General features: G+C 42.6%; 6 protein-coding genes, 3 non-coding genes and 2 pseudogenes across 19 annotated transcripts; 5 read left to right on the forward strand and 6 right to left on the reverse strand.

Annotated features, from left to right (window-relative positions):
* Positions 1-10,829: 10,829 nt before the first annotated feature.
* On the reverse strand, positions 10,830-67,548 carry Ndc1 (NDC1 transmembrane nucleoporin). The gene is made up of 18 exons (XM_013146259.3): positions 67,271-67,548; positions 65,673-65,793; positions 63,015-63,116; positions 62,066-62,240; positions 60,273-60,411; positions 48,678-48,786; positions 46,558-46,609; positions 43,421-43,556; positions 42,424-42,516; positions 40,639-40,720; positions 36,522-36,677; positions 33,982-34,137; positions 33,770-33,888; positions 30,879-30,929; positions 28,560-28,623; positions 28,042-28,142; positions 14,547-14,707; positions 10,830-11,149 (listed from the first exon to the last, which is right to left on the reverse strand). Exons 1-18 carry the CDS (start codon positions 67,526-67,528, stop codon positions 11,086-11,088), a joined length of 2,139 nt encoding a protein of 712 aa, XP_013001713.2. The 5' UTR covers positions 67,529-67,548; the 3' UTR covers positions 10,830-11,085.
* LOC111755282 (U6 spliceosomal RNA) lies at positions 19,800-19,902 on the forward strand. Its single transcript, XR_002789852.1, has one exon. It is a non-coding gene; the product is annotated as a U6 spliceosomal RNA (small nuclear RNA).
* Positions 52,472-54,478, forward strand: LOC111755272 (general transcription factor IIE subunit 1-like; annotated as a pseudogene).
* Positions 67,549-87,229: 19,681 nt separating the features above from the next.
* Yipf1 (Yip1 domain family member 1) lies at positions 87,230-124,419 on the reverse strand. Of its 4 annotated transcripts, none has more exons than XM_063236532.1 (11): positions 124,259-124,419; positions 123,622-123,701; positions 120,090-120,253; positions 109,794-109,874; positions 109,464-109,551; positions 104,400-104,516; positions 102,932-103,009; positions 101,118-101,284; positions 100,569-100,751; positions 96,477-96,574; positions 87,230-87,483 (listed from the first exon to the last, which is right to left on the reverse strand). In XM_063236532.1, exons 2-10 carry the CDS (start codon positions 123,650-123,652, stop codon positions 96,485-96,487), a joined length of 999 nt encoding a protein of 332 aa, XP_063092602.1. In that variant the 5' UTR covers positions 123,653-123,701; positions 124,259-124,419; the 3' UTR covers positions 87,230-87,483; positions 96,477-96,484. The 4 variants fall into 4 exon arrangements, with proteins under 4 accessions (XP_063092602.1, XP_063092601.1, XP_063092603.1 ...); XM_063236531.1 differs by having other exon boundaries at positions 124,156-124,416; XM_063236533.1 differs by lacking the exon at positions 124,259-124,419 and adding an exon at positions 124,003-124,022.
* Positions 124,420-128,343: 3,924 nt separating this feature from the next.
* On the reverse strand, positions 128,344-206,659 carry Ift25 (intraflagellar transport 25). Of its 8 annotated transcripts, none has more exons than XM_063236534.1 (6): positions 206,544-206,659; positions 198,168-198,274; positions 196,601-196,669; positions 192,086-192,129; positions 135,160-135,223; positions 128,344-131,541 (listed from the first exon to the last, which is right to left on the reverse strand). In XM_063236534.1, exons 1-6 carry the CDS (start codon positions 206,639-206,641, stop codon positions 131,498-131,500), a joined length of 426 nt encoding a protein of 141 aa, XP_063092604.1. In that variant the 5' UTR covers positions 206,642-206,659; the 3' UTR covers positions 128,344-131,497. The 8 variants fall into 8 exon arrangements, 7 of the variants coding, with proteins under 7 accessions (XP_063092604.1, XP_063092607.1, XP_063092609.1 ...); XM_063236537.1 differs by having other exon boundaries at positions 128,344-131,544; XR_010043193.1 differs by lacking the exons at positions 128,344-131,541; positions 135,160-135,223 and adding exons at positions 190,002-190,218; positions 190,806-190,943.
* LOC111755280 (small nucleolar RNA SNORA2/SNORA34 family) lies at positions 134,210-134,346 on the forward strand. The gene has a single exon (XR_002789850.2). It is a non-coding gene; the product is annotated as a small nucleolar RNA SNORA2/SNORA34 family (small nucleolar RNA).
* On the forward strand, positions 156,471-171,317 carry Dio1 (iodothyronine deiodinase 1). The gene is made up of 4 exons (NM_001257974.1): positions 156,471-156,807; positions 164,094-164,237; positions 169,140-169,339; positions 171,249-171,317. The coding sequence occupies exons 1-4, from the start codon at positions 156,471-156,473 to the stop codon at positions 171,315-171,317; spliced, it is 750 nt and encodes a 249-aa protein (NP_001244903.1).
* On the reverse strand, positions 178,938-184,446 carry LOC100715663 (hyccin-like; annotated as a pseudogene).
* Positions 206,660-216,640: 9,981 nt separating the features above from the next.
* Positions 216,641-237,655, forward strand: Lrrc42 (leucine rich repeat containing 42). The gene is made up of 8 exons (XM_063236530.1): positions 216,641-216,860; positions 223,334-223,820; positions 228,791-228,922; positions 230,612-230,730; positions 231,893-231,981; positions 232,303-232,416; positions 235,740-235,812; positions 237,161-237,655. The coding sequence occupies exons 2-8, from the start codon at positions 223,348-223,350 to the stop codon at positions 237,430-237,432; spliced, it is 1,272 nt and encodes a 423-aa protein (XP_063092600.1). The 5' UTR covers positions 216,641-216,860; positions 223,334-223,347; the 3' UTR covers positions 237,433-237,655.
* LOC111755283 (U6 spliceosomal RNA) lies at positions 229,773-229,876 on the reverse strand. The gene has a single exon (XR_002789853.1). It is a non-coding gene; the product is annotated as a U6 spliceosomal RNA (small nuclear RNA).
* Positions 237,656-256,187: 18,532 nt separating the features above from the next.
* Ldlrad1 (low density lipoprotein receptor class A domain containing 1) lies at positions 256,188-273,869 on the reverse strand. The gene is made up of 7 exons (XM_063235140.1): positions 273,801-273,869; positions 271,611-271,727; positions 266,275-266,341; positions 263,663-263,788; positions 261,515-261,652; positions 260,771-260,899; positions 256,188-259,812 (listed from the first exon to the last, which is right to left on the reverse strand). Exons 1-7 carry the CDS (start codon positions 273,867-273,869, stop codon positions 259,664-259,666), a joined length of 795 nt encoding a protein of 264 aa, XP_063091210.1. The 3' UTR covers positions 256,188-259,663.
* Positions 273,870-276,046: the final 2,177 nt, after the last annotated feature.

Consider the following 276,046-nt stretch of genomic DNA (forward strand, 5'->3'; position numbering starts at 1 on the left):
TTTGCTAAATTAGGAAAATTCTCCTGGATTATTTCTGTGAATAGCCTTTGTAGTTCATTTATTTGTGTCCCTACTTCTTCTTTTACATTCTTAATTCTTGAGTTATAGATCCTCTTATCATCTTCTAGCCTTTGTATTATTGCTGTTTCCTTGTTATTTTTAAGAAGTTTTTCATTTCATGCTCCCAAATTACAAATCTGCCTTCCAATTCAGATAATCTATCCTTAGTTTCTTTCAAGCTGTTATGCCAGCTTTTGATAGAGTTTTTAGTTTCCTGGTAATCTCTTTGAACCTGCTTCACATATTCTATGTCTTCTCTATTTTCTCTCAAACAATTCTCCCCTTGTTTTCTGTTCTTCCATTCCACCATCTTTTTTTTTTCTTGGGCGGTGCTTAGCATTTCTCTAACTATTCTACTTATATCTTGCTTTATTTCATTAAACACTTCATTTTTAAACTCGTCTATAAGGCTCCAGGAATATTGTTTTATGTCTATTGGTGCCGTGTCCGATATTGCATGTTTTCTGTCTTCCTTTGCATTTCCCTTTCCTGGATCAGTGTTCTCAGGATTGGGGACTGAGGACCCTTCTTGTTGCTTCCTCTTCCCATACTTTTTGTTCCTTCCATACAAGCGAATGTAGGAGGCCCAATTTTTTTCTTTTTCAGCTACAGTTTGTTTGAATTGCACCAGTTAGGTGTTCCCACCCACTGCAGTGTACTAGGGAGACACAGACCTGGGCAGCCTTTGCTGGGTCCGCCCCTCCAGGTCAACCTACCGAAGGCTTCACCGCTAGGGTGCACCTCCAGGCGCTGGGACCTGGTTTGGGCTAGCCTACTGGGTCTTAGTCAGAGGCGTCACTCAGGCCAGGCACTCCCCACCAATCCCACTTGAGAGGGGAATATGCAACTAATGTCACTGCAGGGTCCTGTTCCGGCAAATCTGTCCAGTCCCAGTATGTCCTTTGCTGGTGCCTCCTACTCTATGAAAGGCTCCCCGTCTGCTCACTCACTGCAAGTCGATGTAGGGCTCCCTGCTAGTCCCGCTCTCAACTCCATTTGCAGATTCCCACTCTCAGAGCTTTTGCGCATCTCTCTCCCTGCCCAGCACATTTGGATGCAGCAGCAGCAGCAGGAAATTCAAATCGTGGCTTCCAATGGCGCAGGTTCTAGCTTCCATGCTGAGATTTTATCTTTTCCTGTTATAGCACCAGGATTGGATTTCCAGTTGGTTTCTCTTAGCTTAGTTCATTCCTGGGTTGGCAGGGTGTATCTCCCCTTGCTTAGGACTCCTCGTACTGCACCATTCCTGGATTTTAAGCGGGGTATCTCAGAAAGCCTCTGTAGCTGCTGCTATCTATCTGCCACGCTCTTCTGGAAGTCCTCTCCATTAATTTTCAGTTTTGCAGGATACATTAATCTGGGTTGGAAGTTGTTTACTTTCAGGACCTGAAATACTTCACTACAAGCTCTTCTTGACTTGAAGGTTTGTTTTGAGAAGTGTGTGATTCTGATAGGCTTTTCTTCATAGGTGATGTTTCTATCTCTGGCACTTTATTTAGTATTCTATTCTTGTGCTGAATTTCTGATATCCTAATTATTAATTTCTGGGTGATTTTAGTTATGGTTAATTTGGGCTCTGTATGCTTCACTTATCTGTATGTCAGATTCTCTCCACATGTTTGGAAAATTTTTCTATTATTTCTGTAAATGTCATTTGTGTTGAGCCTTGCTTTTTTCACTGACACCTATCAATCTTATATTGTTTATCTTTGCATCATCTTGCAGTTGTTGAATTGTTTCCTAGTTGTTATTTTTAAGAGTTCTTTCATGATTGTGGGCTCCCATCCTGTCTTTAAGCCTGAGAGTCTATCCTTAGTTTCATTCAAGCAGCTCTGCCAGCTTTCAGTGGAATTTTTAATTTACTGAATACTATCTTGAATGTTTCATGCATTCTAATTTCTTATATTGTTCATTCAAGATTTTCATCATTTCCTTACATTCTCCTATTTTATGTAAATCTTTAGATATACACATTTCTTTCATGGTTGTCATTTCGTTTTTTACCTGCAAGATTATTTCTGATCTGATTTCCTCTATAGCTTCATGGAGTTCTTTACTTAAGTTGGTATCATTTCAGAACGTTCAGTTGTGTGATTTCCAGTGTCTTCCATTTCAACATCCCTTGGGCTTGTTCATGGTGGGCTGGAGGACTGAGACTGCATCTTGCTCTTTCATTATGTTGTTTTGCTCTGGGACCCATGTGGCTGGCCATGTACCCTCCCGGTGGATTCCGCACTGGAATGCTACCATGGGCAGAGCTTCAATCCTGCAATATACCTATGACTAGCCAGGGCATACCCCCAAACTCTGGCACTGGTGACTTTCATTCTGTGGCCTGTGAGGCTGGCTGGATGTTTCCCTGATGTACTGCACTGGATTGTTCTGGGACGTTGAGGTGTGCAGAGCTCAGATCCTCCAAGCAGCTAGTGCAGACGCATCCCCGGAGTGTGGTGCCAGGGCCTTACACCTGGCTGGGAGTTCAGAACCTCTGGAATCCAGCTGGCTACCCTGAAGTGTGGTGACACGGGGGCCTTCCATCTGGCTGGGAGGAGTTTGGAACCTCCAGGATCCAGTGTGTGGCTAGCTGGCTGCACCCCTGAATTATGGAGCTGGAATCTTATACTGTGATGGATGGTGCTCAGATTCTCCAAGACCCGTCAGCTAGGCTGGTTGCTCTGATGGGCAGTTTTGGGGCTCTGGGCTGGGCTGGGCTCAGTATGTTTGTGGCCTGTGAGACTGGCTAGGGGATCCCCTCACTGATTACACTGGGACACTGGGCTGGGCAGAGCTCAGCCCCTCCTTTGAGAACCATATTTTGAATTATTTCAGTCCTTTAAAATTCATTGACTTGTTTTATAGACTGGGATATGAACAGATTCACAAACATTCAACATGAACTTGAAAAGAATGCTTTTCTTTTAGAGGGCAGGGGGTATGCACGATGTGCCCAGCAGATCAACTTTGCTGCTTATGTTATTCAAATATGCTGTCTCCACTGATTTTTGTGTATTTAGGGCAATGTACATAAAAGTACACCAATCTTACATACCTGGTTCAACAGTACATGAATGTGGGTCAATACACCCACATAATATAAATCGAGACATTTCCTCAGAAGCGTTTTCTCATGCGCTCCCAAAACATTCCACCGCCTTGCCCAGGACCACTGTTCTTCTATTAGTTCTCAAAGTGCATATAAATGCAATCACAGTATATACACACTCCTTCGGTTCTGGCTTCTTTGCTTAGTATCAGTGTCTTTCCTGTTACAACATTTAGCAATACTTCACTTTTGACTGCAATGTTAATGCTGCACTGTAAAAATACTCTGTTCACTGATACTTGATGTGTTTGTTTTAAAATGCTCTGTTATGTGCATTCTACTGGTTCCACCCATTTTATAGTTTTTCACTCCAGGTTTTGTTTTGGATTGTTTTTGGTTATTCCACTTCTTTCCCTGTCTTAGCTTAGAACTTTTACTATTGCTTGTGATTATACAATTTATATCTTAAGCCTATCATTGGCACTTTTACTTTCTCAACAATATAAAGACCACATCTTTTTTGTTTTTTTTTTTTGTCCTTTTCTTTTTTATCGGTACAGGGGATAGAACTCATGACCACACATTTGCAAGGCAGGCGCTTATGCCGCTGAGCTAAATCTCCAGCCCCCAAGACCACATCTTTTAACTCCTGGTTACTGACATACCTGTTGTTGTGATGTGCATTCTAGTTCTACTGAAGGCCCCATAATTCACTTTGCAAGTCAATACTCACATTTACCACTTTCTTATCCCAGTTTTTTCCTGCTTCTCTGACCATCCTTGTCTCTTCTCCCTAAAAAATCTGCCTTATAGTTTAAGTATATATTTTCTTAGTATTAACAAAATCATCAGCTTTTGTTGACCTGAAAGTCTTCAATTAACCCACTATTTTTGTGTGTGTGTGTGTGTCTTTTTCATTTTTATCGGTACCAGGGATCAAACTCACGACTGCCTGCTTGCAAGGCAGGCGCTTATGCCGCTGAGCTAAACCTCCAGCCCCTAACCCACTATTTTTGAAGATTAATGCTGGAAGTGGAATTCCAGGTTAACAGATTCATTTTAGGACATCTATTTTTCTGGTCTAGAAATTTTTGTGTTTTTTTTCTTCAAGTTTTATATACACTTTTAAAAATAACCCAATAGAGCTAGGCGTGGTAGCTCACATGTGTAATCCCAGCACTCAGGAGGTTGAGAGTTTAAGACAAGCCTGGGCTATAAAGTGAGCCCAAGGCTAGCCCAAACTGCATAGTAAGACCCTGTCTCAAAAAGACAAATAAAAACAAAAAACTTATAAACTGTACATGTAGTTTCTAATGAATTAAAGTCTCTTGTTGTAATCCTATTTAACACAGTATTTGAAATTACCTTACTGTTTGGTAATATTTGGCACCTCTACTATGGTCTATTGTTTGTTGCTTTCTTTGGTTCCCACTCAGGTTGTGTTTTCTAGTGTCTGGTTACTTTTAACTGTGTTCAGACAGTGTATTTGAGAACTGTTTGTAGATAGAAGCTGTTGTCTGGCCCCCAGAAGATTTTTGACAGCTTCTGCTAGGATCTGGAGCTCACTAATTTAGGATTCTAACTCAATTAGAATACATGCAATCTTTGTCCACCTCTCTTCTAGGGCTGTGGTGATGAACCTGCAGCACACTTGTTTTTAAGAGAAAAGATGTTAATGTGTAAATTGCTTTTTCTAAACTTAAAACCTCAGTATTCAGGTTTACTTGCATTGTTTGCACTTCATGATAAGTATGTGGATTCTAGGTTGCAGTTCAAATACTCATCTATAAAGGGTTCACCATTACTGTTCTAGGGTACAGCATTTTGGGATCCCATACCAGAGCAACCTTTACCAGTCCATATTCAGAGGCCCTGAACTCAAATTTTGTTCTCTATCTCAGGAGACTAAGGGTACTGCCCTCACTCTCCACATCATTTTTATTCACAAAAGTAGCTCTCAGAAGCCATGCTAGCACTGCATGACCTTGTGCTTCAAGCCCAGCTAAAGCTAGACCCTTAGATACTTGATCACTAGGGTTTCTTTCTTTCGTTTTCTTTTTTTGGTACTGAGGATCAAACTCATGACCTTGTGCTTGCCAAGCAGGCACTTAGGCCCCTGAGCTAAATCCCTGGCTCTGGGCTCATTTCTTTCAATCAAGAACCAGGTTGGCAATTAGAAACATGTTGTCAGTCACTATTACATGTGAATGCAGGAACTAGTGGTAGAAAGCCATTGACAAGAAGAGAGAATTAGCACTGCTAAAGAAAAGCTCAGAACCTTTTAAAGAACTTGGGAGCTTTCTAAATTCTTCATGGAGCTTAAAAGCCAATCTGGTGCACACCTGTAATCCCAGGACTCCGGAGACTGAGGTGAGAAGATCGAGGCTAGCCTGATCAACGTAAGTGAGTTCAAGGCTCAGCATGCACCACCTAGGGAGTCTGAGTCCAAAAAAAAAAGAGCCAATCTACCCTGGCTCACCAAGACTTTCCTGTGCCCTTAAGATAACTCTCCTTTGTATGTTTATGCTAATCTGAGGTACAGATTCTGTCCATGCAACTAAGAGTCTTCACATAGGAAGGGTTCTGTCTACTATTATTAATGGATTGAGATATTAAAAGATATTACTAAGAACTATTACTAATGGACTGAGCTAAAAGGATAAACCAATCAGGAGTCAGCACGGTTTCAAAGAGTATCAATATTAAGACCTGCAGTTTAGAAGTCATCTTTCATTGTTTCTCTACAGTGACAGTCCATTGGATTTCCGGGTTATCTGCAAGGCATGGTCAATAGTATCTGGAAAAATACACCTGTAGAGGGAGAAAATGAGCCCTTGGAGCAACAAGAAACCACACAGCACTGCAAAATAAGGCAAGGTGACAAAGTGGGCTAGCACCAGCACATCCCAAAGCACATACTATATTTAGTGACAAGGAGGGGTACACAAATGTGACCAACAACTATGAGAGCAGGCTAGGAGTGGAGTAGCTGCTTAGGCAACAATGCAGACAGCAATATAAAAAGACAGCAACTTTGTAAACAAGCACGGAAAGGGTTCTTTGCAAGGAAAAACTGCTTCCACTTACTTGTCTCACACAAGATGAACTCAGCACAAAGGCTGCAACTCTACCACACAGGGCCTGGTGTGCAGCCGGCTAAAAGTGAGTGTCAAATGAGTGAACGGAAAAGTTTTATAAAAACAATTCCTCCTCGTCAGCCAGGTGCATAGCACATCCCTGTAACTCCAGCACTCAGGAGGCTGAGGCAGGAGGAACACTGTGAGTTCAAGACCAGCCTGAGCTACAAAGTGAGCCTAAATTGCACAGTGAGACTTCATCTCAAAAAAGGAAGAAAAAAAATTCTTGTTTTAAAATTGTAAGTCAGGTGATTCAGATTTTAAAAAGGAAATACTCTTCTGTAACATCACACTATAGTCTGGAACAGCAACTTATAATCAAGATACTCTAAAATATAATCAGTCACATCAGTTTAGGTCAGGTTTTGCTGCAAATACATTTTCTCATCAGTCTTATCAATGAACAACTCTCTCAACTTCAGGATTACATATAAAGGTTTGCTAAAGATTACTACTGAAAGCCAGGCATGGTGGCGCACACCCTCTAATCTCCGCATTGGTGAAGCTGAGACAGGATTGCCACATGTATGAGGCCAGCCTGGACTACATAATGAATTCAAGGCCAGTCTGGTCCTAGAGAGTCTCAAAAACAAAGAAAAGAAAGATGTGACTCAAACCCTGGAGAGAATGACCACAATCTATAAGGGGAAGGAGGTATATAGTCAGTTTAACTCAATGTGATAAGAAACCACTGAAAAACCACATATTGAAATCTATCCAGGAACAGGGAAGAAGGTTAAGTTCATTCTAAAGAATGAAGTTCAGGGACTGGGGATTTAGCTCAGTGGCATAAGTGCCTGCCTTGCAAGTAGGCAGTCATGAATTCAATCCCTGGTACTGATAAAAAGGAAAAAGACGAAAAAAAAAAAAAGAATGAAGTTCACCAAAAAAAACCCTGGTAAAGGGAACATAATGGTACGAAAAAAGTAATGTATATCTTACTAACTGCTGGCATTCAAGGTATGTGAATATCTGCATGTTTGTCCACGTCCCCTCATTACCTTTAGTATATAGCTGTATTCAAGCTCAACAGATCAGATTGAGAAAACTCTATTTTATAGCACTTAATCTTCAGACACTCATGAGAGAATATCATGACAAAAAATGACAACTGGCTCTCAACGCAAAGCTGGCCCCACCCCACTTACTGATCAGTCACATGGACGTGAGCCAGCCATCTGTGTCTCACCAGGTGACTCTAATGTGTAGTAAAGACTGAGAACTTCTGCTCTAGGATAAATCCTTCCTGCCATGTGATTTTCAGACCACTTGCTCAGACTCTACCAAAAACTGTATCTCCTCAGAACCAGCTCACACCTAAAGCCCAGACTCTGCACACTGAAGAACTAATCCATGTGACCGTGCCACACAGAAACTGGCAGCACCACACTCCAAACGCCCCTAATGAGAGCAAGTGACTGTACTGCTTAGTGTTCTCCAATATATGCTGTAACAGACACTCGGTAAATGTTTTATTACCTAGCTCCACATCAACTTGTATATCATCGCTACAGCAACTGCCAAGGCTGCTTAGGAACATGAATGAATAGGGAGGTACGTGTCTATCCCCTTTCTGCCTGACACCGTAAACAGTTTGCTTCTTTGAAAATGGAGGTCAACTTGCTAAGAATAGTCAGACTGTTACCTAGTAAATGAAAGCCATCTGTGTTTTTAAATCATTCGGGTGTAAAAAAAAAAAAAAAAAAGATAACTATGGACTGGAGAGTAACGGAGGGAGCAGAAGGCCTTAGTACTTCTACTACCCAGAGGGAAAAGCTGACAGACATAACTAACTGTTAGTCTAGGAGAATATAATCTACTTTTTGGCAAGAAAAGAAACTTCTGTTAAAGGACAGCTTTCAGCACCCAGACCTTTTATTTTAGCTTTGGGAGAAAGACAGCCAAGACATAAGAATAACCAAAAACAAAGAATGAGCCAAAGAATAACCTTTGGGGTTACTACTAAATACAGATCACTCAGCGAATAGCCTGGCCAAGGGCAAAAGCTGACTACTCAAGAGTTAAACCTTTTTAGGTTTTATAAGCAACAACTCAAGACTAAATTCCAATGGTTTAAGGAAACACACATATACAAAATTAATAACTGTACTTGTAGACACACACATTTTAGTTCATTGTTTCATTTTTTTAAATTATCAATTTATTTTTTTTTAACCCAGCTCAGCATCAGTGACATACAAAAGGACATAAAGTGTCATAAATATTTATAGGAAGGCACAGAAAACAATTACCAAGAAAGAAATCCAACAAAGGAATAAACTGTAGTCCATCTATGCCCACTGCAATTTATGACTGCAAAACTGTGCAAGGTTTGTTCCAGGGCAATTTTGCAGTTCTTTGGGAAAGAAGTTCTGAAACTTTATGCCTTCAATGAAGGTCAAGCAGACATTACAAGAGCTGATACCACCATGTTTTGTATTATTCTCAGGTTGGTGTCACAGCATCAGAACTCACAGGCAGAGTGTGACTTCATCATGAAACATGTCTCTCCTCGTCTCCCTTAGGTCCTCCATGTACACAGGTGGTGTTCCTTTTAATAACATCCTGACACAATAGTGGCACCTTCACAGCCGGGAAAGAAACACCCTCCTTGCTTGCTATGCACAATACTGATTTGTGAGGAGTTTCCAAGTATTCAACAGGCAGGTATCATGTGGCCTGTATTTTGCACACAGCACAAGAGAAAACATCAATAAATATCTCAGAAATTTGCACATACTCATTGAATATACTACTGTTCAAAGTATATAGGAAACTGAAAGAACCTAAATCTAACCAGACATTTCATACAAACAGGTCAAAATTTACAGGAATCATTCTATCTTCAGTCTCAGGGACCCAATGGCTGAACAGCACAATTCTTTTTTAATGAAAAACCTTGTCTTCCAAAATGCTTCAGCTAGAGAATATAAAAAGCTTATGGCTTTAATATATGGAATACAGACTTCTAAGTTAACCTAAACACAATTTTCTGGTCATCTGTAAGAAAATATGTTTGAAATTCAATTTCACACACCTGTCATCCCTGCTACTCGGGAGGCTGAGGAAGATTACAAGTTTGAGGTTAGCCTGAACAACTTAATGATATCCTATCTCAAAAAATAAAAAATAAAAAAGAGGTGGGAGGCTGGGGATTTTGCTCAGCAGTATAAGTGCCTGCCTGGCAAGTACGAGGTCGAGTTTGATTCCCAGTACAAGAAAAAACAAAACAAACAAACAAACAAACAAAAAACTGGTCAATAAAAAAAGAGCTGTAGCTCAGTGACAGAGTACTTGCATATGAGAGAGACAGAGAAAGAAGGAGAGAGAGAATGTGTAAGCACTAGAGAGAGCAGTTGTTCAGACACAAAGGAATGAGGGGGAGGCAAGTAGCAACAGCTTAAATACCAAAACACTTGACAACTGGGAAACTGTCTCATGAAGACACTGTCTCAAGAAGGCCAGCGGGATTCGTTTATAATTTGGCATGTGCTGGTTGAAGGGGCAATAAGCCCTGGGGCTAAAATATAATAGTCTATTGTAAATAAATAATACATCAATTGAGCAGACAAATGGTAGACACATACACCACATTAAAGCTCTATATACAATACTGTGCTCATGTCAAAGGAAAAATTGGGGGACACTGAAGGGAAAAGACACTAGGAAAAGAATTATGAAGGACCATTTTAGTCCAAAGCTATTCCAATGAATACTGACCACCAGGACCTGAAGAAGTCTTATCTACCAAGTTAACAAATGACCTTACCTGCTCACATTTGGGATACACACACACACACACACTCCCCAGGACAGTAAACCACGTTTCAGTTCCACTTGGTATTTGATGACTAAATTATTTCTGGCTTTAAAGATTTTCCTATTATATTTTAATTAGCTGGTTAACACGGCAGAAGCTGCTCTCTTTGTGAGGCCTGACAAACTGCACAAAATGATGTAATCTAATGAAGATAAACAGTGGAGAAAGAAGGAAACACTTCCCAGTTTTTCTTGCAAAACCTCTTCTCTCACTCAGAAAAACTCTACAATCCCTTAATGTTTTGTTCCAGAAAAAGAAAGCAAAACTAGTTGAGAAAATACCCATATACTTACTGTTTACTAGCATGATAGAAAATAAATCCATACATGTTGGTTAATTGTGTCTCAAAACCCAAATGTGAATGTTTAATCTTTTAACTTAAAAAAATGAATTTTTCTGCATTCCTTTATATAGAGTTAACATCTGTAAATTGAGACTTTTTTGGGACAATCATGCAAATTTAATTTATCCCCGAAAACAAAAACACAACCTACCAGATTAACAAAACATGTCCTTCAGACAGTATTTTTTCTGTGAATTTTTTCCCATTATTACCATTTTTATCTTTCAATAAATCAACTGTGTTTTAAAAATTTATGTATTTCAAGTTTCCAGAGCGCTGGTCTCAGAATGATTAGAAAGTCCAGATTAAGTCAATCTATTTTAATTTCTGAAGTGGCTCCCCTCTTTTTAAAAGTAAATTCTACAAAATTTTGTGTTATTATTATTAAGCTATATGAGCTAGAGACATTTCTACTGCCATCAATGCTCTTGTAAAATGAATAAAGATTTTATTATACCACACACACAAAAAAAGTGATCGGTACAGAAAAGGCAGTTTTTGGTTATTCTGTTGAGAATTTCTTTCCATGATTTCTCCCATTAAAGTATAGTTTTCAAAGCAACCACCACGACAAAGGAAGCATCTAATTAGTCCATTTTCTTCTGATCCAAGAATGCTGAACATTTACTGTACCGTCTGTAGTTATATCAGCAGTGTAATGAACACAGTTTATATTACTGAACTATTCTTTGAACTCCAAGAACTGTTGAAGTCTTTTCTGATGTTCTGCAGATGCTTGCACAGCACTAAATGAAACATAAATTCAAAGCATAAGCTTTATTTTACATTAAGCATATTAAGTGAACCACAGAGCACAGAGTCAATATTTTTCAAAACAATTAAAAATGAATAGAAATCTTCATCTATTTAGTACTTTTGAAAGAGCTGGATGAAAACCTTTTTAATCTAATGAAGAGGAGGCTTGCACTGGGTAGCAGCATGCTTCTACCTTCTAAAACCAAAGCAAATTGAGACTGACAAGGGAAGGCATCGATTTTAACCTGCTCTGCTGTGGAACCTGCTGTGCAGAGTTCCAGGCCTTGCAGTAGATTTTCTGGATTTTATTATTTTATTCAAAACAGATTTCAACATTATCTTTGAGTTGTGGAGTATTTGAATTGTCTTTAATATAAAATCCTTTAAACTAAAATGTTTGGTTAAAACACAATAGACTTCATTAATTGCTTTCAAAGGTAACAGCTTGGTGGTTTAGATTTACTTTTCCCTTTGAACATAAGTTATGTTTTAGATGGAGAGAGAATTTCCTCTCCACTCTCATCATTACAAAAACACTACACCTTGACAAAATTAGGGCACTGAAAGTGGTGTAAAACTTTTCTCTTAAACCTTTGGATAAAAAGTGACTACATCAAAGATTCTGGTTCTCTAGTTCTTGAGTAACATCACTACCATTATACTATTAATCATTTGGCTACATATCACTGAAAATGCCTTCATACGTAATGACTTTCTTGACTCACATGCTAAACACTGCTCTCTAGGAAGTGCTACTGAAGCTGCTGTCTCTAATTCAAGCTCTAAACCCCAACACCACTTTGTGGCTGCCCACGAGTCTCCCTGCAAAGCAGGCAGTGAGCCACCCTTACCCACATCAATCTCTGTTCTTACCATATACTTTGACTGTCATAGGCTAGATGTAAATAAAATTTACTTAGAGAGTATAATGGGTGATGTGGGAAGATATAGGTCAAAAGATACAAAACAGCAAATAGGTAAGATGATCTAAGGTACAACATAAAGACCGTAATAAGATTATAAGACTTTTTGTTAATTAAATAGTTTAGCTATTCTTGTCAAACAGAAAACAATGTGAGATGATAGAATGTTACTCTGGTTCATTATAGTAACTAATTTATTATCTATCTGTATACTATGACATGTTATACACCTCAAATATACCCAATAAAATTTATTACTTAAAAGAAAAAAACCAAACATGGAGGCACATGCGTGTAATTACAGTTATTTGAGAGGCTGAGGTAGGAGGAATGCAAGTTTTAGGGCAGCCTAGATAACTTAGTACCTTGGATAAGATTTTGTCAAAATAAAGTTTAAAAAGGGCCAGGAGGCCAGGGAGGGTGATGTACCTCTTATAATCTCAGCACTTGGGTGGCCAAGGCCAGAGGATCACCAGTATATAGCCAATCTGGACTACATAGCAAGATCCTGTCTAAAACAAAAAAAAAAAAAAAAAAACAAAACAAAGCAAAATGGGTTGGAAATACAGAGCTCAGTGGTAGAATGCTTACTCGGTATGTTTAATTCCCATGGGAAAGAAAAAAAAAACAAGCAAGTGTAAATTAATGTCTCTAAGGAGTAAGTGGTCTTGGATAATTTTTAGGGCTCAAGAATTTACTTCACGAGTCAGCACTAAGGACGCCGGGGTAGGAGGATTACAGCAAGTTTCAGGCCAGCCTGGGCTACGTAGTGAGTTCAAGGCCAGCCTTAACTGCACAGCAAGCCCCTAGGGAGATAACACAGTGTAACAGTTAAGAGGACAGACGCTGCAGCCAGACATGGTGGTGCACACCTATAACCTCAGTGCTCATAAGGCTGAGGTATGAGAACTGCTGCAAGTTCGAGGCCACCGGCCTCTGCTACACAGTGAGTTCACGGCCGGTCTGAACTGCACAGTGAGACCCTGTGTCTCCAAAAAACAAAAACAAAGAAAGAGTATAGACACTATAAATGAGACCACCAGGTTAAAAAAATTTGGGGGTGAATTCTGGTTCTACAATTTATTACCTGCATAATCTTAGCTTGAGTTACTTAAACTCACTTAGTAACTCACCCACATCACAGATAGTCAGTGACGTAACCAGACAAATCCAGAATGTTCTAACTCCACTTCTAATAGTCTATCATCCACTGCATGCCACAGAATGTACAAAACAGACTACTCATCAGTTTGAATACATATATAAAAATGGCTCTTCTTGGCCAGGGATTTAGCTCAGTGGTATAAGTGCCTGCCTGGCAAGTGCAAAGTCATGAGTTCAATCCCTGGTTTAAAAAAAAAAAAAAAAAAATCCTGAATGCTATAAATGCCTCTTCTTGAAGAACAGAAACCAAGCAATAATTTCATTCTCATAATTATAATCAGTCATCTATATCCTAATAAATCCTTATTTCCCCTTTTTCTTCCTGGTTTGCTGTGTCATCAATATGAAACATGTGTATTTCATTGTCTAAATTCATTAATGACTATATTCTGAATGTCTTAATGGCAGAGGATTATCTAGTCTTCTATATATTCCCATACAAAACCAAAGTGCCCAATAAGTACTTGCTACTGCTACTGCTAGGTAGTAGGAAAGTAAACAGAAATATACTTCCAAAAGCAGGTGATATGAAGACGTTCTAAACTACTTACTGATTGCAAACAAAGAAAGCAGAGCACTCTCTCCGCCTTCCATAGCTCACTTACAGCTCTGATGAACATGGTGTAGTAATAAATTGCCATCCCTCATCCTGTTCATTTCTAGCCAGTTCATTTCATGAAAGCAAAGCGGTGAACATCAGTTTGCTTTTTTCTCTGGCCACTTCTGAGGGTGTTGTGATCTTCCCTGTTTTTCCAGCAGAATTCACAGAACACCCTGAACACTGTGCTCACTCTAGTCTCAGCTTCCTGACTGAAATTTAATAGCATGAGTATTTTTAATACACTTCTCTAGATAAATATTTGGTCTTTTTTACCTTCTTTGTCTCTTATGGATCTTTTGATAATTTAATAAAAATATATACGTAATTATATTTGCTGTTTTTGTAACTTTTTATCTTTAAAAAAAGGAAAAGAGCAAAAAACAAAAAGTTTATCTTCTTTTGTCTATTTGAAAGAACGCTTCAGGCCAGGAATTTAGCTCAGCAGTGTAAGCGCCTATCTGGCAGGCACAAGGTCATGAATTTTATCCCTGGTCAAAAAAAAGAAGAGAAAAAAACGCTCCAAAGATTACAACATTTTAAACTACAAATATTAAATCTAAATCCAAGCTGTTAACTCACAGTGGGATCATCAAGGTGATAGAATACTTTCAACATTTGGGTATTAAATAGTTCTATTTCTCAGAGGAATTTCTTAAACATGGATTATCTATTATTATAGATCAAAACACTTAAACTTACTTCAGGTGTTTGCCAAATGTAGTAGTTATTCGATAGATGGCAGTTTTCAGTGATGCTCTGAATGCAAACCTTAATGTCTTATAAGAAGTGTCCACAAGGCTTCCTGATATTCGAGGTGGTTTGCTGGAAGCATGAGGAAGCTTGAAGAACTTGTCAACTGCCTAGACCAGGACAAAAGGAAAATACATTAATTCAAATTATCAAGAAAGCCAACTTGGCCCAACAACTAATATTTTATTTGAAATAAACACAGACAGATATACACATATACATACACATGCTCTCCCTGTGTATCAGACTCAACAGTTTAAAAACCAAACATCAGAGCGGCTCAGCTATTTATCAGTTACCAGGACCAAGCACAAGTGCAGACCTGGGCCTTAAACAGCAGCTGCAATCCAACAGCCTGAAAATGCAAAGTTGGGAAGTAAACACTGGAACCCTCCTCTTCTTATGTGAGTAACAGAGAACAAGGTCTTTATTATGGGCCTCAGCAAAAAAAGTATAAACTTTACATGAAGTTATTTAGTAAACTAGGTTATGTTTCTTTCCAATTCTACGTAATTAGGCATCTGTGAGCAAGAGTAAACAAGGCAGAGTGAAAATTCACAAGTGAAATTGATTCTATTTATAATTGGTATTGCAGAAATAAACAAAAATACCTTTTAAAGGCCAAAGGCAAGGTTAATCTTTAAATGAAATAGCTACACTAAGAGAAGGGAGAAGTAGAGGTAAAGTATGTATAGGTGTTAGTCTACTTTGGCAAGATAATGTCTAAAGTGACAAGAAAAAAAAACGTACAAACATATTGTTTATGCTTAAGGATATAAGCACCACAGAACTGAAAATAAAAAATTAAAAATTATTTCTGCCATGATGTTTATAATTTCTAGAGCTCTTTTGTGTCATCTGAGTGTTTTTATTTTAGCATCTGCATTTTGATAGCCTTTTCTGTTTTCTGCAGTTTCTTTCAAGCTGTTTGTTTCCCCTTTGCTTCCTCTGGTCTCTACCTTCTGTGTTAAAGCTTTTCCTCAGAAATTTGCAATCCTGTTCCTGACTGTGAGAAGGATCTTGACAGCTCTGAGCGCCTGGCTGGGGATCACTAACTACAGCTTCACTACAGGTAAACTGCATGGCCTGTCCAGGGCGAACTCACTCACTTGGTCACTTGAGGTCTTTCCTTGACTGGTCAGAGTTCCCAGTCCTCCTAGAATCCTGCTGGAGGGGTGAACCCATCCTTCTGGTGTGGAACAGCTCCCACAACCCAGTCCGCAGGAAGATAAAGCCAGGATGGAGAAGGAGCAATGAGCAGCAGAGGATCTAGGGACCTGCTTTCAAACCTCACACCCAAATGTTATTTTAGTCCCTGACCCTTCACCCTGAGTTCCAGAGGCACCCAGTGCTTTTCCACTGCCAACTTGGGATTTGCCTCTGGGATCTGTTAAATGAGTCATCTCAACCATCTGCTCTCCAGCTTCGAAAATGCGGTTCCTCTCCTATTTATGGATTTATGTATTTTAATAGATTTTTTATTGTAGTTTAGTAGAGTTTTGGGGAAGAAAACAAAATTTGATGCATGTGTTCATTATGCCATGTTAACTTCAAGTCTAACCATTTGTTCTTTCATAACAATTACTTGTAAGAGAGTTTCCCAAGTATGAGGACATACTTGAGAGAATTTTAGGCCATATGGGAGCTGGTATACAATAAAATACTTAAGCAATATTAAATAACTGTGAATCATAACAGAAAAGTTATTTTCTTATATGCTTTCTGGTTAACTCTCAGCATGTCAGGAAAAAGTCATCATTTGTAACCTAAACTTAATATACCTTTTTTTCCCCTTTTGGTAGTGAGGATTGAACCTAGTCTTCATCTGCACTAAGCCACATCACTAGCCTTTTTTATTTTTTTGAGACAGGGTCGTGCTGAGTTGCTAAGCTGCTCATGTAGGGCTTGAATTTGCAATCCTCCTTCCTCAGCCTCCAAAAGTGCTGAGGTTACAGGAATGTTCCACCATGCTTGGCTCCAATATACCTTCTTAAATGTTTATAGACTAAAATTATTTTAGCTGAGTTTGATCCTTTGTATAACACACATGTACGTTATTTACAAAGCATTTACAGAAGAACAACAAGATAATGTAAAGTAAGCTTATAGAAATTTAATTAAATGAGAATATAAACATAGCAAACTCAAATTTCTATTCTGTATTGTCCAGGTTTTGAAGACATACACATTTGATACAGGTAATGCTCTCTGAACACAACTTCCGGTAGCTGCCCATCCATTTTATCAATACTGATTTCAAACTAAAGAAATATCTTTAATAGCTTCTAGCTCAGTACTTGAAGTTATTTGCAATTATACTTCAAAATGCAGTATTTTTTAAAACTTTGGATACCCCCAAATTTTGTTAAGGAGAGAACAGCCATTTTTTTGTATGCTAATTTCAAAATATTTGCATCCTTAGGTTTAAAATTACAAGTTCAAACCCAGGAATGGTGCACACCTATAATCGTAGCACTTGGGAGACTAAAGCAGGAGGATCACAAGTTCAAGAGTAGTCTGAGCTACACAGTAAGTTCAAAATTAGGCTGGGCTACATAGTGACACTGTTTCTCAAAAAAAAAAAATTAGGGGCTGAAGATTTAGCTCAGCTGCATAAGCGCCTGCCTTGCAAGCACAGTCGTGAGTTCGAACCCCAGTACAAAAAAAAATTTAATTAATCGAATGATCAACCCAGTGACTTTTTCATTTCAATACTGTTTCCTACCTCCATCACTTACCCCTTTACAAAATTCTGGTGCACAAATATAATAAATAAGAAATTCTGTCATGTGTACTCTCAGCAAAAACAGATACTGGATTCATTCTGAAAATCTAAGGTGATCAATTTTACCATCATCATTAAAGTCTAGAGCAACAGTGGCAAATCTATGGCATGTTTTCTTTTTCTTTTAAGACAAAAAGATATCGAGTTGCTTTTTCTAGACTAGAACCTCATGCCTGATGAGCTTGAGGCCCTGAGTTCAATTCCCTATATCAAAAAATAAACGAACGAACTAAATAGTATTCAAGGTCACGTACAGTGTTGGCACTATGTGATAAGTGGTCCTGGGTTGCACTTTGGGCACTCAGCCTGTAAAAGGCTCGTCATCACTGGTGTACCATGCTGTCCAATTCAGTAACTACTAGCCACACATAATGACTGAGCACTGGAAATGTGGCAGGTCTGAATCCAGATATGCTGTAATGTAAAAAATACACACCAGATTTCCAAGCCATGTGGGGAAAAATAATATAAAATAATCTCATTATATTTATGTGTTAACATTTTAGATATCCTGGGTTAAATTAATAATATTAATTTTACATATATATTATTAATATAACCACCAGATAATGCAAATCTATTCAGATGGACTGTATTATACTTCTATAAAGTCTGTGTAGAGTATGTTATCTGTACTTATCTAACTTGTCTAAATAACTGTCCTGGCTATTTTCTTTGCCATTTGTGGACAGAACATTTTTTAAAAACTGAATTATTAACTATATTCAGTTAAGGGCTGGGGATTTAGCTCAGCGGCATAAACGCCTGCCTTGCAAGCAGGGAGTCGTGAGTTCGATCCCTGGTACCAATAAAAAGGAGAAAGACAAAACAAAACAAAACAAAACAAAAAAAACCTATATTCAGTTAAGGCTAAAAACCAAGCAGAAACAATAAAATAAACCCCAAAGATGAGTGCCTAGACTTTTTCTTGACAATTCATGCAGTATTACGCTTTTATTGTTTATTTATGTGTTATTTTGTGGTGCTAGGGATTGACCCCAGGGCCTTAGGCATGCTGGGCAAGTGCCTCAGTTCTTCTAACATTTCTCTTCTTTTGAGACAGGGTCACACTATGTTGTGTAGGCTGGCCTTGAACTGGTGATCCTCACACTTCAGCCTCCCAAGTAGCTGGGAATATAGGTATGCATGATCCTACCTGGCTTTACTTTTACTTTGATTTTTTACTTTTGTACTAGGAACTAACCTCAAGGCCTTTACACTGAGTTACATTCCCAGCCCTATTACTCTTCTGAGACAGGGTCTTGCTAAATTTCTGAATTGCCCAGACTAGGCTTGAACTTGAGATTTTCGTGCCCCATCTCCCTACAGTGCTGGGATTACAGTTATATACCATTACGTCAGGCTCTACAGCACATAGCTAGAATTTAAAATTATTCATGTTTCTACTTTAACTGTTTCATCGTCAATTGTGAAATCCAAAAATTTATGAAATCAAATAAACTTCTGTAATTTCTTAGGTAACAAAAAGTTACGTAGGCTGAAATCATCTGGCAGTCAAACCTAACCTGCCCAGCCATGTTCTATTTAGTTTTATCCACTTAATGTGCATAGCTGCTCAGTGGGGAAAAATCATCCATGTATCTGACCAGAGGATTGTACCCCAGCTATTAGGAGGAATGTGATATACAATGTATCTTACACACACACACACAATTTTTTTAATTCAAAAGAGCTGAATTCTGAAATGACAGGGTTCGAAATAAGAGACTACAAATTGTATTCAATTTACATCAAGTCAAGCCAGTTTTCCTTTTACAATGGCAACAGAATATTTTTCAAACCAATTTGTGTTTAAAATGACTTACTGAACAGGGTTTAGAGGCACATGCCTATAATACCAGCCCTCGGGAGGCTGAGACAGCAGGATTCCTGTGCGTTCGAGTCTAGCCTAGGCTACACAGTAAGTTCAAGACCAGCTTGAACTACATAGCAAGATCCTGTCTCAAAAAGATTTGTCTACTTTGAAGAAAACAAGAGACATTCTGGTAGCCACTGTTGATTTCCTATTGTCTTGTTTTGAAGTCCTTTGTTGCTTGCATTGTTCTGTTCTGAATTGCTTGGTTCTGTTTTGTTTTAGTCTCTTTAAAATAAATCACAAAAAAGAAAAAAAAACTTTTAAAAAATTATAAAACTTAAAATTTTTGTATTAAAATACTAAAATATTTGTATTAAAAGAAATAAAATAATAAATTATTAAAAGCCCATAAAAAGAAAAGCAAAATGATTTCTAGCTGGGTATGTGGCACTTGCCTGTGATCTCAGCACTCAGGAGGCTGAGACAGAACAACTGCCACGAGGCCAGCCTGGGTTACATAGTGAGTTCAAGGACAGCCTGAATTACAACACTGCAAGACCTTGTCTCAGGAAAAAAAAACCCTAAAAACAAAAACAAGGGCTTGCTTCAGCAGCACACATACTAAAATTGGAGTGATGCAGAGAAAATTAGCATGGCCCTTGTGCAAGGATGACACACAAATTCATAAAGTATGGCAAATTTTCCAAAAAACAAAAAGGGCTTAAATACTGAGTAAAATGAAACTTCTGAGAAATAAAACATAACATGTCAAAAGTATGTAAAAAACAGCTATCATCAAATCTATGAAAGTAGTACATGAATAAATTAGGAACAATGGTTTATAACATTTAATAATATACCCTAAGGTTAGGAGAACTGAAATACATAATCAGCGTGAGATAACTACAAAATACTACAGGGTTGAAGATCCCTTATTCAACAAATAACTAGAAATCCACAACACTCTGAAATCCAGAACTTACACTCAAAGTTTTGGATTTCGGAGCCATCTTGGACTAGAAATCTTCAAAGTCACTGCACATACTCCTAAATCCAAAAAATCCCCAAATTGCAAACACTTTTAGTCTCAAATACTTCAGATAAAGGATACTCAGTTTGTATTTCCACTGTACAGATGAAGACAATGATTTCAGAAAGTAAACAAATCACTCTGCTCAGTCACTCAGGGGTGTAGAGCTGTATCTCCTACACTGCTTGCCTACTGGGTGGACTTCAAGATATATATATGTATGTATTCTTTTTTAAATTCATTGTTTTAAGATTAAAATAATGCTCCTTTTTCCTGTATAAGAATTCTATATACAGGGGCTGGGGATGTAGCTCAGCGGCATAAGCGCCTGCCTTGCAAGCAGGCAGTCGTGAGTTCGATCCCTGGTACCGATAAAAAGACAAAAAAAAAAAAAGAATTCTATATACAACACAGTAATAATGAAAACAAAATAATAAGAGCTAACATTTGCTGAACACTTAATATGGACCAGGCATCCTCAGTGCTTTAGGAATGATCTCATTCCTTCTTCACACCCCCATTACGTAGGACCTATTATCACCAGTCCCATTCTTCAGATACAGAAACTATCTTTTTTTTTTTTTGGTACCAGGGATTGAACTCATGATCATGTACTTTGCAAAGCAGGCACTTATGCCACTGAGCTAAAGCCCTGACTTATAGAAACTATCTTTAGAGATAACTGTATTTACTGTCTTATAATGCACATGTCTGCATTTTCTAGTTTTTGAAATAAAGATACATACATCTTCTAATTAATGGTGACTTAGATCCAAAGAAATACAGTATATGTCTTTTCTAAGACTGAACAATTAGTAGGAATTGGAATTCACACAAGTCATTCCTGACTCCAGGTCTCACCTGTTGGCATTTCTGCCACAAATTCATTCCATCTTAAGACAGGAAGTGAAGAGACCTAGCCAGCAGCCCCAGAGATCTGGCCACGGCCATGCTGGAACCCAGGCGGCTGCGCAAAAAAGCAATTTACCTGTCCTCTTGGTGGGCGCCTCTCTCAGGCGCAAGCCAGGAGGAGCCCAGTCTGTGTTCCCTGTGAGCCTGTACCTGTGCATGAGCTGGGAATCAAACATCCCAACCCCGCCTCCTGTAAGCAAGTGGGGACAGAGGTCTGAGCATCTCTTGGGAGGATAACTGTATGCAATATAGCAAATATGGGGGATCTTCTTCTATCTTCTGTCTGAAAACAAATGTTGTTTTCACTGTTTTGTTTCACTATGATTAACTGTTTTACTCTATTCAATATTCTCTTTCGATTGGTTTTATATGTTCTATCTTTGGTTTGATTTCACTATACCTAATTAGCTAGACAACTATGGTGAAGATAATGAGAGTAAGAGATATCATATATATATATATAATACCTATTACTGTCATCCCGGTAACCTGCTATGAAGTTCTGTACCAATTTTACCACATTGTCTCACCTGGCTCTGTTCTGTCTTGTTCTGTTGTGTTTCTACTACCTTCAAAATAAAAATAAACTAAAATAAAATAAAGAAAGAAAGGAAGTGAAGGGCTAGGGATTTAGCTCAGCTGCGTAAGTGCCTGCCTGGCAGGCACCAGGTTGTAAGTTCGATTCCCAGTACCAAAAACAAAAAAAGGAAGTGAAAAAGTACATTCCCCTGCCTCAAAAGGTAGTCTAATACAGTGGACTGCTAAGGGCCTGAGGCCCAAAAGCTTCATTCCCCATTCTGACTCAGTCATTTACGGGATATGAATATACCATAGGCCCAGTCTTTCTGAGACTCGATTGTGCACAATAAGCCTTGGTACAAACTCACAGGGCTGTCACAAGAATTTTATAAAGCACTTCTTTTGGAACACTACACAAATGTTGGGGCAAACAGTAAAAAAATTCTAAACCGGGTGTGGTAGCACATGCTTGTATCAATCTCTGCACTTGGGTGGCTGAGGCAAGAGGACTGTTGAGAGTTCAAGACCTGCCTGGGCTACAAAGTGAACTCAGGGGCCAGCCTGAACTGCGTAGCAAGACTCAGTCTCAAAAAAAAATTCTTGACAAAGAAGAGATGCTACTTCAAACCCAAAGTTCTGGCCCTCAAAAATATTCCTTTCCACCCCCCTTTCTTCCTTCTAACCCCATATCCTCAAGGAAATCATTAATGACTTTATACCTCTCTTTCTATGCCCTGCTACCTAGACCACCTTAGGGAAGCCAACTAGCCATTCTTTCTGGTAAGCCGCACAAGCTGCATGGGTTCCAGGAAGAGAAAAGTCAGAATAGTGCCTCCAGTGAGCAAAGTGGTGCCTGAGCCGAGAATCAACACCACCACCACCACCACCACCCCCACCCCATAAGGAGCTGGTGGGTTCAGAGTTGATAGGTACATAAAGCAACTAAATGCTTGTATTGTCTAGTTGATTATGCAGGCCTGGGGTCAGCAGTCTGAGCATCTCTTGGAAGGATGACAGTATGCAATATGGCAAATAAGGGTGATTTCCTTGTATGTTGTCTTTGAAATCCAGTATTGTTCTCACTGTTTTACTCTGTTCTGATTGTTTTGCTATATTCAATATTCTGTTTTGATGGGCTTTATTCTGTTTTGTTTTTGGTTTGATTTTGCTATACCTCATGGAATGGTCTACTATTGTGAAGATAAGACACTATTGCTGTTTTCCTAGTATCTTGCTTTGAAGTTCTGTGCCAATTTTGCTTTGTTTTGACTGACTTTGTTTTGTTTTGTTGGATTTTACTATCTTTAAAATAAATTTTAAGGGGCTGGGGATTTAGCTCAGCGGCATAAGCGCCTGCCTTGCAAGCAGGCAGTCATGAGTTCGATCCCTAGTACCGATAAAAACGAAAAAGACAAAAAACAAAAAATTTTTTTTAAAAGAGTACCTTAGATTCACCTGTTGTGTATTCTGCTGCATTTCTATACCTTGTGGCCTTAGAACAATTTAGTTTTCAGTATGAGTCTGTGAGCAATGTCTTTTTCCATTTTGTATCTTATCCCATACTAACTGCTTGATAATACTTAATGCATGAACAAATCTCTAAATGCCACAAACATAAACTTTGATACTCCAAGTAGATAAAATCTGACCTTAGATGAAAAGGGCAAGAATATGACAGAGCTGCTCTGCTACAAGGTGATAACAACAGGGTGATACTGCCTTCTCAAAAACCAGGCTGGGCACAGTAGCGCACACTTGCAATTCCAGCACCCTGGGAGCCTGAAGCAGGAGCATCACAAATTTGAGAGCGGCCCAGGGAACTTAGCAAGACCCTGTCTTAAAAAATAAAAAAAAGAGTTGGGGATATAGTTCAGTACTTTCAGAGCTGAATCCCCAATAATGACAGAAAAAAAAAAAAAACCCTACATGAATAAACCAGTATATTTTCTGTTACATATATTTCACCACAATATTTTTAAATAAAAAAGTATTCTTGTCACTTTGGTTCCCGAACTGTTACTTGTAAAGGACAACATAAAAAATGTTGAGTTTCCACAGCATAGTATTTGCTCTTCATCCACTGATATGAAAATAACTACTATCAAGTCAGTCCCATGAATTTGTATTTTAATTAACCCAGACACAGCAGGTAAAATCTGAGAAACTGCTGCAAATCTATCCAAGATACATGTTTATAACATAATGATGATAATATGTGAGCTGTGATCTCTGGCAGGAAGGAACCGCTGCTCTAGATACCCGTCCCTCCCCGCTCTGCATGGTCTGCAGAGTGAAAGGCTCCCCGTCCCTTTCACATTTTGCCTTTAATGATTCACAGGGAAATGGCCAATGTTACTGATACTGAGAAGTAAAACAAAAGAAGAGAATGCTTCCATATAACTGTTCCTTAGTAACAACCAAAGGCTGGTATTGTACAGCTGGCCTTAAATTACAGAGACACTTAGAATTTATTCTCTTTGCTAAACATAAGTATCTCCTTTAGACCAAAGAACTTAAACCCAGAACATATAACAGGACTCATAAAAATAACACCGCAACCACAATCCTGCCTCTGAATAAAAGAGCAGTTTGGGATCATTATAATCAAACCACTGCATCAGAACTGCCACTCAATTCTGGTCTCAGAACATAAGTGTTTGCTCATTCAACCAGCAGTGAAGCCATCTAACAAGCATTTGATAACTACCTGTCACTTGCTAGGTACTCTATCAGATGCTGGGGATACAGAAATGTGCTCTGACTTAAGACAGTGACAGTCAGTTAAGACAATATAGTGTCCAGAAGGGAACTACAGCACACTACCATGTAAGAGACCAAAGCATGTTCTAGAATGGAGACCAGGAACAGGCATCATGCAGAGTCAGAGTTACACTTAAGAAAATAAGGTCCACTGGGGAGTGGTGGGAGGTGGTGCAAGGCGGGGTTGGAGCTGAGGGCTCATAGGAAGGGCAGCAGAGTGGCTGCAGTCGGAGCTTGAAGGGTCATTAGTTCAGTGAGGCAAAGGTCACAATAATAACTCAGGACAGGAATGCCAACAGCCTAAAAATAAAGCTAGGGTAGGAGGATGGACAAAGAGTGGCCTGGGTAGGGTGGATCCTGGGGGAGTCTTGCCATATGAGTACAGCTGTACTCCACTGTGACAGGGCATTAACAGAATTAGCAAAGCTATTGAAATGACAGATTAGAAGGTCTACTCTGCAAGGGAAAGACATATTAGCCAAGGAGTTGAAAGACAAAGAAACAGGATACAGAACAGTAAAAATTACACTGGTGGTTTAGCTCAGCAGCACAAGTGCCTGCCTGGCAAGCACAAGGTTGTGAGTTTGATCCCTGGTACCAAAACAAACAAACAAACAAAAAACCTTACATGTTTATTTTTATTAAGCTCTAAATTAAAATTCAGCATGTTGTATTCATGAATGTAAGCAATAATCATAACAGGAAGCATTAGCAGTTTCATTTGCCATCATGACCAAGAGAGATCACCAATATTCTTGTATCACTTTATTGTTGTACTTACCTTGAATTACCATTCATCTTTTCACTATTCAAAATGATGAGTTAGTAGACTGACAGATCTTGCTATTTAATGCAATACTTTAAAAACACACAAATTGGTTGACTGATTGAGGTACTGGGGACTGAACTCAGGGCCTTTGCAATAAACTGTATCTCCAGCCCTTTGAAAATTTTTTACTTTGAGACAGAGTCTCACTAAGTCACTAAACTGTTAAGGATGAGCTGGGCTGAGCTTGAGCTTGCAATTTTGTAGTTCTAACCTCCTGGAGTGCTGGAATTATAGATGTGTACCACCACACCCAAATAAAAATTTAACATCTTAATAACTATAATTCAGTATGATTGATTTTCTTTCTAATCCTATGTACTTCTGTCATTTAAGAATATTATTCTGAGAAAGAGTTCACAGGCTTCACCATACTATCAGATCTTTACTAGAAGACCATTTAAGGACTCTGGTTTATAGAGGGTAGAATCCTGGGATTGCAAGGTTCAGAGACACTGTTCCGCAGATAAAGAGGTGATAGTTGTAGGTAAAGGGTATACAAATACACAGTGACAAGAAGTCAAAGAAATGTACAGTGAAGGTATGAGATACATTGTTCAAGTGGATCCTGAACTGCTCATTACAATCAACCTCAGGATGTGGGGATGGAAGAAAGACCTGGAGGCAGTCAGTATATGACTGTGAAGCATGAAAAAGGGGGAACTATGATGCAGGACAGGAAAAACAGACACCACAAGTCGTATGCAAGGAGGGACTTTAACACTCAGAAGCTAAATTCTAGCTTCTTTGTTCCTGTGACCCCTTCAAGCCCCCCAAAATGGCCTCTTTGCCACTTGCTACTCTGCTCTTCAAAAGTATTCTCTATCGTAACTGCCGTTTCAATATAAGTAAGGCCTGAACTTTAAAATGGTATTGGGGATTAAACCTAGAGCCTTTACATTGAGCTACACATCCAGTCTTTTTTATTTTGAGACAGATCGTATTAAATTGCCAAATTGCTCAGGATTACAACCTGTAATTCTTCTACCTCAGCCTCCCTGAGTACCAGAATTACAGGCATGCATCATCATGTAACTTAAAGTCAAGGGAGGCCTGACTTTTTGACAAATACGTAATTCTTGCAGTCTTACCCAAAGGTATGAATGAAAACAGTCAAGTAAATAGATTGCTTTTCTTCTGGTCAGCTAGAAGAACTAGGAATTTTGACAGGAGGGTAAAAACAGTGATTTTGGTGAAGAATGCCTCTAAGGCAGTTTGATCTTTGTGAAATCAATTCAGTAAGTTTCAACAAAACTGCCCCCACCCCGTACTGGGAATATTCTCTCTCCCTCCCTCTCTCCTTTCTTTTTCCTCCCTCCATCCTATGCCTTCCACCCCTTTTTCTGAGTTCATCTTAATTGTACTGCAGTTCATGGTCCAAAAAGTTCCAAGGTAAAATAGTTCTTTCTCAAGAAAGAATCCTATGCATGTATGTCACAGAGTGGCGATGGGTAAGGGACAACTCAAGATAAGATAGAAGACAAGCTGAAGGAACTTGGATGTGCAGCTTCTCCAAAGGTCTATTACACTATCAATGCCTCGCAATTAGACCAGGTGCATTCTGTCTACTACCTATGAGACACACATCAGTCTCTGAGCTATACACTCTCCACCAGTAAAGCAATGCCAAAATACCTCCACAAGACTGTAATGAGGATCACATTATAAAGACCCAGGTCGTGCCCACGTTATGGCTGCCCTGCCAAACATCAAGAGAAATACTCGACATTGTTTCTTTGGAGAAACATAGCTGGGAAAGAGTACAAATAAAACTACTCTTGTGGACATGTGTCTCAAGTAACATATATGACGTGAAATTGAGCAAAAATAATACTGGAAAACAGAAAAAAAAAAAATCACTGGTTTCAATAAGATTTTCTAGAGGTAAAAGGAACTCTGTTTTGAAGAAAAGAAGTACAGTGTGTGTTTTTCTTCATATCTTTAATAGCTTCCCAAGACCCAAACACACTCTCATTGTTACTCTTCAGGTCAATTCAACACCATCTCCTACAGAAAGCAAACCACACTCCTCAACCTTTATGTCTAAATGCTTCAAGTGTAAGTGTTCACACCTCTCACATGATACAACTAATATTCTAAAGTGGAGTAAATTATATTGCCCAGTAAGAAGTTAGGAAAGGACGCCTACTAGAAAGCAGGAAGCACGCGTTTTTATTTTTTTGCCTTTTTGAGAGTCCAGGATTAAAGACCTGTAATTAGAACTAAGATTCAGCCAGAGAAAGAGCACCTACAGACCTCAACTCTTTAGCTCTGGCTGAGACAGATTATCTCACTGGAAGATTTAACTACAGACTATTTTCAGTCGCTACAAATTGTGTAAGGATCGAGACAAATGTCACTGAACAAATTTCCAATATCCTAATTTATCTGTTTAATACCAGGGTTTAAAATACTTTCTTTTTCTATACTTTTTCTAAACAAATTAAAACTTTTCTCGATTTTCTAACGATTTCTTGAGGTCAAAATAGTATGGATATCTTAACTTAAAACATGTTTAGCTAATCAATAAACAGAATATATAAGAAATAAACAGGACTGGGTATGGTGATACATGCATGTAATTATAGCACTTGGGAGGTTGAGGCAGATGGATGACCATAAATTTGAGGTCAGTGTGGTCTACATAGTGAATTCAAGGCAAGCCTGAATTACATCATGAGATCCTATCTCAATCAATCAATCAAAATAAAAAAATAAAATAAGGAAAAAAGAAATAAACACAAAACCTGGGGATTAGGGGATAATCACACCCACGTTCAACACAGAATTACATACTTCTTGCAGTGTCAACAAAGTGTTAAGGATAGCTGGTAATGTAGTCTGGACAACACCAAAATTATCTTCTGTAAATGATGCTGCTACTAAATGAGAGAGACCTAAGGGAAAAAAAGAAGAAAGTTAAAAGTGAAAAACAGGCAAATCTATCTGCAATTCATCTATCCAAGAACAATTTTCTAAACATGAAAAGAACTCTTAAGAGGGGAGATTACAATATAAAACAGGTGGAAGATGACAAAACTTAATTCTAATAAGGAAAAAACTTTAATGCTGAGTTTACAATGGATTCTAGAAAGAAAAAGAATAGAGGGACAGCTCTTAGGAGGACACATCATAGGATGGCAGAAAACTCTCTCCCAGTGGTACTTAAGCATTGAGAAGTAGTATCGAAATGGTAAAAAGAAACAGCTCTTTAACAACTAAGTTTTCATATACAATGCATATTTTGAAGTACAGAAACAAAAGGATAAAATTTAACTTATTGAAGTCATAGTTACTATTCAGAGATTACTCACCTTCTAATGCCCAAATATGCATTTGGGCATCTGAAAAAACTGCCTGAATGGAGGTTTCTGGGTGCTACAAACAAAAACACTAAGTTAGCTCCTCTGTGCAAAAACAAACACTGCATCAACTGTATAGACTATAACAACAAAAATCACAGCTGCCTCTTCAGAATTTAGATCTAAAATATAATCTTGCACAATATGACTAAACCACAGTAAGGCATCCTGTGATTAACTTACTGTGACCCCTGCCCAAGTCTCTAAATCTGTACATGCTTTAGTTTCTCATTTAGAGTAAAATTAGATGTGCTCAATCCCACTCAGAAAAACTGTAACACAATGGCTAAAAAGTTCACTTTACAATGAGGGGACAACGTAAATAAAAATTAGCTCTCTTTCTCTCTTTTTCTTGGTGCCGGGGATTGAATTTATGACCTTGCACTTGCCAGGCAGGTGCTTATGCTGCTGAACTAAATCCCCAGCTCTTTCTTTTCTTTCTTTCTTTTTTTTTTTTTTTAAGATAGGGTCTCACTATGTAGCTTGCCTTCAAGCTTGCCTTGAACTATGTAGCCCTGACTGTCCTTGAATTGTAGTGATCACATTGCCTCAGCTTCTTGAGTGCTGGAACTATAGGCATGCACTACAATACCTGGCAATATTATTTATCTTAAATTTTCTATTCTCAACGCCACTCCAAAAAAAAAAAAAAAAAAACCCTACCCAACCTTCTTTAATATACCACTGCTCAGGGCCAGGGTGATAGCCTGGAAAGCGTGAGGCCCTGAGTTTGATGTGTGGTAAAAAAAAAACAAAACAAAAAAAAAAAACAAACCAAAAACATTGCTCAGGTAGGATAGAGTATCAACTGACCTATTTAGTAAATACTGGCTGATAAAAAATATTTTTCAACATCATATTACAATGTCTACAACTCTTCATCATACCACAGATCAACACACAAAATTAAAATCAAAAGCAGTCATTCATTTCCAAAGGAAAACAAGATTTTGGTCAACATGTACTCTATATAATTTAACTGACTATATGTTTTAGGCTACTTGATCGACTCTGAGCCTCAGGTTTCTTTATCTGTACAATGGGAACCAAAAAGTACATCTCACAAGAATGTTATTAGAATTAAATAAAGAAACTAAGTGAAACATCATGGTTCACATGCTAAGTGAAGTTTTCTTCTCCTCTTTCTGAAGCCGAGCACTGAAGTGAAACTTCAGATACCCTCATGCTCTTGGTGAAGGACAAGATACCTTCCCATAATAGACAGCCCAAGCCAGATTACTTTTTGGTAAAGGTAACTAGTTGGGTAGAGCTCCACTTCAATTGTAAAGAACATGAAATAACACGTGTATCTATATTGTATCAGGGACACACACATCTCTTTTTTCTTTAACACATATTCAGGATCACTCTGAATAATAAAAATGAATATCAATGTAAACTTTCATGTGAATGGATTAATCAAATATGTACAATATTAGCCCATCTGCTAATACTACAACATCTACAGAAAGAGTGAAATTAGATTTAAAAGACTAAAAGTAGGGGCTGGGGATTTAGCTCAGCAGTATAAGCACCTGCCTTGCAAGCAGCCAGTCGTGAGTTCGATCCCCGGAACCGATAAAAAGTTAAAAAAAAAAAATAAAAGACTAAAAGTAAGCTGGGGGTTTAGTGGCATAAGCACCTCCGTGGCAAGCACAAGGAGTTTGATCCCTGGTACCAAAAAAAAAAAAAAAAAACTATGAATAAAAATTCTTTCCCATACACATGGGCAAAGATTTTTTCATCAAAGAATTAACACACAATAGATATGGCCAAGTAAAACAGAAAAAAACATTTTTTAGCTTCCACAGTTAAAATTCTCTCCTCTGGCAGCTGGAAGTGCTGCTAGACAAGACAGAAAGTCCTTTTGTTTGTGATCTGAAATACAACTTTCTATCCATCACATATCTAATGTGTCATCTAACTCAGTCATCTTCTTTTTGAACAGCAATTAGTCACAAAAACATTAGGAAAATGAGCCAGGCAGCATCAGAAAGAGACTGGTCACACACCAGAAGGAACTGATGCAAATCAACACAAAGTTGCCAGCAGACAAGTCTCAGGAGGCCAACTTCAGAGTCAAGCTGAAGCAGCTGCTATGGGGAGATGGGAGGCAAGGGCTGCCCACAGAGGGTTAGTGACCTGCTATGCAAAGATCCAGGGTTTGCTGGGATTAACATCTAAAACATTCACAAATCAGATCCTCTCTACTACTTCACCTCTATTTCACTTTCCCTCTTAATTCTCAAGGCTCTAACTTCATATTCTTACCTTACTGAAAAAATACATTATCAGCACCCGTTTTGACAAGAAATTCTTAATCTGAGTTAAAAAACAAACAAAAAATTAACATGTTTACATTGTTAATTCTATTCAAGCATTATTACACACCTCCAGGTTCCTTCTCTTAAATGTGAAAATATGGAAGCAACTCACATCTTACAGAGAAAGAATAATATTTACAATAACTTATATAAGTAAATTCATTTGTACTGTAAGATGAGTCATCGAACCTACACTGTACTCTGTTCCTGAATACAAATACAGATTTACCACTCAATTAGATCTCTACTATAATCGAAGGATTCTGAAATGTCCTTAAGAACACTAGGTAAGACCATATTCTTTCTCAATTTTCTATAATAGTCTTGCTCTCTAAATTTTTCCCCTGCAGTACTAGGAATTAAATCCAGGGCCTCATACATGCTAGGCAGGTGCTCTACCACTGAGTTATATCCTTAACTCTTTTAAAAAAAAAAACAAACTATCACTTAGTTTGAGACAGATCTATACTAACATACCCAGACTGGCTCCAAACTTGCAGTCCTATTTCAGCCTCTTGAGTAGCTAGAATTACAGGCTTTATGGTGCCCGGCTCCCTTTAACCTCTTACTATCAAAAACTTACTCTATGTTTCCCCTATAGGAAAGAAAAAAAAAATCTGGACAGATGAAGTATTTTTCTATTAGTTGATATTTCCAGGAAACAGGAAACCCAAATGACTTGAGAGTGAATCCAGTTCTATTTACACTTTCTCCTAAAGGCCACATGACTGCTTTAGAGGGATGCAGTAGACAACTGTGTCTAGTTGAGAGAAAAACTGATGTGGCAGAACTTATGACATACAGCATCACATGGGTTCTGAAGTCTAAAAAAATGCCTCTGGTTATTGTCTGGATACTAACTAGTAAACATGTTATAATTTCTCCCATCTTAAAAAACACAACTAACCATTCACATCTTTCTTAACCCTTCAAATCCCTCAGTCCCATTACTGTTAGCAGCAAAACTCCTTGAAAAATCTGGCTTTTCTGGCAGTATCCAATCATTGAGTCCATGTCCAACAACCTTGCATCGGCCTCACCACACCCAACGGCTCACTCAAGGACTCAATGACCTGCACACTTCAGCATCACGCTTCCTGAGGCTGCACCTGATATACTCTCCTTCTAGACATGTTCTTTTCTCAGTGCTTGGCCATCTGAAGGGCCACTCCTCAGTGTCCTCTACTATTCTTTCTCTTCTTCCACAACTTTAGTCACTGCAGAGCTCAGTTCCAGGACCTCTTTTCTTCTACATCTACACTCAAAAGAGTTTGTATTGAGTTTCATGGCTTTAAAAGCTGCCAACTGTTCTCTAATGACTTCCAAATGTACATTTTTATAGCCCAGCACTTTCCCTAACCATATCTCTTCTATCTTGTCAGTGTTTTCATTTAGTTGTCTAACAAGACTCTCAAAGCTGTCATGTTCAAAATCAAACTCTTGATTTCCCCTTCCTCACTTCACCTGTATCAAAAATCTCCTCCTCTAGAATCATCAGTTAAGTTGCCTCAGTCAATTACAACCAAATTACTGCTGCTCCTAAGCCCAAAAGCCTTAGAGTCAACACTGACTCTCTCACATACCAAGCAAATTATGAGGAAACCCTGTTACATTACCTGAAAATGTACATCCAGATCTCAACGACCTCCCCGCCCGCTCTGGTCAAGGATATCACCACCCACCACTCTTCCTCACTAGGTCAGTCTCTGCTTCCATTCTCGCCCAGGACTGAGAGCCCACACTTATTCTTGTGTGGAAAACTATATAGTGGTTTTCCATGGCAAAGAAAAGGCCAGTCCTGACAACTTTCAATGGCCCAGTGAGCTCTGAGTGTCTGCTACCTCTCTGATCTCATCACTGACCTACAGCCCTCCCCCTCTCATTCCTCTGCAGTCGCACTGGTCCCTTAAATACGCACATTCCCATGTCAGGATCTTTGCAACAGGCTTCCCCTTACTCTCTCTTCAGAAATCTGATCAAGCATCACCTTTGCAATGAGACCTCCCTGATCAGTCCATATAAATGCTACTCTTTCCCCTGGGTACTGTTTCCTTTCCTTTCCTTTACCTGTCTATCCTTTTTCTATTCACCCTAAAAGACATCAAATTTCTTCCCTTTTAAGTGTATTTTTCCTATCTATACATGACCCTATCAGGATACATCTTATAATTAATAGTATGTCATAGTGTAAGGCAACATTTTTTCTTAATATAGGGTGGAGATGTAGCTAAGCAGCAGAGAGCACCTGCCTAGCATACATGAGGCCCTGGGTTTAATTCCCAGTGCTGAAGGGAAAAAAGTACCTGAAATATTTCTTATATTAATCCAACTAATGGTATTCTGTACTTCAAAGAAATGTAGTACAATATAATACATTTACTTACTCATCTCCAATAGGATATAAATACACAAGCAAAGGTTTTGTCTTACTGCCACTGCTGTTCCCCGCCCCACCCCACCTAAAATAGAGCCCTGTACATGTAAAGAAATTTTTATTTTTTTGGAAACAGATCTCACTATGTAACAGATCTCCAACTGGTAATCATCTTACTTCAGCCTCTCAAGTGATAAAATTATGGATGTGTGCCACCATATCTAGCTCAAATATTTCTTAAATGAAAGACTGCAGAGAGAAAAGATACCCTATTAGGTGAAACCACATAAAACTCCAAACCAGTCAATCTCAAAATCCAAACTGGCAATCTCACATGGGCCAGCTGGATATACAAAGCATCAATAAGAAGACTTCTGATGACTGACTCATGTGAGACCTTTAATGCTCTCGATGTCACATGTAAATATAATGTAAATACAAATCCCATAAATATATCATCCTACCTGTTCACGTTTATTTTGAATCCATGAATAAATCACACTGGGCTGCCTCACTGTCTTACCCTCAGCATTATTAAAAGAGATGTATGGAGAAGAATTAGAAAATTCTGACATTTGCTGACCTATTAAATAGACAACAGAGAAATGAGGTAAGACTAGGTTGTCTGATCCTCTGCAACATAAGATTTCAATTTTAGAAATTAAACAGTCCTCACCAGAAACAGAAGTCCACAGTCTTGGCCCTCTTCTCATCAGCTGAGGACTCTGTGGCAATCCATAGCAGGTGTTTCCATCAAAAATCCCAGTCACTCGCTTCACCACACTGGAGCCAAAAGGGGTTCCAAAAGGACTGGCAGCATCGGGCGTTTTTGCTGTTACAGAACAGAGCCAGCACTGAAGAAGCAACTTGACCCAAGCAGGCTGCTATGAAAGAAAGCTCTACCTCACTTTTGTATTTAACTCATTTACTCAGCGCTCAGTTGATTATTTCCATTTAGATTTGTGTTTCCAAGGTCCACATTTTACTTTTCCAATTCAGTGATCACTTAAGGAGCTTTACCTGTGTCTTCTGTCCGATTGGTGTAGCTTCATTGGTTTGTCTTGCCCTCTACGAATCTGTTTATCTTAAAGTCAATTTCTCTAAGTTACTCATCAATTCACAATTTATTTTTAAATGACAACTTTAATTATCGCATTAGAATTGCTCCAGTTTTACTGCATGTTCCTACAACTATCACTTGGCCAAACACAGCATACTATATACTGTGAAGATCAACAGGGAAAAGGCGCTATCATTTTCCCCAAGTTCTTTTAATCTGCCCAGGACATCCATAATTCTGACCTGTGAAAGCTTCTTTAAAAAGCATCTTAGAACATCAATTAGTCTGTTGTACAAAAACAAAGGAACTTTCCTGATGCTTCACACAAAACACAACAAACTGTCTCAGTTTCCATCTTCTTAGTTAAAACTGCTATGAAACATTAAACCCTCAAAGTACTAAATTTTTATCACCTGACTTTGGAAGGCTCAGCACAAATTAGAAATCTTTGAAAAATCACTTTTTTTTTGAACTGAGAATCAAACTCGGGACCTCACGTTTGCCAGGCAGGCGCCATGCCAATGTGCTATATCCCTCGCCTTGAAAAATTCCTTTAAAAAGTAAGATTGGAGCTTTTCAATTATCTCTCAAAATTACAGGCAAATCTTGGCTGAATGACAGAAAGTAATAATTTAAATAATAGATATCCCATATTTAGCCAGAGCCATGACCTACCAAGCCCAGGATTAGGATAATTTTTCTAATGCACTCACTTGCTCCAACTTTATTATTCACAGTTCTCCAATGGCTCCATGTACCCTCTGAAGATTTTTTTGTTTTGTTTTGTTTTGTTTTTACGGTAGCATACAAGGCCTTCATTTGTTATCAAACATCTTGCCAATTTAGACTCCTGGACAGAGTCATTATGTCTTCTCATTATTTATGTGCCTTCTCCTAAAAGGTCAGTTCCAAGAGTAATTTTTCATCTGTGATCCTTTGGCTTCTCTATACTACTGCATGGTATATAGAATCCACAATGTTTGTCAAAGAAATGAGATCAGTAATTATTTGGTGCATATCTGAAAGATAGTAGAGTGTTTCAGATACTACCATCTTTTAAAATTTGACATTTATGAGCTAATGCTTTTCTCTGTAATCTGTTTGGAGGCCATGATCTGTCTAAAGAAGTAACTTCAAAAACACAGATGGGTTTGTTGGTCCATACAGTGATTTGTGAACATCAAAAGTAATTACCACACAGCACCTGCTTGGCAGGCATGAGGTTTTAAGTTTGATTCCCAATAGCAAAAAAATACAGCAATTCTCAACATTTAAAAAGACCAAAATTTTTTAGATTTCAAGGATTTTTTTGGGGGGGGGGATAAAAAAGCTCAGATATGGGGTGCATATCTCTCCCAGAGAGCAAAGGAGTGCAAAGACCCAGTTTTCCTCAGATGAGGCGTGTGGTCCAACGCTCCCTCCCTCCATCTTCACCCTGAATCTTGCCTGCTCTCATTCAGTGCCTGCTTTGCAGTGGAGCGTTCCGGCCAGTCTCACATCCACGGGCATTCTGTACTCACAGGATGTGATGAAACAGCCCAGGCTCCTCCCCTCTGACCTCCTCACAAACAGGAGTGCTGTTTTGAAATGAGCATGATATAAATTCCTCAAATCATTTTAGCTGCTCTTCTCTGGACCAGCAACCCTGTTTCTGGAATACTGTAACCAGAACAGCATCCAGTATTTTCTATAAAGATTCATGTGACTTTGCACTGATACCTTTTATTTGATGACTGTCATTTTAGCTTTAAAAACTAGTGCCACACTGGACTTTACTTTTAAAAGTTTAATTTGTAAATAAAAACTTGTATCTATTTTTGATATATACTGACTTGATATTTTAGACTTATTTTTTTCAATCTACATTGACACCCAGGTCTTCTTGGTTCAATAAAATATCCCGCATTTGAGCAACTTTCCCTAAAAATACACACTTCACATTCATTTAAGGTTGAATTAACTAATGTCATCTTTCTTAGGAAACAAACACAAATGCTTCCCCTCCTGCCCACCCTGTTTGAGGCAAAGTCTTACTTATATAGTCCACGCTGGCCTTGACCTCATGGTGATCCCCCTGCCACAACCTCCCACTTGCTGAGATTACAGGTGTTTGTCATCATACTTGGTATAGTTTTCTTCATAGCATGAGGCGTTACCTGGAGAATCCAATTTCTTAGGTTCCATGGAGTATGAGGAAGACATTCTCCCATTCGCAGCAGCAGTTTCTTGGTACAGAACTAGTCTCTGAGTCATATCATTTAAAAGACTCAAACACTCCCTTGAAATAGCTGTCCAATTGTGAGGGTGACCACCTATAAGAGCCAATCAACAGTGTTTAAAATGTAAATAATCTTCTTTTTTTTTTTGTCTTTTTCCTTTTTATCGGTGACAGGGATCCAACTCACGACTGCCTGCTTGCAAGGCAGGCGCTTATGCCGCTGAGCTAAATCCCCAGCCCCTAAAATGTAAATAATCTTAAATTTATCTCTCAAAGTGGGAGAGGGAATCAATAAAAAATGCTACATTGAAGGGAGGAGGGGTTGAAGAGGGTAGGTGAATGGGGAAAAAATGAAGTTATATATAGGTAGAAATTCTCTATTATGAATGTGATCATTATGTACAGTTAAAATATACCAATAAAATCAGATGTAAAAACAAAAACAAAAAAAGAAATGCCACTTACACCTTTCATTAGGCCCACTTTTCTTTTTTTCTTTTGGTACCAGGAATCAAACTGATGACCTCAAGCTTGCCAGGGAAGTGCTGTCCCATTGAGCTATATCCCCAGCCCGCAGGTCCACTTTTCTTAAACTTCCTTGTATACTTATGCCCTAATCCCCAGTAGTTGAATAAATTTTTGATGCATCAGTTTTCCCAAAAGCCTATAAGCAAAAGCTTACTATTTGACCATTAAGAATTTCTCTACTCAGTTGCTAAAATAAAGCCAAACACCAGGTCATGGGGTGAGAAGCACCATGGCTACTTCACCAGCAGTACTGAAAAGACTGCTAAGACTGTGAACAATGAAGTAAGACAATGAAATCTAGGATGTCCAAGAGACACACTTCATGGTTCCTGGAGACCTCTACTATATCCGATTCTCCCTGCTTCTTTCTACCTTCATTTATAGTAGTCCCTCATCCAGTTTTGTTCTCCACAGTTTCAGTTACCTGAGCTCAACCATGGTCGAAAACTACGAACGGAACATTTCAGAAATAAACAATTTGCAAGCTTTTAATTTTTAAAATTTTTTTGGCCTTTTTGAGACAGAATTTCACCATGCAATTTAGGCTGGTTTTGAACTTGATTTATAGCCCAGGCTGACCTCGAACACATAGTGATCCTCCTGCCTGAATACTGGGATTAAAGGTATGTAACAGCACGCCCAGCTTCAACTCCTAACTTTTAAACTGCAGGTCATTCTGTGGAGCATGTTGAAGTCTAGCGCCACCTCATGCCAGCTGACCACTGGAACAGGAATCATATCTTCCTCCACTGAATTCTCACTATACACGCTACCTACCTGCCAATTACTTAGCAGCCCTCTCTGTTATAAACCAACTGTCATGGTGTCCCTGTGCTTGTGTTACTTTACTTAGTAATAGGCCTGGCACAAGAGTAGCAATAGCAGCAACTGTAAGTCAGCATATTCTTATAATTGTTCTATTTTCTTATTGTTAATTTTTTACTATGACTAAACTTTATAAACTTTGTCTTAGGTATGTGTGTACTGGGAAAAATAAAGTACACTGAAAGCTTCGAACTACCCAGTTTCAGACATCCACTGGAAGTCTTACAATATAACTCAAATATAACTGGGGGTTATGATTGTGTCTCCTAGTCAATATTTGCTACTACATCTCTCAGACAGACTCACTGTTTGATAATGATTATGCTTTACACTTGGGAGACTTTACATGTCTGCTCACATATCTTATTATTTAACTAAGCTAATCATTGCCCCCATACACACTTCTTAAAAATTCTCTTATTGTCTTTAAAATCTTTTTTTTGGGCCGGGGATTTTGCTCAGCAGCATAAGCACATTGCCTTGCAAGCACACAGTCGTGAGTTTGATCCCCAATACCAAAAACAAAACCAAAAAAAACCCAAATAAAATCTTTTTTTCTACCAGTACTGGAGATTGAACCCAGAGCCTCACACATGATAGGCAAGTATTCTACCACTGAGATACATCTCTAGCCCTTTTTACATTTTGAGACAGAGTCTTACTCTGTTGCCCACGCTGGCCTCAAATTTATGATCTTCTTGCCTCAGCCTCCTGAGTAAATGGGATCATAAACATGTCCCAGCATGCTGAGCTACTGTTTGATTTTCCAAGACTCTGGCTCTATAAGTAATCATGAAAAGTCAGGCATGCTTCACTATGTACTGAAAGTAACAGAAAGCTACTGAAACTGGTTTCCCCTTGTATGCCAACCACTCCCTCTTCATTTGGAATTTTCCTTAAACATCTCCTCCTTCTACGAATCAGGAAAAATAGCCCTTAACCTACATACACACACATATCTGACTATGCTTTATGACACTGTGTACTGCTCACAACCTCTAGGAACTGTGTATCATTCTCATTAAATTTATAATGTGCCAGGTGTGACAGCACATGGCTACAAACCCAGCACCAGAGGCTGAACCAAAAGGATTACCATGATGTCAGCCTGGGCTACACAGTGAGTCCAAGGACAGCCTACAGTACACAGCAAGACCTTGTCTTCAAAAAATTTGTTTTAAAAAAATAATGTGCCAGGGGCTGGGGATTTAGCTCAGCGGCATAAGCACCTTACTTGCAAGTGTGTGGTCATGAGTTCGATCCCTGGTACAGATAAAAAGAAAAAGACCAAAAAAAAATAATAAAAATAATAATAATAATGTGCCTTACCGGCTGGGGATTTAGCTCAGTGGCATAAGCACCTGCCTGGCAATTGCAAGGTCATGAGTTCGATCCCCAGTACCAATAAAATAAAATAAAATAATGTGCCTTAAAATGTTAGTTCACAAGCACAGTATAAACCACAAGTTAGTTACCTAAATCAGTAGAAAATTACTATAGATAGATAACCTACATAACCCAAGTGTGATAGAAAAGTATTGTTACAGTTGATTTCTCATATAAGATTGGAGAGTGATATCAATAATATCAATGATATTTTACACAACTGGTTTTCATTTCCATGCTATACTTAATAGTATCAGGGTTTTAAAAAAAAAAATAGTATCAGGGTTTTTGATTTGTTCTAACGATCTAGGCATTGGCAACTTTGGCAGAACAATGAGGAGTTAATTAGGAAGAAGATGAAAAGCTACCCAGATTCTCTGTTCTCCACTGGTAGCCTGAACTGGTCTGCTTCCTCTATAGGGATGAGACAGAGCTCTGGCAATGTCACAGTCTCTTACAGCTTGGCAAGTAGCAGTGGAGGACTGTGGCAGAGGTGCCAAGAATATCCTTGAGTCACTACCGAATGCAGCTCCTTCCTATTTATCTTCTAAAGCATGACAGAATTCACATCTGGTGGTGCCTGCTTCTAATCTCAGAATTTGGGAGGCTGAGGAAGGAGAATTATGAAATTAAAACCAACCTGGGCTACACAGTGAGACTTTGTCTCTAAAATAAAAATAAAAATAAAATGAAAGGGAAGCAGAAAGCTCTGTACTTGGGAGTCAAAAAACAAAATTCTTAGTCTCACTCTGACATTAACTTTATTTAAGTCTCTTACTTTCTGTAAGACTTACGTTTTCCATCTAGGGATTAGACTTCCTTTTTTGGTTTGTGTGTTTTTATTTTTTTGGCACAGGGTCTTGCTTGTGTAGTTCAGACTGGCTTTGAACTCATTATGCAGCCCAGGATGGCCTTCAAACTCTTGGCAATCCTCCTGCCTCAGTCTCATGAGTGCTGGGATTATAGGTATGCATCACTCGCCCCGACAGACTATCTTATTTTTAAAACTCAGTACAGCATTAAAACTTTTTACGATTCTTAAACTGTACTGCTGTGCTCTAAAACTGTTAACCTGCTACATAATTTCTTCAAGTCAAGGTACTGAGGAAGCTAAAGGAAATAAAAATTTAAAATTAAGTACTTTGACTAGTAACATAAATTCTACCCACAGCAAGGCAAACACTTAAGATGTATATGATTTTAGTCAATAACTCATTTAAGGAACTCTCTGATGTGTGTTATGTTATTAACTACCCCTCTGACCAAGGCACTTTAGCACACACATGCCTAAGCAAGTCTATTAGTTTCAGCAATACCTGGTTGGCTAAGGCTAAAAACTTCTTGTCTTCGAGAAGAGGAATACTGAGAAAGCAACATCAGGTCTTGCAAGGCTAAATACTAAAAGGGAAAAAAAAAAATATACACATTATTTAAATTTTTAAATCTCTAAATAAAATTTTAATTTATGAATTGGACTCATCATTACATAATCAAAGGAAAATCAGATGGGCTTTTTCATGAAAGATGTATTTCAAAACCATAAGCTAAAAAACAAACAAACAAACAAACAAAAAAACCATAAGCTTTCTTCCTAGACTTCTAGAACTTTCCTATCTCCTGCCCACCCCAACCCACAGCAGGCAGCTACACACAGGGAACTACAGAACTCTGTGTTCTTTCTTACCTTTGAGGTGGGAAACCTGAACATCACTTCTTCCTAGAACTTTGCCTGGCCTCCCTCATGCAAACACAGACTCACACAGCTCCCAACAGTGGCTCTTAACATAATGTATTGCAAAGCCTGTTTTCTCGTTTTGATCTGGTTCTACCCACCAAACTGTGAGACCCAGAAGAAAAGAGACAATATCCAAATGCAGTGTTTAACACTCAGGAGACACATACCTATTCCCGTTTCACTGAAAAACCTCGCCTTTTCACTCTAGTAACCTCTTTACTCATCCATCAAAATACCATCCTTCTGTGAAGCTTTCTTATATTTGTCCTATTTACTGCAGTAAGTTTGCACCTTTCTTCTTCTTTTTTTAATCTTTTTATCGGTACCAGGGATCGAACTCACGACCTCCTGCTTGCAAGGCAAGTGCTTATGCTGCTGAGCTAAATCCCCAGCCCCAACTGCAGTAAGTTTTAATTATGCGTGTGCCTGTCTTTCCAATAGGCTGTGCCATGTCTTACTGATCATTCCACCCCACACAATTAGCAGTGACAGAAACCTGCCCATTGAATAAAGATTTGATAGTAATCAAATGAGTAAACTAGTATTTCTAAGTTTATCTAACAAATCAGTCACAACTGACATTTACAAGAATTAGAGCCTCAGTAATTCACTTGCTCATTTGTTTATAACTTCTTTAGAATATAACCAAAATTTTGGGTTCTAACCATGTTCTTTTCATTTTTTTTTAAAGTACTATGATCTTTTAACAGGATGACATACAATAGCTCTCCTTTAAAATTTCAAGTTAAATTCAAATCAAAACAATACATTCTTAGACTGATTTGTAAACTTACTGCAACTTATTTAAACTCTTGATTATGATTTGTTTTAGGATCATTATCAGTAATTCATAGAGTTCACTATATATCTACATACTTCCAGGTAGTACTTTTGATCATAAAGCCAAAACATAACATGAATAGACATATGCCTTGATCCAGTGATTAAAAAATCAACTATTTTTGCTTTGGTACCCTGAATGGTATACTTATAGTTAGACAGCACTGTATTTTATGGTTGGAAGTATTTTTGTAACTTTTCTGAACACAGAATTAGCTTGCTTAGCTGGGCATGGTGTTGCATACCTACAGTCCCAACTACTTAGGAGATTAGGAGTTCAACAGCAGTCCAGGCAATACAGTGAGACCCTATTTCAAATAAAACAAAACAAAACAAAAAAAACTACACACACAGAGCACATCTTGTACTTGCATACTTGGAAAGAAAATCACAGGGTGATTTTTATAATACCAATACAGAATATTGTAGGTCCTCAAAAAATGTACATGAATTCCTAAATATGAAGTCGATTCTGTAAGGTAAGCTGAGGTGTTTATGTAAAGTATAACATGCACAGCTCTGGTACCTTTATGATGAGGGGAGGATTACTGTTTAAAACTTTCGGGAGGCATTCATCTGACTCTTCTGCAAATGGTGGCTGAACTGGAAACACATGTGCCTATCATGTACAATCAAACATAAAGAATATTAAAATAATTATTTTCAAGACTGTTATATTCATTAAGTAACTAATAACTGAAGTTATAAAAGCAATACAAACAAATTAGTACCTTCAGTATCCCTTGCAAAAACAGATTAAAGTTATATAAACTCAAACATGCTGTCTTAACAAGGTTACTGTCCTAATTTTATTCCAATAAACCAAATACTTTCTGAAGCCACTGAAGAATACAAACATACTGGGCTGGGGATTTAGCTCAGCAGCACAAGCGTCTGCCTGTGCAGTTGTGAGTTCAATCCCTGGTACCAATTAAAAAAAAAAAAAAAAAAAGGATACAAACATACTGAGATGGTAACAGGAAAGAGAAATATTTCTAAGGAAAATAATTAGATGATTAAAAACAACACAATTCCCAACTTAAGATTGTGTGGGAATTATCCAAAAGATCATTTCAATTTCCAAATTCATTTCTTCAGGAAAATTTTAAAACTTTTCTTCAAGAAACAAATATTGTATTGCCATATACTTGAATATCTTAATAGAATCTATGTCAACTGCATATAAAATTAATTTAAAATTCAAGCCCATTTACAATGTACTTAAGAAATAGAAAACTCCAGAAGAGAACTAGTTGGTTAGAAAAAAAAGCATAGTTAATTTAATAACCATTCAGTTTAATATTCAAAAATTAAGTGAATACTAACACTATTGTATTCCTTGGAAAAAAATACAAAATAAAGGATGCAGACAGATGACACACCCTTAACAAAGTCTCAGAAAAAAGACTGAAACCCAACTCACTGAAATGGCTTTGGAAATAGCATGCTGATCAGTGCTCTATTAAAACTAAATATGTGTACTCCAAAACACAGAAGTATTAACAAAAACAGTCAATGCTCACCTCTGTGGAATAGATTTTGAAGAGTATCCATGAGATGTACCAAGTCATCAGGAGGAAGACACCACAGAGCCACACATGGTAGAGTAATGAAAGATTCAAGAGGCCACTTATTGTGTCTAGGGGTCTATGAAACTGCCTGTGAAAATAGAAAACACTGTTTAATCTCATGGAGAAAATGCAATCTAAGCATTTAATAATCTTGGGACTCCACGTGGAAAAATCCTATTTCTAAATGATTATGTTAGATTCTTCTCCTCTTGTGCCATTATGAAGATCTTTCTCTAACACTTTCCTAGGTACACAAGAAAGATCAAGAGGAAATGTAGGCTTACCCAGGCTTTACAGTTTCTTCTGTTCCAAATCTCTGTCATTTACTGAGGAGAAAGAATAAGCCTAGCCTGAAAGGCTAACTACTTAGGCTGGGTGAAAGCTTATTATTGTTGCTTTGTAGTTTAATACTTAAAAACTATGAAACATGCCAGGCATGGTGGCACATGCCTATCATTTCAGCACCTGGGAAGCTGAAGCAAGATGACTGCCCTGAGACTGAGGCCAGCCTGGGCTACATAGTAAGTTCGAGGCCAATCTGAACAACATAGCAAGATTCTGGCTCAAAAAAGCTAAAAAGGCCTAGCGTGGAGATACATGCCGGTAATCCCAGCACTTGGGATGCTGAGGCAGGAGAACTGCTGTGAGTTCAAGGCCAGCCTGTGCTACAAAAGGAGTTCAAGGCCAGGCTGAACTGCATAGTGAAATCCTGTCTCAAAAAGACAAAAACATACAGATACAAACAAACAAAAAACCATTCAACATGACCAGGACATGTCCTACCAGATTTCAGCTTTATCTATATACTACCTGATAAACAGTTCAATAGTGGTTAAAAACAAATGCTATTAATATAATGGCCTTAATTTTAAACAATTTAAGAAATTGTCAAAAAAGAAAAAAAAAGAAATTGTCAGATGCTAAATGAAACTAGAAGTTGTGACATCTTACCAAAACCTTGACTAGATCAATTAGCCTAGTCAAGTTCTACAATCATACATCCAGCAATTGTGAAAGCCAGGCTATGAATCTGATTAATAGTTGTTATTATTAGGTAAATAACCCCACTGATTCTATCTTCATTTTCCTCATTCATATAATCATAGTATAAACCCCTACTGTATAAAGTGAGCTCAAAGTCAGCCCAAATTACAGAGCTAGACAGTCTCTAAAACAAAACCAAAAGGCATGGGAACTGAAATTCACAAGCTACACAGTAAATATTTAAATTTTTAAAAATTACTGTAAAAAACACATTGGCGCTAATTGCCTCACTTCAAACACATTCATCCCATCATTCTTGTCACTTTCTGAAGCAGTTCTGGAAGTCCTCTTTCATGGATGCCTTCAGTTCCACTGTGAGGGCTGCTTCAAAGTCTTGAATCAATTCAAAATGTTGACCTTTCACAGTTATTTTGATTTTGGGGAAACGTCAGAGCCAGAGGCCCCATGAGACCAGATCCAGAGAGGAAGTGAATGAGGACACGGCCTGTCTTTTCCCTGGGATGAATCCGCAGCAGCATTCATTGTATGCTCCACCACAGCTTGTAGAGATACTCAACCAAAGACTTCCAAAAGTGCTTCAGAAAGTGACAAGAATGATGAGACAGGACCTGGGGTTTAGCTCAGCAGTTATAAGCACCTGTTTGGCAAGTGTGAGGTCGTGAGTTCAATCCCCAGTACCCAAAAAAAAAAAAAAAAAGAAAAAGAAGCATCATGTGGTACAATAAAGATTATATTTGGAGCTAGTGATTTAGCTCAGCAGCACAGCACCTGCCTGGCAAATGCAAGGTCTTGAGTTCAGTCCTTGACACCAAAAAAAAAAAAAAAAAAAAAAAAAAGAATGATGAGATAAGCATGTTCAAAGCAAGGGGGCACATTAGGAGAGGGGTTGGTAGCAATGTGCCCCTTAGTATAACACATAATTTAAACATTCACCATATTTTTTTATTTATCTCATATAGTAAATTGCCCTAATACCTCTTAAATATATTCATACATGCCAGAATTCCACTCCCTAAAACTGGTATGAGTGAATTTCATATGTGACACAAAGTCTCATGGTAGAAAAACCAATCATTAAAAGAACACTGCAAGAAACTGGCATTTATCAGGTAAATACAGATCAAACCTTTACTACGTGCAAAACATGTTGGGTAACAACACTGGTAATCCTAGTATTGCCGGAGAGCAATGGGGTACAAGCTTGCCACCTGGCTCAATTTGGTTATCTCATAGGCAAAATCAGAATACTATCACGGACACTGATATCACATAATGAGCCAGGAATGGTGGCACATGCCTATAATCCCAACGTTTTGGGAAATGGAGGCAGAAGAAATGCAAACCTGAGCCCAGCGTGGGAAACTGAGCCAGGCCCTGTTTCCAAAAGGGGGCTGGAGTTATCGCTCAGAGTCAAGGCTGTGCATTCAAGCCCTAGTACTACAAAAACAAAACAGCACCACACAGACTAAAGGGTTACTGAAGAGAAAAATGAAAGATACACAATTCATGCATTTTGAAAAGCCCACTTGTATCTACTACAGAACTGACAGATCATCATTGCACAGTCCTGGAGAGAATCACTGCATGACTGAAGACAGGGACAAAAGGAGTTTTTATACAATCTTTAGGATTTTATACTATCGAAACTGAATATTCAAAATAAATCTAACATTTTTTTCTCTCAGAAAAACTTAAATAGTTAAATTTTCAAGTAAGTACTAAAATGATCACCTTCAAGTATTGTTAGGGAAACATAGTTAAAGCAAATGAAGCAATTGATTATAGCTTTCACCTTCAGGAGCTACATAGGACATGTGAAGAAATATATTTCAGGAAGGGCTGGATGAAGAAGTCGAAGCAGACCTATTCCCAGGACACCTCACGGCAGAAGTCACAGAGCTCTTCTAGGCTACAGACAACAGGGGAGAGGCAGGCACCCTCTCCTCACACTGACTACCCCCTCTCTAGCTTTCTTATTTCAATTTTTAAAAACAGATTTAAAGGTTAAACAAAACATCTAAAAATAGCAAATATTTAATAGGACAGTAACACAGTTAAAATTGAATTTTTTAACTATCACTTACTCATCTGTGTGAAGGTCCATAGCAGTGCTAATCCAAGCTTTGGGAATATAACCTAAAGAGAAAGATTTTCAAATCATGAGCATGAAAAGCTAATAAAACATATTTTGGGGCTGGGGATTTAGCTCAGTGGCATAAGCGCCTGCCTTGCAAGCAGGTAGTCGTGAATTCGATCCCCAGTACCAATAAAAATGAAAAAGACAAAAAACAAAACAAAAACAAAAACATATTTTAATCATGCTTTAGACTGAGGTCAAAGTAGACACCAAGACTTCAGTTAAAATACTACACTGTTGATTAGAAAGAGTAGGAAAACAATAATTCCTGCATAGACAGCCTTTGCTTTGTTCAACTGCAACTAATATGATTTAGTTAAAAAAAAAAAAATCAGTATCCAACAACTGAAATTTCAGTTATCAGGGTGACTGACCACTTAAGAGTGCCTCTACATTTCTGGCACATAAGTCAGTGTGCAGATACAAATATGTTCCAGAATCTGCCACCAGTCCATCAGCTGATCAGGCTCAGCAGTACAGACCCAGACAAGCGTGTCAGTCTGCTGCCTCCAGTCTCCCATGATAAATACATGACATACCATAAAATGAACAGAGAAAAGGAAATTGTCCTCCAAAGATCAACCCACAGTAAAGCAAAGCAACAATGCTAAGAACTATATCTAAAAAGAGTTACAGAAGAGTGATCTGGCTATAGGAATGCTGACATTACATCAGCCCAAACATACCGCTCTTGGGCAAGAGCCAGGCCAGCTGTTCTGACACACATTTCAGTAATGCATTACTATCAAAATGACATTAAGAGCTATGCAGAAAAATGGACTCCATAACTGCAAGTACAAAAATCAACAAGTGGATGAGTAATACATAGTGGGAATTATTTATAATACCTATGGAAAAAGTAGGATCAGAAAAAGTTCTAGTCTGAAAACAGCAGTTTTAAATGTTGGATTATTTGTTTTATGTATTAATGATATTAATGTTTTCAACTTGTACTATTCATGCTGCTGAACAGGAGGTTGAGCTTTTTGTGCCTAAAATTCATGTTAATACTACAAAGTTCCTTTATGAATAGGATATTTCTACTATATTAGTATCAAATTATACATTTATAAATGGCCAAACAGCACACAGTATTTTTTTTAAAGAATAATTTTTTATTGTTTTGGTTTTTGTCATTTATTTTTTATTTATGGTGCCAGGGATCGAACTCACAATCGCACTTACGCTGCTAAGCTAAACCCTTGGCCCTGTTTTTTGTCTTTTTGAGACAGAGTTTCATTATGCAGTTCAGGAGGGCTTTGAACTTACTTTGTACCTTAGGCAGGCCTCAAACTTGCAGTTGATTCTCCTGCCTCAGCCTCCCAAGTGCTAGGATTACAGGTGTGAGCAACCACACCTGGTTTGTTCACCAGTTTTAAGTGTGCAGTAATGTTAACCAGCTTCACACTGTTGTGCAACAGATTTCCAGATTTTCCATTTTGCATGACTGAACAATTCCTCTCCTTCCACATGTTCTCAGCCCCAGTAACCACCACTCTATCTGGAATGTGACCACTTTAGATACCACACGTAAGTGGACTCATGCAGTATTTTTACTTTTGTGATTGGGTTATTTCAGTTAGCACAATGCCCTCAAGACTTGCCCACTTACAGCACGAGACAAAATTTCCTTTCTTTAAAAGGTTTCACAATATATAATTATGTATACTAGGAGTTCCTCCTTCACCCCAGCGCCTCACACATGCCAAGCAGCAAGTGACTCCTGACCTCCATCCCGGCCCCTCATTACATGTATCATCACATTTCTTTAACAGTGCTTCCATTAACTAAATGAGTACTCTTTGACAACTTAAATAATATATCAACTGGTCTAATCACATAGCTATGACAAACACAATCACAAATGACTGTACCTGAAATTTCTGATTTCTGGGCTGATAATATAATACACTAAAAGGCAGCAAAATGTTTAAATTTTCATTAGTTCATGTGTGCAACACATAATGACTACATTCATCCTGGGGATTTGGCACATGTGCATTATATATCTCAGACCTTTCTACATCCCCTTCCCCTCCTCTCCCTCCCAAAAGTGGAAATTCTTACCAAGAAAATAATACACGATGCAGAAATTTCTAACCAGGAACAGTGATTCCATGCAACTATGTTTAACTATTAAGAGCAAAGATCTCCTAAAGCGCAAAAACTTGTATTGCTGTAGAAAAAAAAAGTACACAATCAAATAACACATTTAAATCAACAGACACATTCCACATCATACTAAAAGCACTTAACTACAGAAGTCAAGATATGAAACATAACCACTGTACAAAGAGGCAGATTATGCCAGAGGCAAAAAACTAGCTTTCGGGGCCAGGATTTAGCTCAGTGGAATAGTGCCTGTCTGACAAGTGTAAGATCCTGGGTTCAATTCCTGGTACCCCTCAAAAGAAAAAAAAAAAAAAACAAAGAAAAATCCCAACTATTTCTGATGTTTAAATGTTTAATATTTTACACATTTAACCACTTCACTGACAGATCAAAAATAAGAATTTTGGGGACTGGGGATTTAGCTCAGCAGCATAAGCATCTGCCTTGCAAGCAGGCAGTCATGAGTTCGATATAAAGGAAAAAGACAAAAAAAAAAAAAAAGAATTTTTAAAAAAGATTTTAAAAAAACAGCTGAACATGGTACCATATACTTGTAATCCCTGCACTCAGGAGGCCAAGGGCAAGATTACAGCAAGTTTAAAAAGTTCAAGGTCAGCCTGGACTACATAATAAATAGCAAGATACTGTCTCAAAAAAGCAAAAAACAAAAAGCCAGGAGCAGTGGCACATGCCTATAATACCAGGACTCAGGAGGTTGAAACAGGAGGATCATTGTGAGTTTGAGGCCAGTCTGGCTACAAAGTGAGTTCGAGGCAGCCCAAACCATATAGTGAAACCCAGCCTCACAAAGGACCAAAAAGAAAAAAAAAAGAAGTAATGATGTCTATCTATACTCGATACAAAGGCCTACAGAGAAAGATAATGACAAAGAAGTCCCCCTTCATCCACAAAGGGCTACTCTTCCAATATCCCCAGTGAGGGCCTGAAACTACCGAATGTAATGAACCTTATGTATATTGGTTATTAATATATAATAGTATTATATATAACATATATATACATATGATAAATAGTATAATAAATTAGGCACAGTAACAAGTTAACAAGTTATACAATTATTATATTTTAACAAAAATTATTTAAAAGTTATGACTTATTTCTGGAATTTTCTGTTTAATATTGTCAGATTGTGGCTGATCACAATACAAATGTGAAAAGCAAAACCCTGGGTAACAGGAAACTACCATAGCAACAACAGTGGCTAACACTCTTCAAGTGCTTACCACATACCCAGTACTGCTCTAACCACATTTGATGCATTAAGGGCCTAAGGGAGAAATGGCATAAAGGAAGGGCCTGTCCTTGAAGAAAGCTGTTTATACCATGGCAACCAGGAAGCAGAGAAAGGAGCTGGGGAAGGAGAGATGCCCTTGAAGGTCACACTCCCAGTGAGCCACCTCCTTCAACCAAGCCCCACCTGTAACATCATATTTAGCTAGCAACTCATCAGTTGACTAATCCATCAGTGAGCATAGCAATTTCATTATCTAACCACCCTTTAAAAGCCCTCTCTCTGCCAGGTGTAGGTATGCAGATCTACAATCCTAGCACTCCAAAAGGCTGAGGCAGAAGGATCACTGTGAGTTCAAGGTTAGCCTACACTACATAGTGAGTTCACGGCCACCGTGAATTACAGTGAAACCCTGTCTCTAAAAACTAAATAAATAAATAAATAAATGTCCTGTCCCTAAGCACCTGAAACTTTGGTGGGGAGGGGAATTTTTCACATAAATCACAACATTTTGTCCCTAGCCCCTCAAATACTCATGTGTGTTTTTATTTAGTCTCTTTAAGAGTTATCAAAGGCCTAACAGTTTTTAGCATTGTTAAAAAGTCTAGGTCTAAAGTTTTGCCTGAGACTTAACACAAGCTTTAAGCTTGTAAACTCCTATAAAAAGTGAAGATTCAAGGACAGTATGAAATACACAGTGAAATACTGTATCAAAAAAAAAAAAAAAAAGGAAAGAAAAATGAAAAGGGTTGGTAGGGGAATGGGGGAAAAAAACTGAAAAGAAAGTTAAATATTACCAGGCTGGGGATATAGCTCAGGGGCATAAGCGCCTACCTAGCACACCCAGTACCAAAAAAAATTAAAATTAAAAAAAGGAGGTTAAATACCATTGACATACATTGGGACACAATAAACTAAAAGGGAGGCACAGAGAAGACACAGGATCAGATCACAGCAAGACTGCAACCCCACACAGCAACACTACATCTTGCAGCTCTGCGTTCAGCCGCAGGCCAAGGTCTGGCCACTAGGGGCTCCACAGGTCTGCGCAGTCCTGCCTGAGGCCTGCAGTCACAGCCTCACTGCCTCTGTCTTGAGCTGGCTTTTCTCAGACGGTAAGATGGCTTTTCCACCTTTCTGGCTTTTCCATGTTTTGGAGGTCTCTACTGTACTTCTGACTTTACAATCACAAGTTTATGTGCTGCCCTCTCAGCAGCATTATCACCAGTTCTTCATGATCTTTATTTTTTTAAAAAATCTGGGTGGATGCCTCATCAAACCCACAAATTTTGGATGTCTATAAAACCAACACCCATGCGACTAACCCAAGGTGCCATCTGCTCAAGCAAGCAGTGGCTAGCTGCGCTTAAATCATAGCTACAGAAGCTTTCAAGGACCTGGATGGTTGAACACTAAGAAATGGATTTCAGGAGATCAATTTTTTAGGCAGCCCTTTTTGAGAAGGGTGCCCTAAGAGCTCTCTTTTTAAAGCAAAAGCAAATCTTTTACTTTTATATCTTTGAGCCATGGAGGGTAAGGTCTTACCAATTTCTGAGAGATCCATAAGCCATCTTTTTATTGTACTGACACACTTTTTTTTTTTTTTTTTTAAATCTTTTTAACTCAATCAAGCTCTCCTCAGTCAAGTTTACAGGTTCTCACTGTTTGGCCACCAGAAAAGTGTTTTAAAATATTTAGCTCTGCTTTTTGGTCCTGTTCTCATGGTAGATGTGGCCAAGTTACCAACAGAACCTACATCACAGCCTCATCACCTTAAAATTTTCTCTGCCACATTAGTGTGTCACCCTTATCTCAGTCTCCTGCAAAGTCTCAACACATGAGCAAAATGTGGACATATTTTCTGCTACAGTGTAATACACATAGATCTTACCCCACTGTCAACGGAATTCTTATTTTTAACTGAAACCTCCTAAGAGGACTGGGGATATAATTCAGCAGGACAGAGCCTACCTAGCAAGTGCAAGCTCCTGAGTTCGATTCCCAGTACCAATACAAAAAAAAAAAATTCTTGAATCTGTACACTCCCGAGTTTGCCCTTAACTATGTGCATTTTACCAGCACTCTGGTCTTTTGAACTCCAACAATTGTCTCCCATCAAGGTCAACTTATAACACTATACGGCTTTTCTAGTCAGCAGCTCCAAACCTTTCCAACTCCAAGAACAGAGGTTCAAAGACTTCTAAACTACAATCAAGTACTGTCACAGAAATGTCTTAAGTCACTTTCTCATCAATGAGAGACAGTTACCTGACATCCATATGCAAGCAAGGTGGAACAAGTCCGTAATCCCAGCATTCAGGAGGCTGAGTCTGGAGGATTGCCACTATTTCCATGCCAGCCTGAGCTACATAGTGAGTTCAAGGCCAACCTACACAACAACAAAGGCCCTGTCTTAAAAAACTAAAACAACAAAAACATCTGACACCCACAACTTTCAAGGAAAGGTTTGTTTTGGTTGTTAGAATGGTTTCAGTCCATGGTCAGCAAGCTCCAAGAAAAAAAGGATATGATAGAAGGGCATGGCAGGAAAGACCCTGCTCATTTCATAGTAGCTAGGAAGCAGACAGAAGGAGGGAGCCAGGCAGCGAGACCACCTTTCAGGTAAGATGCTCAGTGAACCACCTCTTCCTGTCAGGCCCCATCCCCTGATAACACATCCTGCACAAACTCATTCGTAGATTAATCTGAAAGAATAATGCCCCCACAATCCAATTACCTTCTAAAAGCTCCACCTCTGAGCTCATGAGGTTTGGAAGGACATTCTCTATATAAACCAGAACGGATTACCATAACAACAGCACATAGCATTCTTAGGATGCTTACCATGTACCAGGTACTACTCAAAGTGTACTAGACTCATTAACATATTCATGACAGAATCACAATTCCTGTCTTGCTACTGGGTGGCTCTGATTTAAATACCATCATCGGGTATTAGTTAACTACAGGTGGTTCAAGCCATCCAGTGGCGCAGTGATGCATGTACCACAAGTGGTTCAAACCAGCAAGAACGTGTTCATCCATTTAAAACTCGCACAACCTATGAGGTTCTAGTACTGTCCCCATTTCACAGGTAAGGGAATCAAGGCACAATAGGTTAAATAATGTGACTAACTAGTGAAAGGAAAATAAGTGATATGAATCCTGTTAGGCTAGTTTTAAAGCCTATAATCTTAAAAATGTACAGTGTCTTTACACCAGGTTGCCTGCAGAAAAATGGGAGGTAGTGAAGATACTAACTAGACCTGGAATCGGATCCAAGTCCTGCTGTTCCCTTGTCATATTTTTCTAATTATCGACTGAACCAGCTAAATATAAATACTTCCTCAGCGGGTACCTACAAACTCTAACAATCTAAAAGAATCAAACTAAGATAAAAATAACAAATTTTTTTCTTAAAGGAACTACAATTACGGGCATAGGTTGTAGCGTGGGCTCCTGTAAGTCAATAGTTGAGGTGCTGAGGGAAGCTGCAGAGGGGAAGTGTTCCTAGATTCACTTCAATAAACACATACAAGTTGAAATTTGCTGCTACAGATGGCATACCCAGACATCCTCACCAAGGCTCTGGCAGCACTGAAGAGAAACTTTCCACTGTACATTTTGCAACATAGAAGTAGGAAGAGGATGAATTACTAATGCATAAAAACGATGTACACACACTTTTGGCAAGGGTTAAGGAACAAAGCCCATTTATGCATTGCTTCAGGAGACAGGATGTGAACTTGGCCTATGAAACACTGGAGCTAGAATCCAGAGATGTCAGCCCTGAAACAGCAAGGACTGAGCAGCCACTACTGCTGGAGCTGCTGGCCAAGAAAGAGGTCACCACCAGGAAGCATGGGCCACCAGAGGGCACTCCTATGAGGACTCATACACACAGAATGTTATCATTAACATGAATGACCAAGATGTTCACCTTGGCTCTCTAGAGAGAAATCTGGCAAAGAGAGACCTATTTGGCCGAGACATGATCCATGGGGCATATGTGGTTCTGAAGAGATGAAAGAAGGTGGCAGATATGGATGCATTTCAGGAGCACGACAAAGGCCGCACAGAGCCTGATGATGTCATGAGAGCTCTCTTCATGAGAAGACTCCCTCACCATAACTGGCTCTGAACAGCTGCTGCTATGACTACTACCAATCCCAGTGACTCAGAAAGTGAGACCAGTGAGTCAGATCCACTCTCCACCCCGGCCAGCAGCTGCTGGGGCTACGCATCACTGGGGAAAAGATGAGGAAAAGGATGAGGAGTGTGAGGAGGTAGCAATGACTCCACTGTCATGGTGGTCATCCATCTGTTCTACAGTGAAGGGAGCCAGCGGTCAGAGTCGGTGGCCTAGTTGACACCAGAAGAAAACATACACAGCAATAGAACACATGTTGGAAGACCTCTAGTCCTTTCTATCACGCTCATTTCAACGAGAAATTCTATCTTTGAAGACAAGTATTTAAATGGCCTTCTTGCTTTCTTGATATAAAGCACCGGTTAATCTTTTACAAAGAATAGGGGGAGAAAGCTTGATTTTAATGCCAAAACTTCCCAGAAAGGTAGGTTGGCTATACCATTTCCCTTCTCTGCTATTACTACAATAATAATGTCACTATATTTTTCTTCTTTCCTTTTTAAGAGCCTTTTCTCCCTTCTGAAACGAGGGAAGTAAATTCTTTTTGCCTACCTATAGAAACCTACTACAATTAGTAATTCAGACAACATTCTTTTTATTTATTCTTACTAAAGATTTAAACAGTTCCTTATACCATCCCCAAGTTGCTGACAGGCAAATCACTGATTAAGAGAAAACATTCTGAAATTCCATATTTCCCCCAATTAATATTGAGGTCAATGTGGAAGAGAAAGTGAGAATGTGTGCAGAAGCATGAGAATGCCTGAACCTTGTGATTACTGGGTAAACCAGAATTTGTATCTTCAGAACTGTTCTGCTTAATGCTTTTTGGGTTTGGGTTTTGGATGATACAAAATAAATCAAGCTTGGTACACCTTTTTTTTTTTTGTCTTTTTCATTTTTATCGGTACCAGGGATTAAATTCACGACCGCACACTTGCAAGGCAGGTGCTTATGTCACTGAGCTAAATTCCCAGCCCCAAGCTTGGTACACCTTATGAAGAAATTAAAGAAAACATGGACAAAGGACAAGGAGTCCACATAAAGGGCTGAGGAGTGAAGAGCACTACAAGAGTGCCTTAGAACCGCCTGTGTCTATTGGGATTCAGAAGTCTGTTCATTGCTGGGTATTTAGCTCCAGGGCATAAGTACCCGTCCATCAAATGTGAGGTCATAAATTCAATCCCCAATACTAAAAAAAAAAAAAAAAACCTGTGTTACAGAAGTCTGTTTATATAAACCTGAGACTATCCCACCCTCACTACAGACTTCTTGTCAGGGTTATAAATTAAGGCCATTCTTGCAGAAATCAGCACACAGACTATCTTCCTCTTTCTCAACTCTTTTGAAAGCCTGTTTTTAGGATTCTCTTTTAGTCCTTGTCAGATGTTATTTTACAGTGCACCCTGTATATTGCTGAGAACTGCAACCACAAGAAACACGGTTTGTTTGGCTTCGGATGTATAACGTTACATTCCCGAATGCACAATTTTAAAAATAAAGGACAGGGCCAGGGATATAGCTCAGTGGCACAGCACCTACCTGGCAAGTCCAAGGTCCTGAGTTCAATTCCCAGTACCATAAAGGTTGTCTGCTTCCTCTCTTCTGCATTCCTCACCCCCAAATTACCAATGGAGAACACGTAATTATTCAAAAAAACCTTCAAAATCTAATAATAAAAATTGAACTTCCTTAAATCCTGGCTTTTTTACGTCATATTAGGATTGATCTCTAAGTAATTTTACTAAAAAAAAAAAAACAAAAAAAAAAAACTACACTTATAAAGGTTGTCTGCTTCCTCTCTCCTGCATTCCTCACCCCCAAGATACCAATGGAAAACATAATTATTCAAAAGAACTTTTAGAAATCTAATAAAAAATTGAACTTCCTTAAATTCTGGCTTTTTATGTCATGTTAGGATGGATCTCTAAGTAATTTTATTTTACTTTTACTTTTTTTTGAGACAGGATCTCCCTGTGTAGTTCAGGGTGGCCTTGAACTCACTATATAGCTTAGGCTGGTCTCAAAATCAGTCTCTTTTTTTTTTCCAAATCCATTTTATTCAAGGATAAAAAGAAACAAAAAAAACGGAGGAAAAAATAAATAAGGGTAGGCAATGGTGTCATTACAAAAAAAGAGAGAACACTGGGAAACAAAGTAAAGGCTGGCCAAACAGCGACAGTGACTGCACTGCAAGCAAAGAATACCAAGGCTTGCTGGGAAGAGACAACGGAGGATTTGGGGTGGGGGATTTAGCTCAGCGGCATAAGTGCCTGCCTTGCAATGAGTTCGACCCCTGGTACCGATAAAAAGGAAAAAGACAAAAAAAAGAAAAGAAACTGAAAAGGGAGGATTTGGCCCTGCTAACTGCTTGATTTCCTCCAAAACTGTGAGGGAGAAAATAAATTTCTATTGTTTTAAAGCATGTGGCAGGTGGGGGGGGGCATCAGTCTCCTGAGTACTGAGATTACAGTCATGCACCCCCACAACCAGCCCTTAAGGAATTTTAGAAACTAAATAGCAAAGAATCACAGTATTAGGCAGAAATTACATCTTTATTCCTTATCTGCAGATGCTTGCAGCATGCAGCATCTTACAAATAGCCCATATAAATATTTGGTTACAAACTCTACATCCGCATATTGGTTATTCAACTATTTTCAAAACACAAGAAGCAGAACTGTATTGTTGCATGCAGCTACTGGGCGCTACAATTCCATCCCAGTATAAAGGGCATCGGTCCCATACTGCAGTTCACACTTTGACTATCAGTGGAAAGTATGGAAGGAGGGTCTGGGAAGCAGGTAGGTAGTTCAGTAGACATGCAGAGAATACTTTCTCTTAATCCCAAGCTGAAGAGTATTTTAATTTCTTGTAGGATTCCTGTGATTTAGCTATAAGCTATGCTTTACTATTTGTTTTGCAGCAGGCAGTAGGCTAACATCTCTCATTTAATATTTTCAACAGTCATTGGCCTAGAATTCTGATTTGCCAAGTTCTGTCTTATTTTTGTCATTTTACTCCATACAAACATTGTTTCCCTATCAGTCAATCATTAAGAATTTGGGAAGGGCAATGGAACTGATTTTAACAGTATAAACAATTTTAAAGCAAAACACCTAATAGGCTTAAAGGCAAATTGGTTAAAATCAGAAATTTTTAAAAGATCTAATTTTTTACAGGTTACATAAAAAGGTAATTACTACATAATACATGTAATAAAAAGCTATTTATGTAATTTGAATACTTCATAATGTTATCACTATATTCTTGAGATGAAGATTGACAGCACCAAAAACAATGACAGTGATGTTTGTTACTGTTTAAAACACACACACACACACACACACACACACACACACACACACATTTTTTAGAACCTTACATTTTCTTAGTAAGCTTGGTTGTTAAAAAAAGTAAATAGGGGCTGGAGATCTAGCTCAGTGGCATAAGCATTCCCCTGGCAAACACAAAGTCAAGTTCAATCTTTGGTACCAAGGAAAAAAAAAAAAGTGAATGGGCAGGGCATGTAACTGTAATCCCAGCACTCAGGAGGCAAGAATCTGTCTCAAAAAGAAAAAACAATTCTTGGGAGGCTGAGGCAGGAAAATCACCACAAGGTCAAGACCAGCCTGGACTACATGATGATCCTGTCTCAAAAATCAAAAACAAAAAAGAAAAAAGTAAACAGCCACAGCCATCACATCTCTCTACAGAGGCTCATCAGGGAGACCTGACCTCTCATATCCAACCTGTACTTTTTTTTTTTTTAATCTTTTTACCAGTACCGGGGATCGAACTCACGATGGCCTGCTTGCAAGGCAGGTGCTTATGCCACTGAGCTAAATCCCCAGCCCCCAGCCTGTACTTTCTTAATAATTCATCCAGTTGCTTAGCAACTTCAACAGCACCCCCATGGCTATGTAGCTATAGTGCCCTCCATATCCCCACCCATCTGCTGGAGAGGTAAACCTAGTCTCCTAGGCAAGTAAAGATACAAGCCTGGGTCCCAAAATAATCATTTTAACAAGTACTGCTGGCTGGTCCGAGTGCAGTGGTGTTTACAACTAATTGATCACAACCAGTTACAGATTTCTTTGTTCCTTCTCCACTCCCACTGCTTCACTTGACTAGCCTTAAAAAAAAAAAAAAAAAAAAAAAAAAAAAAAAACAAGTACTGCTAAATGCTCACCAGCCCTACTCTACCATCCTTTACTACACTGTTAACAAAACCTCTGCTCCAAACATCTTCAGGCAGGAGAACACCACCAATCAACTGAGCAGAAAAATGCCATTATGTACTCATAGTGCAAGAGACGCCCCAATTATATATCATGGCCAAATGTTAAAAATCAGTGTTCTGCCAAAATCAAACCTGAAGCCAAAGCTTAACATTACCATCATAAAATAGAAACTTAGAATACAATAAAAACTTCAGCATTGCTGGCTGTGGTAGTACATACTTGCAATCCCACCACTCAGAAGGCTGAGGCAGGAGGGTCAATGCAAACGCAAGGCTAGTGCAGGCTACAAAGTAAGTTCAAGTAAAACCCTGTCTCAAAAAGACAAAAAAGAAAGAAAGAAAGAAAGAAAGAAAGAAAGAAAGAAAGAAAGAAAGAAAGAAAAAATTCAGTAGAGTGTGGTGATACATGCCCGTAATCCCAGCCCTCAGAAGGATGAGGCAGGAAGATCAGTGCCAGTGCAAGGTCTGCCTGGGCTACACAGCCTGAACTGCACAGCAAGACCCTGTCACCTCAGCTCTCATGAAAAGCAATCCAGAATTCTATCAAGAATAATCACAAAACAAATTCTGGTACTAAACTTTACAAATTTTGGCACTGTGGTAGAGACAATAATTTATGTGCATTGTCAACTACCACATTATTCCTTACACTAGATTAGTCCTACACTGCGCATCTGTAACGTTAAACAGCTGGTCACTTCCAGCCGCGGCCCAGAATCTGAGGCATCTTATTTTTCTCTTTCCCTCACTGCCTATATTCTTTATTATGCTAGGCACTAAGTTTATTACCATGGTTTTTCTCCCTGTGAAACTCTGAGATGGCAAAATTAACATCTCACTTTTTAATTTATCTTTGCAAGCGATGAAGGGCTTCACAGCTTGTAAGAAAGCTATGAAACTTAGATGAGTCCTTTTTTCATGCATCCACAGACTGTAGAAAGGTAAAAACCAGATTTTTCTCAGTAAGCACTATTTCTGCAGAATGAGTATTTTTTTTTCCTGGTACTGGGAATTGAACTCATGACCTCGCTTGCCAGGCAGGCGCTTATGCCACTGAGCTAAATCCCTGGCCCCAGAATGAGTATTTTTATCAGACTGTTCTCAAGGATGCCAAGGGAATGTGACAATTTTAGTTAAACCAGAACCCAAACACACCTTTCTCACAGGTTACGTTTTCATTGTAAGATTATTATTTTCACACATCCCTTGTTCCCAGCAGGGTGGGTTCTCCCAGAAAGGGGCTGGTTCCATCATTTTTAATCCACTGACAGTCCTCAGTCTGCGACAGCAAGAATGAAGTGGATTACAAATGGTATCATTAGAAACAAGCTGGGAGGATCCCGCATGTGATACTAAGATATCTCAACCAACTGTCCTTTCTCCTGTCAGAGTAGGTGAGTTCCAAGTTCCAGGGACAACTCCTACCAGATTAGTTGTTTAAAACCAACTGAAAGATAGTTTATCCTACACCACTGAAACCAGGTGAAACTGTTTTACTTATTTCTATATTTTGTCTTGTTCTGAAAAGGATGTGACAGTACCTGACATATTCTAAAACTACTGACAGGCTCAAGCTCATGAGATTCTCATGTTCAAAGGAAGCGGCAAGCGCACAAAGGCACTCTGCATGAATGTCATTCTCCTCCTTCTCCTCCTCAGCCTTGCTAGGTCACAGCAGGTGCCACCACCGAGCAGGGAGGTGGAACAAAGCAGTGCTAAGAGTGGCAAAAAGAGAGGTAGTTAGCTCTCAAAAATATGCTAAAGTTTATGAATTTTGAGGATTTCTGTGTTAGGTCTTGTTGCTTAAATCTTGAAATAACCATGTGAGGACTGCTACGTACATAAACACCAAAGAAATTTTAATGCTGTCAAATTCTGGTATCAGTAATGCTTGAATGATCTTACCTGTATGATGGGAAACTGCAGGTAGTTCATGTTGTTAACAAAATACAGAAGACTATAGCTATAGCCCACGAACGCTCCAGCCAGTAGGAAAAAAAGATGATATTCGTTTAAGCAGGTCTGTGCAGCAGGCCTATCTAAGCTGAACAAGAAAAGTTATTAATTCAACTGTCAGGGACACAGATCATTATTTTAGGCTATTTACTGCAGACCAAAAGTAAAATAAAATAAAAATTTACTGAAAGCAAAGTTCTCAGTTTATCACTAATGCCCAAATTCTAACAAAATAGTTCATTTTTGCTAAGCGTGAGCAAAAGATGTAACAAGTCTCTTTTTCCTAAACCATGATAATCTGACTAACTCTATTGCCCTGGAAACCTGACATGTGTAAGAATGTCTACAATGCAATTAGATAAAGTCACTTCTAATTTGGTAAACCACATCTGGTATGAGAGGAGCTATAAACAAAATATATATACCAAAGATATGCCATGGCTTCTCTCCATGATGTCTCTTAGAACCTGACATTGCACTCAGGGCCTCAGGATGCTGAGCCTACAAAGCTGCTACAAGATGCCATACTCAGGGCTAGGGATTTAGCTCAGCGGCATAAGCACCTGCCTTGCAAGCAGGTGGTCGTGAGTTCGATCCCTGGTACCGATAAAAAAAAAAAAAAAAGTATTAGATACCAAACTCTTCAGGGCACAAAGCCTCAGGCAGGAAGCCCCACACTTGTGTGATGTAGAAGCCCCACATTTGTACCTGAACTGTCTCACAGTCAAGGAAAGGGCTTCCAAATGGTGTGGGGTCTGCTGGGACTGAATCCAGCACTCCTGCTGAAGAGGAAGTCCTATTGTTTCCCAGCTGACAATCTAGAGTCATTAAGTTCTGAATATTTAGTTAAATCCGTGGGATTTCCTGGTGGGCTAGCCCACTACCCTTTCACCACCTTCTTATATCCTTCCATTTTTGAGTGTCGTCAAGTTCTTACACTCCTAGGAATCTCTACCTCCAGCAAACCTTTGAGGGTGTAGAGAAGTAACTCATGATTCAGCAGGAACCAACTTTTCATGAAAAAGTAGAGTAGAGGCCCTGACATCTATCTCCGCAAGATGACTGTTTTTGGACCCTGAGGTACAGGATGATGAAAGAGATTAGTCTCACTAAGGACGCTGACACTGCAATCAGCGGTAAATTATTTATAACAAGCATTACTCTTCTCAACAACTTGTAGCTTATTGCTGCCTTCTGCTTGCTGGAATTTCACTGTCATTTCTGCCGGAGAGACCTGCAAAAAGAACTAAAGACTCATCCGGGCTGCAATTGGGATTCCCTTATTCACAAGGGTCCTGTATTCTCAGATGTCCTTCACCATTTCATGTTTATCAACAGGATACTTTGCACTAAAGAAACTTATCCTGTAAGGGAGGAAAACAACTGTGCCTCTTAAAATAGCTGAGGATGAAAAAGAAATCAAGTATTCAGAAGAGCTGGGTGTGATGGCACACGCTTGTAATCTCAGCACTGGGCAGGCTGAGGCAGGAGGATTACCACAAGTTTGGGGTCAGGATGAGCTATGAAGTAAGTTTAAGGCCAGCCTGATATTCACAGTGAGATCCTGTTTCCAAAAAAGAAAAAAACCACTAACAACCACAAAAACAAATTTGATGTATACAAATAAGCACCTTTGATAGAAGTCTGGAAAGCAAAGAATGTCCACGAAGTTTTAACTTCTTTAGCTAACCTTTTGCTCAGTAACTGAACCAGTCTAGTTAGAAAAAGCACATTTATGTTACCTGTCTGAATTTGTGCAAGGCACCACCAGGAAACTGTATTGGCCCTTGGTCATCACCGCTGCACACCAGGCCATCATCATCCCCATGGCAGCATGAATGAACGAGTGCAGGAGCTGCTGCGGGTGCAAGATCTTCCCTATCAGCGCCAGCCTGGAGCAGGGGATGGAGGGCACCACTGCAAAGAAAACGCGTTACTGTGCTTGCAGCATATGAAGTCAGAGGATCTCAATTATTCCCTCTCATCCCTCCACAAACACTGCAGGGACAGAAAGAAATCCACAATCAACACAAAACACACTACAGAACAACTAAACTAAACAAACCCTGACACTGGGTGTGGTGGTACATGTCTGTGTCTCCAGCACTCAGGAGACTGAAGCACGAGGAGTATATTGAGTTTGAGGCCAGCCTAGGCTACACAGTGAGACCTCATCTCAAAAAGATGAAAAAAAAAAAGAGAGAGAGAAAGAATGAAAAGATGCACACATTAAATAAGTTAAGTGCTTGCCTGGCAAGAGCAAGGTCATGAGTTCAATCTGTGGTAGCAAAAAAAGGTCAATACAGAGAAGAAAGCTGGAGAAGAGATGTTAATATATTTTTTAAAAACCTAATAGCTGAAATAATGCCAACCCTGGCACTCTCCTAAGCATCATAATAGAGTAAATCATTTAAAAAGGTAAGTTCTTGAGCTGTGCTTAGTGGTGCACACCTGTAACCCCAGCACTCAGGAGGCTGAGGCAGGACAGCCCTGTGAGTTCACATAAGCAAGTTCAAGGCCAGCCTGCACTACCTAGTGAGATCCTGCTTCAGAAAAATAAACAAACAAACAAACAAACAAAATCCTAACACAGAGCTCAGCCTATTACACAGATCCATATGTGAAATGCTCCGAGTCTACCCTTAGTAAAATAAATTAAGGATTTTAAAAAGGCTCACATTTGAAACTCACCTGCATAAAACTCGACATTGAAAACACTTATTATTATTATTACCACTGACAGCATCAGAAGGTAAATGATTACATAGGAACTGTATAGGTCATTGAAAGAATCTAAAATACAAAAAGGTGAAGTAAGGTTTACTCAGGTTTGTGATCATGTTTAGGACACTGCAACATAGAAACACTGAATCACAACTATGATTTTAACTTTGAAACTTACCTTTCTCTTAAGAATTTAATTATACAATGCTTACAGATCCAAATGGACATCTCACCAGTGTGAATTATTTGGATTTGGCTAGGGACACTTTAAAATTATACTAGAATTTATTTTAAATGAACCAAATGTTAACATCAGACCCTATATGAACCCTATATGAACCCTTCATTACCCTATATGAAAATTTCATTATGTGACACAGAAATATACCGACAAAGTTTTCTTTTAAAATGTGAACAGTATAGCCAGATGTGGTGGCACATACCTCTAACCCCAGCAACCAGATTGAGGTAGGACTGCTGGGGGTTTAAGGCCAATCTGAGCTACATAATGAACCCAAGGCCAGCCAAACTGCATAGCAAAACCCTATCTCAAAACGATGCCCCTCCCCCAAAGAAAAGTGAACAGTGTTTTTCAGATGTCTTCTTTAAAATATACTTTCTCGGGGCCGGGGATTTAGCTCAGTGGCATAAGCGCCTGCCTTGCAAGCAGGCAGTCATGAGTTCGATCCCCGGTACCGATAAAAAAGAAAAAGACAAAAAAAAAAAAAAAATATATATATATATATATATATATATATACATACATACATACATACTTTCTCTGGCCAGGGATTTAGCTCAGCAGCATCAGTGCCTACCTGGCAAGTGTGAGGTCGTAATGTGGATCCCTGGTACTTGCTCCTACTGCTGAAGTCAAACTATTATCTTTGTAAACCACTTAATTCATCAACCTAAACAGCTTAATTCATCAACCATCTATATGAGCCAAACTACAAAACAAAAAATTGTGATGTCTCTGTGAAATTTTAGTATGTTTACATTTCAGAGTAGTGCAACAAGATTAAAATATTAATATATTATGCCTGAGCTACGAGTAAGAAAAAATACATGTTCGCTGAACAGACTAAGACTTAACAAAACTTTTTTTTTTTTTTTTTTTTTGAGACAGGGTCTCACTTGGTGGTACAGGATGGTCTTGAACTCAATGTGTAGCCCAGGCTGTCTTCCAACTCACAGTGATCTTCCTGAATCAAGATTATAAGCATTAGCTAACCTCACCTGGTTTCAACCAATTATCTTTAAAAGCATAGTTCAATGACTGAAAGTTAATAAAAATGACTTTCTGGCCCCCACAATTAAATATTTATTATCTCTACACAAACTTGTGGCTGAATTTTATCTGACCTGTATGACTTAGCCAAAACCTGACTCATATATAAATAAAAAACTTACTATGACTTTAATACCTTATCAGCAAACCCTTTGCTACTCCAGCTCCTTGAAAATTGGTATTTCTTATGAAAAATGAAATTAAACACACAAAAACGAAAGAGAAATTTATTGTCATTGTTGGGGTAAGGGAAGATTTCAAAAGCATTTATGTTTTTTAGCCCTAGTCAAGACTTGAGCCAGGTACAGAGGCACATGCTTGTAATTCCAGCACTCAGAAGTTTGAAGTAGGAGGATCACTGTGAGTTTGAGGCCAGCCTGGACTACATAGTGAGACTCTGTCTCAAACCATGCCCCCCCAAAAAAAGACTTGAAATGATTTCAAAACCTCTTTTTGCAACATTTATCTCAAAAAGATTCTCCTGCCTCAGCCTCCCCAGTACTGGGATTACAGGCATGAGCCACTGCCCAGCTTAGTAATTATTATTAACAGACATGAATAGCTATATTCTAACAAACTTAGTAATATTAGCTTCAAAGATAAACATTTTAGCTTGCTTCAGTTAATTCATCAAGTTTTGCACTATCACTTTATCTTCTCTAACCACTTTCCTCCCTTACCTTTTTTTATTAGCTATAATGTAGAAATGAAATATTCTTAGACATATTTTTAAAGACAAGACACAATTTTATTTGTATTTATTTATTTTGCAGTGCTATGGATCAAATCCAAGGCCTTGTACATACTAGGCAAATGTTCTTCTTTTAAGTTATACCCTAGCCCTCTATCTGCTCTTTTAAATAGATGACATGGACAATTCTTTTTTAAAGAGAAACAACATCAATAAAACTATCAAAAGAGGCTGGGCATGGTGGCTCATGCCTGTAATCCCAGCACCCAGGAGGCTGAGGCAGGAGGATCCTTGTAAGTTCAAGACCAGTCTAGGCTACAAAGTGAGCTCAAGGCCAGCCTAAACTGCATAGCGAGACCGTGTCTCAAAAAGACAAAAACAAAAAACTATCAAAAGAAACAAAAATTAAGCTTTCCTTTATGTGGTCATCTAATGATCTCTTATCTCTGATAGTCTCTGATAGACTTAATAATCTATTTCACAATAAAATGGTAGTTTGTGTTAGGCAGTGCCTTAAACTTATTTCAAGTGAATATTTTTCTATATCAGTATCAGTTTAAAAATAAATCATTTGAAACATAATACAATTAGGTTGAGAAGTAGGTCTTATAAATTTGCTTTCCCCAAACTGAGTATCACTTACCGGACAGCCACTGTACAGGATGAAATAAATCAATGCTGCTGAAGACTATAAATACTGTTGTACATATAGGTAGAAGCACCACAGACCAAACAATACTTGCAACTATCCTCCAACCCAAAACCTAAAATGAAACAAACAAAACCCCTCAAGCATGAAGTCAGTTAAATTTCATCATTTGTTCATGTAAATCCTCTCTTCGCACAGGCTGTTAATGTTAATCATAATACTTATATCATGACTACTATTTTTTTTTTTAACTTTTTATCGGTACCAGGGATCGAACTCACTACTGCCTGCTTGCAAGGCAGGTGCTTATGCCGCTGAGCTAAATCCCCAGCCCCTATCATGACTACTATTAATAACATTATAAACCACTATAGTACTTTGTCGCCTATTCGTGAACCACAGCTTGCATTATGTCCAGAGCCAGGTACAATATCAAGTATCAACTCTGCACTGGGAGGGATTGAGATAATCTTAGGTTTACTTATTTTTTGCGGTACTGAGGACTGTACCCAGGACCTTGAGCATGTCAGACAAGTATTCTACAACTGCAGCCCTCTTTTGTAGTGTTGTAACCACATTTTATCACAAGTAATACTAGTCTTTCTAGGTTTGATAGCTGTATGAATACCTAAAGTCTACATGCACTCTAAGATTACCAGGATAAGTGCGTTCTTAATGGGCAACTACCATACTGCAGTACTCCTGTCTAAATCACCAGTACCTACAAGAGGTCTAAGATGTACTGTTGACTACATAAATACAAGAGGCAATGAGGGACTTAAAACATGAAAATCACAACTGGATGTACATTCTACAAGGTGAACTATGCTTGTTTACTGTAAAGTGGCTCAAAAAAAAAAAAAAAAAAAAACAAAAAAAAAACAAAAAACAGATCAGAGGTCGCCAGATCTAGACAAGAGACGCAGAGGTTAAGGAGTCAGAGGCCCGTAACAGCCCAGGCCAGAGATTACAGTTAACGTCGAAACAAAGACAGCAACATTGGGAAAGGAAAAAACCCAAAATGCAGTTTCATTTCTGAGGTAGAATCTACGGGAGTTTGTGATTGACGACTGAGCATTAAAGCGTAGATAAGACCCTAAAGATTTTTCGTTTAGGATAGGAATGTCAGTACACTTGCGTAGAAGCACTATCTGTTCTAAAAAGATTCTTTCTCCTATTTCTTTCTGCCCACTCCTGAACTTGGCAATAATATCCGCGTGGACTACCTGGTCTTTACCCCAGCCTCTGCTAAGTTCTGGATATTCCTTCCAACTGCCTAACTCAGGGAATCAACTATTCACTCTTGCACCTACTGGATAGATCATCCTTGCTTGATCCCATCCCCAGCCTCTGCCCTAGTTTCCACTCAGGTCATACCCTCCACGCGGGCCAGTTTACACTTTGGACTCCCCTCCCATCTCCCACCCAGCACCTACTGAGGACCCCGCCACAGGCTCCAAATGAGTGCTCTGCGGGCCCTTCCACACGCTATTCTCAGCCAAGTCCACGTTCCCGCTCAGCGCGGACGCGCACGTAGAGCCCATCCGCCCTACCCGAGCCTAGGAGCGAGAGCCACCAAGCGCTTCACTCACGTGCCACAGGATGTCCCGCGACCCGCCGGCTCCGGGGCCACTTGTAGTGGGGGCCATGGGAATGGCGGGGCCTGGTCCCAGGCGTGCCGAAGGCAGTGTGCCCGCCCGCCACCGTGGTTCAAAGGCAGAAAGGCCCCAGGAGGACCCCTTTGGGGCTGCCTGAAACGCTGCCTGAGCACAGCGCGCGGCAGGCCACAAACTGTCCCTTCTGGGTTTTATCTGGACAGGCTCGGCCAGCCGGAATTGCCGCATATTCATGCCCCACAAATCGGGCTGAGACTCCAGAAACCGTCCTCTCGTATCTAAAAGTTCCCTCCGAAACAGGGTCCAGCGGGGCGCCAGCGACAAGGGGCGAGGGCGCTGCATGCTGGGAACTGTAGTCTCGACAGAACTCTGGGCCCAAGGAAAAGCGTTGAGCAGGGCATGCTGGGAATCGAAGTCGTCCCAGGAATGCCTCAAGGCATGCTGGGAATCGTAGTCTTTCATAAAGCCGTTAAAGGCAAAGAATTGATTGGTTGGAAATCTGAAATTTAGGGGGGGAAAAAATCAACCCGGCTTGGTGGCAAACCCCTGTAATCCCAGCATCTAGGAGGCTGAGACAGGAGGATTGCAGCGAGTTTGAGGCCGGCCTGTGCTACATAATGAGCTCTTGTCTCAAAAAAAAAAAAAAAAAAAAAAAAATTGCTCTTGTTTCTCCCAATAACTTTATCAAACACCTAAACTGATGTCAAAAGATATTGTGGTTCTCTCCACAAATACTTTGTAATTTTGCTGAAATCTTAAAAAGCACTAGGCGCTCTATTAAGCAGGACGCATTTGGTTTCATAAAATCTGATTTTTAGTACCAGTTCAGCCACTTCCTAAGTGAAGTATTTTTACCTCTCTCTGTGCCTCATTTCTTTGTCTGTAAAATGAGGATAAAATTTTAAAATGCACAGTGGCACTTGCCTGTTTTCCCAGTACTCAGGTGGCTGAGGCAGGAAAACTACAAATTCCATGCCAGATTGGACAATTTAGTCAGACCCTCTCTGAAAATAAAAATGTACAGAAAGGGAGGTGGTAGAGTAGGATTTGATCCCCACTAGGGATAGGAGGAGAGAGGATAAAAGAGAATACCTGTATATGTTATGAGGTTGTAGCCAGGTATAGTGGCGCACTCCTGTAATCCCATTACTCAGGAGACTGAGGCAGGAAGATTACTGCAAGTTCGAGACCAGACTGGGCTACAAAGTGAGCCCAAGGCCAGCCTGAATTACATAGAGAGACTCTGCCTTAAAAAACGTTTAAAGAATATAGATAGATAGATAGATAGATAGATAGATAGATAATAGATAGATAGATAGATAGATAGATAGATAGATAGAGATTGTCATTGACTCCTGGCCAAAAAGAGCAAACTTTTCCTGAATGAAATCTTCTCTTATCATTTTCAGTCTCAGTGAGATCCCAGGAAGAGTCCTACCACCACCTTTGTACTCCTAATTACACATCATAGTCAACATTCAATACTGCAGGTTGTGAAAACCCTGAGTGGCTGCTGTAGAAAGACTCATAGTGTTCCTACGAGTTTGACAGAAGGGCCAGGAAATGGGCTAAAACTCAGAAACCTCAAGAGAAAATAAATACTAGCACAGGGTGTGTCATACATCCACAACTGTCAGTTGCATGTTTCCCTATAAACTGTGATCATTTTTTGAAGACTATTTTAATTTGGACAGATTAATTATACTTCGGTAAATTGGTGGCAACATATATCTCTAAAAAAATCAACACTGCAAAAGCAAAGGGATACACTCTGTGATTGATGACTATGAAGAAACGCAAAAGCTAGGAGAGAATGTGAGATCCCATATACAGCTCTGTAATGTTTCATAAAGTGACTTCTTCAGTTGCTTTAAAATATATTTAAAAAACAAAAACAGGGGCTGGGGGTTTAGCTCAGCGGCATAAGTCCCTGCCTTGCAAGTGTGCAGTCGTGCGTTCGATCCCTGGTACCGATAAAAAGGAAAAAGACAACAAACAAATAAACAAACAAAAAAGATACCATATTTACTTCCATTGCAGGACAAACTAGGACTAGGTCAAGTCTTCACCATGAAAAATTCTATCTGGTTATGCAGAAAAAATGACATAATGAGCCAATCCATGTGAGAATCCACAGGTATACCTCAGATTACTTGAAATCCCACGCATTTACTGGGTTCCTAGAATAGAGTACCAGTTGTCAATCTTGCTACCTGTTCTCCCCTCTGATAGGATTATTTCCAAAATATGAAAAATATTTCCAAAAGATGAGAAGTATAAAACAAAAAGAGGCCTTTATTCTGAGAACATGAAGAGAGATGACTGGCACCCCCCACCGCTGGAGTCCGTCAATCTCTCTGGTGGACACGTGGGGTGGGGGGTATGTAAGTAGCCTTGGTTTGGGGTGGAATCTAAGGGGGCATCAGGGATGCACCGGTAGCCCATTGGTCCTAGGTTTGGCGCCATAGGTAAATTTCCATGGGCGGGAAGATGGCATCACAGATAAGTTCCTAGGGGCAGGGGAGATAGGGGCTTCCTGCTGCTGGTTGAGGCTACAGTGTCCTGTCTGGGCCAAAACCCTTTCATATCTCGTCGTATGATTATTATTATGAAAAGGGGCAAAGATTTCTCTCTTTAACTATTTCCTGCTGGCAGAGGGTGCTGTACTGGAGCCTAGGGGAGTCGACGGGATGACGGTTGATGTCTAGGTAGAAGCTGGTGTCAGATGTTTTAGCCAGGACAACTTCACTGGTGAATGCACATATGTTAGACTGGAAAAACAAAGAGACAAGATGTTATGAGGAGACATGGCACTGTCATATTTAAGGACCCAGGTGAGGTAGAGGGAAAGGTGCCTTTAGTTTAGACATGTCATTCTATCAGGACGACGTTGAGGTAGGAACATTGTCACAGTGAGGTAGAATTCTGAAAATTAACTGTGAGGTTAGAAGGAGTGAAGTTATGAGAGGTGACTACTCCCCCATCTGAAAGTATAAAAGTTAAGAGGGTGGGTGTGTAAAACTTGTCTCTGGTCCAGGAGTTGAACTGGAAAAAATAGGGGGAGCAGGGAAGGCGGTGGCTGTACCAGTATAGGGAAGGTCAGGGCTTAGGCTTTCAGGGATGTCACCGTTAACCAGACAGCAGAGGGTAGAAAGAACTGCAACTGTTATCATATAAAACATCATGAAGATTATCTTACGCATGATGTGGGAGTCTTTGGGAAAGACTGTCAAGAGTCCCGCTGTAAAAATGATCATTAATAGAACATAAGAAATTAGGAACCAAAGTGGATAACAAAACATGACTTAGCCTGTTAACTGTGGCTGCGAGGCCTTCATGAAGTGGAGATGGGTGAGCAACAGAAGATGAGATGACCACTCAGAATGATCAGATTTAGGGCTGGAAGGGCACCTCTTAGCCTGAGGGATGTGAAACCAGGATAAGAGTCTAGCAACTTTGATTTAGGCATGAGTCACTGCAACCTGGTTGTATCAGCAGTTTACCTGGTTGTGAGAAAGGCTTTTATGTATCCTGAAAAAGTATAAACAAAGTGAGAAGACAAAATGTATCTGTCAGTCTTGACCAGGGTTGTCTGGCAAATTGGTGAATAAGAAAGGAAGGGGGTGGTCTTATATCACTGAGGAGAGGTCCACCAGCGACAACAGGTGGAAGCTGCCGAGGCCTCAGTGTGTCTAAGTGAGCCTGCATATTTAGGACTGGGATCTGTATGAAATAGGCCCTGTTTGTAAATGGCATAGGTTGACCATCAATACCCCATCATAGAGATTGAGGACTTAATATAGCAGCCTGAAAACTCAGGAAGAACTCTGTATATATGGCCTCTGTGTCCACAAATATAGAAAATTGTCTTACCTGAGACTTCAGTGCGACTTGGACTCTGAGATGGACACTTTAAAGGGGGCTGTTTTTTTTTTTCAGCAATGAATCTGGCAGTGTCAACATTTCCTGTCAGGGCTAGAAGTTAGGATGGCTTACCCACTCTCTGGTGGCTAGGACAGTCCAGTAGTCCTGGAGTAAGGTCTCAAAGAACGCCAGGATGGGGCACTCTCTTGCCCAGTGTCTTCTGCTGCATTTGAGTGTGGTCCATGGGGGGGGGGGAGCAGGCAGCTCCACTTTGTGTAGGTTTACCTGCCTCAGAACTCCAAGTGTCAAAAGTGTTAAAATATGAAAAATCATATTAAGATCTCTCTAAGGTTTGAAGGTCAAGTTTTGCCTTTTGTTTGCGATTTGGACTACAGTAGAATTAAGTAACTATGTAGGAGTTTAATATTGGCATTTGAGATCAGAGAGTAGGCTTTATCTGGATGGCATATTGCTTTTTTATGGGGTGACACATGGGATTAACAAAAAAAAAGGCTTTAGTCTGCCCAAAAAGGCTTCAGTCTGCCCTCTCTCTTTTGGAGTATAATCTCATTTTAATGGAAACATTTAGCAGTAAAGTTTACCAATCTTATGAATAAATCTATGAAAACATCTAATACTGTCAAATTTTGAACACATTTACTTTTTTTAAACCTGGTATTTGCAGTAGTATGAACCAAGACAAATAAAATTTTAACAAAACCATTGTCTTGGAACAGAGTTAGTGGTTTCCAGCAAAAAGGAATTTATAACCTTAGTTGTTAAACAGGAGATTGGTGAAGGCTTTGGTTGATAAACAAAGCTGGTAAAATTATCAGGTGGCCAATAACCTTGATTAAATGGTTTGAGAATTGTAATAAAAAAAATAGCATCTTTTGAGCAGAGCCGAATTGTAAAAAAAAGCATGTCTGGGCAGAGCCACTGAGCTGCTATTTCACGGTGCACCAGCAAAGCATGCCCAGGGTGGGGGTGGGGCGAGCGTCGGGACGTAGTGCACAGGGGCGGGCTGGGACTGTCCCTGGAAACGTGTAAGGCAGCGGCGACGATGATGCATGGGGGAGGGAAGGGCTGGGAGGGGCATGGGGGAAGGGCTGGGAGGCGGCCCCACGCAGCGCGTGAAGCTGGAACTGCTCACGGGGTGTGAGGATTAGAAAGCTGATTTAGGAACACAGCTGGGTTTTTATTAGCCTCCTGGACCTGTTTTAAAAGTTTGTTATAGTTAGTATGCTTGTTCTGCTCTGGCACAGCTTTAGGCTCAGGGTCATTATCAGCGGTGTTTACCTTATGTCTGTGATCAGCTTCTTTTTGAGCTGCTTGCCACAGCTAATTTCGCTCTTGTGAGCTGAGAATGGTATTTAGAATCACATAAACATCCTTAAAATGTAAATCATAACAATTAGTAATAAATTCAAATTGCCTGATATAATTCTGTGGGTCAACAGAGAAGCTACCTAATTTATGGGCAATCTGGGATAGATCAAAAAAGGAAAAAGGCACATGTATATTAATAAGTCCCTCGGGGCCAGCTTGCTCCTGAAGTGGTAGCAGAGCCTGAGGAGATTCCGGAGCAGAGGGCCATTGGGCAGCCATCCGTCCGGTAGACATGTGTGAGCAATCATCTGTAGAGTGGCTACAGAGCTGCTGCCAGTCACCCTGGGAAACACAGGCAGATGGCGTCTCACTGTGTGCCTTGCAGGGAGAGGACTGCTGTCAGCAACACAATGAAGCATCATGTGCACTGCAACAGGGCGGCTATTGCAGTTCACAAGAGAAGCCACAAGGCGGTGCCCATTGACCGTGACTTCCGTCCCAAGATGGCGGCGCCCTGTCACGTGGCAGAGGGTTGCAACGTGGTGACCATTCCCCGTGCAAGCTGGAACAGTCACGTGGCTTGCCAGAAGGACATAGCGACTGAAACCTAGTATGGTGGGCAGGTGGTGAGAATGCTGTAGGGGATAGAGAATTCTCAGGAGAACAAGAAATCAGACTTTGAGGAAACGCTAACAGAGTGATTAGAGTTGCTGGGAGAGTTATGGGTCCCAGAAGGCGGAGAGAGAGACAATCGCACAGCAGGAGGTAACTGCGATGCATTGGGACCAGGACTGCTGAGAGAATCAGGCATAGGGGGAGGGGAGAGCGGTCCGGTGGGAGGTAACGGCAGGGAACGAGTTTGGGGGTAGGCAGGCAGTGGCCGGGAAAAGACTGGGGGAACATCATCAAGCAAATCCTGAGGGCAAGACGGAAAAGATTGCGGTGCGGTAGAGTTAGCTAAAAGTATCTCAGCAGGAGCACAAGACTTAATGAGAGACGGGCGTGTTCTCAGAATAAGAAAGGCCTGAATATAAGGGAGTTCTAATAACTTGTTGCTGGCCTGACAAATCATACAAGTTTCTGAGAATGCAGGGGTCAAATGTTCCTTCCTTGGGCCAACGCTTGCCGATATGCGGGTAGGTTGGCCAGACCTCCTGGCAGTAAAAAGTTAATTGTTTAGTTTTTATGATACTTTTAATTTTTAAAGTATGTAAATTGGAAATTAGGCATTGTAAAGGCATCTTTGGGGAGTTAGAAAATACGTTTCCCATGACTGATTCAGGCAAGAAATAAGCCATGGTCCAGAACAAGCTGTCACTCGTTTGTGGCACCACATGGCGGCTAAGGTTCCAAAAACTCATATATTCCAGTTGTCACTGAGAGATTTACGAGTGGAGCCCACATGGGGTCAGTAACAGTTTTGCCCATGAAAGTGTGAGGGTCTTTCAGTGTGGGCAGTCCAAAAATCTCTGCTTTGGGTTATCCGAACCCAAAGAACGTGAGAGATTTTAGAAGGTGGACACAGGTTTGCCCAGAAAGAACCCTGCCCTGGGCTGTCCTAAGAACATGAAAATGCCACAGACCCACGCAAACAGGGGGAACAGTCGACTGGGGCTGCCCAGTGCCAAGAGTTCCCCGGAGAGTGCTCACCTGAAATCAATCTGGCTGATGGTGAGTGCAGGCAGCTGGCGACAAGGACGTCTCGGGAGAGGAAAAAGCACAGAATTAATCCAGGATGTTATCCGGTTTGTGAATCGGCTGGAGGACTCAATGGGGTGTGTCCCAGGAGTCAATAGCCTGCCGATCGAGTCACGGAACCAAATGATAGGATTATTTTCAAAAGATGAAAAATATTTCCAAAAGATGAGAAGTATAAAACAAAAAGAGGCCTTTATTCTGAGAACACGGAGAGAGATAACCGGCACCCCCCACCGCTGGAGTCCGGCGATCTCTCTGTGGAACACGTGGAGTGAGGCACATAAGTAGCCTCGGTTTGGGGTGGAACCTAAGGGGAGCACTAGGGATGCACAGGTAGCCCATTGGTCCTCGGTTTGGCGCCACAGGTAAATTTCCAGGGGTGGGAAGATGGCATCACAGGTAAATTCCTAGGGGCAGGGGAGATAAGGGCTTCCTGCTTCTGGTTGAGGCTTTTCTGATACAGTGTCCTGTCTGGACCAAAACCCTTTCACTAACCATTGTTACTCTCCTACAATCTTGTTTTGAAACTTTGTACCATTATTTTCATTGTTTCTTTCCTTTAAAATTAAAAAAAAGAAACCTAAGAAATGAAAAATATTAGAAAAGTTATTGAGCATCAAGCTGCCTGTTTGCCAGGCATGGTGGTGCACTCCTTTCATGGTGTAATCTCAGCACTCAGGAGGCTGAGGCAGAGGGATGGCTGTTAAGTTTGAGTCCAGCCTGGGCTACAAAGTGAGCTCAAGGCCAGCCTGAACTGCATAGTGAGAGCCTGTCTCAAAAAGACAAAAAAAAAAAGCTGCTTGTCTGACAGAAGAAACAAATTTTTACCTACAGGCGAGCAAAGGGCAGGCATACTGTTTGCCCACGGCAGAGGGCATCAGGTTATGGCAGCAGGAGACAGCAAAAGCAACAAGATAGTATGAGACAAGCTTCTTTCTGTCCCTTATATTGTACCCAGTCTACTGGGATTAGGGCAGCAATCACCCACCCTCAATCTCAGCATTACACTATGAATTGACACACACCCTAAAATTGGCCACTTAGCAAAAAACTCTAGACACAAACCACAGTACAGGCAGATGGGGACACTGCCTCTTTTTCTTCAGATGTCCCTTTGTCTCAATTTCTCAAGGAATACTGAAATAAGCACATATGCATTTTACAAAAATAAGGATTCTGTTTTTAAAAAAACCCAACTTTATTAGACTAAAATTTGCATATCACAAAAATTATAAACTTAAAATATCAGCTTCAATAGATTATAGCATATGGATAGAGTCATACAAGTATAATAACCGCAATCAAACTTAGGGCATTTTTGTTATCCCAAATTACAACACTACCTACTAGCTATCGAGAATTTCCTTATTTTTTTTTTAATTCACCTTCCTCTTAGTCAATAAGATTAGCACTCAGGTTCAGGGATGGATCTTTTCTTACTCCCTTTATGATGTTAAACATGCCCATTCTACTACTGCCTCCATGATGTTCCAGGAGAAGCACCCTACGCCTCCCCTACAGTGGCTAGTAAAATGCTAGCTAGCCGGAGATCTGGGGCCTTTTGTCCTAAAGAGCAACAAGTGGTCCCAGATCCTTGCTATGCACCCTTCTACTTTGTCTCTGACTCTTTTTTCCTTTCCCACCATGCGCAGACTGGAGATTGGAACCCACTCCAATAACTGGCACTGCGGGATGGTTACTAACACACATGGCAAGACATTACGGCTGCGGGCAACACGTTAAGATAAAGTGGTGGCGCTCCTGACTAAAACACAAACCAAGAAAAAACCATTTACAAGCCAGAGTAACTGGAAATCAGGCTAATTTAGCAAAATGCACAACAGGTCCACAGAGAATAAGGGCATACCTGCAGAGTGAATGGAAATGGATGGAAAGAAAACCAAAGGCCTGTACTCCATTCTCTAATCCCTGCGGCTGGGCCAGGAAGTTCCTCTCTGGTGCCTTGAGAAAAGGCCCCCAGTTCTGTCTTGGGGGAAAGAGTGAAGGAAACAAGGAGAAAGGAAACCTCACAGCATTTTAGAGAGAAGCAAAAAGTGTACCCACATGGGCCTTACCTTGGTCTCCTGTACCTAAGCCTTTACTCTCCTAGCTGGCTTGCTAGAATGCTCCCCCGACCCCTTTCTCAGCTGGCCATGCCAAGATGTTATCTTCTGGCTGACTCACCAAAACGTTACCAGGTAATCCTTTAGAACTGGCTTGCCAGGGGCTGGGGATTTAGCTCAGTGGCATAAGCGCTTGCCTTGCCTTGCAAGCCTGTGGTCATGAGTTCAGTTCCCGGTACCGACTGAAAAAAAAAAAAGTAAAAAAAAAAAAAGAAATGGCTTGGCAATTTTAATTTCAGGTATTTCAGGTCCTTCTTGCTTCAAATAAAGAACTGGGTGAAACAACACAAAAATGGTGCCAAGTTTATTTGAAATGTGAGAGGTGACCCCCAGGAAGATGGCAGAGTGAACAGCAGAGAAACAGCCTCTCTGAGATTTGGTATCCAGGAACTGTAATACAGTACCACGAGGAAAAGAAAGGAAGAGGTAGTGGGACCCTGGGAGCCAGAAAGGGTATGAAGCAAGAATTGAAGCCCATGGGGAGAGCAAAGAGAGAGACTTCAGCAAAGGAGGAGGTGGCAGGTGGTGCTTCTCCCTGAGCCTGGCTTCACTGTGTGAGATGGGCAGATCAAACCTGCAGACACACAGCCACTACCGGCACCCAGAGCTTCCATGGAAAGATGCACCAGTGGAACGGAGCATAGATACAGTTGACTGCAGCGCCTGCTGAGTTATTTAGGCTCAGATGTTCCCCAGGAGCGGACAGTTGGCCAGGAGCCATCTTGGAGAGGGGACAAGTAAGCTCGGAACTCAGAGCAACTGTTGGGTCCACTTAGCAGCTCCCAATGTTGGGGTAAAGGACCCAAGTTAAAGTTGTCAGGGAGTTGAGTCTGAGCTGGCAGGAGCCACGTTCAAGCTGCAGGGTCACACAGACTGCTGCAGGCCGCATGGGTCTGGTTCCAGCGTCTCAATCAGAAACCAGCCTGAACTTCAGTGGAACTAAAGGTGCAGGCTCACTGGGACTGTCCAGTACTCCACTGTAAAGACGCGCTGGCTGGCTGGGATAAATCAGCATGAATCTGGACTCTGTCCGCCCACATTGTCTACCAGTGATAGCAGAGACACATCCTGAAGTGGATAGTTTTTTCTTTTTATATTTTCTTGTGGTTGTTTGTGTTTGTTTTTATATGAGTGTGAATATCATTTCTAGTTTTTTGTTGTGGTGGTGGTTGTTCTGTTCTGTTCTCTTCTCTTCTTGTTTTTATTTCTTCTTTCTCTTTCCCTCCTGTCTTCTTCACCAGGTTCCCTGTTTCTATACTCTTTCTTTGTCCTCTAACTTTGTATCTAATCTCTTCCTCTTTTTCTATTTCTCTGTTTTTTCCCCCAACCCCTTTTAAATTTTCTCCCCTGAATGTAAAATTGGTATATTGAACACTTATTTACTGCATACAATTTTCTGGTGTGTTTTAGACTTCGTTCTATAACCACAAATCTAGTTCATACATTTAAAGGTAGCAAATTAATGGTGACTTCAGTTGAATATTTTCTAGGCTGTGTTTGATGCTATTGTTATTGCTGGTAGTGCCACCTTCGCCAAAATGACACAATGGTCCTGACCAGCCGTACTTTGCAGTATACCAAGACTGAGACTGCCTGAGGGTCTTAGAAAATACTGTGAGCTAGTGCCAAAGAACCTGGGGTTGGGCCAAGTAGGCAGCAACTTGTTATCCCCAATAAAGTGAAGAGGAGGACCTTGCAACAGACTCAAAGCTCAAAAACCAGCTACACTGGGAAGACACCTCTGTGAAGCTGTCATTTTCTAAGGGTTCTAAATACTAGCAATAGAGCTACTCACTATAGGCTCGGCAATTTATGAGCATCAACTAAAAAAAAGAAAAAATGAGAAGACATTTAAGATGCAACCTCAGATTTCCAGCTAACCAAAGGCAAACCAAGGTGGAACAACCCAAAAGCTTCTCACCTGGACTCTCTGTAGTGGTAACAGTAAAATTAACAAGGCAAATGAGTGAGCCTTTACAAAAAAATCTGAAATAATCTCTCAGATAACTACAGAGATGATGAGTATAATCAAGGACATGCTTAGTGAATCTAGTACAGTTACAGATAAAAAATACAAGAGCTTAGGAAAGTAATGGAAACCAGGAATACCCAACATAGGAAAGAAAATTAACAATGAAAGATTACAACTGAACCAAACTTTTGAACAAATGGACTTAGTAGATGTCTACAGAGTGTTCCACCCCACATCAAAATACACATTCTTCTCAGCAACACATGGAATGCTCTCCTAAATAGACCATGTACTGGCTCTTAGAACATGCTAAAGTAAATGCAAAGGATCTGAAATCATCCCGTGCATACTCTCAGACCGCAGTGTAATGAAATTAGAGACCAGTGGCAAAAGAAACCACAAGAACTTCATAAACAACTGAAATTCAATAATGCCCTCCAAACAACCAATGGGTCACAGATGAAACTGAAGAAATTAAACTGTTTATTTTTTAAATTTTATTTTAAAGGGAATAAAGCAAAACAATCAAGAGCAAAACAAAACAATAATATTGGATTTCAAAAACAAGACAGTAGGCAATCCCTTGGAGTTACCGTATTACATATTGTTATCCTCTAAATAGATGTTCAACCTACTGGCTTTAGGTCTGCAAAGTCAATCAAACAACACAAGCATTAAATTGTTTCTTTCCTTCAGTTGTCACTAGCTCAGCCTGTGTTCCTCCGAATCAGCCTGTTGCTTACCAAGTGTGAGCGGTAGCCCTTCTCGGTTTGTATGCTGGCTGGTGCGCTGGAGAGCACGGTGTAGCTTCTTGGTTCTCTCTTGGCTGATGCGACTCTTAAACAATTTCTACAATTAAACAATAATGCTAATACAATATACCAGAACTGATGGGACACAATGAAACGGTCTTATGAGAGAAATTTATAGTGATTAATTTGCATATCAGGTTTAAAAGAGTGAGGTCAAATAAACAATGTTGACCCTCTAGAACCTTCTAGCTTCTAGAAAAAGAAGAGCAAGTCAAACCCAAAGGTCATACGAGGGAGAAATTGTAAAGATCAGAGTAGAAATTAATGCAATGGAGACCAAGAAAACAATACAAAGAATCAATGAATTGAAGAGTTGGTTCTTCAAAAGGTTAAATAAAATTGACAAATCCTTAGCCAACCTTATCAAAACAAGGAAATTTAAAAAGATTCAAATCCACGCAATGGGTGATGAAATCACAACTGCTCTTTCTTAAATCTTGTTCCTCCTATTTCTGCCTCCCAGAACGCTGGGATTCCAAGCGCCAGCATGCTTGAGTTTGTTCACTACTTCTATTTTTCTTCTTCTTCTCTTCCTTCCTCTCTCCCTCATCTTCCTTCTTTCTTTCCTATTTCCTGATATCTGCCTTCCCACCAGTATGGAAGCTCTGCAAGGACATAAATATTGTCTATTTCATTTTTTCAAAAGTGCTACAGTAGGCCAGGCAGGACGGTGCACTCCCATCATTTGGGAAGCTGAGGCAGGAGGATCTCTGTAAGTTCAAGGCCAGCCTGGGCTGCATAAGTAAGTTCAAAGTCAGCCTACACCGCATGTGAGACCCTGTTTAAAACAAACAAACAAACAAACAAAAAATGCTGAAGTGAAAAAAAAATGCTAAAATGTTGCAGTTGAATGGGCCAATAATTGACCACATTCTTGTGTACCACAAGGAAAGAACTGCCAAGTGGACACATAGTAATAAGTAGCTACATTTATTGCAGATCTTGCGAAGTTATGCTCAGGGCCAGTCCATACCAATAAAGGGAAAATACAGACCAAGGGAGGTGCTGGGCAACAGAAAAGCAACAAGAAAAAAAGAGGTTGACAACTCAAGCTTTCCAAATTTAAAGACAGACTCCTCTGCTCTGGGTGCCTCCTACTGCAGCTCTCAAGGCCCCAGGTTGACCTTAAGCCTGCAGCATCATTATTTTCTACCTCTCTCAGGACAACCCAAGCAAGAATAATCCTAGATGCCGTTTTGGGTTAAATGGAAGTAAAGGAGGGACTCATTCAGCTCCTTTGTTTCTAACTGTACTAAAAGTGCCTATTGTGGGGCTGGGGATTTAGCTCAGCGGCATAAGCGCCTGCCTTGCAAGCAGGCAGTCGTGAGTTCGATCCCCGGCACTGATAAAAAGGAAAAAGACAAAAAAAAAAAAGTGCCTATCGTATGAGTAACTAGTCCTTGGATGTTTATTTAATGGACAAAATAACAAGTGAATGGAAGAAATTAATGGTATCAGATAATGTCTATGCCTGGTCACAACTTTTAATATCTATATCAAAGAAAGACTTAGTACAGAGAATTGTCACAAAAATGTTGCAAAGTCTGCAAGCACAGAAGGGAAAAATAACAAGTTTGTAGTACCAGACAGGAGAAAGGAGTTACTGGTCAAACATTGGGAAGCTTCTTTTTCCTCTGTAGAAGGGCTGTGGGAACACAGTCCACGGTGAACCAGGTGGCCTCCACGGTGAACCAGGTGGCCCCCATTTCTGTTGGAGCCACACCACTGTGGCTGAGCACCAGCAGAGGAGCTAGTACCCCACAGCTGCTGGAAAGACCACGGTGCCTGTGAAGATCTGCAGGTGCTCTCTGAGCCTTAGTCTCCTCGTCAATGATAAAACATCCTGAAAGATGCTCTATTAAATGAGATTTTGCATGTATACAGGTTTTTCCACTCAGATCAACAAGGGTACAAGTAAGTTTTGTGCCACTTTGTAGCTAGAAGGTCTCAGGAAAGTTACTTTAGCTTTGCAAGCATATGTAAAAGAAAGACTGAGCATGGCACACAGGTCAGTGGTAAAGCACTCACCTAGCATGTATAAGGCTCTGGGCTCAGTCCTCGGCAATAAGAAAAGAAAAAAATTTAAAAATATCTCTACGGGCAAGCAGCATTTTGCAAAACATGCACTGAATGGACAGAACAATAACCTAACCCTTCAAACTGGAATAAAATAAAATGATACAAGATATGAAAGAACAATACCAATCAACATTAGGAAAAGTCAGAAATTACATGATAGAACTCAGGAAAGAGATCAAAATAAAAATCACGTAAACAGAAGTTGAACCAGAAGAAACTCAAGAGCTGAGAAACATAAGACAGTAGTGTCAAAATGAAGGGAAATCCTTAAGTAAAAAGCAATAAAGAAACAAGATTTTTCAAAAAGTGACAAACAGAAGATAAGCAAAGAAAATCTAATCTATGCACAATCTGGACCCTCATCTTAAACCACTTCTCTCTTGGCCATGCAGGGAGGTGAAAATTACTTTTGTGTTCTCAAATTCCCTGATATTTTTAAATGAGCCATCATGTTCCCGAAGCGTTCATTTCAAATCCTTCACTTGCTGAATAGTCTTTGATATTTTATAGCCTGAAAAATAGAAGGAATGATGGTTGCAAACGCTTCCTTTTTTCCCATCTGCTTAGTTTCAAATTCACTCCTCCCAAGACAGAAAGCTGGTAACTCTTAATACAATGTGATTAGCCATTTGTGAGGCAAAAGAAGAGACATTTATTTTGAAAGACAGCTCCTTGGACGTTCAGTGTCTCTTGTGCAACAGTATTTGATGAAGCAAGCAAGAAAATAAACCCAAAACACATGGAGATGTTTTCCTGCGGGCTTGGGGAACACACGTCCCAGGGCAAATCTGGGCCCTTTCTAAAACCCAGGCTCCGGGCCTTAGGAAGACACGGAAAGGCTCACAGATGATAGGAAATCTCCTCTTGCTAAGGCCACATCTTTGGAACCCGGGTGCCCTCCTTGTCAGCTGCTGGGGAGTTTGCCATCCGCTTCATGGCCTCAGACTTCAGAGAAAGACTAATGGAAATGAGGAGACCAGCGTGTGATGGTGATTCTGCAGTTTCTCCCCTGTGCATCACAGCCGAGGTAGTTTACAAAGGCAGATGGAGCCTTCTGCCTATGACGCAAGAAGAAAATGAAATCTGATGGGGAATGTGAGGTTCTGAGGGGGGTTTCATCTCTGAGTATGTGTGGAAGAGGCGGCCAAATCATCGGCTGTCACGTGACTGCTTCAGTGGCCATGACGCCACAGGGAAAGGCTGGGGGGCCAGACAGACAGAGTGATACCCTGGCTCCTTGCTTGAGAGCATGGTAGCCTGAGACAGTAATGCGGTCATCTGGTGCTTGGGTTTGTAAAATGGAGGATGCTGGTGTGTACTTATTTCTTCTACCTGTCCAAACTGAGCCCCATTACCTACCTTTCAAATAATGAGGAGGTCCATGACTCCACCTACCTGAAGATGACATTAAAAGTCCATGAAATACTGTTTTATGCATCAATTCATTCACTCACCTGGCCAGCAGGTCCAACTGGGAATGTGGGCCAGGCCGTGGACATCACGGGTGCGCAGACCCACTGCTGGCCCTCCCCAGGGGGGTACGAGGCCCCATCTTTAGCCACTCACTCTCCTCACCCACACGTCCAGCCGCCAGCTGCAGACCTGATCACAGATTACATGCTGTTCTTGGAAAATGGATGAATGCAGGACACACAGGCTGGAGAAACCCATGCTGATTGTCTTATACATGCCTTGACCTTCTGTCCATTGTTTCTGCCCTTACATGTCTGCATGAGTTGATTCTCTATCTTCAAATTCCACGTCTTCCTTGAAGCTTTTCCTGCTGCAGCCTTCCTTCTAAAAGTCCTATCAGGTACACTCACTGGGTGTATCCTGCCACTGGCAGCATGGCAGAGAAAGAACAAACCAGAGCCAGTCTTGGGGTCAAGTCCTAGCTTTGCATCCCACCCCACCTCCAGCCCCGCGGAGAAGAGCCTCTGCTGTGGCTGAATATATACCCCGCGGTGGACACTGGGAATTATATCATATACCTCTGTTTTATGTTTCACTCACAGCAGTTCTCCCGTCTCAGCCTCTTGAGTGTTGAGACTACAGGTATGTACCCCGAAGCCTGGCAAGCCCCAAGTTTATTTTCTGTTAAAAGCCAAGTGTGGAGGAACACACCTGTAATCCCAGCACTCAGGAGCCTGGGGCAGGAGGATCACTGCAAGTTTGAGACCAGCCTGGGCTACACAGTGAGCTCAAGGTCAGCCTGAACTGCATAGCAAAAACACACACACACAAAAAAAAAACTGCTTTCCCAGGGGCTGGGGATTTAGCTCAGCGGCATAAGCGCCTGCCTTGCAAGCAGACAGTCGTGAGTTCAATCCCCGGTACTGATAAAAAGGAAAAAGACAAAAAAAAAATTGCTTTCCCCATTCTCCTACTTTCTTTTGGTTATGCTGTATATTTAAAGGATGCATAAGAACATAAACTATATTCTGTCCATTACAACCACCATTTGCTCTTCGCTCCACAAGTAAGCACATGTAAAGTGCTTGCCACCCGTTACAGCAATGTCCTGCTGGTCACTCTGAAGCCTGTGCCCTGGGAATCATCTCAGAAAGAGAACATGGGAATATTCCCTGCAATCTTCTGTGTTGAGAATATGTGTGGCCTCTACACTGGGAAGTCACTTTGGCTGTCAGATATGTTACTGTAGTCTTGCAACATAAAGGGCTTTTGTCAAAAAAGCTGGGACAATCTGGTTTTCTTTTCCTTTTAAGTGAATTTGTCTTTTAACTTGGATGCCTCACGTTTTTTCTTCTTCTTTCAAATCCACACACTTTACTAAAATATATCTCAGAACTGATCTTCCCTTTGATCTCGCCAGGTATGGGATGTGGCCTCTCCATATGAAGTCTTGAATCTCTTTTCAGGATAATTTTAGAAATAGTATTTTTTGTATTTATTCTCTTTCATTATTCCCTCTCCTCCTTTGGAGACACCTTTAAATCTTCCTCACTTGCCTTCTGCATTTGTCACTTCTTTTCACTTTTTGTTGCATGCTTAGATTTGTCATTATTATCCCGGGATATAAGTGATGTCATTCTTTTCTTTTCTTTTCTTTTTCTTTCTTTCTTTTTTTTGGCACCAGGGATTGAACTCACCATCTCACTTGTACCGCGGAGCTGACTCTGCAGCCCCCCCGTCCCCTTCTTATTCCCTGTTATCACTTGTACATCTTCACTGACATCCCTTCTAGTTGTCCTCATTTGTAAAATGAGCTTCTCTTTTCATTCCTGAGACCTAATTTCTGCATTGTGATTTTGAACAGTGTTTTCCTTCCATAACTTGGAAGTTTCTTTAAATATATAGTATAACTAAAAGAAACACTTTCTAGTTTTTTTAGCTCCCTGAGAAGCCACACCAGGTTAGAGCTCTTACCTGATTTTGTGAGTGTGCCCATCTAGAGACTTCTGACACCATCACTCATTTTTCTTTTCTTTTCTTTTTTGGTACCGGGGATCAAACTCATGACCACGCACTTGTAAGGCAGGTGCTTATGCCACTGAGCTAAATCCTTGGCCCCATCACTCATTTTCATAAAAACTTCACCATGAAATTGGGCCGGAATCCTCTCTGTTGCTCTTTCACACGAAATTATTTTCCTACACCTTTAGGATAAAGAGAAGAGTCAGGGCAGCTTTTCTAATTTCAGACTCTACAGCTTTCTCACCTGACTGAGAAGTGCTCGGAACTATGCTTCAGACTTTTCATAGCTTTGTCCCCCCTGCCCACTCTCTTCTCGGCTCCTTGTTTTCTGGCCTACCCCATTTGTACTCTGCTCCTGGTAGCGTCTCCTATGAGGTCAGGGGAAGCAGCTTTGGCTGTTCTGGAGTCCATGAGACCTGGGCTGCTCCCACTCCACGGAGCTGACCCGGAGCCGTCACAGTCGTGGGCTACAAATTCACATACAAGCCAACTTCTGCAGCTACCTCCTTAGGGTCTGCTGTGCTCTCCAGACAGCGCCTGTTGGCTACGATGCGGTTGTTTGCATATTCCCTGTTGCTCCCTTCTGCTTCTTTCCCCAAAATGCTGACACCATGCAAGTCAGCACTGCCAAACGCTTCCTCCGTTTGGATTCTGGGTCTCTGGAGATGGCCCATGACCAAGTTTTGCTGTAGGTGTTATCCATTGCTATCTGGTTACTCTGTCTTCATGAGAGAGTCAAGGAGTTACAGAAACCATGCTCACATCATCGCTTTCTTTGCTAAATTAATTCCTCTTTATACTATGGCAACTAATGAAATCAAACACAACAGGCAAGCCACCATCAACTTTCCCAAAGTATGAACTTGCTGATATAGTAATCTAAAAGCCTTTCCCTTTGCCTTCCCGACTAACAGTATTATGGTTCACTCAGGTAGCAGCGTGCCCTGCTGACTGTTCCTTGCTTCCCTTGCAGCCAAGGGTAACTGTATGACTGACACACTGCTCTCCAGTCAGATCTAAGCAGAAGATACTGGGTAGGCCTTTGGAGGAAGCCCATTGAAAGGCAGGCTAGCCCACTGGCTTGGCTCTTTTGCCCTTTGCTTTCTTGCTGCCTGTCAAGAGCTGAGCTGAGGGGCTGGGGATTTAGCTCAGTGGCATAAGCACCTGCCTTGCAAGCAGGCGGTCGTGAGTTCGATCCCGGGTACCGATACAATAAAAAAATAAAATTAAAAAAAAAAAAAAAGAGCTGAGCTGAACTGGAAGTTACCAACTGTTAAGAGCAGTTAAGACAAGTGAAAATGAACCCATCAGTCAGGTTTTTAATCAGGTGCCAGCTCCCTTAATGTCCCACTCTGCCCCATGCACCAATGTCAGGCAAGGGTTAAGTAGGTCAGTGGAGACAGAAGTTATCTTACCACAAAGGGATCCCTAATTAACAGGCTTCTGCTAGCTTAAAATCCCAGGACTACTCAGAGACAGGGAAGGGCTAAGAGTGAAAAAGTCCTGAATACTGAATGGAGAAGTATTTTTCGTCCCTCCTATTCCCCAAGAATTTGGTTTCTGCAGACCCAAAGGCCACGGCTAGGAAAGAAGTGTCCTGCACTAGAAATGCAGAGAAGCATGAGAGCACGGTGGCCAGAAGGCTGGGCACAGCAGGAACCCCACTCCCCGTAGAGGCACAGCAATCTGGCTTTGCACATAGTATGAAGCAGGGGCCTGTATGGCAGAGCCACTTTTGAGGCTGTTTTGGGTTTTGGGCCTGGAGCCATGCTCTGCACTACCTGTGCTTGAGGCCAACTAAGCAGAAAAGACTGAAATCACTGGACACCTGATGGCACCATGCAGCAGCCACATGAGACTCATTCCATCTCTGAACCTCTGTTGATGTGCACGCAAGGAAACTTGTTGGGGAAGCCATTGCTGGCCACTGGTGTCTCCATTTAACACTATTGAGACGAGAAGTCCTGCAACCGTATTCTTTACTGATGTTCCACACTCACAGGACATTTGCGTGCCCATCTACTCCTTATATCTTGACAGCAAGTAATTATACCAGACTCGTAGAAGCCTGCAGCATGGTAAGGATAAAACCTCAAGGGAAAATTTCAGATGAGCCATAAAACTGCAGGTGCAAACACTGTGTGTTATGTATTTCTTTTGCTTTTGTTTTTTTGAGACAGGGTCTCACTATGTGGTCGACTGGCCTTGAACTTACTACGTAGCCCAGGCTGGCCTTGGATCTGCAGCGATCCCCGTCTTAAGCTTCTCGAGTGCCAGGATGACCACTACGCACAGACGATGAGTTATCATTTTGCAGCCAATAGGTTCAGTTGCCCCAAATCAGATTATCAAAAATGAATTTTCAAATTACCAATTAATCCCAACCAAAGATTCCACTGTGTGGCTACCTTAGGAGGGAAGCAGCAGCAGTGAGGAGGGTCTGAGCATCCTTCAGAGGAGGGCCCCAGCACTCCAGGTGCTGGAAGCGGCCCTGACAAATAGCCCGTCCCCTACCTAGAGGCACTGGGAGGGAACGTGCACAGACTCACTCCCCGGCATTTCACTTCCAGGCAGCGCAGTCAGTGGCAACCCACGGGTGTAAAAGAACAGACAGACAGACACGTGTGCTGAACAACATTTAATGTTTGATTTGCTGTGGTTTTGTGCTGCTGGAGATCAAAACCAGGGCCTCCCTCATGCTAGGGAGACGCACTACATTGAGCCACTTCCTAGCCCAGCATTTTGTCCTGTTTATTAAATAGGTGATGAGCTTCGGCACAGAGCCGTTGTCCACTTCCTGCCTGCTTTGGCCACTCTGCTTTCCTGCAGCAGATCCAGGTCCAGAAGAACCACGCTCCCCAATACATGAAAAGAGAACTGAAAAACAAAAAGTGACTTTTAAGACAAGGCTTCTCCCTTACAGAAGAAAGCTACATTGTAGAAAAGGGTATTTAACGTTTAAAGTTAAACCACTGGCTGGGGATTTAACTCAGCAGCATAAGCATCTGCCTTGCAAGTATGTCGCCATGAGTTTGATCCCTGGTACCTAAATAAATAAACAAAGTTAAACCACTAACTCCCTAAACCTTGAGCCTTGGGGCTGGGGATTTAGCTCAGTGGTGTAAGCGCCTGCCTTGCAAGCAGGCAGTTGTGAGTTAGATCCCCAGTACTGATAAAAAGAAAAATGACAAAAAAAAAAAAAAAAATCCAAAACCTTGAGCCTTGAGCCCTGATTTCTGCGCTCAAAGTGAAAATCAATGTTGCAGGAGAGCTGACTTTTTAAAATGGTTCTATTTCCTTGGAAATCCAGGGATCTTATCCAACCCAGATCCGCATGCTCACCTTCACCCACCATGTCCCTGTTCTGCATCAGGCACTAGAGCAGGAACAATAAAGCAGACACAGAGGAACTTAAAAAGATCTGGAACTGAAAATCTGTGTGTAGTGGCTGAAACACAAGGACATGAAGCAGGACACACAGGGCAGGGTTAGCTCACTGCAACCCAGGTAGTTTGGACTTTCTTCTTTGGACAATGGGATGCAAAAAAATGACCCCCAAAAAACAAAAGTTGTTTCATGTATACACACACACACATATATATATGTATGTGGCAACCCACGGGTGTAAAAGAACAGACAGACAGAAATGTGTGCTGAACAACATTTAATGTTTGATTTGCTGTGGTTTTGTGGTGCTGAGATCAAATCCAGGGCCTCACTCATGCTAGGGAGACACACTACCACTGAGCCACTTCCTAGCCCTACATATACACATATATGTATATACATGTGTGTACACACACACACACACACACACACACACACATTTTTTGGCAATTCCAAAACGGAAACCAGAGCCTTCACACTGAGCTATGTCCCAGCCCTTTTCTCTTTTTATTTTCCGGAGGGGTCTGCTAAGCTGCGCAGCTTGGGCGTGAGCTTGCTATCCTCCTGCCGCAGGTTCCCTCAGTGCTGGGATTACAGATATGCATTATGCATCACCATGTTCCAAGTAAGGAAGTGAGCACGCCTGTAATCCCAGCACTTGGGGGGCTGAGGAAGGAAGATGTTTGAGGTCATCGTGGGCTGTGTAATGAGTTCAAGGTGGGCCTGGGCTACACAACAAGATCCTGTCTGAAAACAACTCCCTCCACCCTGAAAAAAGTAGGGAAATGATTCAGTCAAAAGCAAGATCCAGTACATTTTCAAAAGACTCCTGTGGCTGGAAACAGTGAATACTCAAAGAAGGAAAAGGAAAGAGTGGTTGAATCCTGAGTGCCCAGTATGATAAAGATTGCACAGGTTTGAGGAATACTCCAGAGGTAGCAGAGGAAACTCTTGCTGTCTAAGAAGATCTGGAACATGGGAAGGAAAAACCTACACTGATGTCTGTGTGTCTAGCTTGGGTGATGGTAGATTTCATAATGAATCCAAGTATTTGTTGAAGACTCATGCACTCGGTACTGTCCCTATGCTCGGCACCATGATGACCAAGTCAGACTCTGACCCAGCCCTGAAGAAACTTACAGGGAATTCAGCAAGGTAAACACACATACAAAGCATTGTTTAAGTATAATCATTACTGTGACAATGGAAAGGTGAGGTCAAAGCAGCCCGCCAGGGAGCGCTGAGGACTTCATTTTCAGATTGTTAGTCCATCTTTCTACTTGTCTGCTTCAAATTAACGTCAAGATTGCAGAAAGCTTTGAAGATAGAAAATTCCCTTTTCTTGCTGTCAGCTTTCAATGGGTGGCCTACAGGGAAGAGACCAGGAATTCCTAGCTCTTAAGCCACAGGATAGAAAGAAGATGACACCTTCCTTTGTAGCAGGATGGCCCTAATGTCACCAACAGCCAGCACTTCCTTCCCTCTCAGTCTAAGACCCGAGCCAGGGCCCCCACTGGCTGCTCATCTTGGGTGCCGCAGCCATGGTACAGTCATTCTCTGCCCTCTCCCTGGTTCCAGCCCCACACGTAGGCCTGGCCTATGTTGCCACTGCCTGGCCTGAAGTGTTCCAGTAAGTTCCTGTAGCCTGACGCTCCATGTAGAAGGCCTTCTAGCCCTGTGTGCACGAAATATACAATGGGGCCAGCTGTGGCGGTGCACAGCCATCATCCCAGCCCCTGGGAGGCTGAAACAGTAGGACTGCCACAGTTCAAGGCCAGCCTAGACCACACAGTGATGTCAAGGCCAGCCTGAGCTATACAGTGAGAAGCTATCTCAAAACCCCCAGAATTAGCAAAATAAAATATAATGACAAAACGAAATGAAATCAAATTGGGATGTCGAATCTGGGAATATGAGGCTAGTAGTGGTCAGCACCAGGTACCCGGCCCAGCATAGACCCTCAATCAATGGCACCTACCAAGTAGGTAAAGTTCTGAGCGCCACATGACATGCACAGCAGCTATTGTTTATTTAAAATCGTGTTTTCTCTGAGTGTCTGCTGGGTGCTGGCGCTGTACTAGTAAGTAAAGCTCTGCCTTGAGGAAGGTGCAGTCTAAGAAGTCCAGTAAATAAGTAAATCACCGTGAACAAAGAGCTGCAGAACGGCAGAGAGAAGAAAGGAAGTAGTATTATCTCAAGAAGAAAAACTTCACCAAGAAAAGGGTATCCAAGTGGGTCAAACAGCTGTAATAGATAAATGCCAGAAACAGCTCAAATGCCTATCAAGTGATGAATGGATAACGAAGACATGGTTTTTTACTACAATGGAATAATACTCTGCCATAAAGAAGAAAAAATTGAGACATTTCTAGCTAAATTAACACACCTTGAGACCATATTCTTAAGTAAAATAAATCAGCACAGATATGTAAATACTGCATTGTTTCTCTGGTGTGGTAAACTGAAAATATAAATAAAGGACTAAAATGTATAATAGATACTGTGAAATACAAAGAAAATGTTTAAATGGAAAGAGGAACTGGGGGGAGGGAGGAAAAGGAAGGAAAGGAAAAGGAAAAAAAAGGAGGAAAAAATAGAAATAAAACTTGTAAATGAGGAGAAAAAGGGTTGAAGGGAGGGTTGGAGAATGGGAAAAAAAGAATCAAGATGTATGATGTACAAATTCCCTATGATGAATGTGATTATTATGGATAACTAACATGTACCAATAAACTTAATTTTTAAAAAGTGGGCCCAGAAGACTCACTAAGAAATTGTTGCCAAGTGCGATGGCACACACCCATAGTGCCAGTATTTGGGAGGCTGAAGCAGGAGAGTCACTGTGAGTTTGAGGCCAACTGGGCTACACAGTGAGTTCAAAAGCAGTCCGAACTACATAGTGAGACCTTGTTTCAAAAAAAAAAAAAATCCAAGTAGAGAAGGAAAGGAAGGACATTGCAGAATGTAAAGAATAATACGGTTTTCAAATGTGTCCAGTAATTGGTGGCAGTATTTATGCTGTCATTATGAGACTGTGTGTATATGGCACATAAAGCAAGTAAGCACTTATCAGACGGGCATCACTAAACACGAGACCCTGGTAAGGTACAACACAGAGGCAGATATAAGATAGAACCATTCAGTAAAGCCCCCGTGACCCTAAACAGGAACTGGAAGCATCAGTGTGAGCGACAAACTATCTTCTTTCAAAAGCAAATGAACACACTTCCTGCCTCTGAACACCGGACATGCCTGCAAACAGCACCCAGGCTACCGCCGCGGGTGTGGCTGGCATCTTACACTGCGCCCTTGGCACACCTCTTCCCACCAACAGGAACCAGAACTCCTCAGGGAAACGGTTTGGTCTACAGCAGGACACGTTCAAAATAAGGCTGGGACGGCGTGGCAGCAAGACTCAGGAGCCAGCCCACGAGTGGTGCCAGAGACAGAACCACTGAGACATGAGCCGTGGGGACACCTGCCACAGGCTGCAGCTGCTGGCAATGGAGAAGAGCTGGGCGAGCAGCTGCTGGTCTGGAGGGAGGTAAGTAAAGAGGAGCCATTTCTTCTCTTTCTCATAAACTAACAAACACATGAAGTATTTTTACTAGATAAGTTAATAAAGACAAAATTGAAATATCACCCTTCTAAAAGCCCTAACGGGTTAATACATTTAGGCATTGCTTGCTACTGGCCACTGATATCAAAGAGAGATAATGACACATACAGGTAAGGAGTTTGGGAATGAAAAATCTAACAACCCACCAAAAACAAACAGAAGCTGGGCATGTAGCTCAGCAGCACACCACCCACCTGGCAAGTGTGAGGTCCTGAGTTCAATTCTCAGTACCCACTCCCCCAAAAAAGAAATCTGATCAACCCTCTAGATCCAACCACTAAGTCAGAGACCAGGGAACATGTCAGATGACTCACGCAGACACAATCAGCAAAATCCATACACTGAGAAACTAAGACAAATGATTCCTCAACCAACAAGGGAAAAGACAGTCGATGTAGAAATCTATAAAGACATAAACATTTACAACAAGTGGACCTTTTTGGATCTGAATCAAACAAGCAGGGAGAGTCATATTTGCAAAATATTCTGAAATCCAAACACTGCAATATATTTTCAATTATAGAGTCATTTTTAGATTTGGTTATGGTACTGTAATTGTGTTTTAAGAACACCTTTTACAGATACAGAATTTAAACATGGATGGGTGAAATAACTGAATCTTAGATTTACTTCAAAACAATATTGGAGGAAAGAGGTTGGGGATTTAGCTGTGTGGCATAGCACCTGCCCGGCAAGAATGAGATCCCGAGTCCAATTCCTGGTACCCAAAAAACAAAAGGCAACAAAACAAGAAAACAACATGGAGGAAAAAGGTGAGGAGCAGATGAGTGGACAGGTAAGCCAAAGCTGACCAAGCTGCTGACGCTGATAGTAAAAGTTTATTTACCTTCCATTAAGTTAAAGAAGAATAAAGTTATTGCATTGACCTATTTGCTGTCTTAGGTTCCCTCAGTCTATAAGAAAAGGAGTAACAAAGAAAACTGAGAAGGAAACAGGGCAGGGGCAGCAAACGCATCTCTGGGAAGGGACACATCAGCGCTGGTACGACGGCCTGCGGTTTGGATGCTGTGCTAGTGGAGATTACAGCACTGAGTCAAAGCCGATTTCAGAATTAAAGAACTGATGTGTATAAACCCTGCAAAGTGGCTTATAAAATGAGCACTCTCAACATGAGCGAGTAAATGATAATTGCATGCAGAGCCAGTGCATCAAATCAGGAGGGTTTTAATTACAAAGGACTCTCTAGAAGCCCTTTGTTCATTTATTATTAAAGCCCTTATCACACTGAGGTACAATTATCTGCTGGCGCCTGGTCACCGCCCACGGGAAGGCAGCCAGCTCTGGGCGTGGCCCTTCACAGGTTCCATCCCTCCAGCTGAAGCTGAGCTCCCCAGATCCACCTTCCAGGCTGTAGCAGGGTCCTGGCTCACAGAAGAAATGGCAGTGCCCTCAGATAACAGTGAGTAAGGAAAGGACAGAAGCCAGACATTCTTTATCCCATGTCAGTGACTTACGTGACAGGAGCTTCTCTACTTACAGTAATGTCCATTGGGATTCTGAGGCTCCAGGGAGAGAAGGGGTTAATGCTCTCCCCGAACCCATTCCAGGTTAAGGCTACAGGTTACACAGGGAAGGTTACCATGGAAACTAGAAGCCATTCCTTTTCGGTGAGAGCTGGAGTCCAGAGATTACAGTAGAAGGCATAGCCAGCTCATAAACGGGCAGCAAGCAGGGCCCATACAATCCCTCTTCTTGGCAAAATGATGAATACTTTTTGCTGGGAGGCTACAAAGGTGCTGTCCATCACCACCTCATTTGGAGACCTGACACCAGAAGGAGGTGCTGACACCTAAGTTTATAGATCTGAGCAAAGCCCAGAGTAGAAGCTTGAGACTGAAGCACCCCACGGGCCCAAGGGCCAAAATCTCCTAGGACACAGTTGAGTCCCATAGGTTACAGCGCCTTTGGTTCTTGGCCTACAGCATTTACAAGGAGAGGTGAGGATCCAACTGCAATCCTGCTTCACAGGAGGTGAAAAGAGCCACTCCCCAGATTGACATCAGCTCTCTTGGGCCAAAAGAGTGGTCCAGGAAACTGGGCTTTTGTGCCTGTCTCTGTCCCTCTCCAGTTGGTTTCAGAATTTCTTGTTCTTGAGATGCGAACACACATGGTGTCACCATGTCACCTTGATTGGCCTGTAACTTTCCCTCCCCCAAAGCCATAGGAAGCCACTCAACCTTCAGGACCCAGTTCAAACAAGCATCTCCACCCTTGCCCCTGGAAGCCACCTGAGCCACATGGTGCTCAGCTGACAACACACCTAAGACATTTTTCACACCACACTGTATCACATAACCTGTTAGGCTACTCACCTCATCATGAGGTCAAGACTGAACCTGATTTTAGAGGCCAGAGCACCATCAATAAAGGTGTGAATGGAAGAGTAAAGGGTGGCCCTGAGCCCAGCAAGCCAGGTACCTTTGGGAAAGCCACAGCCTGACCTGTGGCTTCATCTTCTAAGGGTTCATTCATCCTCCTACTATGAATGGCACTGGGCCCAGCACTGCAAAAACCAAGTCAAGTAAGACGCTGTCCCCTCCTCATGGCCTTCAGTCCTAAGAAGGGGACCACCATGGCCTAGGGCCTTCACTGTAAGGATCACTGGGTTCAGCTACGGAACGAGCTGAACAAGGGTGTAGACAATTAACCGTGATTCATGGAACTACCGATTGCTCATCCTACGGCAAGAAGCGCCAACACCAACCTGCTGAGGCAGCGGGAGGAGCTATTAGAACTTCTACTTATAATTCATCCCACGAGTGGAATGAAGCCTTAATAACCACCAAGCGGACTGATGACAGTATATGCTGATACTTGAAATATACACACATTACACCAGTTTGTGCTTGTGGAAAGCATTTGAAAATGGCCTCAACAACCCTGGTCTCCTACCAACTCCGAGGGCCTTGACTAAGAAAAGGGGAAGAAGGGAGAACATGGTAGTGCTCCAAAGGCCTGCGGTAGTGTACCGAGTTCCCTGCTCAGTCCGCCCTCCGGGAAGAAGGCCCTGCCAACAGACCCGCTAAGGCAGCTCTGACCAGTGGCATGTTGTCAGTCATTGGACTGTGCAACCTGAATTCTTCAATGAAGAGAGAAAATGCCCATTTGTTTTTCAAAAAGGAAATAAAGGGTCATAATCAGTGGGAACCACCATTCCTATACACATTCTTGGTCTACCAACAATGGGACAGAGATCTTTTTTCTTTTTAGAGGGGGCGTTCAGACAAAGTGTCACTGTGTGGTCCAAGGTGGCCCTGAACTAATGAGCCTCCTGTCTCAATCTCCTGAGTTCTGGGATTAAAAGTGTTATGAGCAACTGTGTGCCATAAGCTTCTATAAACAGGTCTCTAATCTTTGCTATTGGGGGGAATGGTGGGGACTGAACCCAGGGTCTTCATACTGAACTACATCCCCAGCTTTTTAAATTTCCTTTTAAAACAGAGTCTCGCTCTAAGTTGCCAAGTTATCCAAGCTGGGCTCAAATTTGTGATCCTCTTGTCTTAGCCTCTCAAGTAGCTGGCATTATAGGCAGGTAGCTGATTTTGTAATACAGGTTGTGTTATCCTTTTTTTTTTCTTTTTCTAGTACTCGGAATCAAACTCACAACCTCATGCTTGCCAGGCAGGCGCTGTGCCACTGACCTACATTTCTGGCCCTGTGTTATCCTTATTTTATAATTAGCTAAGGCTCAAAGACAGTAAGCCCCTTGGCCAAGGCACACTGCTAGTACATGGCAGAAGTAAGATTTAACTGTGATTCTACTCGACAATAAAGCCCTCAACTTTTGTGTACGGTTCACTCCTCTAAGAGACAGCAGCTTAAGCAGAAAGAACAGCTGATGATGACAAAGCACAGGAAAAGTCCTCGGCCTACAGTGAGATCATGCAGAGAGGGGAGCTTTATTCATTCTTCCCACAAATGTTTGAGCTTCCACAACACCAGGCTATGGGATGGGCAATGAAGCTACTCTCATGGAGCTGAGTCTCACGGGGAGACTCACTAGCACACAAAAGACCAACAGATTACTAAATGACTAAACAAATTAGCAGGTTGGCAGACAGACACATAGAAAATGACTGATATATGTGTAATACAAAGTATAATAGGTTCACAAGGTACAAGATGAGTGTTGGAAGGGCAGAAACATCTCAGAAAACTGGAACTGCAACCATCTAGCATGATCAATTCCAAAAAGGAGGATGTAGCTTGCCTACCGAGTGCTTGCCTAGCACGCGTGAAGCCTTGGGCTAAATTCCCAGCACCCATCCACAAAAAAGTTCAGCATGGCTGCAGCCTGGGTTAACTAAGAATGTAGAACAGCAAGGCAAAGAGCAAACCGTGAGGCTGAATATTTCCCCTGTCTCTCTTTCACCCCCTTAACTAGCCATTGAGAGTGGAAGCACCTCAGAGGCCCTGGGATGAATGAAACGAGGCATGACAGTTTAGAAGGTTTATTGAACCCCAAGAGTAATTTAAGAGGGGTCAACTCCGGGTCTGAGCCAGAGGGAGACACGAGAAGAACCACTAGGACTGTTATGAAACCAGTACGTGTCATGCTGCTAGAAAGGCTATCTGCAGCACTGGAAGTGGGACAGCAGGACAAGGGCAGGGACTTTTCTTACAACAGAACTGAAAAACTCATGTTCCCCAACCTGGGAGCCAATATTATATGATTGTAAACCTGAAGCTTTCAACCACAAAGACACATATAGAGACATGTACACACTCACACCCACGTGAAATGCAGGCAAAGCGTTCAGACCTCTCTGTTCTTGATGCTAACAGTAACTGCTACACCTGCTTATTTTGTACTGTAGCACACAGGATGCAAATATCATCTTACCTTTCTCCTTAGCTGAACTTGGCTGCTCCAACCGTTTGGTTAGAAGTAGCTGTAGATGTCAGGAGATGGTCCATCTCTGGGGCATCAAAAAAGTAGGCCTGCAGGAAAAGGGGCAGAGGGAGTCACAAACAAGGGTCCAGGGAAGCGATCCCTAAGCTCCACGCTAACAGCCCTGGGTTCCTGCGGCCCCTATGCTTTCTTTCCCAGATCTGCCATCACACTGAGGTGTGACTATCTCTCTGTTTCACTTGTGTGTGCATACTTTTAATGTTTTTAAGCAGTGATAAAGTTTATTTGAAAAATTAAAAGTGGAAAGCAAGATAGAAACTGGCTCTGCAGAGTAAACTTGAGCCAAGTAAAAGAGGAAAAAGCAAGAAAATGAACCCCCCAGAGAAGAAAGCAAGGTAGGCTAGCATGAGGAAATCCACAGCAGCGAGGGCGAAAGGTGTACGTGCACCCTTTGAGATTCAGCCTCCGTTTATTGGATACTTCTATGTTACATGACTTAAGAACGCCATGAGGTCATTACAATTATCCTTATGTGACAGGTAAAGAAACAAACGATGAGGCCAGGATTCAAGGCTAGGTCCAGCCTTACTCTAAAATGCGGTGTTACAGTCTCTCTTCGGGCAGAGACAGTCTCTCCAGCCCCTCTGCGCCACTAGCAACCTGCACAAAGCCTGGCACACTATGTAAACCGTCAGCACTCAATAGCGCAAACTACAGGCAGATTGTTGCTGAAGTAGTCACTGGCTCTGTACAAAGAAAGTGCTAGGTAAGCTTCCTTTCCTAATTTTTTTGCTTGGAAATGAAAGGTTTGATAAGTGCTTCTAGTCACCATTTCCAATTAAAATGTCAAAAATCAGAAGATGGTAGAGGAGGGAAGACTTTAAGGAGGAGCTCTATGAATCCAAACAATAGCCCAGGAAACCTCACTACCTTGAACTCCGGCTGTTCAAAGGGAAAGTAAATCTACCTCCATGGCAAAGCTGCCAACTGCTCAACCCCGCGGCAGCAGTGCATTAGGATGAAGTTAACAAGCCACCAAAACATCCACTTTCATCAACTCTGTAGTCTAACCGCCAGAAGGGGGCACCAACGTGACACGCTGGAGCCCGCCTGCTCTATCTCCTGTCTCAGTTCTACATTCTTTTCAAAAAGTTCCCCACTTTTGTCTTTTCTGGCTGCCTCTACTTCATCCCTCCCCACAGCAATTCTACTCCGTTTAAAAGATTTCCTCTCCAGAGCCTCTTCCTGCAGCCGTTTTCTGGGGTAGGGAAAGAAAAGTTCTAAATTTAAGAGGGAGCAGTCGCCACACGGCCCATTCTAGTCCTCCTAGGACCCTGCAGGAGCTCATAGGAAGAGGAACTCTCTTCCTGCTCCTGGTGAGGAACACTGGTGAGATGGAATGAGCCAGCATCCCAGGTTCTGTGGCCACTAACTCACACAGTGACCAAGGACAGATATCTCTGCCTCAAGAGCCCCAGCTTTATCTGTAAAACTCTAAGACTGAAAACAATGATCTTCAAGGGCCGTCTCTTTTTTTCTTGTCTTCCTTTTCTTTTTTAAGCACTAGGTATTGAACCTAGGGTCTTCTCATTGAACTACATTCCAGCCCTCTTCTATTTTTTATTCAAGATAGGGTCTACCCAGTTGGCTAGGCTGAGCTCCAATATGGTGATCCTCCTATCTGTCTGAGTGCTGGGACTACAGGTGTGACCACCACATATGGCTTTATCTCCAGTTTAAAGATGAGAAAGCTAAGATTTTCTCAAGGTTACACAACCATGACTGGTCTCCATGGTTGAGACTTGGCAGCAGGTCATTATCTGGCCCATGAGACCTCAGAGGAGATCTCAGACTCTCTAGGAGTACAGAGAGGGAGGGCACAGATCCTCTGGTGTCAGCAGGCCCCCTCCAAGCCCACAAGGACACATGCCCCAGATGCAGCCTCTGCCATGACTGCCAGGTGTGTTCCCTCGGCAGCTGGGGGACTGTTTACAAGTGCGCTCACAGGGCCTCAGCAGGTGTGGGACTGTCACATGCTTCACTGTGCTGAGGCAAAACACCATCCTGTGCTCCCCAGGGGACAGGGAGACAGCCTGGCTATCTAGTTTAGCCGGGGCCCCTCAGCTCAGATGACTACCCTGCCAATTCCTTTCTTGGTCCTTGCAATAGTAGTAACATCTTCCATTTGGGTCATTTGCCATATTTTCATGTTGCAAATACCATTCAATGCTTCCAGTAGCAAAGATGCTACCATGGCGTGCACAATCAGCTCTTTTTGTAGTGAGGCGAGAGTCCAAGATGAGAACTGACCAAAGCAGGAGTGGTGGGATGGGGACTGGCACCAAGTCTCCTCACTTCTGGGCCAGCTCTCCTCCAGACAGAAAGGAGGAGGCGGTGTGGAGGACAGAGCCCTGGACAGTCTTACGTGGGCACCAAGGAGCACTGTGTGACAGACTGACCCCAGCGGCTTCTGATGCCAGGCTCTTCTGCTAACATCTTCCAACCTGAAAAACCCTTCACGGTGTATGAAGGGTTTCCACAGCCATCTCACTGTATGTCACAAAAGGCCATGAAGATGTGCAAGTCTGACTGACCAGGAAAGCAAGGCCTGAGAGTTAAACTGCCCGCATTCATAATGCCATGGGCCTCCTCACCCAAGGCTCTTTTTATTCTATAATTGTGTCCTCTTCTACAACATTCTTGAACATCAAGATAGGCAGGAAAATACGGGCTTCAGGGCCATTTACCTCAGAAGGGAGCCAGAGTGACAGAAGGGAAAAACACTGCCACGGGTACCATGTGAGATGAGTCCTTTAAGGAAATGATTATCTTTTTAGTCCTCAAAGAGCTGAAAAAGATGCTGTTTTTTCCTCCTGCTTCTTCCTCTCATCAGCCTCCCAGTCAGGCATACAAGAGCAAAAATACAGAAGATGAGAGGATGTCAGTGACAGCAGCTCAGAAAAGGTGCTGTCCTTCAAAAGACAGAATGGCCCCCCGGGCCATGTAGAATTTTAAGGGGTTAGCCATAGCACCGTAGGGTCAAAGAAAAGGGACATCATTTATAGGACAACTTCTATGTTAAATATTCTTTTTGATTGTTTGTTTGAGGCAAAGTCTTGTTATAAAGTTCAAGCTTTGAACTAATGACTCTGACCTCACTATGTATCCCAGGCTGGCCTTGGCCTCATGGCATTCCTCCTGCTTCAGCCTCCCAAGCGCTGGGATTACAAGTATGCACCACCACACCCAGCTTGTTAAGTGTTTTCTGTGTATCACTTTGTTTGATCCTCAGAACAGCCTATGGCAAGAAATACAGCCATGATAACAGAGAAAAAAATGAGCTCAGAATTACAGAGCCACAGCTGCTCTCACACAGCCAGTATACAACTCAGCTGGCCTTCTACCTGGGCCTGCCTGATGCAAAACCACAGGCCCCTCCTAAAAGGTACCTAGAAACAGGGACCCCAAACCTGCTCTAAACAGGCTGCCCACCTAAGAGTCAACTCCATTTTCCTGTTCTTGGCTTCATTCTTGGGTTTTCTACCTATGAAACTTTAAATTCAAAATCTTTTTAGTTATGACAGAAGCCAACAAAGTATCCAAAGGCAGTGTTCCTCCAAAACCATACCCTAAACCATACAGAGGCACATGTCCACACATACTTCCTCTAAGCAGACACTAACCCTTAAAGCCAGAAGCTAAACCAGGTTCTCATGATTTTTACATCCTCTAGGATGCTGTAAAATAATGTCTCTTTCACAGAGCCGGTTCATTTTGTTTTGCGAGTGTGAGATGCTGGAGATGGAACCTAGGTCCTTGTGCCTGCGAGGTAAGCTTCTACCACACAGCTGCACCGCAGGCCTTCCCTAAATTTTATTTTGAGACAGAGACAGAGTCTTACAATTGCCTAGACTGGCCTCGAACTTTCAATCTTCCTGCCTCAACCTCCTGAGTTCTGGGATTACAAGTATGTACCACCCCGTCATGGAGTCAATATTAAAGAAAACATTGTGCCTAACATCTTGACATCTTTTAGAATCTGTATATAACACATGCCAAAAGAATTCAGAAATGAGACCATACCAAGCAGCCCACAGAAAGCAGCATGTGAAGCATCACAATTGTCACGATCGTGGCCATTGAAACGCGCCGGTTATCCTCACGAACAGCTGGCCAGAACGTCATTGCCAAGACAGATCCTGAGATGCCCAGGGCAATCAGGACTAGGATCCAACGAACTGCTTTCTGGGGGATAATCCACAGAATCTGAAAGAAGAGAAAAGAAGGGTGGAGGAAGAATTGTGGGAGGATTTCAGAGAAGTATGTGTTCACTGTAAACATACACATTTATAAATCCCTGCATCGATCAGTAGTTTGGTCCCAACATACATCTGGTTTCCAGGGCAAGCTGGAGGGAGAAAACCCTCCAGCAGGTAGACTGAGGCAGATGCTTCCAGGGTTGCAAGCCAAGCAGGTATGTGGCCCCCATAGCCCCATTTACTTTACATTCAAAAGGGACTGTCGATAGCACATGAGTGTTTGGTTGGACACAACACCTGGCCAAATTCTTGGCTGCACTTTCCCTCGTGACAAGAATGTCATTCAGAGTTTGCTCAGTGATGTGGTACTTACTGCTGTGGGGATATAAATGAAGAGCGAATAGCCATAGACGCACACAATCTCCAGAAAGGAATAGGAAACGATGTTCATAACCTTGCTGTTTCTCCACATGAGGAAACCCCAGAGAGCAAGAGGAACCAGCCAGGCATAGGCATAGATGACTGTGGCTGCTATGGACACTGTGGATGACAGGACACAGTTTGCATCCCCACCATGATGACTTTTGAAAACATACTGGCCACATTTCCTAATATTTACAGCAGTGGACTGTGGGATCGTGTTTTACTGGTCTGCATTTCCCAGTATCTCATACCCACTGGGTGCCTTACAAATGTCTGCTGAACTAATGGATCTTTGGTACTGGCCTTTGTTGTAATGACCAGAACTCTTCTATGTGTCTTTTAAAATTCATTTAACAACTAACAACCAGTATTATTCAGCAACTTAATTATGCAAGTGAAATACTTCAGAGGGTCACATAGCTAGTGTTTAGAGATGCTGAACATTTCAATCAAATAAAAGCCAACTATCCCCTTGGAAGAACATATCCTCTTCCCTAGCAAAACAAGAGCTGACACTGACTTCTTTAGCAAATTTATTTAAAATGCCCTGGATACAGATTAACTTGCTCTGCACGCTATTTAGGTCTTTCTGTCTCTGAAATACAGCATCCTAGCTCACTGATGAATTGCTTGCACTATTCTCCAGTTTCACTGTCTTCTTACATGAGAAACTGCCTCGGTGGTGGAGTGCTAGGCAGGGGGCCCTGGGAACACGGTGCTGAGTATATCACCCTTCTTCCCTTCTCATGGCAGCATGCCTGCCAGGACTTTCTCCCCTCCTTGTTAAAGCATGGCTAAGCCATGGCACCATTCCTTCCTACATAGAAACCAGCAGGCATTTCATTTAACACAGCCTGATGAGAATAAAGCCTCCACCCCACATACACAATTACATCAGACTCTGGTTAAGATGTAATTGTCCAAAACATCTGAAGCTCCTACAGTGGATTTTTCATACTGGAACCCTCATGAAGCCAGGTGGAATTTTGCTGACATTATGCCTCTTGGATAACCAAAGAAGATGAATGGGGGCTGGGGATTTAGCTCAGTGGCATAAGCCTTGCAAGCAGGCAGTCGTGAGTTCGATCCCCGGTACCGATAAAAAGACAAAAAAAAAAAAAAAAAGATGAATGAAAGTCTACTCTAGCTATAGGTATCACTTACTGATTACAACTGGGCATCAGGCATTACACTCGGAGTTCTACTGACAGGCAAGAATGTGTGATAGTCAAGCCAGAGTCTATATGTAGATGGCATGGGTTCTAATCCTAGGCAAACTAGCTTTTCAGGTTGTAAGTTACTTAACCTTCCTGCCTTAGTTTCCCTATGTGCACACTGGAAACAAAATCACCTTTAGAATTATTAAGAGAATTTTATATTATTCTAATATATTTATATATATATAACTAGTTATATATATATATATAACTAATATATTTTAATATAATAAACTAATATATATTATTTCATATAATCTATATTGTTGTTTTGGAGAAGCAATGGGATCAGAGAAGGTAATTTGATCAAGGTCACACAATTAACAAGGTGGTGTAAACTGGATTTAAGTCTACATGTGACTCATATTCTTTATATAAAATGGGCCAATGCTTGATAGATGTGGCTGTGACTATCTTACTGGTACGTATATCATGTCAGTTTCTGCTACAGATAAAGATACTCCTATGTTACCAGGTGCACAGGAAGTGTGGGTCACTCTTCTGCACGATACACATGTACAAACCTCTGACGCAGAAGGTAACTTACAGGTATGGTGGTGCACGCCTGTAACTGATGCAGGAGGCTGAGGCAGGAGGATCGCTCTCAGTCCAAAGTCAGCCTGGGCTACAAAGTGAGTTCAATGTCAGCCTGAACTATATGGCAACACCTTGTCCCAAAGAAAAAGTTAGTATGTACTACCTACAGCAATATTGATTCACCTATCTTGCTTTACTTAAGGACTGAGCTACTTGATTGGGTTAAATTCAAGCCAAAGACATTTGATAAAGAGAGCTGGAACTAAATCTGGGTCTGACTCCATGATGGGTAAGGAAAGAAATGGAAAATCAGTATGGAAGGCAGAGGAGAAGAGAAGAAAGGATAATACATGGATACTGTCTTATATACATACACATAAATACATCTCTACACACCTGTGAACACACACACACACACACACATATATATATATGCACACACATGTATGCACACATATATCAGAGGGAGCAATTGCTAGTGTTCACTGAATTCAGGTTGTACAAGCCACTATTCTAATACATGCATCAAATCTTTCTTCTCACAACAGCCCTAAAATGTAAGAATTATCATTTCCTCTTCACCAATGAATCTGAGGCAGGAGCGAGGAAATAACTTGCTCCAAGAGGTCAAGCTGGTGAGTGACAGAGCTGCAAGCTGCAGCCCACGCTCTGGAACTGGAGCTGCTCCTTCCCAGGCCACCGACGTTCTCTGGATGAGGGCAGCCAGGGAAGGGGCTGGGGCGTGCGAAGGTGCCACAAGTCAATCTGCTAGGAAGCCAGACTTCCTCACTTTGTAGTGGCTGCCACCTGCAAACCCCCAGGAGCTGTTCTGCACTTTTCACTGCCTAATACTGACACAAGAAAGGAAGTTAAACAAGAATGTGATTTACAAGCCTCTCACCGGGTCCCGATCATTTCTGCTTTCTCCCTTCCCGGCTTCTTGCAGGCTTCTCCTTAACAAAGCTGCTAACAGGAGAGACCCTGGCCTGCCATCAGAAGCCCACGTCCCACGTTGCTCTTCTTCATCATGGTCACAGTCTGTCTCAGTTATCTGAGCCATCCCAAGCAGAGTAACAAGGGCCCCACTGTCCCAGGGCTGGGACATCAGAACAATGCTACAAGGCGAACCTTCCCATACTGCTTTCAGTTACTTTGTACTTTTTAACAGAATAAATTCTAAATGCTACTCAATCTTGTCTGGATCTTTATACCTTTCCTCAGAATTATGTGAATTTATAATACCATGAAGACACTCATGCCTCTAAATCCATATATTTAAAATGCTAAGTTTTATGTTATAGACATTTTACTACAGTAGGGAAAAAAATATTAGTGGTAACTCAGCCAGGAGGAATGTTTGAACCTTAAAACAGAGAAGGCAGGGCCATAGCCCCGAGACATGGGTCCCACGGCCTGGGAGAAAGGGGCCCATGGTTAGGGACTGACAGCATTCTAAATGAGCTGCACCATTCACCAACCTTTGCGGAATTCGGGCACATAATGGTACGTCTTCTCTCCCAGATGGATTAAGAAGTTGGAAAGATTCCCGCTAATTGCTATGGCAAAGACCAACGTGGCACATATCCAAAAGGGCCCTGCAAAAGCAACCAGAAAATTCAGACACAGGAAAATGAAGCAACAGTCTTTAAACTCTTACAGAATAGTTTATCTTCCTCTCCCCATTCATGTAAGTGAGGGAAACTGAATTTTGGATGTGTTCAATACTTATTTAATAGGGGATTTTCTTTTTTAAAAAGTCAAAACACAGGGAGCTGGGGATTTAGCTCAGCTGTGTAAGTGCCTGCCTGCCAAGTGCAAGGTTGTGAGTTTGATTCCCAGCCCCCCTCCCCCAAAAAAAGTTAAAACACAATTCAACAATTAGTTACCTTAAATATGAGACGGATTAGAATCTAAAGGCCAAACTACCTCCCAAAACTAGGTGAATAAAGATGTCAATTTGTGTATAGTTTCTTTTATTGGAAGAACATCAAAAATTCATGGACATTTGGTTTAAATCCTCATCAGGATGTAAGAAGCAACGATTACTTCCCTTAGCTAAGTGTCAAAGGTTAGTGGTAGAGAACAGGAAGTTGAGTCATACAGGTCCTTCTGCAGCACCAATGAGGAGCGAGGCAAGTGCAACCCTGCAGGTGGGAACGAATCTAACCCATCACACGGCCACGCTTGTGTCTAGCGAACAGTTTCAGGCTTTTGATCTTCTTTTTAACAAAAAGGTAATACATATACATAGTTCAATGTTCAAAAGGCAGAAAAGGGAATTCAGATAAAAGTTAAGACTCCCTCCCTGCCAGCAGTGCCCTAGCTCTCCATCTGGTCTCTCTGGAGCTTACCACTGCAACCAGTTTCTAGCAAATTCTGCCACAAGTAATCTACATATAGAAGCACGTACATGTGTGTGTGTGCATTTGCTTGTTTTTATTTTTGTGTTTTACAACTGGGGATTGAACCCAGGGATTTTACACTGAGCTATACCTCCAGCCCTACCGAGTGCTTTGACTAACTGACTGACTGACTGGCCAGGGATAGGGAAGGGGTGGGCCAGGACATCTGAGCAAGGTATACCCTTGCTCATTCACTTAATTAATTAGGGGAATAAACCCAAGACCTTCACTCTAAGCTTACATCTTCAGCCCATTTTTAATTTTCGAGATAGGGTCCCACTAAGCCACCAAGTTGCCCAGGCTAGGCTCAATCTTAGAATCTTCCTGCCTCAGCCTCTTAGAGTACTGAAGTTACAGGCAAGCACCACTATGCCAGGCTATGTGTTTGTTTTATACAGATGATGATATACATGTGTGTTTGGCTGGGCAGCTTTCTGTATCTTAATATAGCTTACATTTTACCACAGTTATTTTAAAAAAATCAGCCTATCCTCTAAAAGGTTATAAAATGTTCCACTGAGCGGCTAAATGTTCCATGACTTGCGAACCCCACCGTCAAAGGCACTGCCCTTGTCTCTCCCCACCTAGGAAAAGTACAGCACAAAACAGGGTCTCTGTAGTGCAGGCTGACCTTAAACTCACCAGCCTAGACTGGCCTCAAACTCAAGGCAATCTTCCTGCCTCAGCTTCCACAGTGCTGCTTTTTAAAGACATGTACCACCACATCTGGCTAACAAATATAATTTTTTTGTGTGTGTGTTTTTGAGGCAGGGTCTCACTATGATAGTTCAGGTACTTTGTAGCCCAGGCTGATCTCAAACTCGCAACAATCCTTCTGTCTCAGCCTTCTGTTTTGAATTCAGAACTTTTAATAGATATTATGAATTTCATTTTTGAATTTCACTAATATGCTGCAACACCCTTTGGGATAATTTCAGGCACCTTCACGGATGATAAAATGAAGAATTATCTGGGGGAGAGGACTAGCAAAAACAGATGAACACTTTTCAAAGCCAACTTCTGGCTCTGCAGGAGGCATCAACAGGATGCTCCAGAGTTCCAGACACCAGCTTTCCACAGATGCCTGCACCAAGGCTACAAGCTGCCTGTAATAGTCTGGGCTCAAGCACACTGTATCATTCTGACTGCCTACCACATAAAAGACAAAAAGCAGAACAAACTAGGGATAGCAGCAAATGCCTATAATCACAGCTACTCAGGAGACTGAGGCAGGAGAATCACAAGCTTGAGGGTTGTAGTCTAAGAGCCACTAAGCACCATCGAAGCCCTGGCTAGGTGCTGGTGAGATGGTGATGTGGAACAGAGGTACAGTCACCTCTGGAAACCTGGGGAGAGAAAGAACAGAACACCCAACCTGCTTGTAGGCAGTGCATGGGACACTCAGGCAGGGCACTGCATGCAGACAACGTGGTGTCCACAGAAGCAGAAGAGAACAACCCAGAAGAGGGAAAGGCAGGCACAGAGACCCAGGAACCAGAGAAAACAACTCAAGGCCGGAGAAATCTCAAAGTAGCCAGGGACTGGAGCTGGACTGGGACCAGATCATACAAGGTCTTGGAAGCCACGACAGAGTTAGGAGTTTATCTTGAGGGCAACAGGCAGCCTGGCATGGGGAGACATTTGTGAGTGTACAGATGTTTCTTGCTACTGTGGAGGACTGGGTCCAAAACCTCAAGGATATCAGCCTCTGAGGATGCTCAAGTCCTTTACATAAAATGACACAGTACTTGCACATACCCTGTGTACATCCTCCTGTATGCTTTCGATCATCTCTAGATTACCTGTAATAGCAAAAGCAATGTGAATGCTGCAGAAAGAGCTTTTATATTGTCCTGTTCAGGGAAAAATGAGAAGAAAGGAAAGTCTTGGTGTTCAGTATAGATGGAATATTTTTTTGGAGACAGAGTCTTACTACATAGCTCAGGCTGCACTTAAACTCACTATGCAGCACAGATTGGCCTCGAACTTGCAGTGATTCTCCTGCCCTGGCCTCTGTGTTGGAATTATAGATGTGTACCATCACAGCTGGCTCTGATGGGATATTTTTTCAAGTATTTATGATCTATGAGTGGAATCTGCAGATGCAGAATCTACAAACAAGGAGCCAACTGTACCAATTTAAAGATTTGCCTAGCATTCTCTGGGGCCGCCTGCCCAAAGCTGTGTAACAAACCAGGCATGGTGGCACCTGGGGAAAAGACATTTTTGGGTGGCCTGGAAGGTCATCCACACCTCTCCGCATTCTGCTAGTCTTGTTTAATCTGAGTTAATTTATCCACTTGACCCTCAGCCTCACATAGTGGTACATCTTCTCTCCTCTATTTCTTGGCCACCCCCCAAGGCCCAGGCTTCTCTGCCTTTAGCTTCACCGAACTTTAATCACTTTAGTCCTTTAGACTCACCAAACTTTAATCATATCTAAAATCTCACTAGGCAACTAGTGTTACAGAAGGAAACAAACTTTGGGTTGAAATCCTGGCTTGGTCATGAGAAGCAGCATAGCATGATGGAGAATGCAGTATGGTGCTGATCTGAAAACTGAGCCCAGTCCCTTACCGCCATAGGACTCTGGGCAAGTGGCTGAGATTTTGTGACTCAGTGTCTTCTTATCTATAAAATAGGGTCAATAATACTACCTGCCTTGTAAAGCTGGGCTTGTAATGAGGGGTAAATGAGCTAACAAAAGTTCTGCCCTGAGAACAGTGTCTGGCACACACAGTGTCTGTGACTGTGTCTGCTGCTACTGTTACAATGGCTAACTCTGTAGCTATGGATAGGGGACCCTCCCTAACCCTAAGATAAGGCAATCCTGGGGCATAAGAAATAAAACCGTAGGGCCACGGATATAGCTCAGCAGTACAGTGCCTGCCTGGCAAGCGTGAGGTCCTGAGTTTGATTCCCAGTACAAAAGAAGAAAGAAAGAAATTGTAAAATAATACAACAGTGCTCATCTTGATACTTGGCAATTATGAGGTACTCAACAGATGCTGGCTCTCTTCTTCTTGGGGCTGGGACAACACTGTTCCCTTGAAATCTTCCCCACTAGCACAGGGCCTAGCACAGAATAAGGTGCTTGAAGACTGCTGAGCAGCTACTCTGTGCCAAGGTGCCTACCGGCAATGGAGACACAGTCCTCAGATACAGAGCCTGCTCCTCAGAAATCCTTGGCCTGAAAATAAGAAGCAATGCAAGAGCTCGGAAACCACCCTGACCACTCCCGAATGGGAGGCCAACACAACAGCTTTGTCCTTTCTCTCTCTCTCTCTCTTTTTTTTTTCTTTTGTGACAGGGTTTTGCTATATAGCCCCGACTGCTCTTGAACTCAGCAATCTTCCTGCCTCAGCCTTCCAAGTGTTCCAACTACAGGCACGTGCCACCATACCCAGTAGCACAATGTCTTTCTGCACCAGGCTCCTGATGGATCCAGGAATCATTCCCCTAATCCCAGAGGAACTTCCAGAAATGTACAGGGTACATGGGCTGAGCAGAAGGGAGCCCTCAACCTCTAAAGAGAATTCCTACTTTTCTGATAATGGATATTCTTTTGCTTCATGAAGTCTAGAATCTGGCCTAGCACCTGTCATACAGACAGCTGTATTTTTCCCTCAAATACAGACAGCCATTGTCACGGGGACCATTTCCTCTGAAGCTGTGGGTGGACCCTGGGACTGTTCTCAGGCAGCAGAGGGGTCAAGAATGACAGCTACCGCTTGACCTAGCTGACTGCCAAATCCCAAAGAGAATCAGCCCACCTGAGGGCACAGCCAAACCAGCACATCAGTGAAAAAAGTGTAAGACTACCTGCGCCACACTGCCACAGCCAGCAAATCCGCTAGAAAGGAAATCAACAATTTTGCTCTATTTCTCTCAAGCCTGTGACATCATTTGAAGACTCTGACAGGCATACTAGTGCTTGTTATTGTGGCATTCATAGAATACCTAACTGTATTTCCCGCTAAATTCTTTGCAAGGATTGCTAGTGAATCTCAGAAGAGTCAAATAAAAATAAAATAACATAGATCCCACCAACAATGTAATTTTCCAGCGTTTTAGGCAACCCACAAATTCAGCCCAGTTTAACTATTACATGGTAAAGTATCAAAACAGCACCACACATACCATAGAGATCTGGATTGCTGCGGATATATAACCTCACAAAGTTTTTCCCAGGTATTGGCAAAAGAGACCCTTTTATTCTGTCAAAGACCTGGAAAACAACATAGGAGCAATTCTACAGAGTACTTTTTAAAAGAAGTTTAATAAATTCAACTAAGACAAAAGTGAACTCAGCTACTTGAGCTTTTATGATAGTATTTTCACATAAGTGGTAACCCTTTATTTTTGTAAGACTTCTCTTTTCGTACACAAAGATTTTCCCATGATATGACTGTTTAATCACAGAAAAACATCTCCCTTGTATAAAAGGATGAATGAAACAGATTTACGAACCTGGTAAGTGTCCACGTCAAAGAATGTTTGATAATATTCAAATGTCCAGAAGGGAGAGCTTTTCTTCTGTCCAGCAAGTAACTGTCAAAGATAAAAACAACACAATGAGGGCTGGGGCCTTGGCTGAGTGGCAGAGTACATTTTACTTAGCATGGACAAGGCCCTGAGTTTGGCCCTCAGCATCACAGGAAAAAAAGCCAACAAAACACTAGCAGCAATTTCAGAACTCTGGCTACTGACAGAGAGAGACAGACAGACAGACACACACTGAGAGAGACAGATAGAAAGAGACACAAACAGAGACAGACAGGGAGAGGGGAGAGAAGGGAAAGGACAGGGGAGGGGAGAAGGGAGAGGAGAGGGAAGAGGGCAGAGAGAGGGGGGGGGAGGGAGGGGAGAGGGACATGGAGGAAGAAGGGAGGGGAGGAGGAGATGGGGAGGGAAGGGACAGAGGGGAGGGAGAGAGGGAGGAAGGGGGGAGGGACAGAGGAGAAGTAGAGGAAAGAGGGAGGGAGAGGGAGGGAGGCAGAAAGGAAGGGAGGGGAGAGGAGGAGGAAGGAGGGAAGGGGAGGGGAGAGGAGCAGGAGAGGGAACAAACTGATTCCATGAGAAACCAAAATGTAAGGAACACCAGATTCTTCGGCATTCAGTGACCAACTCTGCAATAGCCAGTGTCCCACTCCTAGACTAACAGGGCAGCAAGTGTCTGCTTTTGAGTCACCAAATGCTTTCAAATCTTGATCCCTCACTGGGGGCAGCTCTGGTGAATCACCAGATTGCCTTTCAGCCTAGTTCCCTTAACTAATAGTACTGTGAGTCCTAGACTTACAAACATTCCAGTTGCAAACTTTCACAGGTGCTCTGTATACGATCACTTTGCTGGCTAATGAACAGATGCAGCTTACAAACAATTCTCCCAGAACAGAATGCATTCATAAATCAGGGGCTCACTATACAGTTAACAAGATCTGCCTCACAGGGAAACAGGGAGGAGACAGTACACGGAGCGGGGCACAGCTCAGTGGCAGCGTGCCTGCCTAGCACGCATGAGCCCTGGGATCATCTCCCAGTACTGAACAGAAGGAAGAGCAGCACGTGGAATACATATTATGTAAATAATACACACCCGAGAAGACAACTGGTATAATTATCTTTTCCCCTCCCACCACTTCAAGATCCTTACTGCTACTGCCACCTGCAATCTTAAAATTCTGATGTACTGATTCACTCTAAGCATTAAAAATATTACTAATCCTATAGGAAGGAAAGAAGGAAGAAAACCAACATTCCAAAGTAAAGGAGGCTTTGAGGAGGGTCTCGTTGTCCCCACAACACAGCTCTCCAACGGCAGATGTAGACCTGATGCCATGACTTCCAATTCCTCCTCCCTCTCCCCTGTACTGGGAATGAACCTAGAAGACTGTGCACGCCACTGCAGGTTCACGTGTGTGGACTGCATCTCGTACATCCCATTATAACAGAGTGCAGTATGGGAAAGGTCAGGCACAACAGACACAGTTGAAGAGACACTTTGAAGACCCCAATGGGAAGTGCTCAGAACCGGCGCAACAATGTAACCCGTGCCTTGTTCTGTAGGCACAAGCCTGTTCCTTCTGAGTGTACAATCCCCTAGTAAGCTTTGCTGCTTTTCCCTTACGTTGTATGCCACATCCAACTCTTTACTCATCATGCACAAGAACCCGGAAACCTGTCCCAGACCCTATCATCCCGGGATGCATCTCGGCGAGCCAGCCAGGAGGTAAGGCTCCTTTTGGGGAAATTTTGTCATTTTTCTCTTCTCTTTCCTGTTTTTAGGCTCTGCCAGGAGCAAGAAAATTTTCCTGCATTGCTCACATTTATGTTTGTATGATTTCTACTTCGTCACAAACCCCTGAAGCTTGGGGATTCCTTTTGAGTAGCTAGTCTCCAAAGCCTAAATATTTTAGGCAGAGGGAAGCCCTCTATATCTTTTTGTATCTCCGCTCACCCTGCATCCCATTCCTCAAACAGCAAACGGGCAAGATGTTTATCTCTGAAAACTAGATCCTTCACACTGAAGTTTTCATCTATCCGTCTGTGAAGTGGGTCAGCAGAGATGCAGGCAGTTGGGGATGGAGAAAGGGGCTAGGCAGGGGTGATGGACTGTACAAGAGGTCAAGTTTCAGAGCAAGGCCTGGCCTGGGTTACCGGCAGCAGCGGGGCACAGAATGCCTCCTCTCCCAGGGGAGGGCCTTTCCCCAAGGGCTCCTCCTAGTCCCAGTTCTCATGCTGCCACCTACTGGGCCCCTCACCCATTAGACTCCCTTTGGCCCCCCGTGAGTGAGCAAACCCCACCACCCTACTTGCAATGCAGCAAAAACTTATCAGGCCCCAGAGGCCCTGTTTCTCTGGATAGCCAATCAGGACAGAAGGCCATTTGTTAAATTACTCTGCCAGGATCCCCAAGAGGCAGGAAAATTTTCAGTGAGGTCTCTCGGGGGAAGCACTTGGCATGCCGTAATGTTCTGTAAATGGCTAGAGATGTCTAGCCAGTAGGGCATTCCAGCTCCAGACCCCTGCCCAGGAGGTGGGTGGTGGCCAAAGGGGAAGATCCAAAAGTCCAAAGTGGCACTAGTGCACACACAAGGCCTGAGACATCTGAATGTCTGAATCCCAAGGAGTTTGGTTTTACCAGGGGATGGTCTCGGCTGAAGGCGTTGGGGATGACCTGTAGGTCACTTTATAAGGTTCCTACAATGCAACTCTTACTCCTGTTCACAGACCCATGTGGGGAATACCTCATCTGTTCCTCATTCCAAGCACGTGATTCTCTGTTTGGATGCCTTCTAAGATGCAGGGACAAACGCAATCTCAAGACCCTCAAGAAGTAAACATCTTATATTCCTGTGTAATGAGGCCTGACCTACGTACCAACCGGTGATAGGGAGGTGTGGCTCCCTAATGGCTGCTTGAAGTGTAATACCACACTCCAGTCAGACTTTGTAAGAGACAAGGAAAATGGTCATAAGTGTCTGATGTTCAAATCTTCATGGCCCACTACCAAAAGCCTGACCTTTGTCAGTCCTGCCATAGAACTAACTCCTCTTCCAGCACTGACACTGGTGAGGGCCACCTCTCCTCAGCCCTCCCCCAACAAGCTACTCCTTACCAACCTCCACCCCATCAGCGCCTCAGAGTATAAAGATAACCTCCTGGACTACCCCCATACAGGTCCAGATCTGTCTGGGGCCTGGGGCCGTAAAGCCCCAGATTCAGAGAACTCAACATGTAAGTCCGCCACTATCCTATCCCTTTGAGAAGTGGCCAGCATAGAGGAACTGGGCAAATTCTCTGAAGACCCTGAGAAAGTTTGCTGACAGACTCCATACCCTGATAGTGGTTTTTGAGCTGACCTAGCAAGATGTCCGGTTTATCCTTGTTTCTTGCTGCACAGCAGTAGAAAGGAAGAGAATCTTAAGAGCTGCAAAACAGGGCAGTAATGAGGCTTTTGTGGCCTCACCTGGGGGCAATCAGCACAATGATGTGTTATTTGGGCTCCAAGAAGGGTTCAGGTGGGACTAAGATACTGGGGTAGAAAAACCAAACAGAGGTTACACTTTCGGGCCACCTTAGCTGCTGTGTGTAAGGATATGGCTATGCCTGTAACTTACGGTAAGCTCAGAACTATCAGTCAGGACTCTGATGAAAATCCAGAAGTTTATCAATAACAGCTTGAAGAACCATAAATACACTAATTTAATGTACTCCATAAATATACCCAGAGCCTAGAGAGGGCTAAATTATCCCAGGGCACTGTTTGATCAGCCAGTCAGCTCCAGATCCTAAAAAAGAAACCCTAGAAACTCCACCAAGGCCCACAAGCTGTGAGAAGTCATTGGACAATATGGCCTTTGTGGTCTTTAATAAACGAGACAAATGGGGCCGGGGATACAGCTTAGGGCAAAGAGCCTGCCTGGCAAATGCGAGGTCCTAAGCTTGATTCCCAGTTCCCCTCCCCACCAAAAATAACCGAGATAAAGAAGACTACTAATGGAAATTGTGTAAAGAAAACAGGCAGGCCAGAACCACGCTAGCCCTAATAAGGTTCATGACAAGCCTGTGACACCAAGGGAACCACGTAGTCCAAAGAGTGAGAGGCAAGTCTGAGCGTTTCAAGGGCAAGCGATTGCCATCAAAAGGAGTGCCCTCAAAAGCCTGGAGTCCTTGCAAGACTGCCAAATACAGACAAGGACCCCTGACCCTGAAGGAGGGATTGCCCACTCTGAACTGCAGGTGGGGAGATTTCCTTTGCTAAGCTGCCTTCATGATTATACATTATCAAAATGACCTACCTCAATATTTGAAGACATACTCCTCCTGCTCAGAGCCACTGTCACTCAAACTCCTGGCAACATGTGTCCTAGTTATCAGGGACCTGTCAACCCAGCTCCACTGGACCTGATTCCTCTGCAGAGTTGATCCCTAAGCATGGTACAATGGCATCCTCGGGTACCCCAGTAATCATTCAGCTCAAGGACCCTAATCTGTACCTTAAAAAGCACCATCCCATCAAAAGAGAGGCAAGAGTGGAACTAAAGCCCATTACTGATCAGTTTTTGGCTACAGGGTTACTGATGCCATGCCAGTCCTTGTACGAACCACCCATTTTACTGGTAATCCAGCTACCAGGAAGATATTGCCTAGAACAAGATTTTAGAATCAACGAGGCAGTGGTCCTCAGCCCCTGGTAGCAGATTCATACACCTTCCTTGCAGAGATCTCAGGAGACACTGATTTCTGCCCTCATTTCAAGGACATCTTTTTTTCTATTCTGGAGAACCCCAGCTCCCAAGGCCGTATTTGTTTGCCTTTCAATGGGAGGATCTGCCAATAGCAGACCGGGATGACACTGCCTCAAAGGGTTTAGAGATGGCCCTCACACTTGCTCAGGATCTTACAGACAGCCTGAGAAGGGAGTCCTACTACAGTGTGCAGATAACCCCCTTATCTGTAGTCCCACCAAGGAATTATTTCATTAAGACATCAGTAAGACTTCAATTGTTTAGTAAAAAGATGTTACAAGGTGTCCCAACATAAAAGGCCCAGATTTCTTAATGGGCCCAGCTGTCAGGAGGTTTTCCAGGCCCTGGCATTAGAAATCCCAGGCCTAGCTAAGCCTTTTTCTCTTTTCATGGCTGAGAAACAGGGAATAGCCATTGGAGTATTATCCTGGTATCTGGGCTCAGCTACCGGGCTGATGACCTACTTTTCCAAATGATTAACTAGGTGGCACAAGATTGGCCTAGCTGCCTACAAGCAATGGTGCGTTTAGCTCTAAGATAACAATTGGACAAAAGCTCTCAGTTCTAACTGCACCCAGGGTTAAGGCCCTGTTAGAGGTCAAGGAACACTAGTGGATGACTGGAGAAAGCTCACTGAATACTGAGCTACACTTACTGAAAACCCAGACATCACTCTTCAGTCTTGCATAGTTCTAAACCCAGCCACCCTCCTCCCAACTAACCATCAGGTAAAGATGAGTGTGAACAAACCACTGACCAGAATTATGCCAGCCGTTCCGATCTGAAACCAGCCATTGACAGGAATGGCAAGCACACAGTTCGCTGACGGCAGTTTCATAAAAGATGGCATTAAGAGGCCAGAGCCTGCCAGTCAGCCTGACCAAGCCACTGCAGCAAGAGGACTCCCTCCTTTAACCTCAGTCCAAAAGGCAAAACTTACTGCCCTCATTTGGGCTCTTCAACTTGCCGGGGACAAGATGGCCAACTGTGCCTTCCTGCCACCTGGAAAGACAAGGGACTTCTGACTAGCCACCAGATCAGTGATCCTCAACCTCCTTGAGGTGGTAAGTCTCCCAAGTGAAGTAGCAGTTGTTTATCATTGGCTCCTTGGATCCTGTCTCCCAAATTCAAAGGCAGATGTGGTTGCCAAACAGCCCTGCAAAATAACCATGGCCCATCAAAAATGCTCCCTGTGGTCTAATTTCAAGATTGCCACTTGGAGTCAAGATGCTCTACAGAAGAGCTTCAGATGACAGATGATGAGGGAGGCCAATGGTGGTAGGAGGGACCCTGGCTGTTCTTGTCACAATGATCACAGTGGCAAGTCCTAAAGTCATTAAGTGTCTACATGAGTGGGATGTTACTGCCACCAGTTATAGGGCCCGGAGCTACTCCAGACACTTCTTATGGGCTCTTTCAGCCTCTTAACTGAAACTGCATTGGCAGGGACTTCTGTGTAGGAAAATGAAAACAGTTCACACACGTTTACTATTGAAAATACATTCTGGCTTAAGACTCAGGCACTTTTCTTACCGTTTGGCACTAATTTTTCTTTGTGTCTTCTAACAAACTGGACAGAAACATGCACCCTTGTTTACTGATGATCTGGCTCCAGAGATCAATTTAACACCTAATAACCAACCCCTTCCAGTTCCTGTAGCCACCAAAACAAGAACCAAGCAAGCCACAGAAGTCATTCCTCTTCTAGTGGGTTTGGGCCTACCAACTGAGTACTGGAATAGGACTACGGATACGGAGATTAGGGTGTGGCAAAGCTGGCTCAGGAAGGAGATGTTAATTAAAAGACATTGGAACACATGTGCAGAACAGTTCCCAAAGCCCTGCACCTGGACTTCTTGTGAGGCCTTGAGCTGGTTTTCAAGAGGAAGGCCTAGAGCTGACATAAGCCTGAGACGTGGGATCCCAGCACCACCTCCAAGGATTTGAATGTGAAAGTTCTCACAGGCTTCCCTGAGATTTGGACAGCACTGAAGGACACAGAGGCTAAGAGGAGCTTGCTATCATGGCTTTCCTCACCACGGTCCACCTTGCCTCCTCCAGGGTATACTTTTATCTTCCTTTTTCCTGTTTTACTCGGCCTGAGCAGAACCACTTTCTCTCTCAGTCTTCATGTTTACTTTCTCAGATAAACTTTGCTATTATTTTTTGCTCATTTGGTTCTCTGACTGTGATGAGAACCTCGATTCTTAACTCCAGAAGGAGAGGTGAGCAACCCAGAACCTGGTAACATTTAATTAGAAGGGGCTATCTGATAACATTTCTGAGCTACATCAGCCCTTTCTACTCTTTTAAGTTTGAGTCTGTCTTACTCAATCACTAAATTGCCTGGGTTGGCCTCAAATTTGTAACTCTCCATCTTTAGCCTCCCAGGGTGTTGGGACTACACTGTGTTACCATGCCCCATACCATGCCTGGCTATATTTCTTATTAAACATTGGTGCCTGGTGTTATTCGGTGCGATGTTAATTTCACATGTCAACTGGTGCAGGAATATTGGTTAAACATTCTCCTCCCTGTTTCTGAACAAGATTTACATTTATAACTGCTTGACTGAGTAAAGCAGATTGTCCACTATAATGTGGGTGGGCCTCAGCCAACAATTGAAAGCCTGACTTGAATAAAAGGTCAGCCCCACCCCACCCAGGCCCACTGCCTCCCTCCTCACAGCAGAGGTGATTCTCTCTGCAGATGGCCTCCAGACGTACCTTCCTGAGACTCCAGCCAGGAGGCTGCCTGCATCAGATTCTAGATTTGCCAAACCTCCACTTAGCTGACTCTTTAAAATAATCTTTCTTTTTCCAAATATATCTTACTGGCCTTTCGCTAGAGAACTCTAACACCCCCATACCTAATAGTACCCACTTTTGTGAGCATTTAACACTTGCTTCCTCTTGTACGCTGTCTAGCAGTTAAGACACACAGGCTTGGACTCAGATGGCCTTGAGTTAAAGCTCCACTTGCTACCTTTCAGTTGTCTCTATCATTCTCATTTATACCATGAGGATAAAAATAGTTTCTTGGTCAATGGGCTCTCACGCCCCACCCCATCCCTGGACTAGGGATTGCACTCAGGGCTTTCACAATGAGCTACATGCATTGGCCCTATTTTATTTTTTGAGTCAGTCTTAGTAAGTCACTAAATTGCCCGGGTTAGATTTGAACTTACAATCTTCCAGCCTCAATTTCAGAACTGGGACTACAGGTATATGCTGAAGCAATGGGCCTTGGGTTTGGCTTTTGTTCTTGAAAGATTATACTAGATGATGCAAGTAAGAGACTTTAACTGATGGCTAGGAGAATTTAAACAATAAGTAAAAATTAGCCATCATCGGAGATGATAATGACCACAAGACAATTGATCCTTTTCTCATATTTCAGATGAGCAAAACCAGGTTCAGGAAAGTAAAAGTGCCCTTCCCAAGACCATCTTACTATTGGCAGGACAGGGTTCTTACATTTAAGTTTCTGCCAAAATATTTAGTATATAACACCATTTAATTTAACATAAAATTTAGCACTTATTTTGATATTTCATGGAGTTTCACGAAGAGCACTTCATACTCAGGAGCTGCAAGTTCAAGGCCAGCCGAGTCTACGTACTGAGTTTAAGGCCAGCCTAAACTATACAGTGAGACCCTGACTCAGGGGGAAAAAAAAGACTGAGTGACTGAGGTCACCAAATTAAGTTTACAGGGACATTCAGCTATACTAGAAGGATGGAGCCATTATCCTAAACCTGTGAACCAGGTAGAAGATTAGGACTGGGCCAAATTCAGTGAAGTAAGTAGGTGTAATCTGTCAGTTATGAGACCCAGGGCACATGCATAGAACACAGAACCCAGGATGACCCTGCTCTTCGTGAAAACAGTCACTGGGACCAATCAACTGCAAAAATTCAGCAAAAAAGACAAAAACTTCAGATGGGTTCCAAGACTCCTAGGGCCCAACTGCTGGACAGAGGCTCTTCTGTGTTCAACGACTGAGATCTGAAATAGAACGAAAAAGAGAGAAACCAAGGAAAAAAGCCAAAATCATGGCTGTTGCAATCAACAATGCTTTAAGCACACTAAGTCATGGGAGCGAGAAGACAGGGCTAGTCAAAGAGAGAGTTCCTGCCTTAAATGCAAGGAAACTAGACAACCGGCACATGACTGTCAGGCATCATGCAGGCCCTGCTGTGAGGCTGATGTGGGTGACTCGGTGGCCACTCTCAGGGAGCAGTAAGGCCGCCAAAAGCCTCACCCCCCACTCTGACAAAGAGAACAAAAGGGCCTGGGGCAAACTGCCAGACCCTGTCCACAGGGATCTCCAACTCCAGTGAGAAACACGCAGTGATGCCGGATGCCAGGGGCAAACAAATTCAATTCCCTTTAGATACAGGCACAGCTTATTCTGTTTTCACTTGTTTCTCTGGAAAACGCTCCTCTAGAACTAGTGCCATAGTTGGGGTTACGGGAAGTCCTAACCACAGCTTCTTTACCTCCGCTTTGACGTTAATTTGAAGGTCAAATATTCAACTATGAGTTTGTCATTGTCACATGGTGCCCTAGTTTCTCACTAGGAAGGGATCTACTAGTTAAACTGGGCACAGCGTACTTTTGTTCCACCTTCAAGAAATGTACATTTCACTGTCTTTTATGTGTGTCATGTCTAAGGTTCTTTTCAGAACACCAAAAACTTGAAAAGAATTTCTTTTTTTTTTTTTTTTTGGTACTGGGGATTGAACTCATGACCTTGCACTTGTCAGGGAGGAGCTTATGCCATTGAGCTAAATCCCAGCCCCTGGAAAAAATTTCTTCAGGACCCACAAAAGCCAATAACCTGATCACCTGGATTTCAGGAAAGGTGGAGCCCCACATGACCAAGATCACCACAGACAAAGACAGTCTCTTCCTGGAATCAAAATCATCCCTCAACCATAGAGATTCTAGAACCCTGAAGTCCAGGACTGGACATGATCAACACCAGTCCACCACTAAGGTTTGAGATCTGAAGCAGTCTGAATGTCAGTATCAGAGTGAGCCCCCTCCAGCTATCTAAGCTGAAGTTCTTTCCTTTCTTCCCCTTCATGTTCCAATCAAAAGGTTTTTTCCTGTGAATTTGAGATTTAGTTCTAATTTCCATTTCCACTAAAGCCAGGACTCACGCTAGCCAATGACACCTACACCATGTTGTCCCCCTCTGCCCTCATCAAGATCGCCCCCTTGCACACATCGCCCTCAGCCGCCTTCCTCCCCGGCCACCTCCCTCCCCCTTCATCCAGATGCAGACCCAGGGACTCCTACCAGGAAGCTGTTCTCTGCTCCTCCCCACGTGTCCTCCACCAGTGTTTCCATGGTGGTTAACGCTCTGTCTGCCTGTCCCTAGCAAGGTAAAGGCCACAGCTCACTGACCCTTGTGTAGCCACTGCCTGGCACTGTATCTGATGCAGTGAATGAGCATATAAACAAGCTCTAAAAAATTCAAAGAAAAAAATCCCGAGTTAATTTCGAACCTCAGTTTTGTCAGAGTCATCATTGCCCAGTAACTCATCATCCTCTTCTCTCCCCGAGCCTCTTGCAGGTCCTGGAAGATGCTTTGGGGTTTCACCAGGATCCTCAATGCTTATCGTGGTGTCTTCTGGGTTTGCTGCTAGGCAAGTGGGTGCATCACCAAATTCTGAAATCAAGTACAACACAAGGCATTCATGGACCTTACACACAGTGCAAATGCTGTACTTCCATTGAAGGACAAGTTGTTACAACCTCGTCTTTGCTATGGACCCCATCCAAGAGTAATAGGCACAAGCCTGGGAAAAAAGTCTCATCTAGAAGCCAATCTGACATTGAAAAATGATTAGGAACACAACAGGATTTGGAGTCAGACCTAGAGTTCAGTCCTGGTTCAGCTCCTTCCTAGCTGTATGAACCTAAGCATATAAACTATAAACGTCAGTGCTCCTACCCATATAACAGAGAGAATAACATTGATGTTAAAGAATTTGGAGAGCGGTCAGGCATGGTGGTACACACCTGTAATCCCAGCACTCTGAGACGAGAAGGCAGGGGGCCTGCCAGTTTGAGTTCAGCCTAGGCAACCTAGTGACTCAGCAAGACCCTGTCTCAAAATAAATAACCAAGAGCTGGGGTGCAGCTCAGTGCAAATGTTCTGGGTTCAATCCTCAGTACACCACACACACACACACACACACACACACACAAATCAGAAGGCAGAGTCTGAAATATTACTAAAGACAAGTCCTTAACAAAGTGTCTTGCCCAATCTAAACCTCTCTCCTTTGATCAGTTTAAAAAAAATTAATGGAAGTTTTCTTTTCCAGTAAGTCCTATGTAATCACTAGAAAAAATATGTGGACTGGGCCAGGGAATTAGCTGAGAGTGTGAGTGCCTGCCTGGCAAGTGTGAGGTCGTGAGTTCGACTCCTAGTGCCAAAAAAACAAGAGACAGAGAGAAAATATGTGGACAAAAAATTTACAAATAATAGAATAAAAACTGCTCTTAGTCCCCTCACATAAAGGCAATGCTACCACTGGTTTATTTACTTATGTAGTGAGACTCATGTCCGTGACTGTCATTCATTTAACAAATATTTACCTCATGTTTCCAGGATACCAAGTGCCAACAACTTTGATCCTATTTTTATCTACTAGTGATTATGTAAAAAAGTCTTCATATTATATCTTTGAAATATATAAGGAATGTCTATATAGAAAGCTTTGAGTTACTGTCCTGGGATGACCAACCACCAGTGCATTCACTGGATTACCAGGTTTAAGGTTCTGAACCCAAACTGCTGAACAGCTTTCCAAAAGAATCTCACCCCTTTATGTTCACCAGCAATGACGGGAATGCCTGTCTCTGAGCATCCTAATACACTTTATTTAACTGTACTTGAATAAAATTCAGGGCATCTTTGAAGGCCTAAGGAATGGCAAGCGTGAGGTCGTGAGTTTGATCCTCAGTTTTTTATTTTTTTATCTTTTTGAGACAGGGTCTTGCTATGCAGTTCAGGCGGTCCTTCGGCTCACTTTGTAACCCAGGCTGGACTTGAACTTGCAATGATCCACCTGCCTCAACCCCTCAAGTGCTGGGATTACAGGAATGCACCACCATGCACTGCAGCATGACACAGATCCTGCTATTAGGGTGGAGCTCTTGGAAAACTAAGCTTACCCTCACTGCCCTTCAGCTAAATGAGTAATTTTATGCAGAAAACCAAAGTGACTAAAATTAACCACGCAGTTAATATGTAACGATTATTCCAGCTTTGAGCAACATTTGAGTTGTTTAAGCAGTATGAGGGTTTAGAATGAGATTGTTCTTGGTTCAAGTTGAGACTAAGCTCATGACCCACTCTCTTGAACAAATTACTCCCAATGAGTCTGTTTTTTCACCTATAAAATACAGATCACACCTCTTAGAGAGAGATTGTATGACATGAGGTTAGAGCCACCATTATTTGCTGGACAGAGCACTGGCATTTAAAACAATGGTCACAGCCTTGCCAGAGGGACTCAGACCTAGTAAGATATACTTACACCTCACATTTAGAAAGTTTACTTCCAGGAGGAGGAACAGAGAGAACCACTATAGAAATGCAAAGGTCAAAGACTGAAAGGAAGGGAACTCGTCTGCAGTAGTTGGAGATCCAGAAAGACGAAGGCCAGAGGGGTGGGGAAAGCGTCCTGTGCAAAGCCTGGGAGACAAGCAGACCTAAGAGTGGCAGGAAGCCTCTCCCAGTGAGGGTCGGCAGGTGGCATGGTTTGACTGGGGTATGCACGGAGTCTGCGAAAACAATGCCTGTCTGCAATTGTCTGCATGTTACTCTTGTCCACCTCAGCTCCTTGAGGGCGAGGCTGGGTCTGACTTCTGCCATCACTGTTCCCCGCACTACCTCCTGGCATCTCCTAGGCTGTGTTTTGCCTCTGTTCGCTCCCTCACACAGCATCTTCTACCTGCAGGCTCCTGAACTCCACTTTTCCACGTAACACTACCACTCTTCCTCCAGGAAGCCATCTACAATTCCCACAGCCCTTCGGTGCTTTTTTCCTCAGGACAAAGTCCCTAACACTTTATAAACCCTGCCCTAGCTGCTGCCCACCCCCCCTAAAGGCTCACTTCTACCAGCTGTCCACTCAACCTCATCTGTGGTCTAGAACCTTCTTTCAGCTTTGTGGGGAAAAAAAAAAAAATCAAGCTTCTTTTCTCCTCAGGGACTTGCACAGCCTGTTCTCTATGCTTGAACTTTCTTGTACCCCACTCCAAGGAAGCCTCCCTAATGAAGCACAATGTGATCTGAGCGAAGGAGTGACTCTCATGGTTCACTGGAGAATGACAGTCTCAGAAAGAAAGATGGCACAAAATCCCTAAGCTGAATGTACCAGAAACAGTGATGAGGCGCTGCTGCTGGGACAGGAAGGGCAGGAGCAGGAGATGAAATCAGGGTAGAGGAAGGCTAGCTCACATGGAGGCCTCCTAAGTCTCAGAGCGCCAGTTTCCACTCCTAGTAAGATGGGTGTTAATGAAGGGTCTGAAAGAACAACATGCTCTGACTTAGTTTTAAAAAGACACCACAGCTCTGCATTATATTCTCTAGAGGGGCAAGGAAGGAAGCAAGAAACCAGAAAGACGGTAACGAGGGCTATGATTAGGCCAAAAGGTGCTAAGAGTCCCTAAATATGGTTAGGAGTACAGATGGAAGACGTTAGAAGCATTCAGGTGCTAGGTGTATCATGGATATGGCAGTATTTGTCAAAGAAGTAGATTCCTCTTTACTCATCATAGCTCTTCCTCAGACAGTAAAAAGTCTGTGATGCCAGATGGCCTGGGTTCAAATCCTCCCTTGATGGTGATCTTTAAGCAAATTGCTTGGATTTTCTGGGCCTCGATTTCTTATGAGCCAGGCATGGTGGGCTGCACCTGTTATCCCAGCACCCCTGAGGCTGAGGCACAAAGACGCCAGGAGTCTGCTACAAACACCAGACAGCAGAAACAACCATCATGACAGTGAACACCCAACTGCTATACCTTCAAACTGCAAGTTATCCACAGCTGCCATTCAGCCAGTGGGTCTTCTCCCAGGTTGCAGGAGGAAAATGTGCAGAGGTCTGAAAGGAAAGGTAAGTACACTTAATCAGATAACAAAGTAAAACATTTGCAAACAAATCCCGTCCCAGTGTTGGAAAGGCACTGCTTGCCAGTGTCTCCTTTGTCAGTGGGGTTTGATAGGTTTACATATAAAATTATTATGAAGAAACTGCACGGGTGGTGGCACAAGCCCGTAACCCTTGTACTGAGGCTGAGGCAGGAGGATTTCTGCGCTTTCAAGGCCACCCTCGGCAACGTGGTAAGCTGAAGACAGGTCTGGACCACAAAGTGAAACCTTCAAAAACAAAACAAGAAACTAACGCCAGTAGTCCACCGTGTGCATGTTTAGAGTCTCAAGGATGCAGCCAGGGGGGCACGATGCAGGAGGAGTGCTGAGGCTGGAGAGGTGAGAGAGAGCAAGAGCAGTTAGGCCGAGGCAGTGGTTATGGGCATGGGCTCTGGAACCTCACAGACCTGCGTTTGATTTCAGACTCTGAACCCTTCTCCGCTGTGTGGGCGTTCCTCGGGGGCTCAGCTTCCTCATCTGTAAAACGGGCTCGTAACGGCGCCTACTCACACAGTGCGGGGGCCATAAAACAACACTGCTTGTGTACGGCACTTCGCGCACAGCCAGGCAGCACCCACAGCTCAGTCGCCCCGCTCGCCGCCCAGGGACGCTGCGGCCCGAGGGCTCCGCCAGCGCTTCCTGCTCCCCGGTGCCGGAAGCCGGAGATCCGGGAGGCGGGGCTGGCCGCCTCCTCCGGGCAGAGCCCCGCCCTCTTAAAGGGGCAGCAGCCCCGGAAACGCTCCCGGAGACCTCGGCGCCGCGAGCCGGCCCGCCCCCGCCCCGCCCTACCCGCCCCTCTCCACCCCGCTCCCCGCGGCGAGCACCCCCAGTGTAAACCGCCGGGGGCGGGGCGGGGTGGAGCCGCAGAGGGTCCCTCGGCGCGTCCCTGGCTCGGAGCTCGCAGGGAGCGCTCGAGAAAGATTGGTGTTTTCTTGCCGTTTGTTTTTAACCTCTTTTCTTAGAGAAAACCAAACCAGAGCAATAAAACATGATTGCCGAAAGAGAAAAAAGGTCATCCGCGTCACCAGTCTTCCGAGTTTCTTTTGCCATAAAATCGAACCACTCAGGATGAGATGCGAGGAGGGCAGGGTGCAGACTGCTAATTTGGGCGCCTCGTTGCACAGGCCTTTATTCCGCCCTTCCTGGGGGGCGGGGACGCCTGGAGAGGGATGGGTCTCTCACCTGTGTCCCCCAGGTTTATGCCTGCCTACCAGTAGGCCAAGGCCTCTCTAACCACACCTGCACCAGCCTGCTTCGACTGCTCTGGACTCTGGGGACCCTTTGCTCCAACAGTCCCCGGAGCTTGCCTCTACCACAGAGTTCACCTGGACAGCAGTCAGGAGTGATTTTGTTGCTGGGTGCTGGTGGCAGCATACACCTGTAACCCCAGTACTCAGAAAGCTGAAACAGAAAGATTTCCACGAGTTCAAGGCCAGTCTAACTACATAAGGAGACTTCTTCTGGGGTGGGGGGAGTGATTCTGGTCTCTGGGTCTGCAGTGCCACCCCAGGGGTCCAGGTACACAGTAACTGCTCACTAAAGACTAATAATGAACAAGTTCTTGCTGTCGGATACAATATAATATTATTAATCATTAATGTATATCTTGCTATATAGTGAAGGGTTATTTAAGCTGGCTCATGACCAGTCTCTGTCCCTTCAAGATTTCTAATTGTCAGAACAATTCCATAGCAGGTGGTGTTAATTCTCTTTGTGTAAAGAGAAAGCAGGGGCTTAAAAGGACACCCCGGGACACTTTGTTTTGAATCTTGGTTCATGGATCCAGATGCATGTGTGTGTCTGACTGTACTTATGCTCCGTTTGCTCTTGGACTTCCTTAAGGCTGACCCCTATCCTTCAGCCCTGACCCTTGGACTCATGCTTTACAATAAACACTCACGTGAGAACCCACACAAAAAGTTGGCAGCACTAAGAGTGGCTCCATGAAACAGAGCCTTGGGTCTGCACCTTGGGACTGGATTGCCACTCATCAGATGTCAGCGACAGGTCCACATGTCTGGTAATGAGAAGTGGGATGGGAGGGTGACAGAAACATCACAATTACATGGGGAGTGTTTATTGTCGATTTGCGTGAGGTGCAGGTGGAAGGTGTGGCATCCAGTTATCTGGTGGCTATGGTGTGGCACTGAAACAGGAGAGCCATGTGGTTTTTTGGTTTTTGTTTTTGTTTTTGAGGCAGAGTCTCACTATGTAACCCAGACTGACCTGGAACTTGCAGCAATCTGCCTGCCTCAGCTTCCCAACTGCTGGGATTACAGGTGTGCCCCACAACTCCCCCATCCTGTGATTTCTCTCTTTCCTCTTGAGGTGGAATGCTTGAGATGCTACCTGAGAATTTAGGCACAGAGCCTCTTTTCATGTGGCCACAGAGTAGGTTTTATCTTGGTAACATTGTATACAGATCCTCATATCAGGGAAATAATCACATCTATACTCTCATCATTTTTCAAATTCCTACTTTCCCATTCTGGCCAAAAATCTTTTTCTAGCTTAACTCTTGTTAATCTTTTTTTTTTTTTTTTCCTTTCTTTTTTGTGGTACCAAGAATTGAACTCACAATCCTGCACTTGCCAAGCAGGCGCTTATGCTGCTGAGCTAAATCCCTGGCTAGCTTAACCCCTAATTATGAATCTCCTTCCTATTTCCCTAAGTACTTACCTAACTCATTAAAACTTAAAAACTAGGCACTGGGATGTATTTCCCTCCTATGACACACTACTAGCACATTTCTAGCAGCCTATTTGCTGTACTTCTTCCACTGAGAATCGCATTTCTCTCTTATAACCCAAAATTAGAAGGTATATTAAAAGGTGCAAACATAGTTTGAAGAGGTCAAGGGAGTGCTAGTACAGTCAGATATGGAAGGAATGTCAAAATTGCCAAGGTTTAAAAATATGATTCACATGCTAAGAGCTCTTAACAACAGGAAAAACCAAATGGGTATTGAAAGCAGACAGCTCAATAAGTCAAAAAGAAATTCTAGGGGACGGGCGGGGGATTTAGCTCAGCGGCATAAGCGCCTGCCTTGAAAGCAGGCAGTTGTGAGTTCGATCCCTGGTGCCGATAAAAAGGAAAAAGACAAAAAAAGAAATTCTAGGGGTCAAAAATACTATGGCAGGGTCGGGGATCTAGCTTAGTGGCATAAGCATCTGCCAAGGTCGTGAGTTTGATCCCCAGTACCAAAAATACTATGGCAGAAATAAAGAATGCCAGTGATGAGCTTATTAGTAAACTGGACACAGCTGATGAAAAAATCTCTGAACTTTCAGATACATCAATAGAAAATTCCAAAACTGAATTTCAAAGAGAAGAAATAAAGAAAAAAGCAGGACAGAATATCCAGAAACTGGGAAAACTACAAAAGGTGTTACCATGTGTAATGAGGCCAGCAGGAGGAAAAACAGAAAACAGAAATACCTGAAATAATGAGAAGTTCCCCTGAATTAATGCCAGATGTCAAACAACAAATCTAGGAGACACAGAGAACACCAAACAAAATCAGTGAAGACACAGACACACTCATTACCTACACATGTTGAAACTCTAGACAATCTAAGATAAATAATCTTGAAACCAGTGGGAAGGGGAGCTCACATATAGAAGTGAAATGGTTTTGTGATAAGAGGAAAAAAAATCAACAATAGCAACCTATAATTCTGTATTTTGAGGAAATTTTCCTGCAAAAGTAAAAGGGAAATAAAGATTTTTACCAGGGAACTGTTGTCAGTAGACTTACTTTTCAAGAAATGTTCTTCAGATAGAAGATGACGTAGGTCAGAAACTCAAGTTCATGTAAAGAATCCAAGAGCGTTAGAAAAAGAAGTAGAAGTAAAATGAAAAAAATGTAATTTTTTGCTCAAAATAATATATTTGAGTATGTGTATTTATTTGTGAATGTTTATGTATGAATGACAGCAGTGAACAATGATAAGGCACAGAAGGAATTAGGAATATTTTGCTATTTTAAGATGTGTACACTCCTTGAAAATCTGTATAGTTTGAAAGTAGAATTGGACTAGTTATAAATGTTTCATTTCAAACTCAGCATAACTGATATGCTAAGGACATATCAATTGATATGAAAAGGACAGTAAAAGGACTCATACAACATGCTCAATTAAACCACAAAGGATAGAAAAAGTGGAAGGTAGTAATAAAAAACAAAGGCACTGAATATGAAATAATAACAAATATGGAAGATGTTAATCCAGCAATATCAATAATCACTGTAAAGCTCAATGGAATGGGCTAGGGATTTAGCTCAGCAGCACAGTGCCTGCCTGACAAGCACAAGGTTCTGAGTTCATTCCTGAAACCACCTCCCCACCCTAAACACTCTCAATGGTCTAAATATACATTTGTTAAAAGACGCAGATTCTCAGAGTGCATTAAAAAACAAGACCCAGGGGCTGAGGATTTAGCTCAGCAGCATAAGCGCCTGCCTTGCAAGCAGGCAGTCGTGAGTCTGATCCCTGGTACCGATAAAGAAAAAAAAAAAAAAGACCCAGATGGGCATAGTGATTGTCTTGGTTTCTTTTCTCTCCTTGCTGAAACAAAACACCTGATGCCCAAAATTAGGGAAGGAAAGGTTTATTTATCTTACAGTTTTTTGGAGATTTCAGTCCATAATGTGCTGGCTCCAAAGAAGGGTGGTAAGGCACTGGGGCAACGCTTCAAGGCAGCGCTCAGAGCAAAAGCCGTGAGAACACAAGGAGGAAAACAGGCCTTTTCTCCCTGCTTACACTGTACAGAGCCCACCTCCCCCACCTCAGGTAAGGTATAGCACTCACAAAATCTCCTTGCCTTCCTTTGTAGGGGATGAGGATATTTACAAAGTAAGAACCCTGGCTCCCTGCTGAGTCAGTTAAATTTCTAAATTTCTAAGGTTGACACAGTGTATTAACCGTAACAATCTACCCCTTGTCGACTTGGCAAACAGACATATTTCTTAAATCAGCCTCCAGATACAAAGGCATGCTTATTCTTAACATTTTGCAATTTAACAATCCTTAAGAACCAGCATTAAGTCTGCCAACATTGTATTACATTAGAAACAATAACATTTTGTCCTTGCACCACCAAAAACTCATGCACATCTCTTTATGCAAAAGGTATTTAGTGGATCTGAAAGAGTTGCCAAAGTGCTAACAGTTTCAGCTCTGCTGAAAAGTTCAAATCCCACTCTACAACTCATTAGCACACAGCAGTGGGAAGGGTCATCTAGCCGGCGCACTTCAGAATTGTAACCAACAAAGAAAGAAACTGGGGCCTCCTGGAAGAAACAAAAAAGATGAGAAGAAGAAGCAACAACAAAAGTCCCCAGGTCACAACCCTGAGAACATTGACCCAGGACAGGTAAATACAAAGGAGAATGAGAACAGCAAACATGCAATACCAGACACAGCACCAGTGGATATAAAGAGATATATTGGGGATCTCATAGACGAGTTCAAAAGTGAAATATTTAGCCAAGTAAAGCATGATATAAGATTAATAAAAGAGATACTAAGTACCCCTAAAGCAGACACAGATGGAAAAAGGGAGGCACTCAAAACAAGGAGATTTGATGAAGAATGTAAAAAAATACAGAATACATGAAGCAGATTCAAAGAGATTACCAGAAAATTAAAAACTCTATGGAAAGATGGCAAATCAGCTTGAAAGAAACTAAGGATAGATTATCCAAACTGGAGGACAGTTTAGTAATGTGGGATTATGAAAGGGAAAACTTTTTAAAAATAACAAGGAAACAAGCAGTAACAATACAAACGCTAGAAGATGACAGGATCTACAACTTGAGAATAAAGAATGTGAATGAAGAAGCAGGGGTACAATCAAAGGAACTACAAAAGCTATTCACAGAAATAATTAAGGAAAACTTCCCAAACATAGGAAAAGGAAATGATATTCTGATATATGAGGCATACAGAACTCCGGCCACCTACAACCAAAGCAGAGCTACACCCAGGCATATAATAATCAAGATCCCAGAAATTCAATATAAGAACAGAATATTAAAAGCTGTTAGAGATAAGAAACAGATAACCTACAGAGGAAGGCCCATCAGAATAACGGCAGACTTCTCGACACAAACCATCAAGTCAAGAAGAGCCTGGAGCAAAATATTCTAAGCCCTGAAAGAAAATAACTTCCATTGCAGATTGATATACCCTGCTAAACTGTCTCTATAATTAATGGAGAAACAAGATGCTTCCAAGATAAAGAGGAACTTGGGAAATTCACAACCACCAATCCAACTCTACAGGGAATACTTCAGGACATTCTAGAAAGAGAGAAAAGTACTAGGATTCCAGGAACAGTGGCAGAGAGGCCTCAATGAATGGAGCAGAAAATAGAATGAAGAAGATAAGCGGACAACTGATGGCAAAAAAAGAGCATAACAGAAATGAGGCAGAGAAGATTTTATTCAAAACTGATATGATTGACAGTATCAAGTCTGAGAGTATAGGCAACTACACTGAAGATGACAAGACTCTACAATACACATTCTGGTTTGATAACTGCTGGTTTTTGAAGTTCTATGCTATATACAAAGTTGTATTTTTTTATTTTTATTTTATTTTTTTTTGTCTTTTTCCTTTTTATCGGTACCAGGGATCGAACTCAGGACTGCCTGCTTGCAAGGCAGGCACTTATGCCGCTGAGCTAAATCCCCAGCCCCAAGTTGTGTTTTTATTAAATACTGTTATGTACTGATATATTCAATTATACTATGTCTGATGATATAGCCAACCCTATTGGAGATAACAAGAGACAACACAGGAACTATGGTAGGACTCTATAACATCTTATATGTTTATGTCATTTCATGTGTTTATAGGAATGTTTTGTTTTGCCTTGCTTTGTTTTGTCTCTCCCTCTAATATAGAAAGGACAGAAATGAACAGATACTTTGAAGAAAAAGAGACCCTACAGTACCCAGTGCTGATCACAGAGTGTCATGATGTGAAATCCAGCAATACTATTATTCTTTGTTCAGAATGATTTTAACCTGCTTTAGTTTGTTTAATCTAAACATAAATGAAGACATGGATAACTGCATGTATGTTTCAGTGTATAGGATTGACAACCATGTTACTAAGTTTTTGTTGGACAGCTGAACAGAACCATTTGCAGTCTCGCTGTTTGAATTCCCACTTTACATGTTCCATTTTTGTATCTTGAACAACTATTTGTAAAACAACAATATGTAAACATCAACTAATGATTCTTTATTTTTTTCTCTGAACGAATGTATTATTTCTACCTATTTTCTGTTTTGTTTAGTCTTTCTTTAAATAAAACTAAAAAAAAGAAAAGTTCAAGTCCCAAGTCTCCTCCAGATGGCAGGCAAACTCTTAGCTGCAAGTCCCTGTACAAATGAAAACAAGGTTAAACACTTCCAACATACAATGGCACAAGAGAAATATTCCCATTCCAAAAGGTACAAACAGGAGAGTACAAAAGATTGGGTCGAAAGCAAGTCCAAAATCCAGCAGGGCAAACATTAAGGCCTGTAGTCCCACATGCACGGTTTCAGGCAGTATTGTGAGCTCCAAAGGGCTCGTGTGACTCCACCCCTGCGCACTTCTGGTGGTTACCAATCCCACAGCTTCTCTCTTGGGCTGGCTTTGGTCTCTCATTGCAGCTTTCCTTAGATGACCCATGTTCCTGGCTTTTCCAAACTTCTGGGGTCTCCGCTGCACTGTTCGCTTCACGCTCACAGCTTCACATGCTGCCCTCTAAGGGGCACGCTGGCCGGCCTCCCAAGCCTTCTGAAATCAGAGTGGAAGTCTTTTTACTTTTTTTATGTTTTTAAATTTTATTTTAAAAAAGACAAAACAAAACAGAAAATGGGTAGAAATAATACATACTTTCAAAGAAAAAAATAAACAGTAATAAATCACTCGTTGATGTTTACATATTCTCCTCTTACAAACTGTTGTTCAAGATACGAAAGTAGAACATATAAATGGGAATTCAAACAGCAAGTTCTGTTAACTAATAAAAACTTAGCAATATGTTATCAATCCTATACTCTTAAACATACACGCATTTACACATATCTTCATTTGTGTTGAGATTAAACAAACCAAAGCAGACTAAAATCACTCTAAACAAAGAATAATAGTATTGCTGGATTTCACATCATGACACTCCAACGTCAACACTGGGTGCTGTAGTGCCTTTTTTTCCTTCAAAATGTTTGTTCATTTCATCATGTGTCATAAAATCAGTTCTTGTAAACTGTTTATAGGTGTGGAAGTCTTTTTAATCTCAGAACCCTCGCATTCTGTACGCACCTAAAACCAGCACCATGTGGATCTGCTGCCAGTTGAAGCATTCGCCAGGCTTTTCTCTCTGTCGGCCATCAGTGCCTGGATCACTGATCCTGATTGTGAGGAGCAAATTCTCTACTTGCTTCCATTCTGGAACCTCATGGAGCCTCCACTGCCACTCTGGACCATGATGCTCTGAGGCTTTTTCCTCAAAGCAAAGTCTTCCACTTTTGCAGTTTGGAGGTTGCAAAGGTTCGAGGCTTGCTGCTTTTCTGCAATGCCTTCAGGCCACCTTTTTTATTCTGTGCCTTCTCAGCAATGGAGATCTCAGTTCTATCTTTACAGTCCACAGCTTTCCTGGAGCTTCCTTTCTGTTCAGACTCACAATGTTTTAAATTATCCTGCTGAGCTCTTTGATCTTGATTTGCAACATAAATCTGGCTAAAAGCCCCCAACAACAGCCATGCCACAGACTCAATATTTGACTGCTTTGAAATTTCTTTTGCCAGATTAATCAGTTTACTGTCCTTAATTTTAGTATCAGGCAAGATCTCTGGAGATGAGCAAAATGCAAAGTTTCTGCCAAGCCACGACACACATCATCTGTAGTCCAACAACCAATGCAATGCTTCAGAGCAGAAATCTCCGGAGCCTAGTCTTTATCAGCAGGCTTTCTATCAGCCTTTTGGTCTCCTGAGCTCTGACCAGAATCTCCCATGCAGAACAGCTTAAGGCATTCCAGCTCTACGTATTCAGGTAACATTTCTGAACCTTTCCAAACTCTTCCCACAAGCCATTTCCAAACCCTCTTGAACCACAGGGTCAGATACAGTCACAGCAACAGCCCCAATCCCAATACCAAATTCTGCCTTGGTTACTTTTCTTTCATTGCTGAAACAAAACACCTGATACCCAAAATTAGGGAAGGAAAGGTTTATTTAGCATACAGTTTTTTTGGAGGTTTCATTCCATAATCAGTTGGCTCGAAAGCAGGGTGGCTTAGCCATGGAACAACACATCAAGGCAGCATCCAGAGAAAAAGGGGTAAAACAGGCCTCTTCTCCTGGCTAACAATGTACAAAGCCCACCTCCCCCAACCTCAGGTAGGGTGTAGCACTCACAAAATCTCCTTGCCTTCCTTTGCAGGGATGAGGATATTTACAAAGTAAGAACCCTGGCTCCCTGCTGAGTCTCTCAGTTAAACTTCTAAATTTCTCAAGTTGACACAATTTATTAACCATAAGAGTGGAGCATACTTGTAACTCCAGCACTTGGGAAGGTGAGGCAGGAGGATTATTGCAAGTTCAAGACCAGCGTGGGCTACAAAGTGAGCTCAAGGCCAGCCTGAACTGCATAGTGACCCTGTCTTAAAAAAAAAAAAAAAAAAAAAGACCCAAGTCTGTGCTGTCTATGTGAAATTCACTTTAAATATAAAAAAATATTTACAAATTAAAAGGAAGTCTATACAGAAAGACATACAATGCCAACACTAATCAAAATAAGGCTGGAGTGCCTATCTTAATTTTAAATAAAGCAAAGAAAATTTCAAATTTCTCTTTCCAATTTTAATGCACAATGATTAATTCTTCAAGTAATTACAATCCTCGACACAGTGAAACTCAAAAGCCCTACCAGTCAGTTGGATGTAACAGACACGTTAGCCTCTTCCTATGTTACATGCCAAAGCTCTGATCATGCATGTATTATTGAGATCAGCTCCAGATGGCTAGAGGACCTTACTGTATGACTCTGACCAACTGCAAGCTGCATGGAAAGGACGTTGGGGGACTCTGAAGCCACACAATAGAGGCAGTGACCATTGAGGATGTGGCTGTGAACTTCACCAGAGGAGTGAGCTCTGCTAAGTCCATCTCAAAAGAAGCTCCACAAAGATGTGATGTGGGAAACCTTTAGGAATGTAGCTGCTATGGGAAGACACTTGGATGGCCAGAAAGTTGAAGATGACTGTAAATGTTGAAGCAGAAATCTAAGAAGTGAAGAGGTAGTGAAATGCTCTCTATATAAATTATGGCATCAATAAGAAAATGCCTTTTTGGATTCCAAATCTAATGTGAGCCTGAGGCCACCTGGTTTAAATACCAGCTCAAAGTCTTACCTGGAAAGTCCCTGATTGGTCATTTGTTGCTAATTATGCCCATCTCTGGCCCTGAATTAAGGCCAGCAGCTTCCTGACACTGTTGGTTTCAAGCAGGAGCCTAAAGAGATGTCTTTCTATGATCTGTTGGCCATTTCAGAATTTGGGCAGTGAAATGGTCAATTCATTAGAAAGAAACAGCTTGGGGCTGGGGATTTAGCTCAGCGGCATAAGCGCCTGCCTTGCAAGCAGGCAGTCGTGAGTTCGATCCCTGGTACCAATAAAAATGAAAAAGACAAAAAAAAGAAAGAAAGAAAGAAAGAAAGAAAGAAAGAAAGAAAGAAACAGCTTGAAGTGACCCCTCTCCCACCCCCTTGAGCAGCTGTGAGTGTGGCAGGATATGGTGGCCCAGGACCGTAGCCACCAGTATTTACTGTGACTTGCTCCATGCTGAGACCTGGAGCACTGGGAAACCAAGCAACACCCCCCACCCCTGCCTGTTTTGTTTTGTTGAACTTCAATATACATGAAAGTAAGGACAGCTATCTTGAAGAGAATGAAAGAGTCTATCACAGCCATTAGTGACTTCCCTATTGTCTGGTTTTGAAGACCCAAATTCTGTTCGGACCAGTTTTATGCCATGTTGTTTTGCATGAAATCTCTGTATGCGAAGATATGGACAACTATTTGGAAGAAAACGAGACACTATGATAGACAGCGAAGATGGCAGGTCATCTAGCTTTGAAATTTATATCTCTTGTTTTTTAATTTATATCTCATTGTTTTTTTATGTCCTATTTTGTTCTTTTTTTGTGTTTAATTTTACCCCCTTTAAAACAGAAGTTTTAAAAAAATGTAAAAATTATGCCCATCATAGCTCACACGACATTTAAATCACATGAGTATCAGGGATTTTTGGGAAAGCTGTCTAATTGTATGTCTTAGTTACTTTTCTCATTGTTGTGACAACATATCTGATACCCAAAGTTAAAGTAGGAAAGGTTTATTTGACTCACAGTGTGTAGAGATTTCAGTCCATAGTTGGCTGGCTCCACAGCAGTGTGGCGTGGCATAAGGGCACTGCAGGGGATAAACAGTTTACGGTGAGCAGAAGGCAGGAAGCAGCAAGCCACACAGGGACCAACAATAAAGATAGCAGCCTTCTTTCTGTCTCTCATATTTTAGCATTCACATCCTTAGTCCTAGCATTGCACTGTGAATCAGTCCCAGCATCACATCCTTGATCCAGCCACCTCTGAAGCCCAACTATGAGTGCATGAAGCTCTGGAGGAACATCTAGATATGAGCTATAACAATAAACATGGAGGCTGGCTGTGGCAATAATATGTAAAATCTCCCAGTACACACACGTGTTATGACGTGCATGAGAAATATAACAATCAAGAGAACTGAAGAGATGTGAGCAATGCTTGAAAGGTGTTAATTTTCCCAATGCATTCAAGTGCATGACAGTATTCATATGGGATAGAAGGATATGTATGCAATCAATGTGAGAAGCCCTTAAATGCTTTCACTTATCTTGAAATATATGAAAGACTTCACACTGGACAGAAGCTCTATGTAGATTATGTGAGAAAGCTGTTAGTGATTCCCATGATTTCAGAAAACCTAAACAAACTTACACTAGAAGTAAATATAAATACAAAATGTGGGAATGCTTCAATTTTACATGAGCTTTCATGGAAACATGACGTTGTGTAGTGGAGAAACTGGTATCAGTTTACATCTCATAAAAGCCCCTCTAGTCATTCTAATTTTATTTGTACTTACAAAAGAACAGCGTATAGAGCAAAATCAAGAATGTAAGAGACATGCACAAGTCATCAGTTGTCCTAAATGTAAGAATGTTTATTGGTTCAAATCCCTGTGAATGCACAAAGTTCTCAATTATAAACTCATTTTCAAAACACTCTGAACATGTTTCAGGTACAGAAAACTTACACAGGTGTGTACTATAAAAACTTAACGTCAATTACTGATTTAATTTCTTGAAAAGATTAGGCCTATTCAGGTTGCCTGTTTCTTGTATGAATTTTGCAATAGATCATATCTTTGAAGGAATTCGACAGAAAGAAAGACAGAAAGAAAGAAAGAAAGAAAGAAAGAAAGAAAGAAAGAAAGAAAGGGAGAAAAAAAGAGAGAAAGATAGATTTTTTCTTTGTTTTTTTCATTTTTATCAGTACCGGGGATTGAACTCACGACTGCCTGCTTGCAAGGCAGGCGCTTATGCCGCTGAGCTAAATCCCCAGCCTGAATGAAAGATTTTTAAAAAGAAAAAAAGAAAAAGGGCTGCAATGTAGCTCAGTGGTAGAGCACTAACCTAGCATATATAAGATCCTATATTCAATCCCAAAATGCACACATACATAAATGAAAATATCTCATCAAGGCTTGTGGAATGCAGTAAAAACTGTATATAAATTGAAATTTATACCATCAAATGCATATATTACAAAACCAGTAGTCTAGTTTTCTAGCTTTAGGAAACTAGAAAAGGGACAGCATATTAAATCCAATATAAACACCTGGAAAAATTGTTTTTTCTTTTTGAGACAGGTTCTCACTATGCAGGTCAAGCTGGCCTTGAGATCACTTTGTAGCCAAGATTGGTCTAGAACTTGCAATGATCCTCCTGCCTCAGCCTCCTGAGTGTTGGGATTACAGGCATGTGCCACCACACCTGGCTCTGAAAACTTTTTAATTTTTAAAGTTTACTTTACAAATAAAAAATAGGACAGAATCACATAACCTATGGACGTAAAGAGATAAGAAAAAAAATACTATGAACAACTTTCTGGCCACAAATTTGATAACCTAGAAGAAATGGACCAATTCCTTGAAAGATATGATCTATTGCAAAATTCATACAAGAAACAGGCAACCTGAATAGGCCTAATCTTTTCAAGAAATTAAATAAGTAATTAATAATCTTCCACAACAAAAAACACACTCCAAATATGTACACTAGTGAATCTACAAAGTATGTAGAAATTATACCAATTCCTCAATTCTTTTAAGAATATAGAATGAAGGGAATATTTCCCAAGTTATTCTTTTTTTTTTTTTTTTTTTTTTTTGTCTTTTTCATTTTTATCGGTACCAGGGATCGAACCCACGACTGCCTGCTTGCAAGGCAGGCGCTTATGCCGCTGAGCTAAATCCCCAGCCCCCCAAGTTATTCTTTTAAAAAAAATTTTATTTAAAGAAAGACTAAACAAAACAGAAAATAGGTAGAAATAATACATACATTCAGAGAAAAATAGTAAGAAATCACTAGTTGATGTTTACATATTGTTGTTTTACAAATAGTTGTTCAAGATACAAAAATGGAACATGTAAAGTGGGAATTCAAACAGCGAGACCGCAAACAGTTCTGTTCAGCTGTCCAACAAAAACTTAGTAACATGGTTGTCAATCCTATACACTGAAACATACATGCAGTTATCCATGTCTTCATTTATGTTTAGATTAAACAAACTAAAGCAGGTTAAAATCATTCTGAACAAAGAATAATAGTATTGCTGGATTTCATATCATGACACTCTGTGATCAGCACTGGGTACTACAGTGTCTTTTTTTTTTTAATTATTAATTTTTTTTTGTCTTTTTCATTTTTATCGGTACCAGGGATCGAACTCACAACTGCCTGCTTGCAAGGCAGGTGCTTATGCCGCTGAGCTAGATCCCCAGCCCCTACAGTGTCTTTTTTTAAAAATTTAACTTAAAGAAAATTAAACAAAACCAAAAACGGGTAGAAATAATACATAATTTCAAAGAAAAAAATAAACAGTAAGAAATCATTAGTTGATGATTACAGACTGTCTTCTTACAAATAGTTATTCAAGATACTAAAGTGGAGCATATAAAGTAGGGATTCAAACAGTGAGATTGCAATCAGTTCTGTTCAACTATCCAACAAAAATTTAGAAATAAGGTTATCAATCCTATACACTTAAACATACATGCAGTTATCCATATCTTCAATTATGTTGACACTGAATAAACTCAAGCAGGCTAACATCACATTATGACACTCCTGGGTCAGAATTGGGTATTTTAGTGTCTGTTTTTCTTCAGAGTATCTGTTCATTTCATCATATGTCATAAAATCAGTTCTCATAAACTGTTTATAAATTCTACACATGCGTGAGTCTTAACATGTATTTCTATCCTTTATAAATTAGAGGGAGAAACAAAACGAAGCAAGACAAAACAAAACATATTCTTATAAACTTATGAAACAAAATAAACATATAAGACCTTTGTACAAAGAGATCTATCATGGTTCCTGTGTAGTCTCTTGTTATCTCCAATAGAATTGGCAATATTGACTGGGGATTTAGCTCAACAGCTGGGGATTTAGCTCAGTGGCATAAGTACCTGCCTGCTAGCAGGTGGTCGTGTGTTTGATCCCCAGTACTGATAAAAATGAAAAAGATAAAAAAAAAAAAGAATTGGCAATATCATCAGACATAGTATAATTGAATATATCAGTACATAACAGTATTAATAAAAACACAACTTTGTATATAGTGCAGAACTTCACAAACCAGCAGTTATCAAATCAGAATGTGTATTATAGAATCTTGTCATCTTCAACATAGTTGCCTATACTCTCAAACTTGATACTATCAATCATATCAGTTTTGAATAAAATCTCCTCTGCCTCATTTCTGTTATGCTCTTTTTTTGCCGTCAGTTGTCTGCTTATCTTCTTCATTCTGTTTTCTGCTCCATTCATTGAGGCCTCTCTGCCACTGTTCCTGGAATCCTAGTACTTTTCTCTCTAGAATGTCCTGCAGTATTCCCTGTAGAGTTGGATTGGTGGTTGTGAATTTCCCAAGTTCCTCTTTATGTTGGAAGCATCTTGTTTCTCCATTAATTATAGAGACAGTTTAGCAGGGTATATCAATCTGCAATGGAAGTTATTTTCTTTCAGGGCTTAGAATATTTTGCTCCAGGCTCTTCTTGACTTGATGGTTTGTGTCGAGAAGTCTGCCGCTATTCTGATGATGGGCCTTCCCCTGTAGGTTATCTGTTTCTTGTCTCTTAACAGCTTTTAATGTTCTGTTCTTATATTGAATTTCTGGGATCTTGATTATTATATGCCTGGGTGTAGCTCTGTTTTGCTTGTAGGTGGCCGGAGTTCTGTATGCCTCATATATCAGAATATCATTTCCTTTTCCTATGTTTGGGAAGTTTTCCTTAATTATTTCTGTGAATAGCCTTTGTAGTTCCTTTGTTTGTACCCCTGCTTCTTCATTCACATTCTTTATTCTCAAGTTGTAGATCCTGTCATCTTCTAGCGTTTGTATTGTTACTGCTTGTTTCCTTGTTATTTTTAAGAAGTTTTCCCTTTCATAATCCCACATTACTAAACTGTCCTCCAGTTTGGATAATCCTTAGTTTCTTTCAAGCTGATTTGCCATCTTTCCATAGAGTTTTTAATTTTCTGGTAATCTCTTTGAATCTGCTTCATGTATTCTGTATTTTTTTACATTCTTCATCAAATCTCCTTGTTTTGAGTTCCTTCCTTCTTGCATCTGTGTCTGCTTGAGGGGTACTTAGTATCTCTTTTATTAATCTTCTTATATCATGCTTTACTTGGCTAAATATTTCACTTTTGAACTCGTCTATGAGATCCCCAATATATCTCTTTATATCCACTGGTGCTGTGTCTGGTATTGCATGTTTGCTGTTCTCATTCTCCTTTGTATTTACCTGTCCTGGGTCAATGTTCTCAGGGTTGTGACCTGGGGACTTTTTGTTGTTGCTTCCTCTTCTCATCTTTTTTGTTTCTTCCAGGAGGCCCCAGTTTCTTTCTTTGTTGGTTACAATTCTTCTGAAGCATGCTAGATAGATGACCCTTCACAGTTCCATGTACTAGTGAGTTGCAGACAGGAACAGCGCATGCTGGCCCTGCCCCTCTGGATCAGTCAAGCTGCTCTGGCCTGCCTCCAGACCAGCCAAATCTCCAAGGCCCCACTGGGCCAGTGTGGTTAGTGTGTGCCACCACTGCGGCGACTTGACCTCGGATAACCTATTGAGTCTCAGCCAGATCACGTGACCCAGCCCTAGCTCACTCCACCAATCCCATTCGGGAAGGGAACAATTGACTGAAGTCACTGCTGCCCCTTGTACTTGCCAGTCCTCCCTGGTCCCAGAATGTTGTCCACCAGAGTCGCCCTATTTATGGAATGGCTCCACTCTTGTCACTCACTACAGGTCAATGTAGGCACCCTGCCAACTCAGCCCTCCGTTCCACTTGCTGACCCCCAGACTCAATGTAACTGTGCCTCTAGTGAGTCGAAACGGCAGGATCTCAAATGGCTCGGCAACTTTGCGGGCCCTGGGCAAGTCACGGAGAGACCCTGGCCAGTTGCGGCGGGACCTTGGATAATTAAAGCATTAAGTTGCCTTAATTTCTTCTTGGGACAAGACAATTCATCTCCCTCTGTTTGGGGCTTCCCACTCTGTATTATGTTGAATTGTATCTTTTTTTTTTTTTTATTGGTACTGGGGATCGAACTCACGACCAGCTGCTTGAAAGGCGGGTGCTTATGCTGCTGAACTAAATTCCCAGCCCTATGTTGAATTCTAAGTTGACTATCTAAGGGAGCTTCTGTAGCCAGTTGTTATCTATCCTCCATCTTCGCTCAGTTCATTCCCAAGTTATTCTTATGAAGCCAGTATAACTCTAATACCAAAACCACAGAAAAATATTACAAGAAAACTGAACACTATATTTTCATGAACACAGATGCAAACATTTTTAATAAAATAGTAACGGACTGGGGATTTAACTCAGTGGCATAAGGGCCTACCTGGCAAGTGTGAGATCATGAGTTCAACCCCTGGTACCACAAAAAAAAAAGTAACACACTATTTTAAATGTATAAAATAAACTATGCATCATAACCAAATGTAATGGTTAGTACACTGCATCAATTTGAGAAGTCTACAAGCTTAACTAAGTAACTCAGCAGTTCAACATCTAGTGTGTAGAGGACATGCTCTTATAAGTATAGAATGTTGCTCACTGTATCAACTTGAGAAGTTTAAAGGTTAACCAAGTGACTCAGCAGGGGGCCAGGGTCCTCAATTTGTAAACATCTTGAGCCTGTGCAAGAGGAGGGCATAGAGATGGTGCGAATGCTACACTTACCCAAGGGCTGGAGGACTGCTTACAATTTAAGGGAAGAAAAGAGGCTTACTCTCCCCCTTTCTGCTCTTGTTGCTTCCTTGTCTTCTAGCGCCATGAACTGTAGCCCCTCACCAAGCCATCCTGCCCTGGAGCCAGCTGATTATGGATTGAAATGGCTATAAACTCTGAGCTAAGCCTTTCCTTCCTTAACTTTGGGAGTTGGGTATTTTGTCTCAACAATGAGAAAAAAATAAAAAACACATCAAGTGGGAATTATTTGTGGTATGCAAAACTAGATTTGTCAATGAAAAATCAATCAATATAACTCATAACACCAACAGGATACAGGAGAATCACATGATCATATCAACAGACACAGAAAAGGCATTTGACCAAAAGCTAATATTCATAATACAAACCCTAACCAAACTAGGAATAAAGGAGAGCTGTCTCAACTTAATCAAGAATATCAACAAAAATCCTACTACTGATACTAGAGCTTAACCGATGAGTTCAGCAGCTGAGTGTGCGGTTTGAGGTGGGCACTGGGAACTCCACCTGGATAGATACAGCATATCTGGTGCCTCCCTTCTTTCTGCTTCCTGGTCACTGTAACATGAACAGCTTTCTTCTGTTGGGTCCTTCTGTCATTCTCTTCCTGCCCTGGAGCCAGCTAACCATGGACTGAATGCACCAAGAGTGACTCTTCTTTTAAGTTTACAAGTGTCAGGTGTTCTGTCCCAGCAGCAGGAAAGTAACTAAGAGAGCTGATTGTATTTAATGGTGAAAACTAGAAGTTTTCCTATTAAAATAAGGAACAAGACGAGGATATCATCTCTACCCACTCATTTTCAACACCAAACTGAAAACAAGAATGGGAAATGAAAAAACTATATACATTGGGAAGGAAAAAAAAAACATTTTTGTCTGCAGATGATGTGATGATCTAAAAGCAATAGAAGCAACACAGTAGAATAAAAACTAAATACACAAAAGTCAACAGCTTTCCTATACAGCATTAATGAACAGTTTGGAGTGTGACATGAAAGGCGTAACACCATTTGCATTAGCATCCAAAACAGAAATACTTAAATGCCTGATGTGGTAGCACACACCTATAATTCTAGCTCTTGAGAGGCTGAAGCAAGAGGATCCCTGTGAGTTCAAGCCCAACCTGGGATGAAAAATGAGTTTAGGCCAGCCTGAACTACATAGTGAGACCCTGTCTCAAAAAAAAAAAAAAAAAAGAAAGAAAGAAAGAAAGAAAAAACAAAAAGAAAGAAAGAAAACAAAACACTTAAGTATAAATCTAACAAAATATGGACAAAATCTATATGAGAACTACAAAACTGTACTAAAAGAAATCAAAGAACTAAATAAATAGAGCCATATTCCATGTTCATGGATAGGAACAATATTGTCAGAGGTCAGCTCTTCCCAACTTAATCTACAAATTCTGTGCCACCCCAAGCCAAATCCTAGAAAGTTATTTTGTTGACACAGTTTTCACAAACTGATTGTAAATTTTACATGGAAATTAAAACACTGTAAACTGACTTCCTGGAGAACATGGCAGACAGATAGCAGCAGCTACGGAGGCTCTCTGAAAGACTCAGCTTAGAATCCAGGAATGGTGCGGAGTGCGGAATCCTAAACAAGAGAGGAGATATGCCCGCGGACTCAAGAATGAACTGGGCTGAGAGAAACCAACTGGGAATGCAATCCTGGTGCTATAACAGGAACAGATAAAGCCTCAGCATGGAAGCTGGAGCCCGCGCCACTGGAAACCGCGATTTGGGTTTCCTGCCACCGCGGCTGCGTCTGAATCGGCTCAGCAGGGAGACAGACACGCGAAAGTTCTGAGAACGGGAATCAGTGAACAGAGTTGAGAGCAGGACGGGCGGGGAGCCGTGCATTGACCTGCGGGGAACATCCATCAGAATTACATCAGACTTCTCGGCACAAACCATCAAATCACGAAGAGCGTGGGGGGAAATAATTCAAGCTTTGAAAGATAATAACCTCCAGCCAAGATTGATATATCCTGCACAACTATCCTTCGAAATCGATGGAAAAACAAGGTGCTTCCAGGATAAAGAGGAACTAGGGGAATATGCAACCACCCATTCAACTCTATAGAGAATACTGCAAGACATTCTAAAAAAGGAAAATACCAAGATTCCAGAAATAATGGCAGAGAGGCCACAATGAATGGAGCAGAAAACAAAATGAAGAAGACAAACTGACAACTAATGACAGGAAAAGAGCTCAACAGAAATGAGGCAGAAAAGACTGGATGATAGGAACAGCTATTTTGGAGAAAATGACGTCATAATAGGTAATGCTGATTTAGTATCATCTTGTTTTGAAGTCTCATCAAGCTTTTGCTCTTCTGTCTCCATTGGTCTTAGCATGTTGTATCTTATTGGATTTTATTATATGTGATACTATAAACAAAAACTTTTATAGACAAGGAGATTATACAGAAACCATTGTCCATTTTCTGTTAGTTGATTCTAAATACCCTGTTATACTGTCATTCTCTTACTATCATTCCCTGTAATACTGTTCATTCTCATTGAATTGTTTAGTCTCATTGTTTTGATATATTTGATACTACAGTATACGAAGTTATAATCAAAGATTTCAAGGAAAGACAATATGGTAACTACTTTTATGTCGGGATTATCTTATGGTAAAACACTATTTTGCTTAAATGGTTATGTTTTTTTTCTGCGCTGTTTTGTTGTTATGCCCTCTTTTATCTCAATCTCCATTTTATTATTTACTTTTTTATTTTTATCCTTTTAGTTAAGGGAAAATAAATAAAAAAATAGCAGGATATATTATAGTAACCCACTTTGACTTACTATTAACTGTAAGCCCTGTATTGCTCTCACCATCTTGTTTTGACTGATGTTCCTCTATTCTGTTTTGCTTGATAGTACCAGGTTCGAAAGTATAGGCAACAGCTGTGAAAATAGTGGGATTCATTATGACGCCCATTCTGGTTGACTATTATCTACTTTTGAAGACCTGTAATGTCTCCAATGTTTTGGTTTTGTTGGTTTCGTTCTTTACTGTTTTGTTCAATTTTATTATAACTGATGATATAGGCAATTCTATTAGAGATAGCAGGAGGCATTATGGTAACCATTGTTGATCACCTTGTATTATTGTTTTTACATTATCTATTATGTCCACCCTTTTGATTTGACCGACTCTGTTCTGTTATGTCACATTTGGTTTTACTCTCTTCCAAAAAATGTAATAAGAACTGTGGGAGTAATAAAACCCAAAATGTGTAGTAGTCATTGTACAAAAGAGAGGAAAAGAAAGTGCTCTAAATGATATAACTGCATGTATATTTAAGTGTATAAGATAGACAATGATATTACTGAGTTTTGTTGGATCATTGAACAGAACTCTTTGGTCTCACTGTTTGAATGTCCACTATATAAACTTTAATTTTGTAACTTGAACAAATATTTCTAAGATGACAATATGTAATCCATTAACTAGTGATTTCCTACTGTTTATTTTTTTTCTGAAATTCTGTATAACTTGTACCCTTTTTCTGCTTTTTTTTCTTTTTCTCCTTAAATAAAATTAAAAAAAAAAACTTTAAACTACTGAACATAATAATTAAAGATAATAACAAAATTAGAGCACTTATAATACCAAATTTCAAGACCTATTATAAAGTAATAGAAGATTGGGATGTGGTAAAAGCATAGATAAAAATCTCAGCAGGACAGAATAGTGAACTCTAGACTCCTGGGAGAACATAGCAGGTAGATAACAGCAGCTACAGAGGCTCTCTGAGATAGCCAGCTTAGATTCCAGAAATGGTGCAGTGTAGGGAGTCCTAAGCAGGGGGAGATATACCCTGCCAACCTAGGAATGAACTAAGCTGAGAGAAACCAACTGGAAATGCAATCTCGGTGCTACGACTGGAACAGCTAAAGTCTCAGTGCCGAAGCTGGAACCCACACCTCTGGAAACCATGGCTTGAATTTCCTACAGCTGCTGCTGCATCTGAATCGGCATAGTAGGGATAGAGACGCAGAAGCTCTGAGAGCGGGAATAGGCAAACCGAATTGAGAGCAGAGCTAGCAGAGAGTCCTGCATGGACCTGCGGTGAGTGAGAGGAATGGGACCCTTCCATAGACTAGGAGGCTCCAACAGAGGACATTCTGAGACTGGGCAGACTAGCCGGAACAGGATGCTGCAGTGACTTCAGTGACATATTCCCCTCTCAAGCGGGATTGGTGGGGAGTGCTTGACCTGGGTGACGCCGTGGACTAAGACCCAGTAGGCTATCCCAAACCAGGTCCCTGAGCCTGGCAGTGCACCCTAATGCAGTGAAGACTTCAGCAGGTGGACTGACCTGGAGTGGTGGGCCCAGCATAGGCTTCCCAGGTCTGTGTCTCCCTAGTACACTGCGATGGGTGGGAACACCTAGCTGGCATGATTCATACAAACTGTAACCGGCAAAGAAAGAAACTGGGCCTCCTATATACACGCTTGTATGGAAGGAATAAAAAGTATAGGAAGAGGGAGCAACAAGAAAGGGTCCTCAGTCCCCAATCCTGAGAACACTGATCCAGGAAAGGTAAATGCAAAGGAGAATGAGGACAGAAAACATGCAATATCAGGCACAGCACCAATAGACATAAGGCAATATCTCCGGGATCTCATAGACGAGTTCAAAAGTGAAGTATTTAACTAAGGAAAGCAAGATATAAATAGAATAGTTAAAGAAATGCTAAGCACCTCCCAAGAAAAAACAGCTGATGGAATGGAAGAACAGAAAAAAAGGAGAGAATTGGTTTTTTTTTTTTTTTAGGAGAGAATTGTTTGATGGAGAAAATAGAGAAAACGTAGGAAACATGAAGCAGGTTCAAAGAGATTACCAGGAAACTAAAAACTCTATTGAAAGCTGGCATAATGGCTTGAAAGAAACTAAGGATAGATTATCTGAACTGGAGGACAGATCTGTAATGTGGGAGCATGAAAGGAAAAACTTCTTAAAAATAACAAGGAAACAAGCTAGAAGATGATAGAGGATCTATAACTTAAGAATTAAGAATATAAAGGAAGAAGCAGAAATGCAAACAAATGAATTGCAAAGGCTATTCACAGAAATAATCAAGGAGATCTTTCCTAATATGGGAAAAGGTAAAGATACTCAGATCTATGAGGCATACAGGATCCCAGCCACCTACAACCCAAACAGAACTACACCCAGGCATATAATAATCAAAATTCCAGAAATCCAATATAAGAACAGAATATTAAAAGCCGTCAGAGACAAGAGACAGATCACTTACAAGGGAACACCCATCAGAATTACAGCAGACTTCTTACAAACCATCAATTACAAAGAGCATGGGACAAAATAATTCAAGCTTTGAAAGACAATAACCTCCAGCCAAGATTGATATATCCTGCACAACTGTCCCTAGAAATTAATGGAAAAGCAAGGTGCTTCCAGGATAAAGCGGAACTAGGGGAATTTGCAACCACCAATTCAACTCTACAGAGAATACTGCAAGACATTCTAAAAGAGAAAAATACCAAGATTCCAGAAATAGTGGCAGAGAGGCCACAATGAATGGAGCAGAAAGCAAAATGAAGAAGACGAACTGACAACTAATGACAGAAAAAGAGCTCAACAAAAATGAGGCAGAGACGGTTGGATGGTATGAACAGCTATTTCAGAGAAAACAAGACATCATAATAGCTAGTGCTGATTTAATACTATCTTGTTTTGAAATCCCATCAAGCTTTTATTCTTCTGTCTCCATCAGTTTTAACATGTTGTGTCTTATTGGATTTTATTATATGTGATAATATAAACAAAAACTTTTATAGACAAGGAAATAATACAGAAACCATTGTTCATTTTCTGTTAGTTCTAAATACCCTGTAATTCTGTCATTCTCTTGAATGGTTTTACATTGTCTTGATATATTTGATGCTACAGTATACAAAGTTATATTCAAAGATTTCAAGGAGAGAGACACTATGGTAACTATTTTTATGTCGGGATATCTTGTGGTGAAACACTATTTTGCTTAAATGGTTATGTTCTGACATATGCTGTTTTGTTCTTATGTCCTCTTTTATCTCAATCTTCTTTTTTATTATTTATTTTTTTATTTTTACCTTTTTAATTAAGGGGCAAAATAAATTAAAAATAGCAGGATATATTATAGTAACACACTTTGATTTCCTATTAACTTGATTTTAAACCCTGCATTGCTCTCACCATCTTGTTTTGACTGATTTTACTCTATTCTATTTTGCTTGATAGTACCAAGTTTGAGAGTATAGTCAACAACTGTGAAGACAATAAGATTCACTATGATGCCCATTCTGGTTTAACTATTATCTTCTTTTGAAGACCTGTAATGTCTCCAATATTTTGGTTTTATTGGTTTTGTTCTTTACTGTTTTGTTCAATTATATTATAACTGATTATATAGGCAATTCTTTTTAAGATAGCAAGAGGCATTATGGTAACCATTGTTGATCACCTTGTATTCTGTTTTTCCATCATGTACTATGTCCATCCTTTTGATTTGACTGACTCTGTTTTGTTATGTCACATTTGGTTTTATTCTCTTCAAAAAAAGTAATAAGAACTGTGGGAGTAATAAAACCCAAAATGTGTAATAGTCATTGTACAAAAGAGAGGAAAAGATAGTGCTCTAAATTATATAACTGCAGGTATATTTAAGTGTATAAGATAGACAATGATATTACTGTGTTTTTTTGGATCATTGAGCAGAACTGTTTGCAGTCTCACTGTTTGAATATCCACTTTATATGCTTTAATTTTGTAACTTGAACAACTATTTCTAAGATGACAATATGTAATCTATTAACTAGTGATTTCCTACAGTTTATTTTTTTGAAATTCTGCATAACTTGTACCCTTTTTCTGTTTTTTTCTTTTTCTCCTTAAATAAAATTTAAAAAAAAGAATAGTGAACTCTAAAATAGATCCACATAAATACAGTCAGCAGAAATTTGACAAAGGAGAAAAGGTAATACATTGCAGAAAAATAGTTTCTTCAAGTCATAGTAGAACAACAGGGTAGTCTCTCAGAACAAACTCAACAGTAATAAAATGAAAAATAGAAAGAAAATGAAAATGATTTAAAAATGGACAAAAGATATGAACAAATGTTTCATCTAAGAAAACATGTAAATAGCAAGTAAGTATAGATATTTTTTGACTTCTTATAGTTCCATTTAAAATTTTTAAACTTATGATACTACAAAAGGGACACACACTCAGTAGAAACCATGCTATGATGTTTGGTAGTATCAGTTGGGGCTCACTAGTGGAATATATTTAATGTAATATTATTTACATATGTGTCATTTACATGGCAGGGTTATAATGGCTGCCTCCAGAGTTGGGTAGGCTGCAAAAGAGCCTTCTGTGCACTGAAGAGTTGGAGGATTCAGTCAAAGGTGGGACCTGGAACTCACTGCAGAGTCCTGTGCAAGTCCATATCTGGAAGCTGAAGAGTTTGCATTAGAAGGCTGAAGAGCCTGCACTGGACATCTGGAGATGGACGTTTAAAGGGAGTGGTGAAAGGCTGGAAGCAAAAGCAAGACTTCTTTGTTCTTTCCCTTTTTATTTCCTCTAAGCTAAAAATCTTTCGGTTGGTGCACCACACCTGAGGTGGATCGTCCTTCTTTAAAGAGTTCATCATCCAGACACATTCAGAACTGTGTTAAACCGATCAGTTGGGCATTTCTGATTCAAGTTGATGCCACAGTTAACTATCACAATCCACCCCTTGTCAGCCTGACAACCAGACACATTTCCTTAAGCCCTATTTAGTCTTCAGACACAATAGTATATGTGCTGCTGAAGTGAGCACAGTCTCCAGATACAATAGTAAGCTCATAACTATGCTTCCAGTGGTGCAGAGTAGTGTGAAAGGCACCAGGGCAGCACTGGAAAGCCCTGGGCTGTATGTTTTATGCTGAGCAGGCAGCATCCAGTAGGAGTGGTCAGAGGTTTGTGGTCCTCAGGGAAGCTTCACCTCTGGCCACAAAAGCTGTTCCCTGCATTTCATTCTTTAAGGTAGATGTTGGCTTGTGTTAAGGAAAGAACAATAAAACTTCAACTCAGCCATGAAAACAAAACAAAAGGGGATGGGGATTTAGCTCAGTAGGCATAAGCACCTGCCTTGCAAGCAGGCAGTCGTGAGTTCGATCCCCGGTACCCATAAAAAGGAAAAAGACAAAAAAAAAAAAAAAGAAAGAAAGAAAGAAAAGAAAACAAAGAAAAAAGTGGAAAGCAGGCTCAAATGTAAAAATAGGAGAACTCTTGGGAGGCTGACCATATGCAATATGGCAAATAAGGGGGATTTCCTTCTACCATCTCTTTGAAGGAAAATATTTTTATCACTGTTTTGTTTTATTCTGATTAGTGGTATTGTTCTAGTCAATATTCTGTTTTGATAAGTTCTATAATGTTCTGTATTTTCTTTGTCTTTGCTATATCTGATTGCAAGAACAACTACTGAGAAGATAACAAGATATACTGTGATACCTATTATTGTTATCCCAGTAACCTGCTGTGAAGGTCTGTACCAATTTCACTGCACTGTCTAAATTGGCTTTGTTCTATCTTGTTCTGTGGTATTTTACTACCTTCAAAATAATAAAAAAAATTCTAAAAATAGGATAACCACTGGTGTTTTCAAAAGCTCCTCTTATGGCACTGCTTCTCATACCTCTGGGTAACCTGCTAAGGAGCGTTGGCCTGCACAGGGGCAACTCCTGAGGGGACAGCATGGCTTCACCCTGGGCCTGGTTTCTGTGTCACTCACAAAGTCTAAAGGCCTGAAAATAAAAAGTCTTCAGTGCACACACACAAATAATAATAATAATTATGCCTAACATGGTGCAACTATCTTGCACACCAACAGAAGTAAACAGTCTCTCCCCAGATCAGAAAGCAAGTTTTATTTGGGTAATGCTTACTCCCAACATTTCATAATTTAAGCATCATATTATAGGCTTGGCAATAATTAAGAGCCAATATTAAATCTATCAACATTATGTTATAAAGGAAGCATATTAACAATATAAAATAGGAGAGAACTATTACAGTTATAATCCTCATTTCTGTACTGGTTACAAGGTCCTAGTTGGTATTTATAACCATATTCTACTCCCCATTCTGTATCCCCTTGGCCTTCAGCAAGTATCTCAGCAGGTCTTGGTTCTTTTCCTAATGGAAGGACCCACTCCTGAAGTTTCTGAGGGCATTTATCATTCTGCTTGAATTGGTTTGTTGTAGTTTTCCACTGACCTTAATAACAGGGCATGGATAAAGGATTTCACTTCCTGAACTCCAATTATTTTCTTCCTTTCCTCCATGGTGGAGTAATATAGTTCAATTTCTCCTTGGTAGTCTGGGTCAGTTACCCCTGTCAACACTGCAAGTCCCTTTTCAGCTTCTTTACTTAGAAGTTTGAAGATCCCAAAACAACCAGGAGAAAGTGTAACATCTAGGTCAATTGAATCGATTGTACTGCCTGGTATAAGTCTTCTCTACTCTGGAACTAAGACTTCTAAGTCAGCAGGACAACAGGAAGCAGCAGTTTTGCAGGTCATCACTAGGGATAATGGTGAGTGGTACCATTCGCACATTCCATCTCTTGATTCCTGGACTCACTAACCCCGGCTATGGGAGACATAGTACCATATAGTGGACACTGATTCAAAGTATATACAGCCTTTTGAAAAACTTTGCTACCTAGTTGGTATTGCAATTGCATCTTAGAAAGGTATTCCATCTATCTATCAATCCAGCTGCTTCTAGGCTGTGAGGAACAAGATAAGACCGATGAATTCCATAAGCACAAGCCCATTGCCTTACATCTTTTGTGTGAAATGTGTTCTTTGCTCAGAAGCAATGCTGTGTGATATATTATGATGGGGGATAAGGCATTCTGTGAGTTGATGGATGGTGGTTGTGGCAGAAGCCTTACATGGAAGACAAACCCATGCCTGAAGGCTACCATGTGCTCCCTTCCACGGTGGTCCACCCTCACACTGTAGGCTGCTCTTCTCTTTTACTTCTACTTGAACTAAATTTATTGTTATGGTTTATGTTCAGGATGCCTCCCCCAAGCCTCATGCAATCATGGATGCAACCAAATCTAGCATTTGTGATTGGTTCACTGTCTAGTGCTTGGACTGGTGGTATGAGTGCTATACCTGCCCCAGAGTGGAGCTAGCATACAGTGTAACAGCATGAAGAAGGTATATCTCTCTTGTACTCTGTTCCCTCTTGCTATTTGTGATGCCCATAAACAGTGGCCCACCACACCACCCTGCCCCTTGGAGCCAGTTAAGTATGGACTGAAGACTCCAAAATAGTAAGAAATAAACTTTTCCTTCCTTCATTTTGGGCATCAGGTATTTTGTCTCAACAATGAGAAAAAAGTAATTAAGATAGTAATTCTGCAGAATCTGGTTTTTTTTCCTACCTTTAATAAATTTTGCTACCATTAAGAAAAATCCAGGAGCTTGGGATTTAGCTCAGTGGCATAAGTGCCTGCTTTGCAAGTGTGTGGTTATGAATTTGATCCCCAGTACCAAAAAAAAAAAATTACCCTGCTTTTAAAAAAATTTCATACAAGGAATAAGTGTCTATGGAAGTAAGAGCAAAGTGCAACCCTTTCCATAATGAAAACAGTCCAATATAGTCAACCAGACACAAGGCTGCAGGCTGACTACCCCAGGGAATGGTGCCATCTCAAGGACTCAGTGTTGGTCTCTGCATGGAGCATATTGGGCATTCAGCAGTGCCCAAAACCAAGTCATCCCTGGCGAGTCTATATTGTTGAGCCCATGAATAACTTCCATCTCTGCCATCATGGCCATTTTGTTCATGAGCTTATTGGTGTCACTAGTTTTCCAGTAGTGTTTCTTCCAAGTCTCTAACCAGCCAGCCAGACTTCTGGCAATAGCCCATGAATCAGTATATACTTGCCCATCTGGACATTTTTCCTTTCAGGCAAAATATATGACCAGGTACACCGGCCAAAGTTCAGCTACTGTGAAGATTTCTCTTCACCATTGCCATTTGGGGAATGCTTTGGAAAGGAACTGTAATGTTGGAAGGTTGAAGAGTCTGCACTGCAAGGCTGAAGAATCTGCATTGGAAGCACAGACACAGACCTCCAGAGGTGATGGCAAAGAGCTCCCCAAAACAATAAGATGTGAGATTTTTTTCTCTCCCTTTTAAAAAATTTCTTTTACTTGTTTAATGTGAAGACAATGAGCACATTAAGTGTACACCCCAAACATGAAGCTTCTGTTCCTTTTATGCCATGCAGGCCACAAGCCTACTGGTTGGTGCCACCCGTCTCCTGGGTGAGTCCTCCCTCCTCAGTCAGTCATCCAGATATACCCAGAACTGCTAAATCAGTCAGCTGGGCATTTCTCGTTCATATGTACACCACAGTTAACTATCACAGGTGTATTAATGCATCTTCAGCTCAGGATATTTTAAACCTGCAAGGAGTTTATCAGGACATAGATTCATCATAAGTTGAGGAGCAGGAGCGTCTCTATATAAAAAGATGCTCAGGGGCTGGGGATTTAGCTCAGGGGCATAAGAGTCTGCCTTGCAAGCAAGCAGTCGTGAGTTCGATCCCTGGTACCGGTAAAAACAAAAAAGACAAAAAAAAAAAAAAAAAAAAGAAAGTAAAAAGATGCTCAGTCTCATAGGCATTAAAGAATGGCAATTAAAATGAGCTACCACTATACAAGTATCAGAGTAGCAAAAATGCAAAAACTGACATCCAAATGCTAGCAAAGATGTAGAACAACAGGACAAGGATGCAAAATAGCAGGGCCATTTTAAAAGTCAGGGTGGTGGTTATTTGCAAATCTAAACATACTCATCATACAATTCAGCAATTATGCTTACTGGTATCATCAAATGAGTTGAAAACTTATATCCACACAAAAGTCTGCACATTGTATTTAGAGTAGTTTTGTTCATAATTGTCAATTTGGTTTGAGACAGGGTCTCACTATGAGTTTCAGCTGGCCTTGAACTGACTTTGTAGCCCAGACCAGTTTCGAACTCACAATGATCTTCCTGCCTCAGCCTCCCAAGTGCTGGCATAATTGTAAAATTTTGAGAGCAATAAATATGTCTTTTAGCAGATGAGTGGACAGATGAGTGTCTTTTAGCAGATGAGTGGTATGTCCAGACAATGGAACATTATTTAGCACAAAAAGAAATAAGCTATCAAGTGGTAAAGATTTGAAAGAAACTTAATTGCATATTACTAAGTAAAAGAAGCCAATGTGGAAAAGCTTATACAGCATGACCCCAACTATCTGATACTCTCAAAAAGGTGAAGCTATGGAGACAGTAAAAAGATGAGTGTTTGCTGAGGGGTTGGGGTATGCAGAAACAATAAATAAAGAACCAGAGATTTTTAGGCCAGTAGCAGTATTAACCTGGAAGATCCTAAGTAAACCCTTCAGGTCCATTTGCCCTTAGTTGACTTTTAAAATTCACTAATTCTGGAGTCAGGAGTGGTGGTGCATACCTGTAATCCCAACACTGGGGGAGGCTGAGGCAACAGGATTATGAACCCAGAGACCAGCCTGGCTACTTAATGACTTAGAAAAACTCTGTCTCAAAAAAAAAAAAAAGTGGGAGTCACACATCTGGGAAATGCATTAGTATTTTCCCCCAGCTTTGCTGTAACTGAAGACACCTAGTAGGTAAAAAACTATTCTCCGGTGAATGTCATCTCCCTGTAGTTCAAGGAAAAGTTCCTTTTCACTATCTCTTCCACTGTCCTCCTGAGGGAAAAGTAGCCTTTTGCTATCATCTCAGTTTCCAGAGAAAAGATGCCTTTTGGATCCTAGTAATGATTAACTGTTGCTGGGGAAAGGAACTAAATGGACACGTGTCATAAGACTTTGTAACTGTAACTTTTCAGCCTAGAATACATAGTGACCAACAAATAAGAACAGCTGGGAAATGTGGAGCTGCCTTGGGCTTTGGAACTTCCCTGGCTCATGCCTGTTTAATACTCCTCCCTACACTAAGTCTTGTGCCTGCAAACCCTAAGCAGGATGCTCTTTGTTGGTATATATTTTCTAAATATATCTTTTTCCTCCCCCTACAAACTGAGTCATTGGCCTTCTTGGGTGTAAGCAATGGATGTGGAGTCACAGTTCCAAAACTACTCTACGTGATACTGTAATGAGGATACCTGTCATTATACATCCCGTCCAAACCCATGGAAAGACAGTTCTGAGAGTGAACTCCAGCAAACCCTGAGGACACAAGGTTGTTACGTTGTGTCTGCTGAGGTTCCCTGATTGTCAAACATTACCACTCCATACAGAGTGTTGATAAAGGAGAGATGTGTGTGTCTGACAGTGGGGAGTATGTGGAAACTCTATGTTTTCTGCTCCATTTTGAGGCGAACCTAAAAGTGGTCTTAAAAAAAAAGAGAGAAAGATAGACCTATTAGAAAATAAAACTTGGAAAACAAAATTTTAAAAAGTGAGAAAAAGAAAATAAAAGCCTGAACGACTCAAGGATATACGAGGAGTTCTTTGTATCTGGCAAAAAACACTGCACGTAAGAGTCAAGTGCTATATTTTGTAAGTACCACACTAGGCATTGCAATGAAATGCTCCAAAACGGAACATCTTTTGGAGCTACTTTTTTTATTCCTTCTTTAATAAAGTTAATGTAAACTGGCTGTGGCGGCATATGCTTGTAATCCCAGCAGCCTAGAGGCTGAGGCAGGAGGATTGCTGTAAATTTGAGGACAGCCTGGGCTACACAGTGAGTTCAAGGCCAAACTGAACTACACAGTGAGACCTTGTCTCAAAAAATAAAACAAAAGTTAATGTAGTAGATTATTAGACCCCAGGGCCTAGGTCAACACCTTTTGGAGTGGTAGCCAGCTTTCCTGCCACGGTTCAGGTCTCCTGTACCAACCGCCCTTTCTGTTTAGGTATGTGAATGCTTTGGGGAGGGGTGACCTAATACCTAGAGATTACTGAGACCAGACCTGGCTGCGGGCAGGACGCTTCCCCTTTTCTAGGCTTCAGTTCCCATTTCAAAAAGAAGCGGCTTTAACTGCCTTACCCTCCACCTCCGAGCTTCCACCTCGGAGTCTGGCGCTGCACTTCCTCCCCACAGGACTGCGGCCCCTCCTTTGCCCGGCTGACTGCTTACTGTCTTTCTGGCTTCAGCATAGACATCCCTGCCTCAGGGGAAGTCCTCTTGACCTCTTTGAAAGAACTAGCAGCCCAGGGGCTGGGGATTTAGCTCAGCGGCATAAGCACCTGCCTTACAAGCAGGCAGTCCTGAGTTTGATCCCTGGTACCGCTAAAAAGGAAAAAGACTAAATAAATAAATAAATAAATAAATAAATAAAAAAGAAAAAAAAGAACTAGCAGCCCTTCTCCACACTCCCCTAGCCACGCCCATCCTCTGCCTCTCCCCCAACATAGTAAATGGTAATTTTCTGTTTACGTGCCCCTTCTCTGCACTAGAACAGAACCTCTTGGACAGCAGAGAGGTGCTAAGGGGGTTACAGGTCCCAAATCTTGGGGATGACCTCAGGTCTGTCCCTGCCCCAAGTGGGTCTACATCCTTATTCTCTGGCAAGGCCTCTAGAAATATTCAATCACCAACCAAAAGCTGTGAGCCAGAAAACTATACTTTTTTAGTGGAAGAATCATTTATCTTATTAAAAGAGTAATTAATTTTAGAAGCTATTTACTTGCAATATGATCTTTAAACAGGATCTCTTTAAGTGTGGATCTTTTTAAGTATTTGTTTTTAAAGCTTAAAGGCAGAATTTAAGATCTACAATGTCCCAATTCAAAGCTGTCTCAAAAGCTAAGGCACAGAATCTGAAATGACAGTAAGTTAGGACAGACCTTTGTGCGGCTGGTTCAGAATCTTCTGCTTTACTGACAGGAAGGCAAACACCTTCCCCCTGACACCTGTCTCTGGTCTGGGGTTGGCTGCTCTGCTCCGTACCTTTGCTCAGCCCCGCCCTGCAGTGCCTGGCTGCAGACTCCCTTTCCACCAGCCTCAGAGCCTGCACCAGCTGTGCCACAGAGATGGGGCTGACCTGGCCAGGCCTGTGGCTGAAGAGGCTTTGGGTGCTCGTGCAGGTGGCTGTGGAGGTAGCCATGGGCAAAGTGCTAATGACACTGTTTCCAGAGAGAATCAAGAAGAGCATCCTGGCTATGGGCGAGAAGACTGGGATGACCAGGAACCCCCAGTTCAGCCATGACAACTGGATCCCGACCTTCTTCAGCACCCAGTATTTCTGGTTCATCCTGAAGGTCCGCTGGCAGCGGCTGGAGGAGACAGCGGAGCTTGGCGGGCTGGCCCCAGACTGCTCGGTGGTTTGCCTCTCAGGAGAGAAGCGCACCATCTGGGACTTCATGCACGGTCAGGAGCCTGGTGCAGGGTTTCAGAGGGGGATGGAGAGGTGGGCTGGGAATTCCACTGCTGCTCTACCTGCTGCTTTTTGGGGGTTCAGGGTCCTGGGAGTTCTCTGGGATCTTGTTTCTCTGAGTGGCACCAGTGCCTTCCAGCCACTCAAACCACAAGCCATTCACTGTAACCCTCACCCCCTTGAATATCATTCTTACTGTGAGGTCTGTTCTGCTCCCACCTGTGTCTGCTGAAATCCTCTTCATCCTCACACTTCCACTTGGGGCACATCTTTTCTTCTTTTTTGTACTGAGGACGGAGCTCATGACCTGGAGCTTGCCAGGCAGGTGCTTGTGCCGTTAAGTTGGATCCCCCGCCCAGAGGCACCTCTCTCAAGAAGCCTATCCTAACTTCCACAGGCCTGGTTCCCCTCCTATGGGCTTGATGAACAGCTTGTGCTTTTATTAAAAATACCTCCGTTTGCAATCGTGTGTGGATACTGACTTAGGGGTACTGCCCTCGCTCGTTGCAGACTGTGTGGTGGAGACTGTAACTCCGGCCGGGTTGTGTCCTGGGCCTCACACAGATGTGTGGCAGTTGCTCAGTAAGCACTTGATCTCTCCCCCTTCCTCCCTCTCACTCCTTCCCTCCTCCAGGTCCAGGCAAACCAGCACCACGTATGCAGGTTCTTGAAGAGCTCGCCATTCAGTTCTGTTTTGTCTTCACAGCTTCTCTCCTTACCAGGACCTCCTTCCCTCTGTCTCACTCTTTCCCCATCCACAGTTAGGTGGCTGCCTGATTCTCTTCTCTGAGGTACCCTGCCCCCAGCCCAGCGCTGTCTGCAGGCCCCATCTGCAGTTGGAGTGAGGCCCAGGCTCAGCCTGCCATCCAAGGTTCCAGGGGTGAGGCTCTGACCTTTCCCCTGGCTTCACCCCCAAGGCCTCACATGCACTCACTTCCTGAGGTAGATGCAGGGCCTCTTTATTCCTGTGCTGTCCTCTCTGTGCCCTGTCGATACTGGTTGGTCAGAACACTCTTCTCTATGCCCCAGTGTCCTCCATCTTTGTGCCTCTGGGTACCCTCCTGGGCACTGTCCGTGACTCTGCTGACCCCCCGGATCCCTGTGGTTACTGTGCTCTCTGTCTGCTCTGGATGCAGGCTCCCCGTCTGCAGCTCTCTTCAGATGCTGTTCTTCCTGTCTAGCATCTGGCTACTGAAGCTCCCCGCCCAGCGGGAAGGCTGAGGTGAGGGCTGTGTCTGACCTTCCTCAGCTGGCCGTACTCAGCGTGCTACCTTGGGCCAGCAGCAGACACTCACAAGGCCCTTGAGGCAGCTGGCTGACCTGGTTCTCCTCACATGTTCTTTGGAACCCCAGCCCCCTAGATACGTTTCACCATAAAGAGTTCACACTCTCTGTTATCCTTCTGGGAATTCATAATACACGTACGTATATAAAAGGCTCTGAGAAACCCTGAAGCTTAAAAGCAAATACATAGAACATGAAAAAAAATCTTTGCTTAACACAGCCCTGACTGGCTTTGCTAACAGGCACATACTCCCCTCTCCACCTGAGGAAATGCCTATGCTCACTGTACCGATTCCCGAGAACACTCTTTGGGAATCGCTGACCTTCTCCAAGCCTCTCGTCGTAGAAGGGGATGGAGAACTGAGAGGCTGAGGTAACACAGCCAGGGAGTGACAGCTCAGACAGGAATCCCAGCGTGCCTCAGTGCGCATTCCCGAGACGGCACTTCCAGTACGCCAGGCCCTCAGGTAAAAGTCTGCTCCTTGGCTCAAGGACTTTATGGCTCCACACAACAGATGATGCAATGAATCCTGAAGGTCCTGTGGGATGGAAGGGGCTGTGGAGACATGGTGTCAGAAGGCCTCCTGGAAGAGGCGGCTTGCGAACTAGGCCTTGAAGGATGAGTAGGATTTTTGTAGTGTGGGAAAGAAGAGTGCTTTAAGTAAAAAAGGATAATTGTTTTCTTCTTTCTTTCTTTTGTTCATTCATGATTTTAAACCACAGTACATGAAAGATCTCAATTTTTCAGTGAATGTTCAAATAACCACTGATAATAACAGCAATGTGAGTAACAACTGGCTTTTATGGTGTGGCTGCTGTGTGCCAGGCACTGTGACAGAACAGGAGGATGTGCCAACCCAGTGTCAGTCATCTGAAGATCAGTTCCCTGAAGACCAACTTGCCTTAGGGCCATTTCACGGAATTCACTGGCATCGCTTAGTTGCCCACATTCAGCTAGAAGGAGTTCAGTTTGTCTCTAATCCCACAGAACGAGGAGGAGAGGAGCCACATGAAAGCCCTTTACTGACCAATTGGCCTTTACTTTCAACACTTTGACTTAACAGTCGCCTGAAGCAGGCACTGGCAGTTCAGAAACAAACATCCCTGGCCTCTGCCTCAAAGACCTCAAGACCCCGAGCGAGAAAGTAGCAAGAGAGGGTAGCAGAGGGCTCTGGGGAAGGACCCTCTCCTGAGTGGGGCAAAGAGGTGGCCAAGGAAAGGCTGCCTGGAGGACAGCTGAGCATCCAAGGACCGGGAAGACTTAGGGAGAGGGCAGAACACACGTGAGGAACACAGAGCCTCAGGATGCAGAGGAGCACTGTTCAGTTTGATGGACATGAGGTGCAAGAGGCAGGGAGGTTTTAAAGATGAAGCTGAGCATATCGCCAGGGACCGGGGCACAGGCAGACTTCGGGATCTTACCTCCAAGTGGACTTGATCTGAGGGTGCCAGTGAGTTCTGGAAGGGTTTTCCAAGAGAGGTAACATGATCAGATCTGCTTATTAGAAAGACACCCTGTAACTACTTGAGAAATGCCAAGCCATTAAAATTCTCTGTTGTATATTTTGGATATAAATTCTGAACTCATTGTGGAGCCAGACAGGAGGAAGCCAGGATGACCCCTGGTGTGAACCTGTCATTATGTAGTCCTACTGAGGCAGTCAGGCCTCTGGTTTGCAAGCAACAGAAGCTCACTTTGGTTTCCTTAGTCACCCCCCCCACCCCTATACCTATAAAGCAAAACATTAGAAAGAAGTTAAGAATTCCCCAGAATTAACAAAACTAGAACCCCGGGTGTGGACCTAGCAGCTCCTTTATAGGTAACCAAAAACAACTCTCACTTTTCAGATGTAAAGACCCAAAGAGGTGATAGACTTAGTAAGTCACAACTTGCCTTCTGGATCCCCAGGGGTGTGCTTTCAGTGTGCGTAAGACATCAGGGGCTCTGAGAGATTCTCAGCCACTTCTTGTCCCGTGTATGTCCTGTGCAGTAGCACACGCATGTGCACACACAGCAAAATACTGATTAATTGGCATCATGTGCAGAAAGCAACTTACAAGTGATTTATTTGCTGGCTACTTAGATTTCAAATGTACTGCAGCTCCTGTTTAAAATCTCCTGAAAGATCTCCAAGTGGACCAATGCAGTGTTATCTAGTAACTATCAATAGGATTTCTCTGTTGAGAGAGCCTGGCATGGGGGCTAATTTACTGGCCCTGGCAGTCAGGAGGATGCATCCAAATCCAGCTCTATTATGAAACTCTTTTCCCATTTATACAACTTGACGGTCTTCACCTGACATTCTTTTTTTTTTTTTTTTTTTTCCCTGGTACCGGGGATGGAACTCATGACCACCTGCTTGCAAGGCAGGTGCTTATGCACTGAGCTAAATCCCCAGCCCTCATCCGACATTCTTAAAAGAGGGTTCTCTGCCCTGTGGACATGGGCAGGGGGCCGGACCTCTGCCGAGCCACCCTCCCCTTTCCATCTTCCTCTCTGCTCCCAGGAAACGTGGAATCAAGTTGAAACTTTGCCCTCAACTTTGATCACTGTACCAGCCACATTTATAAATAATTAAACAAATGTCTCTGTCCCTTGCAGGGTCCTAATCAGTAGATGTTGAATTTTTTGTCAATAAAGAACAAAATTCCAGACAGTTAATATTTAGAATTGGTCTTGACCTGAAGCCTGGACTTTCCTTATTTAAAGAGTGACTCCCTGGTGTCACTACAGTCCAATGACCAGCCAGTCCATGACTGACCTTGGAGCCTCCCATTGAGGCCTGGGCCTTCCTGTCACATGGATGCGAAATCGTACAATCAGCCAGCAGGGCCAAACCAATCATTACCTCTCAAGGCCCCCCCCATGCAAACAAGCTGTGAGCCAAAGGCAAGATAGCTTCACATCCCAGAGAAACCAGCTTACCTCCTACTAGTTACAGACTGAGGGTTAGGGATACATCACTAACTGCTTTTCTTTTTACTTGGCCACTAGGAAACTCAGAGTTAAATATAGCACTTATGATAAATGCATGGAAACTTACAGCCCATGTATGTGTGTATTCCATTTTCCCCTCCTGTTCTGTGCCTTCGGAGAGGGGGATTATATTTTCCTTAATTTCTATTTAATAACTTCTTATATATGCAAGTTTCTTTAGGTCCCTTCCAGAGCAAGAGGGATGCACAGCTGACCAAATAAACTATCAGCCAGCTAGGTGTCCCCTAGTTCTCAGCAGTCAGCAAGCTCTGTTAATTCACCTACTCTGTGCCTACATACATGCCTGGCTCCTGTCCTCTTGCACGGGAATTCTCCAATGCCCCTTTCCTGCCTCCTCCACTTTCATTCTCGCACTCAGATCTTCATTGAGAAGATGGAGTGACCTCCAGTGTGAACCTGATCATTGTAAGCCCTACTATCGCAGTCAGGGGTCTGGTTTGCAAGTAACAGAAGCTCACCTTGGTTTTTTTAGTCACACACACATACACAAAGCAAAATACTGGAAATTGGGAGCTCCTCCAGAATCAACAAAACTAGAGCCTTGGATGCGGGCAGTTTTTTTAGTATCAGCAGTAAGACCTGGATTCTCCTATCACTGTAGTCATGCAAGCCCATCACTACATTTCCCTGGGGCACCATCTATGAGTGAATCCTATCATCTCAGTGATTCAAGGATCAAAGATTGAAGCAGGCTGATCTGTAATGCCAGGAGAGAGACTAGGCAGGAGAGAGACCGAGCCCCAAGCAGAAGGATTGCAAGTTCAAGATCACTCTGGGCAAGTTAGTAAGACCCAGCCTCTAAAGGGCAATGACAGGGGTGCAGGTGGGGCTGAGAATGTAGCTCAGTGGCAGAGCGCTTGCCTAGCATGTTCGAGGCCCTAGGTTCAATCTCTAGTACTACAGGAAAAAGTAATCTATATGAGAAGGTTGAATCAGGGATCTGCGCCTGTACCCTGGCTGTTGGGGGCAAAGTGTGCACCTCACCCCTGTATCTTCCAGTGAGCAAAGGTGGCACACTCCTTCATCAATAGCCCACAAAAGAGGGAACTCCAACTAGAAAGGAGACCCAGGAACCAGGCAGCCAAAATTGCAACAATTTATATTTCCATGACTTCCCTTTACACCTAGAATGAAACCTGGATTCTTCACCAAGGCTCATGAGAGCTTCTTGTGCTGGTTTCTCCCTCTTCAATCATCTGTCTTGTTGCTCCTCCTGCCTGGTTCCAGCCATCTTGACAGGCCTAGAACACATTAAGCTCTGTTCCTCCTTGGGGACTCTATAGACAGCATCTCTTTACCAGCCCTTCTCCCTTTGCCCCTGGCTGGTTCTTTGCTAACCTTCATTTCTGATTAATGGCAGCTCCCCAGAGGCCCTCCCTGAACCCCCTGTATAAAGCAGGACACTCCTTTACAGTCTCTTGCATAACACTTGTCACTATTTGAAATAACTTCACTTCTATGTTTATTCGCTTTATACCAGTCTCCCCATTAAACAGACTTCAAACTATGTGCAGTTTAGATAGAGTCTCGGTGCTCAAGGGACAGTGGCCATGTCACAGTGCAGGACCAGGCACAATCCAAAAGATGTACAGATGTGCAACAATATTTCAACTATGGCCATAATAACCACTGGCAGCCCCCTACAGGCATCCTATCAAGGCCAGAGAGTTACATTAAGACTCCTGCCCTGGCTTCCCAGGCAGGGTCCCATACTCCTAAGGTGTGGGCAATGCTCAGTGTCTTGAGGCAGGGCATGGAGGCTGTCATCTCCATTCTGGACTTAGTGCCATGGTGCAGTTTAGAAAGTGGCTGTGCCACCTTGAGGGAGAAGCCACTTGTCTCCTCTCCCCGTCAGGGTGTCCAGCATGGCTCTGCACACTGTGGACCAGCATGGTATGTCGGTGCGAAAGGCAAGGTCTGGCTTGGTTCTGCACTTCTGCCTTGCACATGTATGTGGCAGGAGGGAAGAGGAAGTGGTGGCCTGAAGCCACAGGCACACACATATGTGTTCACTGAGCTCCATGGCTTTACCTTGTATAATTCCTTGTGCCTGGGAAATGTGACATTGAATGGCAACTGAAAGCTGTACCAGGTCAAGAGAGAGACAGCAGAAGAGAAGGGAAAGCCCTCGATTTTTTTTTTTTTTTTTTGTCTTTTTCATTTTTATCGGTACCAGGGATCGAACTCACGACTGCCGGCTTGCAAGGCAGGCGCTTATGCCGCTGAGCTAAATTCCCAGCCCCAAGCCTTTGATTTTAATAAAGGTAATGGCACTTGGCCCTATTTTTTCAACAGAGGGCCTGTTTTCATTTTGCAACAGGTTCTGTTCCTACCTCACCCTCTGTGCAGCCCTTTCCTGTCTCCCTGGGTCAGAGCTCAGGGAAAAAAGAAGAGCTAACAGCAGCGGCTCGTATGTACTGAGGATCTACTATAAGCTAGCCAACATTTTAAATCCTATCAATAATAATTTACTTAACCCTCAGAGCAATTCTGTCAAGCATGTATTACTATTTTGTCCAGTTGTGGATGAGGAAAATGAGGCGTTTGAATAGAAAGCATAGACTTGAGAGTTTCAAAGCCCAAGTATTCATTGGACTTCACACTGACCTACCCATGGCTGGCTCTGGAACAAGTCTATGAACCTCACTTTCTTTATCGGTAAAATAGGGGAAATGGCTTACCCTGCAGTATTACCAACTCCCTCACACGAGAGAGGGGACCTTGCCTGATAAACTGCATGAAAGGGACTCCATTATTTCACCAACAGCCTGTCTGCAAGCGGTCCACTGAGATCCCCCTAATAAAACTGTCTCAGTTTGGAGAACTGGAGGCTGGCTCCAGGGTCGTTAAGCAGTGCCTGCTAGGTCACATGTCCCACCCCCAGTGAGGCCTGTTCTTGGGGACAATCAAGATGGCTGCACCGAATGCAGGAGGGAAATTGCTCCTGCAAAAGGAAACATGGATTCTTGGTTTACGATGGTTTCTTTTTTATTTTAGGCAACAGGCCACTGGTACTGAATTTTGGAAGTTGCACCTGACCTTCGTTTATGTTCAAATTTGACCAATTCAAGAGACTTATTGAAGACTTCCATCCCATAGCAGATTTTCTCATCATTTACATTGAAGAAGCACATGCCTCAGGTACCAAAAGATTCTCTGCCTCTACTTCTTCCCACCCACTGTTTCCCCTTTCCCTTCTCCCCAGCTTCCCCTCAAGGTGGGGAGGCGCAAGGAAGAGGAAGAAGAGGAGGAGGAGAAGGAGAACTACCGTTTACCAGGCCACACCACCTCCCAGCCCCTCGGTCATGCCAGTCTGGCTTCAAACAGGCACATATTTCCAAAAACCTGGAGATGGGGTTTTCCTGGAGAGTATTCCAACATGCTGAGTTTTTTCCAGTAGGAGGGTACTAGGAATTGAACCAAAGGCTTTTGTACTGAGCTGCATCCCAGCCCTTTTTATTTCATTTTTTAAATTCTGAGATAGAGTCTTGCCATATCACTAAATTGCCCAGGCAGGGCATGAATTTGGTGTCCTCCCAGAGGGATTACAAACCTGGGCCACCATGTTCCTCTGCATTCCAATATTTTGAATGGATAAACAGGAAAATCAGGAGAGAACAGCCTAGGACTCAGAAGGACATTATGGATCACCTGGATCAGTAGTTCATAACCTTTGGCAAGTACTGGAAGCCCTTGGAGCACTGGCTACAGAAAACTGTTAGTGGCTCTGAGATGGGCCTGGTAACTTGTACTTCTGAAGTGTTCCAAGGATGCTGACAATGCTAGCCTGGGGACCGTACCTCGAGAACCATTGCTGTCGCCAACTTAAGTCTGGGGTGGGAATCCTCTCTGTACAAGCTCTTAATTGGTGGTCACTTATCATCACCATCCCACAAGAAACACTGGTTCCTTGCTGAGAAAGCTGAAAAAGTGAGACAGTCTTTCTTTACAGGTGTCCCTCCAGGTACTGACTCATGGTCAGACACAATCTTCTCTCTCTCATTTTCATGAGGATTGAACCCAAGAATCTAGCCCAACTCTCGAATCCTAAGGTGGCAGAGTGGGCTTGTGTGGCCAGAAGGAACTGATGTCCTTTATTTATGTTATCTCTCTCCTTTATTTATTTATCTCTCTGTGACATGGTTGAGGTGCAGTTTGCAGCACTCTGTGGATTTCTTGTCACTGTCGGTGTGCACAAACCAGGTGAATACCTGTTTAGACAATACTGGCCCTGCTGGCTTGTCTACGGGTTGTATACAGAGACTGCATTGATGAATTTTCAGCCAAGTTGGTCCAGTGATGTTTTTCACAGTGTGGTTCCTGGATCCCTTAGTGACAGACCTACCTGGGTTGTTTATGGAAAACACGTATTCCAGAGCTCGGCATCACACCTGCTACATCTTGATTTATACAGCCCCAAAGGTTTGAAAGCTACTTTCAACTCAATACTGTCTTCATTTAATTGCGGCTTCTGCACTCATTAAGATATGGTGGCAATTTAAAGTATTATCATAGGGTAAGAGATACATGAAATTCACTACACTGTTCTATCTATGTATATTTGAAATTTCCATTTTAAAGCCTTAAAAAAACAGCCTGTGAAATAGGAGAGCAAACACAAGCACAGTATGTCTCTTTGTGAACCCCCACTCCACTCTGTGAGAACAGCAGCCATCAGTTAAAAAAAGAGACCTTGGACAGTGACTTTGGCATCCCTGGCTAAGAGAAGACAAAGTCCTAAGATCACCACAGCTGACAGATACACTAGGTCAAAGCTTATTTAAGCCTGCTGGGCAGGTACTTTTCAAAATTTAATGTATGCACAAAATCACCTGGGATCTGAGTAAATGCAGATGCTGGATCTGGCAGGATGGGGAGTGCCAGGTGTGGCTGCTGATCTGGGACATTTTGAGTAAGAAGGTCCTAGGAGGACCCAGCTTTGATCTCCCAAAGAACGAACAGCAAACTGCAGTAAGAGTGGTTGGATTGTCACTAACAGTGCTTCTTTATCTCCTAATACATGTTCCCTGAAATCAGACATGTGTGTTTAACCCTTCCTAGAACTAGAGTTGTCTACCTCAAGCTGCAGAGGAAAGGCTTCCTGCCCCCATCTTGACATGGTCCAGTTTCCCGCCTTGGGGCCTTGCTCCTCCTACCACATGCAGCTCTTCCTCCTCCCTGTCTCCTTCCCCCACGGTCCTTGCTTCTATCAGGCAGACAGGACTGGGCATGGCTGGGACCCCAGAAACAAAATGTACACAGCCAGTGTCTACCAACCCTGGGAGGTGTGAGGTCTGAGGCCAAATTAATCACCTTGCTTTCCCTCACACATTACATTTGTCCAGGAAAACACACAGAGGCACAGAGTGTGGTAGGAAGATGGTGTCCTTTGGGTGTGACTCCAGTTCTAGCATGTGTGGTCAATTTACTTTCATGCCTGCTTCTTTACCACAAAAACAGGACAAAGGGCCAGAGATATACCTCAGTGGCACAATGCCTGCCTGGCAAACATGAGGTCCTGAGTTTGATTCCTGGTACAAAAGAAAAAAAAGGGACAACCACACTCCCTCAGAACCATTCAATCAACAGTATTTAAAAGCACCTGCGATGTGCCCAGGACTGTGCAGGCCCAGGGAGTTCAGGACAGGAGACACACACAGTATTTAAAAGCACCTGCCATGTGCCCAGGACTGTACAGGCCCAGCTAGTTCAGGACAGGAGACACACACAGTATTTAAAAGCACCTGCCATGTGCCCAGGACTGTGCAGGCCCAGCTAGTTCAGGACAGGAGACACACACAGTATTTAAAAGTACCTGCCATGTGCCCAGGACTGTGCAGGCCCAGCTAGTTCAGGACAGGAGACACACACAGTATTTAAAAGCACCTGCCATGTGCCCAGGACTGTGCAGGCCCAGCTAGTTCCGGACAGGAGACACACACAGTATTTAAAAGTACCTGCCATGTGCCCAGGACTGTGCAGGCCCAGCTAGTTCAGGACAGGAGACACACACAGTATTTAAAAGCACCTGCCATGTGCCCAGGACTGTGCAGGCCCAGGGAGTTCAGGACAGGAGACACACACAGCTCCTTCTTATAAGACATGCACATTTCTAGCAAGGAAGTGAGTTGCTGCTCCCCTCTTGGTTTTCATGTTCTCAGCTGTCCCTTGGGACTGAAAAACCCGCTTGGCCTCCCATGGGAGGCTGCCATGAAGCTCTAATGGGCCAATGGCAGGTCAGACTGCCCTACGGTGGTACAGATAAACTAGTTATCATCATCAAATTTGATGATAAGGGGCTGGGGATTTAGCTCAGCGGCATAAGCGCCTGCCTTGCAAGCAGGCAGTTTTGAGTTCAATCCCTGGTACTGATAAAAATGAAAAAGACAAAAAAATTTTTTTGATGATAAGTAATAATGCCTTAAGCTCTGGCAGACATTTGGATCTGGATGGGAATCCCTGTGCAGAGCTGCTTTAATTGGGGGAGAGGTACTGAGCACGATGGAAGCCCTGAGGAGGTGGCGCTTCCTCTGCTGGCAAGCTAAATCAACTTTCATCACCCACAGAAGCAGCAATTATTGTGAACACAGGCCACGTAGCTTCTGAGGGAACCTAGCACACTACATTGCCTGGGGTCCAGTCACCCCAGGAATGCAGAAAGACGGTCAGTGGTTTATGGTTGCTTTTTCAACTAGTAGTATTGAAATCCCAACATAATATATTGTAATCCAAACACTGTGTATTATAATCCATATACTGTAATCCTTCTTCCAGTTTACCTCTTACTCTGTAAAGTTATATTTGTAATCTCATAAAAACATTAGAATTCTAGTGAGTTAATTCCAATATACCACTTTCAATGCAACCAATGGTGAGAGTAAAGACACTAAGACATATTCAAAGTTATGAGCAGCAGAGGAGTCCTAAGTGCCATCCAAGTGAGGATATACAGCAAAGGCCCTGATTCAAGGCCTACCCCAGAATTTATTATCTTGTGAAGGAGGGAGTAGTTCAAGGATGAGTGACAGTGAGGACGGTAGGAACTATGTGAGTAACCAGAGCTGGCTAGCCAGGTGAGGAGAAAAGCATCTCTGCAAAATGTAAGGAGAGAGATATACAGAAAGACCAGTCTGTATAACCTGATTGGGATAGCATATAAGTGAATATATACAGACAAAGGCCCTGATACACGAGGGTCAAGAAATCAAAGTAATTCACTCACTACTTGGGTACTTGGGTGGGGGGAGTGGGGTTAAGCTACTGAGGGCCTCATGGGCCACACCAAGGACCCTGGAATGAGTCATGCAGGTGATAGGGAGTCACTCAAGGTCTAAGCAGAAGAGTGACATGGTCATATTTTCACTTGGAAAGAATACTGTGGTGATGAAATTAGAAGAGGTTGTCTAGGTTCTATAGTAGTTCTTTTTTTGGGGGGGGGGGGCAAGGGGAGGGCCAAACTCATAACCTCATGCTTGCCAGGCAGGCACTTACACTGCTGAGCTAACTCCCCGGCCATAGAGTAGTAGTTCTTAAACTTCACTGTGCCTTAGCATCATGAGGAAGGCTGCTAAAATACAGATTGCTGGGTCCCATTTCTGGGTGGCCTAATGTAGAGCTTGAAAATTTGTATTACTATAAGGTACAATAATCCCTTTTCAGCTGGGCTGCGGACCACACACTCAGAGGGCCACTGATCTAGACTCCTGCCACACCAGTGGTCATGGCATCCTGGACTCTCAGTACCCTCCCCCCTGATCAAATCCTAATCTTCCTTTAACAATGTCTCCAAGCGATCCATAAGTGCATGAATGATCAAGAAGCATGTGACTGTTGCACCATCTCACAGTGAAGAGCTGAGGCTAGCTCTGGATCAATCAGTAAGTCCCTAGGTGACCTTGTACATTCACTGCTAATAAGACACTGGGTCATATCACGGCTAAGGGCACCTCTGTCTCAGACCTTCAATAAAAGAGGGTGGTGTATGATATGCAGAACGTATGTCACATGCCTGTGGGCCTCAGTACCTGACCTTTCTTCTTGCAGATGGTTGGGCTTTTAAGAACAATGTGGACATTAGGCAGCACCAGAACCTCCAGGACCGCATGCGGGCAGCCCACCTGCTGCTGGCCAAGAGCCCCCAGTGCCCTGTGGTGGTGGACACCATGCAGAACGAGAGCAGCCAGCTCTATGCAGCCCTGCCTGAGAGGCTCTATGTACTTCAGGAAGGCAGGATCCTCTATAAGGTAGTGATCTGGGATAGGGGCACAGGGAGGGCAAGGGATTCAACAAAGGATAAGGGTAAAGAGGGCTTCACATTGGGCAGATATAGATTCAAATCATGCGAGTCATGAGACCATAACAGGTCCTTTGGCCTCATAGAGTCTGAGTTTCTTTTTCTGCAAAATGAGGTGGTTGGTCCCCATCTCACTAGGGACAAAATGATGTTCACGAAGTCCCTAGCTGCATTCTCCTGGTTGCCTTCTAACCCAGATGACTAGCCCAGCCCTGTTTGGTGTTAAGCTGAGATATACAAACTGTTGTTTCTCTTTTATAAATGATCCTCAGCGAGGGGAAATAACTCTCTCAAAGTCACTAGGAAAGCTCTGGTTTCAATTCTAACATCGCCTGATTGGAGACCCATGGTGCTAGGGCCAGAGGTTCTGCCTTCCACCCTCCTCTAATCATGGTTCTAACCTGGCAGGATTCAGTGCTTCCTGGGCTAGTCCCTGTGTAAGTACTAGAAACCAAAAATGAATTAAAAATGACTCCTGCCCTACCTCAAGGAGCTCACAGCCTGGAGATAAGAAAGACTCAAGTAAGAGTAAGAACCCAGTGTCCCAAGTGCTGACAGGCTACAGAGGATTTGGAGCAGGATTTATAAAAGGCCAAATAGTAAATGTATTTTTGCTTTGTGGATCAAATAAACATTGAGTCCCAGACACCTCCATTCTGCTGTTATAACATAGAGTTGGCCACAGAGGATTTGTAAAGGGAACAATGTGAGGCCTTAAGACTGCTGTGGTTCCCAGACTGCAGGTTTCCCAAGCCCTGAGGAGCCATAGGCATTTCAGAGGCTGAGGCAAGTTTGGGCCTGAAAGCAAAAAGAACCAGCCAAGTAAGCATGATGAGTGAAAATCACTGCAAATAGAGGGTGCAGGGTGGCCAAAATCACAGGTGCATAGAGAGCAGGGCATGGACAGGGCACTGGAGCATGTAGGCTATGGAGGTTCTGGACCAAGGAGTTTGGCCTTCATCAGAGGCAAAGAAAAGCGATAGAAGCATTTTGAGGGGAAAGAGGAACGATCTGACCTGTACTTGACTAAGACCTTTGGCCACGGGGTGAAGAATGGTCTGCAGGGAGCAGGAACTGGGAATGGCTGGGAGGTGTGGCAGCTGCCCAAGTAGAGGCTGAAGAAGTCAGCTAGGGACAGGGCTTGGACAGGCAGAGAAGGCAGCGGTGTGGAACAGAAGGACTCAATGCAAGGACTGCCACGGAGAAAGGCATGTCTGAGGGTATGATGCTGGAATAAAAGCTTGTGTATATAGAGCCTTTTTTCCTCCTAAAACTGTCACTTTACTTTCTCTAGTTCCCACCCACTTCTCTGTCAAGTCTTCTGATGAGTTTTGCTCTATGGGACTCTACCAGGTTCTACATGGTACTGACTCCCCGCTACCCCCGCAAAAGCAAAACAAAACAAACAAACAAACCAACACCCCCCCAAACAGCATATGTCTCCTACACTACCTTCCATGTCTTCCAGCCCCCAAAGGTCCTCCAATCCCCTCCCAACACCATCCAGTCATCTAATCTCCACCTACAGCCCAACTCCATAAAAGCCATTCTCCAGCTTCTCCTGTTTGAGCATCCTCACAGTCACTAGCAGCCCTCCCACGCTGACAATAAAGGCTTTTCTTATCTGTCTTTGTCTCTCAACTGCGCCAAAAAGCCCTGACATCTCCCAGTTAAATGTTGGTGCTGCTCTACACACCTTCCGGGGATCTGATCCACCCCAAGTTTGCCTCTGCCTTTCATTGGGCTGCACTGATGACTCCTGTACAGATGCTATGGCTCATGTCTCACCGGCAAGCTCCAGACCTGCAAATTCCTTACATGTTGGAAATCTAGGAATCCCTGATTGACCTCTTTTGCAGGGTAAATCTGGTCCTTGGAACTACAATCCTGAGGAAGTTCGTGGTGTTCTGGAAAAGCTCCATACTTAATCTGTGGATGTAGGTGACCAACAGGAGAGCTCCTTCCAGCTCAGTTCATTTCCCAGCACAGCTGTCTTCGCCTCTGACTTGTGTTCCCAGATGAACCACTAGTTCAGATTTTCCTGATTCAAGCACACAACTCCCTCTAGGAGGTACAGGTCATAGCACCCAACCAAGACAAACTGTTACAATCTGAAGATGAAGCATCACTTGAGCTGTTCTTGCAAGTGAACTGTGAAAAAACACACTACTCCACACTACTGCCGTTGATCCCACTCACTGCACAGCGTCACTGTGAAGTCACACTCCACAGGGGTGCTTCTGAAGTGTCATCATCTCTCTCACAAGTGGCTCAGTATGACATACCTCATTTTAAGCAAACCAATCTGATCAAATTTGCCATTCCCAGAATTGACCATTTAGGAAAATAATTGGTTTGTAGGATCAAGCAGGGGAAGAATTTCAATTGTTAGGGTACATTAAGGAATTCTAAGAGGAGGTGGTAGGATCAGAAGATGGTAGTAACCTCTTCGTTGCCAAAATATTAAATCAGTTGTTCTTGGTGGAAGGATGGTGAGTTTCCATGGTAACACACTTCCAGTTCTTCCAGCAAGAAATTTGCTTTTCCAACTTCAAATATATTTATCTCCCACTGTTTGGCATTTTGAGGGGAGGATTTTTTTACTTTTCAAAAGAAAGCTAAAAAAAAAAAAAAAGACTACTTTCACTAAAGCAGGTAACCAGCACTAGCAGATTGTTGTTCAGTTTCACACAAACACGTATTTGACATTGTTTTATTTCTTCACAAGTCTCTTAATGGTCATTTGTACTGGATAACCATTGGTATTCATCGACTCTAACTCTGCTTCTTTTCATATTTGTTCATGACGGTCACAGTCTAAAGTACACACAGCTGTGACCTGATTTGAAAGAAAATGTTTTAAGATGCAGCAGACTAACACAAAACAATTAAAATGTATCAGGCTATTCTGGATGGCTTCTGTGTGATCTTTTCATTTTATATTGTGTCATCCTGATCTATCCTTTACTATAGCTCACTGCAATCTGATCAGCAAAAGCACCACATACTGGAGGCAGGGGGTGGGAAGAACACTCAGTCTTTATGTGTTACATGTCAGATGTGGTATTTTCCTGTGAAATCTTCTAGAGGGAAGTAATTTTTACATTGGAATCAAACTATCTTCACAACATGACAAAGAATGGACTTGGGAGACATTTTGCTAGTATAAAACACATTCTCCCTAGCCATGTTTTATTTGTTACAATGCTAATATTTTTAATACCATTTGATCTTCTTTTAAATGAAGGATCTGTCATTATCTACTGATAATGCACAGAATGCACAGAAATCTTCCAGTTTCTATGTTGTCCAGTTTGTCTGTGAACTCCTGGGCTCATGTCATCTTGCATGCCACTGTAGCTGCCCATGTTACCGTTTTAAAAAGTTATTATTAATCTACAGATGCTTTATAGATTACGCTTTTGTAGAATTCTCATTTAAAGGGTCGGGGATGTGACCCTGTGCTTGCCTGGTAAGCAGAAGGTCATGAGTTCGATTCTTGATACCAAAAAAAAAAAAAAAAAAAGAATGCTTTAGAATTCTCATTTAAGGGGCTGGGGATTTAGCTCAGCGGTATAAGTGCCTGCCTTGCAAGCAGGCAGTCGTGAGTTCAATCCCTGGTACCGATAAAAACGGAAAAGACAAAAAAAAATTCTTATTTAATTTTTTTATTCCAAAGAGAAGATTATTATATGCACTTTTCTCTAGTGAAAAAATCAGAGCTCAGAGAGTTGCGTAATTTATCCATGCTGGAAATAATACAGATTCAAATGCTATCTCTAATGTTAAGGCAGAGACTGTGCTCCGTTCCTTCTAGGTTATGTAGCTTGGGCTCAGCTGCACTGCTATCTGAAATATGAAACAGGACATTGATAGTGCCTACCATAGAAAATTTATGAGTGAAACACTCAGAACTGTGTCTGACTAGGAGAAAATACCATGGAAGTCTTTGCTGTTATCATGATTATCATCTTTATTGCTCCGTACCCACCTCCACGGGCTCCCTTTTGAGGACTAGGGGTCTGAAGGACAGCAGGAATACTGAATAAAAATGCTCTCTCCTGCCAAAGTAGCTGGCTGACACAGGCATGAGTTTGAGATTACTGAGGTCAGAAAGAATTCTCTCCACGAGATGGTGGGACATTCCTACGTACTGAAGCCCACAGAAGACAGTGGATAGGGCAATACTTTCAGAATGGCTCTTCAATGGCCCTCCAATTCATGTTGATAATGCACAGAAATCTTCCAGTTTTCAACAAACGACAGGAGTGGAAATCGAGTTTTCAGAATGGTGACATAGACCCTCAGCTTTCTAGTCAAGTTCCTTCAATTTAACCCATCAAATGTTAACTGAGTGCTGGCTCTTTTCAGGATGCTTATCTTCCAGCAGCTTAATTTCAGGGGGAGTAGCATACATTTCATCAACCCCAATTCAAGGTGGAGTGCTGTTATGTTAGCCTGATCACTGGTCACAAAGGACTGCAATACCTCTGAGCTGGGTGAATCTCAAGCTCATGGCACCAGTGGCACTTCAGCTTGGTCTTCAGGGATGCCCAGTGCTTATATTTGGAAAGGCAGAGGGGCATCCCAAGGAGAGGAACTATGTAGACAAAACTAGAAACAAGAACATGTACAGGAACTGAGAGAGCTCTGGGGCTGAAATCTGATGGTGGAAAAGTGGTGTTTCTTCAAAAGCAACCTCTCTGGGTCTGGATAAGCCCACTCTGTTTGACTAGTATCACAAAGTACTGGGAGGTTAAAAAAATAAATACTTTTGATATGTCCTGTCCGGATGTCTACATTACCAGACTCAAAGAAAATACTTCATCAAAACCTGTCCTTTGCTTTTTTTCTTTTTGCCGTGCCAGTAACCAAAGGCAGGGCCTTGTGCATATCCCTACACGGGGTCCAACACTGAACTACACCCCATATCCTGTCTGTCTGTTTTGGATGAGATGACCCCTCTTTGCTAGTTTTCTGTGGGAGATACCCCTTGTAGTTCTTGACTTTATGTGGTGAATCAGTTTCACCCATTCTGATAGCCCAAGACAGGGCCTTCTGCCCCTGGCAGCAGCCTAGAAATAGCTCTGGCTGCCAGGAATTGGCAGGTGGCCCCAGAGGAGCCAGCACTGTAGCACTGGCTCTTCCTAGAACTAAACTCTCAATTCATCCTGGCTACAGAATATTTTCTCTTACTTTTGGTAATTTTGCCATTGATTTTAAAATGTTAAAAAATTCTATGCAGCATTGTTAGGTATCTGGTTGAGGAAGATTCCCAGAGACCCAAGCTGATGAACAGATTGGCTAGCTGGAGTCACCAGTAGTTTCATTATGGAGGATATGAGTCCCCTATTTCCTGAAGCCTGGCTTACAAATATCAGGCATGAATCTTTAAGTTGACAAGATGCATGGCTGGGCTTCAGATTCTTGTGTTTCAGGCTATTTCAGACTTAGGAACATCGCTAGACTGTCTTCTAGCAGTAAAGACAGGCGTTGGCTAGGCGTACTGCTATGTGCCTATTATCTCAGCTACCTGGGAGGCTGAAGCAGTAGTTAGTAGTTTATCACTTTATGACAGGCTGGGTAACACAGCAAGCTCATACCTCTGAACACTTTGATCCTAAGTTTCTTATATTTTAATTTCAGGAGCACATTCTTCTGTTGCCCTGAATCTCTTTTTTATGGCACTAGCTTTATTATCAGGACCTGTGATTACAGGTGTTGTAGCTCCTTTTCTAATTAGTATCATCTTCTCTACCCACCTTGCAATTTCCCCCGTTTCTGTTCTTCCCCATGTCAATTTGTAACTTTTTACAAGCTCCTATACTGGGTTATTGTGCTAGGGTGTGTTGGTTTGCACGCACCCCTCCTCTTCCATTGCCCTCCCTGGTTCCATGAAGCTGCGTTCCTCTGCTCCCCTGGCAGCTGCCTTTGGGTAGGGTCTGCAGACAGGCATGGGGGAGCATCCTAGGGGAATGCAAGGCAGCTGGATGGACAAAGCCATTCTCCCAGTTCTGGGTATGAGGATTACAGTGGACTGTGTGTTGAGTGTAGTATCACCAGCCATGGTGGCCGGTGGCATCTGTCCAGAGGCAGTGATACACCTCCACAGGCAACAGTGAGCGTGGTCCTGGGCTTTAACACAGGGTCACAGGTGTGCCGTTGCTTTCCCAGCCTCTCCCACTACTCTGTAACCTATTTCCCTCATTCTCTCTGCTGAAAATATCTAGAGGGACTTCAGTATTTCTCACTAAACTCTGAGGGCTCCACACAGGACTATCATCATTCTTGAGTAATAGTCAGAGCTCACTAGAGAAATAGTTTCAATGCAAGATCTTCAAATATATAAGAATTTACAAGACTGGCTTGCAAGAGGACTGGCTTCCACTCTTGTGGAAGAGTGCAGAGGGGTTGTCTGTGCGCCAGAGACCCCCAGGATCCAGCTGGAGGTCTGGAGGTCAGTGCAGGGTCCTGCGTGAATCCTTATCAGGAGGTTGAGGGATCTGTGCCGGAAGCCAGGAGACACGTCCACGGTGAAGGTGAAGACGAGCTCCTCCAAGAAATGGACGCAGCCTTCCTTCATTTCTTTTATTTATTCTGGTGACAATTCTCCCTAGGGTGGGTCTTCCACACCCAGAACTATGCTGATCCAATGTAGCTGGGCGTCTCTTACTCACACAGCCAGTTAACTACCACACCTTGCTTCTTACGTGACTTTCACTCTTGAAAAATGTTTTTCTTTCCCATTACTTAGCTCTACTAGCTCACTTTCCATCTTTAGTGTCATAATTTTTTCTTTAAATCTTTGTGTCTCTTCTTTGAACTCTTGGTCATTTCGTAAGATAACTAAGGTCTCAACCTGATGTGTTCTGTGTAATTTCCCTTGCAATAAATGTTCTTACACTTCTACCTATTTTCCTGCTGCACCTCCCCTTCCTTGCACAGCTCTAGTCCTGAGGCCCTTACTCTAACAGTGCTTCTCAAACTTTGGCATGTGTCCGAATTATCTGGAGAGCCTGGTAAGTCACACATTCAGGGCTCCTATCCTCAAGAATTCCCCATCAGACAGATCTGGAGATGGGCTAGGGAATCTACCCCCAACCCCATCTCTCTCTTTTCGATTTGGGAGACTGAACCCAGGGCCTTCAAACTGAGCTACATTCCTAGCCCTATTTTTCTATTTTTTGAGACAAAGTCTTGCTAAGTCATTAAATGCCTCAGGCTGGGCAACCTGCCTTAGCCTTCCGCAATGCTGGGATTCCAGACATGTAGCACTATACCTGGTTGAGAATCTGCATTTCTAACGTTCTCAGATAGGGCCAACACTGCTATTTCAACAATCATGCTTTGAGTGCTAGCTGCTAATGGCCCACAAAGAACCCTGTTCCTGAGAACTGCCCTCACGTGACAGAAGCTGCCTTACCCAGAACTGCCTGAGAGATAACACTTAAGTGGTGCCCAGAGCCAGTGACTAGGTGAAGGGCTGGTCCCTGCCCCGACTAGGGAAGTGTGGCCCTGGTGCCATTTGTGCCGAGCCTCTCAGACACTGGCTGAAGCCCTATTTTTCAGTAGCTTTTCCTCAGTTATCTCCTGCTTCCCTCTCTTCCTTAGCATTGTCTTGGCCTCTGAATGAGTCTCTTTGCAGGGGTGCTCTCAACAGTGCCAGCCAGTGGCTCCCTCTTTGCTTCAGCTGCCTTCTCACTTGCTGTGTGTGGACTGATTATGTCCCACATTCCTCATACTCGTGTGAAGCTGAACTACCCAACTACCCAGCTGTATGTGGAGATGGTGCCTACAGAGAGTAAATCAAGGTTAAAATCATGTTGTAAGAGGAGGGCAAAACTACAAGAAAATGGTGTCTTTACAGGCAGAGACACAGTTACCAGGCACAGAGGCACAAACCTGGAATCGGAGCATTATGAGACTGAGGCAGGATTGCAAGTTTGAGCCCAACTAGGAAACTTAGCAAGACTTGTCCTAAAATAACATCGACTGGGAATGTAGCTCAGCATGAAGACCCTGAGTCCCATCCCCTGTACTGGGTGGGAGGGATGTCAGAGAGCTCTCTCCGTCCCTGCACACTCACATACAAGAAGTCATCAGAGCACATGCCATACCACACTGGAAGGGACATGTCTCCAGATCTGAGGCTCCAAACTTCAGCACTGTGAGAACACAAACGCCTGCTGGTGAAACCACGCAGCCTGTGGTATTTTGCTGTGGCAGCCAAGCTGAGGCACTGTGCTTTGTCTCCAGGAGCTGCTTCAGTGTCTCAACTGGTTTCTCCTTTGGCTCCTGCTCCCTGCCAATCTGTGTCATTAGTGTGAGCCTCTATGTGGACACCCTCCTTCCTGCTGCAGCCAGTTGCTGTCCTCTTGGGACCAGGCAGTGGACAACTGGATGAGGCTTTTCTAGTAAACTCACCGGCTCTGGGTGTCCACATGTTCTTAACTTCTTTCTTCACTGAACTTCAGATTTCAGAGTGCTTAGCAAGTACAGGGCTATGTTCCTATTAGGGATTATAACTATCTCCTTGAAGATTAGATCCTTTCCTCTTTTTTATAGTTCTTTTTGTTGTGAATAGAGTTCTGAGAAAGGGAATGGAGTAAAAACCCCTTTCCTCCACCATCTTTAGCTGCAAGTAAGTATTCTATATTTATGTGTGACTCATCTCTCATTAGAACACGGCACAGGAGGTACACATACATTTCCAGTGTGTAGATCCATAGTAGTTTCCAGTTCTCCTGTAAGTGGCACTGCCATGAATTTTTTCCCATTTATCTTGGTGTATCTGTCCCTTATCTGATCATCTCAGAATGTATTTCTTTCTTTCTTTTTTTTTGTCTTTTTCCTTTTTATCGGTACCAGGGATCGAACTCACGACTGCCTGCTTGCAAGGGCAGGCGCTTATGCCGCTGAGCTAAACCTCCAGCCCCCCAGAGTGTATTTCTAGAAGTGGAATTTCTGTAGCAGTGGCAAACACTATGTGTATATGCTTAAAACTCTGATGTGCTGCCACACACTCTGGGACATTTCACCACCAGGACCAAGTCACAAAGGGCGGCCTTGGAGGGGAAGTAGACAGTGAATGCCCCCTTGCTCCTCAGACCCACGACTGTAGTACTTTTGAGAAGTCCGTGTAAATGGACAACAGACACAATAATTTTCATTTCTGTAATATTTTCTTTGTCATGACTAAATGGTCATTAGACCATTTTCACTCATCCTTTTAAATACTGGTTGTTTAGCTATGTGAGACACTGTGATAGCCTTCAGCCCACATCTATAAATGTATATGAGTTTTTAGTAAACTGTATTAAAAATTCTTCAAAGATTTCACAGGGTAGCCAGGTATGGTGGCATATGCCTGTAATCCCAGCATTAGAGAGGCCAAGGCACAAGGGTTTCCCTGAGTTCAAGGCCAGCCTGGGTTACATAGTGAGACCCTGTCTCAAAAAACAAAAAGACTGGGGCTGGGGATTTAGCTCAGTGACATAAGTGCCTGTCTTGTAAGTGCGTGGTCATGAGTTCAATCCCTGGTACTGGTTAAAAAAAAAAAAAAAAAAAAACTTCTGGGAGAACATGGCAGATAGGTAGCAGCAGCTTCAGAGGCTCTCTGAGAAATCACACTTAAAATCCAGGAATGGTGCCAGGCAAGAAGTCCCAAGCAAGGGGAGTTACACCCCGCCGACTCAGGAACGAACTAAACTAAGAGAAGCCAACTGGAAACACAATCCTGATGTTATAACAGGAACAGATAAGGTCTCAGCGCAGAAGCTGGAGCCCGCACCACTGGAAGCCATGATTTGAATTTCCGGCAGCTGCTGCTGTGTCCCAATCAGCACGACAAGAAGAGAGGTGCAAAAGCTCTGAGAGTGGGAAGCAGTGAATGGAGTTGAGAGTGGGACTGGCCGGGGGCCCTGCATAGACCTGCAGTGAGTGAGCAGATCAGGGACCCTTCCACAGAGTAGGAGGCTTCAGCAAAGAACATATTGGGACCGGGCAGACTAGCCGGAACAGGACGGTGCAGTGTCCTTAGTGGAATATTCCACTCTCAAGCGGGATTGATGGGGAGTGCCTGGCCTGGGTGATGCTGCGAACTTAAGATCCAGTAGGCTAGCCCAAACCAGGTCCCAGCGCCTGGAGGTGCACCCTAGCAGTGAAGCCTTCGGTAGGTTGACCTGGAGGGGCAGGCCCAGCAGAGGCTACCCAGGTCTGTTTCTCCCTCGTACACTGCAGTGGGCGGGAACACCTAGCCGGCGCAATTCAAACAAACTGTAACCAACAAAGAAAGAAACTGGGCCTCCTATATACACTTGTATAGCAGGAACAAAAAATATGGGAAGAGGGAACAACAAGAAAGGGTCCTCAGTCCCCAATCCTGAGAAACATGCAATAGCAGACATGGCACCAATAGACATAAAGCAGTATCTCCAAAGCCTCATAGACGAGTTCAGGAATGAAGTTATTAACGACTTGAAGCAAGATGTAAGTAGAATAGTTAGAGAAATGCTAAGCACCGCCCAAGAAAAAACAGATGGTGGAATGGAAGAACAGAGAAAAAAAGGGGAGAATTGTTTGATGGAGAAAATAGAGAAATACACATGTATTCATGAGTTCAATCCCTGGTACTGGTTAAAAAAAAAAATTCACAGAATACGTGAAGCAGGTTCAAAGAGATTACCAGGAAACTAAAAACTCTATCGAAAGCTGGCATAACAGCTTGAAAGAAACTAAGGAAAGATTATCTGAACTGGAGGGCAGATTTGTAATATGGGAGCATGAAATGAAAAACTTCTTAAAAACAAACAGCAATAATACAAAGGCTAGAAGATGATAACAGGATCTATAACTTAAGAATTAAGAACATAAAAGAAGAAGTAGGGACACAAACAAATGGACTATAAAAGCTATTCACAAAAATAATCCAAGAAGGGGCTGGGGATTTAGCTCAGCGGCATAAGCGCCTGCCTTGCAAGCAGGCAATCGTGACTTCGATCCCCGGTACTGATAAAAAGGAAAAAGACACACACACAAAAAAAAATCCAAGAGAATTTCCCTAATTTAGCAAAAGGTAAAGATACTCAGATGTAGGAGGCATACAGGACCCCAGCCACCTACAACCCAAACACAGCTACACCCAGGCATATAATAATCAAAATTCCAGAAATCCAATATAAGAACAGAATATTAACAGCCGTCAGAGACAAGAAACAGATCACTTATAAGGGAACACCCATCAGAATTACAGCAGACTTCTCGGCACAAACCATCAAATCACGAAGAGCGTGGGGGGAAATAATTCAAGCTTTGAAAGATAATAACCTCCAGCTAAGATTGATATATCCTGCACAACTGTCCCTAGAAATTGATGGAAAAACAAGGTGCTTCCAGGACAAAGAGGAACTAAGGGAATTTGCAACCACCAATTCAACTCTACAGAGAATACTGTAGGACATTCTAAAAAAGGAAAATACCAAGATTCCAGAAATAATGGCAGAGAGGTCACAATGAATGGAGCAAAAAGCGAAATGAAGAAGACACACTGACAACAAACAACAGAAAAAGATCTCAACAGAAATGAGGCAGAGAAGGTTGGATGGTAGGAACAGCTATTTTGGAGAAAACAAGACATCATAATAGCTAGTGCTGATTTAGTATCATCTTGCTTTGAAGTCCCATCAAGCTTGTATTCTTCTGTCTCCATCGGTCTTAACAGGTTGTATCTTATTGGATTTTATTATATGTGATAACATAAGCAAAAACTTTTGTAGACAAGGAGATTATACAGAAACCATTGTTCATTTTCTGTTAGCTGGTTCTAAATATACTGTAATAATGTCATTATCTTGAATGGTTTTACAGTGTCTTGATATGTTTGGTGCTATAGTATACGAAGTTATATTCAAAGCTTTCAAGGCAAGAGTCACTATGGTAACTACTTTTATGTCAGGATATCTTGAGGTGAAACACTATTTTGCTTAAATGGTTATGTTTTGATCTGCGCTATTCTGTTGTTATGCCCTCTTTTATCTCAATCCCTCCCCTTTTTAAAATTAGTTACTTTTTATTATCTTTTTAATTAAGGGAAAAATAAATAAAAAATAGTAGGATACATTATAGTAACCTACTTTGATTTCCTATTAACTTGATTTGAAACCGTGTATTGCCCTCACTATCTTGTTTTGACTGATTTTCCCGTATTCTGCTTTCCTTGATAGTACCAAGTTCGAAAGTATAGGCAACAACTGTGAAGACAATAAGATTCATTAAGACGCCCATTCTGGTTGACTATTATCTTCTTTTAAAAGTCCTGTAATGTCTCTAATGTTTTGGCTGTATTTTTACTGTTTTGTTCAATTTTATTATAACTGATGATTTAGGCAATTCTTCTTAAGATAGCAAGAGGCAGTATGGTAACCTTTGTTGATCACCTTGCATTTTGTTTTTACATTATCTATTATGTCCATCCTTTTGATTTGACTGACTCTGTTCTGATATGTCGCATTTGGTTTTACTCTCTTCAAAAAAAGTAATAAGAACTGTGGGAGTAATAAAACCCAAAATGTGTAATTGTCATTGTACAAAAGAAAAGAAATGAAGGTGCTCTAAAGGTTATAACTGCATATATGTTTGAGTGTGTAGGATGGATAACCATATTACTGAGTTTTTTTGGATCATTGAACAAAACTGTTTGCATTCTCACTGTTTGAAAGTCCACTTTATATGCTTTAATTTTGTAACTTGAACAACTATTTCTAAGGTGAGAATATGTAATCTATTAACTAGAGATTTCTTACTGTTTATTTTTTAAATTTTGTATTACTTGTATCCTTTTTTTTTCTTTTTCTCCTTAAATTAAAAAAAAAAAGAAGAAAGAAAATATGTAAAAGAAAAAAAAATCTCACAGTGTAAGGAAATGTGGACATACAGGTCAATAAACAACATTGACTCATTCTTTAGACAAACACTAAAGCAACCCTTATGGAGCTAACACTACCAAGGCAGAGACAATAAACATGCTATACCCCTTAAATAAAGAGAAACAGTAGCTGTAAGCTGTCTCTTTCAGGGGTGGGACCTACCAGGTGAACCTCAATCCACTACACTCACATGAGACAGGGCCCTACACGGCTCTCATCTTACACAGCATGTCGGACATCCCTAAGTAAAAACATTTAAGTTGAACTACAATGATTGGAAAGATGAGTGAAGACAAGAACTCTCCAAGTTCAGAACATGGGTAGGCTGCCTCCAGATCCTAACTCAAGAAAAGGAGAAAAATAAAACAGAGAATACAGACAGAATGTTATGAATTAATCTGCAGACAGATTAATACTAAGAGATCTCCATTGAACTGTCTGATACTTCATTGGAAGTTTGGTCCTTTCTGAAATATAAACAAGCTTTTCTTCTTGAAGATTACAAGCAGAAAACCTAGTGGCATTTGTCCCAGTCCCATAACCTGTGGCAGATGATGGGTTATGTGGGACTGAGACACCACTGACTTGTTCAAAGGATTTACCAAATGCAGTTGCTGCTGCAGCAGCCAAACTGTGGCTGGTAGGCTTAGGTAGGGACTGGCTGGTGGTTAGGGTTAGTCTCTTCAAAGAAAGCAGCTCAAGATTCTCACCTTGGGCTATCTGAGTTTGTTTTTGAGAAAAGTGATCTTTGCAACATTCCTCTGTAGTTTCTTTTTTTCCTCCAGTTCTTCTTCTTCCTGATGGTCTCTGGTTCTTTCCTGTACTTGTGCTATTATTGCAAGTATGACTACTGCTTGATAAACCCAGCTGGCTAGTATTAAAGACAGCCCTAGAATAAAATCCCTTAACTTCAGGTCTCCCCATTAGTTTTCTTGACCTATAAATTGCATATTTCCATGTCTTTTCTACTTGTGACCTCTCATTGACATGCTGGTTACTGCATTTCTTGATATTTTAGAGGAAGTTGGTATGATTTCAACTTGAATACAACTTGTGTTTTCCTACAAGATTTCATGGCACATAAGGCCATGAGGCCTTTTTTTTTTTTATCGGTACCGAGGATCGAACTCACGACCGCCTGCTTGCAAGGCAGGTGCTTATGCTGCTGAGCTAAATCCCCAGCCCCTATGAAGCCTTTATAGGATTAGACTGCTCTGCATATAATTCTAGCTGGGCTAAGTGTATAATATCCCATGCTGTTTGAGCCAGATTTTGTTCTTCATTAAATAAGGCAAAATAAATGTCTGTTAATATTCATATCATGAATCCTAAAGAAACTGGTATCCTGCTACTTACACATTTGTATTTTCTTTTCTCTTCTTTTTGGTACCAGAGATTGAACTTATGACCTTGCGCTTGCCAGGCAGGCGCTTATGCCGCTGAGCTAAATCCCCGGCCCTCATATTTGTATTTTCTTACATACTAGAAAATATTCACAAACACAGATTCTTGAACAAATTTGACACAGTTATTGAAGAGAATCATTGTCATACAGGTTAAGGCAGCATTGTAACACAACTAAAGGAATGACAACACTTCAAATCTATTCTGGGCTGTGGGCATCTTCCTTCAAGGATGAGGTCCACTGTACATGGCTTTTGACAACCCATGCTGGGATAGTAGACTCTTGGTCAGAGCTGTGGACCCAGTACTGGTCATGGTACACAGATGGTTTGAATAAAGATGGAACTATAAAACTCAATACTTTGCTATGTCCCTATTTGTCAACTATTTCTAAATTGTAAATCCTTAGAAGAAGAGCTTCAATGCATCCACTGTTATGTACATTTCTGCTGGCTGAGATTTCAAGTTAGCACCAAATCAGTTAAGGAAGAAACTACAACATAAATGAAAGCAACTGGTCTTCTCTACTGCAATCGAATTCAAAGAACTGGTGACAGACAGGTTCCAGCACCTCACTTTATGGCTCCTGGATAACTTTATAGTGAGATGAAACTAAAGAGCTCTGGTCTTTCAAATTTGTGGCATAATTTGGTAAAGACGCTTTTGGCAGGGTCTTAAATACTGACGACCATTCTTCAACCCCTTTCACTGAAGTGAACATTTTCCACATCTGTTTCAAGCCTTCAATCAGAACACCTACAAGAGCTCCACTGCAAAACCTCGATCCGTGCAGCTTGCAGCCTCTACAACAGCAATGGCTGTGCTCTCTCCAGGGCAGTGCCGTCACCTGCCCCTTTCCCCTTTCCCACCAACAGAGCAGTCTGGTAAGCCATCTCACTGACAACCCAGCCCCAAGGCTGCCACTGCCCCAACTGCATTCTGCTTAAGTATTTTAAAGCAAATTCCAAATATCACATCATTTCACTCACTCTACGTAGTTTCACATACATCTCTGAAAAATGGATATTTCCTTAACAAAGATGGCCAGTATCACATCTAGCAAAATGAGTAATAACATAGTCCACAAGCAAATTTATCCAATTTGTTTTCAGTGTTCTAGGGAGTAAGTGTAGGCCCTCATACACACTAGGCAAATGCTCTACCACTGAGCTATGTCTCCAACACCCCACTCATCTTAAATGTCTTTGCTCAATTGATTTGTTTGGGCCTGGGGATTTAGCTCAGCGGCATAAGCGCCTGCCTTGCAAGTGTGTGGTTGTGAGTTCAATCCCCGGTATCGATGATTAAAAAAAAAAAAAAAAAAAAAGTCAATTGATTTGTTCAAATCAGCATCCAAAGAAGAACCATGTGTGGTGTGTGATTACAGAGGCTCTTATGTCTGTTTGAATCTAGAGCAAAGCCCTGTCCTTAACATTTTAATGCTGCTGAACTATTGAGGAAATCAGGCTGCTTGTCCTGTAGGACATCCTAGATTTGTGTGCATATGAATTAAGGGTAGGCTACGTTATGTTACATGTTATGGGACCCAGCAACTCTAACATCTCTGTGGTTAAAACAATGAAACTTACTTTCTCCCTCTTTCTCCATATCCACCCCACATTTAATCATTAGTCTCATCCCCAGAACAAGCCTGAGGGAGCAGGTGCAATGCTGGGCAAACAGTTACATTGCTAGTCATCTTAGCAGCAGAGCGAGCTTACGAAGGTTCACTCAGGCAACAAGTACTCGGCCTTGAGCCAATGACAGGGCTCTACCCAAACAAAGGCCAAGAGTGTATTTTACCACATGAAGGGGAAGCACAGATATGGACATTTCAGTGAGTTGCACTGAAGGCTGCTAGCCTACCTACTTCCTTGTGGTGTCATTTTCCTTGTTCCACTATTTCTTGAATTCTCTGAAAAATGGAAATTTAACTCTAGAACACAAGTCCAATGATTTTGGAAAAAATACGTCACAGGTTGGTCAGGATGCTCCACCTAGCATCACATCAGATGTTCAGCACTGGTAACAGGTTGCAGCAGTAACAGCTCTCCTCTCCTCTACACCTCCATGTCTACATGTCCTTGAGTAGACTTCTCTGATCCTTACATAGGTTCAGTCATGCAACCAGATCTGGAAATCAGGACGAGAGCAAATCTGATACAAGCAGATACTCAAACAGTATCCTTTGGGGCTTCCTCCTTTTGTGCTGCTTTTCCAAATGCTGTGACACCAACTAAAAAGGCCTGGCCTAACCAACTGGAGGATAAGAAAGATTTATAGCAGAGATGAGTAGTTTCAATTAGGGCCACCTAGAGCAGTCAAAACCCACATTACATAGAATGCAATGCCAACTGACTAGAGAGGTCAGGCAAGCAGAAATAAACCAAGGACTCTACCAGCAGATCTATAGAATTGTGAGAACAGATGAAATTGTTGTTTTAAACCAGAGTTTGGGGTGGTCTGTAACATAGAAAAAGTCAACTGATACACAGATTAATCTATTTTTAGATCACTATATCCAGCCCAATCCTTGGAGATAAGGTTTCATCTATTGATTATCGTTGCCTATACCAATTTTTGTTATTGTTTTGAGATAGGGTCTTACTATGCAGCCTAAACTGACCTTGAACTCACAGTGCTCCTCCTGCCTCAGCTTCTTGAATACTGGGATTATAGGCATATGCCACTACACTTGGCTCAAAATTAACATTAAGACAGGCATGGTGGCACATGCCTGCAATCCCAGCATTCTGGAGGTTGAGCAGGAAGATCCTTGTAAGTTTAAGACCAGCCTTAGCTACAAAGTGAGCTCAAGGCCAGCCCAAACCGCATAATGAGACTCTGTCTCAAAAAGACAAGAAACAAAACACACATTAATCAGTAGGATTTCCCCTGCAAATAACTCTCTCCAATCTACTACTATTATTTAATAATTGTTTATAGATAACAGATAGCTACTTCTTTCCTTTTAGAAGTTACTATCGTTATTTACAGATGACATGATACTCTATATAGAAGATCCCAAAACTCCACTAAAAAACTAGATTTAATAAGCCGATTCAGTAGCATAGCTGGATACAAAATCAATACTCAAAAATCAACAGCCTTCCTGTATACAAACTCACTGAGAGAGAAATCAGGGAAACAACACCTTTTACAATAGCATCCAAAAAAATGCAATGCCTAGAAATCAATCAAACAAGGATGTAAAAGACCTCTGCATTGAAACTACAGTACCCTGAGAAAGGAGACTGAAGAGGATATTAGAAAGGGCTAGAGATTTAGCTCAGTGGCAAAAGCACCTGCCTGGCAAGCCCAAAGTCTCAAAGTCACAAGTTTGATCCTCAATACCAAAAAAAAAAAAAAAAAAGAAAAAAAGAAGAGATATCCTGTGCTCCTGGGTAGGAAGAACCAATATAGTGAAAATGGCCATACTTCCAAAACTGTTATACAAATTTAACACAATCCAAATCAAAATTTCAATAGCATATCTCAAGAATTAGAGAAAACAATCCTAAAATTCATCTGGAACCAATAATAAAGATAATCCTGGCCAAGAAAAGCAAGACAGGGCATCACACAATCCCCAACTTCAAATTATACTATAAAAGCTAGCTACTGTGATAAAAACAATACTGGCAAAAAACCCCCCCAAAAAACAAAAAAAACAAAAAACAAAAAATACCCCACTGACCCAAAGATCAACAGAATAGATTAGAAGATACAGAAACAACTTCTGACATACTAAGTCACCTTATCTTTGACAAAGGTGCCAAATACATTTACTGGAAGAAAAATAGCCTCTTTAATAAATGGTGCTAGAAAAATTGGCTCTATACATGCTGAAGATTAAAACAGGACCCATATCATTCACAATGCACTAAACTAAATTTGGAATGGATTAAAGATCTAAATACTACAACAAAAACATTAAATGTGTTAGAAAATAGAGCAGGTAAAACTCTTGAAAACATTAGCACAGGCAAAAAATTTATGAACAAAACCCTGATTATACAGGAAATATCACAAAAAATCAACTGGAATCTCATTTCACTGAAAAGCTTTTTGCACAGCAAGAGAAACAACCAACAGAAGTGATAACCCAAAATGTGGAAAATGTTTGCCACCTGTTCCTCAAAGGATTACTATCAAGAACATATAAAGAACGCAAAAAAATTAGTCCTCCCAGATTTAAAGACCCAATCCAAAAATGAGTGTTTGAGATGAATATACACTTCTCAGAAGATATATAAACAGCAAATAAATATGTGAAAAAAATAATTTTTTCCTTTTAAATTTTCAAAGGAGATAATTTGCTCTAGATTAGGCATTAATCAACTAAACAAAGGCTAAGATTTTCTTATAGTTCTACTTTTTTTTTTTTTTTTTTTTTTGGGTAATGGGAATCGAACTGAGGACCTGCACTCACCAGGTAGACACTGGTACTGCTGAGCTATAATCCCACTACTGCTTTACTTGTCTCTACCACAATCCCGTATTAAAGATTTCTCCAAAGATGAGCTGGACATAGTGGTGCCTTCTAGTAATCTCAAATACCTAGAAATTTAAGGCAGGAAGAGCATGAGTTCAAGACCAACCTGGATAACACAGCAAGATCTCATTTCCAGCAAAAAATGAAACAACAACAAAAAAAGGACTCTCTTAAGAGAACCAGAACCAACGGGAGATTGGTATGCATACGGAGACAGGGATATTTACTCATGGAAACTAGCGAGCCCAAGTTGTAAATCTGCAGGGGGCACTGGCACCTAGAGACACAGGAAAGGGTCAGTGTAGCTCAAGGCAGCAGGCCATCTGCTGGCAGAATTCCCTCTTGCCAGGGAACTCAATCTTTTGTCTGTTAAGGCCCTCAACTGATTGGATGAGGCCACCTACATTACAGAGAATGATCTGCTTTACTTAAAGTCCACCAGCTTAATGTTTTATCTTATCCAAAAACCTTCACGAAAACATCCAAAATAATTCTTACTTAACATTTGGTTATCATGGCCCAGCCAAGCTGACAAATAATAACCACCATAAATATATTGTGTTGTTGGTTGAACTGTGTCTCCCATGTTGACATCCTAACATCTGGCACCGAAGAATGTGAAATGGCTTGGAAACAGGGTACTTGCCAATGTCACTAGTTAAAACAAGGCACCAGGCATGTGGTACATGTCTATAATCTCAGCACGTAGGAGGCTGAGACAGGAGGATCACTAGGAGTTTTGAGGCCAGCCTGGGCTATGCAGTGAGTTCAGTGCCAACCTGCATTATAAAGTGAGACCCTCTATCAAAAAAACCCAAACCACAACAACAAAACACAAGGTTATACTGGAGGAGGGTGGTCTCTTAACTTCCTAGTGTCACTATAATACAGGACAAGATACAGAGAAGACACAGAGACAGGAATACCCAGAGGCAAGAGGATGTGAAGATACAGAGATGTTATGCTGTGCTGGAGGTAAAGACCCGATGTGGTGCTTAACCTACAGACTGCGAGGAAGGAAAACACCTAACACAGGTTCTCTGAGCCTCTAGAAGCAACCAGCCTGCCACAGCTTGTTTGTGGCCACAGGCCTCCACAAATGTGAGAAAATTAATTTCTTTGGCTTAAGTCACCAACTTTGAGGTACTTTGTTCTAGGAATACTAAGAAACTAGTGGAAACTGCATAAACAAATTGTGTCACTTAAATAATTATCTTTTCCCACATGTTTATTTTACTAACTTGTGATCTGTTTTCAAAATTTTAGAATAGCTTTTAATTGTTGTCTATCCCAATTAGTTACATTTCCAGAGTCAAAACTATACACTACGATATACTCCAAGAAGTCTTATTTTCAAGTTCCTTGCCTCTTCAAAATGTAAAGAAAAAAGTCAATTATGGTTGGTTGTCTTTGGGAAATACAGTTGTGTTTCCTAACTCTTCTCTGACGATTTCAAGTCAGAACAAAAATCACAATTTGTTTCACAAGGCCCCAGTTTGGGTTCTACAGCCTCAACTGAACCTCCCATAGGCATTTTCTCTTTTCTCAAGTCTTACATTGTTTACTGTCTATATTGCTCACTTGGCCTTTTGCAAAGATCAATATGTTTAAAAATTAATGTCGAAGATCTGATGACCACCTAAGATCTGAGGGGATACCATGCATTATCAGTTAAACTTTCCTGTACTTTTTTGATTACGTTGTATACTGTAGATATAGCTTCCTCCATTGACTGAGGAAATCAGAATTTCTTTGCCCAAAACAGTGAACAAAATACAAACAAAAATAGAAACAGTTAACAAATCCTTTTAATAAAGTATATTAATGATGACTTTGTTTTTAAATAAATACATTGCTTAAAAAAAAGCATGCAAGAGCATCTTTTCCTAATTACTTAGAAGAATTTAAGACTACTGTTCCCTCTGCAGAAATGCTATGCACAGATGCAAAATGATCGAAGGCTGATAGAATAATGACTCTCAAGTAAGTAGCATGGCCATCATGTGCCTGTAGGGGGAAAAAAAAATCAGTATGGATGCTCTTTAGCAATCCTAGTTAGTTGTTAGCAAGCAGCTAGCAGAAGAAAGGATTTGATGCAGGAGTAATATTCTGACTGTGTAACACTATGTAAAATGGTGCACTCAGAAAACAGCCTAGCCCCACATAATTTGTTCTAGTGCCTATCGGCATGATGTCAGCCTTGGTTTTATGAAAAACAGTAGGAGGGATACCCACTGCCACTCTATGTTTCTGATCAATTTTTTAAAAGTGTCTTACTAAAGTATTTTTCCTGTAAGTTTCCCTTGGTTAATGATGCCTGAGAATGTACTTCCCTGAAGCATACTATACTTTCACATTTCTATAATTTGTCTAAAGAGCAGTTTGGCAATGCATGTAAAAGCTATAAAAATGTTTATTTCCTTGCACTCAGTAATTCTATTCTATGAAATTTAATCTTAGAAAACAGTCAAAAACAAGAACATACATAAAATGGTAGCAAGAACATACATAAAATGTCCTGTGTATTACTTGTAATGATAAGAGAAAAAAGGAAGTTAGGTTAAATGTATGCAAATAGACAAATGTTATCTTACAACTGTGAAACTTGTGATATAATGCTAAATTAGAGAAACATGATAGTTGGCCGGGTGTGGAAGTGCATGCCTGTAATCCCATTACTTGGAAGGCTGAGGCAGAAGGGTTACTGAGGTCAAGGTCAGCCTGCAGGGACCCTGTCTCAAAAGACAAAACAAAATGATACAAAGTTGTCCATGTGTTATTACTGGATTGCATCTGTTGACTAGAAGAAAGTAGATACCCTGTAACAGAGCAATGAAATGATGGGTGATGCTTTCCTCCCCCTTACTGCTTTCCAGATTGTCTACATGTCTCCTCAGACATACAGTGAGTCTGGGGAGAAAACACCGGACGAAGCAGAGGCTCATGAATCACAACACACACGGTGAAGATGGACAAAAACAGGAAGACAGAATTCAGCATAATTCATCATTTTTTCTGGACCCCACTAGCTTCCCCATTCGTCACGCAAATTTTGGTGGGAGAAAAGGAAATTAAGAAGATTCAAAAATCTTCCTACATTATCACAGCAGCTCTTAGCAAGATGTAAAGTATATTCTGAAAAAAGCACCACTTTAACTCTCATGTAGAGAAAGTTTAGTTAAAAAATGTAACCACCTAAAAAATCTTGTTTACATTTTTGTTTGTACAAAACAAGGGAGCAGGAGCTCCTGATGAAGCAGCGGTTTCCTGTCACCGGCATTCATTCCACTGGCTGAGCAAAGCAGGCCACTGTCGGAACATACTGGCTCTCTCCACCTCAGCCACGCTACCCTGTTTGTTGCTGATCCTACGCTCCAGTTCCCCTTATCTGAATCTCCTGACCTCTTTTGATTCCTATCCTACATGAAAGAAAGTAAAGCAAACCAGTTGTAGTGGTGCATGCCTGTAACCCCACTCAAGAGGCTGAGGCAGGAAGATAATTACAAGCTCAAGGCTAGCCTGGGCTACATAGCAACAATGTCTCAAAAATAAAATAAAATAGCAAGTAAACACCAGGGATGCAGCTCAGTGGCACAGCACCTGCCTGGTAAGTGTGAGGTCATGAGTTCAATTCCTGGTACAAAAAAAAAAGAAAAGAAATAAGTAAACAAATTCTGTCTCCTCTTTGCTGTCTCCATTTTATGATGGACAAAGGCCTAATTTATAATGGAGAGCTTTTAGTATTATTGAGAATCCCCTCTCTATTGGTTTAGTTGTAGAACCTATGATACATAAAGATATGCATTAATTCTAGAACTACAAAGATGTATTTAAAATCTGAATCCATTGTACTTATGAAACTATGTTTACTTACCGTAATTTCCTCATTTTGAAGCTGTCCCACTGTGTGCACTAAATCTATAACACAAATTTAACAGACATGAGTTAATGCTTAGAATACATGCGGACAGCTACTGAAGCTTATGTTCAGCAAAATATCATTATCTGGTGTTATAGATTAAAAATTGGTGGTCAACTTAATGCCAGTAGAATTAAATCACCATGATGCTGAGCGTAGATGTTTCCCCTGAGGAAAGCTGCCAGCATAAATAGAGATGTGGAGAAGGAGAAGAGAGGCATTGAGGCATTGTAGGTTCTTCTACATGTTGCTGTTTGAGCCGTTGCTTCTCCTGGAGAAGCTCTGGTCCTTACATCGAGCATTGCTTCCTGGCTCAGAGGGGAAGACGTGTGCTGCTTGCTTTCCAGGATGAACTTGTCACGCTAGCTTCCTAGCATGTACTCAACCACGCTTATCATCAGAGGAGCCGGGGGTCTCCATGTCACTAAGGATGGCTGTGATGCTTTTCAGGGCAGCCCTGGTCTTTGTTTTGAGTGTGACTTCTTGGCTCCAGTGTAGAAACCTCAACCTATGGGCACAGCTCCTTCACCCCGCTGACACAGACTTTCTTGCTTCCACTACTGACCTTTGGGCCTTCCCAACATGGATCCATAAAAGAGACTGGTGTGAGTCCTTGTGAGCTCTAGACCTCCAGTTGGACTCGTAGGAGGCACTGTCATGGGCTCTAGGTCTTCATCTGGGCTCGTGCAGGACATTGCTGTGGGATTCAGGCCCTTGGTTGAATATTCTCTGTCTTTGGTATTGTGGCTAGATTTCCTGCAGTTTCTTGTGTTAACTCTGGGTAGCCATCATAAAGTAATATAAATTCCATGACCTGATTTTAATTGTTCTCCTCATAACCCCTGACTACAACATCTGGTAAACTGTAAGTTAAACCCAGATTTAAAAAAAATGATCAGTATTCAGGAGTTGAAATTTGATATATAAATAGATATCAGATATAAAAGGCAAGAAATAAAACTATGACATATAAAATATAGCTAGTGGATAAAAGCAAAAGACAGTGCAAGCATAAATGATAGCAAAGGAATATAACTAATGACAAGCCTGAGAGGAGCCACTTGAACCCACTGTGGAGTGACAGGCCAAGCTCTGGGTCTCAGGGATTTTTTTTTCTTTTTCTTTTTCGTCTTTTTGAGGCAGTCTCATTATGCAGTTCAGGCTGGCCTAACAACCTCACTTTGTAGCCCAGGCTGGGCTCGAACTCACAGCAGTCCTCCTACCTCAGCCTCACAAGTACTAGAATCACTGGTGCTGGGATTACAGCCACCATGCCCAGTTTAGGGACTTTTCACTATGAAGTGAATTCTGTGAAATGTGAAGTGATCTTTTCTGATATCCAAGTTTTAAAAACCTTTACCTGTATAATGATATGACAGATTAATTCATTTGGTCATGAGCTAATCATCAAACAGTCTTTTGGAACCTGAACTCCTTAATCACCTAATGATCACTACTGACATTATTCAATATTAGTTTTATTTGTCTCAATCATTTTTCGTAATTTTTAGACGGGGTTTTGCTATGTAGTCTAGGTTGGCCTTAAACTTGAGGTAATCCTCCAGTCATTATCCCAACTGCTGAGATTACAGGCATGTTTCATCACACATAGCCCAATACACGCAATTTGAAAAGTCAGTTAATAGGGAAGTCTCTGGGAAGTGTGATTGGGGGATGACTTGCTCTCTACTACGTAAACTTTCTCTGAGATAATAAAAGATAATGATTCCTTCATTATCCCCCAGGCATGGCCTCTAGCAATAAGCGTTTCAACTCTGCTGTTGTCCCTGGAATTTCAATGATTATGTTCCTTTCTTTATTTATCAATTTCTTTGAATTTATATTATGGCAGGTGAAAATTTAATTTTGTTTTGCAGTGTTGGGATTGAATCTTGGGAGTTTATCCCTAATCTTTTTAAAAATTTTTGAGACAGGGTCTTACTAATTTGTCTAGGTTGGTCTCAAACTTATGATCCTCCTGTCCTAGCCACCTAAATAGCTATTGTTACAGGCATACCCTGTGACAAAAATTTAGACTTTTTGTTTAGAGACTTTTTTTGTTTTGTTTGTAGTTCAGGCTGGCCTCAAACTCACTGTGTACTGTGTAGCCCAGGCTGGCCCTCAGCTCATGGTAATCCTTCTGCCTCAGTCTCCTGATTACAGGTGCTGAGATTACAGATGTGTACCACCATGCCTGACTAAAAATTTAAATTTCATAAACCAATATCCACTTCCTCCTCCTACAACTTTTCCCTCCTTTCCTTTCCTTTTTTTTTTTTTTTTTTTGGTACTGGGGATCAAACTCACAACCTTGTGCTTGCCAGGCAGGGGCTTATGCTGCTGAGCTCAACCTTTGGCATCTCTAAGTATTTTATCCATCTTTAAATACAGGATTTTTTTTACGTAACTATAATATCTTTATCATACTAACATCAAAAACAATGCCTTAAACTGAATCTAGTCGCACATATCTGTAATTCCAGCACTTGGGAAGGTTGAGGCGGGAGGACTGCAATGAGTTCTAGGCCAGCATGTTCTACATAGTAAGTTCAAGGCCAACTTGAAGCAAAACCCCTGTCACAAAACAAAACGATGCCTTACTACCTAGTCCTTCTTCAAATTTCCCCTATTATCCTCCACATGCCTTTTTATAATTAGCTTATTCATATTGGAATTAAGTATAGGAAGTCCCTGACTTATGAACATTCAAGTTGCAAGCTTTCAGAGATATATAAAAGACTGACTCTGTAGACTTAAAAATGAATTCAACTTATGAAAAATTTTTCTGGAACAGAACTCATTGTAAGTCACAATCTTAATGATCTTTAATCTTTTTTTTTTCTACTATACACATATTTTTTTTCCAGGTCAGTTGTCCTGTAGAAGGTCCTAACATTTCTGAACTTTGTATCTTGCTTCCTCATTTAACTAGATCCTTTCTCTTCTACTTTCTCCAGACTGGAAATCAGAGTTAAAGGCTTTATCACATTCACGGTTGTTTTTGATGGTGCTGGGGATCAAACCCAAGACCTTGTGCATGAAAGGCAAGAGCTCTATCACAGCGCCATATCCCCAGCCCAACAATCAGGGTTTAAGGCCTTCTTCAAAACTGTGGTGACCTTTAGCTGTTTTGCTACTTATGAATAATAAATCATTTGAAACTGCAGAAGCTAGGGCTGCTGATTGGCAGGCTGCAACAGAGCAATGCGGGCCAAGCACGTCTTTGTTAGTATCACAGACATTCTTTTTCCTTAGGGCTGCTCAGTTTCTCCAAAAATGAATCCTTTATGTCCTAGTGTGAGTTCCACTCTTGGTTGCAGTCATTTGTTGCAAAGCACTGCAAGGCTAGAATTTCCACTGTTAGATATGCAGGCTTCCACTTCAATGCTCTGACTCAGCCCTGTACCTCACTTAATGTCACTGCTCTCTTGGACCCTGAGCCTCAATACTATACTCAATGTCCCTGATCAACTGCCACGGCCACAGAGGTCTGTGGAAAAGGAGTCATCATCTAGCTTGATAGGGTGGGAAAAGGCACCTAAAGTTCAGCCACTTAGCTGCTCAAATAACCACCCTTTTTCTGGTCTATGTCTCACACTTTTCATAAATTCTGTTTTTTTTTTTTTTTTGTCTTTTTCCTTTTTTTATCGGTACCGGGATCAAATTCACGACTGCCTGCTTGCAAGGCAGGCGCTTATGCCGCTGAGCTAAATCCCCAGCCCCTACTTTTCATAAATTCTAGAGCTTTCCTCCAAGTTCGACACCTTCTTGGGGTTCTACGCAAACTGGTTTGCTAGTGCTTTCCTTGTCAAGTTCTTAGGTTACAATTGAATCCATTTGATTTTAGAAGTTCCTGCCTTCTCTCTGTCATAATGTACATTAAACTGACCAGACATGATAGCACAGGACTATAATCCCAATACCCTGGGAGGCAGAGGCAGGAAGATAGAAAGTTCAAACCCCGTGTAGCCAACTTAGTGACTTAAGAGATCCCGGTTCCTTGTTTAATTTTTTGCCCTTGGAAACTTATGTCTCCTTTTACCCCTTTATTACAATTTTCATGGGACAGTATTTTGGGAAGGAAAGGAGACAGACACATTAGAGGCAAAAGTTTTGTTTACCTGGAGGCTATCAATTTTGTTGGTAAGTGAAGGGCTATTCATCTAGAAAGAAGATGAGAAACTAATATTTATTGTTTATCATATGTAGCCACTAGCTCACAAAAGCTTCGATGATAGGTATCCATTTCTTTTTTTCTGATTAGGATTTTGAAATTCTAAAAATTTAAGTAATACATTAACCATTATATAACCAGTCAATTTGATATGCTCTGTACTGTTTTCCTGGACCCTAACTGGGCCCCAAGAAACACTTTTTATTCACCAAAATGTAGCTGGATTGGAAATGTGGAGACAGTAATTCTCTCCTCCCTCATCTCAGAATGATGCAGTGAAACAAGCACATACATACCTTTTTCAATCCACTGCTCAAACCCAACCGGCTCCTGAGCTGCACTCTTTTCAACCCTCAAGGACCGCACTGGTGTGGTAAACAGAAAAATAAACAGGATGTTACTCACCTACCCAGTGCTGTGCTGTGGGCCTTGCTGTGTCTTTTTCTCACTGAATGAGACCGCCCTGAAATGATGAGACTACACAGAATACTGGGGTCAGGAATGCCATGTTCTGGAAGTTACCTACTCTGCTTCTATAAATTCCAACGGGAAAATGTGCTCATATAATAGTAATCCTGACTATGTCTAAATATACCACAAAGCTAGCAGAGCTTTTCAAATTTGGCTATTACCTGGAATTTCTTTTGTATACTGGAAATAATAAAGCCACAGCAGAGGGTCTTAGTCATAAGCCCTTATGGAGGAGCTATTAGGAGTCACAGATTTGTATTCCTTTGCTGTTGACTAGTCTTAGGACAAAGGTACTATTACACTACTAGCAATGAGGACACATGCTTGGCGAGTGGGTAAGCTGTTCAATGAAACAGATTCAGTACGTGCCAGAACTAGAACTCAAACTTGAGACCTGGCTGACCCCAGGGCCTCTGTACTTAATGACAGAAATCAGAAGAGCTGTCAGGCACATCGTCACTGTCTTACTGCACTGGGTTTTTACCTCGTCCCCTACCCATATCCTGAAATTTCAAATCCAGTGCTACCCCTCTGTCCTTTACTGTGGTCTGAAGGGCTGACCCACAGACTATCCCTCACTGCTGGATGTGCCCATGGGCTTCCTGTGGAAGAGCCTGGAAGGCAGTGGGAAAGTGAGAGCAGGTGGTTTTGCTCCACCCCTTCCTGCTGGCCGGTCTCTGGCAGTACTAGGATGCTCCCTTCAGCACCACAGCTCTCTCTGGGCCTGGGTGCGGGCTCCACCTCTCAGTGGGGCTCAGTAACACTAACTCCCTCCTTGACCCAGGGTAGTATAGGCTCCTGCAGTGGCTAGTTTCTGAGGGTCTCATCATTCCTTGTTTGTTCGCTTCACCCAGATCATAATTTTGCAAGTAGACCCATCAGTAAAATCTTTTCCTTTGAAACATCTAGATATACTCTATTTCCTGCCTGGATTTTATCTATCACACTTTAGCCTCAAATAAACACAGACACTATTAGAATAATGTTCCAAAAGGAGATTCCCCTAGCAATGGAAGAATCAAAACTCTTCAATGTGAACAATTAGGTTTATCAGATAGAATTTGATTGTGAACCCCACGTCAAAAGGAACAAGAGTAAAGATGTCTTGGAACCTAGTGTACTGGCAAACTACCTTCTTATGCCAAAGATGTTCCTCTGGTAAACTGCACTGAAATTATTACACAGACTGAAAGGGTTTCAAACTTGTAGTTCCAGAGGGGCTTACTGTGCTGAAAGCAGTTAACCTGGGGTCTTCACCCTCCCACTCCAGCAATAAAACCAAATTCCGTGCAGTAAAGAAAAACTACTAATATTTTGCCAGATATCTACATCTGTGCTCTCTGTCAATGAAAAAATTAAACTAAGATAAAAATTAATGCATTACTTTCTTACCTAAGTAACTCTGGATTATAAGCTTTTCGATTTTTACGTGTTTGTGAAAACAAATAATGAACTCCTGGGGAAACATTCCTGTGGTGGTCCAAAACGTGTCTGCATTCCTATTGTTAATTTTAAAGAAAAGGGAAAAAGAAATAGCCAAATATAAAAATTTAACCACAACAAATTAATAAAAAAATCGTAATAAGTATTTTCAAAAGTGACTATTGTATTCTTACATTCCCTTTCTGTTAACTGTCTGTGATCTTTGCTACTACATTCTCGTCAAAGATTCTTTGCTACTACATTCTCGTCTGAAAAACAGGAACAGTGCTTATGTCACTCCACTCAACAAACTGTCAGCGGTCCCTTCTCCTTTTCTTGGGGCGGGGGATATTCATATTTTAAGACATGATCTCACTATGTAGCTCAGGCTGGCTTTGAACTCACTATGTAGTCCAGGCTGGCCTTGAACTCACAGCAATCCTCTTGTCTTGGCCCCTCAAGTGCTGGGATTACAGGCATACATCACCACACCCACTAGCAGTTCCTTACTACCGATACATCTAAACTCCATAGTATGCCATTTATGATGCTATACAATCTAGTTTCATCATTAAGTATATTCCCTACCCTGGAGAGGCAGATCCAATATGGTCCAAATAACCATTCTGCCAATATTAAAATACAGGGGTAGAAGCATGACTCAGTGGTAGAACACTGACCTAGCATATTCAAGGCCCTGGGTTCAACACCCAGCATCAAAATTGATATACAGATTTAATATAATCTCAATCAAAATAACCACAGGATTCTTTAAAGAACTGTAGCAATAATCCTAAAATTCATATGGAAACAAAAGAGACCCAGAATAGCAAAAGCAATCCTTGATTTAAAAAGCAAAGCAAGAAGCATCACATTGTTGAACTTCAAGTTACATTACACAGTTATTGAAATAAAAACAGCACAGTAATGGCACAAAAACAGACAAGAAGATCAATGGGACAGAATACAGGAGGCAGAAACAACCCCAAGCACATTCAACTTCTTGATCTTTGATAAAGGGGAAAAAGTATGTATTAAAGGAAAGATATTCTCTTTAATAAATGGTATTGGGAAAACTGGCTACACATTCAAAAAATTGAGTCTAGACCCACATATCTCACTATATTACATTAAAATCAAAGTGAAGCAGAGAACTAAATGCTAAAACAGAAACACTTAAGTTGCTCGAAAATAAAATACATAAAACTCGTGAACTCATAGGCCAGTTGCATAGGAAACAGTATCAAACTGGGATCATATCAAACTAAAAAACTTCTGCACAGCAAAAGAAACAACTAAGATAGTGAAGAGACAATTTGCAAATGGGATAAAAAATTTTTCCAGTTATTGTTCAGACAAAGGACTGATATCCAGAATATATAAAGAACTCAAAAAAAAATTAGACACTCCTCAAAAAATAAAAGGCCCAATCAAAAACGGGCAAGTGGAATAAATAGACACTTCTCAAAAGAACAAGTAGAAATGACCAATAAATGCACGCAAAAGTGTTCAATCTTGCTGGCCATTAGAGAAATGCAAATTAAAACAATCCTGAGATTCCAGAAAGAATGGCTACCATCAAGAAATCAGATAGTAAGTGCTGATGAGGCTGCAGGAAAAAGGCACATCTCTATATTGTCAGAGGGAATGTAAAAGAGTACAATTCTATGGAGATCTCATGGAGCACCTTCAAAACATAAAACCAGAAATTCCATTTGACCAGCTATTCCGCTTCTAGGTACCTTCGTAGGAGAGTAAGGCATCATATTACAGTGATATATGTATATCTGTTTATAGCAGCACAGCTCATAACAGCTAAGTCTTGGAAGCAGCCTGTATGTCCATTCAACAGATGAATAGATGCTGGGAATGGTGGTACACAACTGTAATCCCAGCACTCAGGAAGCTGAAGCAGGAGGATTACCACAAATTCAAGGCCAGCCTGAGCTACACAGTGAGTTCAAGACAAACATGAACTATAGTGAGACCCCCCATCTCCAAAAAAAATTTTTTTTCCATTTTGTTTCCTACTAATGTACAATAATACAATTGATACTGATCTTGCTAAACTCACTCACTAGCTCTAGTAGTTTACTTATTTATTGTGGCAAATCCTTTTGCGTTTTCTATGAAAATGATCAGAATTTGTGAGCCAACATGTTTTACTCTTTCTTTCTCACCTTTCTGCCTCTTATGCTTTTTCTCTTCCCATTTGCTAAGATCTTCAGAATAACACTGAAAAGAAACAGCAAGAACAAACACCCCTACTTATTTCCAGTCTTGGAGGAAAGCAATTCCTATCTTAGTACCAAGCTGCCAGTTCAGAGATGTCTTTATGAGACTGAGGATATCTTTCTCTTGGACAAAAGGAATTCTGTCAAATGCTTTCTCTACATCTACGGCCACAATCATATGACTTTTCTTCCTTGTTCTGATAACGTGGATTTCTTTCAGTTTTGTACACCTCTAACAGCATGGTCATTATGCCAATCTTATATTTCTAGGATAAACTACATTTGTTGATTTATGCTTTGAGGATATTTATGTCTATGTACATATTTGGTAATGGTCTTTAACTTTCTAATGTCTTTTTCAAGTCTTGGTATGAGAATTATGTTGTTCTCATAAAGTATTATGGAACACTCAGCCCTTCTTCCTTCTCCCCCCCCCCCCGAGCCTAACGTATTAGGCAAACATTTAACTATACCTCAACTCTTTTCCTCTAATTCCCTATTCTCTAGCCCTATTTATTTTGTTTGGGGCAGAGTCTTACTAAATTGCCCTGACTGGCCTTAAACTTGGAAGAATTAGTCTTTTTCAGTAGTGTACTATACTAGATTTGGAGTTAAAATTCCTTGAGCCAGGTAGTGGCAATGCCTGTAATCTCAGCATTTGGGAGACTAAAGCAGGAGGATTTCAAGTGTGAGTACAGTCTGGGCAATTTAGTGAGACTCTGGCACAAAATAAAAAATAAGAAGGGCTATGATATAACTCAGTGAGAAGCTCTGGGTTTGACTGCCTGTACTGTAAGACAAAAACACAACACAAGAAATACCACACTTTTTTTTTTTGTAGAGATCAAATCTAGGGCCTTTGCACTATGTTACATCACATCCCTGGCTCTTTAAGAACAACTGTTTGAGATAAGTCTCTCCCTAAATTGCTAAACCACCCAGGTTACAGTCAGAATTTGTGATCCTCCTGCCTTGGCCTTCTAGAATGCTGAGATTAGAGGCTGGGGATTTAGCTCAGCGGCATAAGCGCCTGCTTGCAAGCAGGCAGTCGTGAGTTCGATCCCCGGTACCGATAAAAAGGAAAAAGACAAAAAAAAAAAAAAAAAAAAGAATGCTGAGATTACAGGTGTGTGCCACCATACCAGCTGCTGCTGCGGCTTCTGTTTCCGCTTCCTCTTCTTCTTGACTCATTTTTTTCCTAAAGTAGAATCTCTTTCTTTTCATTGATATACTAAATATAGATGGCAGAGTCAAGGTAAGGTCAAGGGAAAACAGAGCTGTGTGACGTGCACACCAATAATCCCAGAATTTAGAAGGCTGAGTCAGAAGAGTCTTGAGTTCAGGATCAGTCTGGGATAATGTAGGGACACTCTACCTCAAAACAAAAGGGATAATTAGAATAGAAATATAACAGGAGTGGGGATTCAGCTCAGCAATTCAAGCAAGCACTTTCCTGGTAAGTGTGAAGATGTGAGTGATCTCTAGTACTTAAAAAAAATAAGAGTTAAAGGAAATTATTATATTTTTATTTTTTTTGGTAATGGGAATTGAACTCAAGGCCTCATGCTTGCCAGGCAGGTTCTATGCCACTGAGCTATATCCCTGGCCCTCCTTTAGTTCTTATTTCTAAGGAGATTAAGAGTGTGGAGCAAGTCCATAAAGTAATCTTCACTGTTTGAAAAGGGTAAACTTACAGCATTGTTCTCTTACTAATTCTATAACTAATTTTAACATTTACTATACATGGTCTAATTATATTTGCTTGAAGGACATATAGATTAAAAGTCTAACAGTCTGTCATTTATCAGGACAGTTACCACTTTATTACATATAGTTTGGGTACTAACACTCTTCCTAACCTAAAAAAATACTATGGCCTCAGTGATTTTTTAGTATAGACTAGTAGAGCCTAAAATATTATCTATTAATCCTATCAATCTATACACCTATTCCCTCAAGAGGAAGGTTACTAAAAGGATCCCAAGTAAACTGATCTTGCCTTAGAAAAATGATCTTGCTCCAATCAGGGAAAAAGCATGTTTCTGTAAAGATCACTGTTCCTAACAAACAACTTGAGGTGAATCTCCACAGTTTTGTGTATCTTCATAATAGAAATTTCCACAATCATTCTTCCACCTCCGAAGACGTGACTTTTAGGAAACAAAAAACTTTATAACTAAGACATTGGCAAAGGCAAATATTCACTTTTGATTCAAATTTTAAGTTTGAGTTCTCATAGTATAAGACAAAGAACCCTCAACTAGCAGCCAGAAGACAGCAGTCTTAGTTGATTCTGTCATTTGCTAGTCTGTGGGATTTTCAACAAATCATTTTACCTTTGATTATTCTTTTCCTCATCTTTACAATACAGTTAAAAATTTGTTGGCAGAGGGGGCAGGTGTAGACCAGAATGGTGGTGCCAAGGCAGGGTGGCCTGAGTCAGCTCCTAGACAGGTAAAGCTTAATGAATTTGAGTTGTCAAATTGAACTGGGACGACTTCCAGGAGAACATGGTAGTTAGATAACAGCAGCTATGGAGGCTCTCTGAGATAGCCAGCTTAGAATCCAGGAATGGTGCAGTGTGAGGAGTTCTAAGCAAAGGGAGATATATCCTGTCGACCCAGGAATGAACTTAGCTGAGAGAAACCAACTGGAAATGCAATCCTGGTGCTACAACAGGAACAGATAAAATCTCAACGCTGAAGCTGGAACCCACGCGTTTTGAATTTCCTGTCACCGCTGCTGCATCTGAATCTGCACGGCAGGGACAGAGACACAAAAGCTCTGAGAGTGGGAATCGGCGAACAGAGTTGAGAACGGGACTGGCAGGGAGACCTGCGGTGAGTGAGAGAAATGGGGACCCCTCCATAGATAAAAAGGCAGCAACAGAGGACATTCTGGGACCGGACAGACTAGCCCGAACAGGATGCTGCAGTGAATTTAGTCACATATTCCCCTCTCAAGAAGGATTGGTGGGGAGCGCTTGGCCTGGGTGACGTTGTGGAGTAAGACCGAGTAGGCTAGCCCAAACCAGGTCCCAGCACCTGGCAGTACACCCTAGCAGTGAAGCCTTCAGTGACCTGGAGGGGCGGGCCCAGCAGAGGCTGCCCACGGGTCTGTGTCTCCCTCGTACACTGCAGTGGGCGGAAACACCTAGCTGGTGGATCCAAACAAATAAAGAAACTGGGCCTCCTGTATACGCTTGATGGAAGGAACAAAAAGTATGGGAAGAGGAAGCAACAAGAAAGGGTCCTCAGTCCCCAGTCCTAAGAACACTGATCCAGGAAAGGTAAATGCAAAGGAGAATGAGGACAGAAAACATGCAGTATCAGACAAGGCACCAATAGACATAAAGCAATATCTCTGGAACCTCATAGACAAGTTCAAAAGTGAAGTATTAAAATAAGTAAAGCAAGATATAAGTAGAATAGTTAGAGAAATGCTAAGCACCGCCCAAGAAAAAACAGATGGTGGAATGGAAGAACAGAGAAAAAAAGGGGAGAATTGTTTGATGGAGAAAATAGAGAAAACATAGAATATGTGAAGCAGGTTCAAAGAGATTACCAGGAAATCTCTATTGAAATCTCTATTGAAAGCTGGCATAACAGCTTGAAAGAAACTAAGGATAGATTATCTGAACTGGAGGACAGATTTGTAATGTGGGAGCATGAAATGAAAAACTTCTTAAAAATAACAAGGAAACAAACAGCAATAATACAAAGGCTAGAAGATGATTAGAGGATCTATAACTTAAGAATTAAGAACACAAAAGAAGAAGTAGGGACACAAACAAATGAACTACAAAGGCTGTTCACACAAATATTCCAGGAAAGTTTCCCTAATTTAGCAAAAGGTAAAGATACTCAGATGTATGAGGCATACAGGACCCCAGCCACTTACAACCCAAAAAGAACTACACCCAGGCATATAATAATCAAAATTCCAGAAATCCAATATAAGAACAGAATTTTAAAAGCCATCAAAGACAAAAACAGATCACTGACAAGGGAACACTCATCAGAATTACAGCAGACTTCTCGGCACAAACCATCAAATCACAAAGAGCGTGGGGGGAGATAATTCAAGCTTTGAAAGATAATAACCTCAAGCCAAGATTGATACATCCTGCACAACTGTCCCTAGAAATTGATGGAAAAACAAGGTTATTTCCAGGATAAAGAGGAACTAGGGGAATTTGCAACCACCAATTCAACTCTGTTACAGAGAATACTGCAGGACATTCTAAAAAAGAAAAATAACTGCATGTATATTTAAGTGTATAAGACAGATGACCACATTACTGAGTTTTTGTTGGATCATTGAACAGAACTGTTTGCAGTCTCACTGTTTGAATGTCCACTTTATATGCTTTAATTTTGTAACTTGAACAACTATTTCTTTTTCTTTTTTTTTTTTTTTAGTGATTGTTTTATTTGTTTATTTATTTATTTAATTTTTTTTTGCGGTACTGGGGATGGAACTCACGACCTCTCACTTGCCAGGCAGGCGCTTATGCAGCTGAGCTAAATCTCCAGCTGAACAACTATTTCTAAGATGACAATATGTAATCTATTAACTAGTGATTTCCTACTGTTTATTTTTTCTGAAATTCTGTATAACTTGTACCCTTTTTCTTTTTCTCCTTAAATTAAAAAAAGGAATTTGTTGTGCTTATTTCCCAAAGTAAGTGTGTGTGTGTGTGTGTGTATATATATATATACACATACATATATATGAAGTTATAAAGCCCTATGCAAATTTATAGAAATATATGCATATACATACATCTGTGTGTGTGTGTATATACACACATTCTGATGCTTTTTAGTATTAGCCAGGTTTAACTAGTATTTTATATTCTAATTTAACAAAGTACTCAATAAATAGTTTAAGACTCTGTGAAGTCGAAGAAGAACAAAACCTGGACTCTAATTCAAAGCATTAAAACTAAATAATCATGCAATAAAAAATAAGATGATAAAGGTACATAGTAAGTGCTGTCAGAGCCCAGCAAAGAGAGAAACTAACCCCAACTCAGAGAAAGGGGTAGACATCAAACAGAAATCAGCAATGAGCCTTGGAAGAATGATACGACTTTGTCTAGCCACCATGGCTTCACAACAGAGCTCAAAGAATCACAAAATCTCTTATTTTATAACCAGCTCTGCCTTTAATAATTAAAACTGATATTCAGTGCATTTAGGTCTCTCTCACAAGTCTAAAATACAGGGCTTTGTCTGGGGATGCAGTTCAGTAGTAAAGCACTTGTCTAGTGTGTGCCAGGCCCTCACTTTCAATTCCTACTGCCAAGGAAAGAAAGGAAAAGAGAGAGAGAGAGAGGGAAGGAAGGAGGGAGGGAGAGGGGGGGAGAGAGAGAGAGAGAGAAGAAAAAGAAAGGAAGCATTTAGACAAGATGAATTGTTCTTCTAGTTCTAAGAATTCTGTTTCTATGAAAATCAAATTCTAGACCTTGTACATGTACCAAGATTTTATGAAAATAAGCCAGAACAATTAAAAAAGGTTTTTTCCCATTAACCACTTTCTTTTTGGAGTTGAGAGTCTGAGACTGTTTCTTCCTATCATAAGCTCTTGCCTTGTGAAGAGTAAGAAATTGGAATATCAAGACACTGAGATGCAGAAGGTTAGCAGGAAGTAAAGCGTTTCAACTCTCAAAGATGCTGCTTAGACCAGTAAGGAAAAGATAGGAAGTTACACTGTTCATATTCCTAGTTCCAAGAAAAGGCTGGAACAAAACCAAAGCTGGACATCAAATTTTACATTTCCATAAAATGAATTGCCTGGTTTTCTGCCTTGGTAAAGCACTTATTAAAACAAAACAACTGAGTGGTTCAAATGAGCAAGCTCCTAGGTTCAATCCCCAACACTATGATAAAAACAATTACAAATTTAAAATGTATTTATATAAAGGGTCAGTTTAGGAATAACAGAGAACAATCAAAAACTTAAATATCAACAACTGAGTTAGTTCCAGGAATGATATCAACTAATCTAACTCACCAAACATTTATTACATGATGTTTACAAGTCCAACTCTTAGTGCTCAAGGGTACTGATGTTAAGCCTTTAAGAAAAATAGTACAGTAACTCTTACCCATCAATAATATTTTCAGCTGGGTGTTTCTCATCACTTGATGTGGCTAAAATCACTTCAGCCCCTTCAGAGCTCAAACAGAGATCAGTTTTTTTCATCTTAGGGTTTCACCTGCAAATTCAAAAAAAAATACCAAAAAAGCAGATTCTTGATTTTTTTAAACTTTAAGAAAAGGGAGAAGCAAAGCCTGTTACCTAGCACACAGTTTAACAACCAAGCCATCAGACAAGTAGGAGGGATGCAAACATGTTTATTTACCTAAGTCAACTTCTGAATTCTCCCAGGGACAAGCTACAAAATAGGACTTTTCAACCTCCTTGCTAAAAAACAAAACAAAACTAAAACTCTGACCACCCAATATTTTTTCTTTTTACCATCTGACCTCTGATACGATTTTTCAGCTAATATTAAAAGTCCTCAATTATATGGAAATAGTTAAATCAGAGTAATAGGAATTAGAAGATTTAAAAATATTGCCATAGTTAATTTCTGAAAGTAACCTACACAAGGAGTTTTTTGTGATTATCTACCCATACTTATCAATTAACATGTCCAACAATATTATTTGCACCTTAAAAAGTATTATTATATTGTCAGGCATGGTGATGTATGCCTGTAATCCCAGCACTGACGCAAGGACTGACACAAGTGCAAGGCCAGTCTGAACTGCATAGCCAACTCTGTCTCAAAACAAACAAATTATAAAATTATTTTATTGAGATGGGGTCTTGCAATGTTGCCCAAACTGCTCTTGAACTGGTGGGTCCAAGCAATCCTTTCTCAGCCTAATCAGTTGCTAAGAATGAAGGCATGATGTGTCACCATATCTGGCTACCATCATTTTTTGAACAGGAATGTGAAGTAAGAGAAAACGGCCAAGAGTAATAGCACATACATGCCTGTGATCTCAGTTACACAAGAGACTGAGGAAAGATCATGTTTGAGGACAGCCTGGACAATTTAGCTGTCACTGGAGCCAGCTATTGTAGAAAGCAGGCCCAGAACTGTAGAAAGGAGCCTAGACTCTGAGGAAGTACAGGCATAGAGATTTTTTTTTTTTTTTTTTTTTTTTTTTTTTTTTTGTAGTGCTGGGGATTGAACCAGGGCCTTGCGCGTGCAAGGGAAGAGTTCTACCACTAAGTCATACCCCTCACTCTAGGCAAGGTTTTTTAAATGGAGACAATGCTCTAGCAGGTCAGACCAGTGGTTCTCAAGCAAAGAAGGAAGGTGGGGAATATAGCACACATAGCAAAGGTTCCTGCCCACACTGGTCAAGCTTCCTTCATGGGAGGCCAAGCGCCTAACACCCAGACTTGGAGGTGAGATTTACTGAGGCTCAGATTTCAGTCCAGTCAGTAGGCTCAGAGACAAAAATGCAATGGCGCAAGAGCAGAGTGGACACAGCTGCTCGACTTGTGGCATGCAGAAGCAGAGAGAACAGCTAAGAGCTCAGAGAGGGCCCAAGGCCTGGATACAGACCCCGGGGCCCTGGCTCTATGACCGCCTTCCCAGACACCCCAACTTGTGCTTTACTAATCTCCTAGGCATTTGCGAAGCCAATTGAGCTGACAGTCAAAACTAATCACCAAGTCCCCAGATCCTTCTTCCATGCTGACAGGCCAACCTGCAGCAGTGTCCATTCCTAACTGGTCAATGTCTGGTTTCAATGCCAGGTCAGTCCTGGTGAGATGACCACCAGGGGAAAGCAGGTTTTCAGTGACTGATCGCTGTCTGCATCTGGACTTGCACAATGGCTGGCAGCTGCTGTATTTTTAACCCTAGGGCTATGTATGAGAAGTGGATCCCACTTATATCTTTAGTTCTGTTATAAAATATAAAACAAAACAGGCATGATCCCTGCAGGGCTTCTTCCTAGCACTTGGTCATCTTATTCCCTTTGGGTAGTACCTGTCACACAGCAAGACCTATTTCAAAATAATAAATGTATGTATTTATCCTCCCCTCCCACCCCATATCACTCTGTAATTGCATTGGCCTTGACCCTTCCTGCTTCAGCCTCTTGAGTGCTGGGACTACAGGTATGCATTACTGTATCTGGCCTTTTTTGTTTTGAGACAGGATCTCACTCTGTAGTTTGGGATGTTTTTGAATTTGCAGTGATCCTTCTGTCTCAGTCTTCCAAATGCTGGTATTATGGGTATGTCACACAGGTTGGCAATAAAAAATTTTAAAACAGGCTAGGGATGTTGCTCAGTAGTACAGCATTTGCTTAGAACTATATCTGTAAGACCCTGGGATCAATCCCTAGGACCACACAAGGAGGGAGAGGTGGTGGGGAGGATAGTTTTTTCTTTTAAAACTCTAAATCAGGGAAGGATTTTAGTTTAATAAAAAAGGGTCTTGGGAAGTCTACTGTATAGCCTGGAGGTAAGGCAGAAGAGAAAACATTGGATTAGATTCGTCACTGTTTTCCTATTTGATCTAATGGTGACACAGATACTAAACAACCAGAAAAGCTTTATCTATAAAGAATTAAAGGAAGCTGGGCATGGTGGTACATGCCTGTAATCCTAGTACCCTTAAGGCCTGAGGTAGGAGGATCACAAATTGGACTACAGGGCTTACGTATAATGCCAGTGTATGCTTATAATGCTGAAGCAGGAGGGTCGCCATGGTTCTGAAGTCAGCCTGAGCTACAGTGAGTTCAAGGTCAGCCTAAACTAATAGCAATACCCTGTCTCAAAAACCCAACCAAAACCAAGATGGAGCTCAACCTGGATGACTTAGTAAGGGTCGGTTAAAAAAAAATTGACAAAAATAGTGAAACTGCATTGGTGTGTCTCAAAAAGATCAATCCACTGATGGAAAGAAACTATTTTCTGGGCATGAAGGTACACTTTAGTAATCCCAGAAATCAAAGGCATGAAGCAGAAGGATTGTTGGGAGTTTGAGGTCAATTAAAAACCAGCCTGAAATAAATAGGAAAACTACCTTAATGCCCATCGCACCCAAAATTTATTTCAACTGAACTAGGAAACAAAAAGTACAGGGAATACTACACATGGCCAACTATGTACCCATTTCCAAAATGGCTTCATACATGCCAGGCAAGTAAAAAATGCTTTGTTGTATGTACTGCAACTCTTTTTTTTCCAGTCTCTAGCTTGATTTTACTTTTTAACTTTACAGGATTAGTTTGTTTGCTTTTGATCCAAGTTTCCTACCTTTCTTGTTACTGAATTATAACAGACATTGAAAAGGGCAGAAGTCAGAAGCATTTAGGTTCTCTACAGCAAAGTAAACACATCTAGTTAAGACACAGAACATCTGAGAAGCATTTCTGATTTCCCCTTCCCAATTACTACTCCTTCTTGCTCCCTCCAAGCAACCATGGTCCTTATTTCTATCACTGTAGATTAATTCTGCCAGAACTTCCTGTACACTGCATCACACGGTTCAAATCGTTAGCACCTGACTTCCTTCCCTTGTCACTAGCTCTGTCATTTATCACTGCTCTATGCAGAAGAGTTGAAGTGCAACTAGGAGTAGCTCCTGTCCCTACTCAGCCCCACTGCAGGTAAGATCAAAGGACTAAACTGGGCACAGCGGTGCATGCCTGTAATGCCAGCATTTGGGGAGCTGAGGCAGGAAGATTGTCATGAGGTTAGCCTAGACTACAGAGTGAGATCTCGTCTCAAAAAAAAGCAAACTCACAGACAACAGAGGTGCTCATATTTATTAGGAGAGATACAGATAACTACATTAAACCTATAACTCTGAAAAGATGAACAAAACGGGTGAAGAGAAAGAACATGTTAGTAGAAAAATGGAAATGCCAAAAGAACAAAATAGAAATTCTAGAAATGAAAAAATTAAAAATTAATTAATTGATTTTAAGAAGGGGTCATTGAATTTGTAGATAAGTCACAGGTTGGGAGTGCAGCCAGTCAAGCAACAGGGAGGCCCTGAGTGTGAGTCTCAATGCTGGGGGGAAAAAAAAAGGGCATGATAGGCGGGAGGGGCAGAAATGATCCATAATGAAACAGAATGATGTGAACATGGAATAGAGAATCTATGATTCAAACTGTATCAAAATACAAAAGTTCCATGAAATCTAAACTAAATAAATACAAAGGTCAAGCAAGATGGTGCCTGCCTATAATTTCAGCACTCAGGAAGCTGAAGCAGGAGGATTACTACAAATCTGAAGCCAGCCTGGGCCATACAGTGAGTTCAAGGCCAATCTGAGCTACATAGTGAGGCCCTGTCTCAAAAAAAACAAGAAAAATAAATAAATACAAAGAGTCCACCTGGGAAGAATTTAGTCAATTGTAGAAAATTAAAGAAAAAGCAGTCAGAGCAAAAAATACAATAGAATAGCTAAAGAATTCAAATTGATTTCTCATCAGGAATCATGGAAGCCAAAAACAATGGAATGACATTTTCAAAGTACTGAAAGAAAAATGACATTTCTATATCCAGTAAAAATATTTTGGCCAGCATAAAGAAGGATAAACTGGGCTTGGGATTTAGCTCAGCGGCATAAGCACCTGCCTTGCAAGCAGGTGGTCATGAGTTCGATCCCCGGTACTGATAAAAAAAAAAAAAAAAAAAAGGATAAACTGAGACTTTTATAGGTAAATGTATGCATCTTAAGAACACAGTGAGAAGGGGCTGGGGATTTAGCTCAGCGGCATAAGCGTCTGCCTTGCAAGCAGACAGTCGTGAGTTCAGTCCCCAGTACCGATTAAAAGGAAAAAGACAAAATAAAAATAAAAATAAAAAAGAACACAGTGAGATAAATAAGACGTGTAAACATCATACTGTTTTGTTAGTGTGAAAAGCTGGAAGAAAAAACACACATATATGTGTATGTATATAAAAACAATATAGTTAAGATAATTATAAATATATTTTAGCTAAGTGTGATGGTGTATGCCTACAATCCTAATTAGTTGAGAGGCTGAAGGAGTATTTTGAGTTTGAGACCAGCAGAGGCAATTTAGTTATAGACACTGCCTCAAAAACAAAACAAAATAAAACAAGAAACAAAAGAGTTGGAGACATAGCTTAGTGTTCCCTAGATTCAATTCCCTAGCACTGGGGCCAGGGAGTGGATTTTAGGAATTTAATAGATACAGAAGCAGTAAGTACAATAACACAAAAGGTAACAAGGGAGTAAAGAAACCACTTACAGTGCTTTAGTAAAGTCTACACTGAATGAAGTATACATAAATTCAAGAGGACTTTAAACATGCATGCTGTATTCTGAGGAGGACAGGAAAACCATTAATAAGCATAACACATAAAGTAAGAATGGGTATGGTCTGTCCCCCAAATATCCCTGTGCTAGATGCTTAATCCTCAATGTGCATTACTGCAATGTGTGAGACCTTGAAGATGGCATCTAATGGCAGGCAATGGACTGCACTCAGAAAAGACTTAACGGTGGGATCCTGGAAGCAACTAGCTCTAACAGAGTACACTCATTTCTGTGAAACTGGGTTGAGATATATACATATCCAGGTTCCTCCCTGCCTCTTACTTCCTCTTTTGTCATGTGACCTCTCTTTCTCCCACATGCCATCCTCACCAAGAGCCAAGCAGCCAAGCAGATGCTGGCACCATGTTCTTGGCCTTCTAGAATGGCAAACTAAATAAACTTGCTTTCTTTACAAATTACTTAGCTTTAGGTATTTTATTATAGACACACAAAAATGGACTAAGGTAAAGGCCAACTGAGGAAAAAGGACAGAATACTCTAAAAAAAACTCAATCTGAAAAGGAGGAACAAAAGATTAAATACAGCCGAGTGTGGTGGTACAGGTATGTAACCTCAGCATAAGGGAGGCTGAGGCAGGACTGCCACAAATTTGACACCAGCCAGATCCAGCCTGCTACCAGTTTTCGTATGATCATAAAGTGTTACAGGAAACATAACTATGCTCATTTGTTTGTACACCATCTATGACTGTTTTTGTGCTACAGTGACAGAATAGCTATGAAGCCTAAAGCCTAAAACATTATCTTACCCTTTACAAAAAGTTTTCTGACTTTTTTTGGGATAGGGTCTTGCTATGTAGCTCAGGCTGGCCTTGAACCATGTAGGGTAGGCTAGCCTTGAACTCTCAGCCTCCTGAGTGATGGGATTACAGGTGTTTGCGACCACACCCAGTTTGCCAAATCTTAATACTGATATATAAAACTTATCAATTCAGTTAATCACAAAGTTAACATAAGGCAACAGTGTACTATATCTTATCTTTCCCCAAAGGTAAAAATGCTATGTTAGTGTATATTGAGTTGGGCAAGAAGCGTATGCAGTTCAATGGGTTTGATTCCTAACATTAAAAACAAAAACAACCCCCAAAATCAAAACCAAAACCAAAAGAAAAGTTACAGGAAATACTACATTCCATCAAAAATTCTGAGCTGGAAGCCCTTTTAGCCTAAGGGCCAGGCACTGAGCTAGCAGCACAAAGACGAAAGCAATTTAAGTGACTGAGACCTGGTTTTCGTCTTTCACCCAAGTCAGTTAAGGACAAATGCATGCAATTAATAAAACAACATGCTGTGTGCTAATGTGCTGTGACCCACATTCAGAATACTGTGTTCACTTTTGGGTAAATTCTTTGCCCATTTTTTTGGACAGGATTTTGCTCTTGTCCAGGCTGGCCTTGAACTAATTCTCCTAGCTCAGCCTCCCATGTAGTACGGGTGACAAACAAGTGCCATCTGGCCAGCCAGGGTATGATAATTTTCAGATACTGTTCAGAGGAGAGTAAAAAGGTCATGGGGGTTGGAGGTATTTTAGGATGACTGAGGCCTTCAATTTAATCCCTAATGCCAAAATGAACAATCACCCCAAAAAGTTCACAATGCTCTAAAAACCATGTCACAGGAAAAAATGAAAGAGCAGGGTCTGTAATGAGATAATCTGGAACATGCACAGTGGTGTACAACTGCAATCCCAGCTCTCTGGGAAGCTGAGACAGGAGGATGGAAGTTGAAGCCCAGCCTAAGCAATCAAGTAATTTAATAAGATCCTATGTCAGAGAAAAAATATAATGAAGTAGTTGGGCATATAGCTCTGTAAGACTCTGGGTTGACTCTCTTACTGAAGGAGGGCAGATGAGAGAGAAAGAGACAGAGAGAGAAAGAGACAGAGAAAGACAGACACTGAGATTAAAGAGACTATCTGGTATGAGAAATTTAACTACAGTGGTACCTTGGGGTCCACAAACTTAATTCTTTCCACGATCCTGGTCGAAGAATTGGATAGGAAGAGATTTAAATTTTCCATTAAGGTCAACATTGAACCTAACTATTGAATTTGATTTGGTTTTTGTCCAAGTTGGTTTGTGACCAGTATCATGGAAAGAATTGGGTTTGTGAACCAAGGTACTACTTGTATCCATGTATTTAAACATTTTTTTTTTTTTTTGAGACAGGACCTCACTATGCAGTTCAGGCTAGCCTTGAACTCACTTGTATTATTCTGCCTCAGCCTCCTGAGTGGTGAGATTACAGGCATGCACCAGCACATCCAGCTATTCTTTTCAGGCTTGGGATGCAGCTCTGTGGTAGAGCATTTGTACAGTGCACAGGCAGTCCTCAGTCTGATTCCCAGCCCTCAAAATACTGCTTTTTGTTTTACATCTCCAAAAGTGAATTGGATTCAATAAATATAAATTTTTTTTTTTTTTTTTTTTTTTTGTCTTTTTCGTTTTTATCGGTACCAGGGATCGAACTCACGACTGCCTGCTTGCAAGGCAGGTGCTTCCGCCGCTGAGCTAAAGCCCCAGCCCCAATAAATATAAATTTTAAGCAGGAAGGTATGAGAGGTAAGAGCTTTCAAGCAAAAAATTTTAAATCTTTTCCATTCCTGAAAGTGTCCAAGACTAAGTAATAATCTACAGAAAAAATCAAAGAAATGATTCTTACATTGAAGGTTGTTTTCGGCAGAGTCAAATTCTAGGAAAGGTAGGTTGGGAACAGACAATAAAGGATCTTAAAAGCTAAGTTGGGAATAGTGAGGCTGGGGATTTAGCTCAGCGGCGTGTCTGCCTTGCAAGCAGGCAGTCGTGAGTTCGATCCCTGGTACCGATAAAAATGAAAAAGACAAAAAAAAAAAAGTTGGGAATAGTAGTGTGCAGTTGTAGGCTTCGCTACCTGGGAAGCTGAGGCAGGAGAATTTTTTGAGCCCAGGTTTTCTATGCAAGCCTGAGACTTAACTCCAAAAAATAAAATAACATAAAATAAAGCAAGTTAAAGAAAATGGATTTAATTTACTCTGTAGTTCAGTGGTTCTTAATGGAACTCTCAACTGGCCTACAGCAACTTTGCCCTTTAGGGGACATGTGATTATGTGAATAGTTTTGGCTGTCACAAGGCCACAAGGGAGAATGCTGCACAATACATCATCAATAGGGCAGCCTCATCCTCAAAGGGTAAATAGTGGAATGGTTGAAAAACTGCAGTAATGAATTTGAAGGCAGAAATGTGGGGCTTGGAAATTGCAGAGAACTTTTTTTTAAGTTATGGTGCTCCCTTACGCAGCACATGTACAAAAGCTGAACAGATAAAGAGTTATAGCTTGGCCTTGGTGCAAGGACAACTTGCAAATTTGTGAAACATGAAACTCTTTATTAGTACTGAATTGACTCGAATGCCTCAAAACAGGCAAATATTGTTAAGTATCTATGTATTCTTGATTTCTCATGTGGACAAAAATGTCCAGGGGGAACTAAATGTAACACATGAGCTCCTTCTTCCTATTCTTAAATCATCTAAGGGATGCAAATTTTTTTTGACTAAAACTCATTTTGTATCTCTCACACCCACCAATATCCTTCCTATTTCCTGTTGGGTAGAGTTAATTAAATTACAAGACAAAGGAAAGGTTGAGGTTCCCTTTAAGGTTCTTTTGCTACAATTAATGAGAAAAAGGTAAATCAACCCCAAAGGGACTTAAAGAACAGGTCAGCAGATAATGCTGTTTCCACACTTCCCAAATGGGGTTTTGGGGTGCCCTCTAAGCCTGAGAAACCTTGCTCTAAATAAACATGCATCCCTCAGTGCCTCAGTTTACCAAAGGTGGTACACTATAGGTTGCCATCCTTCCCACTTTTGACAGTTTCTGACCTTGGACTTCCCCATGCTGCATCTTTAACAAGAGCCACTGGTTTCTTCGTCAGTTCACAGGCCCTTTCTAATCCCGTCTGGACCAAGTCCTTTGCTGACTCTTCCGTGGTGAGCCCCCGGGTTCTGGCTTTCTTACAGTCGGACTCCTCACAGCCTTTCCTGCATCCTCCACAGGAAACTCTGGTATTGACAAGAAAGCGGAGCCCTCCGCTCCCACGCCTGGCCGGCGGCTGGAAAACGAGAGCTCCAAACCCCACCTCCACCCAGGCCCTGCAGCCGCAGGCCCCGCAAAGCCTCCGGCGCTGGCCCCTCAGGATAAGCCGCCCGTAAACGCACCAGCCTTGACCTTAAATGTGATTCTTAACCACACGGGTTGCTATGCAGCCGACATCTTACATTTTGGAACATTAACTTCCACCTGCAACTGTTTTCCCTCTTTTGGGTCAAAGCACTACTTCCGGTCTCGAACGGGTTCGCGCAGAGTACCAGCGCCTCAGTCCGAGAGAGCGACGAGGCAGCAACCCCGCGACCTCCTAACCCTTCCCGCGCCTCACGCTCTCCGCCCCTGCCCGCCGCCCGCCGCCCGCCGCCCGCCGCCCGCCGCCCGCCACCCCTCAGCACGCAGACCCGCTCGCCTGGGCCTCCGGGTCGCCTCAGAGCCCCGCCAGGCCAGCTCACAGCCTCCCACGCAGCTAGCACCGCCCCTTGCCCCGCCTCCACGCAGTCCCAGCGCGCGCACCTCGCTCTCTACCCTCCGTGGGCTCAGCTGCTCAATCCCGCCCGCGCGCCTTTCCTCCGGCCTACCCCACCCCGAAATCCGCGCCGTCCCGGGGGACCCCCGCCTTCCGCGCCGACACGCACGCGCAGAGTTTAGCCAGCGCGCTCGCAGCCCCGCGCTCCGAGGCCGCCTGGGCCCCGCCCCTCACTCGGGCCCCGCCCCAACGTAGGCCCCGCCCTCGCCCGGCCCCGCCCCTCATGCCGGTCCCGCGCACGCGCGCCTCCCCGGCCCAGCCCTCCCCCTGCCCCGCCGGTCCTGCGGTCCCACAGAGCCAGGTCGACCCCAGCCCCGCCTCTCCTGCCACCCTCTCCGTGTCCCATCCTCTCCAGCTTTGTGGCCGAGTGCCGAGTCGTTTCCCCATCACCTGCGCGGCGGGAGCGCGGACCCGCTACCGAGGTGCCGCCTGCCGCTCGCTGCCTAGGGCAAGAGCACAGGTAGGTGGCGGCCGCGGGTTGGGCCGCTCGCGGAGCCAGGGGTGCTGGTGGGGGCGGGGGCGGGGTGTGAGGGAGGGGCGGGTGGGGGAGGCGCGGGCCGGAGGACAGGGCTGGGGTGACGGGGGTGGGGGTTACGGGTGGGGCGGGGGGCGGGGTGCGGGGTGGGCAGCGGGGCGTGGGGGGCTTGGGGTTCACCGCTCGGGGGGTGGCAGAGAGCAGGTTAGCTCGGGTGGGGTGTTGGGAAGGACGCAGGATGGTACTAAGGAGAGGGAATGGAATTTGAGGGGTGCACCGAGGAAGGGAATAGGGGAAGGGGTGGTGTCCTGAGGGCCGGGAATAAAGAAGTTGGAGCTGTGGGTCGTGAAGTTGGGAGAAGGCATGAAGGAAGAGGTTTTTTGAAGGTTGCGGACACAAGGAAAGGGAGGGATGGAGGATCGATTGGGTTCTGGAGAGGAAAGCCGCGAGGCGAGAGAGGGGAAGAAGAATGGATGGTGCAGGAGAGAAGGGTGCGGGCGGAATGGCGTGGGGACCGAGGAGAGGTTGGGTCTAGCAACAGGAGTCACATTTCGGAAGGGCACAAAAGGATCGGAAGGGTTCGGGGTCCAAGAGGAGGAGGCAGAGAAGCCGGGAGTGGGTGAAGGAGGTGGGGATTGGATTTTGTGTGAGAAGCTGGAGAGTTGGAGAAAGAGTGTCGAGAGAGAAGACTGACTTGCTGGGGGGAGCGTTGGAAAGTAGAGATCTGGGTGTGACGCGACCCCCGGGGGGAGCGTGGTGGAGCACCGGGTATGGGGGAGAAAACAGGTGGGGAAGTAGAAGTTACAGGAAAAAAGAAAGTAGGAAGAATTGAAAATTGAATAATGGCAGTGCCACAGAACAATGATGGTGGAACAATAATGGTGGATCTCTAGTTGGCAAAAGGTAGTTTACTACTAGTTTCTGTTCAGGTTTATATGTTAGAAATTTTCTCAAGAATACTACATTGTTAAGTAAACCAAAGGTGTCTTTGGCTTTGGGATGAAGGTCAGGGGTGGACAGATGTTTTCCTGGTGCGTGTATGTGGCTAATTTCTGCCCTAGCAGAGAGCAGGGAGGAGGCCTCATTGTAACTCTGGCCCTGGCCAGGTTCCCACCAACTCTTTCCTCCGATGACCACTGTTTTTCAGTCTCCTCCCTGTTCCCCTCCTCCTGGTTTGAGCCAGTGGAGTACCAGGGGGATCAGACAGGTGGGCGAGATTAATTTTTAACATTTTTTCCTAATCCTTAGGGCTGATGTCATACTTTTATTCTTAAGAAGCAGCATCATGCAGTGCAAAATTCTTGAACTTTGGAGTAATACAGCCCCAAGATTGCATTCTGGTTCTGCCACTTGCTAACTGTTCCTTAATTATTGTAGTTCTTTGAGCTGTTTCATCTGTTAAATGGCAACAATGATCTCATAGAATTCATGGTTACATGTGAGATACATACCTAGCACAGCACTTGGCAACTGGTATGTACTGAACAACAGGCAGCCATCACATCCGGTATCATTAACATCAGTCATTGCTGTGGCCTGCTATTCCTAGGGGACTGTAAGCATACTTTCCTTACTAAAGTTAGATTTTTCTCTCCCCCCCCCTTTAAATTAGCTATAGGTTTACCTCAGCGTCTTGATTTGGTTTGGTTTTGAAATAGGATCTTGCTATGTACTTCAGGCAGGCCTTAAACTCACTATACCCCAGCCTGGGCTCAAACTCCTGGTGACTTTCCTGGCTCAACTTCCTGCATGCTGAGACACAGCTCAGCTCACAATTTTTCTTTTCTCTTTTATTTTAATTTTTTTTTTTTTGTCTTTTCATTTTTATTGGTACCAAGGATCGAACTCACGACCACCTGCTTGCAAGGCAGGTGCTTATGCCGCTGAGCTAAATCCCCAGCCCCTCTTTTCTCTTTTTTCTTTTTTTTTTTTTTAATCATCAGTACCAGGGATCGAACTCACGACTGCCTGCTTGCAAGGCAGGCACTTATGCCGCTGAGCTAAATCCCCAGCCCCTCAGCTCACAATTTTAACATTATTACCGTTACCTCTTCCCTTTCCTTTTCCACTTCACATGACTTAGATAATCATGCTTAAAAGTCTAAAAAACTGTCATGTTTAGTTATTATGTTATCTTGCCTCTTTATTCAAAGAAATTGTAGAGAACTGAATTTTTAATGCAGTAAGTTTATATTTCATTTATTTGAAGTGGTGTGTTTTTGGCTCCCTTGTGATGACCAGACAGTAGAACATGCAATATTGTGATATTTTTGTTGATGTTATGGGTTACAAAGCTCTAGTGAGCTAGGAGACCCATCAGAATCCCTTCAATGTGCTGGTCTAATAGAACTATAGCTACTGCAGATTTATCTACACTGGATCCCCCTCACCCTGCGACCCGATGCCTTTGGTCTTACTGGGGATTCAACCCAGGGTCTTTGCACTGACCTATATCCCTATGCCTTTTAAATTTTTTTATTTTGAGACAGTCAGTCTAAGTTAAGGCTGGGCTTGAATTTGTAATCCTCCTGTCTCAGCCTTCTGGAGTGTTAGGATTGCAGGGATGTACCACTACAGCCAGCTGGACATCGCTATCTTTGCACATACTATTTTAACTTTCCAGTTTGTGTGAGTTTTTGCCATGGTATAGAATAGTCCCTATCCGATGTGGTGATACACGCCTGTAATCCCACCACTTAGGATGCTGAGGCAGGAGGATTGCTTTGAGTTCCAGGCTAGTTTGGGTTATACAGTGGGTTCAAAACCAGCCTCAGTTACATAGTGAGACCCTGTCTCAAAACAGACGAACAAACAAAAAACCCTTTGTCTTCGGGTACAGTTTTAATAGGCCACCATATACAACTGACTGAAGCAGAGCGAAGTGGAGATGATCTGCGTAGTTCATTTTACCTTTATGGTTCTTAACTTTGAAAGACTCCAGCATTAATTCTCAGATCATTTTACAGTATCCACAAACTCCCAGGAAATGCTGTATTGGGAGGATACAGGATATATACAAAGTTAGTAATGGAAATCAAAGGTCACCTGGATTCCCTGAACCAAGATCAGTTTGTATAATATCATAGCCAAAGAAAGAGAGGCCTTGGACTACTGTCTGGACTAATGATGTGGGTCCACTCCTCAGGAAACAGTGAACTTTTTTCATTATTTACAAATAAAAATTAGTTGAATAAAGAAAAAATTGTCACAGCCCTTTTTTGAAAATGATCCCCAGAAGCTGAAACTGCCCGGATTTTGGACAGGGATCAGCATCTGTACTGATCCCAAGCTGCTTGTGCCCTCTGCTGGATGGGATCACACTTTCAGAGTTTTCTGTGGAAGCAGTCATTAATCCATTGATCCACCCAGCTGTCTGTCTGTCTTACTCTAAAACCTGGAGGTCTTTATTGGAGATGAGGCTAAGGAGCAGTGTAGAGAGGCAGGTCCATTTCCCAGTGTGCTGATCTATTGTAGTATGTGATCTTCCATAGAATTTGTCTGCTATTAAAATCAAGTGGCTTCACCGGGCGTGGTGGCTCATGCCTGTAATCCCAGCACTGGGGAGGCTAAGGCAGGAGGATCATTGCGAGTTCAAGACCAGCTTGGGCTACAAAGTGAGCTCAAGGCCAGCCTGAACTGCATAGCGAGACCCTGTCTCGAAAAGACCAAAAAAACAAAAAACAAAACAAAACAAAACAAAAAAAATCAAGTGGTTTCTAAGGCCATACCTGTGTCTATTTTCTGATCTGCAGATAGAGTAGACTATAAATGGGCAAGCACAGGACAAAAGGACAGTGCTTTTTCTTTGTATCAGGATTAAGGTCTGAGGCCTGAGGGACCAGATGCTCACCCCTCCTGGACGGGGAGCTTAGAGCAATGAAAGTCTCCTTAGCAGCAGGCACTGAATGGTGGCAGAACAGTATGGGTTACAAGAGCTGGCACAGTGATGGGATTTTTTTCCCTTGCTTTTTAGTTTGTTTGTTTTTTTTTTTTTCCTGGTAGTACCAGTAGCAATATTCTCCCGTCATCTGCTCTGCTTCTACCACCTGCAAGAGGGGCTGGCAAGTGGGGGAGGAGCCTGCAGCTGTTGCCTGCAAGAGGCGCCTAGCAACAGTATCAGCAGGCCTTGCAGCTTGGAGCACTAAATCTTCCAGTAGAGTTCTCAGCCTTGCTCTCATTCAGTTCAGGGAGTATCTGTTGATGCTTACTCAGCACCGGGCCCTATTAGGCCTGGGAAAGAGAGATGAATCAAGTGCTTTGCCTTCAAAGAGCTCAGAGTTCTGGGCACAATCACAAGTGAACAGAAAGTACATGGTGCTAAGTATTGTGTAGAAGGAGACGCAGGGTGTTGAGCAAAAACCAGACAGGTGTGGACTGTGTGCAGGGTTAGGGAAGGAGGGTGGCAGTCAGTGAGTGTCAGTGATGAGTGGGATTAGCTAGGTCAACGAGATAGACAAGGATGCTCTGGCTAAAGGGAACAGGACCAACCCAGTCTAGTGGGACAGGAGTGCGTGTGCAGCTCCCTAGGTTGTGGAGAATGGATGCAGAGCCCAGTCGAGAAGGCTGAGGCTCTGGCGCAGCCAGGCCCTCCTTTCTTGGTGCTTTTATAGGAATAGTAATACTCAGGAGAAACTGGGATAGTTCTGATTCCCACACACAGGACATTGTTTCATCTCCAGAGACTCCGGATGTTTGAGCACTGTCTTGTTTGTTGACACTTGTGAATGACTTCAGGGCTATATTATGACTCTGCATTTATACAGAATCAACTGAATTTGTTCACTGTAAAAGTCAAGCCAGGCATAGTGGCTCACGCCTATAATCCCAGCATTCAGGAGGCTGAGGCAGGAGGATTGCCATAAGTTCGAGGCCAGCCTGGGCTACATAAGCGAGTCCAATGTTAGCTTAAACTGCATACTAAGACCTTGTCTCAAAAAAAAAAAGAAAGAAAGTTAGGAATGAGATCTATAATATATTAAATTTTCCTTCTCTTTTCCCTTTAAATTTCTATGGAAATGAAAATATCCTTCATTTAATTTAACACAGAAACTTGTGTATTTTGAAATCTCAGTCAGGAAAACATATATTCAGTCCATTTAGTTCCTGGGTTGCAGAAATGCCCAACTGATTTTTTTTTTTTCCGTTTGTGAGTTTGTTTTTATTTTTGGACTTAACCTCCAGACGGTCCCAATAGGACCTTAATAGGTTTGATGTCTTCAAAGGCTAGAATAGTTTTTCTTAGCTGTTGTGATGAGGTCTTTATTTGTAGGTAAAAACAAAACCAAACAAAAAAAAACCTTTGTGGTTTATATAAGGTTTAGCAAATGAGTGAACTTTTGTTTCATAGCTGTCTGCTCAGGGGCTGTAACATGCCAGGGTACAGCGTTAAGGAGCCTGGATGAATTAAGTATGGCTCCTCTTCTCAGGGCATTTAGAGCAATAGATGGTTGGCCCAGAACAAATGAGCAGCACAACAAAGAAGGATGTAGAAACCAGGCCTGGTGTCACGTGCTGTAATCCCAGCACAGGAGGCTAAGACAGGAGGATTGCTGTGAATTCAAGGCCAGCCTGGGCTATATTGTGTAGGTGATGAGTTCAAGGCCAGTCTAAACTACATTGCAAGACTGTCTCTTTTGAGACCAAAAAAAAAAAAGATGGAAGATTCCAAACGAAGAACAAAGTTGTTTTTAGTTTGTTTGTTCTGATTTTTTTTTCTGTTTAGGTAAATTTTTTTGTTTTGTTTTTTTAAAAAGTCTTGCTTTGTAATTCAGGCTGACCTTGAAATTCACTGTATAGCCCAGGCTGGCCTTGAACTCATGGCAATCCTCCTGCCTCAGTTTCCTAAATGCTGGGATTACAGGCATGTACCACCACACAGGCTCTGAGTGTCTTTTTAAATGTTTTAAAATTTTGCAGTTAAGCCAGGTGTGGGGATGCACACCTGTACTTCCAGCATTTGGGAGGCCGTGGCAGGAGGATCATTGGAAGTTTGAGACCAGCCTGGTCTGCAAAGTGAGCTCAAGGCCAGCCTGAACTGTATAGTGAAACCCTGTCTCAAAAAGACAAAAGAGCCCGAGAGTTAGCTCAGCAGCCTAAGTGCTTGCCTGGCAAGTGTGAGATAGTGAGTTTGACCCCTGGTACCAAAGAAAAATAAAAACACGCGCGCGCACACACACACACACACACACAAGAATAGATAAATAAAAATAAATTTCTGCAATTTTAATCTGGAGTTTGAATGATGAATGCGTCACCAGACAGTGAAGAAAAAGACAGGAAGGGGCATTACAGGTAGACAGTGGAGGCAGCCTCAGGTTCCAAAGTTCACAGATAAATTTGCCCCGCACGAGCCACAGTGCTGTCTGGTAGGCTCGTAAAGCTTCAGCACAGTGCAGGGAAGTTTCAGGTTCCAGATGGCATTTTAACTAGTTCTGCTTCCGTGTGCCTTGTTTTCACAGTCACAACCCAGGCAATGTCTTACTACCTCAACTCAGAACAGCACCTGGACCCAGGCCCCATCTATGTGCGAGAGAATGGGCAGCTGCACATGGTCAGCCTGGCCGGAGGTGGCGTCAGGAGCAGCCTGAAGAGGCCGAGTCCTTTCCGACTGTTTCCCAAAGGCTTTTCCGTGGAGCTTTGCATGAACAGGGAAGATGACACCGCACAGAAAGAAAAGACCGATCACTTCATCTTCACGTACACCCGGGAGGGGAATCTTCGCTATTCTGCTAAATCCCTCTTCAGCCTTGTTCTGGGCTTCATTTCTGACAATGTGGATCACATTGATTCTCTCATCGGCTTTCCTGAGCAGATTGCTGAAAAGTTGTTTTCTGCTGCTGAGGCCAGGCAGAAATTCACGCAGCCAGGTGCAGGGCTGCGGGCTTTGCAGAAGTTCACAGAGGCCTACGGAAACCTGGTGCTCTGCTCCCTGTGCTTGCGGAACAGGTGAGAGTTCTCCTAAATAGGAGCTTGGCGATTTTAAGGGGTGTGTTTATTTTGTCAAGCTCTGGAGTGTGAGACCTTCCCCCTTCAAATGATATAGTATTTCAATTTAGAGCTTCCAAATATGAGTGGTAGGCCATTTTGAGAAATATCAGCTGTATTAGCTACTTGTCTCCCATTACACTTAGATTTTTTTTGAAAATTTTTTTATCTTTTTTTTAATTTTTGAGATTTTTCGTGAAAATATTTTCTAAAGGCTAGTTAATTGCTGCAACTCCACTAGTAGGAAATACTTTGCAACTAGCTCTCCTAATAAGAGAAATCAGAAAAGACCACACTTGAGCTGAGCATGGTGGTACACATTTGTTACCCTAACACTCAGGAAGCTGAGGCAGGAGATTCCAAGTTCAGGGCCAGCCTGGGTCATGTAACAAGACCCTGTATCAGACAAGGTTGTTGGAACCAGGAATTTAGCTCAGCGGCATAAGTGCCTGCCTGGCAAGCGAGAGTTACGAGTTTAATCCCTGGTACCAAAAAAAAGGTGTATGTGTGGGGGAGGTTCAGGAACAACATGTAATCTACCAATTATCTCTTGGTATGCTTTTGAGGGTGTAAATATGATAACCAGAATTCTTGACCCTGTTTCAGGTTTGTTTTTGAGAATCAGGTTGCCCTTGAACTTACTGTGTAGCCCAGGCTGGCCTTGAATTTGTGAGGATCCTCCTGCCCTAGGCTCTACAGTGCTGGAATCACAGGTGTGCCAGGCTGTTTCAGGTTTTTTTTGTTGTTCTTTATTTTGTTTTGTTTTGCTCTGAGACGTGGTCTCATTGTGTAGTTTAGACTGGCCTTGAACTCACTTTGTCCCAGGCTTGCCTTGAACTCACAGCAATCCTCCTGCCTCAGCCTCTTAAGTGCTGGCATTACAGGCAGTTGTTTTGTTTTTAACACTGTAGATATTTACTGTTAGATAAAAAAATAACCTAGAGAGAGTGATTAGAATTTCACACATCCTAAAGTTAAATTCTCTAACAAAGCAGATTTTTTTTCTTGTAATTTGCCTTTGCTCATATGTTTTTATCTATTCAAAATTTTTATTCTACTGTTATGCAAAACCACGTTCAATTCAGGCATGGAGGTACATGCCTGTAACCCCAGCACTGGGGAACCTAAGGCAGAAAGATTGCTGACAGTTCAAAACCAGCCTGGGCTAGTAGTGAGTTTAGACTGGGTTACAAGGTAGGACCCTATCTCAGAAAAAAGAAAAATTAATCAAAAAAGACCACAACAGGGCTGGGAGTTTAGCTCAGCAGCACAAATGCCTACCAAGCAAGCATGAGTTTGGTCCTCCGTATAATGTCCCCTCCCACAATAAGGACCACAACAAACAATTCAAACAGGATCACAGAGAGGTATAAAGCCTCCTTCCTGCCTCATCTCACTTTCCAGAGTTGTCCCTAGCACCCCTGTTCTGTGATTCCAGAGATACTTTCTTCATTTACACACTTTGTTACTTTGTGTGAGCTCTGCACACACTAGTAGACACCTTGCTTGCTTCACATCATTTAGAAACCTTTTATCATAAATATTGCAGATTTTTGAAATAGCTCTGTAGTGTACCACCCCTTAACTCTACGATTAGAAACTATAAAAGGCATTTATAGATGAACTGATAATGAGACCAATGAAATGAGACCAAATAAAAAGTATGTATACAAAAAAGCCATACCAGAAAATGTAAGCTAAATGCATATATTTTTTTAAAAAAATCTTTAACTGGCTTATAGAGTTAATGGTTTCACTGTAAGCCAAATATTAGCTTTTTTAAAAAATCTCCCATTATAATTGTTATTGCTTATTTGATTTTTTATTTCTTTCATACTTGTTTTACATAGCTGGATGCTCCCATATTTGGTGCATATATATTTAGGATTCTTATCTCTTCCTCTTGATGTTTTTCCCTAACTAGTATGTAGTGACTTTCTTTATCTCTTCTGATCATTCTTGGTTTGAAGTTCACTTTGTCTGCAAATAGTACATCTCCAGCCATTTTTTTGTTTTTTATTTTGAGACAGGGTCTCATTATGTTGCTCAGACTGGTTATCAACTTGACACCTTTCCGCCTCAGTCTCCCAGGTACCTGGTATCACAGACATGTATCTGTACTGAGCAGGCATGTATTGATTACATTTATTGTTAGAAAATGTAGGGAACATTTTTAACATAATCTTTTAGACATATTTTATTGCAATAATTCCAAACATCACTGTCTTCTTGAGATACGAGTAAGATTTTTTTGTAGTGATAAAAAAATCTTTTTTTCTCCTTTTAATTTCTCAGAGAAAATAACAGGCAGGAGGTTTGGGGTTATGTTTACAATCCAGGAGTGAAACTATAGCAACATAGTTTTACCAGCACAGAAAGGGGTCAGGTCATCAGGAATGAACTGGAGAAGATAATGGAAAATAAGACAAGTACCTCACTCCTGAGTTAGGGCGTAGAGATGTCTGCCAAAGGAGAAGCAGCCAGTGTCTTTGCAGCCCTCAAAATTGTCTCATGTTGAAACCCTGTGATTTTTAATCTCCTTGGTGGTCACAGAGAAGCACCAGGAATTTCTTAAAATATCACTTTGTTTTACTGAATAATAATGGTGTTTAATGGGAGTCTTTAAGATGCCATGGGCTTTTTAAATACTGTTTCTGTTTTTCTTATTTCTGAAAAGTAAGTCCCATTTTCCTCAGAAAGCTTAACATGACTTTCTCACAATCACACGAGTAATTAGGGCTGTTAGAATCTAAAAACTCAGGTCTGTTTGGCACTAAAATATGTCCACTTTTTCTCTTCACCTCTCCACTGTACTGTTTCGATCCTCTCTAGATCAAAGACTAGTTGAAAGGTTAGTGGCAAAATAGAGCCTGAAGCTCTATGATTGGAAGGTGAAAGGCAGCAACTTTATTTACAGTGCAATTAAAACAAGGCCGAGTAAGTAAGGCTCATTTGTTACCAGCTGAGCAGTGTAGGTTCTGAGCCGGTTCCGGCACTTCAAACCATCCATACCTAGCAGTCAGGCCAGTGATCAGTTCAGTATTACACATCTGATTTTGGTTGGATGTAGAAAGAAAAATCTAACCTACCTCTTGCCCTCTGGTTATTCTATTCTGTTTTTGGCAGTTGTGATCCTTCTGGCAGAAGAGAGACCTGTACTCTTTTTGGGGATTTTTGTTTTCTTTTCTTTTGGCTTGGTTTGATTTTTTTGAGATAGTATCCCTACCTCAGCATCCTGAGTGCTGGGATTACAGGTGTGTGCCACTAAGCCTAGCTCTTTTCTTTATTTATTTATTTTGGTCTTTTTCCTTTTTATCGGTACCAGGGATCGAACTCACGGCTGCCTGCTTCCAAGGCAGGCGCTTATGCCGCTGAGCTAAACCTCCAGCCCCTTGTTTTGTTTTTTTGAGGCAGGGTCTTAGTAGTCCAGGCTGACCTCAAACTTGTGGTCATCTTGCCTCAGCATCACTAGAGTGGGACTGTAGGCCGGTTCCACTATGCCCAGTGAGAAATAAACTCTTTAAGTATAACATTAGCACATCTTCCATCCTCCCATGGAAACTTCAGGAGTTGGAGAGCAGAGAAGAAGAGAAAGGCATCCACTTGTCACAAGGCTGGTTCCCTGGTCAGAATCCTCTCCTTTCTGGTTCGTTCAACTCTCAATTCGTTTCATTTTAATCACCAAGTTCATCTGAAATACGTGGAAAACTGCAGGGCAAGGCAGAGCCTGGCTGGACTTCGGGATGCCATTGTGGTCTCCATTTTTCTGGAGGCCTCCTCACGTGTCCTGCTAACAGTTGGTGAGGTGCTGCTGGGTAATTAGGTTGCTGGTGGTTTCTCACAATAACCACCTGGCTGAGCATCACCTTCGCAGGCTTTTGTGTGGAGTTAGTAGGCTGACAGGTGCAGGGAAGTGAATTGGTGTTCAAGCTTGTGTTTGAGTGGGAAGGATAAAGTTATATCTGCCTGGTATCTCAGTCCTGTGTGGGGAATGTGCAGAGTAGACCCACAGTTCTTGGCCTTCTTTAGTTTTCAAATCAAATCACAAGAAATTGTACCTTAAATAAAAACTAACTTTATTATTTTTAATTAATTGATTTTACTTATTTATTCATTTTTGATACAAGGTTTAGCTGTGTAGCCCATGCTGGACTGGAACTCATGGCACTCTTCCTGTCTTAGCCTCCTGAGTGCTGGGATCACAGGCATGTGCCACCATAGCCTGCTACAAAGCAACCCTGAAAGACCAAATAAAGGGCCAGGGATATATACCTTATCGGAATAGCACCTGCCTGGCAAGTGCAAGGTTCTGAGTTCGAGTCTCAGCACCAAAAAAAAGAATAATTTTTTTTTTTTGCCCTTGTGCTTTGTCATTAAAAAAAAAGAATAATTAGAAGCTTGAGTAGCCTATAGTTTTTAAAGTCTCAAAGGTCCTAATGCTAATGCCAACCTCTGTTTGATAACTAAGTAGATGTTTTCTCTTGTGACTTGTTCTCTATGCATCATGCGTAAAGACTGTCAAGGTACTATTAAAGAACTATTAGGGGCTGGAGATTTAGCTCAGTGGCAGAAGCACCTGCCTTGCAAGCAGACTGTCGTGAGTTCGATCCCTGGTACAAAAAAAAAGAACTATTAATTCAGAAGTTTAGGCTGCGCCCAGACAGTCATCAGTTTTACATAATATGTGGGATAATGGGATGCTGACTGTAGTACAAAGCCACAAATTGAACTTTTATATTTAAAGGAAAAGACGTAATCCTAGCACTTGGGAGGCTAAGGCAGGAGGATCAATGCAAGTTCAACACCAGAGTGGGCTATATAATGAGTTCAAGGCCAGCCTGAACTATATGTGTAATGAGACCCTATCTTTAAAAACCAAAAACATGAAAAGAAGAAAAGAAAAGCTGTTCATTGTTCTTCATATGCTACAGATACCTGGTGATTTCAGAAAAGCTCGAGGAGATTAAGTCTTTCCGGGAGCTGACCCGCCTGGACCTTTCCTGTTGCAAACTTGGAGATGAGCATGAACTCCTAGAACATCTCACCAGTGAGGCCCTGTCCAGGTACTGTCCTGCTATCACTTGTCAGTGAATTATTTTCATTTTTTCAAAGCATGCTCCGAGATCATCTTCTGAAATATGGATTACTTCCTGTCTTTTTTTTTTTTTTTTTTTTTTTTGAAACATGGTTACATTATGCAATTCAGGCTGGCCTTGAAATCATTTTGTAGCCTGAGTGGCCTTGAACTTAGTGATCCTTTTGTCTCAGTCTTCTGAGTGCTGGGATTACAGGCATGCACCATCATGCCCAGCTCCCATCCCCTTTTGTTTGTTAATTTATTTTTCTAAAATTTTTTCAACCTTCATTTAGTTAGTATAAACAGTATAAATTGGACAACCCCTAGTACAATAAATCAGTTGTACCTACTTGGTTGCAGTCTTTTTCCATTTATTCACAGCTAGTTTATTCTAGCACGAGATGAAAAATCACATCATTTCTTAGTCATTATGGTTTGCTGCTTTTATGTATTAGAAAGAAAATGAACTGTTTTTTGTTACCAGCATTTGAGGAGTTGGTACATGTATTAGATCTTTATCATTTTTGGTCCCTCCAGAAAATGAACTATTAAAGACTGCCTAGGGGCTGGGGATTTAGCTCAGCATAAATTAAAAAAAAAAAGACTGCCTTATAAGTTCTTTTCAAGAGCCCTGGTTTAAAGAAATCCTGTGAATCAGTTCATGTGATTCACAAACTATCAGCTAATCTGAGGTTGCTCAGCCTGGCTGGTAGCGCAGCGGCCAGGTGGATTCCTGTCTGTGCTCATCAACACCAGGAGGGTCATGCCCCTGCACCTGACCTGCTGCAGGGCACCCTGACTCTGAAGCCCACTCTCTGCCAGTACAGAGGTGTATCTGAGGTTCGAATTCCTTCACGAATTTGCACGTCATCCTTGTGCAGGGGCCATGCTAATCTTTGTATCGTTTCAGTTTTAGTGTATGTGCTGCTGAAGTGAGCATAGACACTTTTTTTTTTTGTACCAGGGATTGAACTCACAACCTCGAGCTTGCTCCTGAGCTAACTCCTCAGCTGTTGAGGCTTGAATTTCTTTTTTTTTTTTTTTTTTTTTTTTTTTTTTTTGGTCTTTTTCCTTTTTATCAGTACCGGGATTGAACTCACGACTGCCTGCTTGCAAGGCAGATACTTATGCCGCTGAGCTAAATCCCCAGCCCCTGAGGCTTGAATTTCTAATGTGAAGGACAGCAGAACAAATTAGTATCCCGAATCCAAGTCAGCCAGATGTACTGGGTTATGGATATTCCTTAACAAACTGAGTCTGAAAATCTAGACTCCTAAGGCTAGTAAGAGTGACAGAATTGCTTTACAAAAGGAATTCTCAAAGGAGTTCTTTTGCAGGGTTTCTGTACTATTTAGAATACCTTTGACTTTTATATAATTTATCCATAATGCAGCTTTTGTGTTAAACATGGTATGTTTATCACCTAAATGGAAGCCCCTGTTTACCTCAGGACCATCTTTCTATGGTGCCCTCTGCTGTTGAAATTGGTACTGCAGGACACTGATCTGGAGGTTTCCCCGCCCTCCAGAACCCAAATGGTCCTGAAAGAGCCTTCATTTGGTTCAGTGCAAAGAGTGTGAAAGAACAGCAGTGCAGCGTATTTTATATTTGAATAAACTGTTGCAAAGCCTGTCAACTCTGTGAAGTTATTTATTTGTTGGCTTTGTTCCCGTAGTGTAACTCAGCTCCACCTGAAGGATAACTGTTTATCTGATGCTGGGGTGCGGAAGATGACAGCACCGGTTCGCGTGATGAAAAGAGGCCTTGAGAACCTAATGTTGTTAGATTTATCTTGTAAGTTTTATGAGCACTCTGATTATTGTTGGAAGGATGTCTTTAGTGGTCATCCAGTTTATCCTCTTTATTTAGAGTGATGAAGGAAAGCTGGCCCTCCGGGTGCTATAGCAGGCTAGTGGCAGAGTGGGGCTGAGTCCAAGACTGGCCAAGGGCCAGTGCCCCTCTCAGTTTGTTGCCCCTTCCAGTTGGCAGGGAACGGGCTCTCACATCACCCGATCACTTACATGTGCACACAGGGCAGCCGCCATTACTGTTTGTGGTACACATGAAGGACATCAAGCTGGTTTTCTTTGACTCGCTCATCCACAGTGTCTGTCATACTATCCTTGATCCTTCTTTAGTCAGTATTTAGCCAGCGAAAAGCTGGATGAATCCATAGTTGTGACTTACACAGGACTAACCAAATACAGACTTCAGAGGTAGAAAATCAACAGATTTTTTTTAGTGTTTGAGTATCTGTTGACCCTAAGTAGGTTGCTGTGGTACCAGAAGAATAAAAAAAAAAAAAAACAGGGGTGAGGTCACAGTGTCTTTTTGCTTTGCTACTTCTACTGCTATTTAAACCTCTTGAGCTTTGTAAATGACAGTAGTAAATGCCCTGCCCTGTTTCCCAAGGAAGTAAATTATAGAACCTTTTTATCTTTCGGTACCTGCACAGTGCCATGCACATATCTTAATATGAGAGGACAGCTCTGAATGCAATACTCTGATTTGAGGGGATGATAAATGAGAAACATTTCTGGAAAAAAATGCAAGTTAGAGTAGTAAGCACCATTGAAAATTTTTTTTTAATAAGAAGATTTTTTTGCTTCAGAGGTAAAATAACCCCTGAATAAATGGTGGATCATTTTAGTAGATGTTTGTATATACCATTTTCATGTGGATTCAAAGTAAACTCTGGGAAAACTGTCTGATTTACAGACATTTCTGTTCATCCCCAGTTCCTCTGTGGTTGGGGCTAGAAAAGAGCTTTGGAATCTCGCAGTATGACTATGTGTATTACAAATAGGGAAAATAAAACCCCTAGATTTCCTGTACTCTGAAAAGTTTGCCACTTGATATTTTATAGTTTATTGCCTAGATTTTTTTTCCTGAGCTTAGAGTTGGCATTTAGCAGAAGTTATTTTGTAACAAAATGCTGCCTTGTTTTGACATCTAGGCAACCCTGACATCACAGATGCAGGAATTGGATACCTCTTTTCTTTCAGAAAACTAAACCGTTTAGATATCTCTGGAACAGGACTCAAGGTAAGACTTTTAGTTTCTTTTATTTTCCTAAATTAATTAATTAATTAATTTTGGTTTTATTGAGACAGGGTCTCACTCTGTAGCTCTGGCTGGTCTTCTTAGACTGACCTCAAATTTACAACGGTCCTTCTGCCTCAGCCTCCCAAGTGCTGGGATTACAGGACTAGACCCAGCTCTCTAAAGTTTATAATTTGATATTTTGCTTCTGTTAATTGGTGTTCAGAAAGGGCTGATATTTGAGATGGTCATTATGTGCTATTGAAGAATTGTAAGGAAGAATTAGTCGAATGTGTTCACATTTCTGGTCTGTCTTTCCTTTAGGATATCAAAACTGTCAAGCACAAACTTCAGACTCATATAGGCCTTGTTCATTCCAAAGTGCCTTTGAAGGAATTTGATCATGGTAACTGCAAGACAGAGGGCTGGGCTGACCAGGTACTCTAGATTTTTGTCTGCTACAATTAAAATGAGTTTTTATCTTAACTCCAGATGTGTTATCTAACATGTTGAACAAATAGTCCTGTTATTATTCCTTGGCTAAATTGTCCTCCTCATGTCAAACACTAAAGGGCCACAGCTCACCTCCTGGAGTTAGTGTTGGAAGCCAGGCCTCATACCTCATTCTTTGATCACTAGATTGGTCCCCTTCTTTACTGAACCTGGAAGAAAATGCTATTTTACAAAAGACTCAAAAAATAAATGCAGTTTGGCTTACACAAAAACCATTTGACCTAGCTTCAGGACAGATTCTCTTCATGTGTGTATATAGGAGAGAAGAAACTGGTGCCACACTGATAAAGATTCAGGGCTGACTCTCCCGTGCCGTAAGTGCTGTCAGTTATCCCATCACGCATGTTCTGGATCAGCTCCAAGAGCCCTGCACCGCTGTCTCTCCTGCCAGTGTCACCACTGTCTCACCTCCGGGAGTTGATGCTAATCAGGCAGTTGGATTGATCCAACATCTGTACTGGACCTGGAGCCTCGGAGAGGGTCCAGGACAGAATAGCTTGATGATTACCCTAGGTGTCTGCCAAGAACCTTCACTGAAAATGTCAGAGGGGAAGGGCACTACGCATAGGCAAGCTGGGATTAACTTGCACTGCTCTGCTCGGCTACTTTCTGGCTTCCTATTTAAGCCTGTGCTTTACCAAGTTGAGCAGACGATTCAGAGCAACCCCCCAGACCACTAGGCACAGGTATGGGGTGGTCCTCAAAGACTTTATGCAGTTCAGCAGCAGGTGGGAAGGTGGAAACAGCCCAGGTTGACTCAGATTCGGGCTCCGAATGTCAGCTCAAACACCTAAGTCATGTGATCAAAGGCGATTTTGAGTCTTTGTTTCTTCATCTGACAGAATTTGGAAAGGATTGAGTAAAATAGCCACTGGCCTGAAAGTAAGTTGACTAGGCTAGGTGGTGCCCCCTCTTGTCATCCAACCTCAGTGGGACTCCTAAGTTTGGTGGCACTGCTTTTGCCTTATCTCTTGTCGATCCCATTGAAACTGTTTGTCTGACCTCAGCAGATGACACAGGACAATGAGCTCACCTAGGCAGGTCCACTCACTTTTCTATCTCTAGCTGAAAGTTTTTCCTTTTCTTTAACACTGTTGTACTTACCTCCTAGTTAAGAAGAACAGATATCCTGCCTTATATCAGTGACAAGTTCCTTTTTTTCTCTCTCTCTGTTTTAAAAATCATTTTCCCAAAAGTCCCCAGCTTCTTCTCTGATACTTACTAATAATTATTTTCCCCTACTTTCTGTGTCTTGACTGTCACGTACTGGTGACTATTTTTATTTCTGTGTATAAACTATCTTCACTCCCCAGCATAGCTCTGTATTTTTGCTTGGTTGGCTGTGTTAGGGACAGGATCTCAGCATATCCAGGCTAACCTTAAACTCACTGTGTAGCCCTGGCTGCCTCGAACTCATGGTGATTCTCCTATCTCAGCCTCTTGGAGTGGTAGGGCTACAAGCTGCTCCCTCTCAGTATTTCCTGTTCTTACTCTCCAAATGACCACTGCCTACTCCTCCCCAGGTAAGTTCTTGCAGTCTATTTCTTGCCTCCACTGTTCTACTGGAAGTATTCTCAGAATGTGGCCAGTGACCTCATTCCTCGCTGCCTTAGCATTTCTGTAGATTTGTTATAAAAATGCGTGCATGCCTTGCAGTTTTCCTCTTTTCTTCCTTCTCTGTTATACTCTGCTACCCCAGTGATTTTAGCTTTTCTCAGAGATTTAACTGTACGTGCAAGGATAACTATATCCTATCAGACACTAGAACCATTCTCAAATATAGTCCACAGATTGGCCTGGCATCTCAAGTTCAGCTTGTTTGGAACTGAGCTTATTTTCTTCTTTCCATTCCAAATAGCACCCCCCACCCTGGTGTGTGTGTGCACATGCGTGTTACTGAGGCTGAACTGAGCCAGGACCCTCACAAGGCACACACCTAGCCATTTCTTATTTTGAGGCAAAGTTTGCTTAAGTTGATCATGCTGGGCTTAAACTTGCCTTAATCTCCCAAATAACAGGTAACAGGCACGTGCCACCATGCTCAGCTCCCAAATATCTCTTCTTATGGGCATTTTTACTTTTAGTAGTATATCAGCAGATTTGGTTGGTCTATTGTTACCCTGGGAAGGTACCATAGGAGGGTCTGCGAGCGGTGTTCACCAAGTGTGCCAGGCTGTGCTCAGCGTGTCATGCATGTTCCTTCTCCCTGTCACAGCTCTATAGAATATGTCCTCTTACTAATGCTTGTTTCTGAGATAAAGAAATTGAATTTAAGAAATTGAAACTCTAGCCGAGGGTCTCCTGGCTAGTGAGTGGTGCAGCCAACTCTAAAAAATTTATTTTCAAACTTCACTGTCCTGCTCTGTGCCTTGAAAATATTTTTTGTGGCTGTCTTTATGGTTATTTCATTATATATCATGAGAAATAGTAAATGCAGCATTCTTGTTACTCATGGTAAATTGAAATGATCATCTGTTTTTGTTTCTTATATTTTTATCTATTTTGTATTCAGTCAAATGTCCAAAAGAATTTGTAGTAGCTTCTAGCAGTGATGCATTTTTAACAATTAAAGAAAGACTGATCACGAAGTGTTACGAGAATATGAAAATGTGAGCATTGGGGCTGGGATTTAGCTCAGTGGCATAAGCGCCTGCCCGGCAAGCTTGAGGTCGTGAGTTTGATCCCCGGTACCAAAAAAAAAAAAAAAAAAAAAAAAAGCAAGCATTTTATGCACGTGAGTTTGAGTTACAGTGTGTGTATTTTAGGGTATAAGAGATTTCTGGAAATACATAAAAAGGATCATGACTAAGGTTTTAAATTTTAGTACTGTGTTTAGTTTCAGGATATGCAACTTATTTCTGGCTTCAAATAAAGATAGGAATAGACAGAGGTGGTTTTATAGACTTTGCCTGAGTCTTACAGATACATACATCCACCTTTCTTTTTCTGACTCAACTCTTGTGTGACAGTAGAAAGTCCAGCTTGACTAGATTCTTGCTTTTGTCACCAATTGTCCAAAATAGTATTTACTACTGGGGTTTGTGTTTGTGAAAAGAGAAGAGAGGGGGCTGGAGATTTAGCTCAGCGGCATAAGCGCCTGCCTTGCAAGCAGGCAGTCGTGAGTTCGATCCCTGGTACCGATAAAAACGAAAAAAAAAAAAAGTAAACATAAGAAAAGAGAAGAGAAAGGTTTAAGAATAAAAGCTTAAATTGTGTTTGGAGTCACATCTTTCTGAATAACCTTTTAGATCGTTCTGCAGTGGGATCGATTGCTTGTGGAAGCCTTGAAGCCTGAACCTCGAATGACACCTCAGTACTTCTGTGAGAAATTTTCTTTTCTTTTGGACTTTTGCCCTGTGGGTTTTTGCATCCTTAAAGTAATCAGCCTGTCTTCTCTCAATGGTAAAATTATGATAGTAGTGACTTACTTATGATCACTAAGACTAGTATTCCTGTAATTCCGGCACTCAGAAGGCTGAGGCTGGAGAATAACTGCAAGTTTGAGGCCATCCTGGGCTACACAGTGAGTTCAAGGCCAATTTGGACTACATACTGAGAACCTGTCTCAAAAACCAACCAACCAAACAACAACAACAAAATTAGTATTCCTTTTCATAGCTTAAGAAGTAAGTCACACTTAGCTTTGAGTACCAGCACCAGGAAGATAGCATCTTACAATTACTTATTTATAGCCTATCTTATTCCAAGATTTGTGGTACTACAAAACTACAGCACTGTATAGTACAAAAGATTACAAAGGAATTAAGTGTAACCAAAGGTGGAAACAGGGTTGGAATGTAGTTCAGTGACAGATGCCTTGCTTAGCATGCAGGAGGTCCTGACGGAGGATGGAACCCACACATCCATCCACAGGTGAATAAAACATAAGAAAAGGGAATTTTGTTACAAATGCTGTTTCTAAAATACTTTATTTATTTATTTTTGTCATTTTCCTTTTTATCGGTACCGGGGATCAAACTCACGACTGCCTGCTTGCAAGGCAGGCACTTATGCCACTGAGCTAAATCCCCAGCCCCTGTTTCTAAAATTCATGACAGTTCTTCTGTAAGGTTTGTAGAGTAGTCAGGGTCTGGGGAGAGGGAAGAACAGGGAGTTACTGAGTAGAACTATTTACTACCATTTAATAGTTACAAAAGTTGAGTTTTGCAAGTTAAAAAGGTTTGGATGGAGATAGATGGTGGTGATGGCATAGTGTAAATGTGCTTAATACCACTGAATTTACACTTAGAAATACTTAATAAATTTTGTGTCATGTATATCTTACCATAATTTTAAAGAGGAATAAGGTGACGAAATCAAAATGAAAGAAATGTAAAGTTAACAAAATAAGAAGCCAGGGCATACCAGAAGATACAAAATAAGGCCATAGTGTCACCTCCATGTCACCCTTATAAAATAGGTTTTTATATTCTTAGAACGATGAAAACACGGAACCTCCAACGAGTCTCTGACCCACACTCATCTATCATAATCCGGTGTGCGTCCATACTGTGTGCGCGTGCTGGCACACATGCCACTGCTACCCGATGTGCAGCAAAGTGCATCAGCTCCAGAACTCAGTGTGTAGGGCTTTGTGCTTTCCCGTGGGTCTCCTCCCAGCCCTAGCATGCTGGCTTAGTGACGTCACACCTCCCTGTTGCTCTTCTAGGTCCGAAAAGAGTACGGGTGGGAACCTCGAGGATGTGCGCCCTGGCAGACACTCACATGAACTCTTCTGGAAAACTCCAGTTCTATAAAGAGAAAGCTCTGGACTGTCGTGGGCCATTGTTGAAACACGAAGCTTCCTCCAACCAAGAGTCAAAGAAGAACAAGAGAACTTTTGAGGAGTCAGAGCAGACGCAGAGTAATTCTTCACAGGCTTCAAAGCAGAAATATGTGTGTCTTGCTGTGGAAGACTGGGACTTGTTAAACTCCTACTGACTGGCAGATGAAGGCTGATGTTTCTTCCTTCAACTCTAGCGTGTGAAGAAATGGGACTGATAATTTACGTTTTGTTTGAATTTACCTATGATGTTAGGATAGCAAGCAGATATTTCTACTTTTGTGGTGGGGAGGGTAATACTATGGAAGTATGTAATAATTTCTAATGTATATTTTCAATACACAGTAATTTTTTCAAATAAACCTTTTTGCTGTCCTTAAATTCTGCTTGTGGATTATAGACTTAAGTCACAGAAAATAACAGGGGTGGAAGACCATAGGAACTAAATAGGCAGCTTCATCTGGTTTGTTATACTGTAGTCTGACCCAGCTAGTAGCATGTGTACAATGGTGCTTGTGTTTGTGAACTTAACTTATTTTATGATTTGGGGGAAGATGGCTGTGTTTGTGTGTGTATGGGGAAAATGGCCTTGGTCATATGTGTCACCTGAGGCAGAGTTCATGAACTGAAACAGAATTTTGCCTAACGCTTTTATTTGCAAACCAAATTGTCTGCAAACAGAAGCATTCGTGAGCTGAGGTATTACTGTATATGAACAAAACTACCATTTATGGAATATCTGTCCTGTGCCATGTCCTGTCTTTAACCATGAAGATAGGTGCTAGCCCCAACTTTAGACAAGTCACTTAGCCTCAAGTTAAGTGACTTAAGTTCATACAGCCTTTAAGTGACGTTCAAATGTGTACTCCTTTCCAGTCAACTCTCACGCCGTTCGGCTATTGCAATGCTTAGTAGTTGCCATTTATTAATATCCCAGCCAGTAAGGCTTTGCAGGCCCTAAGGTTTCAGTTGCAACTCCTCAGCTCTGATTGGAAGCACAGGAACAGCCAGGCACACTAACTAAGTGAATGGGGCTAGATCTGAGTAAGTTTACTGACAAGACCAGGTGGCTGCCCAGGGATTTGGCTCATGGTATAATCACCTGCCTGGCAAGTGTGAGGGCATGAGTTCGATCCCTGGTGCAAAAGAAAAACCATGGCTGACTGGAGTTGGCTTGTGGGCCATAGCTTGCTGGCTTCTGCCTGAGACTAGTGTTTCTCCAGCTTTCTTGTATGTTCACATCACCCGAAACTCTTGTTGAAATGCAGATTCAGATTCAACAGGTCTGGAATAGGGCTTAAGATTGTTTCTAATACGTGTCTAATGCTTCTACTTTGTGGACCACACTGAATAGCAAGGCTGTCTGCTGTCCAACTCAGTAGCCCATAGCTACATTGAATACTAATGAACACTTACAGAGATTCTCCTGCCTCAGCCTCATAGTGCTATTGAGTGAATGTCATATATTAAAGATTTAATGCCAAAAATATGAATGGAGAATACCTCTATTTCCAAGTGCTGATACCTATAAAAAGGGAAATTAAGAATACTTCGACCTGTTTTTATTTTATTTTTATGTTTTTGGTACTTGAGATTGAACCCAGAAACTGCACAGAGCTAAATACCCAGTCCTTTTTTATTTTTAGACAGGGTCTCACTAAATTAGCTAGATTGGGCACAAGCTTGGAATCATCCTGCCTCAGTCTCCTGGAGGGCTGGCATTATAGGTGTGAACCAACATGTGGTTTTCACCTGTTTTGCTGATGTGATACCTGAAAATTTAAGATTACATGTATGGCTTGCACTTGTGCTTTTCCTTTTATTTCTGCTGGGATGTGCTGCTTTAGATCGTGTGCACCTTTAAAAGAAGGAGACTTAAAAGACAGACATATGGGCAGTTGAATGGGAAGGGAGACAACACCTCAAGAAGTGGAGAGCTTTGGTCTGACATTGTGGAATGCCATGGGAGTCGAGCCAGGACTTTCATAAAGGTAAACCTCAGATCAGATCTGTGTGTTTTACTTGCAGAGCTGAGCAGGATAAAGTGACATCCGTGCTCCTGTGGACAGTTAACCCCAGATCACGTCAAAAATTCTGGTTTCTGAAACAAAATAAGCCAAATAGAGGGCATATTATGATGTGGATCCTAAATGTTCTCCGGAGCTCCTGTGTTGAAGGCTTGGTTTAGAAGAGGGGTTTCGGGGAGATGTTACAGTCACCTTCGTGTCTAATGAAACATTTCTAAGATTTTCTCCTGTTGCTAGGACAAAATACCCAACATCTGCAATAAAAAGGAGGAGAGGTTTATCTTGGCTCCTGATTTACACAGGATTCAGACCTGGTAGCTCCAAGGCCAGAAGGGCCAGGGGGAAAAACCTGCCTACCCTGAGGCAAAAGGGAGGGGCTGGGGACAGGAATACACTCAGTCACACTCAGGTGTCCCCCTCCTCTGGCAGCTCAGCCGCTAACAACCGCTCAGCAATAAACTCAGGAACGTCTTATCCATGCCCAGAAACATTTTCACACTTTACCGGTACGTTTCTGATACACACATTGGTAACATTCATCATGTGGAATTTGTACCTGCACCTGATACATCCTGCTCTTTTCCCATTCCCCTACTCTCCCTTCAACTCTCTTCCCTCGTTTACAAAAGCTTTGTTGCCATTTTTGTCCTTGTTAGTCTTTTTCCTGGTGTTTTCCTTCCCTCTGCTTCCCTCCTCCCTTATTCCCCTTCTCATTTAAACATTTTCTTCCTGTGTCCCAGTATGTGTTCTAAATTTTGATCCTTACTTACACTTTTGCTTTCTCACACCAGAAAAACAATGCAGTATTTAAATGTGTGTGTCCAGTTTATTTCAGGAGTGTAGTGTGAAGGTGCATCTATTTAGCTAGAAATGCTTGAAGTGTAGTACTCGATTGTATTTTTTTTTTTTTTTTTTTTGGTCTTTTTCATTTTTATCGGTACCGGGGATCGAACCCACGACCGCCTGCTTGCAAGGCAGGTGCTTATGCCGCTGAGCTAAATCCCCAGCCCCTTATTTTTTAAAAAAGCAAACGACTTCTTTATTCATTCACCTGTTGATGCATTCCCAGGAACTTTGTAGCAGGCTGAATTTAAAGGTGACAGACTAGTTTATTTGATGGAGGAAATTTCCTCCTTGTAGCATGCAGGCAGTAGCATGGATAGTGCTGTCTGCTTTGGGCCAGATTTATAGTGAAAATCTGAGAGAAAAGCATAACAGAAAGACCTGAAAAACTTGGAGTTTGCCAGAAAAAAAGCTTGTATAAAAAGTTGCATTCAAGGTTGTTAAAGAGAAGCCATTAAAAAGCCAAGTAATGGGGGCTGGGGATTTAGCTCAGCGGCATAAGCGCATGCCTTGTAAGCAGGCATTCATGAGTTCGATCTCCGGTACTGGTAAAAACGAAAAAGACAAAAAAAAAAAAAAAAAAAAAAAGCCAAGTACTTCACACCTGAGTAATAGCAAAGACACCTGGAGGGTATTTGGGAGTCAACAAGACTCCACCCTTCCCAGGTTAATGTGTAAAGGTGTAAATTTGAATGGTTACTTTGTGATAGGATTATTTCCAGAGGATGAAAAATATTTCCAAAAGATGAGGAGTATAAAACAAAAGAGGCCTTTATTCTGGGAACACGGGGAGAGAGGACTGGCGCGCTGGCCGCTGGAATCTGGCGATCTCTCTCACGCGGACACCTGGCGTGGGGGAATATAAGTAGCCTAAGCTTAGGGCAGTGCTTAGGGCAGTGCCCTAAGGCCATTAGAGATGCACAGGTATGTCATTGGCACACGTTTGGCGTGGGGCAGGTTCCGAAGGGTGGGGGGTACAGGGTTACAGGTAAATATCTAGGGGCGGGGGAGGCAGGCGCTCCCTAATTCCGGCTGAGGCTTTTTCTGGCTACAGTGTGCGGTCTGGGTCAGCAACCCTTTCACTTTGAGAAGACAGGCCTGGAGTGCACTGCTTACCCAGGGCCACCTGGAGACTGTTTTCCAGAAATCCCTTACTCCCACCATTCAGCCCTTAGTGTAGCTGTGATCCAAGAGGTCCAGCTGCAGCTCTTGAAGGGAGACTTTCGTGTTTTCCACGTGGTGCTGGTTTTTCAGACATGCAGAATGCAAAATGGGGTCATAGAGCTTTCCAGAGATTGCAAAGGAAGACCCAGGAGGCCAGCAAAGTGGGATAGAGTCCAGGTTGCTGCAAGCAGACCCTGAGAGGGTGATGCATGAAGCTGTGAGGTAAAACCAAAGCGGCACTGAAGATCCTGGAAGTTAGCGATGCCACGAACGTGGGACGTGTGCGAGGAACACCACAGGCAGCAAGTGGAGCCAGCCCAGCAGGAGTGGCCGTGTGTGACAAGTTGGCAGCTGGCAGAGCTTGGCAGGGGCAGTGCTGTACAAGCCCTCTGGGGTTCATATCATACCATGGCGTGCTCCAAGTGCCAGACATGGAGCTATAGGATTTGATTTTTGCCGTGATGGGTTTTGGTCTGGTCCTTCCTTTCTGTCCCCCTAATCCTCTTTTTGAACTGGAATATTTATCTTATTCTACTGTGTCTTGGAGGTATATACCTTGCTTTTGGTTTTTTCAAAGACTCAGAGCTAAAAGTTTACCTTGATCCTCAGAAGAGACCTTTGTTTTGTTTTGAGCCAGGGTGTTGCTATGTAGTTCAGGCTGGCCTTGAACTCAGAGTGCCTCTCCTCGCTTGCCTCCTGAGTGCTGGGATTACATGCCTGTGCCACCACACCAGTTTCAGAGAGAATTTTGGATTTAGGCTTTTGAGCAATGCTACAAGAGTTAAGACTTTTGGGCCCCTTGGTATTGTGATCCCAATAGTTATCCAAGTACTATAAGCCCTTTTCCAGTCTTCCTCACAATTCAAAAAATTATGTTTATAATCCCATTAGGACGTTATTGGAATCTCAGCAAGATAATTCCAATCTACCACCTCCAATGCAACCCTCAGCAAGAGTAAAGACACCAAGATATATTCCAAGTTAAGGGCAGCCAAGGGGTCCAAAGTGCAACCCTCTTCCTCACAGGGGATGCCTTGATCCTAGGCTTCTCCCCGAATTTATTATTTTGAAAGAAGGGGGGTGATTTGAAGATGAGTGACAGTAATGCTGGTGGGGAATTATGAGAGCTGGCTAGCTAGGTAGGGAGAAAAGCATCTCTGCAAAATGCAGAGATTAAGGACACGCAGAAGAATCAATTTGCATAATTCAGTTAAAGTAGCGACTGAATTGTTTTTGGTGGCTGTTGCTTCAGTTTTTTTTTTTTTTTTTTTTTTGTCTTTTTCGTTTTTATCGGTACCAGGGATCGAACTCACGACTGCCTGCTTGCAAGGCAGGCACTTATGCCGCTGAGCTAAACCCCCAGCCCCTGTTGCTTCAGTTTTTGATAAATAAACTTTTGTGCCCTGGGGAGTCATAGGCTCTTTACCTTGAGGCTCATACCCAGTTGACATTCCCGGAGCTGATGGCTCTAACATCCTGCTGTGCTTATATATTTTAGAGAGAGCAGTATGCGAAGAAACAGGAGACTGTCTGATGGCTTTAGAGGTTACATACCAGTACCTTATTTGTGATTCTTAGAACCAGCTGAAGAGACAAAATACCATAGTCAGCTCTGTACACATCAGTATAAGAAAATCAGTCTCAATATAATCCAAGTTGCAGCAGTTGTTCTGCATTCAAGAGGAGTCACTCAAGTTGTCTCCCACGTCTTTGAGATAGACTGAATGATTTTGCACCTTAAGATGAATGTCAGTTAGAGGCCAGGGGTCAAATATTATGGTTTGACTCTTAACATCCCCCAAGGGTTATATGCTAGAAGGCTTGGTCCTCACACAAACCTTGGAAGCCCTGGTCCTCAAAGCAAAACTGGGTCATTTGGAAGGTGATTGTGATACAGGGAAATGAAACTCACTACCGCAAGTTCGTGTTCTCTAAAATCAAATAATGAATTTTAGGAACAATGGAGGTTAAGAGCAGAATATGTTTATTGAGAGAAAGCTTCTGTCTGAGAGAGAGACAGAAGGGGTCCGAAGTGGGTCGCCAAGGACTCTGTCTTTTCTAGGGACTTTAAATCCCCAACCTCCCGCCCTTTTTTAAAAAAGTCTTTCTTTTTCTGTCTTTTTTTTTTTGGTATCAGAGATTGAACTCACAACCTTGCACTTGCCAGGCAGGTGCTCACACCGCTGAGCTAAATCCCCAGCTTCTAGGGACTTTTATAGAGCAAAATCATGGGGTGAGATGGGTTCAAGGTAAGGAAAACTGGGAACTCACAAGGCAGTTGGGAATAAGGTGGGACATAAATATAGTTAGCCAATAAGATTAATAGTTCAGGTAAAATTGACTAAATTGGGGACAAATAGGGAAGCGAGTCACGTAGAGCAGTGACTCTTCCCTACAGGGTTGGAATGGTAACCCCAGGTTTCCTGAGGGTGATAGGACTGATATTTAGAATATCAGGATGTGGATGCTTTTGTTTGATCGTTTGTTGAGGCCTGGCCCACAGCAGGAGGTGTCTGTGTCTCCTGCTGTTGCAAGGTTTCTGGGCTTATGCATTGGCCTAGCCCTGTCTCACTGCCTACACTATTTCTAACTAACTTGTTGCCTACAACAATTGGATCATTAGGGCTGTAACCTCATTAATAGTTTAGTCCATTTATGGATTCATAGCTTAACACATTTCAGGGAACCAGCATTCTTATAAAAGCGAGTTCTCGGGCTGGGGATTTAGCTTAGCAGTATAAGCGCCTGCCTTACAAGTGCATGGTCGTGAGTTTGATCCCCAGTACCAACGTAAAAAAAAAAATATTGAGTTCTCTCTTCGTGGTTCCACCACGCATCCTCTGCCATGACGTTCTGCCTTGTCACAGGCTCAGAACAACCAAGCCACATGGTCATGGGATGAAATCTCTGAAATCAAGAGTCACAAGAAACCTTCCTCCTTTTCAGTCGTACCTGTGGGATATTTTGTTGCAGCAGCACAAAGCTGATTAAAACAGCACAGACTGTTTTTCTTTGTAGAATAAAGTTGAATCATTTAACTGGATCCTGGTCAAATTGCTAGTGGAAATAGACAGCCAACTTCACTTGTCAAACTTTGCATAGATTGTTAGCCAATCTAATTTGATCTCCACCCCTTACACAAATACACCATCACCATGACGCCACTGTTGTCTGTGGTCAGTGGACATCAGATGACATCTACAACTGCAACCCAAATATCCCACCTGTGTGATCACTTCAGGGAGAGTCTTTCTTCCATTTGGGAGCAATTTCTTATTAATCTAGAAGCAAAGTGTACTTTTAGAGGTAAAATTTCATTTTCTTTAATCCTTCCTTTTAAAGATCTCATTTTTCATTGCTAGTAGATCCTTTAAATAAATATGTCTGGTTTTGATTTGAATAATTCACCCTGGTCTTTCAAATTGAATTACATAAGTCTAGGCTTTGTTGTAGTGATTGAACTGAAAGTCAATAATTTAAGCCAGGAAAAGACAAATAGGGTAGTGTGTGTGTGTGTGTGTGTGTGTGTGTGTGTGTGTGTGTGTGTTCTAGTATACATGTTTGTAGTACAAAATGTTTGCATTCCTTGTGTGCAGTTGGTGCATGTATATACTATATCCTCATTCCTTTTTTCATCCTTTCTTTCCTCTGAAAGGGTTCTGGCCCAGGCCGGACTCTGCAGCCCGTAAAGCCAAGTAGCTCCTATCTCCCCACCCTTAGGAATTACCTCTGGCGCCAAACTAAGACCAGTGGGCTACCTGTGCATCCCTAATGTCCCCCTTAGATTCCACCCCAAGCCGAGGTTACTTATGTGCCTCACTCCACGTGTTCCACGGAGAGAGATCGCCGACCCCAGGGTGGAGATGCCGCACCCCAGGGGGTCAGGGGTGTCTCTCCCCGCATTCCCAAAATAAAGGTCGTTTATATTTCATACTTCTTATCTTTTCAGCTGCTGCCGGTCCTCCACAGTTCTATCATCCTCCTCCCCCTTCTTCCTTCTATCTCTTTTTGCTTTGTTTTGTTTTTTCTTTTTGATACAACATTTGTTAGTATTCGGTTTCGTGTTAATTACTGCCATTCTTTCTGAGGTAAGATGACACCTTAGAGTTGTTCTAATTTGCATTTTTCTAATACCTAGCAGTGTTAGGTATTTCTTCATGCATTTATTGGCCATTTGTACGTCAGTGTCTGTTCATCTCCCTTGCTTGTTTTTTGATTGGGTCTTTTATTTGGTGGGGAAGTCTTTTTTTTTTTTTTTTTAAGTTCTTTAGATATTAGTCCTCTGTCTGAAGAATAGCTGGCAAAATTTTTTTCTCATTCTGTAGACTGTCTCTTCACCCTGTTGATTTTTTTCTTTTTTTTTTTGGTGAGGAGCTTTTAAAATTTGATACGATCCCATTTGTTGATTCTAGGTACTATTTCCTATGCAACCTGGGTTCAGTGCAGAAAGTTCTTGCCTATTGACTGTAACATCGAGTTTTACCTATTTTATCCTTCAGTAGGTTGTTTTTAACATTTAGTGTTCCATCCATTCTTACTTTAGCTTAGTATGTGGTGAGACATGTGGGTCTAGACTCAGGCATCCACATGTGCATAGCTAGGTTTCCCAACATCATTTATTCAAGAGGCTGTCTTTCCTCCAGTGTATGGTTTTGTTTTCTTCCTTTTTTTTTTTTTGGTAAGGAGGATTGAACTCATGACCTTATGCTTGCCAGGCAGGCACTTATGCTGCTGAGCTAAATCCCCAGCCCTGTTGTTGCTTTTCTGAGGCAGGGTACTTCAGGTTGGCCTTGAACTTGCTTATGTGGCCCAGGTTGGCCTCAAACTCCTGGTGATTCTCCTGCCTCAGCCTCTCAAGTCCTAGGATTACAGGCATATGTCACCACAACCAGCTCAGTGTATATTTCTGACCCCTTTGTCAAAGATGAAATAGTTTAATGTGTTTGGGATTGTTTCTGTATCCTCTGTTCTGTTCCATTGATCGTTAGGTCTGTTTCTGTGCCAATACCATGCTATTTTGATCCTTGTAGTTTTGTAATATATCTTCATGTCTAGGATTATGATTCCTCCTCCACTTTCTAAATTTGTATTTTTATTGCTTTTTGCTATTCTGGATCTCTCCTGGTTCCATATGAATTTTAGGATTGTTTTCTTCAATTCTATAAAGAATGTAGTTGGTACTTTGACTATATCTATGCATCAAATTTGGAATTATGGCCATTTTGCCTATATTGATTCTTCCTATCCAGAAATATCGGGTATGTTACCATTTTCTGATATTCTCTTCAATTTTCTTTTTCAGAATACTATAGTTTTCATAATAGGGGTCTTCTAATTCATTGGTTGGGTTAATTTCCAAGTATTTAATTTTTCTTGCTGAATGGTATTTTTTCCCTGGTTTCTTTTTCAGTGAGTTTATTATTGGTGTGTAGGAATACTATTGATACTTATGTGTTGATTTTGTATCCTGCTATGTTCCTGCATGTTGTTATTAGTGCTGGGAATCTTTTAGTGGATGTTTTTGGTCTTCTATGTAGAGGGTCATGTTATCTGCAAATAATGATAATTTGACTTCTTTTTTATACATGTCCTTTTTATTTCTCTTTCTTGCCTAATTCTCTTGGTAACATTTGAGCACTATGTTGAAAGGGAATCAAATTCAATGGTTAGGTTCAGTGTTGGCTTTATGGAGAAATTTGATTTGGTTTTTATCCGATTCAGTTTGTGATCAGAATCTTGGAAAGAATTAATTTCATGAACCAAGTTACCAATGAAGTGGCATTACCACTTAGTTCTAGCAATTTCTCTTTTTTCCATAACCCACTGTTTACTCAAAAGTGTATGGTTTAGTTTCCATGGATTGTATAATTTCTGTGTTTTGTCATTGCTTTCTACCTTCATTGCACTATGATCTGATAATATGCATGGGGTGATTTTAATTATTTTTTTTTTTTTAATTGGAACCGGGGATTGAACTCATGATCATGTGCTTGCAAGGCAGGCGCTTATGCCACTGAGCTAAATCCTCAGCCAATTCTTTTAATTTACCTATGATTGTTTTATTGTCTAGACTGTGGTTGACTTTGGAGGAAGTTCCATGTGCTGCTGAGAATAATATGTGTTCTGCTCTAGTTGAGTGGAAACTTCTGTACATATCTATTGAATCCATTCATTTGAAGGTTTTATTTAACTCTGATATTTCTTTGTTGACTTTTTATCCAGCTGATCTATTTAAAATAGTGGGGGTTTTTGTTTTTTGGTTTTTTTTTTTGTTTTTTTTTTTTTGTCTTTTTGAGACAGAGTTTTGCTGTGCAGTTCAGGCTGGCCTTGAGCTCACTTTGTAGCCCAGGCAGGTCTTGAACTCACAATGATCCTCCCACCTCAGCCTCCCAAGTGCTGGGATTACAGGTGTGAGCCACCACGCCCTGCAATAGTGGGGTTTTGAGGTTCCTCATTATATTTATGTTTATCTGATCTTTTATGTGCACTAGTATTGTTTTATGAAGTTGGGTGTGCCACTGTTTGTGTTTATATGTTAATGATTGTTATTGTCCCCTTAACCAGGATCTAGTGACCTTCTTTGCCTCTTTTGATCAGTTTCAGCTTGAAGTCCACTTTGTCTGAATGTGAGTTAGCTACATTTGCTTTTGTTATACCAAATGATTTATTGATGTTTTGTTATTCCCCTGATATAATTTCCAATAATTTGTATGTGGCTTTTCCCCATGGAACAATTTTGGGGGATTTGGGAGGGTTGGGAGGCATTTTGTTGGTTTGTTTTCTCCTATTTCTGTTGTTTTATTTTGCTTTGTGAATGTGTGCTCAGATTCCTGGGTTGATTATGGCAGAAAGTTTTGTCTCTAACATGGAGAGCTCTTCAGTCAATCTCTGCTTTTCAGTGGTATTTTCTGGGCATGGCTGACTCTTGACCTCTGCCTCTGTCCCCAGGATCCAGTCATCTCCATTTTCTTGGGATGCAATGTTGTCATGTATTTGACCCAGTAACCAGTTTCCCAGGAATGGGCCACAGCATTGTTAATGACTCCAAGGCAAACCAGATTGGCATTACAAGAAAACCAATTAATAGTAAAAGCTATGTCACATTGGCTATACTAATAAAATCAGCATGAATTATAGCATCAAATATAAGCTGAATACTGAAAAATCCTAAGGACCAATAACGTACAACCCTTAACTATAGAAAAGAGATCTATAAATATAATATGAACGGGGCTGGGGATTTGGCTCAGCGGCATAAGCGCCTGCCTTGCAAGCAGGCAGTCGTGAGTTCAATCCCTGGTACCGATAAAAAACGAAAAAGACAAAATAATAATAATAATAATATGAACACCAAGGCAAATGAAATATTAACCTGCTATTGACCTACAGTAATTACCTACTAAGTGAAGCAACTTTACCTCTATTAACAATAGGGGGGAAATAACAGTATTCAACAGCAATAGAGTAAAGTTAACTAGGTACCTAGAGATCCATAAATCTTAGTAGTAATACTAGTAAGGGTAGAGGATGGTAGGGAACCAATATGAATGAAAAAAGCAATATGAGATATCAGGAGAGAACAGTGATATGGGGATTCCTGTTGAAGAGTAAAGGGAAATCAATAATGTTAGTGAACAGTTTCAGGAGAACAAACAAGAAAAAAAAGAAAAATACAAACAGCAAAACACAGGAGATAAGAGAAAGATAAGAAGGAAGAGAAAATGAGGTGAAGTGAAAGAGAAAAAGAAAAAAAGAAACTAAGTGAGGAAGAAAAAGAGAAAGAACACCCCTCCCCCCAAAATCCTAATGAACAGTGGCACAGTGCCTACCTGGCAAGTGCGCGGTTGTGAGTTCAATAGCTGGTACCAGGGGGAAAAGAAAATGAAGGCAAGATAAAATTCAGCTTAGGGAGCATGGTCTCTATTGGTTGTTTCTCTGGAAAACCTGAATATAGTCATCCTATCACTCATGTGGTAAATAATAACTATATTTGGCACCTCATGCTGGTCCAGTTAGCTGGGTGTGAGGGTGCATGTTGTAATCCCAGCACTTGGAAGGCTGAAGCAGGACAATCGCGATGAGTTCAAGGCCAGCCAAGACTACATAGTGAGATCCTGTCTCAAAAACACAAAAATAGCAACACCAAAAGCCCCACCTATTTTCCCCACTCCATGGATCCTGGGAGGCCCAAACCTTCTCTTCTAGGATTTGGCAGCTCATATTCACCTTTTGAATTTGCTTGAGCATCATTATCTACTAGGAAACTCTCTAGTCCCACAGTTGTTGGTTTGCCTATTGTATCACAAAGCTTAAGAAGCATATTCAAATCACAGCGCTGGTCACACTGGGCTGGACAGGAGAAGCCGATTGTTCCCGGACTGAGATCAGGTGTAGTGGGAGGCAGGCAGAGGGCTGCGATTGTCCCCCTTGTATCTTCTTGTGGAGCATCTGTGACCAGCTGAGCTCTGTGCTCAGTGATGAAGAGCCACACAGAACACAGACACTGCTGATGGGGCATTGGCTATTGACCCATGAGTCAAGAGAGCTTTAGAGGCCTGCGGGAGAAATTTGGAAGACGCCAGGGTCAGGAATAAAATCAAGCATGAGAAACAGGCTTAAGGTTACAAACCTGCACTTGTATGCAAAACGCTGCATGTTTGGATGTGTTTTCTGCCCACCCTGGGAGAAAATCCTGTCATCATCACATTCTTCAAGGGGAGAAGGAAGCTCCCTCACAATTAGCAATCTGCCACAGAGCCACACATCTGCAACTGAAGGACTCTCAGGCAGGAGGATTGCCGTGAGTTCCAGGCCAGCCTCAGCTACTTAGTGAAAACCTGCCCAAAATAACACAATAAAAAAAGAGGGACCCCTGAGAAAGAATAGGATGAACAGTTGACTAAGGAGAGAGCCCTCGGGGTTGATCATATTTTCAAGTGTTTTTTTTTTTCCTTTTGGTACTGGGGATCAAACTCACAACCTCACACTTGGCAGGCAGGTGCTTACACCACTGAGCTAAATCCCCAGCCCTGGGGTTGACCATATTTAAAGGAAAGTGGGGGAAGAAACACCTGAGAAGCAGTAATCAAAGAAAGAAGAAACCAGGGGCTGGGGATTTAGCTCGCTGGCATAAGCGCCTGCCTTGCAAGCAGGCAGTTGTGAGTTCAATCCCCGGTACTGATAAAAAAAAAAAAAAAAAGAGTGGGCAGAGATTGCGTGACTCTGCTACAGGGCTGGGACCCAGGTGATCCAACTTGATGAGGCTTGGATCTGATAGTCTTCAGTCATGTTCTAGGCTTGGGAACCTCTAATACTTACGTAGTTTCCCATCTCAAAAGGTTTCACAAAATGATCAAAAAATCATTTTATTGGGCCCAAGTCTTAGTGCCACACACATGCACACACAATTTATTTCCTTTTTTTTTTCCAAAAGAAATCATGTCACAGAATGCTTATGAGGAGGATAGTGGAACCCCTTTGCCTTCCTGGTAAGCAGCTGTGAGCCTACCGGCGTGCAGGCTGAAAATCAAATATCTGCCCCCCCCATTAGCAAATGGGAGCCAGAGGTCTGAGCATCTCTTAGGAGGTTGACCATAGGCAATAAATACAGCAAATAGGGGGGTTTCTTTCTACCATCTCTTTGAAGACAAATACTGTTATCACTGTTTTATTTTGTTCTGATTAATTGTATTGCTCTATTCAATACTCTGTTTTGATAGGTTTTATGATGTTCTGTATTTGGTTTTATTTTGCTATGCCTGATTGAAAGGACAACTATTGTGAAGATAACGAGATATACTATGGTACCTATTACTGTTATCCTGGTAAATTGCTGTGACGTTCTGTACCAATTTCACTGCACTGTCTTGACACACACTTGTAATCCCAGCACTTGAGAGACTGAAACAGGAGGATCCTGCAAGTTCAAGGCCAGCCTGGGTTACATAGAGCTCAAGGCCAGCCTAGATCACATAATGAGATCATGTCTCTAAACAAACAAACAAAGCTCAGGAGGCTAGGAGGCTTGCACATCAAGCAAGTGTTGTGGCTCTTAAAAAGAATGAGTGCTTCTCAGAAGTTCCCAGATATCACACAGGAAACCTTAAAAGAAAAAAAAAAAAAAAAAAAGCAAATAACCTCTACTTTTCCATTCAACTCTAGAGAGCCAGTTGGGCCCAGGAATATGGGAGTTATTTATTTATTTATATATTTATTTTTGAGATGGGAGTCTCACTATGAAGTTGGACTTGAGCTCACTCTGTAGCCCATGTTGGCCTCGAACTCATGGAAATCCTCCTGTCTCAGCCCCCTGATTACTGCGATTACGGGGATGCACCACCATGCCCAGCTGGAATATGAATTTTAAATGACCAACATCCCTCCAGTTCCACCAAGAATTTGATGTGGCAGATCTCACAATTCCTGTTCAAGAAACTGGGTGAAGCTGATGAAATGTGGATGACAAAAATCCTCCCAGGAAAGAGCAATGTGTGATGAGGGTTTGGGTTTTGTGCTTTTTGTTTGGTGGCACAGGGGAATGATGGGATAATAAGGAGCCACATGTGTCTTCCTGTCTGGCATAAAACTAGGAAGAATGCATGAAAGGATGGTGTCGAAACACAGGATGTTGGGCAGCAGAGGACAGTGAGCTCTGAAAGACAGGAAACAAGTAAGCGGAGCCCTGCAGATGTCCAGGCCACAGTGCAGAAGGACACAGGCAGAGCCCAAGAGAATCCTGACCTGGTGAGGGAGCTGGGGGTCTAGGGAAAGCAAGGCAGCCAGAATTACAGGATAGCATAGTGGAGGGAGAAAGCGGAAGACGCAGATCCAGAGAGGGGCAGAGAGCTCCTTGGCTAGACACCAAAATACTGATTAGCAAGTGCATTTGAGGAAACTCCCCGAGGGCAGGGGAAGAACCACCCAAATGGCCTGGAGGAACCTGATCTGAACCTGGTTGCACAGGGCTGGAGAAGTTCCTGTTTCTATCAGGCAGATATCTGGGATATCTCATAGTCCATGGGGATGACACCTGGCATTCAGAAGAGTCTCACCTCAGCATGACGAGATAATAACCAGCAAGATTAAACATGGCTCTTCTCCCATCCAATAAATCTTGAAAGCAAGATTTTAAGGTTTCAAACTGTTCCAAGTAACTTAATTACAGTCCTAGGACAAGGTTGAAGAATAGTTCTAGGAAGTCAAAACTGTCCACCATCTGACAAACTAAAACCCATCGCTTGCATCCACAAAAACAAAGAAAAAAACAAAAACTAAAACCTTACTTCAATCTAGAAATAAAACTTCAGTTACAATCTAGAAATAAAACTTCAGTTTACAGTCAATTGATTTTCAACAAAAAGCCCACTAGAAATACTAAATGAGTTTAGCATGGTTGCAAGATACATGATTAATATACAAAATTAGTTGTATCTCTATACACTAGCAATTAAAAGTTAGAAATTTTAATAACTTTGTATCAAAAGTATGAAATGTGCATAAATCTGACAGTGTACATGCTAACCTGTACACTGAAAACTCTCAAAAATTACTAAGAAAAAATTAAAGGAAAATGAAATAAAGGGAAAGTTCTTTCCAAACAGATTTATAGATCAATGCAATCCCAGTCAAAATCCTAGAAGAACTTTTCAATGGAAATTAGAAAGCTAATTCTAAAATTCACACAGAAATGCAAGGACCTGGAATATCCAGAACAAGCTGAAAAGGAACAGAGTAGGGGAACTTCAAGGCTTATTACAAACCTACAGAAACGAGGACACTATGACTTAGGCATCAAGATAGATACTGGGAAAAGGAGACGACACACATGTGCTTAACTTAATTTTACAAGGCACAAAGACGATTCGGTAGAAAACAATTGTCTTTTCAGCAGATGGGGCTGAAAGAACTGGATTCCCTGAAAGACAGTTGTGATCCATTCTTGTATTTTATACAAAAATAATTCAAACTGGATGATAGACCCAGTTACAAAACCTAACACTACAAACTTTCTAGGAGAATGTGTAGATAAAATATTTTGTCTTTAGGTTGAGCAATTCTTAAATACAGTAAAGAAAAAGGTCAGTCATTGGATTTCATCCAAATAGAACTTTTACTCTTTGAAAGACACTGTTAAAAAATAAAAAGACAGACTGGAAGAAATATTTACAATCATACATCTGATAAGGATGCACATTCAAAAAATGTAAAGTAAACAGGTATGGTGGCACACAGCTGTATATAATCTGGGCGCTCAGGACAGTGAGGCATGAAGATCACCATGAGTTCAGAGTCAGCCTGGGCTACACAGTGAGATCTTGTGTTTTTAAAAAACTGAAACAAAAAACAATTTTATTAAAAATGGGCAGAAGATTTGAGCAGATCCTTTACCAAGGAAGCTGTGTGGATGTTGAATAAGCCCGCAAGAAAAAGCTGGGGGCTCCCTCGTCACTAGGAAAATGCTGTGCACAGCCACAGTGAGCAGCCACCGCTCACCGGGCAGAAGAGCCTCCACAGAGGGCTGCTGCCACGTATTGGTGAGGAAGTGGAGCAATGGAAGCTCTTGCGCTCTCGTGGTGGGAATGGGAATGACACAGCTGCTCCAGGAATGATACAGGGCCTGCAAATGATACAAGGGAGCTATTATAATCCCCAACCTACCGAATGTCCAATACACTGAGCTTGTGTTCCCCAAAATCCAGGAAGGAATTTTAAGAAACAATAAAGGTCAAGAGTAGGAAACATTCAGTGAAAGGCAGCTCCTGCCCAACAGAGTCAGGAGGGGATTCAGAAAGTGGGTTGCCTACGAACCACTTCTCAATGAAGTTTTATAGAGCCCACCAGGAGGTGGGTACAAAATCACGAGGCAGCAGCTACAAGGTGGGACAAAACGATTTTACACTTAGCCACATAGGTAATACTGCTCCAGCAGGGAAGCAAGTCACATAGCAAGTGTGCGTGGAAAGAACAAGGCCCTTTCCTAGAAGGGATGCGTCAGGAAGTCTCAGTTCCCCACCCGAGTGGTTGATTTAGAGTATCGATCATCATTGTTTATCGGTTGGGGAGATATGCAAGTGTAGTCATTCCATCTTTATCTTGAGGCATGCGCCTCCAGCCATAACCGTACTGTGTTCCTATCTCTGCACTGACTCCTTTAAGGGCCCAGCCCTGTCTGCCTGCCTATAACACTTCTACCTAACTTAGCTTCCTATAACACAACTGCTGTGGAAAACAAGAGTTCATGAAAAGTTAGGCATAGACCTACCATCTGCCATCCCCCTCCTATTTACTGCTCTGGGATAAATGGAAGCACATATCTATAGGAAGACTCGTGAGTAAATGATTATAGCAGCTTTATTTGCAATAGCCCAAGCCGAGGTTTACCAGAAGGCCATCAGTAGGTGAGGAATACATCTCTTTGGGGCGGGATGCTGTTCAGCAGAATGGCATTTGCCTCGCGTGCACAGAACTCTAAGTTTTACTGCCAGCATTGCACAAGAAGAAGGTTTCTTCAGTCATAGATTATGGCAAACTGCACAGCACAGGGTCACTGGACAGCAGCAATAATGCACAGTGGACTGCTGGGAGCACGGCTGTCTTGTAGGAGTTACCTGCGTGAAAGAAGCCAGCTGAGAGGGCATGCTCTGTATGGCCCCATCTCTGTCACAGTCCAGGACAGTGCAAAGTACCGTGTTCTGTACCGACAGCAAAGTCAGTGGTGGCCAGAGTGTGAGGAATCACAGAGGGCCCTGGGGAACTTTGGAAGGAGAGGACTGTGATCATGGGCTTTTACTTATGATGGAACATGGGTACAGATGTAAGGAAAATCCTGAGTGGTGGCTTCCCATGGATCCTGACCCTTCTTGGCATTGCTTGTAAAAATACTGACGTCCCTAATGAACTGGCCTGGCTTAAGTCCTGCATAGAGAACAGACCATTTCTAGGCCAAGAGGCCCTTGGTTTCAAAAGAAAAGGAAACTTGCGGTAAACGTAAGGTGGCCCATGACCTTGGAGCAGGTGCCCTGATCCTCTTCTGTTTCCAGCCTCCTCCTCCTCTGCTGCCCTCCCTCATCGGCCGGTGCTGTGAATGAGCTCCTGTCCTGGCACTTTGCAGCCAGCAGCCTGTCAGGTCTCTATCTTAGTAAAGCCAGGTCCTTGCAGCAAGTACTTTTCTCTCCCCTTTTTGTTTCTTACAGTAGTCATGTAAAATTGAGGAAAATGTGAATTTAAGTTTATGGACTCACTGGAGAGGGAAGAGCTGCCCTGGTTGTGGGTGACACCCTACAACAGGCTCGGCCTGAATGGAGTAAAAAGGAGAAGGGCTGCGGTTTCCTGCTGGACCTGCCATGGACTGTTCCTCCTCTCCTCGCCACCCCGCCTTGGAGCCTGCTGACCATGTAGAGGCCTGAGATCTCTAGACTATAGCCAGAGTCAACCTCTCTTCCTTCAGCTTGTGAGTGTTGGGTGTTTTGTTCCATCAACAAGGAAGCAAGTAAAACACCCACTTCAAGGAAACTTCATTGAACTATTATCCTTAAGATTTGTGCATTTCAGACGGATATGGTGGCACATGACTGTAATTCCAGCTACTTGGGAGGCACAGGCAGGAAGACTGCAAGTTTGAGGCCAGCTTGCATGACTTGGAGAGATGCTGTTGCAAAATTTTAAAAAAGAAAAGTCTGCATTATAGCTTAGTGATAGAGTGGTTGCCTAGAATATAATGTGGATATCTAAGTCTAACTCTCAGTACGGAGGAAAACTTGCATGTTTCATGTATATAATTTATACACATACATGCATATACATGTTCCTCCTAAGGTTTTAGTTACCTGTGTTTATTTGTGTTCTAAACTTACAAAATGTCCAGAAATAAAGAATTCAGAAGTTTTAATTATTGTGTTATTCTAAGAAGTGCGATGAAGTCCCCTGCCCGTGAGTTCCCTGCTGTGCCTTTGACAGCAGATCCACCATCTACACTGCCAGCTCCTGCCGTCTGTCAGTTCCCAGCCATGGGCCATTGCGTCAGTACAGTGCTTGGGTTCAGGTAGCTCTTAGTTTGCTTAAGGATGGCCCCAAAACACGGGAGAAGTGATGCTGGAAAGTTCAACACAGTGCATTATGACTAATCTGTTTTATTATTGATTATTGTGGTTGATCTCTTACTATTAAAGTTTATTAAATAAATTTTATTAATTCTCTTAGAATTAAAGTTTATCCTAGGAAAAAATAGTATATGCAGGGTTGGTGCTCTTTGCCCATTCACTGAGGGTCCTGGAATGTACCCCACAGATAAGTGGGGACCACTGTGTGACTATATGATAGCCACTAGGCAGGGTAGCTTTAGGCAGGTCCCCTTCCCCTCTAGGGAAGTGGTATCCTCTTTTGTCAAGAGCCGGGCTGTGCTCTGAAGTCCCTCCCTGCCTGCACTGATGTCTGTGACTGTGTGTCTAAGGATAAAGAGACAGTCCCTGGCAAACAGTGATGGCACACAGTTAAACCAGCCCAGATTTCCAGCACACACACCCTGGAGCCCAGCCTGAGCCCCTTTAAATTCCATTATCTATCCCTGCATGTTTACACAGAGAAAAATCTGTTATACTTAAAGTCCTGGTCTTGGAGCCAGGGCCAGAGAGGCAGGGAGAGAGCAAATATTGATGGTGGCTACAGAGCGCTCACCCAGGCTATTCTGCTGCTGTGTCAGGGGCAGGCCTGGCCCACTTCCTCTGGGTCTCCTGGGTCCACCCTAGGAGTGCAGTTTGGAGGGCAGTACAGCACGTGTTCCCAGGTGGAAGGACCAGTAGACAAGAGAAACAAACACGGGCTCTCCTGCCAGTGCCAGCACCCCCCCCCCAGCCCTGGCTGAGAGAGAGAGGTACCAGAGCGCCCCAGTGCGCTCTGATTCCAAGCCCATCAAGGTTAGCTCCTGAATCTGCATCTTAAAGGCTGTGTGATCCTAGCCCAACCCCTCTGTCTCTCCGTGGCCCTGAAAGTGGAGTAACCAAGCCAGGTTTGCTGAATGCTTGTGAAGATTAGAGAACGTGAGATTCCACGGAGCAGGCCTTCTCCGGGTTCGCGCTGACTGCTAACACTTGTGACAGCTGCCAGCACAGCACTGGGCCCGGAGCTTTGCTCCTTGTCCTTTAGGAAGCCCGGCAGCCAGTCTGTCTCAGGCTCCTTCTTCCTCACTCTTCTTTGCAGTCCTTTTCAAAGCAGTTGGGAGTATTCCTCCTGCTACAAACCTCAGCCCCTTGGGCAAAATCCCTCTCTGCAGCCTGGAAGCCAAGCTCCCCTACACCCTCCAGCAACTGGACCCCTGCTTCTCAGCTCAGCTTCAGCTTGGGGTGTCAACTCCTGCTCTCCTCTGCTCCTGGCTCCTTCTGAGGAAGCAGAGGTCTTCTGACCAAGGCAACATGAGACAGCCAATCCAGCTTCAGAGGCCGACTGCCTGGCTCTGCCCCCAGCTAGTGGGCACAGGTCAGCTAGCGGCCTCATCTCTCCGATGAGACACATTAGGGACTCTAATCAGGCATTTCCCTGGCGAAGGCTCCACTGATGCCCCACTGCCCTCAATTACGGTGTGACCAGCTGTGCCCTTCAGAAGCCCCTCCTCTCTCTTGCACCTCTCTCCCTCCCCTACCCAGGATGCTGCCTACTCTGGTGTGGCGGACCTTTCCCAGCTGAGCTCTGCATGCCTCACGCCTTCCTCAGGGACCAGGCTTGCCCTTCCTCGCCTCTCTCTGTGAGTCTGTGGGAAGGAGGCTCTCCAGTCAGCAGGCCTGACCAAACCCTGGGGAGCCAAGGATGAGGCTGGGGTCTGCAGGAGCCGCTCAGGCTGCAGTTACAAAGAAACTCAGCGAAGGTACCACGCCTAGGCAGCACTTGGGAGCTCAAGCTCCCACAGGGTCCGGATGCTCCAGTCAGAGCTGTGAAGGCCTAACTCCCGGAGGCACCTCGTGGGGCCCAGCCCCCCCTACCCCCGTTCCATTCCCCTGTCCACCCGCACCTCCATGACTTGAGGTGCAGCCTCTGCTCTCAGGCCTCTTCCTTTGGAGCCCAGGAGTCCCTGACCGGGCCCAGGTAAGCCGAGCGTGCCAGAGAAGGAAGGAGGGGGGAAATGAACCAAGCATCACTCACCGCTCACCGCTCACTGCACTCTTTGATGCCCATTTTTGTTTCAAAACTCACAAGAGGCCGACCTATAAAACCTAAATGGCAATAGATCTGTCTTCTCCCTTGTCCAGAATCCATGCCTCTCTCTGTGTCTCCAGAATGAGTGTGGGACACTTTCTTAGCCTGGCCTGGCCTGGTCACATCGGGTTGGGGTGTGGCTAACTGCATCCGAGTTCCAGTTCTAGCCCTGGCACTGCTGTAAGATCCTGGATGGGTCACTTCCCCCGGGCCTCAGCTTCCCCCATTTGTCCAAGGGAGACATCTCTCCTTGCCTGCCTGGGCATTGTGAAGCGGGAAGAGGTTGAGAGCAGCTCCCTGCAGCTCTAATTCTTTCTTGGGAACCTTGGCTGTCCGGCTGGCAGCTGGGGTGGGGCCCGGGACCCTCCGGCCATCCTCCCTCCCCACCTTCTGTTCTACAGCGGCAAGTCTTGGGGACGCTTCCTGCTGGCAGGAGGACAAGCACCCTGCCTCCCACGCCATCACATGTAATCAGTCATCACATGTTATCAGAGACAGAGAGAAAGCCCCGCACTGTGTGCCTTAGGTACCAGGAGGGAGGAAGGGGCATGCGCTGTACTTCTGTGCCACCCTGGAGGATGGCCAGATCCTTGGCTTGGCAGAGAGGGTACAGACTGATCTTTCCACAGGGTGATGATAAGATCAGGAGCTGCAAACCTGTCTTAGAGTACAGGTGCCTGTTCCTTTCATGTGGCTCCAGGCAGATCTGAAACCATGGCGGCAGAGTCTCATCTTTGCTACAGGGGCCTGACATGACAGAGAACTAACTCCCCGCTAGAGGCATTCAGGGAGAGGCTGAGCCATGGGAGAGCAGGAAAGGCCATTGTGATTCACAAGTGACGTGGAGGTGCCACTAGGCCACTTATGCTTTGCAGTGCTGGGGTGGGAGCCTGGGCCTCGAGCATGCTAAGTGAGTGCTTTACCATCAAGCTATACCCCACACTTCCTCAGATGATTTGGAAAGCGCCTTCCAGGAGGCTGGAGGTTTAGGTCAGTGGCTCAAGCACCTGCCTGGTAAGTGCAAGGCTGTGAGTTCAATCCCCAATATCCCCCCAATAAAAAGAAAGAAAGAGGAAAGCGTCTTCCTGTGCTGGAGCCCAGGATTCAGGCTTCACGTGTGAGCAGTCATCTGCACCATCCCCAGCAGCCTCTTGCTGGCCTGGAGGATCCCTCAGGGCCGCAGACAGGAGTACTCATCAGACCAGTCGGTGCAGTGCTGCGTGCCATCCTGGCACAGGGTCCTCGGGACACAGTCACAGTACTTGAAGAAGGTGGAAGGGCAGCGCCACCACCCAGGGCCGCAGGGTGGGCACTCGGTCACTGGAGAGATAAGAGCCAGCAGGAGGGAGGCTGCTGTGTCCTGGAATGCCCTATACCCCCTCGCCTCCCAGCTCCCCAGCCCCACCCCAGCTGACCCAGGCTGGCCACATGCCTGGTCTTCTGGTCAGAGAGAAGCCAGGCCTCACAACTCCTAGGCAGCGTGACCTCCTGTCTGAGCCGCACTTCCCCACCTACTCAGAACTGTTACTGAGTGGCAGAGGACAGGAGTGCCCAAACATTAACGGGTACAACTTTTCCTCCCCACCTTCCCCCCTGGCCCCAACCCCTCCCCAGGATGCCCCTCGGACTCCCCTCCAGCCCACCCCTGATCTCCAGTGTTCCTCCTTACAGACTACAAGCCCCCACTCCCCTGCCCACATTGTGAACCCCGAGGCCTGCTCAGGGGCTGTCTCTTCTGAGAAGCCCTGATGCCACTGGAGCCCTAGTGCTCCCCCTCGTGCATTCTGAGGACATGTGCCTGATCCCTGATTGTCCCCACCACTGTGGTACCAGGCCCTGCCCCAACAGTGCACAGAGCATGTTTGTTGATTGAATCCTGGGGAAGAGATTGGAAGGAGTCTGGAGAGGGACTTCGGGGTGGTTCATACACCCGGGTTCCCTTCCTGCCTCAGCTTGTCCCTACTGCTCTCAGAGCTCCTGTTTCCCTGTGTGCATACTGGGTCTGCATCCCTTCTCTGCTTTCATCGCAGGGCCTGTGGGAGGTGATGAGGGCGACCCAGGTCCAGGTCCCAGTGGGCTGTTCCAGCCTGACCATTCTTGAAGGAAGGCGTTCTGTAGGGAGGATGAACCTCCAGGGAGAGCCGCTGGTGTGGTGGTGAGCGTCCTGCCCTAGAGACTTTTAAGCAGGGGTGTGGAGGGCATGCAGTGGGAGGCCCAGGGTTTCTCTGCCCCACAACTGCCCTCTGTCTGCAGCCTGTCACCTGTTCTGAGACCCCACCTGGGCTCAGTTCATCCGAGCAGTCCCCGCAGTTGTTTGTCCCATCACACTTTTGGTCAGAATAGATCCAGGAGGCTGGGTCTCCGCAGCGGGCCACGAGGAAGCTGGGGAGGCTGCGGGGCACATCTCCTGCGGGAGCCAGGTGGGGAGAAGAGTCCACATCGGACCACAGCAGCCTGGGGTCCATCTGGAGCTGCTAAACTCAGGATCACCTCCCTCCCATCTCAGGGAGGCACCGGAGGCTCCTGGGGATGATGAGGGCAAGTGGAAGACAGAGGCGTCCTGCTGCCCCTTGGTTCCTGCTCCTGCTGACCCCAGGAGGCTGGCTGTGAGCGCTTCTGAGAGTAGCCAGGTCTTCCTGTTTATTCATTCTCTCTTTCACTCAGCACATCAGGCACAGAGCCCCAAGACCAAGAAACTGACCTGCCCAGTGTGACAATTCAGCAGATGGGACACCGGTGTGCCCAGAGCTGACCCACAGGGAGGAGCAGGGGCTGGAGGAGCCTTGGGAGGCCCTTAACTTGGTGGGTCAGGTGGTTTCCTAAAGGAGCAGCCCTCAACCTCTGCTGGAGGATGAAGACCAGTTCTCGGGTAATGGACACCCACTGTGAGGTGGCCCTACATGTGACAGTCCTGGCCGAAAGCCCCATATGCACATATGCACAAAGCTGGTGCTCAGCACTGAAGCAGGAGCTGCTCTTGGGGGTGCCCAGCCAGAGCCAAGCCGGCTGAACAGATACTCACGGCACAAGCTCTCGTCCTCGTCCTCGCCGTGGGGACAAGTGCGGAGGCCGTCACACACCCCACTGGCGGGGATGCAGCTCCTCTGGTCGTGGCATAGGAAGCCTGTTCTGTTGGTCGGTGTCACACAGACCTGGGCCCCTGAGTGGACAGGAGGAGGCCGTAAAGGTCAAAGGAGGCACCTAGCTGGGCAGAGGCAAGCACTGAAGGCACCTGGAGCTGGCCAGGAGAGCTGGGCAGGGGGAAGCTCTGGGACTCAAGGGCATCGATGCCCAGGCTCAGCATGACCATCTGCAAGTTTGGACAGATGAATTGCCCTCTCTCCGTCTGTAAGATGGATCCATGGCACAGCCCTGGGTGGGCAGGGTTTAAATAAATGCATCTCTATAGATAACACACATAGAGAACACATGGTTCTTGCCTTTCCTGATGACTTATCTGCCATCCCACAGGCTGCTCTGAGAATTGCGCTTCACCTGGCAAAGTGGCTTTACTGGTGGGCACCCTGGTACCACGTAATGTATCTGGGCTGCCTGGGAACTCACAGGTCATAGTCCCTTACATCTGGGCACCACAGACTGCAAGGCACCTTGGCGTGTTTTATCTATTGTCTTTTTGCCCTGCAAAAATGTCGTCATCAGCCTCCCACTAGGGGAGGGGAAGGCCACCCACCCTTGGAGTGGCCCCAGAGAGTCACAGGAGAGAAACTGGCAGCCGAGTTGGTGGTTGCCCCAGCCAAGCAGACCACATGCACACATATGTGCTAACCATGGCGGCAGCAGCTCTATCTACATGTATTGGTGCACGTGTGAGCCACGTCTCGGTTCCTGGAAGTTCCAGGGTGGGCATGGGGTGGCTGAGTCACAGGAGCGTGCACACTGTCACCAACATACATGTGTATGTGCTCACCTGTGTACACAGGCTCACACATGTACCTCACATGTGGATACCCGCAAGCACACCGGCACATGTGTGGATGCACAGGTCACATGCAGGCACACGTCCACACTCCCTTGTGGATTCACAACTCCGCCATGTCCCTGCTCCTGTGAATTTATCCCAGCCCTTCCCCTTATTCCTTTACTGTCCCAGCCTTCCTTGCTACAGAGCCGACCCTCGGAAAGTGGATCTGGAGACAGCCACCTCCTGCTCTGCCCCCTCCCCACAGCTCATGGGTCTAGACCTCTCTGGGCCCTGTGCACCTGGCCCCACCTGCCCTCTGCCCTTTCTAACCCAGCTGGCAGCCGCCTCCTCCTCTGCCACCTCCTGCACACACTGCTCCCTGTGCCCAGATGCCCTTTCTGGCTCTCCACCGAGCCGTCTCCATTTCCCTGCTTACTCAGGCTCCCTCTTACTTCCCCCAGGTGCCCACCCTGATGCCCACATTGGCCACGCCCATATCTCCAACTTCCAGAGCCTAAGCCTCTTCCCTGGGGTGCTTGTTGGATCCATGTCCACATGGCTCTCAGAAGTCTTCCCAAGGGCAGGGACAGTGGGGGTCGTTCATCCCTGAAGCCAAGGCCGTGGGAAGGTGTGGGACATGGCCCTGTCCTCTGTGATGGACAGAGAGACAGATGGAGAGGCAGAGAGACAGAGAAAAAGACAGAGAGACAGAGAGAAAGACAGAGAGACAGAGAGAGAGAGAGACAGAAAGACAGAGACACAGAAAGAAAGAGAGAGACAGAGAGAGAGAGGGAGACAGACAGACAGAGAGACAGAGAGACACAGACAGAGGGAGACATAGACAAAGACAGAGAGACAGAGACAGAGACAGACAGAGAGACAGAGAGACAGAAAGACAGAGAGACAGAGAGACAAAGAGAGACAGGGCAGCACCAGGGGTGGCCGGGCCAGGATAAGGGAAGTGATGGGGCTGTAAGGGCGGGGATGAACGAGACTCCTAACCCAGGCTTCCTGGAGGAGATGCAGTGGGAGCTGGCCCCTCACAGGAGTTCACATCATGGATGTGATGGACTTAGAGGCCCGGACTAGAACACTGCATCTGTGTGTGGGCAAAGGATGCATGGGTTCGTGCCTGCTCCAGAAGGCACTGCCAAAAATCAATTGCTAGAGAAGCCAGGCAGGTCAGGGCGCCTGGCGTCCCTGCAGGCCCACACTCTTCCTAGCAAGTCTGACCCACCCTCTCCCCACCTGGTGTGCGGGATGGGAGTCCAAGGCTGGAGACCAGGGCAACGAGGGCAGCAAGCATTGCCAGCAGGAGCAGCAGGAGGGCAGAGAGGCAGGCACCGCGGCGTGAGCAGCAGGGACCGTGGCCTCCTGGGAGGGACAGGAAAGGCAGTATTGGTGCCAGGGCTGGCCCAGGGCCCCTCCAGCTCTTGCCTCTGCCAGCAGCCCTCCAGCACCAGGGGCTGAAGGCAGGGAGGGCTGTGGGGACCAGGGAAGCTTCCATGCCTTGTGATGTGCTGCAGCTCGGCCTGTGGGCTCCATGCCACCAAGTGCCAACCTGGCAGGCTCTGCTCCTCAGCCTTGTCAGGTGGCCTCCTTGGGACAGATTGAGGAGACAGGGACACCTGCACACCTAGCTCCTGCGTGGGCCTTGTCCTGTCTATGTCAGAGCCGTGCTTTACTTTCTCAGTGAAGACGCTGGGGCTCAGAGAAGCAAAGGTCTGGGCTTGCCGTGCACACTGGGCTGAGTCCACACCTGCTTGACGGCACGACTGCGCGCTTTCCACGAGTCCAGCTGCCTGTTTTGGAGCCCAGGAGGGTGCTGGTTAGAATCCTACTTCTCCCACTTCCTATCCGGGCCACAGAGTAAGGTACTTTGCTGTCCTATGCCTCAGTCTCCCCTCGCAGAACATAGCATAACAGCTATTTCAGAGTTTACTGGAAGAATTCGGTTTTTTGAGTCAGTGTACTAGGCAGGGATCCATACACAGTGAGTGCTAGATGCGAGGCACTCTGAGTGTTTATTTTTTGATTTATTATTTTTATTGTTAGTATTATTATTTGCAGCATGGAAGATGGAACCCAGCACCCTACACCTGCCAGGGAAGTGTCTGCCATGGAGCTGCACCCCAGCCCTACTACATGCCAGCCTATATTCCAGCCCAACAGGAGCAGCAGTGTGAGGGGGTGTCTCTGCACTCATAGACAGAACTGTTCTCAGCTTCCTTAATTCTCTCTTCCTTGCAAAACAATGGAAGAAAGCTCTGTGGAGTCCTCAGGGTGCCTTGCTCTGGAGTGGGCACAGAAGTCGCTGTGGCCTTGGCCCTGCTCTCTGAGAGCCCGTGACTGCGCCTCAGGAAAAGGCTGTGCACACACAGGAAAGAGGAGTGGAGCAAGGCTGTCCTGGGCAGGCTCCCATACCAAGAGAAAGAGACAGGAGCAGGTGTCGTTCATGAGCCGCAGGCCTGCTCCCAGCTCGGGGAGCAGCTCTGAGCCAGCATGTGGTAGGCACTTTATGAACACTTTGATTACACTGCCCCTGAGAGTCAGGAGACAGAAGAGGCCCTCAGTTTGGGTCCTTTTCTGTCAATCCATCCATTTCCAGAGCCACTTGCCAGGCACCCCTACAGCTGCTGGGAGTGGTGGGAAGGGCTGGAGCACAGTGCAGGGCAGAGCCCTGGCTCAGCTCAAAGGGCCTCCAGAGCGGTGGTCACTCAGAAGGGACGCTGCCAGGAGCGCGTACGCCAGGTGGAGGTGGAGGAGGAGGAGTGGCACGTGGGTGCGCCGGCTGGGCAGTGTGGACCCACACTGTGATCCCTAGGGCCTGGCTGGAGGCTCGATTGCTGCAGGTAACCACAGGCACCCAGGGAGACAGCAGGAAGCTGGCGAGGAGAGGCGTCGTGATCACCCAAGGAGCTGCTCCCCAAAGGAGTGTGCAGCACAGACTGCACCACCAGGGGACTTGCTGGAGGCAGTGTCACAGGGAGAATCCAATGGAGGTTTATGCCCAGGCGAGGAGGCCTCGCCTCAAAGCCTTTCCTCCTTGAACAGATGCAGAAGCTATGGGCTCCTCAACTGCGTCCACTGCAAACCGGGACCTGGACATAAACAAGTGCCCGTGTGGACAACAAAGGCTTTGCCTCAGGACCTCAGGACCATGCCTCTGTCACCAGCCACGGGACCCTGACCTGCTCACCCAACCTGCTGCCTGGCTGCCCCTCGTTCCCTATTACCCGTCACAGCGCCAGGCCTCAGAGTGGCCCAGAAGTTTGAAAGGCATGTGCCGTGCCAGCAGCTCTGAGCGACAAAGCCGCCACGCTGTGACTGTCCCCTGCTTCTGTTTCCTCACTGAAGCAAACAGGGACAGATACAGCCTTGTGGGAGGTGCTAAGTAAGTGTGCGCTTCTTCTTCCTGTCCCTCAGACAGCTAAGAGCATGGTTGAGTCACACAGGGAGCCAGTGCACAGAACAGGTGCTAAATAACCGCGAGATCCTGGCACTTTGTCCCTCTGAGGGAAAGAGAATCAGCAGCTCACTGGCTGAGTCCAGGATTAGACACATTATTTGACCTTACAGGTGGGCACTGCATGCAGTTCAGCACCTAGGAGATGCCCAGCACACAGCAGGTGCCCAGTAACTGCATAGGCAGGGAGAGAAAGAACAGTAACAGGAAGCAAATGATGGCAGCATGGTTAGGCAGGGAGTAGCAGCAGACAGCTTAAAGGTGGGGTGTGGGGGCCCAGTAGGGGCAGCATGACAGCGCAGGCCTCAGGCCCTTTGTGTCTTTGTAGCCAACTGCCTGGCTCCACGGCAGCCCCCCAGGCATGACCCACAGGCCTGGGCCCTCGGCCCTTTACCTCCTCCTTCAGGGCGGGCTTTGGTCCCAGCAGCAGCAGCACCGGCAGCTTGGTCACTGGAACATCCCTGCGCAAAAGAACAGAACCAATATGCTTTGGGGACTCCAAGGCTCAGGAGGGAGACCACAGGCTTTGTTGAGTGAGTCACTGAGAGCTTGGTGTGGGGCCCCTGGCCTCACACGCCGCGTTGCCCACCCTGGTTCAGCCTGCCCATTCCCCTGTGGTCCAGCGCCTGTGCCCTCTTCTCATCCTGCTTTGTAGCTCTGCAGCCCCTGCAGACGGTGCCCCCCCACATGGCTCCCCGGGCCCTACCTGTACACGAGGCCACTGGAGCAGGTTCCCCCCAGCAGCCAGACAGGGCAGGCTGAGCACCCCTCATCCCGGGGTCTGCCTGTGGGGGATCACAGGGTCTGTCAGCTCTCACCTGGGGCAAGATCTTGTTCATGGCTCTGGCCTGGCTGGTGCAGCTGGCTGAGCCAGGTTCCCGTCAGGTTTCCAGGGAGCCTGGGGAGGACGCCCAAGCCTGGCCCTGCCCTGCCCCCCTCCCTGGCAAGACAGGACAGGGACCCGCCCAGGCAGCACTGCGAGCTTGGAATCCTCATCCCTCCGGCACAGGTGAAGAGCAGGGCACTGGGGAGGAGAAACTGCGAGGCCCTGATCCTAGGGGTGGGGTGGGGGCTGTGTGAGGGCAGCCGCTGAGATTCTGGAGCAGCTCTTACGCTCCAAGCCTACCCCACCGCCTCACACACATCCTTGCTATGGAATAGGTACGACCACTAATCTGACTGAGGAGGAAATGGGCCCAGAGAGGTTAAGTGATTTGCCCGAAGCCACACCAGAAATAAATGGCAGAGCTGAGATTTCAAGCCCTGTGGAGTTGACACACAGTTTACCTCTGGGTGTGAGCTGGTTTATTCATTGCAACCCTGCTTGACCCTCAGGACCATCATCAGTCTTTCTGACTTGCCCTTCCCCAGAGCCGGAGCCTGCGGCAGTTCACTGATGTCAGGATCCACAGTCTGCTTTGTGCCCAGCCAAGCTCTCAACTGTGTCATGGTGGTGCACACCTCTAATCCCAGCACTTGAGACGCTGAGGCAGGAGGATTGCCACAAGTTCGGGGCCAGCCTGAGCTACATAGTGAGTTCAAAGGCAGCCTGATTTACATAGCAAGTCACTGTCTTAAGAAACAAACCACAAAACAACAATAAAAACACAGACAACCGCAGTGAGGCGGTGGGCAGAGGGCTCCCACAGCAGGGGCAGATAGTGAGGGTCGGAGGGGACACAGAGCTGCCAGGAAGCCTGGACTCTCATATTTTGGTTTTCTTTTTCCTTCTTCTGGGCAGGATCTTGCTAAGTCATCCAGGCTGTTCCGCCTCCCCATAATCCTCTGCCTCGTTTCACAGAAGGGAGGACTAAGGTGCCCCAGCCAGCGTGGCCACCCCAGCAGGTGGCCTCAGGGCTGTGTGCGGTCAGTGTCAGTCCATTGGTCTCCTCACCTTCTCCCTCTAGCCTGAGCACCCCGCTTTGCCTCGCAGGGTCACTGTGCACACGGCCTCCTGTCACATGTTTCTGGCCAGGAGAGACTCCCTCCGGGGCCTTCTGCTTTTGTCTTGTCCTGGGGTGAGGCAGCTGCAGGGTGGCTGGGCCTCAGAGAAGCAAGAGCTGGGGCCTCACTGTGCGACCTCCAGCTCCACTCTGCTGGGCTCTGCTGGCTGTGGCGTGGCTCCTAGGCCAGGGCTAGATAAAAGACATGGTCCACATGGCCTGTCCTCTAGCTGTGTGATCTCTGAGAAATCGCTTAACCTCTCGGAGTGTCTGCTTTCCCGCCTACCTCTCCAAACGTCCTTGCCACCCAGTCCTGAGGCAGGGGTGTCCCCAGGAGGTGGACTTCAGTGTTCCCCTCCTTGCCCAACACCAAGGCAAGCTCTTTGTCTTTACTTTCTCAGACCCTGCCCCCCAGATAAATTTCAAGAACGTCAGAACAATACATCAGATGGAGGAGGGTAATACAGCAAACGCTCTGTAGCCATCCTGGGGAGTTAACAAAGTTAACAAATGTTAACTTTTCATTTTGTCTGCTTCACATTTTTTCCTATTAAGTATGATGTAATTGAAGGCTTCTTTTTTCCCTCTTACATTACTCCCCGCCTCCTTGCAAGTCTGGCTCCTGGATACGCTGCGTCTGCTTCCCGGGCCTGGCTTTTCCATGTGTACCCAGGCAGGGAAATGCACAGGATCACTGTCTAGGCAGCTTTTCTCTTCTTTCCCTTTCTCTCCTTTTCTCAGGGCTGGGGATCAAACTCAGGGTCCTGTACATGCTAGGCAAGTGCTCTACAACTGAGGAACAACAAGAAACCTAAACACTTACATGGCACAAAAACAGACGTGAGGGTCAGCGGAGGAGGCAGAGATGACTCCAGCCATGTTCAGCTATCTTAATTACAAAGGAGCCAAGGGAAGGTAGTGCTGGAGGAAAGACAGAGTCTTTAATAAATGGTGCTGGGAAGACTCCTGCAAACAGGCAGCAGATTGAATCTAGACCCATCGCTCTCACCCATAGCTTAGACTAAAATAAAAATGGATCAGAGATCTAAATGGGAAAGTAAAAAACACTCACACTCAACCTGCTGAAAGATAAAACAAGTAAAACCTGTTTAGTTTTTGGTTTTTTTGAGACAGGGTTTTGCTATGGAGTGCAGGCTGGCCTTGAATTTATGGGGCTCCTCCTACCTCAGCCTCCCGAGTTCTGGGATCACAGGTGTACACCAACACAGCTGGCTAGAAATAGGCAGAACTATTGACGATCTGGATGTAAGCAAGGACTTCCTCAAACAACCCCAGTTGCATAGGAAATAACACCAAGAACCCAAATAGCACCAGGAATCATCAAAATAAAAATCTTCTGCACAGCAAAGAAAACAATCAACAGAGTGAAGAGACAACGTACAGAAGGGGGAAAATTTTTGCCAGCTACTTCTTGGACAGAAGACTAATGTTGAAAATATATGAAAAACTTCAAAAAAGATCTCCCAAATAAAATCTCCAATCTAAAAATGGACAAGTGAAATGCATATGTACTTTCAGAAGAAGTATCAGTGGCCTATAAACATATAAAGAAATGCTCAGCACATTTGGCCACTAGACTTGAGATACTTTTAGGAAAATGGATGCACCTTGATGCATACGTTTGAGTGAAATGAATTGGACACACATGTAAGTAACACATATTTCTTTGGTGTGAGAAACCAAAAGTGTAAATAAGGACCAAAATGTCTACTAGGTATTGTGAAATAGGAAGAAAACGTTCAAATGGGGAGGGGAAGGTGAGGGGGGCGCAGAAGGGAAAGTAAAAACAGAAAACAAAGAAGAAGAAGGAAAACACAGAAACAAAGCTTTGTAAATGGGGAGGGAAAGAAAGGGTTGAAGGAAGAATAGGAGGATGGGGGAAAAACCAAGTCGTATCATGACAGGTACAAATTCTCTACGATGAATGTGATCGTTTTGTGTATCTAAAATGTACCAGGGGCCAAGGGTTTTAGCTCAGTGACACAGCGCCTGCCTGTAAGGGCAAGGTCCTGAGTTTGATTCCTGGTTCCATAAAAATAAAGTAGGGGGCTGGGGATTTAGCTCAGCGGCATAAGCACCTACCTTGCAAGCAGGCGGTCGTGAGTTCGATCCCGGGTACCGATAAAAAGGAAAAAGACAAAAAAAAAAAAAAAAAAAAAAAAAAATAAAGTAAAAGAAAATGTATCAATAAAATCTGATTAAAAATTTCTGACCACTAGAGAAATGCAAAGGAGAGAGACAGAGAGAGACACAGAGAGAGAGACAGAGAGAGAGAGACAGACAGACAGAGACAGAGAGAGAGATATCGAAACAGCAGAGGTAGGGGCTGGGGATTTAGCTCAGAGGCATAAGCGCCTGCCTTGCAAGCAGGCAGTCGTGAGTTCGATCCCTGGTACCGATAAAAACGAAAAAGACCAAAAAAAAAAAAAAAAAAAAAAACCCAAAAACAAAAAACAAAAAACATCAGAGGTTCCATCTTACTCCAGAAAGAGTAGCTAACATCACACACTGATAAAACAAATGCTGGTGAGGTTGTGGGGGTGGGCAGTGGGGCACCTCTACATTGTTGGGGGGAGTGTAACCTCGTATAGCCACTGTGGGAATTAGTACGGAGATGCCTCAAAACACTAATAATAGAAGTTCTATTTGATCCAGCTATTCCTCTTCTGAGTATCTTCTCCCAAAAGTTAAAGGCATCACATTAAACATGAAGCTTGCATACTCATGTTTATAGCAGCACAGCTCACTATATTATATATATATGTATATGTCCATCAACAGATGAAGGGATTAAAAAATACGTGTATACACAGTGAAATACTACTCAGCCGTACATGAGGATAAATTTGGGTCATTAGCAAGAAAATGGATGCACCTTGAGACAATAATGCTCTCTGTGATATAAATCAGACACGGAAGATTAACCTTCATATGGCTCCTCTTATATGAAAAACCCAAAGTGTGAATAATTTAAAAGGCAAAATAAAAGATGACAGGATTCAAGGAAGAGGATCTGTTGTAGATAGAAAGGCGATCTAGGAGTAGAGGGGAGAGAGGAGGGGAAAAGGGAAATAAAAAGGATTAAGTTGCCTTATGTAAAAAAAAAAAGAAGATAGGATGTGCCTGTGCACCAGTTCTCCACGATGATTGTCCTCCTTATGCCCTGCAAACATATACTAATAAAGAGTGAGTAACAAAGCACACAGAAATGGCACCTCAGTGTTCTCATCTCTCGGCTCTTTGCTCATATATCTAGAACTCTAGACTCGCCCTGCAAGGCCATCTTTAGCTTTCTCAGACGTCCAAGTGGCCCGGGTGGGCCGTGCCAGCCTGCACACCTCTCGGCCAGCCCTTGGAATCTGACTACTGAGCCTGAGCCTGGCAGCGCGCTCCTGTAAACACTGAACTCGGGAGGCAGAGGCAGGCGGATCACTGTGAGCTTGAGCCAGCCTGAGCTAGTGTAGTGGGTTCAAGGCCAGCCCTTAGTACAGAGCTCAATGAAGGAAGGAAGGAAGGAAGGAAGGAAGGAAGGAAGGAAGGAAGGAAGGAAAGGCAGCCTTCCTGACGCCTGACGGCGGGTGCTGGTTTCCCTTTCACTTCCGCTCCTGTTTGCCAAGGCTTTGAGCGCTCGCTCTCGCTCTGCCTGCCTTCTGAGAAGGGTCGCCGCCCTCTGCATTCACCTAGGCGGGGCATGACGCCGAGGGCCTGGCCCGGGCTCTCAGGGGCCTCAGCCCCGGCCGGCTTAGGGGTGTAACTGCCTGCTCACGTGGAGCTGTGGTCTGCGGGCCGGTGGCCGTGGGGTGAGGGCGCAGGCCCCGGACACGCGGAGCTCGCTGTGTAGACGCGGGTGTGCGCGGACCGCTGCGCTGCGGCGTCGGAAACTCTTCGGAGAAGGGAGATAGCTGAGTCAAACGGAATTTCTAAGTGTGGCTTTTTGAGGTTTCCTGGTCTCACCGTAGATCCACAAAGCCAGAATCTGAGTCCTAACAAGATTGCCCTGAACACAATACATTTGTGCTCCCCCTTCCCTGCACTCTGCTGTCATTCAGCCCTTGCAGGATTCCATCAGCAAATGGACTCCCTCCCCAGGGCGCTGCTTTTTCATATACGGTCCCCCTCTGCCTCCTCCTTTTTGTAGCACTGGCGATCGGACCCAGAGATGCTCTACCCCGGAACCACATCCCCAATCCTTTCTATTCAGTTTTTTTGTTTCAAGATGAGTCTCCAGTAGCCTAGTCTGGTCGGTGCCCCGTGGGCACCACAGTTAGATGGACCCAGGGAGCTGAGAAGGCTGCATGCAGACCCACGGAGGAGCGGCCCAGTCTCTGCGTCAGGGTGGGTTCTCTTTCTTGCTCTCTGGGCTCCTGGCTGCACTCACACTTGGGGTGGTGTTGGGGGAGCCTCCTCTCCTGACAGGAGATGAGGCAGCCTGACCCTCTTTCTGCAGGAGGTGAAGATCCACACAGCAAGGTGACTGCTGTGAGGGCGCGCAACGTCAGAGGGAGTCACCGAGACTCAAATAGGCACTCTTAAAGGACGCTACTGGGCTGTGTAGGAAATGAACAGATCTGGAGTTCTAGTACCAATGGCAGGATTACTTCCGGGTCACGTTATTAAGCACTTTCGTTGAAACCTCTCATTTCCAATCAGTGGCAGATTTCTTTCCACCCAGGCCCTCAATTACTGCTGTTTTAAGACTGTAAGAACAATTCAAATTTAAACAGCATGCAAGAAGCAATAAAAGAAATCCAAATAATTTAGAATTAAGCAAGCAAACTAAAAATAATTCACTCTTAAAATGACAGAGTGAAAGCAAGCCTAAGCCAAAGATTTGGAGAACTTGGATGAGAAAAGTTATCTTCACCAACATGTAAGTGAAGGACAGCAGTGGGTCACACACCATAGTGGGACCTGTAGTACCTATGACTTCATCTGCTACATGAAGTATATGCACTGGACTTCCACAGTTACAAACTTAAGAAAAGGCATAGAAATTGTGCTCCTGCATTTCAGTACTGCAAGGAGTCAGAAAATCTGCACTAACTGTATGATTTAGCTCTCCACAGACTTCCTTTCCCACTATCTCAATCCCTCCCACTGAGTGTGCCCCACCTGGACTCCAGAACAAGCCATCAAGGAAACAGATTGAAAAAGGGAACTCAAACATGACCACAGGCTTGGCAATGGTGGGGTATGCCTATAATCCCAGAACTGGGGAGGCTGAGGCAGGAGGATTGCCATGAGTGTGGTCTACAAAAGGAGTTCAAGACCAACCTGAACTGCATAGTGAGACTCTGTCTCAAACAAAACAAAAACAAAAACAAAAATATGACCACAGGACCTGCTTAGAAACTGGAACCCCAAGGGCAGGGCTCAAGATCACACTGAGCTGGGAGAGGCTGGCTGCTATCCCTAGAACTGGAAGTCAAGGTAGGCTGATTGGCATCATAATTGAACAACTCAGCCCAACAGGAAACAGCATCCAGAATCCAGATCCATGAAGCAACCTCCCCTGCTTGCTGGGCAGCACTCAGTGTTATGACCCAGAGACCCATCCCAGGCTTACTATGGAAACAGTGACATAGGGAACAAAGAGCCTTGTAGACAGGAATTTTAGAAATATAAGTAAACAAGCTGGGCATGTTAGCACACGCCTGTGACCCTATGCAGGCTGAAGCAGGGGGTTTCTGAGTGTGAGACCAGCCTGGGCTACATAGTGAGACTACAGATGCAATAGGAAGGGAAAAGGGAAATGGGCATATTAGGTATCCAAGACAAAGAACTCAGGGCAAAGGCACATGGGCCTGTGGGCCTGCTCCTGTGGCCCAGCTTCTGCATCATTGTCTCATGATCCCTAACACTATCATCCTCTTGTTCAATCTCTTGCAATGGCATCCTCTGCTCAGGTCTGGTTTTCATGAGGTCTGTTATTAGTCTTTCCTATAGGCCCACCCACTGCTTCAAACTCATGATCGCCCTTCTGCCTCAGCCTCCATGTGCTGTCGTCGCAGGTGTAGGCCACCATGCCTGTGCTCACGGCTGCTTCTCTGTGCCATATCCCAGTCTACTAATCCAGTTGCAGTTCCCCTCCCTCACCTCCAAGGCCATGACACTGCCCCAGCACTGCCTCTCTTGTCCCTCCAGGTTAAGTGAGGCCATTGCTGCCCTGTGCTGCCATCTTCTCTCAAGCTTATCTGGTCACAAAATTTACTGTGTTACCCCAGAACGAGCAGCTGGAGCCAGTACCAGGCCTACTGCAGCCCTGTCACCTACTACCAGGCGTGGCATTCAGGGTCTCAACCAGCCGTTGATTCAAAGTGTGTTGTATTAGGACATCAGGCACGGTCACTGTTTCAGTGTGGGGGTGACCAGAAACCTCTGGATCCATGATTCCCAGTATATGGAGTCTACAAAAGAGCGGGGTGAAGTGACATGTGCTTGTAATCCAACTTCCTCAGAGGGCTGAGGCAGGAGGGTCGTGAGCTCAAGGTCTGCCTGGGCTCTGTCCCAAAAAAGGGCTGTTGTGGAGCACTCCTGAGTTCAATACCCAGTAAGAGGAGAAAAAAGTCCACAGAAGCTAAAACAGAGCTATTTTATATATTTTTTAAAACCCTAATAGAGCCGGGAGTTTAGCTCAGTGGCATAAGCATCCGCTTGGCAATCACGTGGTCATGAGTTCAATCCCTGGTACAAAAAAAAAAAAAAAAAAAAAAGTCCTAACAGAGCCAGGCATGGTGGCATGCACCTATAATCCCAGCTACCTGGGTGGCGAAGGCAGGACTGCAAGGTTGAGGACAGTATGGACTGAGACAGCAAGGCCCCGTTTCAAACTGAAGAAAGAAGGGCTGGAGTAGAGCCCAGCGAAGGGTTAAAGCTTCAGTCCCAGCCCCAAACCCCAAACCAACCAGACCCAAGCGCCTCACAACGGAAGTGGCTCACTTTGCAGAGATAAAGGGAAGGTCAGGGTTAGTTATTTTCTGGCTCAGAGTAACACCACGAGATTTTACATGCTCAATAGCAGTGCAGACTGCTGGATGATCGTTGTAGGAATTTGAGACAAGATACAGTAGATTATCACAAATCAAAGGTGCCTGGGATTTTGTAAAAGGACGAGAAAGCTGGGCCTAACTAAGCCCTCTTTGGCTCATGTGGGTGACTGTGTCAGGTGGGAGGCCTGAAGTTAAGAGGTATGAGCCAGACCCAGTCTTGATTTTTTTGTACCAGAAATCAAACTCAGGAACTTGCGCTTACCAGGCAGGCGCTGTGCTGAGTCCTGTGACTGCGTTTAGGCCCACACAAGATCTTTAGGGAGATCGTCTGTGTGGTGAGGAGAATGCTACACAAAGAAAGGTGGAACTACCTCCAATGCAGGCTGAAGGTCCCCCTCAGCCCTTTGGTTAGAATTCCCAAGATCTGAAACACTTTTACCCTGTATGCATTTTGAGGGATTTTTCTTAAAAGTGAGAAATGTTTTTTGGCAAATATGAGTGCCTATGACTAGTTATGAAAGACTGGGTATTTCCAACTATAAAGAATTCTCTTACAAACAAGAGAAATAATGTGATGAACTTACATCAATACTTCAAACAGGAACTGAGGTAGCTATGTCACGCGCACTGCACTAAGAGCCTGATGATTCCTTAAGAGTATAGTACTGTGCCTATTTCCTATGTTTGCTTTTCTGGATGCTTCACAATGAAGCCTGTGCATAATTAAGGAATTAAGTATGTGCTATCGATGGGAGACAAAACTACCTGGCTTTTCTTTCTTTTAAAATTAACTCCAAGCCATTCCTATTTTCTGACTTTTTTCACAAAAATAAGAAAAAGGCAATGACTGACAGCAACGTATTTAATAATTCCTCTTCTCCCCTCCAAGTGGATGTGTTTACAGCCTTCTAACCCTGTATCTTCCAAATCTAGACGAACTATTTTAAAAATCAAAACCTTGGGTTTTGTGACCAAAAGACTTACTTAATTAGCTGTTAACTGCATTTTCTTCTGACTTAAGAGAAATCTGAGGCTATAAAGTGAGCATGACTCACTCTCCAGGCAAACAACACTACCAAAGTCATCAGCTACACTGTCAAGGACAGCACTGGCCTGCAAAATCCTCACATTCCCAGCGCAGTGACACTGAGTCACACTCATGTTCTGGTATCTGGCGTCACTCTTATTTTTAAATCTGCATGATTGTAGGAAA

Source organism: Cavia porcellus, unplaced genomic scaffold (assembly GCF_034190915.1).
Source record: "Cavia porcellus strain 051 isolate PalLab524CR breed Dunkin Hartley unplaced genomic scaffold, mCavPor4.1 scaffold_25, whole genome shotgun sequence".
In the NCBI taxonomy this organism is placed as follows: domain Eukaryota; kingdom Metazoa; phylum Chordata; class Mammalia; order Rodentia; family Caviidae; genus Cavia; species Cavia porcellus.

Bases quoted from the DNA above. Each gene is read 5' to 3' on its own strand.
- Yipf1 (XM_063236532.1), bottom strand. From the start codon at position 123,652: ATGGCAGCTGTGGATAACTTGCAGTTTGAAG. The intron at 104,517-109,463 runs GTATGTGTGGTG...TTGCTTTTGCAG, and splicing joins CAGCAATCCAGATCTCTATG to GGCCCTTTTGGATATGTGCC. The intron at 101,285-102,931 runs GTAAGTTACCTT...TGTCATCCACAG, and splicing joins AGGCGTGCACCACCATACCT to TGTCCATAGCAGCCACAGTC.
- Lrrc42 (XM_063236530.1), top strand. From the start codon at position 223,348: ATGTCTTACTACCTCAACTCAGAACAGCACCTGGACCCAGGCCCCATC. The intron at 232,417-235,739 runs GTACTCTAGATT...ATAACCTTTTAG, and splicing joins CAGAGGGCTGGGCTGACCAG to ATCGTTCTGCAGTGGGATCG. The intron at 235,813-237,160 runs GTGAGAAATTTT...TTGCTCTTCTAG, and splicing joins AATGACACCTCAGTACTTCT to GTCCGAAAAGAGTACGGGTG.
- Ldlrad1 (XM_063235140.1), bottom strand. From the start codon at position 273,869: ATGGTGGCCTACACCTGCGACGACAGCACATGGAGGCTGAGGCAGAAG. The intron at 263,789-266,274 runs GTAAAGGGCCGA...TGTCCCTCCCAG, and splicing joins AGCCCGCCCTGAAGGAGGAG to GAGGCCACGGTCCCTGCTGC. The intron at 261,653-263,662 runs GTGGGGAGAGGG...CTGTCCACTCAG, and splicing joins ACTCCCATCCCGCACACCAG to GGGCCCAGGTCTGTGTGACA.
- Ndc1 (XM_013146259.3), bottom strand. From the start codon at position 67,528: ATGAATATGCGGCAATTCCGGCTGGCCGAGCCTGTCCAGATAAAACCC. The intron at 65,794-67,270 runs GTGAGTGAAGCG...GTTTCATTTTAG, and splicing joins CGCGGGACATCCTGTGGCAC to GTTTTGGGTTGGAGGATAGT. The intron at 36,678-40,638 runs GTATTGCTGAAA...TGGCTCTTATAG, and splicing joins TTTTAGCCTTAGCCAACCAG to GTGGTCACCCTCACAATTGG.
- Ift25 (XM_023562552.2), bottom strand. From the start codon at position 206,641: ATGAAAAAAACTGATCTCTGTTTGAGCTCTGAAGGGGCTGAAGTGATT. The intron at 198,275-206,543 runs GTAAGAGTTACT...AATTAACAATAG, and splicing joins GCTGAAAATATTATTGATGG to GAATGCAGACACGTTTTGGA. The intron at 192,130-196,600 runs GTATGTATGTGC...TTTGTGTTATAG, and splicing joins TGAGCAGTGGATTGAAAAAG to ATTTAGTGCACACAGTGGGA.